This window comes from Anopheles marshallii, chromosome 3, assembly GCF_943734725.1.
Source record: "Anopheles marshallii chromosome 3, idAnoMarsDA_429_01, whole genome shotgun sequence".
Lineage (NCBI taxonomy): Eukaryota > Metazoa > Arthropoda > Insecta > Diptera > Culicidae > Anopheles > Anopheles marshallii.
Window position 1 is genome coordinate 16,190,507 of NC_071327.1, and position 288,358 is coordinate 16,478,864.

At 44.7% G+C, this 288,358-nt stretch overlaps 8 protein-coding genes across 8 annotated transcripts; 5 read left to right on the top strand and 3 right to left on the bottom strand.

Annotated features, from left to right (window-relative positions):
• The first annotated feature begins 8,293 nt into the window (after nucleotides 1-8,293).
• LOC128714850 (ATP-dependent DNA/RNA helicase DHX36) lies at nucleotides 8,294-11,771 on the top strand. Its single transcript, XM_053809731.1, has 5 exons — nucleotides 8,294-8,350; nucleotides 8,415-11,179; nucleotides 11,254-11,403; nucleotides 11,475-11,603; nucleotides 11,699-11,771. Exons 1-5 carry the CDS (start codon nucleotides 8,294-8,296, stop codon nucleotides 11,769-11,771), a joined length of 3,174 nt encoding a protein of 1,057 aa, XP_053665706.1.
• Nucleotides 11,772-13,036: 1,265 nt separating this feature from the next.
• Nucleotides 13,037-15,364, top strand: LOC128714831 (uncharacterized). Its single transcript, XM_053809711.1, has 5 exons — nucleotides 13,037-13,241; nucleotides 13,606-13,743; nucleotides 13,832-14,020; nucleotides 14,670-14,835; nucleotides 14,974-15,364. The coding sequence occupies exons 1-5, from the start codon at nucleotides 13,037-13,039 to the stop codon at nucleotides 15,362-15,364; spliced, it is 1,089 nt and encodes a 362-aa protein (XP_053665686.1).
• A 1,231-nt stretch (nucleotides 15,365-16,595) lies between these two features.
• LOC128714562 (G-protein coupled receptor 143-like) lies at nucleotides 16,596-19,193 on the top strand. Its single transcript, XM_053809437.1, has 5 exons — nucleotides 16,596-16,745; nucleotides 17,945-18,366; nucleotides 18,450-18,777; nucleotides 18,846-18,956; nucleotides 19,038-19,193. Exons 1-5 carry the CDS (start codon nucleotides 16,596-16,598, stop codon nucleotides 19,191-19,193), a joined length of 1,167 nt encoding a protein of 388 aa, XP_053665412.1.
• A 1,235-nt stretch (nucleotides 19,194-20,428) lies between these two features.
• On the bottom strand, nucleotides 20,429-27,872 carry LOC128711166 (THO complex subunit 2). The gene is made up of 13 exons (XM_053806031.1): nucleotides 27,814-27,872; nucleotides 27,215-27,380; nucleotides 26,889-27,142; nucleotides 26,434-26,818; nucleotides 25,464-26,360; nucleotides 24,652-25,386; nucleotides 23,987-24,580; nucleotides 23,297-23,921; nucleotides 22,806-23,222; nucleotides 22,583-22,741; nucleotides 22,461-22,501; nucleotides 20,860-21,006; nucleotides 20,429-20,764 (listed from the first exon to the last, which is right to left on the bottom strand). The coding sequence occupies exons 1-13, from the start codon at nucleotides 27,870-27,872 to the stop codon at nucleotides 20,429-20,431; spliced, it is 4,815 nt and encodes a 1,604-aa protein (XP_053662006.1).
• Nucleotides 27,873-28,679: 807 nt separating this feature from the next.
• LOC128711110 (zinc finger protein 271) lies at nucleotides 28,680-31,029 on the bottom strand. Its single transcript, XM_053805975.1, has 4 exons — nucleotides 30,916-31,029; nucleotides 30,486-30,851; nucleotides 30,203-30,284; nucleotides 28,680-29,650 (listed from the first exon to the last, which is right to left on the bottom strand). Exons 1-4 carry the CDS (start codon nucleotides 31,027-31,029, stop codon nucleotides 28,680-28,682), a joined length of 1,533 nt encoding a protein of 510 aa, XP_053661950.1.
• Nucleotides 31,030-31,504: 475 nt separating this feature from the next.
• Nucleotides 31,505-32,061, top strand: LOC128710920 (NTF2-related export protein). The gene is made up of 3 exons (XM_053805785.1): nucleotides 31,505-31,528; nucleotides 31,599-31,685; nucleotides 31,750-32,061. The coding sequence occupies exons 1-3, from the start codon at nucleotides 31,505-31,507 to the stop codon at nucleotides 32,059-32,061; spliced, it is 423 nt and encodes a 140-aa protein (XP_053661760.1).
• A 104-nt stretch (nucleotides 32,062-32,165) lies between these two features.
• On the bottom strand, nucleotides 32,166-34,209 carry LOC128714630 (gastrulation defective protein 1 homolog). Its single transcript, XM_053809504.1, has 2 exons — nucleotides 34,110-34,209; nucleotides 32,166-34,039 (listed from the first exon to the last, which is right to left on the bottom strand). The coding sequence occupies exons 1-2, from the start codon at nucleotides 34,207-34,209 to the stop codon at nucleotides 32,166-32,168; spliced, it is 1,974 nt and encodes a 657-aa protein (XP_053665479.1).
• An 11,503-nt stretch (nucleotides 34,210-45,712) lies between these two features.
• Nucleotides 45,713-137,754, top strand: LOC128711226 (histone-lysine N-methyltransferase PRDM16). The gene is made up of 10 exons (XM_053806093.1): nucleotides 45,713-45,749; nucleotides 98,184-98,365; nucleotides 98,448-98,627; nucleotides 112,125-112,250; nucleotides 112,415-112,529; nucleotides 121,457-121,754; nucleotides 129,914-130,070; nucleotides 130,349-130,438; nucleotides 135,063-136,340; nucleotides 136,423-137,754. Exons 1-10 carry the CDS (start codon nucleotides 45,713-45,715, stop codon nucleotides 137,752-137,754), a joined length of 3,795 nt encoding a protein of 1,264 aa, XP_053662068.1.
• Nucleotides 137,755-288,358: the final 150,604 nt, after the last annotated feature.

Sequence of the window (288,358 nt, forward strand, 5' to 3'; positions counted from 1 at the left end):
GATTGTGGCAGAAGAGGGGAAAATTGGATTAAACGCATCATAAACCATCGATGGCACGATGGCAACAATGCTGATTGAAAATAACGAGCTTTCTCCCTAGTTTATGATTTCAAAGAACTGACCCCCGATGAACCGTGTGCAGAGGAATAGCCGAGATGTACTATTACAGCGGACCAAGGATATTTCTATTTAAGAATCTAAAATTTTCACTTATTTTCGACCTCGGACGCATTTTCGTATATACTTGAAAGTTAAAGAGTCAGGTATTCTTTTGCCTCCATCTCTAAAGATCTAGCTGTTTAATCAATTTTAAAAGCAACTCAAAATGATGTTAAATTGCAAAAATCATACCATAAATTAGAAAGCTTAAGCTTTCAACCTGTATCTGTCAAATAATCCAGGTACCGGGCTGTATCATTCGGTACAAATGCGTAAAGGACATACAATTTTGACAGACATAATGACATAAAGAATAATTTTTGCAGAATTTGACATCTGACAAAAACAATTTAAAAAAAATCGATTAAAGTATAGAAATTTCACATCAAATCAATTCAATTCATTTGAGACAATATATAAATCTGAATATTAAAATAATCATTTTTTAATGTCGTTGTTTTCGTTAAAAATGTTTGTTTACATTGTTACCACAGGGTAAACATAGCCTAATCTAGTTCATACCTGCTAGCAAAATGGTTTGTTTTGACATTTGTCGAGCAGTTCTGTTTTATAATTTTTTAAATTTTTTTTTTGTTTTATATTTTTGTAGAGCCAGGGAAGCCAAAACCCTGGAAACGTCAAAACGCATACAAAAAAAAAACTGACTTCGAGTATGATTCCGGCCTATATCAAATACTGCGTTCCTTGACGACTACCTGTATATTCTATTATAGCGAATTTATACAAAATGCTAATTACAGCATTTAAAGTTCCTTTCTTTAAGGAATTTGGCGAAAATTAAGCTCTGCAAAATTTGTGGAAAGACTGGGATCAGGTTTGCAAATTGCAGTACCCTCCCTTTCTTCAGAGTTGAAGATGTCTGCAGATAGTCAGAGTTACTGTAATCGCAAAATCAAAGAGAAACCCAAACATAAATCAAAACCCATCAAACATCAAACATCAAAAACCCAAACATAAATTGAGCTTTTCTAAAATCGTGATTAAAGTTCGAAGCGAAAGCACAGTAATACCATAATGATCTTGCTAAAGATGCCATGCCCTTAGGCTTAAGATCACTTGTGTTTAGCTCTTCTACACGATCACAACAACATTATCGTATGCAAAATTAACATTCTCTTCCAGATGTCAAATAAATCGAATTCCTTACACACATTTACTCCAACGGCGTGTTGGACAACCCTGAAGATCCTTGACAAAAATGCCGCCTGCACCGCAAACACTTTGAGTCATCGGTACGTGCGTGCGCGTGCGTTTCCTTCCAAACCCGCAAACCCTTCCCCTCGGTCCGCGTTCGCTGTCGGAGTCGATCGTGCGATGAACTGCCTGCTGCCGATGCGGAAACCTGCGTGTCGATGGGTCGACCAGGAGCACGCAAAACGCAACCGCCACCGGCCGCGGGAAGACAACGCAAAAGCTCATATACACAATGTACTACCAGCACCAACGTTTCGCTTTGTTGCGAACGTGAGACGATGGAGCTCCACGCACACCATTGCCAAAAAAAAAAACCCATTGTGGCCGCGCTGGGCAGAAGATGGCAAGTGAAACATCACGCCAAAGAAGCACAAATCGGAGTGTGTTCGCCTATATTCTTGCACTCTCCACCTTGCTTTATTCGGCGTTTTCTAGCTGTGGTGGTGGTGGGACTCTCTTCCGCACATGATCGTGCTCTAAATTGAACGCGCTAACTAACCGCATACGGGTCCGCACATCCGTGTGGGAAGGCACACAGGAAGGCCGCCTACCGTGTGTCGATTCCTGTACGGCTTCCACACAACTTCCATGCAAAATCGATGCAACCGACTTCGGTTGCCAAAAGGGATTAAAATTTAGCTGGACATTAAACGGCCAGTTGAGCATCCATGTGGTACGAATGAGTAAAAAAAAAATGCAACGTAAACGAGGTTCCACCGGAAGCACACATAATGCTCAAGCATGCTCAAATGCTCAAAGCAAAAGTTTAGTTCAAGCAACTTGATCATCATCCGCGTTGTGGCAACAACCAAAACCTACAACTGCATTGTGAGTTGGAAACATGAAAATAAAAATATGCTGCACCCGAAACACCACGTCCTTCAACTCTGCGCCTCATTCCCCCCCCCCTCCCCCCCACATCTACGCCGCGGTTGAACGAACGTGCGTAGGTACAAGCTATTTTTGGGTATCGTACATTACAGACCACCAAACGTCAGGCAGGCCCGTAAACCATGCCACCGCCAGCGGAATCAGCTCAAACCCTTTTGCCCCGGCCCTTCAAATTTCACCGGCTTTTCTTTTCCGTCCACACACGATCGGCCACTGTTTGTAAGCCCTTGCTGTTTTTTATTGTACCTCTCTCTCTCTCTCTCTTTGTTGTGGCTCTTCCACTCTAGTCGCCGCCAAGGGGGGGTGATCCTCATATGGCCAAACCATTTTTCGGTAATTGGGCATTTGATTTCATTCATTGAAACCCATCCCCCGCCGATTTAATTTGCGGAGAATGAACTTTTCCACCGCGCCGATCGATCGTCTCCCCGGCGCACTACACACCACATGATTGGGGGGGGGGGCTGGGTGGTGGTTTGCTGTTGTTTTGTGGTTAAAATATGCTCTCAAATGCCTCCCACCCCGGGGGTAAGAACTGAAGGAGGTGGGGGGGATGATGGACTCGAAACACTAGTCTCCTTCGCCTTTTTTTTTGATAATCATCATCATTGGAAGCGTGATGTTTGTGTGTGTGTGTGCAGAGTGTGCGATTGTGCGAAGCGGCAATCGAATAGCTCAATGATTTCGAAATGTTTGGTGCTGGTCCTCTCTTTCTGCTGCTTTGTGGGCTGGGGGCATCAAGTGATATCAACTTCTTCCCCCAGCGGATCTTCGCAGTTTTGGCTCTGCTGCAATATCCATTATTATTTTAATGGAATCACATCTCCTTCCACTCCACCCGGCCGGTACACACACCCAAAAGAAAGAAAAAAAAAAAAAACCCCAAAAGGCACCACACATCGTTGTCCTCTCTCCCTTTCAGCACAATGATCAATGGGCGTTGTGTATGTGTGTGTGTGTGTCGATACGTACACCAACAACCCCCAACATCATATGTTGCTTCCATTGCCATTCCCTCCAGCAGCCGGGTTAACTGACGCACGCTGTATCAAGTGCAGTGCGGCGCATTGGAAACATGGCAACGAAATGTAGAACGAGAAGGAAACGGCAACAAACGAAAGAGAGCCCACGATGATGATGGGTTGACTGACCGTTCACCGCGAAGACGATATGGCATTGTGTAGCATCATCAACATCATCAACACGCAGACAGATACATCGCGTACAACCCCGAGACGACGATCGGTACGCACACGCGAAAGGCTTCGCGGCGTGAAAATGGGGCTGCACTCGCGCACTGCACCCGGTTCGGATGCACCGAAAAACGGGGTGTGTGAGTGTGCGAGAGAGAGAAAGAGAGAGAGAGAGAGAGAGAGAGAGAGAGAGAGAGAACGCAATGTGGTGTGATGTTCATCGTCGATTTACTGCAGCAAAAGTTACCGCTGTTGGTACGACCGCTCTCCTCCCACAGTCAAGTGGGTCTCGCTGATGTGCGTCCGGATTCTAAACGTTTAACCCTTGAAGAAACAGTGCAAGCTGTAGTTTCTTTCGACATCTTTACGAAGTGACTTTGATTGCGCTGGAATTCCTTCATCTCTTTCGAATTATCCCCGTATTGCTTATGCTAAGATGTAGATGTATGTTGTTTGTTATTTTTATAGAGACTTTGAGCTGGCCAGCTTCATTCACATCTGACAGATAGAGATGGCACAAAACTTCTATCAAATTTTCCCTTCTTCTTTGTTCTAATTATTCGGGTTTATGATACTACCAAATAAATATACTTTAGAAAGGGCAAAACTTTTGTAAACTTCCTTTAACAACTTTGACAACAGATAAAAAAAAATGGGCCAAAAGCCCATCTTCGGCTACCCAGCTAGAAATGGCCGGCATAACCTGTCAAACATATAGCTTTTTGGATATAAAACTGCACAAAAAAAAGTCGTACCAATCTTGTTCACATTCAAATCTCGTTGCACTGCAAGAGTTAATAAACGCAGAAACGCAAAGTACACGAGAGAACAGACAAGGTGGCCGCTTCCTAAACAGGATCACGGCAGAGGGGGCCAGGATCGTGTGCCTAAAAGAGAAACTACACTGGCGAACGTTGGCTCTTTCCTTCCCATCTGATGCTCAGAACAAATCCCAAACAGGATGGATCCAATGTTGAGACGCCGCCGGGCAGCATAACCCCCCCCCCCCCCCTGGCACCTCCCTCGTGCCACGTTCCCCCTCACAAACTCCACTTCGGTCTTTAACATGTGAACGTCAAAAAATGGAAGATGCCGAAAAAGAGACTATTGTAGCAACACCAAAATAATAATAATAACAGAAAAACAAAACACCCTCCAATCATGTTGCTCCCCGCGTAGAAGGTGCGGGGGGGGGGGGGGGGGGGGCTTTTCGACCTTCTTCCCTTTTTTTATTCTATTCTATCCTTTCGATCGTCGGGCTAACTGCTCGCGCAGATGCTGTAGCTTTCCGCGATCGTACGGTAGGGATTGCTTCGAGCAGCCAACAACTCCACCAGCGCGCAACCCATTACCACAGAGCAACACAGCATTAGCAACGGGGCGCACTGCTCTCAGTTCATGGTAACCCTTGCCGATACACACATACGCACACCACCTATGGGGCGCGCCTGGTTGCGTGTGTGGGTTCGTTTTATTCAGTCCAGGGTTTCTTTCTTTCTCATTGTTGATGTTTGCTTTTGGAGATGTTTTCATCAGCTTGCTACGATTCGAATTTTCTGCTGGCCCTACTTTGGCCGCAAGTGGAACGGTCAGCAAACAGGCACACTATCGAACGCAAAGTAGGGACAGGAAGCTGGACAAGTCATTCAATGTTCTGATAAATTAATTTAAAAAAAAATCTTTGAGGAACTGCTGGACAAAAGGGATTCTAAATTGGGGATTTTGTTTATTAAACGTTTTGGCAAAGAAAATTCAGGATTTTAGCACGATATTGATGATAGAATGGCTTTAACAAGACTCTTCAAGGATTCCTCAGCAATTTTTTGGTCTTTGACCCGATATTGTTTGAAGGTTTAACAACACTTTAAGACATTCCATTTCCCATCTTTTGATTGATCAAAACTACGTCGGAGTTCATCGAGATCAGAGTACTTTGCAATTTAGTGTAGAAAACGGCATCAATGTCGACGATTCGTCCGAACTGGCGTTACTTACATCACATTCATTTACATCGTCGGGGTTTTTCCATTCTCCGAATAAATTCGCATATCTCCGCGAGGTTCTTTATCTGTGTCCTTTTCGCTGGCTATCCTGATTCCGCATGTGGCCGCTCTGTGTAATGGCCCATTGCTGCTTCTTGGCTATTGACTTCTCTGCAGATATCTTCCTGATGGCCTTTTTTTTCGTTATTATACTGCTTCTTTGCAGTATGCCGCACAACTTCCACTTCCTCCCTACGGAGTGCCCTACGAATATCCTTCACTACCAAGCGGGGCGCGCACCGATTTATTTCCCACGGTGTGTCGATACTGGGACCCTGTGTGGACAGGATACTTTTAGGATACAAAACACAGACAAAAAATGAACGTAGATCACACAACAAAACACACACACACGCACACGCACTGTACGCACAGGTAATTAACCGAGAGCAAGCAGCACTTGATATGATTTTACAGCTGGTAACACACACTAATGGGCGAGCCAATGCACATCAGCAATGAGGGAGAGAACGAGAGGGAAGAAACCCAACGATTTGACCGATTTTTCCAGGAAACAACCTGATCCAACACATGTGCACGCACACGAAAAAGGATAAAATCGCACACCGCACACACTTACACAGCGATACAAACACACCGTGCGCACACACTTCCAACGTGAATCGCACACACCAAACTTCCACTTCTGCTGCTTTCTTTTACGGCGTGAGACGTGTGTGTGTGTGTTTTTTTTCTTCCTTTGCACTTACAACACTTTTCCTGGTTATAATTTTTCCCAACACTACACCCGAAAAACTGCACTTCGAATTTCCCTTTGGTTTCTTTTTTGTGTTGTGTTGTATGTATGTATGTGTGGCTGTTCTGCTGAATGTCAAAACTTCCTCCGTCAGCCCCAAACAGAACAGCAGGGTGGCCTACTAAGAAAATTACCCTTTTTTTTCTTTGCACGCACTTTTCCATGTAAAAACGGTCAACCAGAGGGTGTGTTTTTTGTTGTTCCTGTTAACTTTTTTTGGCATACGAAAGAAACAGGTTTGCGGTACACTACGCGTTCTCAGGAACGGGCGAGACAAACTCGACGAAGATATGCGATCAAGGAAATGGACAAGAAGCCTTTCTTCTTAAACAAATTACATGTTTTTTTTTCGTTGCTGTTGTTTTGGTGGTTGCAATTTGTCGTGAACGGGCCGTTGATGCTGTTTATGCTGGCTGGATTGTGTGCTAAACATCACAAAGCACCTCGAGCCGTAGTCGTCGTCTTCGTCTGCGTCGTTGTCGTGGTTCTCTTCCGTTTTCTTCTCATTGGAGTTTTCCACTAATCTTCCATGCCGTTTTCTGCTGCTGCCATCGTTCTTTCGTTCGTTTGCTTTTGCCTTCACTTTCGTCGCTTCTCCGCTTCTTGGCTTCCTCCTCTTCGCTGCATGTCGACGATTCCACCACACACACACATACACCACCACCAAACCACAAAACGCTAGCACTGCAAGATCGATGTGTGCTTTACAAACGCACACACACACACGCCACCTTTTCCCTACGCATACACAACTACCCCGAGACGAACAAAAAAATGCGTTGTGTGGTGGATTTTCTCTTCGTCACGAAAAAAAAAAAACGCACGCACTGTTGCTTACACGCACGTGTACGCACACATCTACACACACCCTGTGTAGAGAATCCTTTCACGCAGGATAACGGATTCCGTCTCACTTGGCGAAGAAATGGTGAAGATTTTCGTGCCAACTCTGCTGGGAAGGGCACTATTGCATTATCGAACCATCATCTGTAACCCTTTTTTTGTTACTGTCGGCACGCACTCTACTCTTGCACCGTTTTTCCCTTTGATGGTGCTTGGTTTTTCTACTCACACACCTGCCTTTGAGGCTTCTTGTAACTGTATAGTTCGAGCGTACAACAAAACTCCCCAAATCGATTGGCTCGTTGCAGTCTTTGCCAAGAAACGCACGCACCGCACCGGAAAACGAGAATCACCCCACAAAACACGGCTCCAGCACACCGTGCTGCTCGTAATGCTCGGGTTTCAATTCAACTTCTTTCAATTTTCACGGCTGCTGGCCAACGCCACTTTGCATGCGTTTTTCTCGGTTGCTGCTGCTACTGTTGCTAGTGTTGTTGTTGGTGTGCCTTTTGACAGCGAGCGTTTTGACAGGGGGGCATCCAATTCCCAAGCGACGCTTCGCACAAACATGGCGACATCGGAGTGCAATGTCGACAGTTTGACATTGGCCCCAATGTCGATATACGTTGCATTTTGAAAATGATACATTTTAATTTATTTCATCCTTTTTTTCTGAAGCCTTTATCTTTGTGGGGTACGACGTCATTTAAATAGTTTATCAATGAATGATAAAAGAGTTTAAAAACTAGAGATAAAAGAAATAAACTTACGTTTGACATACTCCTACGAAGGGTACGGAATGACAGCTATATAGCCAGCATCACTAGGGCCTGGTCTAATGTTGTGGGCTACATTCCTTCGCAACATGATGTTTATCCTGCCATCCTGAAGCTTTTCCGTAAGACTGATTATACTTTATCAATAGAAAACCGACGATCAACAAATGCACTGTGCAAGGCGAATAGAGAAATGATGCTGAAGGTGTTTCTAGCAATAACAAATTTAAATGAATTTGGTCGGCAACAAATGTTGCCGAAGGTGTCAAATGCATACATTTCGCTAGTCACGAGTTGCGCGCCGCAACATGAGACCACTGCCTAAGCCCACAATCATAACATGCTCTTTGAAACCCGGCATATTTCTGATTTCGTGCTGATCCGTGAAAATCGTGCTGATTACTTCGTATTTTGGCAATGTCGGACGAAGAAGACTCCCTGGAAGAGAAACTACGCAAATTTCGCCTGTGGAAGGTAGGAAATTTATTATTTTCACGTGGATCAGATACAATAATTCGACGACTTTTATTTTACAAAGGAAGCCTCATCGGACGGTAGTGCATCATTCAACGTAAACGAATTGGCTGGAACTAGCAGCACAAACAATTACAGCCAGGATAAACCAAACCAAAGCATGTACAGAGATTCCCAGGACAAACCTCCTTCGCACCTGAAGGGGCGGGAATTGGGAATGTATTACCGCAATAAGGCACGGCGGAAGCAGCAGCAAGGCTCACAAGATGCCGACAGTAACGATAGCCAGTGGCGCAACGAACGCCACAAAGGTTTGCAGCGTCGCAAAGCACAGGAGCGGTCCAGCTACGAAGCCAATGAACCAGGCAGTTCGACCCGATTCCGACGTTACCAGGACCAACGGGACATAAAGCTCGAGGACGAAGCGGAAGAACCACCACCCGGTTTGCGCGGCAGAGAGCTGGGCCTGTTTTATCGCGATCGCCAAACGGCCAAAACAAGACAGCGTGAGAAACGCAATGCGGTGGACATTACACTGCCCCGCTGGCAGATACAGGAGATTCGTAACAATTTGCAGATAAATAGAGGCTTCGAACAGAGTGACATTTACCGAGAGTTTGTCGAGAACGACAGCATCTTTTCGGTGTTCAAGAATGAGTATCTGCGTGTGATCAGCAAAACGCTGCAAGAAACGCTGCGTGAAGAAAGTGCCAAAATGGGTCGGAATTCGCATGCGGAAGCGTTTAGGTCAGGCGATGAATTGCAGGATGAAAAATGTCGAATGGATGGTAATAGTCGTACGACGAAACCGTTGGATAAATTTCGGATTACATTACCAGCGTACCAGCAGCGCGGAACCATCCTCGACATGGTCGAACGTAATCAGGTAATTTTGATTAAAGGTGACACGGGCTGTGGAAAAACTACCCAAGTGCCACAGTACATCCTCGAGCAAGCCACAGCCCGTGGTCGTGCTGGCAGTTGCCGTATTCTTTGCACCCAACCTCGCCGTATATCGGCCATAACGCTCGCACGTCGTGTGGCGGACGAACGAAACGAAAAGCTGGGCCACTCCGTCGGCTACCAGATAAGGTTGGAAGCGGTACGACCAACTACAACCGGTGGTAGCATCCTGTTCTGCACTACGGGCATTGTGCTGACGGTGATGCAATCGGATCCACTGCTTCGTGAGTACTCCCATCTCGTGCTGGACGAAATTCACGAGCGAGACGTCATTACGGATCTACTGCTGGCCATCATACGCATGGTACTTCCGTATCGGAAAGACTTGCGCGTGATTCTCATGAGCGCCACGCTGACAGCGGAAACGTTCTCGCTGTACTTCGACAACTGTCCGATGGTTGAAATCATCGGTATTACCTACCCGGTGCGCGAATACTATCTGGAGGATGTTTTAGCGGATCTTAAATATTACACCTTCCAGGACAAAATGGCATCGGGGCGCATGCGGAACAGAAATCCGGACCACCAACGACAGGACGCCTTTAACACGATGATCCAACCGTACTGCGAAGAAATCCGGCACCGCTTTCCAGCTCCCGTAATTCGAGCGCTTCAAAATCCCGGAAGCGAGAACAATCAGAACTCGTTGATTGTGGAGCTGCTGTACTACATCACCTGTTCGAAACCGCACGGAGCTGTGTTGGTGTTCCTGCCCAGTTTGGCACAAATATCCGACATTTACAAAATGATCCGTGACCATCCCATGCTTTCACAGGCAAGATTGGCGGTGTTTCCATTGCACTCGCATCTACCCACGCGCGATCAGGCGGCCGTGTTTGAACGTCCACCGGATGGGGTGCGTAAAATTATTCTCTCGACCAACATCGCCGAAACGTCCATCACGATCGACGACATCGTGTACGTGGTGAATGCCGGTCGGCACAAGCTAAACCGGTACGAAAACGGTGTGTCCACGTTGCGCGACGAATGGATCTCGATTTCGAACGAAATCCAACGGAAGGGACGTGCGGGTCGTGTGCAGGAAGGTGTCTGCTACCATCTGTACAGCCGTGCCCGGAGGCGTAACTTTGAGGAGAACGTCCCACCGGAAATTATTCGCGTTGCGCTGGATGAAGTGATACTGCAGACGAAAATACTGCAGCTTGGCGAAACGCGCGCTTTCATGAAACATCTGCTCGACCAACCGACCGATGCGGTGATCGAGGAATCGCTCCAACTACTGAACCGGCTCGATGCGATCGACAATAATCAGAAGCTCACACCGCTCGGTTACCATCTGGCACGCTTGCCGATGGATCCGCGGACCGGCAAAATGGTGCTGCTTGCAAGCATCTTTAGCTGCATCGATCCAATTACATCCATTGCGGCCAGTCTTACGTTCAAGAACGCGTTCTACAAACCGCTCGGCAAGGAGAAGGAAGTGGATCGCATCAAGCGCAACTTTGCGCAAGATTCCGCCAGCGATCACATTATGCTCGCGAACGTGATCGCCGAGTGGCGCAGCCAGTCGAATAAGGGTGGGTTTTGTGGAAAGCATTTCTTAAACGGCGCGACACTGCAACAGCTTGCCAACATGAAGGGTCAGTTTTGTGAGTATTTGTACGCGGCAAAGTTTGTGGCTGGATCACACGCGCAAACCAGCCAGGATAATCTGCATTCGGGCAATGTAGAGCTGCTGCGAGCGATCGTCGGTGCGGGTCTTTACCCGAATGTGGCGTTCATCCGTAGGGTGATCCGGTCGCGCAACAGTCCGGATGGCAGGGCGATTCTTAACATCGAGAACCAGGGCCGGGCGGAAATCCATCCCGGTTCAGTTAATGGCAACAGAGGGGTCTTTCATTCGAAGTAAGCTTTTGGTACCAGAATTGGCTACCCAGAACTTAATCCTAATCGTTTGGTGGATTTTATTGTCTTTAAAGTTTTGTCGTCTATTATGATATGCAGAAGCTGTCTGCACTAACCATCTTCGACACAACGGTTGTGAACCCTTTCCCGTTGCTCTTCTTCGGAGACAATCACGTGGAAACGGTAGACGGTCGTGAAATGATCTCAATTGCCGGTCATTACTGGTAAGAACATTCTCTAGAATAAGTGTTAAATTACCTTTAGGTATCTTAATTGGCCCGTTACTTACTTACAGTCTCAAGTGTGATAAAGAAACATACGAGCTGATACAGGATCTACGTGCCGGGTTTAATTTGTTCCTGCAGAAACATATCTGTAACCCGTCGCCGGTCGATTGGAACTCCCGAGAAGGCGAGCTGTTAAGGTAAGCTGTGTGTTTTATTTAACTGAAGTATTCAAGTTCTTTAGCTTTATTTGGATTTTCTTTTACCAATGTTTGTTTTTTACTCACTATTTCAGGTCCATCATTAAACTGATCACAATGGATTGCAAGTACGAGGATGGGTTCGACGATGACGATGCGGAGGGATAGGGAGCTAGCATGCTGCATTGATACGGAGGGACTTAACAGGATCTAACCAACGGGAATTAGTCTCAGCAAAGCCAGAATGAAAATATTCCTCTTTTTTCCCCCCAAAAAAAAATACACGAACACACTTTCTTCCAATTTCCACCAATTGCAAAAGACCGTGACGGGGAAATCCGCATGGATTTGGAAGCGGGACGATTAAAGTGCGTTCCCATTTTGCACACTTCCCAGCTTGGACTGTTACCAGCGGCAGTAAAATAGTTGGCTATTGAGTCTTTAAAGAGGGGGAGGCAATTTCCATGCGGATGCGGATTAGTTGTGGTCGTTCCTGCCATCGTTCGCTATTGCACGGGCTCGTGTCTAGACCTATTTGTGTTTCGTTCCAGTTTTGAGAAGACGGTATCTCCTTCCCCGCTAGGGTTATTTTCACGCGAAGAAGTCTGCACCACTTTCCTTAATTATTATTGTTTTCGTCTAATTTTATCCTTAAGAAACAAACAACGGTATTTATTGTGTATTAAAATAGTGGGCGAATAAAGAGCAAGCACAGGAAATTCCTCTGCACATGACGTCAGACTTTCATTCAGAAAAATCCACAATCGATTGGCTGGATGTGCGGAATTAATTTGTCCTATTTCCTTTCTGCCGCACCCATCCCGAAACCCGCCGCGTTTTGCCCGTGGACGAGATTTGGATTCATCATGAGTGTAATATTTATTTCATTTCCGGAAGTCACCGTGAGCAGAACGACCAACTTCGTCGGGTTGGTTTCGGGGTGGGCGAAAATGAAAACTAAGCATCACCACCACCGCGGCAGCATTCGGCCGGTCGATTGCTTTCCTATTAGCCGGGTGGATTTAAGCTAATCCGGGAAATAAATTTTTATTTCCTTCCGCCACTGGCGCACCCCGGGTGCGTGCAGATGCAGTGCTGCCGATGCTTGCTGTCCCTTCCGTGCGTACGTATGAACCTGGCCCGGCGGTAATGTTTGCTTCTTGTACGCGCGTACGCATGCTCTTGCTTTGCTTGATTTGCCACAGCTTCTTCGGCCGGGCGAAAGTTCTTGCTTCGGAAGGAAAAGAACCGTTGGATGGAATGCTGACTGCCATTCCATCGTCTGTCGTCTTGTGCTATGGTCGAACGGACACGCAGCGGACACTAAGTTCCAATGAAGTTCTTCCAGTGGTGATTCTCCGTTTCAAACTCCTTCGTGCTTTTAAAGTATTCGCGGTACATTAGTAATAGTTTGCTAAATCGTGCAAACTACAATGGTGCTTTTGTTGCTCATTCTGCTAACGTTCGGTGGCACAGTTCTGGCCAGTTCACCGGAATCCACCTGGAAGTCAGAGCCAGTGGAACGTGAACTTGCACCGGATGCACTGCTAGTGCGGTTGGACCGTTTGGTGAACGTTTGTGTGGCTAACTATGAGGATCTCACCACCGATTTACTGCTGGGAATTGCGATCGCCAATGGTGAGTGAGAAACAAATTAGAAAAAAAAAAACGTCCAAAGAAAATATGTTTTCCTTTCCGGAAATTTAAATTCACTTCACTTTGAATTGAAGGAATTGAAGGAAAACACAAAACGACAACCCGCCGCACCACAAATGACTGCGGGTATTGTTTTGCTGTCCTAAGCCCACCTAATCCTGCCATTCCATTCCATTTGGTGCTAATTAAATTGCATTCGTCTTCGGGTCGGACCCAAGCCGGACCATCCTTGCAGGAGAGGGGGGACCAATGAAACCGTAGTTTCCCCATTACAAAGCAAAGGAATAATTTTTAAAATTAAATCGTCCGTACTTTGAAATCTTTTTTTTTTCTTTTTGGCCTAAAGCACAACTGAGAACCGTACTGAAACAACCGCTGCCGGAACAGCAGCGCCAGTTCGTGGAATCGTTGGCCAAAAAGTGCGATTTTGTCGAAAGCCGCATCGAGAGCATCTTTAGCTTCCCGAGTGGTGCTAACGCTGTGGGTAAGTGGGCACTACGGCGAACACTCTTCGGACGTTGAGTAAATTACTGACATACCTCTAACTTCGCGGGACTTTGGTCGATGTTCAGTTTCGAAGTTGTTGATAGATTCAGAATTTTGGGAGTCAAAGGGTGACATGAGCGGGGCCGTACCAGATCGCGCTAGGAGTCGACGAAGCCGACGCCGTCGAAGTCAACTCTTGGGGGATGATCCACAAACCTTGATGGAGAGCTATCTGGAGGCGATCGATGCAGGTGGTCCCAGTGAGTTGCAATCGGGTGAGTATCAACTTTTAATGTCACTTACTTATAAGGTGCTACAACGGGTTCGCGGTTTTGCTGCAGGAGTCCTCTAAACCGGTCACGGTCGAACGCCCTCGTCAGCCAATCCATTATCCCATTCTTTCTGGCGGACTCATCAACTTTATCACTCCATCTTAATTTCGGCCTACCACGCCTCCGCCTGTCCATGTGGACTACTTGACGGGTCGGGTTGTCCGGTGTCATTTACATGACATGACCACCCCACTGGTTCCTGGGGAGTCTAAACCGCTGTACGACAGCTCGTATAGCTTGTTGAGCTCGTCATTGTAGCGACTCCTCCATGGACCATGGACACATAAGGAACCTTAAATTCTTCTGAGCATCTTCCTTTCCAACGCGGGCATGAGGTCGTTTTGGACGAAGTCCACATCTCAGAGACGCATGCGAGTACTGGAATTATATCAGTTTTTTATAGTCTCAACTTCGTTTGTCACGATAGGCGTGTTGAGTTAAGCTAGGTGACCAGATTTTAATCCATTTATATTTATATTCGACTCTTCAATCAGTTTCTGAGCTACTCTGTCTTTTCTAATCTTATCCTGCCTCCGGCTACTTGGCTACTTCACACTAATACTCTACTTACCTGCATTTTCGTTCTGCAAAGATGAATGTCTATCCGAACTACTGGTGAATGAGTCGGAAAATGAGTTCAACACCACCGCCAGCCCAACCAGCAGCGGACCGGCTGCAAAACGGCTCATCCTTAGCCGTGAGTGTAGTGCCGCCATGTCGCTACGCAAACGCTCGTACGGTTACCATCTAACGCACAAGTAAGTGTCAGCGGGTTAGCGTCCCCCAGCTGTGGTCGAGTTCTTGACCCGCAACCCCGGGCGCCGCCCGACGAGCGCATCTGGACAAACATCAACACACACTTCAACCTTATCAAAAACCGATAATTTTTGCTCCAGATTGCTCTTCTACATCGTGCTCGGCCGGCAGCGGTTCGCGAATGTGGACCGCAGCTTCGTAGCGGACGGGCAGCGTACCCTTTGCGAGGCGATACTGCGCGAGTCCGGGCTGATCGCTGGGTTTGATTACCCGGACCTGTTTCGTGACCTGTTCATGGAGCAGGTGTTCCTGTGCGCGTTCAGTGACGCACCGCTGACCGAGTTTACCAACCCGGCCTGGTTGGCGGCCATCGTTAGCTGGCAGAACGGGGAAGGTTGCTTCAAGTATTACGGCGACGAAGGCGATGGTGTGATCGGTCCGAACGCGCTCACCACACACTGTTCGACGCACATGACGGGTGTCGGTGCGGCACTGCTGGGATTGTTTGCAAGGCTTCAGCTGGTGCAGTGAGGATCATCCGGCAGGAACGCACCAATCTAGTCTACCATCGTGCGGTACATGTCATCTCTGTTTTGTGTGATTGTCTATGAATGAATAAATAATGCTATCCGAATCATACCACTACCGGTTAGGGAAGGGACATCATTCCGATGATTAATAAACCGCAGCCAACTTAATCGAAACCTGATACGAGTGAAGCATTAAAGGCACAAAAATGGAAGGCAACGTCTAATATACAGACACCCTTGCACATAGCGTTGGCAGCGGTTCCACCAACGTTATAACCGGCGACACATAACTTTTGCAGGGCTTCACATTGCGCCCAAGAAATGTACACTCTGTGTGCCTGGTGTGTGAGACAAAAGGCTGTGGCTTTAGTCACTCGTTTCACCCCGAACTGGGAGCAACGCGGCGCACAAAACTGCTGCTATCCGGGTAGCGTCTGTGTCACTTTGTCAGTGCTTGGTGCACTTATCTAGCCAGCGTTTTACACGGCTTATCAGTGATTTACATTTAAACACACATACACCGAGCAGGTTTGTATGGCGGTGGGTTCGTTTCACACGCTAAAAGATATGTCCAGTGTCACGCGAACGGGTTTGGGAGGACGGACGCAATGAAAGAAATCTCATCTTAACTATGCAATCCAATTGGTTTACCGTGCTGCTTGGATGTGATATAAGACACGTGAAGTAATGTTTGGAATTGTTGGAACTGTTCAGGTTCTCCAGTGTGCTAAGTGGTGCGGACTTCCGGAGTCGCGTGTGATCTTCAGTTCGATGTCAATGTCCACTACCTCATTCAAGCTGGATTAACTCTTCGTAGCCTTACGGTCTTCCCCGTTCCACAACCCTTATAATCACTATTAGAACTCGTGCAGTTCGTGATAGCAGCCCGAGGCTGGAGTCTACTCAATGCGGGAGATTGATAAAGCGAATCAGCAGTTGGTGCTTTAAGCTGGACGAGAAAAAAGGCATCAGTTTCTTCATTAGACGAATTAAGCATCGAAAATTCCGATCAGTTTTTTGTTGATGCCCATGTATACCCGGCGGAACTTATAGCGGGAAAAAAAGTGATAACCGGTGCTGAGACTCCAATCAACTGCCAGTGAGAACACAAAATGTCCACTGCGGTAGCAAGCACCAGCGACGGCACCGAATCCCCCAGTGTAGGGTGAGCACATCAGGGATCAGTTGTCACCGGCCATCCGGCAGGCGTGGTTCGCACAGTGAGACGGAAGATGGCGGACCCAACGATACAGACGTTCTGCTGCCACAACCGGATACGATCACCACCGGCGATCAAGCTGATGTCGGAGTTCGATACGGATGGTTACATCGTGGTGTGTTTGGTGTCGTCCGTGTTTGGAATAGCCGGCGCCATCTATCAGGTAACGAAAAACAAAACCCCCGCGGGCAGAGAGTTCTCAGGGCTATCCAGAGGAACCTGACACACAGTGGAGTAGCTATCTAAGGCATGGTGAAAGAAGCCGCAGTGTCGCACAGGAAGCACTTCAAGTGTGGTTTTGTCGGTTTTTTTCGTGTTTCATGGCGTTATTGACCGGAAGAAAGTATATAAAAGAAGTGCGACCCAAACACAGTTCACGAATTAGACGAGTGCGACAGAGTTAGCGGAAAGGCCTCGGTTAAACTCAATGTTGTCCCTTTGGACGAATCTTCCGGCGAGGTCATTCGCTTCATCTGTTTTATCTGGTGTTATCTTCGGGCGAGGCTTTTCCTACATCACGAGATGGTTTAGAGATATTTTGTTCGTGTTTATCTTGTGCCTCATCAGAGAGATTTAAATGTTGTCCAAAAAGACGCCACATGTCCGGAGACAACTGACTCATCCCACCCGTTCACCATCTTGCCCAGTGATCACATCACTGATCGTTTCTTGCCCCCGTGCATGGGGCCTGCAGTAGTGAAATTGTCTGCTGAGACATTTAAGCCCTTATCGCATCGAAAAAGATTGCCTTTCGGAAATTCTCGTGTCGATTTTTACTGGTGCGCATTTCCTGTACTCTCATCATTTAGCATCATTATCAGCTCAGTTTCAGCTACTCGGTGCTTGGTTGAAATTAAATAAACAAAAACACAAATCCCGCTTAGGAATGTGGTGCTGTCAATCGTGTCTGCTTGAACGTGGAGGGAGGACTCCGCTTGACCTAGGTTACTACAGTTTTTGTGCCGAGTCTGACATAATCATCCATTTTTTTGGGGAGGTTGATTAGACTTTTCTCCCAATTAAACTCCCGATGACCCGTACAGTTTAAAGATCACCGTGCAGAAGTAGAAGGATTCTTATCTATTAAGTGTAAGGAACAGGACTAGTCTTGGGTGAATGAATCTGAATCTTCATTCTAAAGATTCATTAATCCTCAAAGATTCATGAACCTTCAAGATCTTAAGGATTCATTTGAGAGAGTCGACTCCTGATTTGAATGACTCCTCACTCCTCATGACTTCTCCACTAAAGATGCATATGAATGACTCTTCTCGAAAGATTCCTTAAGCGTAACACAACACAGGACACTACCAGATAGATGTTAACACATTTGCCATCATACTTCGTTATTTTCCCCCTCAGATCTGGATCCGACACGAGGATGGACCCACGCACCATGCCGTCCGGCGAAGGCGCGGCGGTGAGCTTACCTTATCAAACCAGAACCTAGGCCGACAGATCATTGTTTGGCTGGCGGTCGCAGACCTATGCGCTTCGTTGGGGGTATTTCTTCGGTCCGCGCTGTGGAAGTACATCAAGGATGTGCTACCGCCGGACAGCGACGTGGACGATACGACGAACGTCATCTTCTGTGCCGTTTCGTCCGCCTGGATACAGTACTTCTACATGTGCACCTGGCTGTGGACACTCTGCTACGCGATCAACGTACGACGGCAGCTGGGCGGTGCACGGTACGCACTGCGCACGTACCACTGCTACGTGTGGAGCATATCGGCGCTTTTAACCGGCGTCGGATTGACGGTGCTTTATGTGCCAGATGCGGAGTAAGTACTGGCTAAAAGGTCACCTTTAAAGCTATGTGACTCACTGACACGTTCTCTCCCTCCTCCGCCCCGCTTTCCTACAGCTGCCACAACGTACACGACATGACGACGGCGTACATGCGCATCCTGCCAAACTATGTGATGACTTACGGACCAATGATAGCCGTGATGGTCGCGAACCCGGTAATCTACTACCAAGCGTCGCGGGAAGTCGACCGACAACTAGTGGCACGCTTTAGCCAAATGTCCAACACCGAACGGGACCTGATGACGAAGTTTAAGCTCAAGTTTTCCCTCATCAATCTCGTGTTTTACGTATGCTGGTTACCGAACCTTGTGAACGGTATCGTGCTGTGGACGATGTGGTTCAATCTGCCCTTTTCGATGGTCATCAGTGTGTGGTACATAATGGTGTGTATAGACTTACGCAGAGAGAAAAAAAAAACGTATTTTAAAACGGATCTTTCTTCCCAATTTAGGCCATTACGAATCCACTGCAGGCATTCTTCAACTCGCTCGTCTACCAGAAATGGAACTGTCGGTTGCGATTCCGCCGTCAGGGTAGTTCCGATTCCAGTGCGGAACTTCGAGTAGGTGTAGTGTTTCGCGAGTTCTTCACCAAGTTCTTCACTGACCCGCTTCTCTTTTGTCTCCAACACCTTCAACTCTAGCGACGCAACCGTACCTCCATGGTGCACAATGAGGGAACGCCTTTGTTGCAGGCAAAAACGGAATCACCGTCCGCCTCCAACCTACACCTGAACCAGCCATCTGTTGAACTGATGCCGACACCGACACGGAGCATCAATTCCTGCTCGCTCGTATGACGCCGGGTGTGTTACTTAATGTGTCGCGTTGGACAGAACAACACCGGCAGGACCAATTTGGTTTACTACGGAGCTAGCGAAAGGAATAGTGGGCTCATGCATCTTCTTTGGCGGAGATGGTTGCTGCGGGAAGGTATCCTCACGTTGGAGTCCTTCGATCTAACCACGGAAGATAAGGGAGGCAGAGAGGATCTATCATTTGGAGACATCAGGATGTTTTATCTTAAGGAGCTATTCTAGTTTTAGGGCTTGGAAAAAAAGACACTAATGCTACTAGAAGTCACTAATGATAATAGCGCTCATTTTGCAGCAAATTAAATTATAAGTTATCGGTAGAACCGAACATCTATGGTCGTTAGCTCAAGTTAGTGGATATAATGGTCGAGATAAAAAAAAGCACACTTAAACAACATGCAATGAAACCAAATAAAACAAGTTTTTTTTTACTCCTTTAAACTCTAGAAAGTTTATTATAATTCTACTGCTATTATATCGTGTGTCTAGCTTAAAATATACACAACTTTTCCTGATTACTTTTGCACTCCTTAAATGATACCGAATCAACCGAACGTTTGCCTCTTTCGAGCATGCTCGCTGTCATTCAACAGAGGTAAAATTGAATTTATTTTTTGCTAACATTCCTTCCCTGAACATATTCCGCACGGTCCTCACGGTTGCCAGTGAACCAGTGAAGTGCAATTAAAATACGCAGAGCTTAGTACATGCTGATCAGAGCACTGCTGCTCGCCCTAGTAGATCTGTGTGTACGCAAATCCATGTCACGTCCCTAGCTGCATAATAGTTTAGCTTAACTGCAACTCTCCACACGGAACGTATTCACGACAGTCATAATAAACTGGAACGTAAACCAACTCGTTTCAGTTTGCGTAGACCTTACAAGATAAGCTAACAGATTAACCAGCAGAGCTAGAACAGGAACAACGAATTCTAAACGATAAATGATTAAGCTGATCCATTTAGTACAGTTTACTTAACTTTACAGCACTAAAAGCTCCCCCCACAATACTCAGTGAACGGAGACTGTAGCCTATTGAGCGGTTTGCCAATCGAATTCGTACACGCACTGTTGGGGGAGTCATCAGTACCGAGAGGTTGTTTTGTTTAAAATCATTTTTCCATCGTTTTGCCCTACCCTGACACTGTCTCGCTCGGTATGTGTACGCTCTTTTGTATTATTTTCGACTTTTTTTTTACAATAACTCTACCGTCTATCTCTAGTACCCCGAACGTGTGCGGGAAGTCTTCGTAAAGTACTGCTTCTCACCGCGATCCAATCCACGATCGTGCGAACGTTCGCGGTGATCGCGCAGCACGCTGCCACTACCTCCGCCACCACCACCACCACCACCGCCGCTGCCAGGATGGTACGAGGGTGACTTTTCCTTCATATGATGATGATGGTGCTTTTCCCGGTGTGAGGACGATACGGACATGGGCGGTAGATCGCCGTCGTTATCACCGTTCTGGTGGGATAGCAACTTGCTTGCCTTTTCCTCTTCCCGGCGTAACCGTTTATCCGTGAGCAGCGATTCCTCCGGATTGCGTTCCTGCTGAAAGACAAAACACAAAACGGAGAGCGCGATTGTTAATTGTTTGCGATCGTGTTGAAGCTTTCGCGCCCGGGCGTTGTGGAACATCGGTGTACCCGTTTGCGGCCCAGCTTACGCTCCTTGCGTAGTTCCTTCTCTTCGTCAGTCTTGTCGCGCTTATCCTTCGTCTTGCTGCTGCGCTCTTTTTTCGATTCGGACATGAGCTGCTGATTGGAGCTGCTGACACTGTCGTCGTGTTTGCTCTGCGATCGGATGTAGAAAGACGTTATCCAGGAGGGAGAAAGATACCAGGTTAATGACATTCCGTTGCGGGTGGTTCCATCGCGCTATACTTGTCGATTACTATGTAAGAGTTTTGTTTTCTGTCTCGTTCGCAACCGATCAGTAGCAACAGGTTTGACTGTATTGTTCGTCCTGACCCATTGGTCACATTGTGAGTAGGACAAGAGAGATGATCACCGATAGGATGATTAGCAGAGAGAAATGCGCCACATTTTTCCCCCGTCCGGAAACCCACCGAAATAACAAATACCCAATGTTGAAATAAAAAAAAAAAGCAAACCGCGAACCCCTTCGAAAGGTTACCGATTGAATTTGGCCAAAGTTATCACCCGATTGGTAGCACACAAAAACACACACAAAACAAGGTTGAATTGAAATGAATTTGTGTCACAAACCGTTCTAACACGCTTATACATACCTCTTGGCATTGGAGGGGACGAGAGTTCTGTACTACAAAATGCGACCACAACGACCCGCCGTACGATTGACAGAAGTTTGCACTTTGCTAACCGGAAAAACTACACACAGCCCGGCGTCACTTCATGGGATATTGCTACGTTCGCACTCAGTTCGTACCGAAAAAAACAAACCATCACACGAGTGAAAGGTTGTGGGGAATGCAAACATATTCCTGTGCGGGACTCTGCCTACTTGCATGCTCACTCGCGTCTCAATGGGCTTACTTGTTACGCAGTGTTACGCCATTCCGCCAAAGGTTTTGCCAATGATCAGTCTGCCCTGTACGTTGAAGATATCTCTCCGCGCAGCGGCTTCCGTGTAGCATGTAGCTTGCGTCGTAACTTCATGAAACCCCTCTCTACATTGAGACCTCGTTCCAAACGATCCATGGAAGGTGTTGCGATACTCCAGCCGTGCAGTACAAACGTCTCATTAGGCGATTAATCAAGCTGTGTGTTTCCACAAGGAAGCCCGCATTGCAACAGATGCGCCATTTGATCGAAAGTTGCCGTATTAATAAGGAAAACCCCCACGTGCTAACCCCACGCGGTTTGGGTAGAAAGAAATCGTTCGAAAGTGTGTATGCCGTCCATTTCTTTTTCACCTCTCGTGTACATCTGTCCGCAAACCCCTCATTCCTTCAGGAATGAGACAGCAGCACCAGCTACGCATCGGGTTGAAGGAATGTCCCGCACGCTGGGATGAAACAACCTTCCGTGAAACAAAAACCACGCACGCACTTGTGTGCAACGAAACAGTTAGCACCGACGAATGGTTTGACTGCACCGCTGTCACCACCGGCTGCCATATCACATTACTGTGTCTGTGAATGTGTGAATGTTGCTCTTGCTGATCATTTGCCTTCGCGATCGCTATCCTTGCCTTCCTTGTGCACCTTTCGAGTATGCGAAGAGACCGCCCGTTACCGACCGTTCGACACCTCCAGTATACTAACCTTCGAGGAGCTAGAGCCTTCCAGCTTGCGGCGCTTCATTTCTGCAGAGATCGGAAACGGGCAAATGGCGTATTAGTATCGATTGTGCTGTGCAAACCATCGGTGGCGAGATTTGTACGCACCTCTATCATGTTCGGGGGGGTCCTGACTACGTCGTGTACTGCTGCTGTGCTGCTGTTCGTTGCTGGAGTTGGACACCGAGCTTAAATCCCTTTCGCTGCGATCCCTTGGCGCTAGGTCTCTTTCACTGGTTCTCGATTCCCGTTCGTGATCGTAATGATCTTTTAAATGGAAAACGTTGAATGTTATTCTGATCTTCTACTCTCATAACTAATTCCAGCATACCTCGCTTATCCCGCCGCTTCTCCTTCTCACGTTTGCGATCCGTGCTAAGTGCTGCAAGCGCAGCGGCCGCTTCCTCACGCTCTCGTTCCTTCTCCCTAGCACGCTCTTCCCGTTTGATTTCCTTCGAAGACTTTTCACGTGTCATTGAAACAGAGGATTCGCGATTCGCCGAAGAGGACCCTACATTGTCCCGTGACACGGAAGAAGCTGTGGACGACGGTTCTTTCTTTACCACGTCGATACCGCGATGATGATCGCTGCCACTACTCCCTAGACTACCATTCGCCGTTGCACCTGCGGAACTAGATGATGACGATAATGAGTTTCCACCTGCTGTTCCGCTGATTGTACCGTTGCCCATCGATGATCCAGAATTACTGTTTCCTCCTCCAGATACCTGCCTCGTGCTCTGTCCACCTAGGTAAGGAATATTGATGAATAATTAGTTTTTTTTTTCTTATTTCCAACCTACCAACACTCTCGTATCTCACCTTTGATATCATTACCATTGACTGATGATTTCGTACCCTGCTGCTGCTGTTGCTGCTGCTGATCAACGGCAGTTGTTGCCGTTGCGGTAGAAGCGGCCGATTTGAATGTCTTCTCCGGCACTTGATGGAAATCGGATTCCAACATCATTTGGCCCGCTTTCGCCTTCAGCTGACCGATGTAGCTCGATGCCAGGACGAACAGATCTTGCCGTTGGTTCTTTTCCTCCTCCCTAACCTTTTCCACCTTCTTCTCGAGAATCTGGGACAACTTGGTCAACACCGGAAAGTGGGGCAAAATGCGCATTAGAATGATCAGCGAATTGCGGATCTGCATGTAATCCTTCGAATCCAAACAGAACACCATCGCTTTGGTGATCTTGTAGTGCCATTTGTGGCAAACATGCCTATAGTTTTCGTAGTTCACATGATCGATTGCCTCCGAGTATTGGTTGCTGACGCGAAATTTGGTCACAAAGCCGGGATAGTTGGCACATTCCTTGTTGAACGTTGCCTCATCCGAATGCCAACGCATTACCGTTTCCAGCATCGCACAGAGGAACCGGCCGTAACGAGTCGCTTCGTTCTCTGTGCAGGATGTTACCGAGTACGTGATGTCGCAGAATATCTGTGCAATGAAGATGAGAAACTATTAGAAATGAACTCGGTTGCAAGCATGGCTAACTAACGCACCCGATCGTAACAAAGCAGGGTGGAAAAATTGGCCGTCTTCAGGTTGTGGATGGTGTGCACAAACTTTGCACAGTAGATCGCATCCAGCGCGGTAAACGTGCAGCGCGGAAATAGACACAGCTGCAGGAACTGGGTGATCGTTTCATTTTTGGCCGATTTAGCCGATCGCGATAGGAACCAACAGTCTTTCTCATTGGTCAACCGGTGCATGATTTTATCCACGTGCTCCTGCTGCTTCTTGCGCTCGTCCTGCAGTTTATCCATCAGAGCGATGTATCGTTCCTGTTCCTTCTTGTTCTTGGATGCGTTCTGTTCCTTCGACTCCATTACGGCCATCGACAGCTGTTTGAGTTTGCTGATTTCTCGCTGGTAACTCTCCATCGGTACTTGCAAATCGTACATCGACAGCGACCAAAAGCTGACCAGAAACTGGGGACTGATATCTTCCCAAATCTTCGGCGGATGCAGTGGGCGAACGGATTCAATTACCGGATTCATGACCTGTGCCGTGGCTTCGAGGTATTTGGCCATCTTCTGCGAGGTTGACAGCTTTTTCCCGTTTGGTTCCGCTTTACGCAACTGGTCGTATTTTTGCTACAACATAAAAAAAATAGTACAAATCAATAAATCCTCTTGTCCCCTGGGGCTATTTCATCCGTTCTTACATTTATTGCGTGGGAGAACATTGGACGCGCTAGGAAAAACGCCACATCCGAGTGTATGTGATACTTCTGCAGCATGTTGTGTATGGTCGGTAACCGTTCGACGTACTCCTCCACCGAGTACGTTGACCCTAGGAACGTCCCAAACTGTACCAACGTATCCTGGCACTGATCGTACAGTTTGCCCACCAGCTTCAGATGACTTTGGGCCGTCTCACGATAGATGACGCAATGTTTCTGCTGCGCTATCAATAGACACAGTGCCACCGCCAGGTCATTGCTGGCAAGCGCTTCCTTAAGACGCTGCGAGGACTTCTTCGTGTTGCGCACCTGGCTGAAGTAGCCTGCCTCACCGCGCAACAGCTCTCCGCCGCACATCGCTTGCAGCTGCTCGTTCGTCATCTCTTCGGCCGCCTCGATGCCGGCCATCTTCTGTACCACCTCCTTCAGTATAAGCAAATCGAGACTTTTGTGTGACTTCAGCTGGTTCGCCACATACTGCAGCAAACCGCTCAGCTCGATGTTATACTTCTTGTAGATGGCACCGCAGAAGTTGGCCAAACTTTGCAACCACAGCGAGATGCTGGTGCCGTCGTTTTGCATCGGATTCCGATCGACCTGCTCGAGCGCTTCGATAAGACAGTACCCGAGCACATCGTACGAAAGCGAGGTGAGATATTTAAGCGAGTCCACAACCGGTGCGATCAGATTGTCATAGATCTGTATTTGCAGGAGAATCTACGGGGAAACGGATAAGAATTACCGTATGCATGACAAGAAACTGCAGAAGCCCAGAGCTCGAATATGCCACTTACGTATTCAAACAGGAATCCGGGCGAACAGTGGCTCAGCTTGCCAATCAGTCTGCCCACCGGTTTACTGTTCTCCTTGCTAACCCGCTTCATTAGCGCTTTGATTTGCTTCTGAGCTGTGCCGCGCCGGTGGATCAACTGGGGCTGCAGCTGAAAGGTATCGTTCTTCCAGCGTGCATACAAGCTGTATCGATACTGGTACGGATAGAGCTTTACGATGGACCAAATTTCTTCCGCCACGCAACAGTTGCAGTCCATGTAAGCCAAGGCTGGCAGCACGGACGAATCTAGCAGCGACAGAATGTCATAGTACAGCTGCTCGTGCTCCGTCAGCGTACTGCCCGGCGCTGGCGGGTTAAGCGGATCCACATTCATGTCGGTCAGTATGACGCGCATCAAACGGAGCAGCTTGTACAGTAGCACCGAATCGTAGTGCAGCGATGGTCCGAGAGCGGTAAACATCGGGAATGCATGTAGCCGGAGCTTGGTCAGCGTAGTTACCGGTGGTGGTGCGAGCTTATTCAGCACACCGAACGTCGAAATGGCGCGACCCTTTATATTTGCCGGCAGGGCACACTTTAAACGGTAAACCGGCTCAATGATCATGTGCAACAATCGGCACAGTGCTTGCGCGATCGGTTCATGCACCATGACCGACTGTTCCGGAAGTTTGCGTATCAACTGCTGCGCCGTGTTCCAATCCCCAATCATTAGCATTGCCTCGCAAAGACCCCACTTCTGGTTCAGCGCATACTTTTCCGGTGCCGTTTCGAACTCGGGCTCCTGTTCCGGTTCCTTGTCCTTGTTGGTAAGGATTACGTTCAGCTTACGCACAAACTCCTTCGCCTGTGCCATTTCAGCTTCCCAATCCGCTACGATCGTCTTGTCTGGTGGATTTAACTAAAGGATTGCGGAGGAAAATACATATTAAGCTGCTGCACACAGTAGTTTCGGTTGCATTCCTGCTACTTACCCACGCGTAAATATCTTCCAGCTTTATAACACGGTGCTGAAGCAACAATGCGGTAACCTTGAACAGTGACACCGGTGTCTGTACGTCCGCAAAGTATCGGTACTTGTACCCGAGCACCTCGCAGATGATGTTTCCATCGTTGATGTAGGCCTGCAGCAATGGTATGAAAATTCGATCCTGTTCCGGGCGCGCTTCGAACGACTCCAGTATAATGTCGAGCACCCGGTTCGGGTCGAGATTGAAGCACCCGATCAACGATTTGATAATTTCCAGCACATTCTGTACGGTCACCGTGTCCTGATTGAATTCTTGATTTAGCTCCGTAATAAGCTTCGCATAGCCTTCACTCTCTTCGCGGAACAGATTGAATCGACGTTGCTTGTAGCTGGAAGAAAAATTATCACTCTTTTAAATAGGAAACCTACCAAGCGAACATTTGGCCGAGATGAGCTTACTAGAGCTTTGTTTTCACTTTGATGAACCGTGTGTAAAAACTGCGGTTCTTGATTGTGCCCACATCCTGCAGCGTATCGATTTCCAACCTTTCCTTCAGTAGTTTTTCCGACAGAAACCGTTCTGTCTCCTTCACGATGTAACAAAATAGTGATCGTTCTTCGCTCGGTGGTGCATCTCCACCGGCGCCAGCTGTTTCCGCATCGAAGATCCCGAACACATCGAGCAGTATAGAAGGAACGTCATTGTGCAGGCTCTGTAAAGAGATGGAATTGAAAACATATGAGACGCTTCCGGCAAGCACGGCAAGAGTGTCCGTTCCACTTACCACAAGCTCTCCAAGGATTTGCAGTACGCTATCCTTTTTCAGCTGGCCGTGGATGCCACGCGAGATGAGCTCATAAATTGCCCGGGAGATGCCTTTCGTGCGCTCGTTCTTCCCGAACAGTGGACTCTGCTGATCGTCCTTCAGTAGTGCCTTGCATTGCTTCAAGCTGGTTCCCACGTCGAAAGATGGACCACACGGCACAGGAAGGAAGATAAACAAAACACCAAGAACATAATACGCACTGCGTTAGTGAATGTAGGTAGGCGGATAAGGACGGAAAGGAAGCGCAGCTCGACGCAAACCCGCGCTCGTTCGCCCGGTCGGATGGTCGCGTTTGCCATTCGAGTTCCGTCCGTGGGCCATTCATCTTGCCGGCGGTCGAAATTCAACATATCGGCGCGACTCCACGAAATACGGGATTGGCCTCACGTAAGCGAATTTCATCACTTTGACATTTTCACATGCCACTCGGAAGATGGAGTGCTGGGGGGGAGGATGAGGCGCGGAGGACACTTTTGCAATGGCTCGAATCCACACCAAACGCGACGCACGAAGCACGAAATGCAACCGGCATAAGCGAACCAAGAAACGATATTTACAACTCGGATTTTCCGCTTCTTTCCCACAATTTCCAGACATCGGCGTTGAACATGGTCATCAATGGCGAGAAATAACACGGACGTCTCGGCGACACGGCATCCGTCCACAAGCACTTTGTTTATAAAAATGGCAAATTGGAAGATGGCGTCGATTGTCAAGCGCTGTACTAGGGCGGGTGTAAACGCAACGGACATATTCTGACAGTTCGAACGTGGAACGGTGGGATTCGAACATAACCTGTTCGAGTTCGTGTTCAAACGCACCGTTCAAGTATAACAACTTTGGGACTTTTATGTACAGAACGAATAGACACCGTGAACTTTCGGATTTTGTACAGCGAAATGGTGAATTTTGTTTTTTTTTTTCTACAGATACTTTAATACTAATTGACTGTACGGTACAGTCTGGCAAAACGGAAGATAATGCATCATACCCGGAGTGAGACGACTGGCATTCGTAATACCCGTACATCAGACTGACTAACTTGTTGTAAGTACAATGCTTAACATTTAGAATGCCTTTTTATAAAGATATACTATACTAACAACAGTTGTTGAACTGCTAATAAAAAGAAAAAAGGATATCGAACTCGATAACTCCCGACGTTCACTAAAGTAAAAGTGTGTGTTTCAAAAACAAAATTTACGGCCATGGGCACTGTTACTAGATTTAATTCGAGCATCATCATACGTGCTCCTGTACGCGTCATGTCGAGTAGGTCGCAAACGAGCACCTTCCTGCTAGGGCATGAGTTCGACATCCTTATCACGTGCCCCAGCCATCATATCTTTCGTCCCATTGGTCCTCAATCCAATCGGCAGTATATACCTCTGTAACGGTGGAGCCGGTTATAGTGTCCAAATAACTAAACCGATTCATCCGTTGATTCTGGTGATAATTCATACTCTGAGTCACTGTCACTGCTTTCAGCTGTACAACGGGTAGATACACGATTGTGTTTCTTTAAGCTGTACTTAGTAGAAAACGTCTTCTTACAGTTACCACACCGGAATGCACCGTCATGTGAAGCGAGATGTTCCTTTATCTTATTAGGCCGAAACTCTTTCTTGCAAATATGGCACTGTTTCCGCTGGTGTCCCTTTATATGAGCTGACAGCTTGGTTTGATTGGGAAAGGTAAGACCACACCGATCACACCGGCCGATGTACTCCGATAACACTTTCGGGGTATGTTTTGCTCTTTTATGTCTCATCAAGTTCGTGCGAGATGAAAACGGTTTCTTGCACACTTCACAGTGGTATGCGCCCCGATGAACGGACATGTGGTTCTGCATGAGCGTACTGCGAATCTGTTCATTGCAAATATTACATCGTGCCATTTTGTGTTGCCTCTGGTGGCGGGACAGCTGTGTTTTATTTTGGAACGTTTGTTCGCAAAGCTTGCAGGGAAACTTCTCGTCGTCTGTTTGCGAATCGTCCGCATGTTTCAAATCTTTGTGTATTCGCAAGCTGCTGGAACACCCGAACGTTGCGTCACATATATCGCAATGAAATGCACCTTCGTGGGCGGCAAGATGCTGCGATATAAAGTCACCCTTTATCATCCTTTTGCAGATAGGACATTCACTCGTTTTGTGAATACGCTGATGATTTCTCAGTTGCGCTAAGTTGGCGAACCAACTTTCACACTTATCGCACAGGATTAGTTGATCTTTCTCGGTTTGAGTCTGATTGTGTGCATTGTTGTGGGAACTGCTAGTGGAGGATGCATCAGGTTCGGTTGTTTCGTCGGCTGGGTTATCGTAGTCCATCATGTTTCTGGTGCTGCTATTTTCGTCCTCCGCCTGAAGCTCTTGGGTGACTTTTTCCGCGATACCTGTATTACGTTCTTTATCGTGTGTTGTTACACCCTGTTTTTCCATCTCAATATTAGCAGAATCACCATTTTCTAAAACATTTTTTTTGCTAGCAGAGGATGCATCAGGTTCGGTTGTTTCGTCGGCTGGGTTATCGTAGTCCATCATGTTTCTGGAGCTGCTATTTTCGTCTTCTGCCTGATGCTCCTGGGAAACTGTATTACTTTCTTCAACGTGTGTTGTTGCACCCTGTTCTTCCATCTCAATATTAGCAGAAATACCATTTCCCAAAACATTTTTTTTGCTAGCGGAGGATGCATCAGATTCGGTTGTTTCGTCGGCTGGGTTATCGTAGTCCATCATGTTTCTGGTGCTGCTATTTTCGTCTTCTGCCTGATGCTCCTGGGAAACTTTTTCCGCAATACCTGTATTACTTTCTTTATCGTGTGTTGTTACACCCTGTTTTTCCATCTCAATATTAGCAGAAACACCATTTTCTACAACAGAAGCAACTTCACGATTTACAACAGGCACTTCTGCCTGATGTTCCTGAGTAATCTTATTCACAATACTTGTATCGCTTTCTTCAATGTATGGTTGGAGAACGTATTCTTCCAACTTGATACTTCCATCATCATCGTCTTCTGAAACAGGCTGTGATATAACTTCTGAAGCGCCGTCACCGGCAACTTCATCCGGCATGATGGCCTCTTCCTGTGGTTCAGGTTTAATGCTATGATGTGCATTTTCGTCGGCGACGCCATTACTAGCGCACGTAGGCACAAGAACACTACTAAGTTCAATCGGGTCGCGTTCTTCCATATTAACATCTCCAGCTTCTCCGTTTTCTGAAACGGGCATTGCCATAACTTCCGAAACGACTTCACGACTTACAACAGCTTCATGCGGCGTGCTCGCCTCGTCCTGTGGTACAGCTTTAATGCTATGTTGTGAATTTTGGTCGATGGCGGCATTATTAGAGCATGTAGGTACAGGATTGTTACTAAGTTCAATCGGTTCTCGTTTAATGGCCAAATGCTCATGACCATTCATGCGGTAACCTCCTGCGAGATTCCGTGGAGTGACTGCATTCATCGACGAGCATTCTTGTTGCAGTTTGTGTTGATTGTCTTCCACCATGACACTGTATGTATAGAATTTCCATACCATCGAGGAACACACCTTACACGCATAGTCGGGTAAATGTTGCTCCGATTTGACCTGGAAAAGAATTTTTCAATCAATTGGTAAGCGCAAATGACCAGATTGTAGCCTTAATAGCCACCTCAAATGAAAATACTCGCTTGAGTGCGATACTGAACGGTAAATTCAGTATCGAAAAGCTTCCACTCGCAGGATAATGCGGCTCAAGGCAGAATCGACACTTCAAGGCATCCATAATCACTGTTCCTGGTCCTGTTCCGGCTCGATTCATCCTGAAATGCTGTTGATGAAGGTGGTAATCAAATGAGTTTTCCCTCACCATTAATACATCATAACACTTACTAAGCGTGTTTGCAGTTGTTAGCTGATAATAAAAAAAACAGAACAGAACCGGATATATTACAAGAAACATAAAACATTTACGGCACAACACAGGAAACGAGTAACAATGTGCAACTTGTGCTTGTAAACGACGCGGGATTACCTCCCGCACAGATCACTAAAGGACAGCCATGGGACAAATTATCTGATTGACGGTAAAAATAAAAACAAATGCACAAACATGCGTAGACATATCCCACTGTGTTCCAGCGACAAACGTCAAAATAACTAAAACGTAAACAAGACAAACTGTTCTTGAACCGGCTTTGTTGGCGCCGCGTTTTGTTGATTTTCTTCAGTTTACATTAGAAACCCCAACCAAAATCACTATGGCTTCTGCTAAAGTTGATACCGTAAGTATCCTGGGCACAGTCGCAGCAATAAACCTCATTTGGTGAGCGCAAAATTACGTTTTTATTGCAGGAAATGCGGTCGAAAATCGACACCGTATGTACCACAGCGGAAGCATTCGTAAAGCTGTACTACGATCATGTGGATAAGAAGCGTCAGGTATGATTTTTTTTAAACATGGCATCGTTTTGCAGTGAGTAAATGTGCTTTTATTTTCATACAGCATATGGGCCCACTATACATGGACACGGGGCTGCTCGTGTGGAATGGGAATGGTGCGAAGGGCAAGGAAGAAATACAGAAATACTTCCATGATCTGCCACGCTCGGAGCACACAGTCATATCGATCGATGCACAGCCCATCGTAGACGATGCCGTATCCTCCCAGCTAACCTTCGTCATGCAAGTGGCCGGCATGGTCAAGTTTCACGAACACCCAGCGAAACCATTCCAGCAAACGTTCATGATCACGGCCCAGGGAGACAAGTGGAAAATCGTTTCGGACTGTTTCCGCCTACAGGATGGCATTTTGTAGTGTTGCGAGACTGCATCATTTATCTTTAATTTACTATTAAATTACCACTGAATAATAGGCTAACGTTGCCAACAGAATTAAGCGATGCAACATACTATGCTACCTTACTGCTCCGTTTTTGTCTTCTTTGCTTCTGGTTCATCCTCGCTGTTGAAAATAGGTTTGGGTTGCGTTTTGGCGTATGCGGGCGCAATCCAGTACGGGTTTTCTGCCGCCTCCTTAGCGTACTTCAGGATGGCCTCGCGCGGATCCTGATCATCCTCCACGCGCTTGCTCAAACCCAAATTTCGAATGACGTATGACGAAAGCGTTCCACCGGAGCTTGCGACACGTCCTCCCTGGCCACTGGTAATCGGCAGATCGGGTCGTTTAGATTTTACCGGATCCATACGATCCTTCTCCAGCTTCTTGCGCACCGAGCGGGTCTTTTCCTGCCGGAACATTGGCAAAGCGTGCGGTGTGATAATCTGCGTGGTGCCGACAATTTCCGAGTCTTTCTTCTTCCGATGTGTCCTTACGACACACAGCTTGGCACCGCGCATACTTCGCTTCTCGTCGTACAGCCCGCGTATGATACCATTACCGCATCCGACGAATATTTGGTTCAACTTCGGGTGCCACAATGTGCGAATGACGTGGGAATCAGTGATCGGCAGTTTCGCAACCGTTTCGAACGTTTTCGTATCGTACACGAAAAGGTTGGCCTGTTTGGCACCTTTCGGAAGGGATTCACCGGTCAAAACCATTGTATCGTCCGGACTGAAGCAACAATCGGTCGTATCGTACCGGCTGAACAATCCGCCGAACACGTGTAGCGGTTTCTTAAAGGCTCGCATGTCCCACAACTTGAGCGTTTCATCCATCGAACGAGAAGCCAACTGAAAGCCGGAGTATGAAAATAACACCGACGAGATATCGGCACCCTTTGTATGTGCATCCCGTATGCAGTGTGTCGTGTGGACGAACATTTTACGCGTGTCCCAGGTTTGCAGCGACCCATCACTGCATCCGGCCGCAATTAGTGTGCCATCGCGATTGTAAGCACAGCTCGTTGGAATCGTTTTCAGCCCGCCCTGTGCACGTGTTTTTATGACGGCACGCTGCTCCTTCGTCTTCGCAAACACCCAGGTTCGGAGCGTTGAGTCCATGCCGCTCGTAAGGAACTCTTCACGACGAACCGGGCTCCAGCATCCACTGGTCAGACCCGCAATGTGACCCTTCGTTTTAGACATGTCCGCAATGTATTGATCTCCCTTTACGCACTCCATCTTCTCGAACCCATCGCGATCGAGCACCTTCGCCTGGGAACTTCCCGACACGACCAGCATCATATCGCCCGAAAAGGAGTAGTACAGATTGCGGATGGGATGATTTTCACACGGTTGCATCGAACGGAAACTTTTCATCGACTTGTCCATGCCGGAAAAGTCCCAAAAGTTGAGATTGTAGTCCATCGAACCGGAAGCGAGTCGAACACCGGATGGGTCACTGGCAAGTGCAATCACCGCTTTGCTTCCGTGCCGCATCTCTACCTCGTGCGAGTGAGGTAACTTATTGATGGGTGCATCTTCATCGAACTCATCGTCATCCTGCTCATCCTCGTCATCATCACCGTCCGATTCTTCCCCTTTATCCACTTTCTTGCGTCGAGCTTCGTTCACACCTCCAGTCGGTACTGGACCAATCACTTCTTCATCCTCTTCGTCATCATCTTCGTCGTCGTCTTGATCTTTGTTTTTGTTATCTCCATCCGTTTCAATGATAGTCTTCTGATCCACCACCGCCTTCGGTGCGTTTTGTTTTGCTTTTTGTATCATTTCGTTAATATCGAACTGCTTGGCTTGTTTTCGACCAAAGCCGGATATACCCATCACTTCTTGTAGTTTGCTGTTGTCTAACTCTTCAGATATACGCTCGACTGGATCATCTTTGGCATTTTCCTTTCGTCCAAACGATCCAAATCCGGACACGGTTCCATCTAAAACAACAAACGAAGCACAACTTGATTGGAATATGTTTTTGGTGAAAACCGATGCTTTTATACTTACCAGACGATGCTGAAGGATTTTCCGCACTCTCTGTAGAGCTAGTGGATGGGGCGGAAGATTTGAGATTAATTTTACCAAATGTGATTTTCCCTCGATTCATTTCGATCGAATTTTCGATTTTGCGGGTTCTGGCAAAATTGTGTTTATCAACAAACTGCGTCCTGTCAAAGCAGAGAGGGTTGCAGGGTTCGTCTTTCATTTGCAAAGAGATGTTGTTTATAGCACCTTGCTCAATACTAGTTTCAAATATAAACGGGTTTTTGATTTTTCACAACTTATCAGCAGATTACTGGGTATAATTGTATAAATTTCTTTTTGGACTGACTTTTAGACAATGGTGTTTTGTATTTCTAGTTTACCAAAGGAATACATTGTCCTGAGAGCTCACGCATTGGTGTTATTTTCAGTAAAACGTGGAAAATAGTAAATTAGTAGTAGATCGTAGAAGAAGAAGCCGATAAAAATAAAGCTCTGTAGTTCAGAACTCATATCAGATTCAACAACACCTATTTCATAAGACAATTCCAGACCCTGTGCAGTCCAATCGTCACGAAACTGAAGTACGAATAAACCCTTTCACAACGACACTATCATTCAATCCAACGTGAAAGTCATTTGAAATTTTACGACCTACGCTACGGTAACGTGCCCGGTTGTACATTTTACGATGACAAACAGTGTGAGGTACCAGCAAAACATTTGCATTCCGTTCGTGCGTACTTTATGAGCATTCGGTGTGTTCTGCATCTGTTCCAAACACGGAGCGGCGAGATGGCGTACGGTATGTATCGGAGCAATTAATCTTCACCTTGGAATTGGAAAGGGAAATGGGTATCTAAATTCCAAAGTTGTTAGAGCGTTGCTCTGCGTGTATAATGTCCAATCCTGTGTACAACACTCCACTCCAACAAAACGAGGCGGTTTTGTTTGATAAATTTTCCTAACGGTTGTCACGTGCAACCACTCGATATTTTGCTCAGCCGCGAACTGTCCTTATGTCCTTGAGATGGGTTTTTTTTGGGCTAAAAGCAGTGGCCATCTTATTTCACCCCACGTCATATATTGTACCAAAATTATGGAAGTCCATTAGACGGTAGTTGAAAACGAAGAACAATGATATATCGGGAAGCGGTAAAGAGTCCTAGACAAGTCACTTGAGGATGCTGTTGAGAGCTGTCGATTGTGAGCTAAGCTCTTTATCCAATTGTGGGTTGTATCGGTGACGATGTAGAAGTAGCATAGCAGATTTTCAGCACACCCACTCCCTGCTGAGTTGTGGACGCTTATGGGCGTAAAAATAAAATGAGCAATAGGCCCATTCATACGCAAATCCCTCTTGAATTTCGCGGTTTTTGAGTGGAAATTCGAAGTTTAATGTTCTTTTTATCGCCCAGCATGAGCCTGATTAAGAAGCTGGTATAGCAATTAAAGTTTTATAATGTGTTTAGTGACATAAGACAACAAACTTGATAGATTTTAAGCACACAGGTTATGGAGCGATGTTATGCAAGATGAAGAATTTCGACTAGTAGTGCTTCGAGTTCCTCAGAATGTTTTGGAACAAATCGTAGTTCAATTGGGTTTGCTTTTGTCAGACTTACTTACTTATGCGCTGGTTTTCTGGCTTACACATCAACACCATCACTCGATCTCAATTTGGGCCTACCATGCCTCCTCTGTCCATGTGTACTACTTGACAGGTCGGGTTGTCCGGTGTCATTCACATGTGAGTACTGGAATTATATAAGTTCGATATAGTCCCAGTTTCGTTCGTCGCGAGAGGTGTTTTGAGTAGAGAAGTTTCGTGAACATATTAGAACACATAGGTGTATCATTGGTATGCTACTAATTGATCGACATGAAGGTCATGTGACTTCCTAAAAATCTATAGACAACGAAAACTTTTTAGAGATGTAAAATGTTACATCTTTAACAAGCGAAAATTAAATAAAACCATCGCAAATCCACTTATCTGATCAATCAGTATCATTATCATATTGCTACTGAACAGCACCACATCTTCTCAGCTATTCTTCCCACTTCTCCTTTTCGGAAGGTCCGTTATAAATCGCTAATGAAGTCCTAAGGGCTAATCACCCGATAAAAACTCAAAAAACCCGTCACGCAATCGTTGTGGTTACGTATTTTTTTTCCTCTCCAGCTCGCTGTGCTTTTGGAGCTTTATTTGAGTTTTGTGTGTTAAAGTTTTGCAATGAATATTCATTTTGCATTTATCATGAAGCGCGTAAAATGCGGGGTGTAGCTTAAGTGGATGGTGTATCGAAGTACATGGGAAGTACGTACGGGGTTTGATTACGCACCGCATTGGCTGAAATGTGATATTTTTAGAAGAGCCAACCGATCGTTTCCGGTCGCTTAAAGGACCGATTTTGTTTTTGCATTGCACGTACCATTAAAAATCCCAACCAGCAGGTAAATTAGCACTCCTATCTTGGTGCGTATGGTCCATATCTGGCTGATCGGGTGATTTCGCGGTTCCTTGGTGGCGCGGTCTCACACCTGGACGGGACTCGCACACAGAGCGGCGAAAAGTGAAACGCCAAATCCTTCTCCTGCGAATGAAAACCTCTCCCCCCCCGAATGTCCTGACCGATTGACGTTAAAAGTTAATTTATTCCTATTTAGCGATCACACATTTTCCACATCTTGCTGGCTCATGGTTGAAGCGCGCTCGGGCTCGGGCGGGGGTTTTGGAATTTCCATTTTAATAGATTTCCATATTCATCGCCACGCAATTCGATAGCGAAATATTTCATGCTTATCTTTCGTTTCGTTTGGCCTTTGGCCGATTGCGTTTATGCATGGACCGGACCGAATCGTTTGATGGTTTACATTTACATTATTTGCCATTTGTTGGCGCGGGGTTGATTTTCGCAAAAGAATGTTTTATCAAACTAAGCCAGTTTCCTTCTTCTGTAAACACGAAAGCACATCAAACCTGCTACAATCCTCCACTAGTGCCGTACAGGTTGTGGTGTCTTTTCTAATCACAATACGGATTCTAGGTTGCGTCCGGTCCGGTATTCAGTTCTGGGGGCACACGAAGGATGATTTACGCTAAAAGTCAATTAAGCACACTCGGGTGAGTATCTACACCCGGCCATATATTCACCCGTTTGGCAGGGGGCATTTTTACCTTCTAACGAATTTTCCTAACCAAAACCTCCATGCCTTTTTGGTTCTGCTAGGTTAGCTAGGTGCAGGGATTGAATTCTGCCCGATTGCCTGATGCTTCGTTAGTGGTTCCGTTTATAGACATGGGTTTGTGATGGACATTCTGATATAGAGCAGGATAAGATTGGACAGGTTTCTCATCACCATAAGGCATTGCCTTTCATCCTCGGAAACGTTGCCAGCGACCAACAGGTTTGGGGTTTTTTCCCCCTGTTACTAAAAGCTTCATCGACTATCCCCATTTTTTCCGAGACAGGCAAGAGCTAAGTATATTTCGTGCAAACTATCAGAATATAGGTGAGGAAACAAATGGCGTTCCTTGACGCGGAATGAGTATAATTTATGGTTACAGCTAATGAAAAGTAGCAATTAATTGTTAGTTTCGGCACAGAACTGCGAGCAAACGAACTGCCATTACTAAGATAGAATAATCTACTATTATTTATGGCTATTATGGCAAAGTAGTAGAAAATATTCAGACCGTTTATAGCAAACATGAGTTAGTGTTCATCCAGAAACTATCTGTCGAACAATGTGTCGAGAATTGGTCATATTATTCTGCTGAAATCCCAAAGATCTTCCTCACAGCTACTTTTCCTGTATTAAAATAGCAGTGGCGTCAATACTCCCCTCACCGGAATTAGTGGCGGTTTTTCTCCATTCTGCATCTATTTATAGTTATTGCTTTATTTGATTGTGCTGCTCGCCTTACAGTGTGTACTACGAAGGTGCATCACAACGGTCAGGAGCGCATTCGTGGAAGAATGCACCGCGGAATAGAATCTCGTGTGTATGTCAAAAATTGACGTTTCAGGGGTGCTTTTCAGGGGTGGAAAATACATACATACCTTCACAGCGAGATCACTGGGATCTTGATGATTAAGATCAATATTATCTTAATGTTTTTCAAAGTTTCTTTCTTAAAAAGCCAAGTAGAGTAAGAAAATCGATTATTTATATTCTAGCCTCAGCGAAAGGAAAAGATTTTGAGAGGAGGAAAACTCTCTTTCACTCATTTCGTCCCAATCGATTGCATATAAAATCAGCTGATTTAGACTTCCTCCACGGCACTTTCCTGCAGGGAATACGCCAACACCAGTGTTTTAGACTTGAATGTGCCTTGACCGAGCGGAATCGTGATTCTAGTCGATGGAAAAAGCAAAACAACATTAGCCACCCAACTTTACCACCTCGTTGCTGTTTCCCTGTCAAGAGACGGGCTGGATTTGATTTGAAAATGCATTTTCCCTTTTTCCTCACTAGATTGACCTTGACATAGTGAAAAGTGATCGTGCAGTTAGTAAACCAACATTAGAAGGAACGGCGGTTGTGGGCCGTACTGCATTACGATCTTTTCGCTCGCGAACTTAAAAGTGGTGGTTATTTTAAATATAATCTTAGTTTTACTTAAATCTAACTACTATTTATAAGAAAGTAATAATTTCAGGTAAATAGGCCCCCTGAATCTCATCACGTCATGCCTACCATCGCTGCGTGACACAATGCGGGTTGGACCGTGAAAATTTCCTCACTTTAATTGAGGTTTCCCGTTTTAGCCTTTTCCAGGCCCCCCTCCCCCCTTTCCCGACGCACGGGATTGCTCTCTTGTTCTTCGTTCAATTGCAACTTTTTTAAACGCATGAGATATGCAAATTATCAAACAGAAAACCCCAGTCAAGCTGGGTTAGATTTGTCGCCACACGCAACCAACTTGATGAGAAGGAAGACGAAAACCATTGGGCACGTGCAAAACAGTACAGTAAATATGGTACGGCACGAGATCTGTCACCGAACCACCGTGGACTGACAAATCGCAAATTCCTCCGGTTGAACCTACGGTAGCTTTGTACCTGTTTGTTGGCCAAACACTTATCTTAACGAGAAAGCATAAAGGGCGGCAAATTTGGCCTATGCACATCAGTTAGCAACAGTACCGGCCACTAGCGTTTCGTGCTTTCGGGAAATCTAGGATCGATATAGTGTGTGATATTTTATGGCAGAGTACCGGCGACTTTGACACGTCCGTGACCGTGTGTGTGTGTGTGTGGCCGTTTCCGGTGCCGGAGATTGTCGGTAAGAAGCTCGGGTCTGTCCTTGACAGACGATTACGCTTTCGCAAGGTGGAAAGAAAATGCCTGCTTGGAATATAGTTTACACATGACATGCTTATCTGACTTTAGAAGTACCTTCCCGGGGCTTAGTGACCTATAGAAGCTTTTTCGTAATTTATTTTCTTAAATTAGATGATTTTTTTTTAATTTCTAAGCCAAAAACACGTTTTAACCCTGGAGTACATCATCGAGTTTTTGTTCGAATATTCCACCACCAAACGCCTTGATAGACCTCGGGCTTTCCACTTACGCCCTCATCGAAGCGAAAGTGAAACCAGTGAGTGAATTTAAATTTTCACCTGCCTCAGTCAACCTCGCACCGCACCATTTGGCCACATCCCGGCCAACCATTCCCGCTGCGTGCACTATGGCGAATGGGCTCGTTCGCTATTTTCACGCGGAAGTACTTGTTGCCTCGAAACCGGTAGTGGCCGCATTAGCGCCGGCATAAATTCCTCCACAGTTTCCTTTGCCAGCGCCCAACACCGCCCCCCCCGCCAGACGGTTGGAGTAGTTTTTTTTTCTTCCGCGCGACGAAATACACCACAGAACAAAGCAACAGAAGGAAAGGAAGAAGAAAAAAAGGCAAAAGGCCGGGAAAATCAAACACATTTTCCACGGCTGACGTGTGTTGTACAGCGAAGGTATTGATTTTTGAAATTTATCGATTTATGCAGTTGGGGTCGGCTACGGCACCAGTGGTCACCATTTGGGAAAATGGTGTGTGTGTGTGACGTTGTTAAATGCTTTAAGGAATAGGAAATGTCTTTAAGAAATATGCATCCAATGTTCACTCTTTTTTCACATTCGGTGTTGTAAAGCTATCTTTACATTAACAAACAAGGATAATTAATCACATTTACTATTCTGCTGATGTTTTGAATAAAAAGGCAGGATAATTTCATTAAAATATTGTAGCAAAAAAAAACACTTTTGATAACTGTTTACACAGTTCGCTTATATTTCTGTCCTCTCTAGCGCATAGTCCATCGTGTGCATTAAGAAAAAGTGGGAGGAGCTAAATTGTCTGTTCCAAGAATGAACAAAACAAAGAGAGAATGAAAAGGCGAGAGCGAATTTTCTTTGCTCTCGCGGCACAATGAACGTGCGATAAGAACGAAAAGGGTTTTTTTTGCATTATCATCAATGAAGTATGATGAAAAATGTGAATTGTGACTACTGTAAATCGTTATCAAGTATTAAACAATATTAATTGTACGATGGTAAATAAAACACATTTGAACAACAGTAAGGTAAGATACTAAAAATAGTAAAAAAAATTCGTACTAGAATTTGTAGCAATTGTTTAACATTAAAGTATGTAATGAAACCGATTATATTGTACTAGTTGTTGTAAAACAGCAAAAATTCTTTCAAAAATACACCAATTTACCCACACGTATACATGCGTTTTCCCTCGTTATGCTATTTATAAACGACGGCACCCCATTTATCGATCAAGGTCGAAATTAATAGCAGTGCTTTTGGCTTCCAAAACAAACAAAAACACACACCGAAAGGAAATAAACGAAAACAACTAACCCAAGTTCGATTATTTCGGACCCGGGTGGTTGCAGTTTTCATCTCTACCGCTTTTCCTTGTGTCTGGCTCTAATACGGGAAACCAATATGCAAAAAAAAAAAACAGCGAGCTGGAAAACAACAACCCTCAACCAGGTGAAAGTGAGAAAATCATAAACTCGAGAAAACATAAAGGAATCGAAATCCGTGTACAAACAGAAATCGTACAACCGGCTGTTGGTCCTCGATCGTTGTGGTGGGAGAAAATGCGTGAATCGTTCGAGCAATTTGCGTTTTTCATGTGCGCACAAACACACACACACACACACACATGCAACGGGGTTTGGGATTCACTTCGCTTAGGATTTGTACAAAATTTTGTTGTTTAAAAAAAACGATTTGTTTTAATGTGGTTTGCTCAACAAACATCGAAAAGAATATTTTAAAACATTGCTAATGAATGTTTAGAAAAAAGATACAACAAAACATATTCATATAAAATACAAGGTCTCTGCAGGAACTTTAACAATGAAAAACAGTGTGGAGAAAATGACATTAAATTTACGTATTATTGCCTTTAATATTCACATGAATTAATTACTTTTCATTTTTATTTAGACCATTTTCCCATCCTTTCGCTTGTTCAATGATGCCAAACCAACCAACTCGATGCTTAATCAAACGGGTGAAAAATTGTCATGCGATCATTCATCGACCGATCGCTCATCGAACCTTATCCCGACACCGACAGCACCCGAAAAACCGCAACAAATTGCATGCATGCATCGCATTGGCGGAGGATGCTATTGCTCCCGAACCCACCGTTGACTTTCCCACACCCACAATGCTTCAATTTCATAATGACCACATTGACTATTCAGCTGAATTGTTCTTCTCATGCATAAACCACATCACTGGTGACGAGGGGTTTGCTCCAAGTGGACATTTGTCGGTTTATTTAATACTGTTATTTGTTTTTTTTTTTAATGATTGGCCACCGAATCGAATCATCCACCCGTAAGCAGCTCATTAAAAGCGTTGCTCATTTTCCACGGTTGGGATTGGGTGCTTTTTTTTGCTGTTGTTTTCGACCAATTCTGGTGCCGTTGTTGGTTTGGTGCAACTTTCTTGGGTCCTCAGGTAAGCTGTACACCGTGATCGGTCATGGCCCGATTAGCCCGCTAGAAGTAATGCTTAGTTTATGATACTGTATGCTAATTTTACTCACTCCCACCAGCACCCAACCTGCCTAAGAAGGATACTGCTTCGTTTCGCTATCTCCTTTTTACCTCACGTTGTTTACATTCCATCAGTGAAATACCAAAACCTCCCTGTCAGGCACACAACAAAAAAAAAACCGAACTCCTCAAAGGTGAACCAAAAATTCCTTACGCCATTCCAAAATCCGCTGCTCATAAATGTCAAATTATGTCGGTGCCGAGCTGTGTGTGTTATGCTACCTCGGGGAGGATGTGGAAAAATGGACGCTTGTGCCGCATTTTCTCCTTCCGAAATCTTCGCCCCTCGTCTTGCGAAGGGTGAAAAATAGAAAGTGTTTCTAGACAAGAGGTCTCAGCGACAGAAAAAGGGAATCTAAATTTTGTGACAAACAACGCCGTGGAACAATGGTTTGATATGGAACGAGAGCTTCTTGGGCAGGCATGTGTGTGTGTGTGTACATGGAAAAGCTCATTTGCAGCGGGCAAGCAGGGAAATCTTGATTTTCACGACTCGCAAACGGTCGTCAGGTATTTAAGGGCAACTTTTCATTACGCTTTATGGCCAAACGCTACTAGGGGCCGTTCGAATACCGAAACACAGCGCACGGATGACTTTCCACGTTTTACTGTAAGCATTTCGTGATGCTTTCGTGTTTGTGATGCTTTCAGGTGGTCGCCCGTTTATTTTTTCTTTCTTTTGCCGTTTGCCCATTTCCTTGGGATTTGAAGATCAAATTAAGTGGTTTTTCTTTGAATTGAGTCACCCACCGTTCGTATTTGTTTTTCAGCGCGGCAAGATACGGATCCACCGTTCAGCGACCATGGTGCCCAAAAACAAAACAAAAAAAAAAAGAACAAACCAAATCGAGATCATTAAAGCGATGACCGGATTTATGCGATACCCTGTCCGAGAAAAGGGACGCCCGTCACGTCATGTCGTTTATCCTGCTCGTTTTATAGATGCGAGCGCGATGGAAAGCTGAAATGTCATCCATTATCGGGACAATTGTGACAGGTTTGGGAGGTAACACACCTACAGCTGCTTGCGCAGCGCTGGGAAATGGGGAAAAGTTAGAAAAGAAAGACTTTTATCATCTTTTTTGTGAAAACAATTGTGTTTAAACAATTTAGTTACTAAACAAGGAAGAAAAGTATATCTTGATTATGAATCCACTCATAAAAATCTCATCAAGATGATTTTTCCTTACAATTTAAGGAAAAATGTTTAACAAACACCAGGCGCCTCCATTACGTTTTTCCTTTTTATATACATAAAAAAAACAATCCAACTTCAAGAGCCCGGTTATAAAAATATATGCCGACATTACACGGAAAAGAAAAAGAATTATTTGCTTCATATCTTTGCTTAATATTCTATCCAAAACTCCTGCAAACAATCTACCATCAAAATTCGAAATTTGGCGAACCCATCTCAGCTGAGTGGTACCCAAAAATAGCACCGACAAGCGAATAGTGCAACGTACGTGCTGTTCCACTAGCATTTCATCCGCTTTCTAAACAACAACGCTACCATCATACGTCGGCCAAGGCCTCCGGCGAGTCTGATTCGGTTCCGCTTCGCTCGTGTAAGTCACACACATGTACTTCTTCATACGTTGCGCGATGGTTCCAAACGGGTCCAAACAGAAAAAAAAAATTGAGGATGGCAAAACAATGCACAAAGATCGTACTGCAAATAAAAAAAATACAGATATGAAAAGAAAACTGTTTTTCCTGAGAAAACTGTTTCTCGGTCGCGAACGAGCCCTCCCCTGTTTGGATTGTGTAGTGTTTGAAGGAAACAGTCTCGCTGGAACAGAGGCTCTCTCGCTTCTTCTAAAGGTCTACTATGTTATTGGTATCCGGAAAAAAAACTTCAATTTCGTTATATTTGATAAAAAATGTATAACAAAAAAAAAAATTTAAATTGTTACACTCACTATGGCAAACAGAAACATCCATAAAAAGTTAATACTAATTTTTAAAAATGCTTAAAACTTTAATCCGCATGTGTAATAAATGTTACCATTTCAGCTTAAATATATCTTAACCAACTGTTAGTTTTATCTTTCCTCCCCATTTACATCCCACCCTCGCGTCAATGAAGACGACAGTAGCAGGTTGCTTAATTATCTAGAGTTGAATGAAACCCAGAGAAACGATCCCCCAGGAAGATTGGGGAGCACAGAACAGAAAGAGAACGCACAATGCGCGAGAGCGTAATGAAATAGTTTTTTTTCCTCCCTCCACGAACAACTCAAGAAGCAGCAAACAAAACAAAACAGAGTTTTCCGAAGTTTTCCGAAGCTAGTAAAGAGAGCCTTTGGGGTGATGGGAAAGTCCAACAAGCAAACAAAAAAAAGGGTAGTTAAAAATGTCGCCAAGCAGTTGGATGTAAAACTCAAAAATTTTTGAGTCATCCATTCCGCACTAGAGCAGCTGCTGGTACGCCGCTACGTGTGTATTGTTTTTTTTCTTTAAGTTTTTTTTTCTTTTAATCCGTTCTACTTTATTCCAACACTATCGGCACGCTCATCGGGCGGGCCACCCGACATGAACACCATCGAAAACACGCGGTCCTCCGAGCAAAACAGGGGCACTCCACGGACCGGCTGAATCGAGTTGGACGATCAGTCATCGCGAATACTCGCCACCAGCCAGTAACTGTTTTGCGCCCGAGAGACCGAGTGTCGTTGTCTCTCCCCCTCCCCCGAACTATTGCAAACCTCGCTAGCCCCCGGTGCACACAAACGGACACACAGCCACGCTCCACTTTAACTTTCCACGTGGGTGAGGTAGTATGGTCGCAGTGTGAGTGGTTCCCTACTTTTTTGTTTGTTGCCCGTATTCATTCACACCCGCCACGCCAACCAGGGGGAGGAAGATTTTTGTAACCGTTGAGTGAGACCCTTAGACCACGGTTCGGGACAGTAGTGCACGATCCATCCAGCGGACAGGAGCCAGACAGAGCCAGACAATCGCTGTGCTTGGAAGTTGCGTCCGTGGAGTTGCGGAAGAGCACGGCAAACAATTTTCGCTCGCGAAACCACTTTTAATTAGCTGCTTCGTCGGTGTGTTGTGGAATTTTCGGAACGTTTAGAAGTGTGATGTTTATGACGAACTTAGTGTCTGGACGTACATGTGTGATGGATTGGGAGTGAATGTGATAATTGAAATTGTAGAAGTTAATGTTTAATCTTGCTAAGATAATTAAAAATTAAAGACTTATTTGAAGAAGAGTTACTACTGTGGAGTAAATAAAAGTGAATAAATGAATTTTTGTGACGGACGAAACAGTTCTTAAAATCTAACATCTTAGTAGCCCAAGAGTTTAACTGTCATCTGTCAACTGTCAAACGAAGCGTTGAGTAGTCTTTGGGTATTTCTGGAATATCATAGTACACGTTAGGTGACCCTAGTCCAATTTGAGTTGCATCGTTTGTCGTGTTGTTTAGTACATTATTCAATACTTCGTGATGAATTTCACCTTATCAAGTGACACTTGAAACCAACACGTGACCGTACGAAACATCTTCATTCGTAGCAGTACGTCAGGATGCGGTCCAAGTCTGTCGCACGGCGATTCGCTCAAGGTAAGTGTATAATGATCTCATATCTGAAGCAAAGTAAAGCACAGCAGCATAAGCCGATAATTCTGCGGGTGAATAATAGCTAAAATGTAGCTCCCTTAAGCTGTAGGCTGTTGCTTGCTGTTCTTATCGGAGAGGCGATAATTAGTGCATTAGTGACGGTTTAAGATGTTGTGTTTTGCTATTTGTATCGTTTGCTTATGCTTTCGTGGATAACATGTTGATGAATAATGTTTTGCAACAGACCTTTGTTCTTTGGCGTTTAACGTACACAATATGCGTGGTCTTTCCTGTTGATTGAGAGCGCAAAATAGTATATTAAATTGTTGCAATCATTAAGAGGTGCTTATCGAGCTATGGATAGGTATAGTCATAGAATGGATTCCAGAGTTGGAATTCCAAGTCTTCGTGAGCTTGTTAAGGCCACAAAAGAAGAATAATCATAAAGAAAAATTATGTACATCACTTCGGTGCAAAAGAACATCCACCATTCCTACGGCATTGAATTACATACCATCCTCCAAAGCGTCAACTTCCCCTTGCTTACATCGCACCATACACGATCAATATCATTATGCCGTCCGAAATGACGCCAACTCGGTGTCTTTATTCTTAAACTACAATAACACCGACAACAGCAACAACAGCAAAAAAATATCACAACCAAACTACACGAACACCGGATGCGGACAGTCGATTAGAAGTGTCCTGTCGCATGTCCGCATGTGCCAAATGGCCCACCGCAGCGCACTGGGGCAGCATTGGTGGTCCCATTGTCATATCACTCTAACCGAACCCTCGCCGACACTCCGCCATCGCCAGGAGGGCTGCCCGCAACTGTCCCAAATGACACTGTACTGCGCCCGGCAAGTACGGCCAAAAGCGACCAATCACCGAGCAAGTCAGTGTTTTAGTTTTGCTACCGCCTCTGCTAAAGCGGCACCACACATATCCCAGACGACAACGACATTGTCGACGACCGACCGACCGATGATGGTAATGGATGTGACACAGAAAAAAGGGACATTCGCATAGCAGCGAAATCGCTTAACCCCTGGCTAGTGTCCTGGCGGTTCTACCCCTGCCGAGCTCGCATTGCCGAGCCCGCCATCCCAAACCCCAAGTTTTGGGAGGGTTTGGGATATGATAAGGGAGTACCCTGAACCCGAGAGACGCAATCACTGCGCTAATGGAACATCAGCAATGGGGTCGAGGCGGTCGGTAGTGCAGGGTGAACGGTGGTGCGATCTCATATCGAGATAACAATTGACAAGTGAAATAAGTTAATATTCTTACATGCTTAAGAAAGATGGCAGAGGGGTCGAAGAAGCGAGTAGCGGGACCGTACCTCAAAGGACATGACATGCAATCATATCATACTTGCTCACGCGCACGACCGCCACTGCTTGCAGCAAACCGACAGGAACGGTGGACACAGACGGTTGGTTTTCGGTGGTCTTGACCGGAAACATACGAAGAAAGGCATGCGGAAAGCGAAGCAACGGTGGGACAGGGGAACGGACTTCCGTCCAAGGGCTCACCGGTATGGTCCTCGTGGATCGTGTGTGGATCGTCACCGAGTTATGGGTGGTTGTCATAATTTTCTAAATACGAAATGACCTGCCGTGTCGTGGATGTGAAGGCCCCCGGGGTGTTCCTTTTGGGCCCTAATGGGGTACGATAAATATTTTTACTGTTATATGTGTCTCGGGTCGTGAGGGTGTCGATAAATCATTAATTCAATGAGGTCTGTAAGTCTTGAAGGACTTTGAAAGTGTTCCGAAAGCGAGAGTTTGACAGATAGATAGAATTTTAATATTCTTGTGGTCTTTACTGTAGTATGCCGACATTGGTTCACTCTGCAAAACCCTGTGGTGCAGCGCAGACGTCACTACTCCGGTACATCTCCCGTGCACTGGAAGCCCTAGAAGTGGGCAATAATTATTACCCTGCATCGTTATCGACGTTGTTTAGCTCACCGAAGACTAATGGACGATAGTCGGACGCCCCCAATAAAAAGGGCGCCATCGTTAATACTGGTTGGTTTGGCGGTGTCTATGCGATGTGTTGAATTTGGTGCAGTCTGAGGTCCGAGGTGCTTCACCAAATCACTGACCAGAGCGTACAGCAGCAGGACACTCCACGCCGGGCAGTGTAGCCGAGCAGGACAGTAGTGGGAATTTTTATGGGCCCATTTAGGCCCATTCCAATCGTGTTTCCTTTGGCCCATCCCGTCCAGCTCCGCGCGGGGATATACCTAGCCGGGTGGAGAAGTTACTGTTATTGCCGACATGCCGGTGTCCCCATCGGTGCTGGGGTTCCAAGGGAAGGTCCAGTTTCTTCCTACCTGTGTTCTTATCGTATCAGTCACTCCGACCGCAGGGCAAGAGTGAGCAGGCGAGTGGTAAAAGACACCGTCGTTAATAAACTGCGCCGTATAACGTCACATGCATCTTTGCTTTGGTTGGATATAAAAATGACCCCACGTCCTGAACTGGCTGTCCTTGGCGGCAGGGTGTCCGTACGATGAGAGATAATAAAGGCACGAAAGGAAGGTAGGAAAACCGGATGTGAAGTTTTTTTTTTTTTTGATGGGTTAGTGTTCGGGTGACTCAAACGTCTCGTACGTAGTGGACAGTTTGAGCGGATCTCGGGTTTGTACCCCTTGTTAAGGGCTTTTTTATGGTAAACAGTGGAGGCCTGTTTCTGGTGCTTCCGCTTACCGCTTTGCCGCTTTACGGATCCCGCATTCGGAGAAGGACAACCAATAGGAACCAATTGTTTTAATTTATCATTCGGTCAGGTTTGAGCTTTTTTTTTTTTGCTCCATTCGGCTAGAACCCAGGGGCAGACATTCAGGCGCACCCCATCATAAACGGGAAGTACCGCCCGAAAATGTTCATCGCAGCTCTCTTTGTGTCATAAAATTTATGATTACATAAAACGATCGGCGTTCGTAAAGCGTGGAGACGGGATTTCGTGTTACCGTCCGAAGGGTTCGGAACATGCCACGGGCTTGGACATGAGTTCCCCCGTCTTGGGGCTCTCTCCGTTTTCCCCATCGGCAAGTGCATGACGATGTCGGTTGGGTGTGAATATTGGTCGCGTTTTTATGATGATGGCCTCCTGATCTTGGCTCCCCGTAGGGTGGGAATTGTCCTGTCAACTGTCACACGACGGTCACCAACACGAAAGCCATTTGACCTCCCCCGTCCCGTGTTCCGTGCGCATGACATGAACATGGAGTGTCCTTTTACTGCCATTTCTTTATTGCCACTGCGTACAGCACAGAAATCTTCGGGCAATATGGACGGCAAAGGGGACGACTATCCACTATCTTCCCTGTCGCAACGGGCACATCAATCTTCGGTGGGGGGGGATCTTGACCAAGGAGTTTCGTGTCCGTGCGCACGGATTGCTTCTTCTTGTGTAGCGCGCAACACGCAACGAATCCCACCGCGGTGGGCGAAACGGGAAAAGCCAAAGGGAAAGCAGATCCGGTTTACCATTCGGTTTCGGAGGAAATACGGCACTAGAAATCCTAGTTGCCGCCCTCCTTGTCAGGAGCGCGAGCATTAATTGGCGAAATGAGGAGAGGGGGCACGTGAATGGAGCAGATGCCCGGGTGCAGATAAAAACTTTATTTATGACTTTGATTACACGATATTGAAATGTAGCGAGTTTATGTGCGCGGTGTGGCTTTGAATTTCTAATGCCTTCATCTTTTCCTTCGTGGCCGGGAGCTCATTTGGGCTACGTATCGTCCGAGCGCCCGTTGCGTGTCGTGCGAAGCTTTGGCGCATTTTTCGAACGTCTTGAAACGTACTGTCACAGTTGACAGTTGGCGCTGCTGTCAAAAATTGTAAGTATACTGCGGATTGCGTAAGTATCGCCGCTTATAAGCGAGCGATCGTTTTCGAACCGATCGGTAATAAATTAGCAAAACAGTGTAAAAATCTGTCAAAAGTTGCGTTTTATCTTTGATTTATTCTCGGCTGTGGATTGGCGTTTTTTTTTTGGTGTACGATTAAATCTTCAAGCGTTGGAGCTAACCTTGAAATTTGTTTCACAAATAAAAAACCATGATCATGAAACAATCGTCCAGATGGGGGCGTTTGTTGGCGGCGCATGCAGTACATCATTGCTGGGTGCATCGTGTCAGTGTGAGATGATTATTTTTAGCGTACAAGATTTAAGAGTAGGTGATTGTAGAATACGCCGACTACTACCGACCGAGTGGGACGAAGAACGGTACGTCAGTGCTGACACGTGTTTCGGTAGTTGCGGATGCACCAAAAATACTGCACCCAACCGATCCGGACTCTGGTGAGCTTCATTTTTACGCCCATGTTACACCGAAATGATCATTGTTGGCGAAAATATCTTCATCTTCCGTAAGATATCAAGTGATGCACAAAAAAAGTGGATATCGCTTACGAGAGGAAGAATGAAACAAATCTTCATATAAACATTTCAACTACAACTGTTGCTTGAATGAATGTTTCTTTTTTTTTGTATAGTTTTTCAAGCATAAAAAAATGCTTCAATTTGGAATGGAAACGGAAAATTCCATAATGCTTTGAGAGGAAATCCTTTTCTACTACGCAAAAAGGAGAACCGTTAATAGCTTGCTGGTAAACCCTTTGGACAGGCTGTGGCCACATTTAAACGCTTCGCTGCTTTGTTGTGCTTGTTAAGCAGCATAAGTCAGGGGGGTTTTTTGTGCACTACTGCATTTAAAAATTCCCCTTAAAGGTTCGGGAAGCGTGATACTAACAAAATAGGGAGTCAACAAAAAAAAAAACTTTCAACAGTGTCGTTTTAACATTTACATTTCGGTAGATTTGTAGTGGAATAGTTTGCAGATTTTATTTTATCCTGGTGTGCCCACAACGACTTGAACTCATCGGGCAGAAACATTTGCTGACCAGCGTGAGGAAAGCAGTTTTCTTCAAGCCAACCAGTTGTTTCTCTCTCATTCGCTCGTAATAGCACACGGGGTTTTTTTTTAATGCAGTTGTGGTATATTTATCTTTGTTTGTGAAGTATTTTCAACAGAAAAAGGGTGTGTATGAGTAGGCACGTAGCGGGTCAAATATGGTACTTTTGGCCCGGCAGGTTATTGCGGACGTTTTATTATTTGTGTGTTCACCGTTTCGTGAAAGTTGTGCATTTTAATTGCGATAGTTTGAGCGATTTTAGTAAATTTTGGGAACGATCAGATGAAGAAAGTTACTTTGTGCGATTGTGAAAGTGTTGGGTTTGTTGAGATTATTGATAAAATCCATTGCTAATACAATTTTTAAACTGCTGGACGTAACTAATCAATATCGTATGTTTGGTGGGAGCAAAACGTGGTACTACTTTATGAGCTGTGATAAAAATTATTGATAATAAATTAATTTCATCATGGGAAAAAGTGGCACGTCCAGACATTAGTTTTGAAATGCAATTTAAAATTGAAATAGCTACAAGAAAATAATATTTTTTTATTTAAAAGCAATTCTTTCTCTATTTGGAACCTTCTGGAAAATAATTCATTTCTAGCAAAGCTCATCAAAGACCCTTCTGTAGTAAAAAAAAAATTCTTGAGGTCGGTTTAGGGTGTGGGCAAGGGATAGGATAGGGGGAAAATGACCGCTTGCATGTCATCATCATTATCATGCATACACGGAACGAATGCATCTTGTTCGTGGAACTTGTCCAGCACGTAAGGAGTGAAACCTTCCCTTCCCGTAACTCAGTGCCTGTTCAAAGGAAAATTACTTATGGAAATCATATTTTTCCAAACGGTCTGCTTGCCCACCGGGGAAATTCCTTCCTGTCCCGGTGTCGGAACGAAATGCGCCATACGGTGTGTGATGTGGCTGGAAGACAGACGCGAGCAGAAGCACAGAAAATCAATAGACATTTAGCGCAGTGCCTTAAAGACTGACCACCGTGATGCATTTACGGACCGATGGGCGTCGCTGTTTGCGCACGACAAGACACGACGCACACTTCCTGCCTGTGAAGCTTTCCCCTCCCCTGTGTGTATGTGTTTTATAGTTCGTTATGCATATTTCCTCTTGCACGTAACGCATGGTGCAGTCATCAAAGCGCACAAACACGAAATGATACTTGCCGTTGGTACGCCCCGATTATGACCTTTTTACAACCGTGTTGAACATTGTTGAATATTTCTTGGGCGGTAGAGTAAGATGCACGGAAGCGCCGAACGTTCGTGCGTTGTCGTTATTGCGGAGGCCTATTCCTCTATCCCCGCTGCACATAGGACAGACCAAATCATCCTGCACGAGGTCTGTGATTAGCATTAGGTCATTTGCAGCACACAGGGGAAAAAAGGATAAAAGAAAGGCAAGCAAGCAAACCATCTTATCTTCATGGCTGAAAATTGCTGCACTACCGTAGGACCTCGGCCCACGGTGATGTAGTGTTCCTCTTCATACCCTTTCGCATATCACTTCCTTTATTCTTATTATCATCGTCACGCTCTTCTTGGTCGAAGGATGGCCCTTTGGGGAAGGGCAAGCAATGCACTAGCGTACAGTGCAGTTGGCGTGTCACGGCTTAAGTATTCAATTCTTGGTCATCATTATCATCATTAAAATCATCATCATCAGCGGGGTGTTATTACTATCAGGAAGGTTTCACATTATCATTAAGAGGACGTTTGCTGTGTCGTCTGGTCTGTTTGCCATCAATATGGCGCTCTGTGAAGTGTTGTTTGTTCATTAAAATTCCAGTAAAAAAGGAAGAAAATAGTCCGGAATCATAATCATTAAAATAAATTGTTTTAACCTGGTTGGTTGATAAATGGATAGCGTTTTGTGTTGGGTGAAAAGTAGGTACTCTAATGCACTTTGCCCTTTTTTTTTGCATTGTTGGAAAAAGTAAAGATGGCGCAAAGTACAGTGTGGGCTTTGCGTGAAAATGGTGCTCATCAAGATGAAGTGGTTGTGAGGAATTTTCTTCCGATGGTTGTGAGCTTGTGGCACAGTAGGACGGGCAATAATGAGAACGGATCTATGTGCTTACCTATTGTTGAGGTGCGAGGGAGTGATATTAGTGATATATTGATGAAAAAGAGTATAACGAACGTCATTAAAGAATTTAAAACGTGATACCTAATATTGTAGTGCTGAATATTTATTCTCTTTCAACTTTTAAAGCACATAAGGATCGGTCTTTAAATAAAACTCATATAAGGAAAGGAAGAACCTTTATTCTCACACAGCAGAAGAGTTTAAAAACGGTCACAAGGGTTCTTATTAGGATACGTAGGAATTCTTAGATCGATTTATTCGACCAGAGTTGTGCGCAGTTTGTCCATGAAGTGGCACTTAGTGCAAAGGCTGCACTACAGCCACTGTGCATACATTCGTCCTCACCCCTTTTTTCCCATGTCCACACAAAAGAGTGGGCATTCAAAATGTGTAAACCGGCCAATTTTACGTACTTTCCCAGATTTGAAGGTACGCTCGAGAGGATAGAGCACTTGAACGCGTCTTTTTCATCCTATTGCCTGTGGCACGACACACGGTTGCTAAAGATCGCTAAGAAGTCACCACATATTCAGCTCACTAAAGTCATTCATGTGCGAAATTCTATTGACAAATGCAGGCACACGTGAGCGTGTGTGTTGTAAAATCGTTCCCCTGAAGAGTTGGGCTTATTATGGTGATCATTGTGGTAGAATAAATCGTTGGACAGCTTTGATGGTTGATTGCATTGGTTATTCAAGAGTAAGCAGTGGCTCTGAGTGGTTCCGTTTCTGTTCTGTTCCACAAAAAAATAAACTGCTTGGTGAAATTAAAACAAAACTATGTAGAAATGCACTCGAACAAAGAAAGTTCGAGAAAAAAAAACTGCAGAAGGAAAAGAATAATAGCAGTTGTAGAAGTTTCTCTCGATGCACCTCGCTTTACAACGTATAATCTTCTAATTAAATGCATAAATAAAACATTCATACCGCCAATGATTCTGCAGAAAGTAACTCCGCGAAAATAAGCAGTAATAGTGAACTGGGTGCCCATGTTTTCCCAACACTTTCGTCGATTGTTCTAACGTTCACCTTTTTTCGGTATGGTTTTGAAAGTTTTCTCTGTGCAGTTTTTTTTTTCGTTTGTTCGCAGTGAGTCAAACCGATTGAAAGTTTTCCGTAAAGAAGTGGGATGATTTTCTGCACAAAACGCTGGTGGGGAAAAATCTACCGAATGACGGAAAATTGGTAAAATTCGCCGATGAATTATTGATTCCGAAATGTCGAGCGCAAGTGCGCATCGTGTCGCAATGTGGAAAAATGAGAGCAAATGGGAAAAGATATTTCGCTGGACTTACTGCCTTGGATCGTTTGCAGCGAAATCTTCCGCTTTTGTATGTTTGGTTCAGATAGGAATGGTTGAAATAAAAACTAAAGAAAAAAAAACCAACAAAGAAAGTAAATACATCATCGAGAAACGATTTTCGCGGAGTGAGTTTTAATTTCTTTTTCGTTCCGCTTTAAGTCGTTGGGACGATATGGTCTGAGCACACTGGAAGAATTAGTGGCAAGCGAAGAAGCAGCTGTTGTTTCAGACGAATGATATAGACGCTTCGATTGCTTGCTCGAAGCCGTGTGTAAAAATGGAAAATTTTGCAATTCGTTCTGGCATTTTCTTTACGTGCCTTCGGGTTTGCAAAGCTCATAACTTTGCGTCTTTTACTCGAGCCGGCCGAGAAACCCGCCTTCAATTAACTGTTTCCCATTTCCTTACCATGCCCGCAAAGCAAAAACGAACACCGCTAGCTAACACCGGGAAGCTAAACGTTCACCCACCCACGGGTAATAATTATCAATTTTAATTATCAAAAGATTTTCACACACATAATTTTTGCCCTGTTTGTCCCGGTTTTTTGCCGGAAAAGTGGAAAATGGCTTCGCAACGTTTACGAAGGTACCATTGGGGAAAAACCGTTCGCTTCCGTGCGACGATAAAGATATGACAAGTGAAGGAAATAAACGTTTTTGAGCCTAGACGTCTAGAGAGAAGGAGAGAGAGAGAGAGAGGGAGAGCGTTGGAAGTTATTCAGGCAGGACGTGCCTTTGCAGCGTGAAGTCACCATGTACTCGGAGGATCAGCTCGGTGTGAAGTAGTTTACAACATCTGCTACATCCCTCCGCCATGGGTCGCCCGTACTGGAAAGGAACTTGATGAGGTTTCCTTCTCTACCGTACTAATTAGCCGTAGTAGTTCGCAGCGAAGAATGATGCCGCACGCGTGCGAATGAACGATTCCGAGTTCCGCTGGGTGGATGGGAATGGAAGGAATGGAAAATTCGCCGCCTTTGACGATGTCGTTTGTCTGTTTAGCTGATTTTTGTCGATCGTGACCGGAATTTCTACCTTCCACCAACGACCCGCTCGCTCGGAAGCCAGAGAATATTCTTCATGTTGGCTCGGGCGGGAACAGTGAAATATCCACCATTTGTCTTAATTTCGGTACCGCTTGGAAGAAGCTCTACGCTGGCGCAGCGGTGTAGTGCGCGAACAACAAAAGCACCCATCCGTCCCCCGAGCAGCGAGAGACATTTGCGAGCAAATTAATTTGTTTATTATTATTCATAAATTTTAGCGCGTGATTCTACCTTTCAAACTGGTTGCTGTGCAAGAAATTTGGAGAGCCTGCTTCCAGCAGCTTGGAAGTTTTTGTGTGTGTGTGTGTGTCACGAATTTGGAATGATCATTCCGGGCCGAGATATTTTCCATTATTTTCTTCAGCAAAAGATGCGAACGGATGGAGGTTTTGGGGTGTTGTTTTGCTGCGCGGGGTGGCAAAGGACCACTTTTCCGCAGCAGATTTGTAGCCTTTTATTCTGACGGTTATTGTTATTGGTAGGCATAATTCATCCGATGGTGGCGTTGAGTTTGATCCTTTGATTTGGTTGCCAGGCTAGAAGCGGTTCTATCGGATCAAATCGATTCCAGTGTTGTTTGAAGAGTTAGATAGAACGATGCTAGATTAAGTATTTAATAAAAGAAACTAGAAGGAGAAGGAAATGAAGGAAATTTGAATGAATAAGCACGGATGTTGCTGTAATTAATTTTAAATTTTAGTTTTAAAAATAAGTTCATTGCAATTGTTACAATCTTCGAATCGAAATCCTTCGAAAAACAAATTAAGAAGAACATTTTTTAATTAAATAAATGCATGCATGTTCAATTAAGTTTTTTTTAGAAATTCTCACGTCAAACACTCGGGCGAGCTCGTGCAGAAAGGTCGAAAGTTAAATTGATTCCCGCACCACGGTGGAAATTGAATTCACACAGCTTTCACCGTACAGGGAGCGTTTTACGTTTTATTTATCCACCTCAATTGAGTAACTTTTTATCTGCCTTTTGTTCCGGTACGGTAAAATAGAAGGTGGAAAATTGCTTCCCCAATACGGCGCGTACTCATCCTCACCCTCTGCCCAAGGTCCACACGGATGGACAATAACGAAGCGCTTCATGTATCGGAGCACCAATAGCCGGGGTTTCCCTTCGCCCGTTATTGTATCACTTTGTACGCCACATTGTAGCACCGATGGTTATCTTCCCTAACGCGAACCGCTTCGAAGTGGTGGTGGTGGGTTGTTTTTTCCCTTCCTGTGGGTGGGCACAAACAAAAAGGTGAAGTTGATGATACTTCGCTTCCGGTGACAATTGCTGTATTCCTTGCCACGGCAAGGGTGTCGAGTGACATAATTGGTGTCTTTTGTAACGATTTCTGGTGGTTGTTTTTCCACCCTCGAACGGGGCTCAATTAGGGAAGACCTTTAGCGGGTGATTGTGTGTTTGCCGATGGTAATTGAAAGTGTCCTCGTTTCGGGAAGGTTCATGGTCGTGTGTCATCTTTCCGGTGTGTTTATCATTGATTATCGGTACTTAGGAGTAGTCACCGCTAGATGATTTACATCCGCTATAAAAGAAAAGCAGGAGGGAACTGTAACGAGTGGGCATTTGCTGTCCTATTTTGCCTAATTGGTTTGATGGAGTTTTATATTGAGTATGATTACAAATTTTGTGAGTGGAATGTGTCTAAAAATTATGTTTTCTGGATAAAATTCCAGAAACTGAAAGGAGCTGCAGCTAACACAACCAAGAAAATCTGTCATTTGATCGCAAATATGACCATGCTTAAAATTGTTTGACACCGTTCGCATTATTCAAACGAACCCAAGAAGAAAGATACAGCCAGTCAGTTTTGGCAATGCAAAACGACTTTATTTCATTCTGCAAATGTAAATTTATGTCCGACGATAAATTTTCATCTAACCTTCTGAAGGGGACATGCACACACGTATGCTGTTTTGCAGTGTGTTTGAGGGAACCAAGGCGACATTCGCGGGTGGGACATTGGCTCCCACAGGGTACAATGATACGTACGTGCGGCTAGAAATTAAATTTAGAACTGTTGAGCAGACAGAACGTCTGACATCGCTTAACATTAATATTGTTCGATAAATCATTTACGATTAAACGTATGAAGCTTTCCTAATGCGTTTGGCTCGTTATGAAAATCCCTTATTTTATTGAAGTACAAATATTAGTTTAAACAAACCTTAATGTTTAGGGAGGTGTTTAAAATTTCATTCGGCCGAAAAAAGTGCCGAAGATTACGAAAATAATGCATCGCCTGCACGCACGCGCCTCCAAAGTTAAATCCGCCCCCACTTGTGCACCGGAAATCACGTGGATCGTGACTTCTTCATACCGGCAAATGCACCAGCTACTTACTGCCAGTGTCAGCCGAAACTAGGTGGGATTGGTGTGTGTGCGTGTGGCTCTGGCACAAGAATGCTGTGTTGATGCGGACATTGATTATTTGGATACGCATAGCACGAGGCGTCGCATTTCGGCCCAGAAATTGTGGATCATAAAATTTTACTTGCAAGCAAGCTTCCGGTCCGCGCCCGGTACTGGTGCCGAGATGACAGCCCAATTTCCTGCATTATTGCTAGCACCGCCAGGTTTCAGTGCTCGTCGGGGCAGATCCGCCCGGCACGAAGAAAAAAAAAAAGAAAACAGCAGTTGTCGAGGTTAAGAAATTTTGCGTAGACACATTCGCACCACGAAAACCTCAGCTCGGTATAGGCGAAAAGGGGTGTTTAGAGGTCGGTGTTCGTGTTTTCGTAGATTGTTTCCCATATCTCCCGCAGTGTATCTTCACCGTACGGTGATCGATTCGTGGGCGCGGCGTACGGATCCAATTCAACTCCGAAAGTCGATTCCATCGGGCTGACGTATGCGTGCGTTCGAGTGCGTGTGGTGCAAATCCAAATAGGCACCGTCAGAAGTTGCTTCTTCAGCACTGTTGTCACGGAAGTCACGGCCGAATTGGTGAAAATGAGGCGCGAGACGTTTTCTACGCACCTGGGGATCCATACTCGCCGACCGGGTCGGAACGTGAGTTCCGGACGTTCCGAGGGGTTTTTTTTTTCATCGGGTTTGCACTGTTGTTGTCAGGTGACTTCCGGACTTTGTTGTATTAACTATCTAGAAAATTGGTGCCAATGTAGTGATCGCTTACGCGTGGGCCGATACCGTGTGGGGTTGCAAGAAATGAGCAAACAGCAAGGTCTTGAACACTTGATTCCGCAACGCAGAATAGACAGGGGGATGCAGATGGGGAGGTTGTCATTTACTACTACCGTAGGTAGAATGATAAGTTGTTTCCTTTGACAGTGGGAAATAAGGAAATTAGGAAACCGACTGATGTGTGCTGTGCGAGCTGTCACGTTTAATAAAATACAACTTCATTTGCGTGATTATAACGACGCGAAAAAGGCATCGTTCGGGTGGCGGAGTTGGGAGTTGCATTGATATTGCATTCAATATTTACTATTACCGCTTTTATTCGTCTGAAATTAAATGAAATTGAGTTTAAAGAATCCAGCGAAAATTCACATGAAGTGGTCAAAAGGTTTATCTGTTACTGCTCAGCACGTGATAAGATTGAGTGCCGCTAATGCTTAAAAATCCTGACGCGCGTTTGGTGCAGCAGTTAGATAGTTGAAGTGCGACGAACCATACCGATAAAAGCTGGTTCAAATGAGTCCCCGGTCTGGATCGGTGGTTTGTGTGTCCGGAAAGGCACCAGCCATGTCTCACAGCCAGTGGATCTGTTTTTGGACGCGCTAAGGTCTTTTCGTCGCTATCTAATGTCTGCCCCACAGAGGGCAAATCAGTGTTTGGTTCGCTTCCTTATCTTTCGGCTGAAGTCTTTTGCATTAGTGGACTGGTCTTTCGAAGAAGGTTTTGATGCGGGATATTGCCCACTTGACATCTGTCCAAGCGAAGCTCGTTCGGGTCTCTCGTCTTGGAAGTAATGTGATATCTTAATTATGTAAACTCGTTATATCTGCATGTTAAGATCTAGACGCTCTTTCCATGTGCAGCAATCCAATCCATTGCAAACGACAGTGACCATATGGTGTCAAAAGTGTACCCTTTTCGTTCCAAACTGGAAGAAGATGAAAAAGAAAGGAACACACCCTCCCGGGGAAGACACGCTTAAGATAATATCCGGAAGGAAGCAACACGTTTCATTGTCCGCTCGTCGACCTTCGTTGATAATTTATGAGCACGGTTAGGGGTGTTTATTCCCGGTGGCGTTACAACCAGAAGAAGATACACAAACGGTACGATACAAAAAAAAATGCTCCCTGTTCACCCCTATTTTTTTTTTTGGCTAAACCAGAAGATGTACCGTTTTGATCCACCAGGTGCAGTTGGCAATTTGAGACAGAGAGGTTTTTGTTGAGGTGGTGAAGCATCCGGAACGTGCAAGGACGAATCCGACGCCGGTGAACGATGACACGTGGCAACAGATATGGCTGTTCGCCCGCTCCGGGGGTCGGTGGTTGTGATGATGCTTTATACGGTGGCGTCTTGTTTTCAATTACCGGAAACACGTGCTCACGGACGCGCTGAAAGGAACATATGTTTTGGGCTTGGCATTGGACAGATAGTAGGGTGTCGTGTTTGGGCTGAAACGGATGATTGTGTTTGGTGTCTTCCTTGGTGTGTTTTAGAAAAAAATCTATACTCTTCGGCAAAGATATTACAGAGAACAGATTTTCTTGGAAATAGGCAAAACAAGAGATCCGCCCATATCCTGTAGCTCTTTAAAAGGAGTTATCTTAAAAGTTAATCAGGATAAACCTTTCTCAACTAAGTTTTGGACTGTGTGATGTAGATAAGATAATAGCAACAATATCTGATTATCAACAGACATTAGCTAAAGCTGTGCAGGAAAGCGTTCCCAAGTAGGTCTCTTAGATTCTTTTTTTCTTTTGTCACCGTACCGCATGTCCTCGTATATTTCATGCTCCCAGTGCTCTCAAGTATTATTTCACCTCTAGGGTCACTTTTGTTTTAGGCATCTGTCCCATTCGTTCCGATATTCCATTTTGCCGGACTAATTAGCAATTCTAATGTAGGGCTCCGTTCGCGTTTTTCACTTTAGCCTTTTAGTCCTTTTGCGACTACCCCCACCCACCCACGGACGGAGGTCAATCTATATTCATGACACGCTTGCGCTTGGGGTCATTCGTTTTCGCTCGGTCCGTTCCATGGGTTCCAAAAAATTGTGCCCGGCGAAGTGTAAAAGGGTATGATGAGCAAATTATGATTTCATAAATTCGGAATCATATTCCACGCGAGTGGCGTGGCCGCTTGTGGGGTGACTGTGTAGGAAATATGTAGCAAGGAACGCGTTGTTTTACATGGCGACAGGACGGACGATACAATCGGGCAATAAGTTTTTTGGGGAAATTGTACCCACTGGGCAATACATTGGGGTGCTACATGTGTACAGAAAGATATAGTAAGGACTACTGGTCGAAAATTTATTTTTGAAATAGCAATTTAAGATGCTACACTCACTACTGTCTCCTTATAGAAGCAACGAATGCTCATTGAAGCTATTGAGCGACCTTCCACTATGTCTAAATTTAATTATCGTACCACTTCCACTTCATAGTCATGCTTCCGGCGTTTGTGGTCTGATTTTTTCCACCCTCGTCTGTTAAGAAAAAAAAAGCGAAAGTGGAAAACTTTTCATGGTTTCCGCGGTCAAACGTGTGACGTGCGGCAAACCCTGAAGCACAATTATACAGCGAACGAAATTCAACCAGAAAATAGGTGCCCAAAAATTGTTTTGCCAAAAGCCTTTCCCTGTCACCGGAATGGACAGGACATTGGTGGAAATAAAAATCAGTAGCGGGGAAAGGGCACCCAAGGTGTGGAAGTTTCCTGCGGTATGTCATCGCACCGTAGACGAGCCTCCGAGGCACAACTTTTGGAGTGAAACTTCTTTTTTTTTTGTTCGCTTCGCTGTGGAAAATTGGTAAAAACTTCATTTTTATTTTGACATTTGTTCTGTTTTGCAGTTGCTGTTTTAGTTCCACAGGTCGCGTGCCGTTCACGAGGAGTGAAAACGTGGTTGGTTAAAAGTTTGCAAAGCGCACGATGTAGGCCGTACGAGGATACGGTTGCTTCGTATTTACGGGCACAAAAATACTGGATTGAAATCAAAAGTCAATCACGTGCTGGATATGAATAAAGCTCTGCCGCATGTGTATTGATACGCAAAAATCTGTTACAAGATTAGTATTTACATTTGCAATGATTGGTTGATCTAAAAATAACTTACCTTTCGGTACCGTTTGACTCGCCCATCTACTGCTCTGAGTACGGTGTGACGCGATTGGGGCTGAGCAGTTTTTGCAAATAAAAGAAATCGAAAAGAAAATATCTTCGTAAATACCTAATTTCAATCACATACTTTGAAGGTTTTTGAGCGAAATAAAATAGAAAATACGCTTATGGCTCGCGATGCTAATCGGAAATGTCCTCCCCCCCCCCCTAATTTAGCTGTCCTTCAAGAGTCAAGCCGTTCGATGCAGGCTTGAAGCAGGCCTTCCGGAAAGAACGGTTTGCGAATGTTTGCCCGTCATATGTTCTGCAAGCACGACGAGCCGGAGGATAGAAATAGTAATGAAGTGTTATTTTTGGTGAAAAGTTTCTTCACGATCGCGAACCTGGAGTTGCATCAAGTTGCTTTCCGGTGTGTAGAGTTTTGGGCGGAAGGTAACGTATCACACAACGTTCAAGGATGCGAATACAATGTTGTTAGATTTTAGTCGCTGATTTTTCGCTTACGATGGAACTAGGTCACATAATAATGCATTATTAGACTTATTGTTATGTACCTAGATAATCAAATTTATTGCTACGAAAGCGTGATCTACATAGGATTTGATTAAAATTATTTAAATCGTTTAATAAGGCTCAGAACCATGCGAAAGCCTTGGGCCTTGGCATTGGGAAGTTCTTAATAGTCAGCTATAATTTTTTGTACTTGGTCGTACCTAAAGATAAAAAAGATGTTTTGTGTCTTACGTGATAATCTCAGTTGTAGTTTGCATGACTCATATGTACTTCTGCTCCTTCCCGAAAAGATAAATTGATCGTTATTTTGTACAAGTTTTGCCCTGCAATGGGAAAAGATATCAACACACTTTATTATCATGCCGAACGGTGCGTTAAGGTAATTATGAGCTTAAAAATTATTCTTATCTTCGGTTATTAATTTCAAATCCTGGTTCTATCAATGTCATACACCCAGGACAGCTGCCACAATGACACGACGGTGTTGAAGCTCCCATTCATGCCCGCCATATTCGAACCGAACCGAATCGAGCCACGTTATCGGGCGGAGGTGAAGTTTGAAAATCCAAAATACCTCCAATCAAGCGCCCGTAAAAACCCAAACCGATGGAAGCATAAACAAGTAAATGGAGATAATGCTAATCCCGCTTACATTCGCCAGGGTGCTCTTCTGCTAAGGAGGAGGCAGCCATGTTCTCTCACGTGATATCGATTGATTTGCTGGCTAGATATACGTGTGCGCCCTGCCTAGACCATCGATTGGGGTTGTTTTCAGCGGGCCCTGGAACTGTCCGGCAAGCGACGGTCTTTTAAGTGCTCCGACGAACGAGCCGGATTATGTGATTTGTCATCATAAATATGCCACTTGGTGTGGCCACTCCAACCAGTGTGGATCATGTCAGGGAGCTGGAACCTCTAGTACTTGTCTAGTACAGCCGTGTGTAAGTTGGGCAATCACCGAGCTGTCGAATTTGGAGATAAAATGTAGCCTTTGTCCGGAAGAGATTTTTGTTGTGGCGCATGTTGTGATTGATACTTGATATCAGTTGAATAACTCACAAAGCTATGCTCAGGGTGCGAAGGTTTGGAGCAACAAGATGTTCTAGGTTACAGCTTGTTGAAGTGGTGAAGTGCATGTTATACTTATCTCGGTTGAAGATTTATTATAAAATTGGTCCTACATCAGATAGTAATAATATAATAGAAAAAGACATTTACCAAACATTACTGAATAATAATAGTTTAAGTTTTATCCCCTTATTCACGCTCTCCAAACCAAGTCTCTTACCTAACACCGATAGATAGGATTTACGTCGGAAGGCTCGCGTGATTTGCAACGTATGCGTCATTGATTGCGGAGTTTTTATTCCCTTTCATCCCCTTTATCGTAGCTGTTCGTTCGAAGTGCGGCCCAATAACGCAATATCGGGCACGGTTTGCAACGTTCGGTGCCCGTTTGTCCACGGGAACTACCGATCACTGTACCAATCAATTAGCAAGCAATTAAAATGTCATTTTTGCGGGGCTCGGTGTCGCTATCGCTTATCATAATCCCATCATCGAAGGCCTCGCAGAGTTGATCTTCCTTATCGAAACTTTTCGGTCGTTGCTGCCGGTAGCCCGCGGTACTTTCTGGATAGATTAAAAAGCATGTGAGTACTCTCGTTACTCGCGGGAACAGTCCCATATCAGGAGAAGCGTAACATGTATGTGATCATGCTATCTTTGACCGTTTATGATTGATGGTTATAGAATTATCTGCACAATTGTGGCAAGATGAGAGACGAGGACAGTATTTTCGGTGGTTGAGTAAATAGAATTAAGCCATACATGGAATAGTGTTTAACTATTGCTACATGAAAGCTATAGATATAAATAAAATTAATCAATCAATTTTTCATACCGAAAGAACGAAAAATTCTGTAAAAATCTCGTTGTACAAATTTTGATTTTATAATACATAAGGGTTGATCCCTAGCTCATGCCGGTGAAGGAAGGTTTTGGAGGAATACCAAAAATACGTTCTACCCCTAACACTCCGCGCACGGTTAATCTGTAACGTTCACGCAAAAGTAACACCGTCGCCAACCGTAATGAGCGCATTCGTATTCTGAGCAACAGAATGCCTTCGATAAAACCTCGCTAGATGCTTATCATTCACTTCCATCATCAGTGCTCGTTAGATGTTAAGGGAATAACGGAAAAAGGGTCAAACATTCGCTCTAGCTAAGGGAGCAGAGAGAAGTAAAAGAAACAATTGTCAGTTGTAGTTTTGGGTGAAGGAGTAAGATTTTGGAGTACTTGTTGGAAAGGCGCTTTCAACGTAACAATTTGCATTCCTCATTTAATATGTGAGCTTGATTCCGGACGATAATTATTCAATTGTGGCAATTGGGGGTCTCTGTACTGGTTGTGAAAAGTGAAACAAAAATGGTCGCCTTGCCTAAGCACAATTTGTTCGGTGCGTGTGCTTCACGAAATTGATGGATGGCATTCAATACTTTGGATGGTTGATGAATTGCGTCTGAAAATGATGATTTAATGCACAAATTCTTCGAGATCGTAAGGCTAACGCAAGGCGGCGACTAATTTAAACGCAAATACGCATTGTTTCGTACCCGTGGTTAGTGCAGTGGGTTGGTGTGCAAAATTATGATAATGTTCACGCAATCCAAATTTCTGAATTTATCAGTATGATCAGTATGCTTCTCAAATGTATTTTTGGTTGTGAATGTTGGAAAGGTGTAGCTCAAGGAACGAAATTGTTGGAATTGAACTACCACACAATACATAAAAAGTATGTGAAAGTCAGAATTCGTTAAAGCCTGAAAAGTTCGATAGTTGATAATATTCGTGATAAAAGAACATTCCAATATGGTACAAAATTATGAAAAAAACCATCATAAGAAAAGCACCAAGAGTAACAACACTTGATTGCTAGTAGAACAACATAGACATCATTTCACCTCCCTGCGTATGGTAGCAGCATAAAACTGTTACAAATTGAAAGGGGTGATGTTTATGCTCTTCCTTCCTTAGATTTCCATTACCCCTAACGTATCATCACATTGAAGTCGTATTTGGAGGGTGAATCCGAGCCAGGAACAAGTGTTGATCGGTTTGGTAATGGATGTCTATTTTCACCCACCCTCAACACACACCCTGAACGGCTAGAAGGAAGATAATTGAATGATAAACTTTATTCCACAGCCCATAGAGGGATCGTCCCTGTTCGATGGTGCGAAACCATTAAGCACACGTAAAGTCATATGTTTTTGATGAACATTATGAACCGTAGAAAGGGTGACTGCACAACAACGCTGATGAAAGCTACATATGTAGGATGTTTGGTTTCTTTTCTTGCTTAATCTTACAACGAAAGTGAGTTCATCTTTCCGATGGCATTATATGCAACGCGTGAACTAATTTGCATCTCAAAAGAGGTCACAGACACATGGAGTGGACAGACGTTTTTTTTTCTTCTCCGTGTAAGAAGAACCTCCGCAGAATGAAGAGAAGAAAGCAAGCAAACTGTATGCCTTCCGTGCATACACGAGCTCCAGCTGTCGCAAATTCGTACAGTTTAAACGACTTCTTCCTGCAACGGCGCCAGCACACAATGATTTCCTATTTACCTTGCCAAAACGCACAAAGAAGGTACCTCCTTATGGTTGAGTGGTCCAAGAGCTTGCTGTATGGCTGTATCTGCTGCAGACGAGTAAGACGAGCGTACAAATGCATCCGTTAGCACCGTTTAGTGGTGTGGAAGGGAAGTTGTTAATCATATGACACCGGAGCCCCTTATGCCCGTGGTACCGATGAGGCGGATACTCGTCGATCGTCAGGAAGAGGGAGTGCACCCGTACAGGCCCGTGTGTGTATGTCGAGCGGTGAATGAGTAAGAGATTTTTATCTTTCACCAGCACCTGGCTAGACATGGATGTAACAGCGGGTCGTTGCGTTGCATTGATTTTTTACCAACCGCTGGACGCGTGCTGTATGATTAATGCGGAGACGCGTACATCCAGCCGACAGTGGCGGCCGGCTTGCAGATTTATTCGTCTGTCGGGGCGTTAGTAAAGGTTGACCTTGATCTCTTTAGGGTTTCGAGTGATGTTACACACTGTTCCGTTGATTTTAGGACAGCATCGCTTCCAAGAATGTTAATCTTGTGTAAACTAAGATTCAAATATGTTGATTGTACGGCGCATTCGTGAATTATATCTTGCTGATATGCCTTGCTTTATTGGAGTTTTTTTACCCCGGGCTATTGAGCGTATATTTATCTAGTCTGTTTATTGGTTGTACAAATAAAGGATGTGCCATTCCCTGTTGGAATATCCGCTCGTAGGACGTTCTGCTCGGGAAGCTACTGAAAGAGCCCCCGAAACAATTTTATTGGAGACTTCTCACATGATAACGACTTAAGGGAGGGTCTCGTCCATCCAAATTGGGAACAGAGAAGTGATAGGAAAGCAGGCGATTATGAGTACTTCTTTTTTTATCACTTTTTGATGAGTTTATGTCCACCGTTCTATGAACGGTGAGGTGACACTACCCAAACGTCCCGATGCGCTACTGTCATTTTGTGTGCCATGAGTCTCTCCACTGTCGCAATTTCGGTGAAGTTTTATTGCACTTCGCGCTATCTCTCTGCTTTGGTGTGGTCGATTTGCGCAGATACCGTAGAGGCGAAGGTTTGTTGATAGGTTGATGACGCCGCTTTTCGGATGATCGGTTGGTAGGAGCTGCTGCCATACACTTTTTCCTCCGTCCGTGTGACCGAGTTATCGATTCGGTTAATAATGGGCTGTAAAAACAGTGATATGGCGAATGGTTGCTGCTGGGTGCAACCGCATCAGTTGCGGCTACCGTTGAGACAATGATTTCGGCGCAAAGGGCATCTGGAGCTGGAGATGTAATGCCATTGTCACGATTGTTTCGATTTCAAGCGAAACTCCTGTCAAAACGGTAGCAATGATATATCTGACAGGGGTTGCTAGGTTATGCAATGTTGTAAATGTGTGTCATTGCGGTAGGAAACCTATTAGTCACCAAGGAGTGATGAAGCCATTCGTTGCGCGTAGAGTGTAAAATAGATACACCACAAGGGAGCAAATAGATTTAGTACATAGACGATGAATTATGCCAAGAATATTGATTATTGGTGGAAGGTGGAAGCTTAAGTAAGCCCTCTGCATTATTTGGTAGCACTTTTATAGCACATGGAAAGTTCAGTCATTTAAGCTTGTTTCCAACACACAGTGCCCTTCTTTTGAACGCACAGGAAAAGACGACTTTAGCCGTCCCAAGCCCAAAATACGGACAAAGTGACAAGATTTATTGTCGCATCAGTCATTGCACTAAGACCCCCGGCCAGACACGATGCTATAAAAAAATCAAGCGCTATAAACCAGCAACATCGTGGGTCAATAAAAATCCTATCGCTATCATATCCGTACGTGGAGGGATCATTTGCTGTTTTATCTTTGGGCAAGGTTACGCGACTGAAAATGTGACCGTTCAGGAGGTATTCAAATCGGGTCAGAATGGAAGCTTCTGGGTGATTTTGGTTTTGGTGGGCTTATTTACTACACAGTGATTGCAATGTGTTTACAGTAGCTTACTATATGCAATATTACGCGGTTTCCAACAAAAAACTCTGTAATGCATTTGGCGATACACAACGCACCAAGTTAAATATTAGAGTAGTTATAGTGACTCATAATGTGAAATGTTAAACCGGTCCCACCATGCAACAGTTTTAAAATGCCCGAAAGAAATAATTTAAAAATTTGTTGATAAAAATAATAGCTAATTTTACTATTTTTATAGATTGATTTTATGCTCTTCTTCCGATAAATCCACATTCTATTACGCTCATGAGAAATTTTATTACCATTCCCACCACAGCAAACACTGAAGGGCATATCTGCCACGAACGCATCCAATAAATGTTTATCAACCCAGCATTTATGTTTGATCGGCTTCTGCCACTTCTTCAAAAACATACTGCCGCCACGGATGTGTCACGATTACACGTGTTATTACTTTATGCGACGCTGCTCATCATTGTCCATCAACGCCTGGTTTTTTTTCTTCCATCGATACCGTAACGTAGAATATATGTTCACATATGTAGGTAATGATGTTGATAAGTCAATAGCCCCACCGTTCACCATCTCACCTGCGCAACGCGCGTTCCTAGGAGTCCAACAGATAAGGGAAGTCTTTAGGATATAATCAAAGAGACTGTCCGGGGTGGGAAACCCCCCCTCACCCGTGGGGGTTGCGGGTAGCGTGAAATGTTGGGACACGATTTAGGCATTATCATTGAATTCAGAACCGAATTCGGAATCGCTTGGCACGCGGAGCGAATTTCACCTAGACCCCCCGCTGGATGGGTTTTAGAGATTCGGTAGGTCTAGATTAGTCGCTCCTCTATTAGGCCCTTTCAGTCTGTGTGGAGTCGGACGGCTGTACGGAACTCCCGAATTTCGCGCGTGTTTCTCATCGGCGAAGTTGTGCACTCAACGACTCGAACCGTTGGCTAGGTATACATACAGCTGGTTGATTTTGTTTTTCGCTCGAGTACAACGGCCGCACGTGTAACCGTTTTTGGTCGAGCACCTTAACCGAACCGGGAGTGTGTCGTTCGATTGTGTTTGAATTACCGAACTGTAAAAGTTCGCATAGTGTAGTGTCTTTATTAAAAACCTTAAACCAATTGTGGTTTTCGTGAAATCAATGGTTAATTTTACATGCAAAGCGCTTTATAGCTGGAATAGCGAGCGAATTCTTTACCGGTTGTACAAAGACAAAACAAAATTATTGAACACAAATGTTTGTGTGTGTGGATATATATTTTTTTGCTACTGCTAAACCCTACTGGCTTTTAATTGTGTTCTAACATCAAAACAAGCTGATCAACTGCAGAAACTGGAGTGTGTGGAGTCTATTAGCAAACGGCTGTGATTGTGATGCTCAAGAGGAGCATTTTTGCGTTTCATGTTTAAGGAAGCGTCCACCGTATGCCGTCGGTTGGGCGATGCTGACGTCCTTGTCGATCGACACGGGTCGATTTGGTTCGTAACTGTGTTGCATTGTTGTGTGCATTTTAATTGCCGGAGCACATCGGGCTGTTGTGGAGTGGTTTGTCGCTTGGCATCGTATCAGGAGGGAGGACTCCATTTTTTTTGCTATAAGCGTACGTATAATTGTGGTATCCCACAAGGGCTACAGGTCGTTTAAAGCAGTAAGGACTGAATGGATTGGAGTGGTTTTTGGTTGTGCGGAACAAACGAGTTGAGCATATTGCACGGCAGAGCTCGTTTCCGGGTTTGTGAATGGTTTGGTGCCTGACGTTGGAGTAGTTTGTAGACAGTTTTTTCTTCTTCTAAATTAGAGTACAAAGAGGTGGGTAAGTGATGTTAGCTGATTTGATTGGATCATCTAAATAATAATTATTTTTAATAAGTTTAGAATAATGTTATTAACAAGAGAATTTTTCATTCTACTTTACATATTTTGTATTTCGCTTTACACGCAGAAAAGATTTTTGGGTAATCACTCTAAAATGATCGGGTCACAAATTTTCAACTCAAGTACCACAGTTTTCTACCGCTCCAGGATGCATTCTTCATATGCTCTTGAAAGTTCCATATAGTCTGCAATGGAATAAAAGTTTCACGATGTTTGCCATAGTCACCCCATAAATTGCACTCATTGCGCTGTTCATTTACCCATAATTATGAGTTCGAATGATATGGGGAGCGATAAAATGTCCCATCAAGACAAAGGAAATTCGTTAGCTCTCTACAGGGCAGAAAGATAACCATCGGGAAACTCCACGCTTACGATCGGTGCCGACTTCGAAGTGCGTCGTTGTTGGTGGTACCACCGAATGGGATTACGAAATTTTCCCCGTTACCTCGTGGTGATTTGTTCAATATTTCCACGAATTATGCCGCCATGAAGTGGGTGATGCGGTTGTGTGGCGGTCGTTTTTCGAGCATTGTAAATGCATTAAAATGAGCGGATTTTCCTCGATGAGTGTGCACACGTTAAGTGGAAGGTGGCTGCGGTTTCTATTGATTCAACAGTAGCTGCAGTGGGTCGGCTGTTGAAGGAGTGGCGAGATGCTGAAGTGGACACAGTCCTTGTCGTTTATTTATTCGCACCAGCGTACCGGTACGTCCGTTGGCGAGCGCAAAAAAAAACGGGGATTTCGATCAGCTGTTTGAGTTTATTGTTTCAAGAATTCGCTGCACAGGGCAGGGAGGTCTGAGCGCTCTCGAGTGAACGTTCGGCTTATTCGCGAGGAATGTTGAATTTTTGGCGGGAAACTAACTCGGGGTTGTTTTTTCTTCCTATTGCAGCTTTGAAGACGATGTGAAGACTTCGTTTAATTGCAGGTTCGTCTGTTCTACATTCAGTGAGCCGTTTCTTTTAACCGTGTGTAATGATTACTCTCTAGATGTGTTTTTTTCCGATGCATCCTTTCGTGAGTTATTCCCTTTGAAAGAGGGCCTCATGTACACTGCCAATGGAAGACGAAGTTTATTATAATCAAAACCGTTTACACCGAATTCTCCCTTAGTTGAGGGGTCATATCTTCCAGTCAATGCCATTCCTTGCCTGATCCTTGCAGAGAGAGAGAAGGAACATTTTGGTGAGAACCAATGTTTTATCCTACCCCCGAGATGGTCGTTCTAAACACTATAATTAACTCCGTTAGGGGTCGCTTTAGTTTAAAGAAGTCAGCTTGTCGGAGCACTTCCGATACACAGTAAACCTCCTACCCCTATGCTAACCTTTCACTCCACAATAGAGAGCACGGAAAAGGGGAATCATTGTGAAAATCTGGTCTTTGTAGACCAGAGTGTTGAGCCTCGTGATATCAGTTTGTACTTCAGCTGACATGGTTAAGACAGTGTGCTTTATGGGGAAGATTGTGCCCAGCAGCATTGAAACTTCCTTCTGCATCGGTGGAAATATCTTCAACGATGGAGACAAAGGGAATTCCGACCAAAAAGGAAGTGGAAGTCAATTTGTCACCGGAAGTAGCACCGGTGATGGATTTGAAATGTGAGATAAAAACACATGGATTTTGTGTGATGTTGTGTAAAAGTAGGAAAAGGTTGAAGAGGTTCTTCTCTAAGGGTTTTTTTGTACTAAGAAACTCTGTGTTAGTTTATTGTATAAGGGTTATTTTTTAAGACCTTAGTTAACCATATTCCGGTTTTATAATACAGGCAGTCTCCGAGATGTAACCGAGTTTATCCAAATACACTTATAAGAGGTACCGTGTACATGGGGGACCAAATGAATTTGCTTAAAATTCAAGCAAGCAAGACTTAGTTGAAAGTAATAAAACTAAATAAAGATGTGCCAGAAACACAAATAAACCAGTAAAACTAAGATGTTATTACAATTTATCAATAATGAACCTCATGACAATAATGACGGTATAGGATGGATATAAGTAAAAGATGAAAATTTACAACTCGCGTAGACGACCTCGCGTAGACGGCTTCTAATGAACAACCACTATAACCACACATCCCAAAAAAAAATCAACAACCACACTGAGGCTCATCAATGTTCCTGGAAGGGAAAACAGCAGTTGCTCACTAGTAAATCATACACGATCGTATCGCGCGAACGGTAGTGGGAAAGAGTCTCCAACACAACAAGGGGTTGGTTCAACAGCCAGCTGAATGGTGCCGAATTTAAGAAACACTTCCATCGAAGCACAGAGGTGTAGAAATGGAGCTATAAAGGTGTAGAGTTTCGATGAGAAATGGCTACCGTTCGCTTCCATGCGGGGGTGGCCTGTGCGAAAGGAAGCTCGTTTGCGCGATAATTAAGACACAGTGAGGGACTTTTCCAACCCCCCTCCTTATCGTGTCTCGTTAGGTTCGGCAAGTTCTTAAATTGACTCATACCTTACGCGCAGGAAAACATTACGCCTAATGGAGGTGGAAAACGGCAGCGATGTGGGAGGATTTGATCAACTTTGCGGTTTAGTTAAAAGCGGTTTCGCCGACCGTGGTTTTCCTCCGCTGTGTTTGCACAATACGTCCACAAATCAGAGCGAAATGATACCCGGTCACCGTAATGAAGCGAAAAGATATCGGACGTGGTGTAAATTCACGCATTCCTGCTTATATTTTTCGTGTGTGTTCTTGGAAGCAGTAAAAGAGCGCCGGTAAGCCTACAAAGGGGTAATAAAACGTGGTCAAGAATTATGGTAAATCACCCCCGGTAGGTAACTCTCTCGGTGGCATAAACCCACCATAGTTTGTCCAATGGCACACTTTCGGTCGAATAGGGACTTTGGCAAAAAGTTATGTGACCGAAGAGGTCTGTTTTGAAGTCATTAAAAGAAATACCTTTAGTGCGATACAAGGTAGTGCCCCGTTCAATGTGACCCCCTCCCTGGTGGTGTATTTTATGAGTTCTTGTTCCCGGGAAAATGAGCGCTAGAGTGAAAAACAAACCTCCACCATACATCCAAAAATCATTAACATTTGGTGTGGTTAGTTCGCATTTGGAATTGGAATCGTTTGCTGGATTGGATTTATTTTATTTGAATGCTATTAGAAGTGACGACTGTGTGTGAGTATTTAGAGAGGGCGGTGGTAAGCTACATTGTATTATTTACGGTATCGTATAGCATTTCATTGTTATGATCGTTGCGGTATGTGTAAACATTGCAATTACACTGAAACTAAATAAGAAAAGGAAATGTCGTACAGTTTTATCGGGATGTATCGCATATGGATTCTGGTGATGGAAATGTAAGTAGGAGAAGGTGATTAAAATGGGATTTATTTAGAAGTGTCATTTATTTTAAATGTTTGCTTAATTAACGATTCAATTCAAAGTTCAACATAGTGTGTAATAAAACTTAACCTTATCACTTTTAGGCACTTATTGTATCTTGAAAAAATATTTGAATTAATTTATGTGAATTGTGCGTGAGCAATAAATATTCCCATTCAATCATCAAGAAACGCTTGGCTTTCTAGTGAAATTTTAAATTCCCGCAAAGTTAGGTTGCATTAATGCTTTATCATCCCTTTGGTTTAATATCTGGTAAAACCGCAAGGATAAAATAGCCATCCTTTCGTCACGGCAAAAGCCATTCAAAAGGATCAACCCGTACCGTTTCCCATTAAACGGACCAATGTGGATCGGATTTTTTTCGCCTCTCACTCTCTCTTTCTCTATTTGTGTCAAATTTTCCAAACAATTCTCGTGCCAAACCGCAATCGAGCCGGGTGTCCTAAAACCGGATGGCGAAAAGCGTAACGAATTTGCTGCCGTCATGATCCGCCGCCAAGTGCACTAATGGATTCCACTCGTGGTGGCCAACCACTTGCTTAGCCTTTTAAAGTTTGCCAACCTCGCACCGTCAGATATGATAATACAAAACTTCCTTCCGTGACCATGCCCATCGGTGGCCACGGCAGGGAAAATGGACTGGCAAAAGGCAGATCGTAAACGTGGCGGCACCGATGGCGTCGAGTGGTTGAATTTTCACGGGTGTTTCGAGTAAATTTTACAACTACTTGGACCGTTTTTAGAAATGGCCTTATTTCGGAAGGGTGGGCGCGTGTGTGATGCGCGGTGGAAGAAAATTAAGATGGGGAAAAATAAATTACTTCGCTAAACTGCGTACGGTCACGTGACCGTATCACGTATAGCACTTTTGCCACTTGCCACTTGCCGAGTCCGAGCGGTATCGCACCGTACCATTTTGGGGATGTTCTTTTTTGATCACACGATTAACACGGTGGCACGTTGGTGGAATTGGGTGTGCGCGTGGGTGAATTACGCGAGGACGAGGTACGACGTTTGACGGAAAGGTTTCAATGTGGCGTATCCTTCTTTTTCCTGATTCTAGCCCACACGCACAAACTTTCCCGAGGTTTTTTTTGCAGACTTTTTGACTGATTCGGTTTTGTTCTTGTGTGAGAAGAAATTGACTCGAATGTGGAATACAATAAGAGTGGGACAGTAAATCAATCAATGAACTCTGGGTATGCCAGAAGAAAGTAAATAGAAAAGATATTTTCATAGTTATAATTAGGATTGTTATTTTTAGCACAGATTTTACTATTCAATTAAAAGAAATAATTTATTTGGTAAGATCTTAATTTTTTCTTGTTGATCATTTGTTTATTAATGATAATTTCTTTACTCCGTTGCTCTTTAACCCATTACATCCCAGCTTATGATATTTCAGACGCCTAAACAGACGCCTTTTTTAAGTTATATTCATGTAACTAAGGTGTCCATCTTGTTATGAACGGAACCAGATGATAGTTAGTGCCAGTAATACTTCTTGGAGCAATTATTGTCGATTTTGAATTTGGTATTGTTTACATTTGTGATAAAATGATTCTAGACAACCGTAATAATATGGTTCTACATGAAATTGCTTGTAAAAAACGAAATATTGAAAAAATATACGTAAAATTATATGAGTAAAAAACAGAAAACAGAAATTTTATTCTTTTTCTTCTTTCTTTTCAACTTCTGAAGATGTCTAAATGAAGTTATCTTCCATACGGGAAGTAGTCTTCCATTTCGGGACTGAAAAGTTTCATGCCATGTGGACTGAGATTTTGGTGTCCTTGGAATGTCGATTTTGTGTTTTATTTCTGCTTCCCAACCTTAAATGCTTCAATTTATTGAGTTAATCGAATGAAGAATTAAACAATAATGTCTTACAATATCAATTACACTTCTTTTAGAGTTGCTTTAAAAAATGTTTCATAACTTATCTTAACAAAAGCGTGAGAAAAATAAAAAAAAAACATTCGTTGTTTTCCACACCTTTGACTCGAACAATCAATCGTTTGTTGTTTTGTATAGCTGCCCCTGTTTTGTAACGAGCGAAAGATCAATACGCATGGGAATGTTGTGGCGGAATCAATTCGTTTCTATTTTGCATATTGTCGTCGCGAATGTCTGAAGGAATTTTCCCAAACTTGAGGCGCCTGTCAAGAGGGTAGTTTTGACGTGTGTTCCCATCGTCCATTGTGACATTGTTTCTCGGGGCGTACTTCTTGACCTTTTGCAAAAATCGGACTCATTTCTGCAATTGCCTGACGAAGGTAGAGGTCGTGTTAGATGTTTTCGACAACCGTAGCAACCGAAAACTATCGCGAACGCTAAGGAACAATCATTTGTGATACACTGTTTCAATCACGTTCGGTAGGCAAATGCTTGCGACACAATGGCTGGAGCAAAAACAACGCATATTGTGCAACAAACTTGAATGCCGGGGTATGGTTTTAGCCTTAACCTACAAACAAATCATGTACACACCTCCTTGAACCGATGCCTGAAGGACATTGAGATTTTGGTTCCCGTTTTATAATCACATAATGGCGGTAATGTTGGAGATGTTGGCATGCAGGAACATATGTACCGTTCTAATCGGGTGACTCGAACACACCATCTAGACAGATGTCGACGACTTGCGTTGCCTTTTGGGAAAGAGGGAGGAATCTCCGGAATTCCCGACAACTCTTGAGGACACTCTGAGTGTTCTGAGCGAAGGATCTTTGTTGTCGGTGTGCGTGTGTGTTCAAAGATGTAAGATTCAAAGAGCGTGCAGTTAGGGGAGGTCCGAATTTCGGATCCCAATCGGTACGATCCATGGCAATAGGCAAAACCGGCCATAGTACTGTGACTGATTGACTGGTGAGAAATGCAAGAAGTTCGTTTCAGATGCATCAGCCTCAAATTAAGACCATTGCGTTGATATAATGAGGAGAGAAAAAAGCGAAAATGCGTTTTCCCCTAGCAGCTCTCGACCGGTTGCGTCCTTGAGGTTCGGACGGGTGGTGTTGGTGCATTCGATACTTTATGCCGGGGCGTTCCACCGCGGCTTTGTAATGCATTTATGCGCGTTCTAAGAGGCGGAGGCGATCTTCTCGACTGCAGCGCGTTACGTGTGGCATCCGTTGCTGGGAGAGTTAGACGGGGAAGTAACCGGAAGAAAGGTGCATATATCGTTGCCTCATGCAGGAAGGTAACCGGTGTGGACTTGTAAGGACGGTTGGTTTTGGTCGTTGTTGTAGACGATGCCTTCATTTCCCCTTGCTAAAAGGTGAGCGGAAGTGCTTGTCGGTTTCGAGGAGGATTGTTTTCTTGCTCTTGGTCGGTTCCGAAACGTCTGCGCACTCTGCATGAAAGTAAAGTTTTAAAATAAAGTCGATGAAGACGTGTGCTCAGTCGATGACGCTCCAGATGCCTGAGATGCGTTTGCTAGACATCTGATCTTCATGTCATTAGCCAACCGAATTTCTTCACCGTGTCAATCGTCTTTTCTAAATATTTTATTGGACGCGAAGTCTTTCATACCTTCCGTACGCCAGTGTCCTTGTCTTCAGTGTATAAAAGCATGAAAGCGAGAAAAGAATACTTCTTAGGCAGCAATTATAATCGAGAAATAATAGACTCGCACGGGCAAGAAAACAGAAGCTGCACAAGATAGGGGGAAGAGAGCGATGATGATCATGAGCCACCTTGGCAGCAGCCGGATTCGACCGGAAGTGAGGCCTTGATGCGCGCAAAAACGTCGGCACATTTTCTTCGCCGTATTGACGATGCGGAATGTGTGTGTGTGCGTGTTTGTGTCCTGTTGTGCGTTGTTTTTATGCCATGCCTCTGTGGTATGTTCGAGCGAACGTCGTTTGAAAAGGGGGCTTTTAATAGGACGAGAGTAAAGTTAAACCTATCAATCTCATGAGCGACGGTTATTGCCATTGTTCATCGGTGCCGGCAGACGGCGGTTCTACATGTACGCTGAAGGATTTAGTTCAGTTTCACTTTACTACCACATCTTGTATAAGCCCTGAGGGTGTACTCTACTCGAGGAAAAGTATTTTTTTTTTCCTTACGACTTAAAACTGGTCAAATGGGGTAGTTGTTAAAGGGCGACTTCATAACATGTTTGATCTTGGGTCGAGTCTTGACTTAATGGAAAAATCCTTGAAAGAATGAGAAGAAAAGACGTAGTAGTAACGCTCCTCAACATTCACTATTCAGGAAAAATCAATACCTTAACCCTATTTCTTTGGCAAACTTGGAAACTTCCAGTGTCACAGCAATTAATTATCTCGTCAGATCCCTTATAATACCCTTCTACCTGATACAACCATCATCAATAACCACACACACATAGCATCTTTCTCGGCAGCCTATGCGTGTGCCGTGCAAAAAAATTAATTTGATCACAAAAATCGAACGAAACAAACGCCTGTTAATTCAAAACCAATTTATCTTCCCATTGTTATTGCATTGAAAAAGTGGTGTGCAGATCCACGAAATGTGCAGGATTTTTTTGTTAGGGTATTGAGAACACGGAAGATGTGATGATATTTTTCCCTGACAAAGGATGATTTCAATGTTTCTGGATGTGGTGAACTTCCGTAAATCTTTCCTCAATTAGAAGAGCACGAAGATGGGTAAGGACAGTTCTCTGGACACGTGCGTGACGAATAAGGATTATGTGACATTACGGATAGAACTAATGTTTTGAGGTATTTTCGTTACTTTGGTGCACAGAGAAACTTTACTAAGCATCGGTTTTACCGAAAAGAAAATCAATGAATATATTTACTTAAATAATCTCCAGGCATGCAGGCAAGTTGATTAACTAAGTGCAAGTTACACCGTTGTATAATAAAGCACAATAAAGTATTAAAGAAATTTCAAAAAAGAGGAAACAATTGCTCAACTGCTTCTAGTTTCTCACGATGGCATCTTCAAACGAAGTGCTCTAGAACCCAACAGTTTCTCATCGTATTGATCTTTAATCAGGCCCTTTTGTTTATCTCAACTTTTGTGGAAAAAACCATCCCCGAAAAGGGATAATACTGAACAATCCTTTCCTCCGAATAAGAACATTTTGCAGAGATATTCTGGCTTTTGGTGCACTTTTTGCCAAAAAAACTGTTTCCGGAACGTAACGATCAGCGTGACCTTCTCGGGAGCACGACTTTTCGTCTTAATTTAGTTGATCAACTGGGGAGGGTTACGGAAGCGTTCGTCTATTACGACGTGACACGAATATTGTGTCATGTCACTTTGATTTCCTTTCAATTTGTAGGTCAATAGTGTCGATACACCCTTCGATTAGATTGCTTCGAGGGTAAGGAAAACACATTAATTATGGAATATATTGCTGGCATGCTTACGACATTGTTCGGTTTGTTCGACAAGATTCTCCTAATTTCAATAAGAATCAGTTACATTGATTAATCCTTGTTTTGATGTATGAAATTCAGAAGGTTTGCCGCTTGAAATACAGGCTGCTGGCATTATTAATATTGCTTTTAAGATTCGAATGATGTACTGATTTTGTTCTCATCTTTCATTACAGGTAAGAAGATCCCATCTTAAAACAAGTATGCAACAATATCAAGGCAAGACTGATACGACGTTATGGACTCGTATCACCCCAAAGGATCGGTTTGTTTCAAGCTGTGAGGCCAAAGTGTGGCTCTGTTACTGACGTGTGAAAAATTTGGCGAAGCGTGTTTGTATGTATCACACACTTTATGCGTGAGTATCTTGCAGACATTACATATTGGGTGCCAAATCCAATCGAAATCACCGCAACACAGGACTTTTATCTTCAAAGGGATAGTCGCTTCGTTTGAAGTGGTGTTGATGGAGGTGTTAGGGGATCTCACCCATGCGGTGAGATGTCCACTTGAAGGGCATACCTACCCCTATGTCCATCCAACGTATCCGGCGTGCGTGATTGGTAGCATAACCTGTCAGCGTTATCAACTGGCCGTTCCACATGATCTGCGTATCGAAACCTCAAAGTCCCGCTGTTCGAATATGTGACAGCTGTGATTATAAATTTCTGATTGAAAGTCAATCCCAACAGTGTAAAGGGGCGCTTCAAAAACCGTCGCATGGTGAACAGCACACCAAACGGGAAAGGCGCACGTTGACCAGCATTGCTGGAGGTGAATACATTTTTTATTCCTCAAAGCTAAATTCACATCAGCGTTAGTGGTAGTTTCTTTGAAGTGTAATCGACACACTGTGATGGAAGTGGTTGACGTTTGACCATCTCTGCTAAAGAATGCCCCTCTGGACAGGGTGTGGGAGGGAGTTTGATTAACCACTCTGGCAAGCATCACACACTCGACATGACACTTCATTTGAGCAATTGAATGCTCGTATTCCCTATCGTGGATCCATACATCGAAAACAGATTAAACGTTTTAAAGGTGAAGAGAAAGTGTTTAATGTAGCACCGTTTCGGTATGACACCTGCAGGAAGGACACGGCAACAAATACGAAATGTCTCACCTCCGAAACGAGCATCAGAAACAAAACAAGTAATAATTAATTTTCCCAGCACGAGGTCTGTGTTTGCACTAGCAAACATACCATCAGGACTGATAGATCTCCACCTTCATGCGTCAGGTGTCATCATCAGCGCGTTCCATAACTTTCTTCCTTGCCGAATATCATAAGTCACCATCCGACATCGATTAGCCTCGTTTGGGTGGCTGTTGATGTGCTGTTTAGCGGAGCTAATAGGCAAAGAGCAAAAAAAAAAGGAATAGAGAAGGAGAGAGTTTTCCCTATTCTTTTGCTAGCACTAGCATCAGAACACCCAGAGCAAGTGGTATGGGTTTGCCACCTGTTTGAAACAGCTCGTCGACCTTAGCCTGGCGGGACAAATTCATTATCATGTTGTTTCACAACTTTTACACAGCTTCCCTACGTTTGCGGCAGTTACGTAAAGTGTTTGGTGTTGTGTCGGTAGGTGTTGATGGGATGTTTGGTAGAAAATTGCTAGATAACAAAAAGTACCGTAACATTGTACGTCCTTGATTTTTGTGCTTCCTTGTAGCGTGCAAAAAAGTGGAAACAAAATTCCAAAATAGAATATAAATTGTTTATCATCCCTCTTCCTCCACTCGGTACGGTGGTGAGATCTGGCTGAAGGTTAGTCTGTATCTCGAGCTGGGATGAAAGAACCTGGGAGGCGTAGGACGACCTGTCAACTGTCAGAAACATACTTCTTTGTGACCGTTCCCCCAGCACAATCGCTCCATCAAGCATCAAGCGTGTAGCAAAGGAGCAACATTTTAAAGCGACTAAGGATGTGTACAATCTCCGTGTGAAGGAATCACAGTCTCTGTATATCGCAGGAACGTTTAAAAAAATAGATTTGGTGAACGGTCGGTCCGGGGAAGGCACCGGAAGATGGATGATTTGAGCATATATTTTTCATAATTTATTTCCCATTTTTCCTGTTTTTGTTTGCCAGACAGTGGATGGGATTTTTTTTTCTACCTCGAGCAAAATCCTTAACAGCGAGAATGGCACTGTGCGCGTCTATTTTCCTTCTACGAAACGGGGAAGAAAATGAATTTTTACGGCAAAACATTGTTATCACATATTTCGGGAGGACACTTTACGACTTCCTCATATTGGACTGGCGCTGCATTAACCAGTCTTTTCCTGCGCACCTCCCAAACGGGCAAGGCAAACTCAATTAATGATTAACAATGGTGAAAAACTGTCAGGATGACAAACAACGGCGGGCAAATTGTCATCATTGTGCGGGGTTTCCTTTTTGGCCGTGCTGGCGGAAAAGGTAAACAATCACCGGCCAACGCTTGGGGGTTTTCACTTGCTTTTCTTTGCGACTCGGGAGTGGTAACGTTTTCGTTTTAGGTGCTAGGAAACTGTCAAAAGATAGGCTGATGGTGTGATAGGGAAATGGGAAGGAATTGTGATTTTGTGGTGGTTTGCGGTGTGTTCCTTGGGACCAGAAGTTTGTGTTAATTGTGGATTGCCTGGTAACGGGAAATCGGCGAGGGAGAATTGTTGTTATTGTTTCTAAATTTCTGTGTCCCCTGTGTCCCGGTGTCATGATGATCTTTCTAGTAAAAGGTGAAGAAGCGCTGGGAGGGAAAATTGTAGAGCGAAAGTCTGCACACACTGCTGTGACAGCCGGAAGCAGTAAATAGGAAGCCGTACAGAGTTATGATGTCTTACACGTCACCGAAAGTGAAGGAGTTTTAATGAAGAGAAGGTGTAGGATTCATCCTTGAGGGAGCAACTTCAAATTTCCGTTTACCACCCTTAACGACGTCTATTGCGGAGGATGCGGACATATGCTTCGGAAGTTGATTTAAATAGAGAATCAACATTTTACCACCATCGGGAGCTTCCTTCCTACCGTTTTGGGATAAGTGAAGCTTCTCCATGGTGGGCTGTCTGGCGATGACAAAAACCATTTTACGAGAAAATAATAACATAATTTATCACGCAATAAATCATTGGAGGATGAGCTTGGGGTATGTACCGATGTTGAGCGTGCTAAACATGTTTAGCATTAGATTTCCTGCTCAGTGAGGGAATGTTCAACACTGGGTAATTTTGACATCAGGGAGAATGATAGAATAATAGAACAGAAGGGTGATTCTGGGATAAGGATATTTTAAGATTATCTGTTAGTGTATTGGAAAGCGAAGATGATTTAAGGATAAGATTATATACAAGGAGAAACCTTTACGTTTATTTAGATGTTTTATTGGAGATTAAATTCTGAAGATTGGATCTAGATCTGTTTGCCTACAGTAGTTCATCTTAGTTTTCAAGTTATTTCGGTGTCCTGCTATTTCTTGGTAACGCTTGTCAGTACCTCCGGACTTGGAGTCATTTTAAAAATAACAAAACACTCAAATGAATAATCCTACACCAGTCCCCAGTGCGGTATGAGATCATCTCATGACTTCCATTTTGCATCGTGATACACACAACACAAACCCATCTCAACTGGCCTTTGAGCTATTTACAGCCGAGAGATGGCAAAAAGCGTATCATGTCATGCGCATTGCACTGGGGTAACAGCCGTTTGCTTGGTTGTGTGCTGTTTGACTTGCCGGCTAAAATTGCATTAATTTTTTATTACATCCCCGGGTCGTAACGTTTGTTTGGCGGTCGCCATTGGTACTATCTGCGCTAGGCGCTGCTGTTGTTTCATCGGTTCGGCTTTGCTTCACGCCTCGCTTGTGTTGGAGTTCTATTAAAAAACGGCTAAGCTGGGCATGTTGACTGTGGGCAAAACGCCGTTCAAATATACGGAGTACGTGCATGTAGGGGTCTTGTTGAACTATAATGTCCATGACAAAAAAGCTCGCGTTAGTGTGTTATCAGCGGTACACGATAGGAAGATTTCACGCTTCATCTGATGGTGCGCTTGTTCGTTCGGGTGTTGTTCACACGCTCGTTGGTGGTGTGTTGCTGTTGATCGCTCGCTGTGTGTCGGTGGTGGCTATCAGCTACAGCTAATGTTGTACGGACTGAAACGCTTGACACTTGAAGCAATGTTTGTTGTTTCAAAGATATTTTCTTCAGTTGCAGCTGAAAAAAGGCCGGTTCTAATCTTCAGCATTCGTTACGGTGGTTGCGTTTGTGTACTGTCATCATTGGAACGAATCAGAAATTAATTTTGCAAGCGAAAACGTTTGTAGTAGCTCTACTCATATCAAACGGCAATTTAGCTCACGTGTGCAGAACGAAATGGCAATGATAAGAAAGAGATTAAAGTTGAACGTTACTTAGACGGCAAGGTATAACGCTCGTTTAAGAAGGTGTTACACCATTTGGCAACATTCACAGCCGAGTTGAAGGAATGTGGTATACATTAAAAGTTACATTCGTTTTTTGATGTCTAGTTTTGTTTAGTTCTTATATCAAAACTTGATTTTATTTAATTTAAAGGATATAATTTTTTATTTATTCAAATTGAAAAATAAAATTAATATTCCTACTCTTCAACAACTTCAGCGCAAACCATGGTATAAGGAGTTCTATTTTAAAATGACTTTAAACAACCCGTTAGCTACCTTGCCTTGCTCTTCGTCTGTCAGCTGGCTTTGTTTATCTGTTACTCTCCCCATCTGTTTGGTGTTGTTATTTTTCCGTGATTGTTCCTTCGGGCGGAAAAATCCATGTTTACACCCACCACCAGCCACAAGGCTGGTCTTTTTGTGGTTGGCTTGATGATGCCTGCGCCCCTTTTTCCCTTGTTTGCACAGCTCGATGCTCATTCCGTCTGCACACTCTGGTAGCGAGAACAGATCAGCTCCTGTCAATGGGCTGCTCCCGGTGAAAGTCATCCTACCGGATGGACGACGCACCCGAATGGGGATTGAATTTTAAATGATGTTTTATTATCCACTCGACCGTACGCTGTACGGTTTATTATTTTGCATGAACCACCCAATCGGGGCGGCTGAGCAGTTGTGCAATGGAATCCATTGCTTCATCTGCGCACCATAAGGACATGTTATCATGGGCCCTAGGGCGCAGGCAGTGAACAAATAGCCTACCGGGTACAAGCGTACGTGTGCAACGGTGATGTGAGCCTTAAGTAAACTGGTCGCTTCAACCGACCGTGAAATTGAGTTAAAAAAAAACATAACAAAAGGATCATCTTTAGTAGTGAGGAAAACATTCATAAATTTATTATGAATTAAACACTGGAATGCATGTCAACGAGGGTTCCCCGGCTGATGTCATTAGGATCGTTTTGCTTTAAATATGTGACGTTTGGTAAAATTTATTGCCCTTTCAACACACTTCTTTTAAACTGCATTATTTGCCAGTGAGATCCAGTGAGTGAGAAATTGCATCAGGAATGCATGGAAGATAGTTTTTGCATCGCAAAAGGAAGTTCAAAAGTCAAACCGTAATTTATTCATACTATTGGCGAAAAAGGAGGATATATTTATCTTAATAGGAATTCTCGGTGTACAGAAAAGAAGGGTACTCTGTGCATTGTCAAAGGGGAAAGATGTGCTCTCTGAACTGCTGGAATCGTATCTTAAAGATTGTTTCCCCTTCGAATAATAAAAATAGATAACATTTTCTAATAGCTTGTCTAACACATATCGCCAAGAAAAGCTTCTCACTTGGACCTTTTTACCTGCGTATTATCTAACTGCAGTCGATATGTCGATATGGGCCGATTATTATCAAAAGTATCGATCAAAAATCTAGAAGGGTTAAGCATTAATAAACTGTGAATGCATTGGAACATTCTTAACTCAATAAATACACTAAATGACATGCTTCCCTGGGGAGAGCTTCCAGGCCACGGTGGAAATGATCCGGATTTAATGCTCTGCATGTAAATTCATTTTGTACACCTTCCAATTATGCGTTTATGATGAGACGCTTGCGATGCTCGTGAAATAGAGGAAAGGAAGAACATCGGGGGAAAACAAGCTGACAGGACGGATTATCTATTTTCACACACCGCTTCTCACCCTTAGCGAGTCTGCTCTAAAACCCACTGGCAGCTAAAAGGGACGCACCGACCGGGAATCATCCTGTGGGTCAATTTGGTGCGTGTAATGCATCCCCGATGAGCAATACCATCCGCAGGTACCGACACGACTGGCTCACGCGACGGAAAGCCTCTCGGAGTGTTTTGCATTTTCCTTTTTGGAGCCGTACTTCGAAATGAGTAGAAAAAAACGTCGCTGCTTGCGCGATAAAGGTTTACCTCGCTTGTTGTTCAGCGTTAAGCGAGCGTAAAACCGAGCCAGTTGGTTTTTTTTGTGCGTGCTGTCTGTTTGCATTCAAATAGGAAGATTATGTAGCTTCGTTTTCCGTTTGAAGTTTGGAGGTGAAGGTAGACGGTAAGAAGATGGGTACATTGCGTGTATGTTGTCGTACGATGTTTGTTAAATGCTTGCGCTAGCGGTTTTGAAGGGAGTCTTTACCGAGACGGAACGAATTGATATGTCTTGTACACCGTGTCATGCCATGTTTTGTATGATAATATCCTTTTGTTTCTCGTGTCGAAATGGTATTGAATTTTCACGCTTTAATATCAGTGTTAATGAAGAATTTACATAAGCCTGTACAACGTGGATGATAATTTTTATCATAAAGCTCATTGTATCAAGCGTCTGTTAAAGCGCATTTATACGTATAATCCCTTCAGTTTTGAATCAGTCCAAGAAATTGCTTTCTAATGACACGTCAAAATAGTCCTTACATACATCAAACACAAGGTTTGAAGGTCACAAAGCAACATTCGCTGTGAGTACGTCCGTGCTTCCCCGCAGGAGCAACCATCGATCGCACTTTATCAGTAAAAATGCCATACGAAAATCATGGAACAGCAACGACCTGCCACAGGGGGTCACCGTCAACTATGACATTCCTTCGATTCACGCAGATGGTTCGTCATCCTGGAAGTGCCCATGTCTTGAAAGTTCGGGAACAGCAAAGGAGACAAACCTTCGGAACTTACACGCTGCGCGTACATGCAAGGGTGACATAAAGTATGTGCCCAGCGATGACAACTCCACCACGGCAAACACCCTGTGAGGCACAGGAACAAAAGTGACGTGACAGTGTTTGCGAGATACGTACACCAGCGGTGCACAATTCAACCTTGGTCACGATATTTGATGGAGTCCACGATAGGAGGGTCTTAGCACAGTGTGGTGTGCGTTTTTTTTTTTTTGGGACGACATGACGTCCAGCTACTGTTGAATGTGGCTAACGGGGACTTCCTGTGGAGCTAGTTCGAAAAGAGTGCTGTAAGTTGTGATGTTCTTGGTGCGCTCCTAGAGTATTGCTTGGTAGCGTTGTACAGATGCATTCCTGTAGATGCCATAGTAGACACACTACTAAAGACTCGGTTACGAACCAGAGACCTAGCAGCAGTTGCGAATAAGAATACTCTTGAATTTCGCTGGAAGGCTTTCATCTCATCATTTCCATATGAAAATAGGAATCTGGATTTGGACGATCCCCTATCAAAAAGATCTTCTATTGCATTGTACCGGTATGGGAGCTTAAGGACATTTATTCAAATCCAAAGATTTGAACCCGTAACGACCATTGGGTAAAATTCAAATTGCGAAGACCTCGATCCCGGAAAAGAGTATTCTCAAGAGATAATATTGAGAGCCTTGCGTTATCCTAACTATAATCTAGGTGTTTAAATTCAATCTCATCCTTTAACAAAATCGTTTTCGAAAGAATTCCTGTTTAAAATGTGACTCTATTTGTGCTATGATCAGATAAACCAGTTTGAAGGCATCAGGGGAATCGAAATTGAGTGCGGAAGTCCATAAATTCAACCCATTCAATGAAACGTTCTGCAGTGCAGGCAAGTGTTTCCTCCTCCATACGCCCTTCCGAAACTTGGACAATGCCCAGTCGTAAACGGTGAATGTACGGTCGTGAAAAATCGCGCATTCCGACCATAAGGTGCAAAGACTGTCTTAAGTACTGTTCACTTTTTCACTGCATTCTTTCCGCAGCAAATGCACGTTTTGTTATCGGTGGAAAGCTTCACGGTGTTCCTTTTTGTTGTCCTTTTACACTGTGCCCACACACGGGAGGGAAGGATAACTTGTCACTTTTATGTGCCAATTGGCAATAAGGCGTATGTGAACGCGACGTACACCGAGATTCGTTTGTGGGGTGCTGTGCGTCATCTCACTTACCCGCGGGAAGTTACTTGTTTGCCGGTTTGACCATTCCAGTGTTTGAGAAGGAATTACATTTTATCCCTTTTTTTTCCTGCTCCGAGGACACCGATTTTTCCTTCTGCAAATAATAGCAATTGCGGAGGAAAGAAAAGCAACCGAAAAACCCCATTCAATTTAACATCGATTCTTGTCGAATGGTACGGTAAAACTTTAGGGAACGAAGCGACGCGTTGTGCGGGAATAGTTTTCCACTTTAAAACATTTACTTTTTTTCCCACCCGCTATTGTGCGCGAGATAAGGGAAGAAAAATCGAACTGGTGCTCGGTCAGCTATTGGTGGTTATCGGGTTTTTTTGTTCGGCTTTAGCCACGATTCTTCGTTGTCCGGGATGCATCGATGGCAGGGCTCCCCGTAAACCCGTGTCCCCTTTGATGGTCCATTAGGGAACAGTGTGTGTGTGTGTGTTTGTGTGGGGCAAATGGAAACCGGTGCCCAAGGTATGCTTTGTGCAAACACAAATAAAATATAAATACTTGGTGTGGAGATTCTTTCTCGGAAAGGTTGGTCCGTGTGTTGGAACGATTGGTAGAAAGTTGGTAATTTTGCACTTTGTGCAAAAGAGCAAGAAAATACACGACTCCACTGTAACTGTAACAATTTCGATTGTTCGAACTGCTCGAGCCGTTTGATAGTCCTGGCACGCATCCTTTGCCGTTCTTGTAGAAGGTTCGGTTCGTGCGGAATCAATATTCCGTTCAGTATCAGTAGCATCGAATCGGGAGAAAATGGCTCGTTGAATAGAACGGTGCTGTGATGATGCAATCTATTTTCCTTAAACGATAGAAATAAATGGACGACGTCGAAATCGCTATCCCGAACCGATGTGGTGGGTGTGAATTGAAGATCTTAAAAAAGATCATTTTTTAGTGTAAAGGACTTTGAAAGGGGATGGGTTTTTAATTTAATAGGAAGAAAGTGATATAAATACAGCCATTATGTGCACATAACAGCTCTGTCCAGTCGACTTTGCATCATTTTCCGCATGTTTACTCTTGAAAAGATTTTTAATCAATTTTTATAATTAAAACGTGTTCTTCACAGATCGAGGCAGAGATCACGCATACCATGACTTTATCCTTCGCATTAGCTGCCCATTTCTATTCCGCTCATCATCGAGCAACTAATTGTTTGGTGATAATTGAATAATGCGGCCATATCATGGCTGTCGCGTTGTGTAAACGAGATCGGATTAACAATTATCGGTGCAATCTGTCGTTTATGTGGCAGCATATGGCACCCGAATGAAAGGAACAAAAAAAAGCTGCCCACCTTAAAAACGACCACCAGGTTGTACCGGAGCGATTATGAGATCGTTACCAGCGATGATTCCAGCGAGTTTTGGCCAAAAAGGCGATTGCCAAACAAACCAGCCAATAAGGTTTAGCAAAAACCTGCATTACATAAAAATATGTCGCTTTCTCGTGCTGTTTCCGCTTCTTCGCCGGATGACCCACGCATAAAAGTGCAATATAGAAACGGCGACCAAACTAGCAGCCAGGGGAACTATATGATGCAATGGAAAGACAGCGGGAAACAATCACAAACAAAAATGAAAAATAAGCACACCAATACGGGAGCAAATCCGCATTAATGTGCGAACAACTTTATTATACCATTATGGGATGTGTTCGGGAAAGGTAGCCAAGGGGAAAAATGAGGTTCATGGCAAACGGACGACGGGGACGAAGGTGTTCTAAAGATGGGGGAAATGGCTAGGAGCGGATACCGCGCAATACATACGTGGCAGCTTGCATAGGGAAAGTACATGCGGTTGTTTTCGTGTGGAATACTGGCGCGCTACGGTAGAATGATGCAGAACAGGGGTGGTAAATTGAGCATAACCTCGCTTTAACGGTGGCTACGGGATTATCTGGCGTATCGGTAGCCATGGTCATATGATCGTTTCTGCATTGCTTGTAAGCGAGATGATATTATTGGGTTTGAGGTTTTGGGGCGATTAAATAATTAGAGAACAAAATCTGTCGGTCACGCCTTTATGAAATGTGATAATGCGTACTATTTCTCTTGCGCCAATATCTGCCATGAGGTCATGTCGGAATTTCCCGATGAAAGCAACAATACCAGATAAAACATGGCTAAAAATATCACCCGTACTATCTCGCACTGCTGTCAAAATGTCTGCTTCGGCGGTCCGGTTTTTTTTTTTGCTTGTTATCTGCCATTTGCTGAGATCATTCTTCTTCATTCACAGCCTCTCATGGGACCGACCCGAACAGATTGTTACATAAAGTCAACCTCACCATCACCTACTCCCGGTTCGCCAACCGATAGAACGACCCATTCTCCAAGTGTCCTCAGGCATGATAGCAAAGTTCGTTACATTTCATCCGTTTCCATGCGGTACTTGTCGGATCTCGGTGTATTTTTTTGTTGTTGCTGTTGTTGCTGCTTCTCTCTGTTGCTAACGTCTTATGTATCCTCGATGCACTGTATATCCCGGTGACTACTACTGCTGCTCGCACAAGCCACAATCTGTAAACCTCAGTCGGTCTCTTTCCCATCGCTTATCCCCTTTTTCAGCAGCAGACTGGCTCGTTCTGTCCTCCGCAGCTTCCATGTTGCTCATGGGGGTTTGCTTTATTTAGAATCGTTGACAGATAAATGGAGATAAACCACGACGATTGGACGAAGTAAAACATGTGCTCCACATGGGTGTGCCTGTGCGTTCAGCTCGGGGCACCGTGCGTCTGTGTGTGGTGATGCCAAAATGGGGAAAAAAGACGGAAAAAAACTGCTTGGTGTGTACGTGTGATATAAAACTTGGTAGAAAGATGGTTACAGCATCGCGAGGAAAAGGTTATACTGAGGACTCTTCATGTTGGAAGATTATATAAAAATATATCTTCCAACGCGTAAGAGATCCTATAGGTAGCCTAAGATGAGAAATGAATAATTCGTTCCACAGTTTTGTAAAAAGGAATAAAAATAGATGATTCAAGCTTAAACTCTTAAACCATCCATTATAAACTTTGTTCGGTTACTAAAATTGAGAGTAAAGCATTAAAATTGAGCACAATGCCCGATAGTATCATAATACTTCTATAACTCACACGAACAAAAAAAAAGTCAAGTGCTATCAGTGTGGCATCTTTGCTGTACTGCCTCGCACGGTAGTATCCCGATTCGCTAGTGTTAGTGTGAACGAGTCGCTATGGTTGGTTGCTATGGATACTATGTGTCGTTGGTCGAGCTGTGAGCCCTGTCCGTCATGCAACCAGTACCAGTGTATCAGAACTAGAATCCATCTCACTGGCACGATTATCTGCGCCCGCGGTGATGTGTTTGGCTACATGGAATCGGTGGGGACACTGTGCGCACACTCTGTAGCTTCGCTGTGCCGGAATGCCGTAGATACATCACCACGGCAGCGAGCAGATAACGGGGAGAGCGTATTCGCAATGCATCCTATAGAATTGCAGCATCATCCTCTTGTAAATCCCGCCTTCTGTCTCGGAGATAATGAGACACCCGATCCGGTCCGGTGTGCAAATTCTCGCACCGTGGGTCGTGATGATGGTTTGATCTGTTTCGAGTACGAATTGTCCTCTATGCAATAGAAATCCCGCATTCCCATTATGATGCCCCCCTCCACCCCCCACCCCCCCGGTATGCGTATGTCTCGCTTACTCGCATGCAGCGATCTCAACAACAATTCAACCCCTTGTTTGTCATCGTCATCCCCTATCTGATAGAGCGGGCTTCTGCTTGTACTGCTGTACGTTCGAATGATTGTGGGTTGTCTTCGCCTTTATCTCTGGCTGTATGTGTGTTCCATCGTTTTGCGTAACGTTTGCCGCGCACTGACTGGCTGGCCGGGCCGGGATTATGCTGCCGCTGTGTAGCATAATTGGAGAGGAGGAGCTAAATACAGCATAGAATTACACAGCCACAGAGACAGAACGCGATGATGATGACGGTGATGATGCTGTAGTGTTCCGAGAGGCGTAAGAGGGCAGAATGAATCCGACGGAATGGAGATATGTGTATGTTTAGATACATTGCCAGTTTGTTGTTCTTCTGTGTAAAAGATCTGCTCCGGGGATGTCTGTACTGAGATGAACGCTTTCCGGAGCGAAAAGATATCGAGACATTTCCAGTGACATTTTCACGAATAGACAGTTGTCTGTGTCTAACAATCACATTAACCCGCTGGATGTAGGATTATGTGAATAAAAAACTACTATAAGATAATATTATGTCTATTCAATATTTTCCGAATAATATTTTGTGGTTCCTCAAGGTCTAGATTCGTCCTCTCCCTTCCATAATGTCTTCAACCACATTTTCCCGTGCCGTTCCGCACCATTCTGTCGTCGAGGCGTGCTATTCTCGCAAAAATGACTTCATTCATTCCGGTCGCTGCCTCTCATTCGGTCCCTTCGATGCCCTGTGACCTCGGGAAAGGACACAGAACATTGACAAATGTCTCTTGCCCTGCACGGTGAGAGAAGTCGAGAACGAGAGGCTCGAAACGGTAGAGTGAACGAACGACAGATAAAAGCACCTGGCAAATAGCGGATGGGTACATGCGCATGTGTGTGCCCCCATCCTTGCGGCCCGAATGCGCAACGGAAGGGGGGTGGTGTAGAAAATGATATTTCCAACTCTGCCAAAACTAGAAGGCTCCTCCTTGAGGCACTGTCACCCCATCATATCCAGCGCCCGGGTCTTGCGTCGAGGATGCGCCGTTCGGCTGTATCTCACAGCCATTGCGCATAGGCAGGAAGTGACCATCCCTGACAATGGGGAGCATACTATTTTTATCATCGTTTTCATTGTGGGTTGAAACCACCCCGGCCTGCTACCGGCGCAGCGATCTCTCCCTTCGTGGAAAATGCGCTCGCCTGCTGGTGTTCATTTTTCCCCGTCGTTCACTTGGGCTTCATCCTCGCACTCTCCTGCTCTTCCAGTTTTGCTCGCTCTCGCTCGCTCACGTCGTATTCTCTCGCTGGATGAACGTTTTTTTCTGGTGGAAAAAGCAACCCCTTGCAAACTGATGTGGCAGTGATTGTTTTCGGTGGAGTAAGAGGGAGAACAATACAAGCGCTAGAGGTTATGCGTGAGTGCGAGCAGGGCCGCCGACCGGATCAGAACGATGATGTGTGCTTGCACGTTGAGAAGAATTTTTACTCTATTCTTAGCATCTCCCACAGACAGACAACTGCTGCTGATCAGCCGCTTTCGCGCTCGGTTTCCCGATACGGTCGGTCGGTTTCATCGGGATCCATTGGTGTCTCTCGTCCAGGACAGAACCTGGACAAGGAATCGCAGGGAAAAGTTGAAACACGGACTCTAGCAAGGTCCAAACACGACGTAGCATTTATGGAAACAGTGAAATTTGAATAGATAGAGAAGATAAATTTTGTGTGCAGTGTGCTTGTGAGTTTGCAATCAAGAGCAAAAACATACTAACGTAAGGATTTACTGTGATGTGATGATCTGTACGGATTGTACGCGTGAGAAGAAAATGTTCTAGTGGGAAATAATTGGTGTAAAAAATTGAAGACCCATATAAAAATATCTAAATGTGGAAGTGTATATGCTTTTTTCTAAATTAACCTCGAAACATTGCGAGTACATTATGAAGTGTAAATAACAAAAAAGTAGAAATCGGTTGTTTAAAAAATCAATATAAAAACCATTGTAGACATCAAAAGCAGTGACAGTGTTGAGGCGTTAAAGTTATTGAATGTAAATCTGTAAACGTATATTTTAACAATATTGAAGACGTGACGTCAGGTGAAAAATCCCTAAGACCCTGCGGATAGTGGAGAAAGCACAACCATCCATGCTATGGTTGATATCGAATTAATGATGCCAGGTATGGAACCCGTTTGGTTTTTCCTCCGCTGCTTAAGTGCCACTCGTCCAATAAAACCTCAGTCAAAGATAAGAGGATGTTTGCCATCAGCTTGAAGGCAATTGCGTGCGATCAGTGTGTATATTTGTACGAGAATTTCAATTCCTTATCGCTCACGTAAAACTTCCCACCCACACGCCCTGGGTTGGGCTTACGGTCGGCTCACAACATGATTATAGAATTCAATTAATTATGATTAAACAGTTTGCTGTTTTACGCGATTTTTGTGTGTGTGTGTGTGTGACCGTTGTCAAGCAAAGCAGGTCGCCATTTAACCAATAAACCAGCCCAGAATCGTTTCGGAAAATGAAGTAGAAGCCATCCCCTTTCCGAAACACTTTTTTCTGCCCGCCCCCAACTGACCCTAGCAAATCTAATCATGTTCCAATGGTTGTGATTCTTTTAATCGTGCAACAATACCCTGACTACCTTATCTGATTTGCATAAATTTGATCGTTCGCTTCGTGTGTTTTCTTGTGGCGAAAAGTGCCTCCCTTAGACGATCCTCCTGCTATTACACTCCCTGGAAATAAAATATGGCACCGTATACGTTTTTGGGAGCGGGGGGTGTGGTGGAAAGATATTTTCTTTTCCCGGCCATTTCGTCGTTGTTTTATGATTGAATAATTGGAATTTTTCGCGGAACCTGTTTACTGTGTGGGACCGACTGTTTCTGATGGACCGGCGTGGTGGGATTATTTGTAAGGGCTGTTTATGTACCGTGCCGTACGAACGCGTGCTTGTTCAATATTAAAATCCCCAATTCCACTTGGGAGGAAAATGTGGCAAAATGGAAGGGGAGGGAGGGGTGAGGGGGTGAAGGAGAAAAAACGTAATAGAGTTATAGTGGGTCCACATTTTTCGTGCAAATACTTCGATGATTATTAACCACGGTGTGTGGACGATTAATTTTGCCCCGGTATTGTTGGGAGTTAAGGGAGGGGTTTTTGTTTGCTCGCCTCATTTCGGACCTATGTATGTTTGTGTATTTGGTTTGGTACGCAAATCGAGCGTTGGCACACAACGGGCCCAAACGAAGTGCGATATTAAAAACAACACCGTTCACTTCACGATGGGTCATTTTTTTACGTGACAGATTTCCTTTCTCGTTACAGTTTATGGGCACCTCGGGAAGCGTGTTGCCTTTTTCTTCCAAGGGTCTCGTTGATAGAAAAGTTTGAAAAAATGGCTATCACAAAACCATACCTGATTAGAATACCAGTAACCAGGGAGTACCAGTAACGCGAGCGAGTGTAGTGAATGTGAAATTTAGTACCATTCTGTTTTACGTGGAGATTCCTTCCACCTCAGGCGACGCCTTAAGAACTGTTGCTTTGTTTTACGAGTCTTCACTGTAGATGAGCTGAAAGGATATTGCCTTAACCCGTGGCCCCATCGTGGTTTACCTTTGACGTGCTTGGTGAAATATGTTCATTTTTTACGAGCATTGAAATATTTTATGTCCACGGTTTTGGACGCACGATTGCGATAAGTTAACTACCACCTACGGGACCGGGCATCATTGTGCCGGTGGGATTTTGGATTTATGTGTTCTGTTTGCCAAAATAAATGTACAACCTACCGATGTTTTTTTTTTTGGTGACCGAACGGTTTACTTGCGATCGCTTAATGGGTAAGTTTTGCTTTGCAAATCTGCCTCAGATTAGGCGCAATAATTAGATGCAGGTATTATAAATGGTGTGCTTTCGAAGGTTTTATGAGACGCGTTGAATATCTTCTGAAAGGATCTGTTTTCGGGAGGTTTATCAGAACAAGCACGGTGATGAAAATGTTACAACAAATCTAGGTCACTCAGTGTTTGGGAAAAAGGATCTAGCTTCGGAGACCTCTTCAAACACTAAATTGAAGTATGAGTTTATTAAGGTTGCTCTGTCTTGCTAGTGTTGTTTATTTTCCAGTTTGTTTCATCATTTCTGGAGCTATTTGCTAAACGCAAACAGGCACAAAATACACACATCCAAACTAACAGTGCAAATTGCATCCAATTCCATGTCGTTGAAAGACATAAAACCACGTGATCTTTCGTTATCATTCAAAGCTTCTCAGCCGCATCGTTTCCGGTACGGATAGGGGGAAAAAATGTAACCGTGGCCCTCGTTGAATCTTTGCGTGGAAAACAAAACACAGCTCATAGACAGGATGTTCTGATCGCTTTTGTGCTCTTCACCGTCCAGCAGGTTCTTCTTTTGTATGCGAAGAAGGACATTCAATCCCGAATGTTGATACGTGTGGTGTGCGTTTGCGGTGTTAAAGCAACTCTTCAGAATAGCTTGTGTCCACCTGGACGTACCTGTTCGTACAGCGCATCATGAAGGCTGAAGATGAGCTATGGAGAATAAACCACTTCACATTAAAAGCGTCAAGATGCGACAAAAGCCGTGCAAACATGCATGCAACAAAAAAAAAAAAATGCCAGATGATCGGGATGAGTTTTGATATGAATTATCTTTTCCCTCTTCGTTGTAGGAATACAATTCAACCACAGGAACATTCCAAAAGACAAAAAAAAACTTACACACAGATCGGAAATGAAGCAATGTGCTTCCTGTTTCGCTTACAAGACAGAATAGGGAATCTGAGAAGAGATAAAGTGTGCTGGGCTTGAATGCTGCTCGGCCAGATGATAAACACAAGCGCGAAGCTGGTACCGTTCCCTTCTAAACGTCTTCCCTCAAAATGAAAGGAAGATTGGAAGTTGAAGAACTTCTGGGACGATTGATGTTCAGGCATGCGAAAAGATTCAAGTAGAGATATATCACCGCATCATGCAAGGGCACAGTGAGGGAAATGAATGTCATCGTTTTTGTGGTTTTCTACAGAATGACTGCTTCCGATTGTAGTGATGCTGATGTCCCAGCACTGTAATGAAATTGGATACCATTACAGGTGAATAAATGCATGATATGTGTGTGTGTGTTAATAAAAGCTATTTAAAAGATTGGCTTCACTAGTACGCAGTGTCTTCCCTTTGCTGGAAGTTGCTTCATTCTTATCCGTGCTTCGATAGCGACAAATATCATCAACAATGTACAAACACTCACGCGCAGCTAAAGCGATCAAATCCAAATCATTATCAAGCTCCAGCGGAAGAAGTCGGTCAATGTTTATTTTCGCCTCGAGTCCGTACCCAGAGTATGTAGAATCTAACATCACTAAACAACACTAACCCTCCCCCCTTGCATACATTGTTGGTATGTGGCGTACCATATCACTCATTCAAATGCATGCCATCGGACAAACCGCTCGCGACGCTCTTCAAAGATCGCATGCGTTTAGTTTTCTGTCGGGTTGGAGAAATGGGCATTTGTTTACAAGTGGTTAAGCGTCGCATCGGGAGCGAGAAAAAAAAGTGCTATGCACGCATTTAGTAGTCCAATGTCCAAAAAATGCGCCGGGTTTTATTTTTGGGGAAGAAGGTTTTTGGTGACAAGGCACGTCCGTCACATTATTTTTGCAACAATGTGGCATTCATTCAGATTTCGTCGCACTGGCAGATTCGTATATTGTAGTATGGTGAACATGATGCGTAACTTCTTCTTTGTGCTGATGTAGACATTGGTTGTGATATTGTTGCAGCAAAACCAAACGTTACAAAATTGGTGTGATCGTTCAATCGGGTGTTCTTGTTGTTGCTTGTGAAGAAATTCGAGCGCCAAGATCTCGCGCCTATCACGGAAGGCTTCCGATCGGTAAGAGGAAACGGTTGATCAAGGGGATGATTCCAATTTGTTCGTAAATCCCAACAACTAGCCATCTTAATCTTCCAACCGATTAAGGTCGATCGAGGTGTTATGTTGGGTCTAAGCGAAAAAAAAAGGAATATCCAAGGAAGCGCCTGATGTAATTGGCTTTTTGCACCCCTTGGCAGCAACCGTGCAGCAGTGCTCGATGCCTTCCGAAAAAGGCTCGTAACAGACAAGGGCTAAACAAACAATTTCGGCCAGATTAAAAACAGACAAACCCGGCGAAGCGAATGAAGACGTTAATATCTGCCACGGGATTTCGATAAATGTTTACCCATGTTTTGCCCACTCGTATGGTTGACAGTTTTTCTCGAGGGGTTCACGACACTTCTGGATGCGTTCCGAAGCGTTCACTGTCGCTCGATGTGCGAGTGTGTGGTGCAATTTCTTCTGGTTTTAAATTTAATAATTTTTGCGTGTCGTTTTGATATAGGTAGCGTTTTTTTTTTCTTCGCAAAGGCATCCTTTGTACAAACGGACCATTTTTATGCGTCCTAAATTTCTGCATGTTTTTTTTTTCCTTTCTTCGCGCTCCTTTCGGCGTTTAATCCCTTTCGGGGTTTGTTTCTGCTTCCGATTTCCTACCGGTGATCCTGCTGGTGACACAGATCAACGGATCCAGTATCCGATTTCACGCAGGATTAAACAATTTCCTAGGAAAAAAAACTGTATCCCTCTGCGATTGCTTCATTGGTGGTTCCGGTTTGGCTCGGTCCAAAATGGTTTTAAGTTTCCTCCGGACCCCAGCATAACCTCCCGAGATGCCATCAACCTCGCTGGCTGAAAGTGATATTTAAATGTGTTTGTTCGAGTGTTGTTGTTTCGGTTTGCATGCGATTTGAGTGGCCGATTGTCGGCAAATTAGAATAAAATTAGTTTACACTAATCGGCTGGTATTTAAATCGGATAAGTTACAGCTGGGGCTGAGGAAGGGATTGGCTCGTGCCGTACCGTTGCTGCTGCTTTTGTTTAGCGCCATTCTATCAACACCAACAATTTTACATCTCGGGAACAAATGGGAAGGGGTATTTTTCTCGAGAAGGTGTAATGGGAAGCAGTTGATTTTAGAAAACCCGACTTAGGCCGACTTGTAGATCAATGGCCAAAGTGTTGTGCTGTGATCACCAGCTTGGTGATGTAATGGAACCGAAAGATGCTGATGCGGGATAAATAGGTCAGTCATGGATCGTGATTTTAATTCCACTTCTAGTTGCGTTACTATTGCGCCAGCCTCAAAGAATCAATGTGTCTTAAAGCTATCCTCTTATGGGTCTGGAATGTATGTGGTTGGAGTCGCAACAAAAAAAAGTCAATAAAACCACTCATCTCTTCCCTGCTCTCAAGAGCACACACTGATGCGGTGGTGTGGTGACAATTTGGATGACTAGAAAATGGAAAAAATCAATTATGTTTAGCTGCAATCCTATTGCGGGGCCATGTGCGCGTTCCCGCGAGCAATGATCGTAAGTGTCAGTCTTGTCCACCGAAAAACGCCAGACGCTCGAAAGCATCGAAACAGAGGATCGTATTATCTTGGGCCGGCTTTGACGCTCGCGTAATTACAAACAGTGCGGCACGAGTTAAGATGGGTCTTTGTGTGAAGATCTTTGCCATGTTCGGGTTAGAAGACATTCGCGCCTAGCTGAGCTGGGTTTCGACGGTTGAAAGAGATGGTCGTAAAATAATTTCCCCACCAGTGACAAGTGGGAACATTCGTGCTAATGTGTTTTGACTACATTGTGGCTGGAGTGGGGTGTGTTGAAGAGTTTCGTGGAATGTGGTTAGATGCATCATATTTTTCGTGGTTTGATGCACAGCTTGGACGTGATGTAAGAGAATAATTTTAGAAACATTTAGGAACTGAATATCGTTGGGCGATCTATCGGTTCCCGTGTAAGTCGTCGGATAAATCTATAGCAAAATCAGCACAGAAAGTTTCTTGAGTCTTTAGTGAAACATTAAGCGTTATTTAAATTGTGAGGAGTTTTAATATGTGCTCTCCGTGTTTCCAGGCATCAGTGGCGACGAATCGGACGCATCCCGTGGACTACCCGTCAATCTAGAAGTGCCTCCAGGGCTGCAGGTGGTACCGATGAGCAAGCATCACGATCACGGACCGGCTGATTTTAGCTTACCAACCTCTCTGCATCATCACCTCCTACCCACGGCAGATGATGTTCGCGAGCGATTAAAGGTATGCAGAAGCATATCAGACCTTAAGTCTGGTCTAAGCTCAGAATGGCTCTTACTAACACTATCCCCTTATCCACCGCTAGCTTCAGAGTGCGGAACAGTTCCTTCTACAGATGGCACGACTGCAGCGACCACCACCGCCAGATCTGGACATTCAGACCGGTTCGGTCATGGCACTCAAAACCATCCCCAAGGGTACGCAGTATGGACCGTTCGTTGGCAAGCTGCTGCGTGAACCAATGGATCGACGGTTCGCATGGGAGGTAAGTGTTGCCTTATCCACACACATTCTTTTCTTTCCGCCTCGTTTAGGACACAAACGGGCGAGGGATCAAAAGCAATATTAACGCATCATTAAGATAACAGCGTCTGTTAGATCCGGAGTGATTCCACACTTTAAAAGATTTTCCCGAGTGTCGTCTTGTGAGGCGGTTGGGAAAGTGGTTGATTGCTTGCTCACTTTCACACCCAATAATTGCTACGGTTTCCGTGTGTTTCAACAGGCAATCTGTGACTGTTGCTGCGCCCTGTTTGCCCGTAGCATAACGACCGTAATACCACAATTACTGGCAAATAAGTTTAATCTATTTAACAGTGCCATTTTTGCGATGCCACACATTTGCTTGTAGCGGCAGGAACCCTCCTGTTAGGTTCGGGTATATTTTTTTTTTCAGGTCTTTGCTGCCCGTTTGTGCTTTGCTGCGGAGTGTGCAGATTACATGCATCACTGACGGGTGTGCTGTTTGTACTAATGATCGTGATATGCTTTTTCATTTTGAGGTGCTTTGCCTCGTTCGTTAATCCTGTTCGTGAGGGTGCTGTGTTGATTTTTCGGTAGTGGTAGTAACGAGATGTAATGTTTTATCTTTGATCTTTTTTTATGGTAACATACTGTGGCAGAATGTTTGCTTGGGATAGGATTGGTGCGGATCAATATAGTAGGGACCACTAATAGGGGTCTTTTTGAAACAATAAAAACATTTCTTATAAAAGCAATTCGATACATATTTGGTACTAACATGCGAAAACTTGATCAGTGGAACAAATCGATTTGAACTTGGCCACTTGAATTTATTCGCATTCGTTTGGACTGCAAAATCAGCATGCATTGTATTTTTTTCCCCCAAAAGCTTTGATGTTGAGATAAATGTTGTGCTGCGTCATCGTGTCACATACAATTTGTCATTAATAACCGCCTCGTCAAAGGACAACTTTATCTGTAAAACTGACAAGTTGTAATGATTGAAGACATCGGCAGTAAAGCCGTGAAAAGAGTGAATAATGTCAAATAATCTTCTTGATCTTCTGCTTTTGAAATTTCATTCCTTTTCGAGGAATATCCAAGAAAGATTCCAACAGAACAATTGTTCAACCAGGTAGTCGGCGGTGTAAAGTTGCATACAACCATTTATATCTTAATTAGTTCTGTTCCTTGACGGGTCCCCATTGCTTAACGGTAGATGATGGAATAAATTTACACTTTCTTCGCTAGTGTGGCAAGGTGCTTCCGGAGATATAAGACATAAGAAATCGATCACCTTCCGGTGATTTAATTCATCGGTTTGAGATGGCGCTACTTGACAGCGTGTCTCACATACGTAAACACATGCTTTCGGGGTTATCCGTTACGATTGTTGTACGCAATACTTTTGAACGACGCACCCAAAAAGGTGAAAAAAAGGTAGAGACCTATGGTAAGGTGATTGATAGTCCAGGGCAGCTCATCGACACTCTCCCGGAGATTGCTATCGATCTTCATTTAATTTCGTTTAAGCGCACCTACCGGAGCGTTGCTCCAGTTTTGTTGGTGAGGACAGGGATTCCCGCACCGTACGGTGAGTCCCCGAACGCTGGGTTTTACTCTTCCCATTTTGGCTGTCATCAACCACGGGCCGGGTGTCTCTATCTCGACAATGATGGACATTGTGTCCGGTGTCGCATCGATCGTGCCTTTGCCCAGCAAATGGGACGGAGGTGACAGTTTGGAGATAAACGATTGTGTCACAACAATTGCATGTTGCGCACGAGCCATTCTCTAGGTGTGTGTCCAGTAGCTTTGTGTACTGGGAAGAATTTGCTTCCGAGAAGTAACGCACCGGGACAGGATAAGATAGAGCTCGGGTGATACGCAATTGGCAGACGATTTATACGGCGATGGGATAAGATTGTCAATGGGGTATTTATTTCTTCCCTCCAAACGGTCATTTATTGATGGCGTTAAGTGTGTTGATACGATGTGATGACTTCCCGTATTTGACCACCTTAAACTCCATTACAAACAGGTGTCCAGCACCGGTCCGGTAGGGTGGAGGGATGATCGATTCCCGAAGACACGAGGTGTGATAGTTGATTGAGTATCATAGATGAGCGGGATTTACCTTGCACAGCGGGTTGACGTTTCATGCCCAGCTATCTCCAGGGTTTCGATTTGATTGACTTTATCACAAATCGCTCGATTGTCTTTAGCATACTGGAGCTCACCGTTTGCGCAAGACACATCCTCCAGGCGTATTACGATAAGCATTTTTTTCCCCATAGCCCACCGTAGCACTGGGGGCTCAGATAATCACTCATCGCATGTCTTTCGCATGCCGATTATCGAATCGAATTCGCGCGCCTGGCACTCCACCCCGTGTGCTCATCTCCGGGAAGCCACACAAGTTTCGGATGGTTTGCAACGCCTGTTGGCAATGGATTCGCGGCGTAATCGTGCGTAAAATTGTTGCGAAGAATTTTCCTGATAGATCTACGCGAAGGTGGAGAGGAAATAAAAAATAGTAAAAATGGTTTGCAGTCGTAATCATCGGCGTCATCATCATCGTCGTCGGTTGTGTGTGGCGTACGATCACGTCGCTGTTATTATTATTGCTTAATCATTTATGTGCGGGATAGCGATGGCGGATGGGTGGAGCGTGTGTGTTGTTTTTGATTGCTTGCGTATGAGATTTATGATTTATGTTACCACCGGTGCACCGGATGGTGGTGCCGGTTGAGTGGCGACAGTGGGATCGGTTATTGATGAGAGCAGGAAAAATAATCAATGCGGCTTGCTGTGGGAGCTTCTAATTAATGCGATGTGAAAAGGATGTTGAAGAATTGAAGAATCTTTGAAGCGTAACTGTGTTGTACAGTACAAGTACAATATTGGGTTTTAATTGGTGAAATTATAATGCTGTTATTACGATTAAAATGCATTTTGTTCAACGTATAACGAATGAAATAGGAAAATTAATAAGAAAATCAACAAACATCCAACTAATTAATAGCAAATGGCGTTGGACGTGATTTTCCACAAAGCAGAAGATTACATGCAGCACAAGAACTCTCCCTCCCGGGTAGTTCGTAAACATACACACACTCATAAAAAGTAATAAACGATAAATCATAAAGCAATATCAAGTCAGTCAGTAGCACACACTTGACCTCCCCACACCAACCGATATGTGCCGAAAGACAGCGGTTCGTACGACATCGCACCCTTGCTGTTGCTGTAGTCGAGAAGGTTCATCGTGAAAAAGTAAGAACAATTCCCGCTTGGCACTTAACACCGGTTGCTAAATAGACAAAAGGGAAATCTCCTACATCCTGATAGCTTAAGCATAAACTGTCTTGGATCTTCACTGCTGGCTAGCGATACTAATCGGTGTGCCCCTTCTTCAACCCAGTACGAACGTAATGGGAACGTTTCGTGAAGAATGAATTGTGTAATAATGTAATAAATTTCCCAAACTCCCCTTCAGTTGCGAAGGGTTTCCCTTTTGTTCTTCGTAGCAGTGTGTGGTAGCATGTTTTTCTAAGATGGAAAGTAGCAGGAGGAAAGAAGCTTTGATGCTTGCAGCACTTGCCCTTCGGTGCTGTATGTGTATCCTGGGTGGAAATTTTCGGACGGCAAATCAAGACACTAACCTGTACTATCACCGCAACATGACACAAACACATTTATTAAGATATAGCTCACTTCCTGCTGCTAGTACATCTCCCCTATACCGGGTAAGTGTGCTGGTGGCGCACAAAAAAATAACAATAAGCTAAAATAAGTCGTTCACCAGAAACAAGCCCAACGGGAATTGGGGATGAAAAACTACTGTCCAGTGGTAGGTTTGCTAGAACCTGGGGGTGATGGAAAAATATGAACGAGTGGAGATGACCGATCGTGGTAACTCGAGGCAGGTTCGTTGCCGTCACATGCTAACATACCATCCGGCAAAAGACCAAAATAAAAAAAAAGAATTACCAGAAACAACATAACCACGTTTCTCGTATTTCTTTCGCTTTTGCTTTGTTGGTTCCGTTTGCAGGAAAGGACTCTTTCCGTTTGAATCGACAGACTGGACAGTACAGTGGTCTGGTGCGATTTTTCTTTAACCCTCGTGTTTCTGGGCTTTGCACCAGAACCTACACCACCAGCCTGTCGTTTGTCTTGTCGAGCGTGTTTTGTTGACCACCCGGATATGGCAAGGTGGAAGGAAGCCAGAACATTGTCTGTTATTGCCGTCGTAAATTTAGGTTCCATTGCTGAGCTACTTAATGCAGCGTAAACTGATGGCAGGTTAGTGTCCTGAACAAAAGTTTTGCGGAAGGATTTCTTGTTCTTTTTTTTTTGGGAAATAGTAACGGAAAGGCACAGAACTAGGCTGTTCAGTTTTATTGTTTTTTTTAGCTGGGTTTTACGTTATATAAATATTTAATGAAACAAAAGTTGATAGAAAATTGATTAATTAAATACACAAAAATGTTTAATCCTTGCCACACCATCAACCATAAACCACAAACTGCCGCCAGAATGCAGCCACCTGTGAAATGGCTGCGGTCGCAATGGACGTAAATGCTGTTTGCGGTTGCATGCATCCGGATGGACCACCTCATTACTCCTGCTCCAAATGCGTATTCGGATTGTTTTTTCTTTGCGCTTCTGTTTTAATTTTGCGAACATATTAATGTGTTGACAAATTAATTTGCAATGGAAACCGAGCCCAACCCACGATCACTCTCACACGCCCGCGCACATCGATCGTGGACAAAACGGTAACGCAGGTTGTATTTAGAGTTAAATGAACAATGAGGCTGTGGGAGTGGATTTTTTTTTGTGCACCTTCTCCCATTTGTGTAGCTTTTAATGCTTTTAGTGGCAAAAGTTTGCGGCGAAAGAATGGGGGTGCGTGGACCCCCTCCGTGCCGCATGCAGATTTTTTTTGTCGTTCTTTGTAATGGAAGCGGAAAAAAGATGGCGAAAAAAAGTTTCACTCCCAGTGCGGTAAGCAGTGGAATTAAAATTAAAAAGTTGCAATAAAATTATGATTAAAATTTTATGCTTAAAATATCATGTTCACCCAGCTGAGGATAATGTTGGTGGGTCCACTTTTGCTCTGTTTTTCCTGCACGCAACACGCTCGAGCGGAGAGCGGTATTGGAGGGGATAAAGGTTAATGTTGCAGTGTGTATTTCCAGATTTTTTTTTTTGCGTTGACATGAATTATACTATTCATAAACATTTTACTTGTGCTCACAGTTTTCAGTCAGAGCGAGGCTCAGAAATAATTGAATAGACCAGCCAGGATTTGATAACTCATGCACATCAAAGAGTTAGTCTGGGACATTTCTAGTTTACTGTGTTGCGTAATGGACAATTGCGCTACTACTACGTGAGATGAGAGTGAATTATTAATTACGTTTTACTAAAAGAGCAGTACGCCAACTTTTCACTTAGCCGTACTTGGCAAGTACTTTGTACACGAGGTGGTGATAGTAGAATACCTCTTCCTATCAACGGAGAGGTTCCTCACACGTACAATATACACGAAGCAGAACAGATTGTGCCTGGGATGTAGTTTTGTCACAGTGCTAAAATTTTAATGAGCTACCAACAAAACGTTCTCCCTGTTATGAGCGAATTTCCCCAGGAAGGGTAGCATGATTACAGGGATGAAAAATAATTTACGCTCCGATAAATCGACACAAGCCGGTAGCAAAGCTTTGCGTTAATTACCTCAAAATGTGACGCCATTCATTGTCATCAGCAGCATCGGCACCGCCCGACATGCCCGATGGTGCCCTGTTTGTTGGTGGAAGCATGTTGATGAAATTACGGACACAAGTGATACGCATTTTAATCAAACTGCATCTGAAACTGGGTGCGAAGTCGGTATTGTGAGTAAACGGAATGGTTTAAATGTTTTTAGAGCGTAATTAAATTATTACCGTTGGTGCCTGTGACCCTGCATCACGTGGGCTAGCAAATTGAACAGATAGAGCAGTGATTTTGTATGAGTAACCTCAGTAAGTCATCGTTCACGATTCTTCCATCTGTACCATCTGTAGTTTGTTTCATAATTTAAATTTTCCCGTGAAGGGTTAAGATTGCCGTGCTAACGAAAATATTTTGATTGACAGATGAACGTTATGATGTACGGTCACTTACAAGTGGGGTGATCCTGTAACTTGATACTTTTGTTGTGAAGAACTTTTGACTTTTGATTTCTGCAGGTCATCGAGGTTTTGGCGCGATTTTCGATTGTGTTTGAAGAAGGCAGTTAACAAGTAGCGACATTAGTTACCATTATCCAATCAATCGATAAGGGTTTCCCTGAAGTTCCCCAAAAAAAAAAACCTTTTCATATGGTAATCGTGGACATTCGGACTGTTTGGAAGTTTGGAATGTGACCATCAGTAACTGTAGCTGCTGAGCAACATTTCTTACAGCAGACAATACATCGCAGGTAACTCGTCTTCGGACGTGTCCTTGTTGGACGTTAGAAAATGATTGACAGCACTGGAAGTTTTGGAGGGGAAAAATGGCGCGCTAGATCCAGCTGTATGGATTGAGACACTTCAAGAGGTGTATTAAAACAATCTCTCTAAGAAATGTTTGAAGAAGACGAAAACGTATTGAGAATGTCGCGAATAATGTTTGCGAATAGGAGCTCAAACAGATTGCATGCAGCTGATAGTGATACTCCCCATAATAAGCCTCATAAATGTCGGCATCGGCACATACCGACAGGGAATCTAAAGCATGGACAATTTAGGAAAGAAAAAATTGACAAATCTTTAAAACATGTGACGATCCTTCCGATGTTTTCGTTCATGTTTAATCCGTCCTCATCTTCAAATGAGGATGCATGAGAAAACTATTCCAGAACAGCTAGAACCGTTTCGCAGCCCGATTCAGCCTCTAATCCTCTTCGATCCTTTTTTTTCTCTAGGCATGATGTCTTCTTTAAGCGCTTTGAAAAAAAACTGACAGAAAAGAGGCTTCCTGATTGAAAATCGAATTAGTTGAGGTGGTTTTGATGATCTTTGGTGTCAACTGGCTTCCCTGCGTCGATACATTCCCGAGCTTCGAATTCTAATCGTTCCCTCATTTTGTCTCCACAAAACACACAATTAAAAAAGGCTTCCGTATCTGCACTGCACTGGGGTGGTTTTCACCCGTCCAGGTGTAAATGAGTTCGTTCCCTTCCACCGTTCCGGCTGCAAGCGTTCGTTTATTAGCGGTGTGCGTAAATTGAGAACGAGCTGAAGGTAGCCTCATCTGCTGATGGCTGTAGATGAGCTCTTCTTATGATAGAGGAAGCTACCAAAAAGGGTCCTTGTGCCGGTCGTTTCTTTCGCTCTGTTTTCCGGCGTTGTTTTCACCCATGAAACCACGCCGATTTGTGCTGGAAAAGTAGATCATATCTCGTATGATCTGTGAACCTCCTCATGAGGTTTCTGTTCCGAATTCGTATAAACCCTCTAACCCAGATATCCACGTTAGGCTGGTGCAGTAAATTTCAAATCAAATAGCTAGCTGCTGGTTTCAGTTGGAATCTTTTCGGTACTCTGGTTTGCTTCTGGTTGTCTCGTTTTTTTTTTGCAAATGCGGAATGGTGTGAATTTGATGATTGACACACGGACCTAGACTGCGCACTGGACTGCGGTGCAGTTGAAAAGGGGTGAGTGTATTAGGGGTTTTTTTTATGTAGAAGGATTAGCCGATATGAAAGGAACGTTGTAACTGGAAGAGCAACTCCAAACTGCATTTTTGGGTAAATTTTGGAAATTGTCTTTTACAGTTGTTCTACTCATGCGTGTTTCACCTTCTCGCGGCGTAGAAGCATTACCAACAGCAAATGGAAATGAATGAAGTTTTCTTTTCTTTTGCTTCGAAATTTTATTCTACTTGGTGTTGTTTTTTGTAAGCCACCTTGGCTGATGTCCTTTTTTTTTGTGGACAATTTTTCCTGCTTTGTCATGTCAACCTTAGACTATGCATCAGAGGACAGTTGAAGGCGGCAGAAAAGGATACGAAGAAATGAATATTAATGCTACCTGTCACATATTTTGCGACTCCAGAAGTAGCCACATCGACTGAAATGTGAAAGGAAGAGAGGATTAGAAAGAACAATTGAAACCGCTTACTGTAAAGTGGTGAATAACGGTGGTGTGCCATTATTGACACCTTGCTGTAGTAAAGAACGCCGCGACACGAAGCGGCATGTTGGAATGCTTACCTTACCTTACCGGTGTAGGTGTTTTACGGAATTGGATCTTTTGTCTATTTGGAAGGATATGTTTGTCACCTTTGAAGAAGACACTGAAGTATCTCCCTAGGGAGATAAGAGTGCCGTTTGTTCTTTTGCCGTATAAAGAAGCATGCAATTGAGAAGAACTCATAATGTATGTTAAAATCGAGAAGAAGGACATTTGGTTAATATTATGAACCATTTATGAAACAATTATTACAAACTAATAAACACTCGTGCGTAAATGGATAGTTTCGCAAGAATCATTTTGAGATCACTTGTCATCCATCACACTGTGCCCTTTTTCCAGAGCAAAATTGATCCGTAGTCGATGTGGGAAAATCAATTGCCCTTATCAGGAAAAGTACGGCTCCATTATTCCATCGGCATCGTCCTCCTTCCGTTTGGGGTGGGAATGCTGACTAATGTGGGAAATATGTTTCAATCTGTTTCGCACTTTTTGCTTTGCGTTAAACATTCAGCTATCTTCCCAACTGCACACACTTGCTCTCATCCAGAATCCATCCATCCTTTTGCCCTTGGCGGGCATGGCCCAAAAGGAAGGAAAAACAAGATTCCCCTTTTCACGCCCGGTACGCCCTCGAGTTAGCTTCCGAACAGGGGCTGGGGATACTGAGCAGGCAGGGAACGTACGGGGTGGAGTGTCCCTAAAAACATTCCCTTTCCGTAAGTGCGCCAGCGGAGCAACGGCCGCCGGGGACGGTTGGTAGGTTGTTGCTCAATTTTGATTAAATTACCACCGCTTGGAGTGTTTTTAAATATGTTTTCCTTCCTATTTTTCCACGGGCGGGCGGCCGGTCACCTCCCGGAGGATGTTGATTTGCGATGTGTTTACCAGTGGTTTGGAAGGATGGATGAATAAAAGGAAAATGAAAGGAAAGGAACGAACAGAACATGGGGGTGAGTTGACAATGCGTCCGGGCGAGAGCGCTTTATCGGAGGGGATGAAATTTTACGTAACGGCGATTCGGTTCGTTCGCTGCTGCTCGGTAGAGTCGCCGTACGGCTGTGAAGAAGTCAATCAAGGGCTGGTTTTAGAAATGGGACACTGTTGAGGGTTGACTTTTCCAGCACTAGGGAGTGAGAAAGAAAAAAAAAAAACACGAACCGTTTTAGTTGCTTTTATTTCTTCGCGTAATGGAAATTAGCATATTTTCTTTTCATAACCCACCGAAAGCAGTCTCAGCGTTTGACCTTCGGCCGACCGTTCTGTGTGGTGTCGATACAAAAACTCTCACCGATAGAACTGTGGAAATAGATATTCCATGTACAATTATTGACGTTTGGTTTCGGGTAAGCGTTTGGCTCTTCCCGATCGATTGGTAATGGAACCGCTCTTGTGGTTTTGTTTTCGTATGAATTTTTAATGTGTCGTGGCTCTTGAGCATCGACCATGTCATCCCAAATCATCTTCAGCGGCAGAGAGTCCCCACAAAACTATTGCCCATTACAAGTATTGAACGGTTGTTTAGAAGCAGGGTGGCTGAGATTATTAATGCAAATTGGAAAAAAGGAACTGGAGCGATTGAGATGACCAAAATCGTCATCGGAAATTGACAGCTATGATTGACACACACGATTGACATCGGTGGATTGTACAGTGTTTGGCGTTGTTGAACAATAGAGTGCTCGTTATCGGGATGTTTTTGTAGCTTGATATGCAAATTGTGCCACCGATGACTTACGGTGTGTCTGGAAACGTTTCAGACGACAAACCATGAGTTCCCACAGTCGTTGACCGAAGAATGTGTCAGATACAAATGGGTGGCGCCATGGTGTCCAGATTTGCTGGACATCTATTAATTGCTGTCGCTTATTCAATTTCACCCGAGATGGCAATTGAGCCACATGTTTCCAGGGTGGGCGGATGCTCCGTATGTCACAAACGCCAAACATCCCTTCGTATCATGTCACGCATGACATTGGGAAATTTTAGAAGTTAACCGTAGAGCACACACATTCAAGCGGTGAAAAACGAAAGCATGGAAATGGTCATAAATTTTCAATTTTACAATCGTTTTTCCGGCAAGGAAAATCGTTCAGGATCGAAACAGAAATCGAAACACATGGACTAAGAGCGAAGTTTAATAAGTTTATAATTAAGCGTGAAATGCAGGTTTCCGCTTTGAGATTGGTCACAGTCAAAGGGAGCAATTGAAGATCGAACTTATCCAGCACCAGTGCGCAGGAAACGATTCTTCACGGTTTCCGAGTGTTTCCCAACAGATGATGGCCGTACTATGTGCCGTACGTCGCTAAAAGTCAAGAGGTCGCCTATCGGTGCGTTACTTTCTTCATTATCCGCTCAAGTAGCTCAAGCCTAAACAAACACACTCGATGTTCTTCACGCAGCGCCATATGTCCCGAGTAAGGCCAACGGTTTCGACTGCCTTAGAAGTTCATCGCACCCCTTTTTTGCATCATGCATGAGTGCAGTCGAGTTGACAGTGCAGTGAGGTGCTGCTGTCTATCTGTTTTCGGTTAGGGAAGGTATCTTTTCGAAGGTCCTGCATCGTTTGAGTGTATTTTGTGCATGAGCTTATCTCTTCAATGATGCGCACATTGTGTGGTTATGGTTGAGTAAAACGTGTGAGAGATCCTTTTATTAGGGGAATTATTAATCATCTGACAAGAATATTAGGAAAATGAGAGTTTTTAATTTGAAAATATATATTTTTTCCACATTTACTACTCCTCTTGTATATCTCTGCACATCATGACAGTGGAACGTTTGGACTGAAAGACGTGAATATGTGTTAATGCATGCACAAAACGACATTTTCACTCCGTCACGGCTATTAGGTCCGTCGCCACCGGACATTAACCGGAGCTGGAAGTGAAGTAAAAAAAATAAAGAGGACGAAAGGAAACAACCTCATGAATCGACCCATTTCCCAACCTTTAAAACCCTACACCGCTGGAACGATGCTTCGTTGGCCGGCTAATGAATTCTTGACGCACATATTATTCCCGCTTGGGTAACAATGTCGGACGATCGTGTCCCGATCGTTAAAAAAAGAAGAACCGTGTGTGTGTGTGAGCCGGTTCGTTCGGAGATGATAGCTCACGTACCGGGTTTCATCCATCGACCAAATCCGCTCGAAAGTAGGTGAATGGAAGGCATCAGGGACATGAAGCGGCACTTGTATATTGTACAACATCACGTACGAAGATCATCTTTCGTCCGGACCAGTGCGCGCGCGGTCTCCTATCCTTCCACCTTTCCCAGTGCGTATGCTTGGAGCGGTGGGCATCTGCCAGGAATATCCTCACAGTGATCTGTGTGCCTCCCGTTGCTTGAAATGCGGGGTATTGTCTATGAATCAAACCATTTTAATTATTGCCCTTCGAGTTCTTCCAGCAGTGAACGGATTTCGGGAAAAGATGCTGACCGAGTCGAAGACAAATGTTATTTGTATCGGACGTGCCAATCCGTAGATTTGAAGATAGTAATTGGGAACAGTATGGATGGAATCACTGAACTTGTGTGTTTCAATCAGACAATGATTCGATGTGTGGAAAAGACCTTGGACATGGAAGAAAAAAAAAAGGTTGCATATCATTCTTTCCTCACAATGGTTTTGTAAGGTTAGCTTGGTTGCGTTTTTTCCTACCAATTTTTGCTTTACACTCCCGAAAAGGTTTTCATCTCGAAAATTAAATGTATTCACACATTGGTTTTGTCCAGATTTCGGTGTTCCGCCAAAAAAAAAAAATCCACTGCGATAATCTGCGTGCACGCGCACTGTCCCTTTGAAAACACTTCCTTCTCTCGACTTTTCCATGTAGGACAGTTTTACGGAACAAAACAGATTACAACGGGCTACCGGGACAGTCTAATCTACTCAAGATGCTAGATTGCATGCATACGTATCCTTGGACACCAAGCATCCCATTATCCGCACAAGGGATCAGGATCCGTTTCTTCACACCCTCGGATTATCGATCCTCGCACTCTCTTTATCTCTCTCGTTTCAATTTTGTTCCATTTTTGTTGATGAGATCTTCTTTGTTCCGCCGGGGGAAAAAAGCAAATTGTGGAACACGTAGTTTGTCAATGTTGTAAGCTGGGCTTTGAAATGAAAATTAAAATTTAATTTGCTTTCGAAACGGCACACAATCGAGCTGTGAAAGTCTTTTGGTCCGCATTGTCGTCACCCGGACACGCTGTGAATGGGAGAGGACACACCGGTGCGGCAGCCTGTACGTGTCAATCGGTACCATCGAACGATTGTCTTTACGATTGGTTGTCAGAATTATCGGAAGGAAAAAAAGGGAGATCGTTACACCGCAAAAGGAACGTAATGGATGTCCTTCCCGTTTGCTACGTAGCGGTGTCCATTCGACGTCGACGCTACTCCGTTCGTGATTGGACAATGGCTCTCGGGGTTTCTAGATATTCTCTGATTATCATCACAAGGAACGTCATCAAGAAAATAGGGAGTCCTTTCCTTGGGAGGTGAAAGGCTACCGAAAATAGGTGAGACGAATAGAAACGGGAACATATAACAGATAGGAAGAAGATGGGAAGACATGACGAATGAATGAGAAACAAGTTTCACATGAGAAGGCCGAAGAATTCGGACATGCGCAACTTAGAATGTAGAAAATCCGTGAAGCGATAGGTTCGGCCATTGCATGGAAGTAGTCGTTCCAGAACTGTAGATACGATTTTTGAAGATTATTTTCGTGCAACAAGAATTATCGATGTTTAAACAAAAAACATTTAATATCGGAATAATTTTGCGAGTATTTATGTCACTTCAAAAATATCATTTACTCAAAAAGTTGTTTTTTTTTGATAAAGTTTAATTAAACTCCATTAATTATCTTAAAATGTCGAAATAATCATACCTTGTACCAAAGTAACCAAGAAAAAACGATTAAACAAATCAACTGTCCGAAGTATAATTTTGTTAATATACAAAAATTTCTAGTCCAAGTTCTTAACAAACAACTTTACATAAATTATTCTTAAAGTAAAATAATACTTTTTACGTATCAGAAACTTGTTCAGGGTTCTGCGTTTCTTGAACTTAACGAAAAAAACAATAGCTCCAGATGTATCTGAAGTGTGTCTTGGCTAAACGAAAGATTACGCTTCAAGAAACAGCCACAAGAGGGCGCTTGCATCGATGCGTTGCTGTTTGCTTTTTCTTCCGCACAATTGTTTTCGTCAAGTTGCGCTTTGCATTGCATTTGTAATGTTAATATTTATTTTTCGCATCTTTGCAGGTGATAGATGTAGATATTCGCGGCTGGTTAGATGCAACACTGGAACCAACGAACTGGATGAAGCACATACGCTGCGCGTCCAGTACAGCCGAGGCGAACGTGCAACACTTTCTCAAAGATGGTCATGTGAGTCTAAGCGAGAATGATAGAAACCACGACGTCGGAAGTGGTGTCCAAAAAATAAAACAAAACAAAAAAATGACTGAGAAACTGATGTTTGACGTTTGCTTTCTTCTCTTTGTTCTATCGCGGCTCGTTCCCCGGCGTTCCCCGCGTTGATCTATTTTCAGCTGTGGTACGAAGTGATATGTGATATCAGTCCCGGAAGGGAACTGTTTCTGCGACCAAAGGTTCCTCTTCATCCCAGGGATGGGCAAGACGAGCGAAGCAGCGAACGTGGCTCGGGTAAGTGCGTGAGACGGCGATCTCATCTCATACGTACGTTTACGGGTATCTGTATCGGTTCTTATCACGCCGAGTTCATCAGCTTGGAGTGGTATGCAGATGTGACAGTTTGTTTATTCAAAAATGGGTTGCCAAATGTATAATACTGTTGGTGTAAAGTAACGATACGATCGATTAATTGTGAGGAGTACTTAAAAAATTATGACGCCCTATTTTAGAAATACCAAGCGCAAATATGCAAATATTCTTCAACAATAAACCCATTGCACTATGTATGAACTAGATTAAAAGATTATCGAAACGACCATTATAAGGACATAAGGGGTGCACATGGAATCATAAAAATTGTCTTTTCCGGATGATTGGCACGTGGCTCACGTTTGTTTTGGGCCAACGTGTGACTAAGGGAACTGTGCTTATTTATTTAAAGTAATCGTTTTTTTAAAGTCCAGGACAAAACATGGTCCCGTTTTATAAGCCTTGCACTCAATTGATAAACGCACAAAAAGGGCATAATTTAAATCCGCACGATTAGATGATTATCGCGTGTCCGTTGGCTTTGGCCACGGTGTGAATTTAAATCTTTACCAGGTGGCAACGTACAGCGCCATCTAGTGGTGAGCGCACGCAAACGCATTGTTCCATCGCCACGAGCCAATCAATTTCTCTCCCTTGTCGGTGCATATGCAAATTGGATTAGTTACTGCTGTTTTTACGGTTGGATTTACTGTCCGTTTTCAGTCCACAGCAGTTTTTTTTATTTAGCGTGATTTTTTAGACAGCATTTTTTTAAAGTGTGAATGTGACAAATGTATGCATGCAAGATTCGTTGTGTTACAAATATGTTACACTTTTTTTTAACAGAAATGATTTTTTATTAATAAAAAATAACCCCGTTGCACAGTGCCATGAAAACGCTTGGGATGTGTGCGCGATTAAGTTGTTAATCGCTAAGTGTGAAAAGTGTGCCTCATAACGTCAGGGGTGACGGTTTTTTGTGTGTTAGACAGTTTTTTTTTCCAACATCAGACATAATGACGTGGGAATATATTTGCTTTTTTGTAAAGAGTAAAACTATAAGGTGGCTTTAAAAATTAGCTTGAAATAATAGTGTCATTTGATTTTGCCTTTATTGATAAATTCAACAACAACCAGGGCAACAGCAACAGCTGAATGGCGGAATATATTCCCGATTTAACACGATATCCTACACAAGTCATCAACGTCGCCGGTTCATTTATCACAGGATGAAGATCGATATCCCTTTCCAGTGGGTTGTGCTAGTACTATTAATCATCCATCCCACATCGAACAGATCGATCGCCCAACGTTTGTCACCGTTCCTCAGCGGAACTCAGACGCAAAAGCTTACGATGACCGACGCGAGTGATGACAGTTGAAGAGATGCGAGATGAAAGGGTCCGAAAAAAAGGGTTACCAGTGGGATAACCCGCTTACGCGACCTTGAACTACGCAACGCACCCTCCACGCGGATCTATAGCGATCGGTGGAAAGGTGGGACACAATTTTCGGTTAATTGATTTTGCCACCACATTCGGTCACAACTGTCCTTTTATTTCGGCTGATGATGCAGGAATATAGTGTGACCCAACACCCTCTCCCTTTTTATTACCGTTTTTCTGCCGGAGCGGAGTGATTAAGAGATGATGTTGGCAGTACGCGGTACCGAAACTGAAAGCTGACAGTTTATTAGTTGACGTAAAGGATTAATGTCGCAAAGGCGAGCGTCAGTGTTGTCGGATCCATTACAAGGACACCAGGGATCGACCGCAGAATGCACGGTAACGGACAGCCATTCAGGCGGTGCAGGATTGTTGAATCATCTGATGAGCGAGCGACAGTTACATCACACAGCGTCCGAAGGGTCCTAATCGTGTGTGCATGTGCCTGCTTGATTGTGTCGACGGTGCGTGTCACGATCCTCATAGGGGTGGATTATGATTGGCATCCTTTTTTTTTTCTTCCTTTCGTTCTCTTGTTGCCATTTTGCCGTGTATTGTCACGATGCGGACGAGCAGTGTGACGGTAACATTTTATTTATCTTTCGATTACAATTACATGCCCCATGGTCGTGCGTACCGGGATGGGTATGTTACATCCGTTCGACGATGTACCGATGATTTGTGACGCGACGCGGTGTAATCCCGGGTGCGACAAATAATGGGGGCAAACATTATCGTCCGGTATGGGTTTTTGGAAGAGGGTCCAAGGTGAAAAACACAACACCGATGAAGGATAATAATTTCACCCAAAAAGGGCGCTTACGGTAGCTTCTCCTGCACAATCGGCATCAAAACGGCACGAGTGAATCTTCTTTTGAGTAGGTCTTTTGTTATTTTTTTTTCCTCTGAGTTTGCTGCGGGGTGCAAATTGATAAATTATGTCATCGCAAATGATCGAAGTGTTTCGGAGAAGGATAGATAGAAGCGATAGGTTAGGGGGAAAAACAATGAAGGATAGGGAAAAAAGGTAATGGATCAACTGTTTTTTTTTTGTCGTCGCTGTTGGATGGGCGCGTGCATCATTGTCGGATCCATAACTGATCATTAACAGCTTGGTTTTTACCACAACGCAAAACGAGCAATCGGTAGGTGTTTTAATCCCTTTTTACGCTCTTCTACACCACAGTACGGTAGCTTGAAGGCGAAAGATTTTTTTGTTATTGTTTTTACTATGGTCATAGAGGCTCATCTAGCACAAACCATGATCGTATCGTAATTTAGATGTTAACAGATTGACTCGCTGCATGAAGAAAAAGTCTAATTTTATCTCGACAATCAAAGAGAAAGCGATGAATAGGTTTCCCAAAATTCCCAATAAGCCTGTTAACAAAGTTATGCAAGTGGTGCTTTTTGATTGCATTTATCTAACTTCAGGCGCAAGCGTATTGAAGCAGGAACAGAGTCCTTCCCGCGGGACACTATCCGGCATACGGCGGACCGCATGGGTAATGACAATCGAATGGTGGTCACGAGTCGTCCCACTATCAGCACCGTTGCATCTCAAGCATTTCGTGATTTACTAACCGTGATAGGAGATTTGGTCATAAATTATAATTTCTCTCCCAACCTCACCATACACACACGCTCATACGCTGGGTGGGGGGGGAAATCAACGGTGGTCACATTAGCGAACAAACTCTCGAACTAATTTCCACCCAGTGCTGGTAAGGGTCCAGAGGTGTGGAAGGACACTCGGTACGGTTGCAGAGCCACACACACACACACACACACACACTTATTGACATGTGATTCAGCGGGTGCATTAGGTTAAGGGTGTGCGAGCACGGTGGCGATGCGGCAAAGGTCGGCAACGCCTGATGATGGTGATGACCGAGAGATATTGAAAAGTGGGAAAACCCGCATCTGTTTTGGGTCTGGGTCACTATTTTCTACCCCGCATGGCATGCGAATGTGTTGTGAGGGAGTGTAGTGATTATTGTACTGTTACGAATGAGTTTCACTTCAGTTGAGGATTTTTACGCTACAGTTGGATGCAGTTGTGAACAGCAAATACTTTATAAATGATGTGTCAAAGAACCAGGATTCGAAGTTAGTATGTGCATTTTAAATATATTTGTTGGATTTAAATACATTTTCAGTGAAACAAAAGCGGTCAAGTAATATCAAATTTATTCCAGATCGTTTCCGACACAAGATCTAACATCGTCACGCTTTCCTTAACACCAATTTCGTCGTTAGCATCTTTGGAACCCAAGTAGGACTGTTTGTTCCCCTATTTTTGTTTCAGGTGCCATATGTTCCAAACATGAACAGTATGCTTTTCTTTTAAATTAGCTGCAAACGAAAAGGAATTCATCCTGGAAAGCGATTACTTATGCTGTTTGAGAACATTTTTCCCACGGGCCACTGAGCTGACTGAGTGTATGAAAAATCTATTGCTTATTTCAGAAACAAAAAGAAAGAATAAGCCTAAAACTACAGGTTCTTGAAAGATGAGAATTCATCTGTCTATAATGGTTTATGAATGTATGACGATTCATGGATCTATAACGATTCAGGAATCTTGGAGGATTCAGGAATCTATGAAGGTTTATGAATCTACGAGGATTCATGCATCCCGAAAGCATTCATTTTTGGACACACATAAAGTTATCGTATCTACATGAGATCAATGTAGTTTAAGTATTTGTTTCGTTAAAGAAACATTTTAAAAGAATATAGTGCGTCTTGCTGATAGTTTACGGCTTTTCTCCTTTTTTGTGCATCTTTTCGTCCGTACAAATTACCGGTACCGCACAACGACGACGAGTCTTTCTCACGATCGTGTCTTGCGTACGTAGTAAAGTTTATTTTCCCCCCCAACAAGGGTTGCTTTTTTATGTTTTGTTTAACTTTCGAAAGCAAACATATGCGATCGAATAGTTAATTGAGTGGAGTAAAAGACGCAAGTCCTATTCGAGCAGGTAGGAAGAAATGCAGACGCCAATGATTACGTATATTAACGAGCGTCGGTGGCGATTCCAGCGATTCGTGTAATAAAACTTGTTTCTTGTCGCTAAACCTCCTGCCCGGTTACCGATGTGTTTCAATTCACACGTAAATCGTCACGTGGCAATAATGTTAACCGTCGCACGCCGGAGCAGAGTTGTTTCGTGATTGGATATTGAAGTAAGGCAGAAGTGGATTTATTGGTTGCTAGGAAGGAGTTTTGAACACATTTCTACCACCCCGAGCGTTCCTCGAGTGTCCTTAAACTTCTCAGGAGGGGTAAATCTGAACATGATGCGTAGAGCATAATTCGACGTTACTCAAAATTGTTTCTCGTGCGGTCGTTTGACTTTAAGGGGCCTTAGACTTTAGGTCAGCACCACCGGAAGGACCTTTGAACGAGGGCCTGTAAACAGCGTGCCAGACATTTCCATTATCTGAAAATCATCCGGCTGGAACCAATGCGCGTACCGTGCTGTGGTTGCGTTCGACCGTTGGTGATCACGATCGCCGGTACCAGCACGCACCTGAAGGAAGGAGAAATCAGATGTACGGTACGGATAATGGGTGCACCGGTGTACGAGGGTGTCCTGTGCGACTACATCCGGTGGAGAAAAAAAATTAAAGACAGCACGCGCCGTTGTACTGACTTCCTGTTGGGCGAGGGTTATGCACCGTGATGACGACAACTGACCTTATCTGTCATCGTTTGATTTATTCTGACCATCACAGCTAAACAAAAAAACGGACATAAAGTGGAAGGTGTTTTTGGCTGGTTGAGCAAACGGAACCACAAGAGATGTCCTTTGAGCGGAATACAGTGAAGTGAAATTGTGATTCGCTTTTTGCTCCTCAGTTTGTGGTTTTATGACGCCTAAGAGCCATTTGGGCGCTGTAGTTTGCAGGTTGCCTGCTTTCTATGGACGTTAAACTACCAGTGCAGTATGATCCCCCGCAGCTGAATGAAGGGTGCATACAAAATACACACCTGTCGGAATCCGTGATCCGTTGCGATGCGAAATGCATTAAAGAAAAAACCGTTACTAAATGAGTCAAGCAATTAGCTAGACTTTAAAGCTAGACTTTGTTTTCTAGAACATGAAATATTTGTAATACTTTAAACAACTTTAATACCAAAATATAGGTGTGAAACTTTTTAACGAATTATGAAGAAACATTATTTTTATAAGAATTAAGCTTTATTAAAATTACAAATTGATCATAGTCCCCCGTTTCGAAGTCTCCTAGACGCCATATGGCACATCAAGCAGTAAGTCTGCAGTTCTCACATATTAAAACGCTTCCTTGCTTGGACGTGTTATCCTTTATTCCTTTCTGCATAGTATACAACAGGCTTTGAAAGGCTCTCAACGGTAGAATGCGCTACGTGGGAAAACTATTTTCCAGTAAGTCACCGATGACGATCACGTAGTTTGATAAGTAATGCTAGGGACCAAACTTTCAAGGCGAAGAAACCGACGACACCATCTGACGCTTACGGTGAAAAGGGGCGCCTTAATGGAACGAAGGTACTGTCGCAGGCTATTCTCCCTTCTTCGTTAAGGAAGGTTGGGTCCCATCTGTTCGCAATGTTGCGTTGGATGATATTTCTCAACGCAATTAAAGTTGGAGGTTCAATATGGTCTTGTGAATAAACTTCAAATGGAGCAATATCCTTTCATGGATGAGTAGCGTGGGAATCTTTATTATTTATGCAATGTTTTTGCCGAAAACTCATGTTTTCGTTTAATTATAATGAAAATTCTGAAGTTTTTTTAATGTTTAGGTTTGTATTCATCGTGCAACTTCTTTCTCGAATGCATAAAGATACCAATTTCCCTAAGAGACTGAAAAAAGATAACAGAAATTTGAATATTGAATGCACACTGATATAATTTCAATCGAACAATTTAATTGTCTATCCGTCAATGTTGATGATCATCCGAGGGAAAAATCGAAACAATTGCAATGGAAAGCTAGGTCAATTTGACCCGTTCCGTTACGGAAACAATTACTTCCATATGGAAATTCGATCGAATCGAGCTTACGTTCAAGGGACCACCGCCACTGGGAAGGCACAGGTGGGTAAACGCAACCATGGTTTTAAGGTCCTAGAGCCAAAGCACCAAAGCACGGTTGACGGTTGCGTTACGCTACAAAACCGTCCTGTGCTATTATCCTTTATCATCATATCGTGCGACACGTTATGATTGTACGAGCGAAATGGTTACACTTTTCGTTTCACTTTCCACGCCAGCGCAAGATCGAGAGGTCCTTTGGGTGACCAACCGAAAACAACTCGCACAGGCGGGGGGTTGTAGTCCTTCTCATCCAAGCATGTCCTATCATGCCTGACTGTGTGTGTGTGTTTCCACGGGTGTACTACGCGAAGCTTCCTTTTGTTCGTTGTCTCTTCCCGGAGCACCCATCCGGAGCGCACCGGCTGGGGAGACAGAGAGTGATGTGGACATTTTAGGGGTTCTCCCTCGTAACGTGACTTATGAGTAGCGCGCGATACGATTGACTGCGTTGCAGGTCCTTGCAGGGGTGGTTGGAGATGCGGTTCGTGGTTTATGCCCTCACTCGTGTGAGTGTATTGTGGCATGTGTGTTAGACCGGGGGGAAAGGATTTTACGCTTGGGAGGGAAGGAGGACTGACACGTCAGGGGAGACGACTAGGACGAGAACTTGCTCTGATGCGACGTTGATTCCGGACAGTCCAGCAATTGGGTTTCAGGTGAAGACGTGTTCGGATGTTCCTCCACAGTTCCGGAGATCCTCGTGAGAGTTAGTGCCATCGGAAGAGTAAAGTGTCTTCTCGGGACATCTTCTACGATTACGTGTACCAGTTTGTGACGTAAGGGTGTAGTGAAAGTTTAAAGTGAGTATTACTGCATAGCTTATGCTGAAAGGCCCTCAAACAACAATAGAATCGCGAACTTGAAGTTGCCTTAAACGTGACCCAAAACGTGATGTGACGCTCATTTGTTTTCATTAGGCAGAAACATCAGCTAGAGTTTGCATTTGCACACTTTCAGCACATTATCAGCTCCGCACACTGTCAAGGATGTGTCAAGCTTTTGTTTCTTTGGTGAAGTACTGATGAAAATAAGCAAAAAAAAAAAAACAATTAGTGCTCCAAAATATCGATCAGACGATGTTTGGCAAAGGATGACTCCGGGTCTGGAAATCTTCAGCGTTGGCGAGGGACCGTCGTTGGCGTCGGCGTCCGTTTCGGATTCGAATGATTGATTACAAGGCACCCGGCCTGACCCCTGGGTTTGAGTCGACGAGAGGCGATCTTTGTTTTGTGGATGTCGATCTCGCTGTTGCGCTCCCGCTCCTTCTTTAGCCATCTTCAGTCCGGTTTGAAACGTTTGCTCAACCTGTGCCTGAGCATGATGATGACCTCGGCGTAGACATCATTTTGTCCGTTGCCTGGTCCTCCGAAAATTCCGGTGTGGAATGTGTGGCATAGATTAGTTTTGCCTTTTTGGAGGCCATGCAATCGGAGGGAGGTTGTAGTGATGTAGTGTAGTCCAATCCTTGGAAAGACCGGGGAGACAACGCTTTGAAAAGCAGCCCGGTACCGTTAGCGTTGGGGTGTAGGATGCTGCCGCTTCTGTCTCTGTGTGATCTCACTCGAAGGGGGCAGGGTTTCGGAATGGAACTTGACCAGTGCTTCGGCTCACCTCAGGTCGATCTCTTTCTCACTGATCTCACATAACCTCCGCACGAATACGACCCGAGGGGGGAGAAAGGGAGTCCAAAGGGGCGAGAAGGGGAAAAAAGTGATTGATGCGATTCAGTCACCGGTTTGTATCAACAAAACTACTGCTTTTTTGCTGCTCGGTGGACACTGAGCGGTAGAAAAAGAATGCCCACGAGATCGATCGCGCGTACATCGAGACTATTGCTGTAGCTTGCTTCTTACTTCACTCGGCCAGTCTCCACCGGATTGGGGAGTGGCCCGGTAACGGGTGTATATCATTGCTTCACATACCGCCGGTTGATCGATTATCTGTCTAGCGATCTTTTGGCCTCCCGAAACTAGCTTCCATCGCGCGCGCGCGCGCTCGCACCCGAATAGATTCGGGCTCCATTGTGGGCCGTTTGGTGTGTCGAGGCGGGCGCTTCTTTTTATTTTCGCATCCAGTACGTAGCAAATTACAGTGCATGAATGGGAGGTAGCTCTTTCACCTACGAACGATAACCACCACCTGATACAGAAGGCCAACACACCTTGGGAAGCGTCCGCTTTTGGCGATTGGACATTTATCATTACTGCACGCAGATATGTTGCAATTGTACCGTCATCGTCGTTGAAGTTTAATTGTTCCGTTCAGGTCACTGTGGTGTACAATAGAATCCTTTCACCCTCATTCATCCCCAATCGCTATGCTAATGAAGTTTCGTATTGTTCTTGCCTTTTTTTTCTGTTGCCTATCCCTTTAGGCGGTTCCCAGCACAGCGACAACTACGAGGACGAGTACAATACGTCGAACGATCTTGACTCTAGTCACAACAAGGAGCAGCACCATCACAACAGTAGCAGCAGCAACAGCAGTGGCAGAAGCAGCAACGGCAGCAGCACCCGTGCGAACGTACACCATCCGGGGGACGACAGTGGTAACGGAAGTGGCGAACCGCACCAGCACCATCACCACACGGACGTGAAGGAGGAGGACGAGGACGAGCACGGTATCGATGCGCGGTGTGTCGTCTGTGATCGGCAGTGTCACGATATTGATCAGTGAGTAGCAGTATGGGCACACACAATTTATTATGATTTTTTTTTCCAATTTCCTTCCTGTGCGGAGTTTACTTTCGATTCGTGGCTCTGGGAGGTCTACTACCACTAACGGGCGGTCTATTTACGTGGTGGGTGTACCACACTGTGACCGGCTGCCTAATGATCCTCGATACCAACCGGCAACCGGTCCGCTGTGGTATGCGGCGGGTACTGGAATCCAAATCGAATTATTCACCGGGTGCCGTGTAGGAGAAGATCGATCGAAGCCAGAAGCAAATATTTGTCGGTGGGAAATCAATTTTCCTACTCCCACCATGCTTCGGGGGCGCGTCATTTGCGGCTTATACGAGCGAGAACTGACCCCTTCCAAGAGCGCGCGCGTGTGTGAGTAGTGTTTTAGCAAGTAATTAATCTTCAACCCCGAGTGTCATTTTATTTGTCTTTGCCATGTTCCTTGGGCTTCTTGTTGGAAAAAAGCGCTGGCAGAACCTCACATTGACCGATTCGTGAATAGTTAAACCCGATACCGTTTGCGTTAGGGGTCATCAGATTTCAGGCCGCAGGTATGGGCCGCATGTGTATTGAGAATGCATTATGCTCTGCACTCCAACCAAACCATGCCCGTTTACATGACGGGAGATGCCTTCCTAGCGCCGGCGGGGCTTGAAATAATAAATTTGCGTCCACCTACGACTCAATTTGTTTGCTGTCTTCGGGTGAGCTTGAAACAATGCTCCGGTGCATTTGGCGTGTGCAGCGCACGATCCAGCCAAAAACCGTTCGTCACCGTGTGATGGCGCTGTAACCCGCACGAGATCGCTTTTTTTTGCTCGCTTGCCCTGCATGGTGGTTTTACCGCACATAAATCGTTCTACAAATGCAATGATATATACCGAGATGCATAAAATTATTGCCACGATGCAGGTGAAACGCAAATCCATTCCCCTTTTCGCAGGAAAGGTTGGGTAGCGTGGTTTGGGCAGATGTGTGGAATTCTTATTACGTACCATTTTTCCCTATGGAAACATGTCTTCCCGACAAACACACGCCCGAATGCGCTGCGATTGCAATTGCCAGAGCACGATTAGACCAGAAATGGAAAAGACGTTACATTTGCCGTTTGGCGCCATCACTAGCTTGTGAAGGTGGTAGAGAGCATAAAAAACCGTTTTATGAACGCGCATAATAAACCAGCAACCTAAACGACGTTCCCCACGTGCCAAAACTCCCAGGCATACTCACCAAGAAGCCGATCGTCACCGTCCGCATTTGGTGTGTGGAATTTAATTTACGATTCCATCTCCCTACGCACTCTCCCGGGGCTCTGTGTGTGTGTGTACGGTGATTCTGGCGCTTACCGACCAGTACTGGATGCGGATTTAAGGAGATCGATTATCTCGCGGAATGCGGAACGTTACTCTAGCGGCAAAGTCCCGAAGCTTTAGCCGCGGTGTGCGAAAACGAAAGTTGTGAGGTGGATTTTTTTGCTTCTTCGGTTGTGCGTGCCTTTTGCTGGCATGTCCGCGTTGTGTCACCTGGATGATGGACATTGCTGCGGGTGGTTTGGATGCCTGGGCTAGAAGTAATTTCTTTCTACCCATGGTCGACGTTTAATCAGTGCTATTAGCTCTAAATGGATTAAATTCATTGCGGCATTTGCGCCGAAGTGGTGGGTGGTTGTTGCTGGTACAGCGATGGCAGTTATTTTAAGTTGACGCCTGTTTGGCGGTGGTACAGTTCAGAGCACTGTGCGGAAAGATGGCCTCCCGGCTTCATACAAGACTTGTGAAATTACCAGCCATAAAGAGAAACAGTTTATATTGGACGTCTTTTGAATGAGACACCAGGGTTTTGGAGAATATCTCACTAAACTGCTTCAAATTATGGAATGCAACTCGAAGGCGTTGAAAGCTCGCTCGTTCGTCTCCAAAACTTTCTCACCCGAACCTGTTTGATTGTGACAAGATCCGTCCCCCAGGAGCCACCACACCAAACACAGTGTCTCCACGGTGTCATCTGTCATGATCTACGGACATGATCCAGTTGTTTGCGTTTGGGGCCGTGTTTCACCGAAAACTGGTCGCGAATGTTGTTTTTCCCCCCCACCGCCGCAGCTGCACGCGCTGCTGCATGTGGGGCAAATTGAAATCTGTTTGTGTGAAAATTTTTATGTCAACCACACGGGCACAAGGTGATGTTTACATGTGCAAACTGTCCGGTGCACTGTCAGCGAAGGTGGTGCTTAGGAGACGCACCTCTGCGGGATGTAGGCGGGAAGTTGGAGCGTCGTTTGTCAGACGAGGAGCCACCGCTCTCGGTGCAGCAAAATAAAAAGGGGGCGAAGGTAATAATTTATTTGGTTTGTAACAGATTCACGACACGCAATAATAAGTGACTGATTTGGTGTATGAATAATTGACCACCGCGTCCTAGTACGCGGGCAAGTGCTTCCGTTTCGAAGGACCTTTTACGATGGTGTGTTTGGTTGGAGGCGGAACTCGGCACTGTTTTGAGCCATGGCGCGTGGGGAACATTGTGCACAGTAGCCATGTACGATAGGTGTTGATGGGCCCGAGCGTGTTTGGAAGTGTGTCCTGAGCGCGTCCGATGAACACTCCGTTTTGGTTTGGGTGTACCATCGCGATGTCGTTGGTGTTTGTTGGTGTATTTCGATGACAACAATGATGAAACGATTGAGTTATGAATATTGCATCGGTAGCATTACTTTGCTGGGATTTCATTTTAATTACTGATTTGCTTTTAGCCCCATTTCCTGCTTGTGGGAATTATTAATACTTTTTGAAGATACTGAGAGCTCCGAGAGGATTCTAATTAAAGGTAGGAAAGTATTGATTCTACTCTGAATACACTCTTCACGAAACATTTAAACTGCCCAAATCCCTCCCGTATGAAACCGTGCCCCAAGAAGAGATTGAGAAAGTGACAGTGAAATATGTCTTCATTTGTTCGTGTCAGGGCACTACCGCCTCATCGACGCCTCCCCATCCAACGGTCAAAGACGCCACCGCATGTTTACAGCTTCGTGATCGATTGTCCGAGCGCCGCGACCCGCAAACGGAAGTGACCGAAATGAATCGAAGAAATCAATCAACGCTCGTTGTGCTGGCTGCTGGTGGTGCTGGCGCTATTTCTGCTTTCGCAGTAGAGCAAACCAGCAGCCAAACGCAAGACACGCTGGTAATTAAGAACATGTCACTTTCGATCTCGATCGCCGAAGCAGTATGTAGTGGTAGTAAACACCTGGTTGTCTACATTGAAGAGGAGGGTCAGTTGGGTGTCTTTTTTGCTGTTGGTGTTGTAGCGGAGTAGCCTCACGCGCACGCGGAGCTATCCTTTAAACGCAGGTTTCGATCGAAGACGGTTACTCGGTCAGGGCGGTTCAGGGGGTCGTCCATCGCTAATTACAATCAAGCTTTCCCCTCTCTGTCTCCTTCGTCACAACAATTCCCGGGTGGGTCCACCACTTCTAGTTTCCGCTTGACCGTGCTTATCGACACCGATCGGCCGGTGCCGATGGTGTGGAGTAACCGGGTGAGTTGCTATGTTCTATGTGTACATGTTGAACATTATTATTACGATGATGATGATTTTCGATTCGAGGATCGTGCACGCTCCTGCTGGGAGTGTGATGTTTGGTTGTGGTTTTGGGGTCCGTCCTGTGATCGTGCGGCCACGCGCGCACGCGATTACTTTCCACCGAACGCACCTCGAAGCGTTGCACGAGCACGAGCCCTTGTCTTGGCGGGCGCCTGTCATCGGTCAGTGGAAGAACCTACCGTTTGCCCTACCAGTGTAGCCTTATCTAGGCTACTTTATCTCCCTCCCGGGGTGGACTACTTTTCCGCTGCGAGGGCCATGAAGCGCCTGTAGTTTTTTGATTAAAAATGTGTCGATCGGTTTGAGCTTCGGCTGCTTGAGATTTGGGCTGCAGCGAGTCGTCTCGCAGGCGAAGCGGTAGTGCGCAATTATAACGCAACTCCAACCCTCTGGGTAACTCGGCCCAGGGGGTGATTGGTTCGTCTCTTTGCGGTGATCACTCGTCGATCTGTCGTCGACCACAATCTGCTGCCGATGTGGCAAACCGTCGGTCAAAAGTCTTCCTCGTTTTCCTTGCACGGATGTTTAATGAAGGCAACCCAAGACCTAGATGCTATGCCACCCGTATCCATTGAGCGCGATCTCGATCTGCACCGGATGTGCATTGGGTAAAGGCCACCACTTTGCCGGGGTCACCATTGTTTAGAATTGTTGAACGATAGATTTCGTTACGTCCGGGTAGACGGAATGTACGCTTGCCGAACGTTTGTGCAGCCTTCGCGCCTGTCGTCGTGTCGTCAAGATGCCGCAGCCGCAGTTTTCGTGCAAATTATTCACGCCTCTAATTGTTCGCACTGGTTTGGTGTGTTGGGAAGGTTTGTGCGCACCACACCCACACACCCAGCTCGAAAGCCATGTGCGCCATGTGGAGGACTACCGGGACGCGGGCAAAAGTAGTGGTCCCCAAACGGTGACATTCAATGTGTGATATCCAGAAGGATACCTACCGAGGGCGCCGGGGTCGTACCAGACGACGCGCCAAACGTCGGCCCCATATGCTTGGTCGTGATGAGTTATGTGACATTTTCATTAAACGACGCTCGGTTACTCTGGACCGACGGGTTGTTGCACGAGGCTCGTCTTCTGGCGTGCTTGCAATGATGCGGTGGGGGTTCATTGTAAATGTGACCACACGCGCGTGTAGGTGGTATTTGGGTGGTTGTTACTGCAGCGGGGTTTTGTCTATGCCCTCCAACAGTGCGATCGCATCGCCTGTGTCGCGTGTTTTGCGATCGTACGCGATCATAACTTTTTTGTGCGCTACACAATAATGTGTGCGGTGCGGTACATGAAGTGTTTCTTTTCCTGCTTGCATTGAAGTTATTCATCCAAACAAATTATGTTTGGCCGCCGAAGAATGCTGCTTTTTAAGACACATGTCGTAGGATATGCCATGTTTTAAGGTGGGAGAATGTCTGGGAGGTCGAAATATGGCTACAGTCACATTTTATAGAAGCAAGAGTTTACAGTGAAGTGAGTAGACAATATATGAGAATTATTGAGATAATTAACTGGCTTAATTCAAGAATTTAAATGAAATTGTAGATGATAATGGAGAATTGCTAAATAATGCAGAAATAACTTAGTTTCGTATAAATCAAACCAACAGACGAAAACTTGAGCTATTCTCCAATCTTCTTAAACGTCGTCTAAATCTTGCACGGGTTCGGAATAAAAGCAGCCTTGTTCTGCTTTGACAGCGATAGGATCAACGTGTTTAGCGCTTTTCGGAGAAGAGAAAAAAAAACATACTCCCTGGAACAACAACCGGATGACAGTGGTGACAGTGTCATTGACATGCGACATCAGAGACAGAAGGAGGACGAATTGAGTTTCCTGTTTTCGCGCCCTCCGAAAGCAGATCATCGAACTTCATGGGAACAAACCTTTTGGACGGCTGTATGTGTAGAGTGTTGAGTGGAGTTTTGGTTTCTTTTTAGTTTTATCATTCTATTGAGCACAAGGAAGAGCTTCAAGTCCAAGAGTTAAAGGTTCCTAGACGAAAAACCTTGTTAGGGATGTCGTTTGTTTGTTGTTGGTTTGATCAGTTGGATTTGCTAGTTCCACCTTGTGAGGACTGTACACGATCACGGAGCTCGATCACCTCCCGCGTTAGTGTACCACCACCTCTGGAGTTTGGTGTGTACGGCTATTGCGGAGGCGTAGCAACACATAGGCAAAGTTTTGCGAACGTCAGAAAAATTCACCATGCCGATCAATCATCCCCCCAGTTGCGGTAGGTACAACGTAGGAATTGGGGATTTAATGGGTGGCAAGGGTTTTGTGGAGTACTTGGCAGATCGCGCTGATCTTGTTCTTCATTTCCGTCCAGGCCCATTGGTCCAGCGCAAAAGACGTAGATTTCTAATCTGTAAGCTACGGTCTGACGGGCTCGGACGGTGTCGGTCATGTCCCGATGTCTCGGTCTACATCGGGAGGTAGCGCTTGCCCTGCCACAGTCTATCACTTTCACCTTCGAAATATTGCCGCAGAAATGTTGGAGAGGATGTCAGTGGGCGATACGGGTACAGTTGTCGTGTAGGGATCTTAAACTCACAATCTCCCGCAGACGCGAACGTAGCGTAAGGCTTACGTGTTTGTGTTTTGCAAAGAAGATTGCCGAGCGCGATCGATTAAGATTTGTCCGGCTTGATCGATTTCCTTTCGCTTTTCACGGGGGGGACGGAAGGTGAACAACTTCCACTACAGGATGCCGGACATGAGGATGGTTGTTATCTTAGGCAATAAATACATACCGTGTAGGAGGAAACATAAGCGAGCTGGGCGAGCTCTGTAACATCCTTCCAGATGTATGGAGCGAAAAGTGTCTTAGATCCTTGATTTTAAAAACCCTCAAAACGTGCACCCTTTGTGGATTTAGGTTTTGCTAGCGTACAGTTCTCATGTTTAAAATATTCATGCTGCATGTTGAGGTCAGTTAAGGGGGAGTGATAAACATCATCACCCATCACACACACACACACACACATACCTTCCAACACGTCCAACGATAATCGCCTAACTGTGGTTAAATCACCCTTTCAATCAACAATGCGCCCCGGATGATGATGATATTGCGGCTTCCTCACTGTGCACACTAAAAGCACCTGCCGTGTGAACATTCAATCGTGGTAATCCTTTTTAATGATGGGAACCAGCACAGTACGTGTCCGTGTTCGTGTTCCATCCTGACGCCGTGTGTCATCCACTCGACGTTAGTACATTGTGACATGCTTGCCGATGTCTTTCCAACAAACAGTGAATAGGATAGTATCAGTCAAATTAAAATGCTCTTCGTTGTGTTCAACTTCTTTCACTTGTTGTTGCGATGGGTGAAACACCAAAAAGCATAATGTGAATCACAAAAAATAATACTCACTATTCCCCCAAAACCTTTTGCCATGGTTGAAAGGGATGTTGTTTTGCTGATGAGGTACACACCGCAATTACGGTAACCTCGTTTAGTGAATAATTAACCACTCGCTCCATCCTGTGCCGCACGTTGAGTAATGAAGGTGAAGGATGGAAAAGGTGAAAAGGAATTGATTTGGACGCACCTCTGAAGGTGTTCGATCGTAGAGTGGTCAGATAATTGTGACCCGGGAGTGGCACCGTTCCTCGATGAACATTCAATTTCGGGTGATTTGTTCTTCCGGTGAAGGACCTTCTCGGGGGGGGGGCAGTATCGACAGAGACAGGGCAGTGAAGAAGGCACAACTAATGTTGATGTTATGAAATTTACATATTATGTCGCTTTTCTGGACGATGGAACCGCAGAACGTTGATGGTGTACGCAAATCAGGAACCGTTCGGGAGGGCCTCCCGGTTGGTTTCGGTGTGCCGCGGCAGTGCATGTTTGGCATTTGGTTTGGAAATCCACCCACCCGAAAGCGAACTCCCTAGGCGCTAGGTGGGCTCTCTTCGCGCGAGGACAAAAAGGCTTACATCCCCCGGGTGGGTGGACGGACACAATAGTGTGCCGAGCATAACGCGTTCAAATTTGTTTGAATGTTCCATGTACCGCCTCTCTTATGTAGTGTGGTGTTCCGTTTTTTTCGTTCCTACTCCCTTCTTTGTTTTTGATTTCTCCGCGCGTCATGCCCATGATGATGATGATGAGACTGAGAAATCGTGCACTGGATTATTCATGAATGGTTGAAGGCTTTACCATTGGACGGATAGCGTACACCGGGTGTTCTAGGCGTAGTGAAGCATAAGCAACCCCCGGTACCGGGCCGCGTTGATTCTGGCGCACGGGGTAATGGTGATTTATGCTGCCGCTTTGCCATTATTCTATCCACCCACACTGATGGTGGCACTGTCCCGGCAGGAGTTCTCGGCCTGTCGGCTTGAATATTCATAATCACACTCAACCACACGTCCCCGTTGCGAGGTAGTGGCGGTCGGGTTTTGACTAATTTTTGATTTCGTAACGATCTGCAATTCGATGTTGTCGGGTGGCGGGCCTTTGATTGAGCATAAGAGAATCGGTACTGATATTAATGTTATTTCCCTTGTCCTTCCTTCCTTTCTCCACACAGGCTCGACGATCATCTCGTGATCTCGCACCATTATCCAAAGGACGCCTACAGGTGTGAGCTTTGTCCGAGGGCATACAGCTACAGACCGTCGTTGCTGCGACACCGAGCGATCGTACACGGTGAACTAAGGCGCTTTCCGTGCGAAAACTGTCCCAAAGTAAGTAACGCTTGTACTAAAAACCGTGTTTTGTGTTTTGACTAGCACTGTTTGGTGTTGAGATTGCGCATGAAGGTAACTGAATGAAGTCCTTGAATGATGTTCTTCCTTTCATTCTAACGCATCCTTACTGCTGACCCCTTTGGTCTCTAACCCCCCCTCTCTCTCTCTCTCTCTCTCTATCGCCAAAAAAAACACTCCCAACAAGGTGTTTTGACCGTGTTGCTGTGGTAGAGTTTCGTTTAAAATGCGATTGTGTACGATTATTTTTCTTCTAGAACGAAGATACCGATGTGAGCACAGCAACCCCCAACACTTCCTCATCGAGCGAACTATTCAGTTACCTTCTGCAAGCTCATGATAATAGGGTAAGCAATCCAAAACACTCGCTCAATTGTTTATCTGTTCAACCTGCCCGGCTTTGGTGGAGTTGTGCCATTTTCTATCTCTGGTGCCCATCCTTTTGCAATGGGAGCACTGGGGGCGGGGGGGAGTGATCTGCGAGTGTCGCAACAAACAAAAATATGTATCTGCTAACGGAGAGCCCTAGAGTGCCCTAGTTATGGGGAATGCAATTCCCCAACCGAGCGCAAACAGCACCCGATAAGCGCGGGTTAAATAATCGATATTGCAGAATCGAAAGCATAAGCCCTCCAGACGGTCCAAATCGTACCGAAATCATCCTCCAGAGCTGGCAGAGTCGCCGTTTGGGCCACGGTAATCAATGCGCTTGAGCAAACAAAACCTTTGCCCCGGACGATGTTTTGTTTTGACTCCCCCTTTTTAACCCATTTGCTTCTAAAAAGCAATACTTTTAACGGCGATCGGAATCGGAATCGAAATGCTCGTGCGCGCGCGCGTCCCCGGGCCCGGTGTGGTTTGGTTTGAAGCGAAACGATTATTATGGATCGGGCTGCTCAGGAACGGCAGCCTGCCTATTTGTGAAAGATCGATCAAGCCTGGTCGAAAGGGGTCGTCGGCACTTGGGCACACTTCACCGCGGAAGGCGACGAGATTTCGTGCGCCGTGTTGATTTCTTTTCGGGTTTGCCCCGTTTGTGTGTGCGGCGAGGGGGAGGTGGGGGGGGGAATATCTCTCCCAGCCACACACACACACCCGGTTGTCGTTGTCGATCCAGTTGACGAAGATGGGGTAATCAATCATCGAAGCGCGCGCAGCAAATACACCCGCTCGAGGTCCACATCGATTCGGTACCGTGGTTTTTTTTTTTTTTTGGGAGAAAGACTTCGATTGAACTCGATAGATAAGCGCTCGTGACCTGCGGCTCGCTCTCACTAGGGGCGGAATATTATGGCCGTTGTTTGCCGTCCAGCTTGGGCAACACAGCCGCAACCACCTTGCCCCGAGGATGTACAAGTGACGTGACGGAATTTGACAGTTGCCACGATCACGAGCCGCGGAGTGCGGATTATGCAACCGGTTCAGACTTATTAGCAACAGTTCGGGTCTTCGTTCGACGGGAGATGATGTTAGCGATGCTAGGTGGGTGTTTGTGAAACTTTATTCCGATCGAGAGCTTTTTTGGATGGAGTCTAGTAGTTCTGAACCCCACCGGGGTGGGATTTATCCTAGACCGGGGAGGGTCTCATTTATTATTATTAATGATTGCAACAAGTAGCATGGCCAGTCGTTCTGGGGTTGGGTTGTGTAAAACAGTGAAATAGACCTATTTCAAAATTGAAGCGCTGATCCAGAACGGTAGTGGTTCTAGCGTTTTTATGTCCAATGCCACGGAGTCCTGCGGTGAAGATGATGATAAAGGCAAGAAGGCTTGTAAACAAGATCACCGAGCAGCAATTTATTATTACTTCCCCTTTGGTGTGTTCCCCGTCTAACGCTGGACATTGCCGAGGTATACACGTATTTGCTATTGTTTCAGATGTTCACCCGACTGGAAGAGAAGAGTTTTATCTTCATTTTTTATACATACGAATCAATAAAACTGGCGCATTAAGCTGGAAGAAGGCAAACACCGGTGTGCTTCACCAAACTGACCACCTACGGTGGCAGTATTTTGTATTGTCGTTAGAAGTCCTCTGTGAAGGCATCATGATTTGGAATAAAATTATGATTTTAATCCCCTCGTGCTCGGCACGCCGGAGATCGATCGATCGCACCGGATCACCTGGGGCGGAGCGCCTGGATACAATTCAACAGAAACAATGCCTTACCGGAATATGAACGGATAATGACTCGGTAGCAAATGCTGAATGTCTCACCGTAGTTGCCGTGGTCGCCGAGTCCCCAGGAATGGTTTGCGCCCCCGGAAGGTTTATCGAAGCCGTCGCCAATATGGATAATCGCGGTCATGCTTTCATTAAGCGCGATAGAGTGCTCTCTCTCCAAAAACGGCAACTGGGAGTAGGCAAAAAACGGTCCCTGCTGGGCGAAGTCGAATTAAAATGCTTCCAGCACAGCAAGTACTAGTTTTGGAGATACGCGAAACCGATTCGCCCGGAAACGATATTTACCTTCCCAAAGGGTCATCTCCTTCTAGGGTAGTGTGCCGATAGTCTGCCCAGCATGTGGGGGGGGTATCGGTTGTAGTGTCTGTTCTCCTCGTTATCGTTTCGCAAACTCCTAACAGGAACATTGGAGGGAAATGTATGCAAAACGACAAAGTGATGCAAAAATGGTGCAACTGTTTGAGTTATGTTTTTACCACCACGCTCCATTGATGTTGTAGACGCGAGCACAGAGTACTTTACCATTTCCGGGATTAGTGTGAGTGCGGAGTGGCTAGAAAAAGATAATCAACCACTAAAGTCGGCTTATTGGTTTGGTTTATACAGTTGGGCAACTGATATCTTTTCGAAAGAAAACCCCCACGATGATAATAGATGTGTCGATCACGTTCAACAAAGTCAATCTCCAAAGTCAGTTCTAGTGATTGGTTACGTAATGGAGTTCCTCTTCCGCTAGCGTGCAAAAAGCCGCAAACAATCAGAGCACACCGAACGTATCTATCGATTGATTAAGATACAACGAAACACGCCGATATTGCTAACATTGCTTGCGGTCAGTTTTGGTTACGCCGGTTAGCCACTACGCGTGCACTCAAGCACGGCACGGTACGGCCTTCTCGCGGTACACACTCGACACCCGGCAAGATGTCACCGAGTGATCTACAACGGAACGGAAAGCGACAGTGGTACAGAAGCCCAAAGCAGGCGCCGCTGGTTGCGACTTCTAGGATTTGATTGGATTGTTTAGTTTTCGCGGTTGCCAGTTACGTACGGTGAGTGACGTGGAGTGCTTTTTTCTTGCCGTTTTGATCATGAATAGGAAAAACCCTCATCCAACTGCTGAAGCTAAACACTAAAGACAAAAACACAGTCTTGAGGGGTTAGTAAAAAAAAAGGCTCCATGTTGCATTGTATCCCTCCCGCCACCATTTAAACCTGGTACCCTTTGCAAATGTCCCTAGTTCTTGGGTCGGTAACCGCAACGCACAAAGTCACACACACACACACACACAGGTCGCTAAATAGACATTTCCAATCTAATCATTTTGATTTATTTCTATCGGTAGCGGGTGAAAAAAGGTACGGCATTTCCCTCCCTGGAGCCGTTACGCCGCACCGTAACGGTCGCTGGCGATCTGTCAAACGAGAGCTGACCCGAGGAGCTACCGTGGGTTCGCCTTTCGGTGGTGGGAGTGATCAAAAACCCACCCTCTAAATATGTGTCTCAACTACACAAAAACGCTACCGCTGGGACACGGCATGGGGTCCCGATGCCAGGACTGCCGGGACTGCCAAATCTGACAGCTGATTTTGCTAATCACATTTATTCTTCGCCGCCTTGATTTGAAAGCAGCGTCGCACCGGTCACGCGTTTTATTGCGGTGCGATTCAGTGATTTCAGCAACGCACGGTGAAGCCCTAAGGAGCCCATATGGCGTATATTCCTTTCTCCTTCTTTGTGCTGCTGTGAGGGTGTCCGATTATTGTGGCGATTCGTTCCGTTTTTGGGGAGGTATTAGGATGATGTGATTCGGGCCAGGCGTCTAGGAAGGTGGTCGCGATCGCGATCGTACTACATTCTCCATTACATACGCACAGCAGGAATCATTGGTGCATTACGTCCGTATGGTGGACTCTAAAGTTACGCAGAAAAACGGATTGAGATAGTTGCAAGTTTCACTCTCTTAATAAAAGCTGAAGATATCTTGCAATTCTGAAGAATGAAAATGAAAACAGATGACCGTTTTTTTTTTCAAAGTTAGTCAAGAAAACCCATTAATAGATCGTCCGCTTAGCTAACCACTAAATGGTCACATGGCTTTGTGACATTATCATGCGTGGAGTTGGACAACTTCAGCCTTATGCAAGGTTACTTTCATTGATGCCATTTTAGTTACCCATAAGTTAGTTGTATCGAGCATGGGAGTAGGAAGTTTAGACTTTGTGTAGCCCTTTCTTATATCTCCTCCGTCGCTAATGTCCAGAGGGATACTTGTTTGGGGCGGGTGCACCAAAGCCCAACGAGATCACAATCGACAAAACCATCGTCACGAACTGTCAATCTTGATTAGAATGGTGAAGGAGATGGCGAATGTTGACGTCGGGTGAGGTGTAGGAGACAAGAAGCAGAAAGGGCCATGATTGCGCGCTGCTCCAGGTGTTTCAATGTTACTGAAAGGGACTTGATAACCATTGCCTGCGATGTATCAAGTGTATTGGTAGCGAGTTGAAGGGATTTATCGGTAGTCGTGTACGGGAGGTACCCTCGGGACGCAAGTAATGAATAGATTGAGCTGTAGTGGATTTTCAATATTTGTCTTTTAATTTAACACCCAATGGAAAAAGGGGCCCTGGCGTTGGCTGTAAAATTAAGAAATGTGTGTCGTGCTCCAATCATTTGCAAATTAATTTTAGATCAAAGAAAATTTTTTCTCGGCTTCTATGTTTGATTGCATTGGCTCACCAAACTAATTCGTTTCCTCTCTTGCCTTCCATTCTCGTGCAGGTTTTTACCGATCCGTCGAACTTGCAACGTCACATCCGGACACACCACGTGGGAGCCCGTAGTCACGCGTGTCCAGAGTGTGGTAAGACGTTTGCCACCTCGTCCGGCCTGAAACAGCACACGCACATCCACTCGTCGGTGAAGCCGTTCCAGTGCGAGGTGTGCTTCAAGTCGTACACCCAGTTCTCGAACCTGTGCCGTCACCGGCGTATGCACGCAGACTGTCAGGTGCAGATCAAGTGTAACAAGTGTGGCGATAGCTTCAGTACCACCACGTCCCTCTCGAAGCATAAGCGTTTCTGTGACTCAACGGCCGTTACGCGAGCCTCGCTGCACTCGGGAGCCCATCCATCGCATCTGCGCCATCCGCACGATCCTTATCCACACGGGCGGCCACATCCGGGAGCGGGTCAACAGGGTACTGTCGGTGGAGCAGCAGGAGGATCCGCATCGACAGCCGGTACTGGGGCAGGACCACTGCATTCGCTACCACCCGGTATGGCAACTCCACCGAATCCATTCCTTATGTTTCCCGGTGCACCGTTTTTTGCACCGGGCTTTCGGCCATATCCAGGCATGCCGGGTATTTTCCCACCGGCACCGGGACAGGTTCCTCAGTTTCCGCTGTCCTTCTTCCCGAAGCCGGCGGCTCCAGGACCACTGCCGGAACCAGAACGCAGGACTCCATCGCCCTCGTCTCGGCATCTTGGTTTGCTTGAAAGCTACAGCCAGCAGAAGATTTCACCTCCGACCGGTGAGGAAGCAACAAACCATTTGAGACCGTCACCGGCTCGTCCCATTCCGGTGAGCTTTAACTCGGCGGCGGCAGCTGTTGCGTTGCTGTCGGGATCTCCAGGCCCGTTGATGGGCAATCATAATCTTCCTGCAACGGAATCGGTTCAGGAGCGAGGCAACAACAACAATCACATCAAGGAAAATAACAATCATAACCACACGAACGGTACCAGTTCCTACGGTGGACAGACCGCACAACAGCAGCAGCAGAGACGAACCTCCAGCCGCAGCAGTTCGCTAGCAGCAGCTACCACTGTCAAGGAAGAATTGAACCGCGAATCTTCGGATGCTGAGGAAGGAGACGGAGGAGTATCGGCGATTCGAGTGAAGAATTTTTCCACGCGGTCCAAGAATGCATCCGGAGAGACAAGCAAGTCACCCGCATTGTCGGAAAATAGAAGTCAATCACAACGTAGAAGAAGCCGTACATTGGAAGATGGTGATACGTCAGAATCTGAGGAGTTCTCCTCCGAGGCGAAGAAAGTGCGTATTCTTAACGAGTAAATTTCCCTTCATATTCTACAGCAACTTAATAATAATGTTTTTGACTTTTGCGTTTCCATAGGTAAAGAAAGAGGACGACGTTTCCGGTTCGGCAGAGCAACCGTTGGATCTGAGTGTATCGAAGAAGTTAAAAGCCGACGAAGAGGACGACAGTGTTGAGGTAGAGGAGGAAAAGGATGCATCGGAAGAGGTGGAAAATCGTAGCTGCAACCGAAGCTCAACACCGATCGAAGTGACCAGTCCTAGATCCACACCAACACCGTCAGTTCCAACGCCCAACTCTTCGGACGTACCGCACCATGATCTTTCGCTTCGAGCACGCGGCCGGAACATAGCCGGCTTATCCCTTTCTCCGAAAGCGGCATCCGCATCCCCACTGGCGGATGCGTTCCCCCTACCAAGCCCCTCACCGTCGCTGTCACCGCGTCCGTCACCATCACCCTCATCGCCCGGTGGCATGACCGGGTCTGGTCCGCATCATCAGCCCATCTCCTATCCGAGACCAATCTATCCGTTTCTGCTCGAGGCAATGTGTCACGGTGGGCCAGGTCCAATGGGTGGCTTTCAACGTCCGGCTTTCAGCTTCCTAGACTCGCTGGAATCGAATCTGGATTTGCTGAAACGTAGCCGCCAGTACATGCCGTCGAAGGCATTCCACCAGACCGCCATGATGCCGCCGGGTTTCGGTGTTGGAGCAGGAGGAAGACCAGGCGTTCCCGGTGGTCCCGGTGGGCCGGTTGCTCCCGGGAAGGTTAAGGATCGGTACTCGTGCAAATACTGTGGCAAAGTATTCCCGCGATCGGCCAACCTGACGCGACATCTTCGTACCCACACCGGTGAACAGCCGTACAAGTGCCGGTACTGCGAGCGTTCCTTCAGCATCTCGAGCAACCTGCAGCGACACGTACGCAATATCCACAACAAGGAGCGACCGTTCAAATGTCACCTGTGCGAGCGGTGCTTTGGCCAGCAGACGAACCTTGACCGCCATCTGAAGAAACATGATGCGGATGCGGCCGGGCTCGTGTTGGGTGACTCACCCTCGTCGAATGAAGCGGAACGGGGAGAAGATGTGTTCTTCGACGAGATTCGTTCGTTTATGGGTAAGGTTACCTACTCCGGACCGGCGTCCCTATTGACTTCTGGGACGCTTCCGGCTGCTGCCGAGGTGGAACCGGGCAAAGGTGATGGAGAAGATGGTGAGAGTAGTGCGTCGGGCAGAAGGCGTTATGCGACACCGCTGGACGTGACCGGTGGGGACGATGACGAGGAAGAGGAGGAAGAAGATGAGGAGGAAGATGCAGCCAGCTGTGACGGTGAGAGTGATCTGATCAACATCGATTCGGATAAGGATACGATCAATAACAATGACACGATCGAGGTGTCTACATAAGAGCCGGAAGTCGGAAAATAAAACGCACAACGCTTGTACATAAGCTGCAGGGAACGAGCATTCTGACAATAGAAGGAAACGTTCCGATATCATTAGCGAGTGCATGAGATCGAACCGGACGGAGGCTTTTCGATTTCAATTGGAATTTAAGGTTATAAGTGTACAAGCAAGCTTAAAGAAACATGAGGTACGTTCGAAGAATAATCAAACACTAGAATAAATGTCCTAGGCTAGGGATTTATCTGAAAGATATTGAAAGAATGTACGATTCTTTCCGGTTCAATCTGAATTTCCTTGTGCGATGAGATGGGTAAGGATGGTTTTTTATTGCTTAATACGACACATTTTTCAACCAACTAATAGGAAAGACAACCCGTAATGATACGCAACCAAATCGAAACAATGATTGGCGGTCACGGGAAGGGCATGCTTAATGGTTACTGTACCGCTCACACTTTAAGCTAAATAAACTAAACTATAACTAAAACACACACTCTAAGAAATTAAGATGTATGATATGAAGATTTCGATTGTACGGTAGAAGATTGCATGGGTTGCAGCAGGCAAAATTAGCCAGCAAAAAGTAATTTATTTCCCTCCTAAGTTACGAGCTTTTGTTTTTGTTTTACCCCGAAATTTAAATTAGTTAATAAAGGGAACAACAACAACGCAAATCTGTGAATAATTTTATAAACGATAACTAGTTAATCAAAGCAGGAGCTTTCGTTTCGTCTCGTTTAGCTTGAGCGACAGGCTCCCGCTGGTGTTCCGTTGTTTGCGTTAAGGTTTAGTTCAAAATTAGAGCAATTATTGTTCAAACGGGCGAAAGCTGTATATTAGTATGAAGCGTAAAAAATAAAAAAATCCGCAACAATCCACAGGAGCAAAAAAGTAGTCCATAAGCAAACCGTAAGGCAAATTGTTAGTTAGTTTTAAATTCTTCCGTAATAAAGCTTAGTCACACGGATACTTTAAGGCCACACAAATCTGGATTGTTTTCATTCACCATCTCACTCGCTCGATCTGCGTCAGCTCACAATGCTGTAGCCACACGTTTTATCGTGATGTAATAAAACAGACAAAAAAAAAAACAGCTCACGAATAATAAGACTACTCAAGCAAATAAAAGAGGAACGATTGAAAAGATTAAAACATTGCAAATGGTGTGTATAAAGTAACATCAAATGAAGATGCATACGAATCAAGCAAAGGAGCGAGAAGATACGGACGAGCCCCACTTGTTGCCCGGCGTGGGCAAATCGCTTAAAGTAAGGTAGACACTTTCGGCAATGTATCGTTTTACTTCGGGCAGGCTACATATACAAAATCAAACATATTTTTAAAAGCAACCACACCAGCGGATCGAAATGTATGATATGTATTAAATCTTCACCTAGCACTATCTGAATAAAGGCGAACATTCACGTTATGTATGAAAACGGTTCTGTTGTTTCCGTTAATGTGCTTTCATTTCATTCAACTATTTAAACGGCATCTATTGGGGGAAAAAGTGAAACATTTTACGCACGGAAGCCCACTGGCAGGGTCGTGCCTAGTAGCGAGCTGCTCCATTGAAGTCTCGTTACCGAAATGACTGTCAATTGTTTTTAAAGCTACTGAAATGTGAAGCGATTTTCTTGCGCATTTCGCTTTCGCTTCCACTTGCTCCACAGTGTCGAACGGTTCGCTTTGGTGACACCTGATACTGTCGTGTCTCGGTCGCGTAATTGGTTTCTGGCTCACACAGCACTGTACGCAGCAACACACTGTCAAGAAGTAATTGCACTCCGGGATCACCCCGGTGCGATCAGACGCCCGAATGAATGGCCGAATCGGTTTGTCGGCGTCTTTGTTACGAATCACGGTGACGACTTTCGGTGTGTTCGGTATTTTGTTTTGTTTTTCTGGTGCATATCGAGCGAAAAGCTGCTTGTTCGCGCGCGCAAAACAAAACAAAACAAAAAAAGGAACGTGATACGCACTGTGGCATCAAGTGTTCGCTGGGAAACGGTGATAACGATCGATGCTAAGCGCTGTAAAACTCAAACCTTGGCACCGCGCGTGTTATTGTGCAATTGATTAATTATTGGCACAACATGGAGCGCTTGTTCACAGCACACCACAGAAAGGTGTTACTTCGCGGTGTACAGGTCCGGTGAGGTTGGTGATGATATGTATTTTTAATGAATTAATGGTACGCAATGTAGTGTGTATCTATTTTAATTGAACATTACGTATGTTAAATACATTGAAATGTGTTTTTGATGGAGAAAAAAAATCCACACGGAAACATTTTAAGCTGTGGCTGTTGAAACACAAAAGACTGCAACGTCAGTATAAGCGACAAACCTCCTGGACGACTTGCGAAAATAAGTAAAAATTTAAAAAAACAAAACCAAATCCCGTGTAGCGTATAGGATCAAATTCCGGAGGTATTTTTTTCTGTTAATATGGGCACAATTAAGGGAAAGTCTCTTCGCAAGCCGGCTACTGACAGGCTCTCTCATGAATAATCGCCCCCTTCCTCACAGACAGGGATGCGAAACAACAGTTCCGGATGGTAAATCGAGGCTTTCAGCCTTAATGTTGCTGCTGATTCCGTTTTGCTTTTATACCGATGTGCGCCATCGTTCCAGCTGCCAGCCGACCATTTTCCGGTGTTTCACCTTTTTTTTTCGAATGGCCCATTTGTGCAATATTTGGCCCACATGCCGTTCCATTGCATGCGCGCATTGATGACACCATAAAGTAACCTAATTCATTGGAGATCATCGTGGACCGGTGGTCGTCTAAATAGTTGGACACGTCCGGTTATCGCACGGTTCGGCAGTGTTTGCCATCCACCGGTAGCACTCCGATGTGCAAGATTATGTGTATAAAGAAAGGATTTTGGTTCCGTTACGAGCACTGAAGAGCGTCCGTCAATCAGCGAACGATCACCGCGGTTCTTCGGTGTATTTGGTGGTCGGGGGAGGTTTTTTTAGGGTGCCATTTCGTAATGCATACATCTACGACGTGGACGATGATGATGATGGTTCGGTACATGAAATCTGCGATCATCTGGATCAGTGCGGTGTCCGGAGGCAAAGCTTATTTGACGTGCTGGTGCCTGGTCAGTGCAGTGACCATTTTGAATGCGTGTATTTTCGTCCAGCTTGACACGACTCAAAGGAAGATGGCCAGCTTATGTTTGATTCATCCAGCAATTAGTGGATTATCGCGCAACAAACAAGCCGCATTAAGACGCAGATTGTCTCTGGGTTATCAGATGTCGGACAATATTTTGCTTGGAGGAGGTGATTATTTTAATTTGTTTTCCAAAACATTTTTTCAAGCATGATTACATTAAGATGAAATTAAATTGCCATTTTTAATTAGAAAATATGAAAAACTCAAAAACTAAATAAAACAACCGTTCCTGATTGAACAATGCAATGTCCCTTGTGCTCGGCGAAGCGACCAAAGTCTGGTATTTACCTGCGGGTGTTTACCGAAGAGACCGCCGTAGTTATTGCATTGTTTTCAACAGTTTAACTTTCGACAAGGAAGCAAATGTAGCGCGAATGCCTTACGAACGACAACATCGTGAACTGCCGTCGGACAGTCGGGCGAATTGAGGGCAGTGCGGCAGTTAAGAAGGGACCGCGGCATTATTTCTTTGCTACTGTTAGGAATAAAACAAACAGCCTCGCCCCAGCTTTGCACCGGTCACTAGGGGAGAAAGAACAAGCGCTGCAAACGGTTGTGTGGTTATTTACCAAGCCTTAAAAAGGTCGCGTAAACTCATCCGTTCGAGGGAGTGCAGTAAATGAGGAATTCGTGCCTCTTCAATCAGGGGAAGCAGTGTACACGGTGCTTAAGGGATGGCTTAATGAAGAACTTCCATTAAATTGGAGCAGTGCAGCTGGTTGAGAGTCTTGAAAATAATCATCTTATCATTGATGAACAACTGCTTTTGGGTGTTGGGTAGTTCATAGTTTTGCAGGTGACATCAACATCCAACATCAACTTCAATTGTATTTTCATTTGATGTAGAATTTCTAATATAATCATTGCGTGAAATTAGCTATTCTCTCTTTCTCTTGAAAACAATCCCAAATGGTTATGTATAACAGCAACTCCCCATTTTGCTTCCTGTCCAAATTTGTCAACGTTCTGCCATGATGGATTGGATCCGGACGTGCGCTATCAGCCCAGGTATATCTTGCCATTTTCTATGATTTATGATTTCACTCGCTTCGATCCACCCCCGCGTGTGCAAAGTCGAGGGTGAGCATTTATTAAATAAAAAAGTGTTTCGTTTTCATTTTTTGCCAGCACCATTTTACAACCCCAAATCGAAAGCTTAGGGTTGGATGTAGCATTTTTGGTGCTATTGCGATATTGTGGGTGGTCTGTGGAGATATGAACAAAAGGTTTTTTTTCTTTCGTGTGCCTCTGCTGAAGGTGACATCTAAGCGGATCGAAGCTTCAAATTGTGAAGGAAGCTACGGTGTGAGTCATCGACTAAAAGAAGGTGTGTTGCAACAGGTTCGTGTTGTTTTGCTTTATTTTGGCCCATTCCCGTTTCTCGCGGATCCTATCTGGCAAGGGGATTAAGCTTAATCTTTGAGCTTCTTGAATTGGCGATTGTTTGGCCAGTTTTTTTTTTCCTTCAGTTAATTTAGTGGCGGAGCAGGTGATCCATCATGTGGTCTGTGTTTTTTTGTTTCGGCGATACGAGTTGAAGCTATCATGAAGAAGGAGCAGGAAAAAATGGAAAGAAGATGAGCTGTTTAAGGATTAACGAGTTGTTGCCATGTTTGTCTTCAATCACGATTCGACCGACATTGGTTTGACATTCATTGGATGTAAATGCGTTGTAAAGCCGCTCCGCTGTCGTCTATGTGAAATGTGAGATGGAAAATATATGGAAATGCGTTTATTAAAGGTAGCCATTAATGCGCCCTGCGCCCTTTTTGGCTGCTGATATGCATATCGATCATCGTGAGAAAGCACGGTAATAATTCGAAGCCAATGCCGAAAATCACCCAGTGCCACGTCTCGCGCTCTACATCGTGTAGAAAGGACGATTTTACGTACACGAAACGGGAGTGTTTCGGATGCTTTACCAGTGCGTATACATCACACGATCGCCGGCACAATAATGCCGGTCACAATAAAACATCCCCCGAAGGTATCAGATTCACTGGTTTCTTCTTTAATTTTTGTAGGAATTTCACGTGTACGTGTATGCCCCGCACCGAAACGATCACTCTGAAAGAGGAATAGGATCGTCCCATCGCTTCTTTCGGCAAAGTGAGATGAGCCTGAGCTGTAGTGCTGAGCGGGGGGAGGGACGTATGGTTTGCAGGGTTTGGGAGCTCGGCACGGTGTCATGTTGAACACGTTTTTCTTTTCCATCGGTGAATGTGTGTTTGCATTTAGTGGCCGTGTTCCACTGCCGAAAAGCGTCAGGTCATTGACGTAAGTATAGGTTTATGGGTTCGCTTTTAACACGCTCGGGATCGTGAAAATTAAGTTATTTGCTGGACGTGCCAAACGACACACACACAAATTGGCAACGGAGGACGACAGAACATACAAGCATGCATTGCATTTCGATGCATCTCTGCCGCCGGCGACAACCAGCAGATTTTCGACCGGAGCGAATACTGGGAATATTGGCGTCTTTAGTCAGCTGTTTCGTAGCTGCTTTGCTGCTCGATGCACCTTAAAAGGGGGGAAAATTAAGCCTAGTGTAGCTCCTGTTGCACTTCGTAATGACGATAATTGATTATGGTTGCGTTTATTTTCCAATTTACAACCGTATCCCGTTTGGATTGCATGATGCACTGGTAGAACAAGATACGAAGGGAAGTTTTTAACCTTTTACCTTTGCTTGAAGGAGAATATTCAATGTCCAGCTTAAGATTTCCTCCAGGAAGTGTAGATACTATGAATTTTTATTTTTATGAAGTGTTGCTGTTTTGGAATGAAGTTTTATTTTCGAGATCTTTTGTTATTTATTGTGTTTATTAGTTATTGATTCTCTATGCTGGTGAGAACTGTTGATTATGATTAACATTTTAAGCCATCAACCATTTGATGTTTAGCCTTTTTAAAATTTTGTTTCAGATTTTCATATTAAGAGGAAGATTTTGTTATTGATTGAGCGATACCTCGTGATATTCAATTCCGACATCATTAACACGTGCGAAATAAAACCAATCATTGTAAACGATTACGGCTTTGTAAACCCAGCCGAAGACAAACCTTCTGATCGTTTTTATCCTTATACGCCGCGAAGACGACCAGCAATTGCCAAACGAGACGCAAAACCCCAATTGAGTCTTCCGCCTTGGGACGAAGCTAACAACATGCCGGCATATTTTGACAATCAACGCTTTATCCCCCCGAAAAATGGTCCCACCGGAATGTAAACATCTCCGGCCCATTAATTTGAGTAATTATAGCACGTCACGGGCACATAATTCAGGCCGGGCAAGTAGATACGCATGCATGGATACCAGGCCCAGGCATGGAGCCGATGAGCAACGCTGCACATATGCGTAATCATGCGATGATGCTTTTCGCACACCGTATATTGCCGCAATTTTTTCGGGCCGATAAGATATATGCTGCTGGCCGGTGTACATTTTTCCTTTCGGGGGCCACTGGATGCGTCGCTTTTTTGCGTAACTAATCAACCGGTGGGAGAAAGTGGCACGGATCGACGATGAGGATCGTTTTGCGGTCGTCCCATCGTTGGCGCAGTTCGCACGAAATACACTGCCACGGCGTGCGATTATTATTGAATGTGTACCGATCCCCGCCGCAAACAGGTAGGATTGAAACAAATGCAAGCGCACGAACAAAACCAAATACGTTGCCATCCGCATGGATGCTCCTTCGTCCCATGCTACCTCGCTGATAGTGATTAAGTAGCAACTGCCCGCGCACTGCGAGGGATGCAACCGTAATTTCGGAACCCGCGAAATTAAACACGCCCGTTGACGGGTTCATGATCATGCACGGGATGTGTAACTCCGGTGCGGAGTTGCACGATGTGCGAGCGTGCGCACGTCCTGTCCACACGACGACGGCCACAGCATCGCGTTTAATAAAGTCATTATCTCCGGCAGCGGGAAAAACGTTCATCTTAATGCATTTTAAATGACGTATCACGCACCACGAACGCACCGTGCATCGTGGGTTTTGTCTTCGTTCCATTCCGGCTCGAGAATGTTTGCGCGCGGGATGCTAAAGGTCATCCCTGGTTGGTGATTTGGTCTGCATCCGGATGGGCCCGTGGTATTTGCAGTGGTCTGTCAAAGTAGGCGGCGTTGACATTAATATGGAAGGAATTGAACACGGTACGGGGAAAGACTTGCTGGCGGGATTTAAGGATGCTGATGATAAATATGAAATGCGTGATTTCCAACACGATTGTGCTGTTCGGTAAGACTGATGATTAAAGAAAAAAATATTTTTGACAGCAGCTCTTCAGGTGACTCAGATGGTCCAAAAGGTACATTTTTATCAAGAAATACATTTCAAATTTTGATAAAAAAAACACAGCATCCTTGAAATTGCAACTTTAAACAACAATGTGAATTAAAACTATCATGTTGGAAATCAGATGCCAGAATATCTTGAGAAAAGACCCAGAATTTTTTTATGACAAATGGGGGGATGAACAGAGGTCGCTGTGGTTTAAACAACCGTATTGGGGGGCCAAATACTCAGTCGATTGAGGGACATTAACGCAGATAAGCAGTTGCGTCGCGAGCCACACTGTAGACTCTGAAGATACTTATTTCTACGTAATGAATCAGGGTTAAGACTGATGTTTCTGCGATCGTTTCAGGAAATTTCATTTAATATGTTACCAACAGTACTATTTACAGTGATGAGATGTAACATATTTTAGGGATTATGTGATAATTGCGTATTAGAAATCGAAATCCACTTGCAAAGCATCGTGAACTGTCAACTGATTTATTAATCTTTTCTGCAACTAACTTTTATTTTTCTGAGTTTAGAAAAAAGATTGTTTTGTGCTTCCCCAAACAGCCGTCACTGCTTCCTGTTACGATTGTGTTACGATCGTACAGCACACGATTGCAGACGGTATTTTGTGTAGGAGTTGAACAATGTGATCTATGAGTTTGCTCCAATATCGTTCCACCAGTCCTTCGTAAATAACCCTCGAAATGGAGAAGAAGGAAAGGAAACCGCACAAATCGTACAGACTAAAAATCAAAACCCATAAACGATGTCGCAAAAAGCTTCGCTCAAAGCTGCGATTGCATTTTAATTGGATTATTGGAAGGTGTATGCAAATGTGAATCGATCCGGATCGATTCACATCGGGCGAGCGATCGAGAGCGAGCGTGCTTGTGCTGCGCGCAGGCGGCCAGTCGGTTCGGTTTCGGAAACCGACCCCAATCGTTGTTCGTCGCACGATGCTGTAGAAGCATTTGCTCCGGTTACATCACGGATCCATTGCAGTTGCACCGTGCAATGTTTTCCCGTACCACCCTTACGGGACGGGGTAGAGGCGGAGCACAGACGGAGATTGTAACTGGCTGCCACCACAAGCGAGTCTCTTTTGCGTGATGGTTATCGCGCAAAGGATGTGGGTAAACTTTGTCGCCAAATAATTAGCCCCGGGGACATTTTCGCTTTCGATCGGTTCGGTTCATGTGCGAGACGCTCATCTGATCCGCGCATTAGTGCTTGGTATGCAGGTCGGATTCAAAGGGGTGGGGTTTGAAGGGGAAAGGGAAGGAAAGACGTTAATGAAGCGGGAGTACTGTCAGGAGTAGGCGTCGGTTGGCTGATTGACGATTGATTGAAAAGTGCCGCCATGTAGTTCAATTTGCTGTACATGTTAAAAAGGGCGGCGGCAATCGGATATATCTCTACAGTGCATTATGAAAGCAGTGTTGGGAATCTGGGGAACACCATCATATAAGACAACAAATGGTGCCTTTTATAATTACAATGAATTAACAAATAAGTTACTTAAGGTGATTGATTTATTTGTTTTATCAAATTGAAGATTTTTGACCAATCTTCTACTCATTTCCAACATTCCTTAACAAATACATCCGAATCATCCTCTTTTTAACGATCGTAGCTGATTTCGATCTCACTTAAGGAGAAGAATATAGAGACCATCACAGCATTTCCTTCAGGTTGCTCCAAAAACCCCTTTCACCTATCTCTGGTCGAAAAGAACAGATGAAATAAGCAATGACGTTCTGAAGGCACAGATGTTGATTTGTTTCATTCCTCGTGGACGTGGACTTTCAGGTTCCCCGCCACGTAAAGCAAGATTTAATCTTCTTTAATGTTATTATTTCATCGGGTATCCATTAAAATCATCTCCAAATCGAACACATCCTGGACGTGGAGGCTCTGTTTGCCTTTTTGCTGTTATCTGCTTAAAAGCTGCGGTGATGATGTACCACAAGATGACGGGTTGACATTGCGAGCTTTGACTTTGAATCTTCCCAAAACGTGCGAAAGGATGGAATAAGGTTTCGCTGCGTCTGTTTTGGTGTGATGGACGAAAGCGACCGATTAATTGCCCACAGTCATTCAACGCAACGTGATAATCCATCAAACGATCGAGAATGAAAAATGAGATGAGCTAACGTTTCAAGTGCACGAAGGGTTCGATCAATCTCGATGAAGGCAATGAAAGCAATATTACATGACGCGAAATTTTGTGAAAGGAAATTCTTTCGCGGAGATGAAATTCCGATTCTCCCAAAAAAGGGGGCGAAAAAAATATATAAAACATGCAAAAGTAATCACATCCAATGATCATTACTAGTGCAAAAAAATTTGCATAAGTATGATGTGCCCGATGGTTGATTACTTGCTGGAAGGATGTACAGCACTGAAAGCTGTTCCGTTTTTCGCAAGTCAAAAAACACTCAAGGACACATTATTCACTTTTACTTTGGCATATCTGCAGACGTTGCAAGAGTGGGCCTTTTTTTTTGCTTTTCGCTGTTGTGTATGTGTTTCTTTGCTCATTCGAACATGCTTCAGAGGCGGTACCTTTTTCATTAAACACATTTCGGCTGATGAACTGGTGCTGGGGACAGGGAAAAAAATGTACAAACATACGAACGGTCAGCGCTTAACATCTTACACACAACAACAACTTCTCATGTCCTTCCCATCGGGTCGTGTCATCAACGAACGTCATCAGCCGCGTCGGGGTCGTTTTGGTTGATTAAATTGTAATTTAATTTATTCACCATCAAAACTATCACGAACCAGCCGTCTGGTAGTCTGCCATTTTTATAGTGTGCTCCGTCTGAATAGGAACAGCCGAGGGGAACAACAGATGCATAGCAAAGGAGGTGCACAGCAAGTGCACGCACTGATACGGAGCACTTACGGGTTACTTTTAATTTTGTATTGGCCGTACCACTGCAAATTATAACACGTCGTCGGACCAGACCCCGGCAGACACACATAAACTGTTTGGCGAAGGTGATTGTTTTATGTCGAAATTAATTTTATGTGCATTGTTGCTTCGTGGGCTAATGAAACTGGATGGTGTTTGCTTGATGAGGGTGAACGATTTAGTGGCTCGCTGCGGAATACAAATAAGTTTTAAATATATTTCTCAATTTTAACATAGTACAAAGGGGAAAAAACCCCACAGATATCCACAGTGTGTGTGTGTGTGCGGAACTTGCAAATCTGGTTGATTTGCTTTCCTACAGCTCGTTGCCGTAATCTCTATTAGTCTAGATTAGCATGCGGACGTCTTGCAGTGTTGCATGCTAGCAACAAATAAATAATAGCGACGTGTGTAAAATGGTGTTTGCGTGCAGCAGCCAAACGCAACTGTTGCAGCAGCAATTGTTTCCTTCTTGTTTATTGTACCGAAATGTGGAAACTCAGCTGCCCCGGGTGCGAAACAAAACCCCGGTGCACCAGCTGTTCATTGAATACACGCGGGGATGCATATGTTTATCTGCATCTTTATCACCTTTACCCGATCCGCGGTGAAACGATTCTCACGATCCCGATCGGTTTTGTAAATCGGTTGCACTGTGTGTTTCGATACCTTATCCCACCCGCTTGGCCCATTGTGTACGGTGTGCATTATCTGCGTTGGCGTCGCACATGTGCGACGGGATTGGGCAAATAAATACGAAAGATTGCAATGCTTTCTGGAGCAGTGGACGCGACAAGCGACGAACCTCGAAATGTGTCCTGGTGACGATATCTTCTCATACACGCCCGGCAGAGAGGCTTGATGACTTCATTTCGGCGACCAGCCGTAGCATGATGATCGCCCGGTTGGCTGACTGTTAAACTGTCCTTTCGATCCGTGCGCTTATTAGCGCGCATGGCAAAGTGTCATTTACCCTGCTGTTACTAGGGTGCAGAGGTCTTTATCATTCGCTAACTAGCTCAGTATTGGTGAAGGGGAATCCCATAAAGGGGTGGATTCGATTAACTCACCATCCCACCACGAAGGTGATGATCGTTGAACAACGAGACGCTATAAGTAGCTCATATTTAGTAAAACGCACCCCAAGGGCAGACATGTTTTAATAAAGCAAAACATTTCAATCGAGTACTGCTTTTTGAGATTCGTGCAGCAAGAAATAAAAGCAAAACGTTTTTAAAAACAATAATGATTGAAAGCTAAAAAAAAAACGAGGAGTTGAGAATAATTAAAAAAGTCCTTTAGCTTGAGATCATTAATTCGTTTAATGTACTTTTCATGCGATTATTTTGTACCAGATCTCATTTTCAATCAGATTAATTACTACCGAAGTGAAATCCATTTGGACCGAGGTGAAATATGAGCAAGTTGGAAAAGTCATTTCACATTAACAACTAATAAAGATTCGTGTCATTACTCAAAGTGGGTACAGTAAAAAAGTGGTGGTCAAAATACAACTGCAAACCATTTAAATGCCTGTTTTCACTTTTATTTGACATTCAGGTGAAATGAACACCTGAAGCTAACCGGTAGCGAAACGAAATATATTTCGTCAAATTTATAACCGATCAAGCGATTTAATGGAGTAAGAGGAAAAATGGGGGAAAAATAAAATCTCTTTACGCAACCGTTCGATTTCATTTGCTTTGTAAGGTACAATTTCACAATGGCGATGTACTTTCGTAATTTAAAGGATAACTGTCATATTGCAACGCAAGGACCGACCACACCCATCGAACAAAGAAGGATAAGCATGGGCCTGAGGGAATCGTACGAGCCCACGAGGCTGGTGAAATCGGCAACCGATTGGTCCGGTTAATGCAATCTGACACGATAAGGCAAAGAAAATAGCGAGCAAACGTTCCATCCGCCGCCGCTGCATGATTCGATGCAATTTGCATCGTAATGGTGTTGTTGTTTTGTGGATCCATTCTGGCCATTCCACCTTCCGACCCTTCGCGGGCTGAAACTTTGGCCAACGATTCTTTTGTTGGTAACGAAATTTCGAAACATAAAACTTCGTCGGGAGCCACGGTGAGGAAAAAAAGTCTCATCGGGCTTTGGCCTTGGATGCACTTGGCCGCTAACGCTGTGCTGTGGGTTGCGGGTGCAACAGGTTAGGAAAGCGCTAGCGTGAAATAAAAGGTGCCAACAGGTTGTCTTCTTGCGTTAGGAAAATGGGTAACGTTAGCAAATGCACCTGCGCGTCTAGCACACCGTTTTGTAAATCTTTGTTCCGCTAAAGCAACATGCACGCATACGTGCGCGGTTCGGAATATATGTTGCTGCACGGTGGGTGTGTGTGTCTGGTTAAGGGAGCGCTGTTTTTTTACCTTTCCGCTGCATTTACCACGACCGGACACACAAAGGAATTGTGTGTACACAATGGGCATACCTTCCCAGCGGTATCATTATTTGCGGGCGTACACAACCGCATTGTCGCAATACCGATATTAATGTTCGGCAATCACGGTCTTTGGTTGAGTAGTGCCTTTTTTTTTACTTCATCGCCGTGTGTACGACTCTTGGGAACTGGACTAAACGGTTTTTGGAGCGTTCAATTGCAGATAACAGACCAGTAGCGGGATAATAATGGGTGTAATTGCAATATTAATATCAATTGGCATGCCGAAAAATGCTCCATCCTTGTGGGGGAGCGCACGTTTGTGTGTGTGTGTGAGCAGAGAGGCAAACCATTACCGCTGCTAGCGCCCCGGGACGGTTCAAGGCGTGATGAATGTGGCCCGCCCAGAATTTTTAAAATTGAACCACCCGAGTGAAACAGAACACAAAAAAAATAACACGAACATCCGCCTGCTGGAAGAAAGTTTGACATGCACTGACGCACTTGAGCCGTTCCGTTCGGTTTCCTCCTGCGGGGTTCGCACTCGAGATCCTGCTGTATCCTTTGCGTGTTGTGCTTCACGACTGAGAGGCTTCCAGCGACGGGTTCGTGGCTTCCCAAAACCCGAGCGCGGAGTCGAAGTCACCCACCGGTTTTGTGTGTGTGTGTATGTGCCTGTTGCGCGAATGAAGTGTGGTTTTATTAATTTCACTTGAAGCGAATTCGACAGGCAACGACTTGCCAACACGAACCATGAAACATGCTACTTTCTGGGGGCAGAAAAAGCTGACCAATAAGCAAGGGTAGCTCATATCTTTGCGAAATACACTGGTTGATGTAAGTGTATCAACAATGTGTCAGAACGTCTACTTTTCTATAAGTTTCCGAGGTTGTTTTAATTTCCGCTATTTGCCTCTCAAAGGACTACAAAGGGTTTATTTTTAATAGGGATTTTTCTGCAATTATGTCTCACACAGAGATTAAAAAAAATATAATTCAGTCCTAAAGAAATATTTGAAATTGTTTGAGGCTTGTTTGAATATATTGTAAAAAAATGTCTAAACTTTTTTAAAGTTTCTATAAGCGAAAATGTTAGCAACTCTTCTAACACTTGAATGAAAAATGGAAAATATCGTTACATTTATATCCAACACTGTACTTCGCTGTGGTACCATTCTTCAAAACCTATTTTGTTTTTCCTACAAAACCCACTTTTCACCGCAATACATATTTTTTTGCGGTAAAATTCAATTTGCATCTCACGTTATCGGTGCGCCCCGTGATTACCGAACACCGCACCGTGCGGCCACGTCGTCATGCCCGGTTCAGTTCGAATAGCAGCGAGTGAAAAATAGCTTCAAAATAACAAATTTCTTACACACACAAAAAAAAAACCTTAGGCAGCTCCAGAACCTCCAGACGGCCTTGGTAAAGGGACGGACGTCCGATGGATGGTGGTCGTTGTATCATCCTGTGCGCGCGTTTTTTATCGGGGTAAGGGTGGTTCGGACAAAACTGACAGTGAAGAATATTGGTCATTTTCGAAATTCATGAGCGTCATTTCGGTGATAATCGGTCGTCCGTCCGCCAATGCAGGCCGGTCGGCAGCCGGTGAAAATCGCACGAAGGTGAAAGATTGTATCGTTTTTATCACTCGCCTTCAGATGGATTCGTTTGGTTGCAGCTATGACCACGAGTTTTTCTTTTCGAGAGATATCATATCGATGTTTTGGGAAATAATATTCAATCAATCTGCATACGTAACATGTAGAAAATGGGAAAAATCGAACATTATGTGGGAAAGAAATTGGAGCTGTAACTCAACTTTGAGATAACCTAAATGGGATAGCAAAAGCACCGTGTGTTAAATCGTGTCTCGTGTTGCAGGATGTGTTAATTAGCCGTCCTAAATATTCGAATAATACAATACTTAATTCAAGGCTGACAATGTATAATTGTTCAAAATTATACCCGTATGCAGAATGTCGTTGCATTGCGTTTCGTTGTATACCTTTTCAAGGTTGGAGGTGACTGATTTTATGGACCGAATAAAATAATCATCATCGTCTGCCAATTACAACATGGATGAAGATACGCCCGTTACTTCATAAGAAGCAAAAGGTGACAACGAAAGGTATGTTGTTGTTTCTTAATAAATGAAACATAACCAATAAAATAAGATCACCAACGACGATCCCCAGCGTTCGGGCGAAAGTGGTCCCGATTGGAAGGGCTTTTGCAGATGCATCAGCTGAGAGGCAACCCGGTCCCGGTCCCAGCCCGTCCGATGCAAACAGGATGATAAATTATTGGTTGACAATTATATGAATATTTATGTTGCTCATATCAAACACGAAAAAATCGTAGTCGAAATAAATTATTTATTTATCAGCTTTTTACAACTGTGCGAGCAGTACTGCGTGGACGCAGAAGAGCAGCATACTTTCGAATACCTTCACACATGTGCGGTGTGCTTGCCACCCCTCGGGGATAACGGGCCCGGGATGGACAGCATGGGTTGATACCGCCGCACCGCACACGGCAGGGACTTTTTCAGGCTTCCCGAAAACCTCCACGAAATGCATTTCGTGTGAAGCTGCGAATTGGCAGTTCGTTATGTTGTGCATGTTCACCCCTAAGAAACTTTGCCAACTCACCGGGAACTGTCGAGTGTGAGAGATTTTCAATAAAACACTCATAAATTTTGTCGCTTATCAAATTTATTAATCGTTGCGAGTAAAAGCGAAAATTTTCAAATTAGCAATTTTGTTGTCTGTGTTGTTTTTTGGGATGTTTTGTTTCTTTTATTTGCGTAGTTGCAGTTGTTGTGGTCGGTGGTGAAAGATATGGAGGTTTGGCGCGGTACAGCAGGAGAGAATGGGCGCGTTGATTTCAGTACAAAACGAGGCGATAAAGAATGGCCAGTGGGAAGATTTATGGCGAAGGGTGTATTGGGATTGGTTGAAAAATGTGACTTTTGAAGAAGAGAATCTTCTTTTTGTCGGTAGTAATATGCGATTACGTGCGAAAGGATGGAACCAAAACATGGACAATAAATTCATTATTTTTTTTAATAAAAGTTGTCTTATTCAATATGATGACTATTCAATAACATTGCACAATGTAAACGCATACAATAGTAATGAATTAAACTTGAACTTTGATAAACAATTCTGACATCAAGTTGAAGTTGGATTACATTGAGTTGATTATTCTGCTCTAACTTGAAAAGAACCCAAGCAAGTCTAAAACATTCCTCATAAACTTCAGATGCAACCTATCTTTGCATCGCTTAAAAAGTGATGCATCGCTTTCAACAAAAAATCAAAAAGTCCTCTATCATGTATCGGCATTAATAGCCACCAAAAAAAAAAAACACATAACAGCCATCTCATCATACCATCGATAATGTGATACCGTAAATTTGCCACTCATTACAAATCCTTCCCTTGGCGCGAGTAATTAATCACACGAAATGCTGTAGACGATGGTCCATACTACACCCCGACGGGTACGGGGCGGCATGTATGCACTCGATTAATGGCTTCTTCGAATTCAAATTACTTCGTCACGAAAAACGATTAACCACAATTGGATCACACGATAACGATCGGGTTGTGGTGTGGTGTAGCCGGTGCCACGGTTTTGTTTGCTAGTGTGGTACCGAAATAAGATGGGGGGATGGTTTGTGTTCCTGTTTTATTTATTTTTTTTTCAGCTGAGCTCGTTGGACCCGGCTCGTGTAAACACATATGCACTACCAATGAGGGAGTCGTGGCACGGGCGTGTGCATGGGAAAAACAACCAAAAAAGTCATCAGTTGTAAAATACCCTCCCTTACGTTAACAATGCCACAACACAAAAGGCGAGCAAATTGAGCTACATGTTTCGAAAGACCTCCCCTCCTCCTTACGCATGTACCTTATTTACACAAACATTATATTGCCCACCCTCGAGCGGAAATAAAACAGAAAAGAAATATTATAAAAATTGGTCAAATTTACTCTCATCACCCGGGCGTCGTTGGTTGCGAAACCCGAGTTGCGAGTGTTAACAAGCGAGTTAAATATAAAAATATTAACCATCTTGTCCAGCCTGGTGTTCCCGCGTGCTGTCTGGCTCCCACAAAACCTTCACATGTGTGGAACGCACTGAAAAAAAAACAACATAACGCATAAGCAATTGATAAATGTAATTCTCTGTATCATTATTATAACCGCGACGCGCTGCCCGCAAGCATTGGGCCAGCGCACGAGAACGTCTTCGAATCCTGCGTGAATGCGTGAAGTTGAAGTTTTGGGGGAAAAACAAACAAATGCGCCCGGTACCGATGGTACCCACAAACGCACCGCGCACACCAACAGTTCAAAAGCAGGTCAGTTCAACAGCGATACAGGAACCGATCGAAATGAACCCCGTTCAAAACGAACGAAATAAAAACGCAACCTTGCCACCCACCGGCCCCGCGCTGGCACTTGTTTTGTTTTCCCCCAAACGGCCGTCTGGGAACTGTGCATCAAAGAAAGAAACGAACCCCACTGTATAGGATGCACGATTGCACCCGCGCCCGCCCGGGTTCGGTAAGGGTGGTCGCGATTTTTATCATTTTCAACCCGCTCCCGTTCCGGCAAGCGTGAGGCAGCTGATGGAAAAGAAAACAAAACATGGCCGAGTTGGCATGTGAAAAGCTCGGGTCAAAGGGTGGCCTAGGTCACAATAATTCGCAGGCCGCAACGCAATCCGTGTACGGCGTACCGGCGTAATGAAGTGCATTGCGAAGCGTACACGTTGCACACGCACATGTGCAACGGACGCGCCGGCGTGTGTGAGATATGGGGACGCGTTGCACACACAGCACAATGGTCGCACTGATTGAGCCAGCTTCCAACGGTTTGCGCGAGATGTGCTTGCGACACCGCGAGATGCGAAAAGACGCTGCCAGTTTCAACCCCGTTTCGATGCCACCATTAATCATGCGTGTACGCTTTTCGTTTTGTGAATTCGCAATTGCAATTGAATCCGAAGTTGATTTTTATTTCCCTTCGTGCCATCAAAGTCGGGCAAAACCCCACAATTCGACACCTTCCACATTGGGGGAGAACCATTCGGCAATGGGTGCATTTTTGAATGGTGCGATTTGCTTCAGCATCGCCCAGCGCGATAAGGGAAGGAATGCATTGCGATCGTGGTTTCGGGGTGTTGAATTAATTGCATTTTCGAACGGTGCAATTGCAACGGACGCCAGCGTATAATTGCAGCGCACTTCGGGTTGGAAAAATCGAAGCGAATCGAATTCCAATTCCACCGAACGATTCCCTTTTTTTTACGGGGGCACCCCAGCGTGAGTGATTTCTGTGTCTGTGGGTCGTAAATAATTTCGCACGGATGCCTTCCACGCATGATTGCCAGGATATGCGTCCACTGCTCCGAATTCCGGTGTGCGAGATGATGCGATCGGTTGAAAGTGAAACGCCTCTGCCGTGAGCAAACCGCGCACACGGCAACAAAAACGCATAGCACCTTCCCGAACACGTACTGATACTGGACCACTCCTTCCGTGCTTTATCAAAACGCATTCAGATCCGCGTACCAGCGACGATAAATATTCGTGCATGAAAGTGTCTGTTTTTCTTTTCGCCCGTTGCACGATCCATCCGGCCTTCGGGTGCGTCATTTTTGCTGGTACCGTTTTCGCACCAATGGCGCATAATTTCAACCACGAAGATGTCATTGCGGGTCGGGTCTCCGCTGTCCTCCGGGCGGGATGTCGTCTTGGCATCCCGAATAATGCTCCAGATCCCCAATCCCTGGTTGATGCAATACACTTTGTCGAACCGTTCGCACAGCGTTTCCCCACCAATTGCCAGCATTCACCACCAACACCGCTTCCTAGGGGCTGAGACACGTGAGACGTGATAGCTCATTATGCAAAGTGTATCATTTCGCATTATCTTCGCTCCATTTGTAAGCATATATACATCAGCTGAGGGGTAAGGTTTCCGTCGGGAGCAGCAAGAAACGAGAGTTGAATTCCTTAAACAAAAAATGAAGAACAAAATATAACCACCAGCCAACTTGGTCTGGTGCACCAAAGTCCCGTTGATGGTCTTCGTGAAATTGCCAATAAGCGGAATAATGTAAAAATTTATTGCATTAAAAATGGCTCAACTTTATGAGCGGGTTTGGTGTTTTTTTTTGTGTGAGACAGTTGCGTTGCCGTAAAGTTGCTTGCGTTGCTTTTATTTTAGGTGGTAGCTCTCTGGCTATGTTGTATTAACATCTTAAGCAGCCCGTTAATATATCCGAATATTCATGATGTGTTTTCAACCGATGGAAGGTTTTTCCTTTCAATTTATATCTTTTTGCAACTGGCTGCGTCTGAATATAATAATTGCTTGATGTCCTTAGAGTTTTTATTGAAGTTCTTTACTGAGAAAAATATGCACTTGAAACTATTTTGTAAAGCAGTTAAGGTATAACACCGTATCTCATGTCCTGATATTGTGTTATGTTAAACGACGAATTGAAATGATAAAGTTCTAAGAGGATCTACACATAGTTTAAGACATAGCGTAAGATTTAAAAATATTGGACATATTCTGAATTACAAAAAAATTAACAATAATTCAATACATTGAAGTAGGCAGGAAAGCAGCAAAAATGCTGCGATGCGAAATCGAGCGGCCTTACGCCAACTTTCCAGAAATTCAGCTACGGTCACCTAATACAGTAATACACTTAATACAGTTTTTTAAGCTTTTTCATGGAATTGGCTATAGAATGTCACTATTTGTTGGTCTAGAAGTTGTTAAATTTGGTTCTCTGGGTGACTTTTACAGTACGAAATTCGGTCCACTGTTTCCGCTGATCTGATGCAACTGATCATGACAAACTTTTTCACAAAAACGAAATGCATGTTGTGTAGACACTCCTTCACTGATTGTCAAATTGCTTCGACTTGCAGGAAAAACGCATAGAGCACTTTACTTTCGATCTTCATCTTTAGATTATGCTGCACTCTACGGTGATGTGTGCTATCGAGGTTTTCTGTGTCGTGGCGGCTTGAACAAGAAAACAACTTGTCCCTCTGGCCTGTTTTGAGATACGAGAAGACATGAAATGAAACAGATCGACCAGTGCCTTGCAATAGACACCTGATTCGCCCCGCTGTGGCACGTGCAGTTTGAATAAAATTTCAAAAGAAATTGTTTGATTGATTAACTCATAACATAGCCAAATGAAAGTAAACAAGAAACAGTACTGGGTTCTCCTCAAAGAACTCTCTGAAATGAGAAATCGCATAAATTTGTCCATTTTTTAGTGTCATTGGATACTTTCAAATGGTGAGGCCAGAATCTTCCAGGACATTCTGATTATGTTATTTTCTTTAATATAATTTTCGTAAAAATCAAGTTACCACAAAAAAATCAATTGTAAAAGAGTGATTATTCTATGCGCCAACATTATTTTCATTGTTAACCAGTAGAAAAAGATGCAGCAAAACTGCAAAAGGCTGTAAAGCCTTCTTGCATAGCATGTAATAAATCAAAATGCGTAAAAGAGGAGTAAAAAGATGTTTGTTTCTTCTTATCTAATAAAGTTTACACTATTGGCATTGAATTTTCATTCGTTTATCGTTCCTTACAAATGTTTGTCAGACTAAATATTATGCATACTTTATGATTTCCTTTTTGCATCTCCAATTTTGCAGAGTTTACCCCGCTGATATCCGATGAGGTAATCAAAAAACGGCTGCTGTACTAAAAAAATCACTCAGATATCCTCTGCCTCAGAAGGAAGGCGTTCACTTTTTGCGGTGTACATTTTTCGTTCCTTCCATACCATTCCTGTCCCAGGGAACTTTCAAACTGGGGAGACATGTTTCATTTAACCGGTAGCCTCATCCCCAGACACGAGCACTCAGAAGAGGCAGACGCGTTCTTCTACCACAGTTGGCAGACACTTGGAATCCTCAGCGATCGGGACAACTTTCGTCGAGCGCGATTTTGCGTCAACGGTGGAAAAAAAGCACCGAAAAGGATGCATGAACAAAGTGGAAAACCAAACCAAGGAAGAGAGAGAGCGACAATAACCCTCCCATCACCCCCCAAACACCATAACACTCTGTTCGAACCGATTCGGATTTGGGGAGGAAGCGGTTACGTAAAAAAGGGTGGAAGGTACGGGAGACGGTTCGAGCCCATTCAGAACCGTGCGAGGAACGCCGAGCAACGAGATTGACATCAATCGATCGTTCATTAATAATAATTATGACCTTAATGCAAGTGCAATTTTCCGCATAAACACGCCGGTGCCGGGGTGTATAAAATATAACAAAATTTAACGTTGTTAAAAATAATGGTAAACAAAGATGACAAATTGATTTATAAATCATCGTGCGCAGCGGAAGCGTCGGTGGCGATGGGATACCGTCGGGATCGGAGCGAGCGAGCGAGCGCGACGATAAATGGCCGTACAGGGATGATGATTTTTTATCGCTGCTCGCCATCATTCGGGCTGGCAAGAGACGGACGTGCTGGAGCGCACTGGCTGCTGCAGCAGGTTACCATGTTTGCTTGAAAACGGTTCGGCGTAATGATGACCGTGCTCATCATCAACCGGTGGGTTCACTGGTCCTTGAAAAATGGTTCGCATTGTAGATAAGGGCGACATCCTTTCACCTCGGGAAGGATGCTTTCCGTGAAATAATGTACTTTTATATTTTTTAATCTTTCTTTTCTGTGCAGCTTGTTTGGTCCGCACACCCCCTCCCCTATCTCCCCCACTCACCACTATTGAATGGGGGGTCTTTGCATTCTGGATGGCCTTCGATATCGGTTGGCTTCTTCGAAAACGGGCACCCGACTTTTATTGTGGCCGCCCATTGCAAGGGAAGATGCACGTTCGTTTTCCATTGCCATTGATTGATTGCGCACGAAATTAAAGTTTTGCCGCCGACAATCGATCTGATGTGATAAGATCCGCCGAAGTGCAGTGAGGTTTCATAAAGAGAAAAGAGGTCGTGAAGGAAGAAGCGATACACAATTAAAAGGGTGCGACATTTCATTAGCGTTGACCATCCCATAGAGATAATAAGCGAATCAATTCAACTGAATCTCTAAAGGTGATGGGTAGCGAAACGTTGCAAATATGTGTGTGTGTGTGTATTTTTGGTCAAGTGAATATTACAAAATCTCACCCGTATAGGGATGACCCTCGTCAATCGGTAGGTTGGTCCTATTTGTCGTAAAATACTTTGTAAAAATCGAATTAACGTTCGTTAATTAAATGCAGCACATTTCAATCATCATTTTACGCACTCGATCTCTTGCTATTTCCCGGGGATAGGATCTGATCGAAACCAAGACCAAAACTATCCGTTCCCACGGATGAGCCAGGTGTTTGCAGGGTCACGTAGCGAGGATTCTTGCCACGCACCGTGTACGTAAGTAACACGAAGAGAAAGGGGTTGAGGGCAATTGTTTTTAAGTTGCTTTTATTTGGAGGAAACATTGCCGGGCTGGAAGTTTTCCTTCGACAACACTGTGAGAGGTGTGATTTTTTTTTGTTCATTGCTCATGTACACTTTTATCAGCGTTGTCCTTCAATGGTCAGCTGACCGGTTCAACGATGTTCCAGTGGCCATTACTGGCTGGTGAATATCGTGCACGATGGATTCATGAGCTTGTTCAGGTGGAAGCAACTTTCGAATTTTAAGCGCGGTCGGAAACATGGTTCTTTATACTTAGTTTTTTTTATACAATTAATTTATCTTGATTCCATAAGGCTTTTTTTATATATTTAACTAAAATTGATAACAATCTACAGTATCTAAAATACCATGAAACAGTCGATGTTTATTCAGACGTTATTGAATTGATGAGCGCTTTGATCAATCGGACGTTATGTTAGCAATAAACGATGAAACTTGTTTTGGGTGAAAATGTATTTTCTACACTCTTTTGCCAACAATCGGTAACAAGTTCTTTTGCTTAAATCATTGATGGCATGAGTATAAGGGATTAGCCCGAGATCTAACCGGTACAATCGTGCCGTGCTCAAGAACTGGTTGCCAGAAGCTACAGCATGCACTCCCTCCAAGGCCGGGAACCACCCGAGGAAATAAGCCCGAGCGCATTTGGAACGGAGACAAACGGGCACGGATGCTGCTCCAGTCCCGGGGCCTGGCAACACGTCCAATTTGATCCGGTTCTGTCAACCGCAAGCAAAACGACCGTATGTGCAACGCCCAGTTTTTCTCCTTTCACTTTTCAACGTAACGGCATTCGCACCGGGGCGAGACCGAGCGGTGGAGCGGTGGCGAGTTGGTGGAGTGAGCCACCGGCAGGATTTATCTGTAATGCGATCGCACGGAACGATCATCATGGAGCTGTGGTTGTCTACTGCAGCTTGTCCGGTGTATGCTTACCCTGCAAGCTCGTCCCTCCCGAAGCATTAGCATTCGAGCCCGTGTGTATGCTGCTTGGACACACGGGAGCCTTTTGCTGCAAACACCCACCAGCGTGCATGTGGCGAACATCCAAGGATGGATAGGGTACGGGGTGATCTCCCGTTTGCACCAGTTTTGTTGTTTCATTTCCAGCTCAAACTCGTTGGCGGCACGTGCGATACGGATGTAATCGAGCAAATTATCACCACGAGTGATTGGTAACGTTTGCGCTGGCCGTGGAGGCGGGTTGGTGGGGACAGGTTGGTGGTGATTTGTATTAGGTGGTAAGCTGCTTTCTGAATGTAGGACCATTAAATTGTAACATCAAATGAATTGTTAATGGTACCATTGAGCACGTTAAATGAGTTCTGTCTGCCGGTGAGACATACGGTCCGTCTCAGGGAAGGAGAAACAGTTATCGGTTCTGCTTTGTCTTGCGACGGCCAGCGGAGTTACATGTTTGGTGTAAATCTGCTTTAATGCGATTGAACGATAGATTTAAATTTGCCTCATAAATACACCACACCACGTTCCCGTGCATTTGCTTGTGTGGGAGAAAGGCTAATTAGATGAACCATCGCCATACTTTGTATTGGCATGGATGCTCATGCTCATGGCATGCTCAGTATAGTGTTGTAAGAGCTGTTTCATGCCGATGGTGATCAGCTTTTCTGTTCCTATCTTCACCATAAAATTGGAGAAAGTAAAGCTTCTTTTCGCGCGCTTTTATATTGTTTAAATTAAAAAAAAAAATGAGCTGTAAAAATTACTGTTCTAAAAAACGTTTTTAAAAATATTGACAATGTTACTTCCTCAGTGATGGTCAAGAAATTATGTTTTAAAACAATAGACTCAAAACAGCGAACCCGATGGTTCAAATGAAAAGACTCAAACCAACGAACCCGATGCGACAAATAAGAATTTAAACAAAATTCCACCAAGACTAATTAAAATTCAAGGTTTGTCCAGGATCAGTACCACGCACGCAGATTTAACGAAATGCTTCTCAGCAGCCCTTGCTTAATCACGCGTTCCATTCTAGGAAATTGCTTTTAATCGCGTGCGCTACGTATTTGATGTAGTGCTAATTAATGTTTATGTCCGATAGTTCAAAGCGTATTCGACGTTGGTGGATCTGTGTTGTGTAGAAAACGGAACTCCGCGAGCAAACGCTGGCCCCGTTTTGTTCGGGAAAATGGTTTGAACAGGTCCGGCAAATCACGCTACTTCCCTGGGTTCAACCAAGTCAGACACGAATAACATACCTTACAAGGTGCATATATAGGTAGCGAGTTTTACAGAAAGATTGCTATTTTTTAACCAATGTCCCTCCAATGTCGGATGCGCTGTACGTTGAGAATTTGTCTGAAATTACTGGAGCAACTACTACGACTTCCCAACTCCAACGTACCTCGCGTGCAGCAAAGACATTTCGACCACAAAACGGATTCCGATCGTTCCGAGTTTGCATCCGGAGTACTCTGGACCCCTACAGTCAAATAGCCCAATAGAGCGAGAGCATCTCATTTCGCATCTGCCGTATCGAATCGAACCATTCGTCTTCATTTGAAGTTGTGTTCGTGCGGTGGTCGTCTTCACGGTACACCACGGTCACCGGGAGATCGGGACCCGACCATTCACTTGCCACGGTGGAATTGGTAGCGCCAAAGCAATAAAAGCTAAAATCGTGATTAATTAGTTGGAATAAAAGTGTTTACATTCGTCGGCGTGCGGAGGACCTCGCGAACCATTAAACACCATCGGGCGAACGTTTGGAAGGGACACGGACCTATCTCACCTTCGGTCACAGACAGTAGTGTAAGGGAGCGTCGTTGTTTATGTGCTTCCTTTGGAAGTTTTAGTTAAACATTTAATGGGGAAACGTAATGACTATGAGTGTTGCAGCAGTGTGTCCAGGATGGAGCAAAGATAAAAATAGCTTCTATGCTAATATGTTTGCACGGTGCTAGTAATGGAGTATTTAAAGAACTCATTAAACACCCGTCAATAGGTGATGCAAAGGCATGAACATGTATCGTTACGGAATATTTATGAAATGGAGCTCCAACGGACAAAATGATGCCGTAATGGAAAGTAAGAGTGAAGGATAATTAGTGAGTGTCAGCGAATTTGGATGCATTGTGGACAAATAAATTCTTCACGATTGTGTTGATATCACAAACTTTCGAATTAAACTGTTCGACAGACAACGTATACACCATATAGCAGAGGACAAAAAGCTATACCAAAACTAAAACCGATCAAACCCGAAAATTAAGCACACCAATATCAATTTGTGCAAATTAATCTGATCCACCGAAAGTGCGGTCACATCCTCGGGGGCAAAAACGGTAAAATCGCCAGTAGGAAATGGGACCGTTTTCGCGCTCGAGAGACCTATCGTGTGCCAAATCTCGGGCCCCACTATCAGCCGCTCCCAATCTGTACCTCAGGTGTGCGTGTGTGTTGGGAGAAAATGTGTCCATAAAGTAATCGAATTTAAGGACACCCACTGATTCGGTCGCTTATCAGCGCATTCCAATCCGAAGCATTCATCAGCGGTTCCATCCTTCCAGCATGGTTCGAATGGGGACAAAATCTGCCAACAATAATGCTTGTCTGTAACAGTCCGTCAATAGGGGAAACAATTTCATCCAATTATTAACCACACGTAAAACAAACACTAGGGGGTTGATGTCTAGCTTCTCAAATGAAGAACGGTAGTAATGAACAAAAAAAGGGAATAATTTTTACACAAAACATCCCTAATCTCCACGGCGAATAAAACAGCATGTTATGGATTGCATAAAAACGGGCTTAACATCTTGCTGCATTACTTTTTTTTAAACACGCCGTCTGTTGTTCTCTCTGCAGGATATGAACGTTTCGAGCTACCTGTTCGTAAGCGGTAACATAACCCTGCCCAAAACACATCGGCCAGATACTCACTCACACACGGGCACACATTAACTGCTGTCCGCGAAGCGCGGAACCGCTAATTAGTAACAATTAATTTTGCATCAAACCACTATCTATCTGGCCACCGATTCGACACCGAAGGATGGTCCGGCCTTGGCTTCCTTGGGTGGTGTTGTTTTTATTTTGCTTTCTGCACTCCTCGCACGGTAAACTCCTCCGATCGCGTCTTGATGAGGTGGCGGCTTAGGTGTGTGTATGTTTTATATCGCGCCCGAAGAAACCCGCATAATCACATCACCTCGGCGACGAACGCACCATGAGGTCCTCGAGGTAAAGGCGGTCCTCGAGGTGTGTGCGAAACGCTACTACCATTCTTTGTTTTGTTCGATCCGTCGGCCGGGAACGGTTGTTGGTGAAAATGGTCGCATTTCGGGAGCACAGCGTGAAGTTTCGCGTCGGGCGTCCATCTTATCAGGCGCTTTATCACAACGGTTTTGTTAGCAGGTTTTTTGGAAACGTGTCACAGTAAGCAGCAAACCAGCAACTAGTTCGGCGACAAATTGGCCCCAAACGGCGATGCGGCAGTTTTACAATATTAAAGTCAGAGGGAAAGAGCAAGCGCTTTGCATTTTAGATTGCTGCTTTTGCTTGATAAGAGCAAAAAATTGGTGACTTTATAGACGGTTTTGCTGATTGATGGAAGCTGTTAATTTGATTGCCAACCGTAATGGTCTGGAACACCAGCCGGGAACGAAAGCCGGGTGAGCAAAACACACCAAAAAAATGTAGTTCAGTTATGCATAGCTTCATAATAATGGTGATGAAAATTAAGTTTTAATTTAGATCGTTTTTTCTTGCTGGATTCCAAGCTTTTTTCTCTGTTCAATTTGAACGAGAGTTTTTTGTGATAAGAGTTACTTTCATACGAAGGTAATCAATCGTTACACTTTTTCTAGCCACCAAGGAGGCTCCTTTCATATTTCGGCTGACGTTTACAAGCCAGTGACAAATGGCTGCCCATTTGGTGGGAAGCCACCATTTTCACTTCTCTGGTTTTCCCCAAATGGGGTTGAAAATGGGTGTCCCAAACGAGAGGACATTTCACGGGCACAAGAAGCTTGATCGATAAAATTTTATGCCGTGACAGTTTGATCACTGTAATCGAAAAGCTGTTGATGCTTTATTTAGGGGTTTGCCTTTCACAAACAATCATTGCAGCGTATTGTTTTAAAATAGCTGTATGGAATAAAATGTTTATAATTGGGAGATGCAACTACAATTCGACACAAATATTTCAGTGAAAGTGTATAAAGTGACTGCAATTTAACATTCAATACAGAAAGAACAAATGACGATCAAACCAGTTGAATGAATGCGAACCATTGAAGTTGATGCGTTGCAGTTAACTTAATACGCCTTCATCCCATTTGGGTGGTACCGCAGTTCTGGTTAATTGTAAATGGTATTAGTTTTTTCGACATCGGGAAACACGATCGCCTGCACAGGACACTGATCCTTTTGACTTCGTTAGCGGGAGCAAGCACCTTCAACAATTCACCCGCGGTCACCATTGTGCGGCTTGTTGTTATTGCAAGTGTGATTTCGTTTAACCGACGTTTGGTGCTTTTAATTAAATTTCTTCCCATTAAACGCCGAACCGGTGCGTGTCCATTCGCGTCGGTTGCCAGCACAGTGTGGAAGGCGAAGGGTTTTTGCTTATGCGCAACGGTGATAATTAATCTTGCAAGGGCGCAAATTGGCGCGACGAGAATGTGTGTCTCCACCGATGCATCACTTGGGCGCGCATTTGCGCGAAGGAGTATATTAATTAACGCTTCAGGAATCCTTGATATACCCCGAAGGGAGCAACAAAAAGAAAAAGGATCACCTCGTAATCACCGAAAAAAACGATGTTCCCAAAAAGGAGATTTATATTGCTGCAAAACGGTTCCTCTTCTTCAGCGCGCGGGTCGGGTAAAAAAATGGAGAACCAAAACGGAATGCACCTCCAGTGATAAGCGTCGCATAATTAATTAGAGGGATCTGTGAGGAATTAAATTCAATTAATCTGGCCCCGAACCGCATCCCAACCGTCGGGCGTAATCGCTTTCGTGCCAGGCGCCTGCAAAACATGATAATTTTCACATGGCGGTTTTTTTTTTGCTGTATGCCTATCAATCGATTTGGATTTTATTCCCGTTTCCCCTGAGTGCTAGCTTGAACACGGGACGGGTAATTTTTTCCAGGATGAGTTACCATAAAGCAAACAAAAAAAACCCAAAAGGACCGTTGTTTTCTTTCGTCCAGGTGGTGCTTCACATAAATGGGCAACAACATGGCTCATGTTTGGGAGGTGCATGAAGCTGCAACCAAACCTGCGCCACCATGGTTGATTAATTCCGCACATAAAGGTTGATAAATCGCTCCAGATAGTAGCGTGGCTGGGTAATTTTGTGCAAACACGGTTGCACTTTTTGTGCTGCGCTTGCATCCGAGCGAGAATGGGGAAGGTTTCCCATTCCCAGGGGGATTTTATTGAATTTTAAGTTTTTCAAGCAAACCGATGTTGGAGGAGCTTCTTTTGGTAGTTTAATGTTTTTACCTCCTGGCGTCCAGGAATGGTGACCATTTTTAGCTTAATGGATGGATAGAGCTCGTATGGAAGAAGAGATACCGATTTTTACAAGTATCGAATTTTGGGGTATTTCCTTTATGAGAGAAATAAAAGCAAAAGAAAAAAATATATTCATGAGCATTGTAACAAACTAAAAGTAATTTTGAATGGAATAGCATCTTGAAAGCTTCTTCTTCTTTATCGGCACAACTACCTGAGGAGGTCTAGTCCTTCGCTTTTTTGTTTTCTGTGACTTTATTTACCCTTAGCTGGCTAATCAGTCCTGCGTACGGAGGATTGGTCTGGATGGGATTTTGGTCCGGTCCGTTCGTGTGAAGACCGGCGGCACTACCGTGATGCCACGGGTAGCCCCATTTTTAAAGCTTAAGTTACTATTTTAACGGTTAAATCTCCGACAGATCCGGATAAAATTGTCCTTTCCTAGTCCTGATCGTTGTAGAAATGAGATACTAAAGTGATAATAAAAAAAAGTATTCTTTCCAAAAACAATTTAAATTAAAAATATGTTAATGGCCATACTCAGCAACTTAAACAACGTATGTACACATTATGCATATCATTGCACAATTTGCCCATGGATTTTGGTATCAATCAATCTCCAAGAAAGAAACCTGTCAAAAAGCAAACCCACACACATATGAAGCATTGCCGAGAATTAACTTCAAGTAGTATTTAAATTGCCCAAAAAGAGATGTTCGTAAACGGGGAGGAATTAAGAGCGCTGTCAGGCAATGAAATAACATATCAATTTAACGGTTGGTCAAAATAAATTTATCAAATTTATTTTATTTCAATCAACCATGTACAAACATACACCGCGCGCATGTAGTAACACTTGCAAAAATGGAAAAACCACGCGGCACCTTCTCGCTAACGTATGCTACAATGCGAGGAAGAAAATCACTGAAAATAATGCCCGGCAGCTACAATTTGTTCCACAATTTATTCCCTGCCAGTTTGGGGTGCGTTGCCATTAAGCCCGGTGACCGCCCTTTCCGTGTCCCGTGGAAATGTTTGCACACTGCTGGACGCTGGTCGGGGATAAAAGTTTTCATTTAACCCTCTTCCCTGGGATTCGATGAAAAATTCAATTCGTTTAACATATTCTTTTTCGCTTATTGCAGAACGTTGAAGAATTACCGCGATCGTTATTTTTGGCACGGAGCACTTAATCGTTAAAGATTCAATTTTGGGGCTTGAGACGGGGGACTTAAACAATATCTCTCCGGCCAGCAGCAGTCTTTACACAGCAAATATGATATGGTGCAGTTGTTGCTTTTGTTTACTAGTGCGCTGTCGTAGCGTTTTATTTTTGACCAAAATATAGTGCGATAGTGCATGTGTAGGAAATTGTAGAAGCATCGCAGACAGGGAACAAGATTGCAGACAGGGAACAACTGAGCGGAACAGTCTCCGTTTGGGGCTATTGGTTGCTTAATTCGAAAATTATACACAAAACATCATTATTAAAGGTGTGCGGTGAGGATGAGGCTGGTGCTTGTGTGCAGTGTGGTGAGAATGCCCGGGGTGGCAGCACCATGATCATAAAAGGATGCAGATGCAAATTGAAAAATCGTGTGATATCCGTTTTATGAGCAGTTGAGTGCTGATAATTTGGTTCGATATTGAAGGGCGAGGGAGATGAGGTGCAGGGATTGTAATGCACGTCGTAATGAAGGATAGCACATTATACGGCATTGTAAAAACAAGAAGCTGCCTGAAGTTATGTCTAGCAAGAGAAATATTGCATCTTTTCTTAGTAAAATTAGTGTTCAGCATTGATCATTCTACATTATGTTATGCATCAGTTAGAAATAAATTCTAAGAACATCTGCTTTTTAAATCATTTATCCCAAAAGGCAAACAAACAGACTCATTAAGTAGCATTTTCCTGCGAGGCCAAATCGTGTCGCTTTTAGTCGAGTGAAATCACCATTCCCCCTTAGGGTACGTGGTACGATTATGAAGTAACAATTGATTTTACAAGACGCAAAATGGCATCGTTTACCAATTTAAGCATATTAAACATTATAATCAACCGCGTACCAAGTACGATCATTTGCTGCGTCATCATCTGATTTTGTACAATTCGGATGTGTGTGTGTGTGTTGCAGGTTTTGGTGGTGATCGAAGATTTCGGTTGTCCCGGTCCACCACTCGAAAGGGAGGGGGTTCGAAAAAATCGTCACAGCGTCTATGCCCTTTGGGTAGCGGGTTTTATTGCGGTAGGCCAGGAGATCTTGGGAAACAGCTGCGTAAGGCGCATCCCTATCATAAGTCGGGGTAGACGGGGTAAAACGAAGGATGAAAACTGAAGCCGAAGTGAAAAACCGAAGCACTTCGAACGCCAAAGATGACTGGCGTATTGAATATATTTTTAATAATCATAAATTGTGGTAAATTACCGGTTGATATCGAGAAAACCATTCTTGCTTGCTTGCCTGACGACCGAAAGATGATCGAAATTCTGCACGAATCGATGCTGGCTCCGGTGCGATCGCGCAGCATCAGAGTACTTTAGCCGTGGATCCATCAACCCCAAACGATGCGGACCCAAAAGGTTGGAGTTTCCGTTGCACGAAGCGATCCCGATCTTATCAGGGGTTGGTCGATATTTTGGGCACATTAGGCTTCGTTTCCCTTCCGCTAGGTCCGCAGATCGATCGATCGATAGTGATAGTCATCCCGACCTACCGCGACAACGATCGTTTACGTGTGTGATGACCATGATGATGGTAATGTGACCACAACAATGACGACGGCGACGAACCCGATGATGACTGGACTGGACGGTGTGTGCATGATGAAGCACGTAGAAGCAAACGATCTCTTTCACTGAAAATAATATACGTGCCTGGTCGCATCCGTTGCGGTGTGGCAGCTAAAACTGAGAACAACAAAAAAGACGCCAAATCGATCGCGTGAGTCCATCGTACGGATGGTTGTCAACCTCTAGAAACTGTCCGACCGTAACGATAAACTCATCCTGCCCCAGTTTTCTCGGGAACCATGCTGGGCCGTTGGGTAAAATATTGCTCCCAAACAGTAAAGCGAACCAAAATGGAAGGGCTTTCGTGGTGACTTGGTCGCCCGGGAGTGCAAAGTGAGGGCCTTCGTCGTTTTGGTTGGCCGATCGAAGAGGTAAGTTGAAATAATTTATTATTATTGTTATGATAGCTGACCAAATTGGTCTCGTAAGCAGCACCTCGAGGGCTTACGATGGAATCGATCGAGCAAAACGGTCGGGTTCATCGCCTGGCCGGGTGTTGAAGTCTTTTGTGCGAATCAACGCGCTTCGTGTTCGCGCTCGATTTCATTGATAAGCGGGCTAATATTTTTTGTTGTTGCTTCGATGGGAAAACACGGCAGAAATCGAATTGAAAACGTATCGAAAAAATGAAGCACCGGATGAAGTTAAAAAAACGGGAGAAATATACAATGCTACAGATCACCACGTAACACTGTCCAGCGGAGATGATGTGAAAAATGGGACGTATCTCATATTTGAGAAGGTTGATCCTCAAACGTAAAGCACCCGGAAACGGCAGATCTGTTCAGCAGCTTTTATTACTGCTGAATGGAAAAAAAATACGCCGAAAGGAAACAAATTCTTGTACATACTTTCTCATGCAAACACAATCACGAAACGAAAAATATAAACCAAAAATTGGAGCAAAACCAACTGTCACAATAACGGTGTAAAATACGACCGGATTCGTCGTAATTAAATGGTGACAAATGTGTGACTAAGGGTGACTTTCACGGGGCAGTTTTGGCCTCTTCTTGTGGTGCTGCTGAATTCCTACAGCACTTGCAAAGTAAGGCAAGGTGTAAAAATTACATCCGCTGCAAGGTGTATCGCAGACATATTAATTATTGATGTGATTTGGCGGGTTTTCAGCTTTAAATAGACACATTTTTTTTTGCCAGGTGTTTGAGCGTTTTGCGACGGGAACGGTTTTACTGTCGACCGAAGATTTGCTCAGGTGAGATAAATTGGCACCCTCGGAGGCAGGTGAATGGGTATTTCGTATCGATTACATCACAGCGGGGATGCTTGCACGTGTGAAAGAAGCTTTGTGCGATCATTAAGTACTGTGTAAATCTTTGCTCGTAGCGAACTAAGAAGCGATGTTTTAAAATCTTTTCAGAGGAGCATCGCGTTTGAGATTAGATCTGTTTTCTTTGAAACCCACTTTCTTTTACAACAATGTAGTTGATTTTCATTGGCAAAGTTTCTTTTCCTATAAACTTTGCACATTTTTTGCTGAAGGATCGCTGTCTGTTTGGCTGGAGATATACTGCCGAGGAGCAAGCAAGTCACTAACGGATCGTTAAAATACGATCATATTTCTGCTGTTTCTACCACGAATACAATCTCTCATTACTGTTCCGTGGCGTCAGCGTTCGATGGATAAATGTGTGATTTATTGGGCACAATAATTGGCCAACTCGAATCTTTCGTTCGTTGGACAGACTAACAAAAAAAAAAAAAAACATTGCTGATCGATAATTAAGTCACCAGTCGCAAGCGACCGTTTGCTGTGGGAGTAGCAACGACAACCATGAAGACATCCGACGCCCGTCTCGGACGAGGTTCTAAAAGTCTGCATTTTATAATTGAACTTTTTATTACACCTTCTCTCCTTTCTTCGCTTGTTCGGTATATCTTCGTCTGCTGGTCAAAAGGCATCAAAACGGTCGCTTCGATCGTTAAACGGTGCAGGCAGCAGCGAAAAAACGAAACATTGCGGCCGTGAAACAATCCTCACCGAATGGACATTCGAATCGCACGTTCCCAGAAGCAATGATGGAAGCTGGATGAGCTCCAAATAAGATTATGTTAACAATCCTTGGCATGTTCAACAAGTCGTCTCGTGTGTATGTTTTACGTCCAAAAATGAGCAGCAGTGATTTACCATTCGAAACGGCAGCTTGAGTGTTTGGTGTGTGTTTTTTTGCATCTCTAAACGAATCCTTCGTGCTGCAACACACATGGAGAGAAATTTTCTTTCGAACCAAACCGTTTTACGACAGGATTCAGCGTCAGGTTTCGGAACGAGCGTGTCTGTACGTTGTTGATTCCAAGTTTTGACTGTGGCAAAGATGTAATGGAAAACATGAGTCATTAAAAAGGATACCACCCGTAGTGAAATACTGAGTGGTAGTAAATAAAATCCAGCGTAGTAATGATGTGCATCTTCTTCAATACCCGAATGGCTAAGCAGAATACAGTTGCAATAGGTATTATAATTTATAATTATATTGTTTGAATAAAAGTTGTTTAAATGAAATCTCTTTCAAGTAACTGTTATACAAAATATGTATAAGTAGAAAAATGTTAATTTTTTCTGTGAAATAATTAAAGTAAAAATATGCACTTTATAAAAAAATCCGTTCTGTGGCACGGTATCATCAAACCAGTTTCACCACGGATATCAACAACGTTACGAAACGCTGTAAACGTGATGCTTCTCAACCCAACGCGCAACCCCGTCTCGGTGACTCTCTTACAGTTAGATGGGATGATTGCGTTTTACCGTGTCATAAGTGAAGAAGGAAATGAGAGCAAGAATTACGGTCATAAAGCTTTATGCAAATATTTATTTTGAGTAATGAGGTACGGGATTCATTGCACCAAGATAGCCAATCAGGACCGGTGTCTGCAGTGTATCTGTTTTTTTCCTCTTTTTTCGCATTTTTGAGTTCACGCAAGGACGTTCGAAACATTCAATCGGACGACGGTGATGATATTGTCGAAGCCGCGATGAACAGGGGCCATAGCGATTGCCGCCGTCAAAACTGAGCCGTCCGCGGGATGATTTATGAGCGAAGCGATCCTGGAGCAAAGATACACACTTGATGGCAGATAATCATACGGGACCAATCACTCGGCAATGGGAAAAGCGATTAAAAACTATTCATTTTCGCAGGATGCGATGATAGGTTTTCTTTTTACCATGAGTGTTTATGACGGCACCAGTTTTGCTGTGTGTATGAAAATAGAGCAAATTTTGATTAAGAGCATGAATATTGAAGATATAGGGACGAAACATATCTGAACTTTTTTTCTGTTAAACTTAAAATCACAAAATCTACAGAAATAAAATATGCAAAACCACGATTCATGTTCATTCGCTACATGAAAAAGAAATAATGAAAGCTGTTTTAGAAAAGTTGATGAAATACCCCAATTCAGGAACGAAAACAAACAAAACAAACCCAACATCTGCTCTCCTGCAGTTGAAATGTAAGTTTTTGCTTCAGTACGAAAATGTTTGCCAAAACATAGCAAATCTATAACACTTTGGTATCGGTTTTGGTGCCAGCGTTATAAACAAGTTTTTCGATACCTTCAAACGAACTGTGTTCGAAGAAAATCATTTGTTTTAGTCGTTTTTGGCACGTGCTATCCCGATAAGCTCCAATCCACCACCAAAATGGTGCAAATATTTGCTAAAGGTAAAAAAAATATCACTCAAACACACAGCGCTAGAAATGAAGGTAATGAAAAAAGCGAATCCACTTTCTGGCGTGGGTTACATGGCACAGGATGACGATCTGATTGAGCGGAACGGGTTGAAAGCGTATCAGAAATATAGGATGTGTGAAGTAAAAACCGACCACCGGCTTAAATTTCTCCCATTTGTCCAGCATACAGTTTGTACGTTTTCCTCGCGCTTGTCATAATCAAAAATCGTGCAACTCTCGCCATCGCTTTGGCTTCGGAGTTTTATTTCCCTGCCGCAAAACCGTGATTCAAATCTTGCGCTCGTGCCACATTGCGTAAAGGACACACTTTCGCTGGGGTGTGCAATAAATGTTGATTATATTTTATTAGGCTTATCGGATCATTATTTTGTGCTTATGTTTGGCGAAACGGGGTGTGCGATGGTTGCGTTAGACCAGCGGGAGAAATCAAGGTGAACATTATCATCCCGTGGTGGGGACACACCCAAGTGGACTTCGGAATGAATCCATTAGCTCAATTTCATTCACAACTACAGCATCGATCGATTGGAATGTAATGAAGTTCAAGGGAATAATTATTGAGAGGAATGGATGCCTATATCCCTTTTAAGACAGCTGGCAATTCGAGAGCTTAAGGTTAAACAGTATAATGTTTACTCGAACACGGAAGCCCTCAATTCAAGGATAGCTACGCATATGCTTACGGTTGGGCACGAAAGACTTCAACGGTTTCTACAGCGAAAATACAAGAGACGAACCTTCCTGCTATGATAGCTATTTGTTCAACACAAGATTCGCTCACACACGACCTGCACGTTGCGTAGTGCGTGCATAATGTATGCGTCTCTCCCAACAACCATCAGAACAACCAAGCAACCGAATGGATATATGTTTCAAGATCAAGATTCCATTAAGACATCAATCAAACACTTGACGCCATAAATCAGCCTCAAAACGATTGGATAGGAAAATTGATTCCGAAGGAATTAGAGTCAAAATTAATTAAATCGAACGCACTCCATCCATTCGACGCGCGTTTCGTTTTCGGTGCGGTGGTTTTTTCCGTTTTTTTTTTCTTCTGCTGAGAGCGGAATTTTCTGCAAAGTTTCTGACCCGTACACGTACGCGCGGTCGACGGTGAACGTATCGTTAGCGCCTGCCGTACCGTTTGTCAGCGTTGACGACTCAGCGCACGCAACACGATCGATGGAGTCATTGATTTCGCTTAGCAATAAAAGTTCACGCGAAGAATTGCAACCGAGAACGTGGCACGATCGATCCGAACTTAAGCATATATTATGCTTTTCCGATCTTAATCTGGGTTGGTGTTGATGTATGACGTGCCTGTTCTTACAGCAAATTTGAAACGCTTTTGATAAATATTTTTAGATGAGAAATAGCTCAAACAGTTTTTCCCTGCATTAACATTGAAATATGAGCAAGAGACGCTTTTAAATGTTTCATAAACAGGCAATAAAAATAAAGTATAAAATAACATCACTTACATGTTTCTAATGTATTGTCGCCATTCAAATCCACTCCCAAAAGATGCGCCTCGGTGTACTCCGTCATGATGTGTATTTTTTTGTTTGTAACAATTTTTAAACACCCAATAAAACTAGCCCTCTTTAAGGCTAGTAAATCTTCTTTAAGAGCCACCCAATAGGCCAACGGACATCACCGGCTTAGCCGTCTCCAGCCCGGGTTAGGTCACATGCAAACTGTTACCCCAGCGCCAGAGGAACATGAAATGGAAGCGGGTTGCACACATTAAGCTGAAAGTAGAGAGCAGAAAAAAACAACTTCTAATAACTCTATCAAAATGGCAACGCAGACGAGCGTCGCCCGTGCAAACCCATCGTGTGTTGAAAAGGTGCGGTTACGAGCTAATCCAACGCTGAAAGATGATGGGTCACTTGCAGATACGCGTAGCACAAAACTCCATCGGATGATCTAAACTTCCTTTCGCGAGCTGGGACAGGAGTTGGGTGGGTAGAAAAATGCTATATTTTATGGATAAAAACTCCACGGCTGTCTGTGGGTCAGGTGGATATGTATATTTGCAAGCAGATTAGCGGACTATTACCAGCCGGGCGCACCGCAAAAAAAAGGTACAGGTGGCGTGTGTGTGTGTGTGTGCGTGTGTGTTATGGAGCCGTTTTGGCTCGTGCGACACACCACATCCCCAACACGTTGGAGCATTTGGGGTTTTAATGTTCTTGTTCGTTTTGTATTCACGAGACACATCGCGTCACATCGGTTTTTTTTTTGCTGTCATTGTTCGGTCCCGCTCGTTTCGGTGGTGAATAAATTTGTTAAAGTAAGGTAATTAACCTTCACCGTGCGCATAAATCTTTAAGCCTCCCTGTAGGTAGGTCGGTGCGCTCGCCGTTTTGAGGTGCCATACCTCGCATCGGGTGTCCCCTCATCCCCACTCTCGTGCAGGTGTACCAAGGATGGATAGTACACTGTACTATCAGCGGAAGATGGGCTACAGCAAGCTTAATCTCGTCCCACTGCGTAGGGCTAGTCTAAAATGTGAAAGATTCATTCTGTACCGACGCGAAACGACTCTTTTTTTTTGCGCGATGATGCGGCGTCCCGCATTTCTGTTATCTGTTATTGCCGACATTTATGCTTCAATTTCGTTTCAAATGACCGCGGCAAGATGTTCGCAGGTGGGCTCCCCGACCAAAACGGACAAAAACGGCCCCGTTTTTGAATGTGCCTGTAGGCCGATGGCTTCGTTCGCAGGATTTACGCAATCCGCGAACTTTGCGTTTTTAGTTGCTGTTTTCTTTTCAAATCATCTTTCGAGCGTCCGGGTTAGACAAGGATGCGTAGGCGAGCGGATCACATTGGATCGGGCTTAAGACGGAACACGTCCATTTCGGGGTGTATGGTGTATGGCGAGCGCAGCAAAGTGTCTCAATTTCGCAGCTGATCCACGATCATCGATTCGGCCGATCCCTTTACCCGCGCGAACAAATCTCCGATGAAAGGAGAATGGCGCTCGCCTTTAATGTTGCGCATTGTTTGTTTGTTTTTTCTTCCGCTGGGGACACGATTTTTTTTTTTTTTAGCAAACGGATAAAACTTCGTCACCCCATAATCTTTTTACGCCTGACGCACAGATTTGGATTCATTTTAAACGAGCGAAAAAAAGGGGAAACTCTTCCTTTTGGTAGTTTGCTTTGTATTGTTTCGTTCGCATTTCGATTCCGGGATTGATTTTATCGTAATTGAGTTCGGCAGTTTCGGGGGTTGTTCATTTCTTGTTCGCCACTTGCAGAAAAAAAAACCTATTTAATATTGTCACCACGGGTGGGAGGTGATCTGATAGTGATCGTATCGCTAGGGGGGGTGCGTTTGCGTTTTGGGTGGCACGAAATGTTCCAAACGGGCTAGGAGATTACTGTTGTGCGGTTGTGTAGTTTTACCATAGAGATTATATTTATACTCCGTGAGTGATGAAGCGAGCTTTGAAATGAAATGCTCGCTGGATGGGTCAAATAATTGATGAAAGTATTGTAGAGCGTTGGAGGGTTATTTAATTAAAATTGATAATTTATGGAAGTAGTTATTAAATGTTATTAATCGTAGAAATAAATACAATAAATTCGTAGTTCATTCAAATCTAAAGTTTAACCAAAAACATAAAATCGAAGCATACCACAGGAACACTCTCAGCATCATATCAGGTCCTCGCATCTGTACCACTTGCTTCCGAATCGTTGTGCACTGTCTACGTTCCAATTTCTACCAGGTGAAAGTACACATTGCCCGCTCCACAATCATCGGTTCCATATCTCGCGGATGACTTCTGTAGCGACAAACGCGACCCGCACACGGTCGATTCCTCGTGCAACCGGCCTGGGAGGCTTATCGCACGAGTGACGGAATTTGGAAGCGTGCTAAATGGATGTTTCGTCCGTATCGAAATGCAAAATGGAAGCAACTCGTCCAACACGACACGTAATTTTTCGACCGTGAGCATGCAACTTCGCATCGATATCGCAGGCCAGAAAGGTGATGTCTGCCCCGTCCAACGCGCTTGTGCGGATAAAGTGCAGCGAGTGGTATGTGTGCCCCGGCCAATGATCCAGCACCAAAAATGGCCGGGTCAAACAACCGGTACGAATGGTTGCAGTTCATTTGAATACCTATCATCAATGGTCATTCGGGCTTCAAATAACTATGTTTACCCTTTGAACTCTCATTTCGGTGGCGGAATTGGTGGATGAATCGTTACGCTCGGGCAAACGAACGTTTTCAACTCGGCTGACGTTTGGAAGCATTGGAATGTAGCGTGGAATTGACTGTACGGCTGTGGATGCTGTTGTGTGTCTGACTCGCGAATAGTTGATTTGCGAATTCACTGCACCAACCGTCAAGGTCTTGTAGAGAGAGAAATGAAGCGATCTGACCTGAATCGTTTGACTACGATTAGATGTGTTAGTGTCTCATTGGCGGACGAAACTAGGATATCACGAATCACGGTAATAGATACCATGCGTTTGATTTAAAATAAATTACATGAATGTAAAAGTGAAATGAAAGGAAGGAAAATAATTGACATCTTCATTTTGTGAAACAATCTTAAATATCCCCCAAGAATTGATCGTTTTCTATTCTTGATGTGCTTAAAGTTGATCAAACACAAAATCTTTTAATACCTTTTTATTGATTCGAGATTTGCGTTTCGATTTTAGAATTATGCAAAACTCAATCCTATTAGCAAATGATTTACCGTCAAGCTGATTGTTCGGTGCTCAATTCGGGAGAAGATTAGTTTTGTGCTACCCCTGGCTATACGTCCCATAAACTTCACCGAGTTCACGGTCACGAAAGACGGCAAACGGAAACGAAAGTGTTCTGATTCCTATCGGGAAAAACGACGTCAAATAACCGTAGGACGCAGTGTTTCGCATTTCGTTTGGAGTTTTGTGTCAGCTTTTGACATCGTTTCTCTACAAATTGAGTGCATTTTTTTTTCACTCGTTGATGCCTACATCACCAAATCTCGATCTACATCCGACGGAACCAGTGCTGCACGGTGCAAATGCTAATACGTGACGGGGGGAAAAGATAAATGCAAGAAGGAAAACAAAACCGCAATCGAATCAGCGTCAAAGTATAATACCACGCGTCATAAATGCAAACAAATAAATTTTGAGAAACAATCCTGTAGCAATAGTCCGGCGTCGTGCCTTCAATACGTGCTGTTGTTTGTATTTGAATTTGTATGGCATATCATAAAATTTATATGGCTGCATTTTGCAACGGTGCACGGGGACTTTACTCTGATTCTTTATTTGTCTCCTTAAAACAAAAAAAAACGTCCTGTCCCGAACCAAACCGGAGCGATAGCGAGATTGAGATGCAGACATGTCGCCCCCTGGAAGATGACTGGCCCGGACCCGGTGGGGAGAAGTGTAGGTTAAAGTGGGCTATTGTAAAGTTTATACTATGCTAATTTTCCAATCCATGCGGATTGCCGTATGCATCGACATCATCTTCAGGATAGAAATAAAAGCGAACAAAAGCTGCGAAAGCCTTGTCATGTCTTCTTCTACTTTTGGCGAGGTGGATAACACACACACGCCGTCATCACCGTCACCTTTGCCGGATGATGCCCCGTTGCACATGCTGCCGGCAATAGGAATCGTATTCTGACAGGCGGGAGAATAAAAATTCCCTTCGAGTGGCCAAGCGATCGAAAGAACCGCCGCCGAAGGTGACCCAGTTAGGTACCGGCACCGTAAAGCGTCTGTTACAATCCTCCGCAATCGGACGGATTGGCAACAGTCGTTTATTGCGGTGCAATCAACAAGCTAAAAAGTGCTTAGAAAATGCAACAAGGCTGAGTCGGAACGAGCACAACCAAAAAAAAAAAAACCCCAAAACAGGACATCCTAGCGCATTAGAGCAGCGTATAAAATTCGAAACGAAAATAAACAATAATTTAGCTGGGAAACAAAAACAACAAAAAAACGGAGAACACATATCATGTGTGCAATCTTGCCGATCAGGAAGAGTTTTGGTTTTTGGTGCACCGCAAAACTGTTGGGGAACGACCCCGAACCAGCCAGACAAAATGTCAAAGCTTTTAACCGATTTGGTACGGGGTACCGTTAGTGAGCGTCTTCCTACGATTTTCATTCGCTCGCTTGCATCAGATTGATCGATCGGTTGGTGGGATGAAATTGGGCATTTTTTTTTTTGGTTTCTTCTGGTATTTTGGTTTCGTTTCGATGATAAGATTTACGATATGGTCATGAAATTTGCAGCTCTGTATAGGATAGCAAGAAAAAAAACAACTGCAATATTCTCCCAGGTAAAACAGGCTCGACCAGACGGCGGGTTCGTCGCGGGTATGTCAGCGTTGAAATCTTTTATCCCAATAATTAGCAGAGGTAAAATCAGTTTCGCTGCAATCAATCTTACCGCACTGCGATAAGCTAGTTAAGGCGGCGGTGATCAAATTCGTACCGTAAATTTGTGTACGGAACACGTTGGACGCGGAGTTCTTACCGATCGTTTCACTTTAATGTCGATATAGTGCTTGTGCCCGAAATACGCTACCGTGCAACCGGACCTTTTTCGGGCCCAGACTGTAACCCGTCGGTGCACCCGTCCATAAACATATCCGATCGGAATCGTTTCGCTGACTGATCGATTGCGGTACTTAACTTCAAATGGGTACCGTCCGCAGCTGTTTTTAGCGTCGGCACGTTGCACTCGGAGAAGATGGACCATCCCCGAGTCAATTGGGTTAGCGTGATGACGGGCTTTCGGCTGCGTTTCGGGAGTCAACTTTTTAATTGCAATTGCAATAAAGATTCCGATCGGTATGCCGGACCGTGGTTTGGCACTTTTAATAGCCAGTACCGTGGCGTTGCAGATGAAATGTCCCAAGCGGACGAAATGTGCAGCGAACACCGTTTGCGTGGGAAGGCACAAAAGGGCCTGGCCTGAGATGGGGCCATAAAATGGTGCGATACGGTATAAAGTGGCATAACTTAGTGTGCTAGTAAAAGCTTTCGCCAAAGTTGTCCATGTTGCATGGGAATAGTGTATGCATAAATAACCTTGATCGGTTGATTACTTGATAATTAACTCGCCTTTTGGAAAAGGTGAGCCGTTCGATTGGCGTGGGAGAACTTTAACGATTGGATGAGTCAATTATAGGTTTAAGTATGATGCTTTTTAGGTAACACTGATATTACGACATGAAGGAATTAAAGGAAATTATTAGGTATAAAAATGTTACGCATATATCACTACTCTTATTACAAAAGGATACAATTTTAAATGTAACGAAGGCAACGCAACCTTGTCATCCGCCCTAATTTGGAAATCGATCAGCAACACACCCTGATGCACGATGGTTGCCATCAAAACGATCAACCTTGGATCAATTTCCAGCAGCTCGAAAAAAACCCACCTCTGCACTCACATCATCAATCTGTCACAGTTCCACGGGAAGCTTCCAGCAGTGGGAAAAAAAGGTCAACCATCCCCGAAAACCATCACACACAGCCGATACAATTACCTTCAACTGTCAGAATCAATTAAACTTTTGTGATGTTTTCCCGTCACGATGATCGGATCGTCGGGGGATCATGCTTTCGCACATCGTACATCACGCACCAAGCGCGCGATCGCATATGGACGCACTGATTGACTATCCTCCAGAGGCCGAAAAAGTGTAACCATCCCGCACCAGCAAGAGAAAAGGTTACAAATAAAATTTAATTGAAAACACCGAATAAAGCGACAAGATGAACTTAATCCAACAGTCAATTTAACCATCAGGCATCATCTTTCGCCCTAGGCCCCACATAACACATGTTGTGGTATGTGAGCAAATACGCCATGGTGATCTTCCGTCGGCATTGTACATCAGTCTGAGATATTTGTCAAGATGCACAATCGCGGAATCAGTAAAGAAAAGGTTTCATCTTGTCCATCTCGTTAAGCGTTACATATATCCATCGTGCGGAACAATACAATACGATTACTTGAAAAAAAAAAAAAGGATGGATGGAAGGATTTTTGGACAAAATTCCTTCCAAAATTGGTGATGTTTATCGCTTATTAAGGGTAAAGCTTAAGTTATATTCAATTTGATGGGTATTGTAAAAGGTTTTATTTCCGTTTGCTCGTCAGCCTATTTTGTCAAATCGAAGCTTTATTCGTTCACTTTAATGTCAAGTATTACTTCAGTTTTGCAACAGGTTTACGGAAGAAATTAATATTTTACCAGCAAAAACAATTACAAAAAAGATCATAATCCATTAAAATTAAATCTTGCATAGTTTATTACACGCTGGTATCCTCCTTTATCCATCCCATCCATCGTGTGCGAGTGTATATCTCTTCCCTTTCCAGGACATTAACACCTGACGCATAACCGGTATATCAGTTTTCGTTTCGTGCGAAATGCGACGAATTTCACACCTTATCAGCGTAAAAAGAACCGTTCCGCCCGAGTTCACATTTCGCACCTAAACCGTGCATTGCACCACAAATCATGCTGTGCGACGAAAGCTGATCGCCGCAGCTGTGGAAGAATGTACCGTAAAGGTTCGCGTTCGTTTAAATGCGAACATCTTCATCCGTTAGATGCTGCAAACCGGAACGAACGATGTCACCCATGATGTTTTGCTCCGAATTATCGTGTTCGCTGCTTGATTTCTTTCATCGTCGTTTTTTGTGGTTTTGTTTTCTTGACACAAGAAACATTGGAGAAGATATCAGCCGGGCCTTTACGAGTCTTTCTGTGGTAGGAGCCAAAGTGAGGGTATAGAGGGCCGGGTGATTCCCGGGACTTTGGGGTACATGTTCATTAAAATTTACGATCCAAACGCAACATAACTGTCAGGTGACGGACGGACGGACCAAAGCGCAATCTGCCTGGAGGGTGAAGAATTGCGATTCCGGCGCGATGCACGAGTGGAGTGTAGAATTTCGCAACAGCATTACCACCACCAACCATCCGGAATCCCTCCACCCAGACACACACACACACAAACCGATCTGGTCAGGTGTAGTCCCGGGGAGGTCGAGGGATATATGAATGCAGTTTGGGGTTTTACTTTTCGGGGCTTTGCCTGCTGTTGGATTTCGGCTGTTGGATGTTTTTAAGTTTGTAGCGTTTTGCGTCCGGAGCGTTTATTTCGTATCGCAAGCTTGTTGTTTTGACCAACCAGCGGGGGCTATAATTTCCTTTCGCACTTTTTCCACTACTACTGCCCTGGCCAAGTGACGGCCAATTTGCACTTCACGCGAGCGAAAGAAGTCTAGCGGACCGGGGGAAGGGGCCGGCTGGTGGGGATAGGTTTTTTGGAAGATTGCAACAACGCTAATGAAATGTTATCATTAAGAAATGCGTTTTGTGCTGACCACCTAAACCGGAGCACAGCCTTGGCTAAGGGGGTACACGTCTGCTTACTCGCTGCTCTGGGTGGTGTCTTCGGAGATAACGGGGAAGATTTAAGGTCAAATTAAATTTTCTCTGTTTTACGAAAGTGTACATGTACTCCGGAAAGAGAAGGTACGCCGTGAAGTGATGCAGCTTTGATGAGTGAGGCAAGAAGGATTTATAAACGGAATTTTATGTAAATAAATTTCTTTTCCACAAAAATAAAGTGTGCAGATTGATGATTTACTCAATATCTATAGCTATGAAAAAAAGATAAGAAATCAAAAAGTTTTTCCTTTTTAATAAATCTGAATTCAATTTTTGTAAACTTTCGTTTTAACTATGTTTAGATATAAAAAAAATAATGACCATATATTTATGTTACGCACTGTACGAATAGCAATGGTTGTGGAATATTGATTTTATATTGAATAATTGTATACACAATCATGAGTGTTATAGTTTACTGAACATTTCTTACAAATGACAATAAACATACAACCGTTTAAAGCTCCGTAAAATAATTGCCATAACACCGTCCCAACAATAAAGAAAATTACTCGATCGGTACTCCAAAACGGAGAAATTCCACGAACGGCGAAACGATACTATCAATTCCCAAACAAAGCAACAAAACTCACAGTTTAAAAAGGATGCTGCGCATAATAAAGCGATGATGCTCTCGGTTGCCCGGCAATTAACGGTGATGGTCGGTACGGTCGGTGGAGCAAAATCAGCCAACGATCGTCATTCGTTAGTGGATTGCGCTCGTTGCACATATTTGGCTGAAGGTTCGGGGTTTTGTTTTAATTACGATCCACAGTGGGATCCACCTTTGGGCTGGATGAACCCACGAGGGAAAATAAAACTGTACACACACACACACACACCTGCTTGTTTTGTTTGTTAAATTAAATTAACGGAATGTAAGCATGCAATTGCTGCGGTAATTCCGGTCCGGTGTACCACCAGGAAAGGATGGTTTCTGGATGTACATAATTTTTAATTTTCGAATCTCACAGGACGCAACCGTGCGACACACAAACGAATGGATCGTTATGCTTTTACCCTTCCGTGGCTACAAAATGCATGTTTACTGCTGAAAGTGAGCGTCCTCTGGGGAATTGGTTGCTGGTGATTTAATGAGGGAAAAAATACAAAGCAAACCAAAGTCAGTCAAAACGCACGTCACATCGCTGGACCTAGCGAGAGTTTCGATGTTTCGGACATGGGCGAAACGCCAAAACAAAAACAAAAAAAACTACGACCACACCGAGAATTACCGATTTTGGATGAGGTTTACTTTCAGTTCGGTGCTGCGCTCAACCGTACGGGACGGATCTTCCCCACCGCCAAAAGCGGTGCATTACAGATCTTGCTGATCTTGGCATCATCCTGTCGACAAGATTCACACACAAACCAAGGTGGTGGGGATTCGGGATGATACGGGCGAGGTGATTCACTTTTACTTTTCTCCTTGATGGCGTCGTGTGGGAATTGATCCGGCAGGGCCGAATCTGATCGGAGGATGTTCTTGTTCCGAATGGCTCGTTAGCGTGGTGATTATTTTTCGGGTTGCACTTGTGTAACGATTGTAGTTTATATTTTCATCTCTTTACGTTAAGACAGGATGTGTACAAGTATCTGTGAGGAAATTGGAAAGGAGTAGATTGAAGTCGATCCATCCAGCGATGGAGCGTTCAGAGTGGCTAGGTGAGTGAAGAATAAGGTCATGTCGTGTTGCGTAATCACCTTCTGCAAAAATAGCGTAATCTTGATTATGAGATCCACGAAGTTTACCATATGAATTAAGCTCTTTTAAACAAATGAGAGCTACGGTAACTTTCTTCACACATTAAAATTTTCCCAAAACACCAATAACTCACCGAGACTACTCTCTTGGCCCCCACCAAACCGATTCCACCCTGTTCTATTTCTGTTCTGTGCCTTTTTGCACGACTTCCATTAGCTGCCCCGAGTTGTCCTCCAAACGGTCCCCGGTAAGAGAGGGAACGTGGCGAGATCGCAAGGGTTGCGCGGAAAAGCCGTTTTCATGTAGTGCAATGCTGTGTCATGCTTCCTGTCCATGACCCTCGGCGTCGGCAAATCGGGGCGATCGAGCGCCGCCTCGCCTGTCAACGTGGCTGTCTGAATGTTTGATAGAAAAATCGTGCTACCCCGTCACTTTTCCCGATCCAACCCGCGTGCATTGCCGCTCCCGCCATCTAGTTGCTTGACGATGTGGCGAGAGATCGCGATCACGCCGGAGGTGCGGGGATAATTTATCGTTAGAATTAGCGATGTTTAATCCGAAAACTATTTCTCTTATTATTTTTATTTTCGGCCACCCCCATCGCGGTTCGGGCCGTGCGCAGAGGGAAGCGATTAGTAGACAGCGGTCGGTCGTCGGCTTGGACCGAATGCCGGGAACCGGGTGAAACGCACCGAGGATTTGCATGTGCTTTTGTATAAGGGGGGAGCGTATCGGTGAAGGTGGTTCACTGGGTTCATGGATTTGGCCGAGGCCACCGGTTCGCCAGCAAGTCGAGCAACAAGTTCACCGCCTGCTATCCAACAGCCACAGAAAGGGAGCGACACGAGGAGGCCCAGGAAATGAGGGTACAAAAGAGCGGACTAGGGTATGGGAAAGAGGAAGGAGTGAGGGAGGTGAAATATGGAGCTCGATGTTCGATGCCGGCGGTCCTGTCCCGTGGTCTGTCCGGTGGAATGGTTTTTAATGGTGCAGGTGGGTGAAACAAAAAAGCGATTAAAATATTTTCGATGTTAGGCCGTTTTGATTTACAACGTTTCATCGACGGGAGACGATGACGTTTGACGAGCGGCACTCGATCGTGTGTGTTAGTCTATGTGTTTGTGTAAGGGCAAACATAAAATATAAGCTGCGGGCCGCGCACTCCGGCGTTGGTGGCTCGCTACATTTTACCGTTCAGAAGCGAGAGGGCATATAAATAATTCCAGTCAACGTGTAATGTGTTGTGTGTATGAAGGTTTTGCCAATTTGACGACGTTAAAGGTAAGACCAAATCGGGAAGCGGGAACACGCGGGAAGAAAGGTGCAGCAAAGGAAACAATTTCACTGCCAAATGCTGTGGTGTTTCGCGAATGGCAAATGGAAAATTGTAGGAAATTGTTTAACGCTTGTCAATGCTTCTCGTCGAGCGCAGGATGACAGTCGCTTGAGAAGTGGCTGAGTGGCTTTAATAAGATTATTAACAAAACTCGCTGGTTTGACAACGATACTTCTAACAACCTAAGGCCTTTATTTATATTTCATGAAAAGTTTATAACCACCCTTTGTCTATATGAACATTGACATAAGTTATAAGACAGTTGTTTTCGAGTTTTCCATAAGTTTCAAACTTTATAAAAAATTTCCGTTAAAAAACTCTAAGAAATATTATTCAAGTAATTAGCTGCACATAATTGAAAGAAAGTAACGGAAAAGTAAAACTTTTATAGGCAAAATTAAATATTTAAACAATAGAAATCTCGACTTTTGAAGATGTTTAAATGAAAATAATATCTTAGTCGTTCATTTCTTAGATAGACTTCAGAGCTTCAAGCATTTTGGATTAAGGTTTCACATTCATGGTATGCAGTTGGTCAACTCAAAATTTGACATCGATGAAAATTCGCTTTAGTAAGTGTCATTATAATTGATAGTTTAACACAGAACATCATTGAGTCGTTGAATAATAAATAATATTTAAATTATTGTTCATATTTTTGTAAATTAAGGTGCAATGACATAGCTAAACCATATCCATTAAATAAACCCATTCCCCCTTTAAAAATATCGTTGAAGAATTGCTACTGTTACACCTCTTCACATCACGCTTCGCACTCGATGCTTTACAAGAGCTTAGTCTAAACACACACTGAAATCCTCATCTTACCAAACCATCGAAGAATGGAAAGCAAATGCATTTACGGTAACATTTTTGCTGTCCATTTATTCACCTGTCGGAACGTTCGTTATCTTCCCCGGTGCACCATACTAATGACAAGTGCAAGTGCATCCATCAGCCTGCCGCCGGGTGAGTAGAAACATATTTCCATAACCCAGATGCACAACCCCGGCACCATCACAAACACGCGCGCCCGCGCGGAAGTCAAACGGTTGCTGGTGCGGTGATTGCAACGGTAGTTATTTTGAATATCGCTCAAAACTTTCCACCATTCCGGTCATTGTGCGCGTGTCATGTCGTGTGGTGGCTGTCATCGGGAGCTACCGCAGTCCTTTCCACTCAGCAAGTTTGCGATAAAATGGAAATGCAAAAATAAATAGCAGCGGGTAGTGAAGTTCCTGCACAAGATATACCGAACGCTCGAATCTCGCTTCGTACGGGAAAGGTGATAGAAGGCAAAGATTCTTTTCTCATCAAGTTTTGCGGTTGGCGAGCATGGCAGCGTTCAGCTCCCGGAACAGCACGTGAACCGTACGGCTGCGAGTGTTTAGAGAATGTGCACACGGAGAGGTTGACTTTTGATTTAAGCACTCCGTCCAGAGAAAATAAGGTCAAACTTCCCAGTCATCCCGATGTCGTTGTCAGCGGGAAGTCAACGCTTTCTGGTTCGGGTTTTGCTGGATGGTGTGTTCAAAAAGGGAAATATTCCAAAATGCGATCGCATTCTTCGAGCAATTCGAGCTCGACCTCGACCAGTTGCCTTGAAGTTTATCAACATGAAGTGGCTGACCGTGAGGTTGGCGGTTGGACGGGAAGGACGCGGTTGGAACGGTCTTCACCGGTCAAGTCACTTTCAGTCCTAGCATGTCCGGTGTGTGTCGGGTGGTGTCGGTTTCGGGCACGGTTTTGATGAGCTTCTGCTAAAGCGTGAGCCTCAACTCTTCATCACTGTCATGCTAAGCTGTGAAGGTCCCGTCGCAGTGCGAAATTAAAGCAACAGGTCGGCAAGAGTACCGGGCACGAGTCGAGTGTTGTTTGTGTTAAAATTACACCGAATGACCTCGAAACCGTTGGCATCACAGTGTTGATGCACAAGCAAGTTAATTGAGGCGTATTTTGAGTACGATGACCATGGATTGGTGTCGTAAATCTCGACCAGAAGAAAGTGTTCCTAGGTGAAGCAGTGAGAAGAGAAGATGTTTTCTATTATTACGATTTTAACTGTGCTTAACACATTTGTATTCGCATTTTAAACGGTTATTATCTACACAATATACATGTGTCAATAACCATTTATATAATTGAATATTAATATCCACAAAGATCATCTCCAGATTAAAGCATACACATAATACAGCAAACTATAATTAAAAACTCAGCATTTATAGTGGCAAACTTTGGTGCAGATACGCATCACATCACCTTCGTCACCTTTCAACCAAAATTAATTGTTTCACTCGCAACATCGTAACGCAACCAAAAATGCATATGACGGTGCAAAGTCCTCCCCCTCCTCAAAACATCAGACTTTATACAAACAACTCATCAGAAACCATCCGAACCACATTACGAAAGTTGCACGAAAATCTCAAACCAATCGCCTTGTGGCCTGTGTCTGTGCGGCACTATGCTTTCGGGACATGGTCTACGAAAGACCAAAGCAGTGTGATAAGGGAGTCGAAAAGTGAAAGGATATACTCTCGGGGTGCGATAATTTAGTTAATGGCTCTTTGGCAGCAATTACCTTCGTTCGAAAGTTTCGGAATGATGGTCTGCACGATACACGCATATCGGAGCACACAACCCAAACACAATCGCATCCACACTGCTGCCGCCCCCTCTCTCTGCCTGAAAGATCGTTCCGATCCTCGATGGGGTATCGGTAGTCGCGATGCGTCCGTAAGGATTTGTCCCGAGCTTAGACGCGCCGAGAATCCAAAGCCCAGCTGATTCGGTGGCCAGTCAGGATGCATGGTCTCGAAGAGTGGAACAGATAGGTAGGAGCGGTTGGATCACTGCTGACTGCGGTAGTGAGAGTGACTCGTTGAGTGATTTATAATGATCGTTGCAGCCCACTTTCTTTCTGGTGTTGCAGGCCCGCGCTCGAAAGCCATCGAAGACCACACACTCATCTGTGACCGATCGCATATTTGTTTAGCGGTCTGTAAACCAGGAAGCTGAGTGTCTGCCGCCGACGACATTGGTTTAGCAGGAGTGCCCGACGGTGCTTCCGATGCATGGGGTGGTTCGTGGAAGATTATAATTTATCGATTCGCCAAATTGAAAGAATGTCCGGCATATAGCGAGCGATTACACCGGGAGGGTCGGGTAGGCAGAAGATCGACAGCAGATGGATTGCGTGTGCCCGACATAGTTGTCCCGCGGAGGGGATGGCAGATCTTTTATCGGACCGCTCTCATCTTGGGCGATCGAACATGATCATTAGACGCGCACATTAGCCGGTGGAGCACCGTCGGAGACGGTCGGAACGAGACTCGGCTATATTGGCTTACGTAAGGGACCGAAGTGCCGCAGAAAAATGCGTTCAGGCCAGACCAGAAAGGTGAACATTGCGTCCGGAAGTCACTCTGATGGGATTAAGGTGATTGTCAGCCTCTAAAGTGTCTTCTGGTTGAGCCTTACTTCCTTACCGTCCTTAATCGAACCTGTCCGAAAAGGTAGCTCGAAACGCAAGTTATCGGTCGACTGCTATATTTTTTTTTGTGATTTGGTGCTTCTTTCTTATGTGTAACAAGAGAATGGGATAAGTTTCACAAAGTGTTGCAAAGCAAAAAAACTCCATCCATTGCCAATGCAACAAATTGATAAGAAGTCTTCAATTATGAATTTTATCGCGTACGTCTCGCATACTGCCGTAATTCATAGTCTTAACGAAAGATTTGACGTTCTAAAAAGAAGCGACAAACCTTTCGATGAGAGTTGTTAGTGAAAGTTTTGCGCAACTGGGGATGCGCAACCGGTGCAAGAATCTCTTGTCAGAGGGGTGTGCAAACCCATGCACACTCATACACATTAAACAAACAACATTAAGATGCTTAATTCGATACCGACGAGACCGTGTTAATCAGCTTGGTGGATTTTTCTGCTATGGTCGCTAAATTTGGATTGACAATTAAGATGACCTCGCGCCGATCATTCGCCGGTGCATCATCAAATTCAATTAGGGGCTTCTGTTGATACCACCGATCGGTTTGACACTGTACAGCACAGTAATGTACTACGTAACGGTCAGGTCATGGTGCCCCATTCGACGAAATCAGCATAAAGTCGGCCAGTTTATGAGCGATATTAAGAGCGAAAGGAAGTGCGACCCGGCAGGACTAGCATAAGGTACACATATCAGTGCCGATACCCGGGCGAAGGTCATAAAAAGCGGAAGAATATGTCGACTATGCTTGTGGCGGCGCATTGCATCCGCTTAGCGCATTAAAATATGAGGATTTAAGTAACACGGCCGATTTTGGGGTCAGGCTGTGAAGTGTCACAGTTAGTTTTCGGTTGGCTTTTCCTTTTAAACCGTAATATTGGCATACATTTGGATGGGGTAGTGTCTTTTTATAAAGGTAATAAGACGACTTTTAACAGCTCGTAGTGTAAAAGTGTAACACAATAACGTGTTTATTGTTACGAATTGATTTCTCTTTTCTACCCCACTAACATCCGGATTTTGCCGGATTCATACTTCCACCGTCCTGGCACGATCACCTTCTGAACCATTTGCATTGCACACGCTCATACACAGCCAGACGTTCTGAACTGCGCACTTGAATGCGCACCCCGAGTGGCCAAGATATGGCACGATTGGAACAACCTTGGATCCCGTTATGAGGCAGCAATGGAGAGCAAAACGAAGTGCCAGGTCGATACTGCACTGTGGACTGGTGACGACCACACCCTTTACTAGCTGGGAACTGCTTTTGCGGAAAACGAAGCAAATGCAGCTCGACGCTCGAGTTGTGTGTTGCAACCCAGCAGTGAGAAGCGTCTGGTTAGCCGGGGTCGGCAAGGGTACAGGTGGAATAAGGTGAGACGGTTTTGGTTGTTGCATCGAGGCACATTCTCGAGCATTAGCTTGCGGTCACTGTGAGTGTGGCCAGGGATGGACAAGAGGTAGGACTTAATCTGTTCGAGACCTTTTTTTTTATCATGGGGTGTTGCTGTTGTCGTTCTTGGGTTTTGTGTGGAGATGCATGCTGGGGCCGGTCAGAGCGGATGGAGAAACTGCGCCCAGCAGTAGCGACTTGTTAGCACAGGGCTGGGCTAGTTTTTAATGAGTTAGAATCGTGTTTGAAGCGACTTCGGCGACACTGTGTCGCATCGATGTAACGCTGTGATGAGTTTGATACCACTTAGCGAGTAGCTTGGTTTTGTTACTGCTTGTTCAACAACTTCACAGTAAAGATTTAGAATAAAGTAAATGTTTTATATCCAACATTGTAGCTACGGAAATGAGTGAGGACTCCAATATGAGACCGATTAATACTTCAAATAAGATCTCACGAAGCCCACGAAATAAATATTGATATTCGGCTGTTAAAATCTCAAAAAAGATCCAGAAGCCTTCAAGAGGTCACGAAAGGTAAGGCTAACAATAATCGGTTATATGCACATTAACACATCTTATGTTCGAAACCCGTATTCTTATAGAATGAGGCCAACATCAAACTCGTAAACCATGGAAAAGCACCTTCCCTAAAATTACTGTCTGTAGATTCTGGCTGCAAGCCATCCACCATCATTCGAAGTACATTTCCTAGTAGCTTCCGGCTCCTTTCAAACGATTCGGCACGACGCGCCCTAAAGAAGCGGAACAGGTAAGGAATCTCTCTACTAGAGCCCCCTCCACTAACCGGTCAGCATAACCTCCTGTCGAATGCCAAAGCCCATCCAAAAAAACGGGCATCATACGGCCAACCAACTGCACTGTAATAAATATCAATTATTGGTCTGGTTGTGGCTGCGGGACAAAAGAGTTTGGAAAAAGCTGGACGGAGAAAAATCGATCACCACCCGAACGCTTCCCTAGCTGCACTAAGTGGCGCTTGCAGTCAAAGCGCTTTCCTTTAGCCCGTATTCCGTCCGTCCTGCTCAGTACTTTTTCAGTTTGTTCCGTGCAGCTTTTGCTGTTTTTCGTTTGCGCCGAAGTTCGTCGTCTATCACCCCGGAGGGTGCAAAGTGAAATTTCTTGTTCTGCGCCGCAGTTATCATCAAAATTATGGCTCGTTTACTCCGAAACCGAATACCTAACGACCAACCGATCACCGGGTTTTCCACCCCGGGGTGGGTAGGTTTCGGTTTACTATAAGAGGGAGGCAGAATGATTTTATTTTATGGCGCTTCCCTTTTTTCCAAGGATGGGGGGAGGGTATTAGGAAGTGTGTTCTAGGAAGGGTGCGGTAAAGGTTTGGTGATGGGGCGGCAGATGAGCGGTACTTCCAACGTGAAATAGAGCGGCTCGTTGGTGCGACGATGCTCAATCTGTACCACACCATCTCGTTTCACGGACCCGAACAGCCTGTGGCGATATTGTAGGGGTGAGCCTATGCCTATTTGAGTTCCAGCTGAGTTTCATCCTATTAACCTTGGCTGTAGTAAAGGGAGCACCGCGTACAGCGGGATGAAAGGAAATCGTAAACGGTACTTCGGAAACCGATCAGACGATCGCGAGTAATTTTTATAGTTTGTAACACCTTCTAAGTACATTTTAAACATGATATTTACATGTGAAATATGAAATAAATAAGCCTTGCGTTTGGGTAAAGCATGCCCGCCCGGAGGGTAGCTTTTATTTCCTTTGCTTTACTGCTGCTTTCCCGGATGGTTGGACGCGCCCGGTCTGATAGGAGCTATGAAAAATACTCACAGTTTTAGTCGTGCAGTACCAAAGCGCCCGCACTGGAAAGCGTACGGGCGTCTTTAAGCCTTTAACGCACCGCCCGCTATGCGGACAGTCAAAGGCAAACGTATGCAAAAAAAAAAAATCATCCCCCACCCGTGGTGCGCGCGCCCAACAGCTCGTTTCGTAGACAAACATCTCTACCGGTCAATAAATAATCCGAAAATTTATAGCACCTAAGTGCACGGGATGGATGCTCATCACCCGCAGGTGATACAGTTCCCTTTGCTTCGGCCCCGAACGGAACGGTGTAACATTCAAAGTTCACCACGTGCCCCAAAGGACATTTCTGGCCCTGATGGAAGGTGCCAACTAGCTGATGAGCTAGTTCTGATAAGCGTGCGACGGGGTGCGAGTAGGCAGAAGTGGCGCGGGGATGATGAAAAATGATTGAAATAGTCCATCGTTTCCCTGAACGGTGCATTCTTAGGTTTTTCCTCAAGGGCACACTGGTATCGAACCCGGACCCGGTCAAATGGCTTCAAAGAAAATTTGCTTGACATCCGCCTAGGTTCAAACGTCGCATTTTGTTCCTGTTCCTCTGCACGGTAATGGTACGCTTTCGCAAAGGTGATTGATTTATCTGCACGAAAGCAAGAAAGCTTGTACTGTTTGAGTTTTTTTGTTGTTGTTGCGAAGGTTCGGGTTAGTCTGCTTGCGGTTTCGTTGTTTCGCTCAAGACGATTCGATTCAAGGAGACATGTTACATCAAAGCATACGTGATCGAATATCCCGGCGATCCGTTGGAATGTTCTAATGCCACCGCTGGGGAAGAAAAATAATGGACGACAATCTCTAATGCAGCCAGCGCTACGGGCGCTAACGCCCGGGAAGCGAGGTTGCGGAATATGATTTTATTTATGGATCACGATTTGCATGCCCCTAAATGATGTAACTATGTGTCCTGATCTTCCCATATCCACACGATGCCTCACAATATATGTAAGTTCAATCGCATCGTTCTACATGTTCTTTGCCCTCCGCACATATGACAACGTGACATCGGAATGAAAGATATTTTGCCGTACGACAGTTGTGTTGCGCGCGCTCTGTTCCGTCTTTCGAACACCGGCGTCCCGAACTATTGTTCCCGTGTCGTTGCTAGTTGTTTGCCTGGACTGCTCGGGATCATGTCATGTCCTCTTTCCAACGGTATTTTCACTGTTTGCTGCAGCGTTCTCAAGTAAGGTAGTGTTTGAAGGATGGCGCTGCTCTAGTTGATGTCACGAAGCGGTTACACTTGCCCAAAGGTTTGCGGTGTATCAAACGTCTCTTTAATATTCACTTTTACAGCAAAGGAAATTTTGTTTTTGATTTTCAAGATACGTTTAAGATGTTTCAAATTCGCTTATCGTCTTCTTGATAAGCAATATTTATTAAATTGATCATAACAACTACTTCTACCTTTTACACTTCGTGTATGGTCATAATTATTATGTAATTGTGGGAAATTCGGGAAAATATGAGGCGGAAATATAAGAAATTTTGAAAACAAATACGTAGAATACGATGTCCACCACGTTAAAATATTTAGAGATATTGAAATTTAAAGAACTATGAATTAAATCTTGTGAATAGCTCTCGTTTAAAACATTGAACTTAACCACTCCACGTTTGATTATGTGATTTATTTCACTAATTCAAGCTTTCCTTTCACTTGACTCGAGGTAAAAAAGAGCTATTTTCGCAATCACTCTTAACGTCTGCCCAATTTTAAAAACGCACAAAACACATCGGCAGATTTATTGGTACAAAACATAATAAATTGCGAGCGAAGTAAATCTTCCAATCAACAATGCGCGATGGCTGCAAAATGTTCATCATTACTTTCACTGCCGATTATGAGCATCCGTTTTGCCATTTTGTCCCACCTTGTTATCCGATTGCTGATCGACCTAGTTCAAATCGGGCCCGTTCTTTCTGTCTGCTTCGCACTGCGCCCAATGCCGATCGCAGCCAGCAGGGGACAGTAGGTTGCTGGGCGATACCAGCATCCACGGTCCGGCAATCCCTGGATTGTCTCATTAATCGCGATGATAAAGTATTTATCTCTGCAGTCGCGTGTGATGGGAAACTCCCGTTCCCGCTACGTTTCGAGTGACCAGTGTGCACTCGGCGTTCTGAGCCGAGCTTCCGTTCCGCGATGGAATGGATGATCGATAAAGATTTAGTTCGAATCATCTCATTTGGTCTAAGACTACTGCTTGGCAGCGTTAGTTTGATATAAAATGTTGTTCCATTCCACCGTGGATGGTGATTCCCTCGGGTCAATTATCATCGGCTTTGTGATGGGAGTCATTGGGGACGATCGGTTGTGGTAGCCGAACCCAGCAGGATGTCGCCCGCGTTTTGTGATTGGATGTGCTCCTACACTATGTTCCACACTTCCAATCGCTTTCTATTTTCTCAATTAAAATAATGACCATTTGGTTCGCACGAGACGACGCGATGTGGCAGTTCCAAGACAGTGTAGATTCTGCTTGTTGATGCCCATCGTTACCTTCAGGGAGCTTCCTAGCTAGCCTTGGTGATGCCTTTACGCGACTGAGAAAGTAGGTAATTCCTTCCCACAGCAAAGCGTCATGAGCTTCCTTCGAAGAACTCACCTTCGAACATCGCTAGTACAACGGAAGGCATATAAGACATTGTTGAAATCTTAATAACAAGCTGACAGGTGTGAAGAGTGGAGAAAAGAATTGCCACTCCGAGACTTGGCCCGTGTGGCGTTCTCGACGCGTCTTCTGGCAAAAGATGGTCCAGAGCACGATGAGTTTCCCCGGTGCGACTCTCTGCATGTGACTCTGTATCGCTTCCAACCCACTCGTGTCGACTGCCGGGGCTCACCAAATCAAACACGTCAGGCATCCCTCCACCTTGAAACCTTTCGGCATAGTTTTTTGGTGCGTGTCAAAGTCAAGTGATTTTTCCCTCGCTGACACACGCCGTCCAAAATCTTGACACTTGCGGATCGCTTCTTCCCTGATCCATCTGTGACCGTGCGGGTACCGGCCTAATGGCAGCTAAAAATGGTGGTGACCGTAGACCTTGTTTTGCCTCGCTACTATTGTTTTGTTGGCGGGTCGATTTCGTTGTTTCGTTTCGCTTGATCCCGTTGGTACCACCACGGGGCCACGGGAGAGAAGTTCGATCAGGAGCATCGAAATCGGAAGACATCTGGCATGATGGAGAAGAATGACTAAGTGTGAGAGGGGGAAGCTTTCAAGGCTGTGGCTGCTGCTGCTGCTGTTGCCGCTGCTTATAAACCCACCGAATCGGCCAATCGGTCCGATTTTTGATTGACAACACAATAAGGCGCTTAAATGGATGGAAACATCCGTCGGGTTGCGTGTTTGAGGCGTCCGCGCCCGTCCTGTCCTTCCGAGCGCCGAGGATTAAGACCACCGTGGATCGCAAACCGACCGACGCGGGCAGGTTGTGAAGCGAGTGGCGTAGGCTAATGAAGTTACCGACAGCTTCAGGATTGAAGGGGCGATATTGGGGATTTGAATATTGGTCGGTGGGTTCGAGTGGGATGGAATTGGTGGCAGCTGTTACAGTTGTCGACACGGCTGCGGCGAAGGTGCGTAGTGAAATGCAGGATGTCTTAAGTGGCTTTGGGATTTTTTTTTATCTTGGAGGTTTTTTATAAGGTACGTACCTCATTGGCATAGTGCGAGGAAGCTTAAGCTGGTGGTTAAGAGCAATGGTAGGAAGCTTTTAAAAAGTCGTTAAAATGTTTAATTTTCATCAGTTTATGAGTGAAGCTAGGGGATCAATTACGAAACAATGTATAACATAGCAATTCTATGATTAATTTAGCATTGACCAATTATTTAGAGTTTCGTTATTATAATAGACCTTTTGAGACCAATTGGTAAGCAATTGCTAGAGTAATAATTAGCAAATGTATATTTTCGTTCTAGGAGTTAATAAAAAGCTAGGAATTATTAAAAGATTAACTTTTGGAGTAATTGTTAAGCTGATACGATGCGATAAAAAACACAAGCCAAGATACATTTTATAGATAAACTATCTTGAATATGTCCAGGTATATTTCAATAAATTTAATTTAAACTAGCATTCGATGCAAAGTAAATTGGTTCAAAAATGCATCTAATTATCATTCTCACATTACACACGACTTATCGGATCGTTTATACGAAGCTACTTTTCAAAATGACCAACCCTACGCTAAGCGCTTTAACGTTCATTAGCGTGTAACAAATTACACATGAATAAAGCAAAGCTTTACTACATTTTCTCTGCATTTTTCCAATCTTTTCCAATCTGTTCAGTCTTCAGAGACTTCAGTCCACTCCCTCACTGCAGGCAGTGCAGGCTAAGGAATTTGAATTTTCCACCTCGAGTTTTCTAGACCACCCCATCAGCCTTTATCTCGATCATTTGTAATTCAATGATTTATTCTCCGGGAAAGGGAGCGATACAGGACGGCACCACCAGGGATTCACCCAATGCAAACGACCACCATGACGACGATGGTTCTTCCATTCAATATAAATTAAACGACATTCACAATCACCGTGGCAAGACTCTGTGTGTCCCCCAGGTTCCGCACATAGCGCTAGATTGGAGCTAAATCTACGGCTGACCGATCGTACTTGTGGAAGATGCTGGCTTTCGTCGTTGGAGTCGGTCAATCGGTTCACGAAACGTGAGGTCCGGCCGATAAATAAACGACCACGGTTGCACTGTCACCTGGCTGGTCCTTTCTCTGGCTGGTGGCCGTACTTCTAATGATGGACTGGATGCACTATGACCAGTGGGTTTGGTTAGACCCGTAGAAGTATTCTCGGGCATCGTCAACGTCCAAGAATCGATGCAGGATTCGTTGGCGAGGTGGAAGTTGCAGTTTTGAAGGTGTTATAAAATATGTATCTCGCATGTGGCAGAGGCGGGCACTCGCGAGTCTCGAAGTACGTACAGCGATTCGAAAAAGGTGGTTGATAACGCCGACGGCACCCGTTCGAGCTACGGCACGATTTACGGCAGCAGTGATCCCGTTCGGTCATGCTACCGCGGTCCGTGGGTATACCGTGGCAGGCCAGGCGAAGGTGTCGATCTAACGAGCAGCGGCAGAGCCTATTTATTATGCTAAAATGGCTTAAGCCGAACGACACGCAATTTCACTATAAACTATTTCACTTCGCACTCCTCGCGGCGGCTGGTTTGGTTCTTTTCACCATCCCGCAGCACACCAAGCAAGGTGGCAAAAGGTTTGTCGTTTGTGTCTGAAACTTAAGACCCTACTGCGGCCTTCGTTTCCGTCCGATCCTGCTGCATTGCCGAGATTGGTTGGATCGGTCGAGTTGGCTTACACGCCCGTGGCACTGCTGCTACCTCCCAACGAAAAGCGGAACCCAAAAACCTTCGACCGGCAATCCAAAACCGTGGGCATTCGGGTGTGAAAGCACACTTCTTTTATGCGCTCCCACTGCTCGGTGCTGGCCCGATCTCTATGCGCTCACGGAAGGATGGCCCCGTAGGGTAAGGGCATCTAGGGGTTTCGGTAACGAGGTTTGGTTCGTTTATCACACTTCCGTGTTTTTGTGCCTGATACGGGGGTGCCTACCGGTGCAACGCGTGTGATACATGAACGAGTTTTTGGCGTGGCTGGATGCATTCAATTTCACTTGCCGTAGCGATGAGAAATGGTTCGTGCCTGCCCGGGCTACTTGCCGGTTTGCTTGGCTGTAAATTATAATCTTCTGCTCCATTCATTCGATAAGGGACGGTGTGTACGATTCCGAAGCAAAGCGAAAGAATGCTCTATATTTGGAGTGACATTGTTTACACGAAGCGAGTGGCACTTGCATAGGGTCAAATAGGTTCAAATAGAAAAGGTATGTGATTGGAAAATGTATTTTAGTTTCTTACGGTGCAAAAAAGAGCAGTTGTTTTGGAAGTTTCTGCATCAGTCTTCGGGAGTCTTATGCTATATTTTTATTGTTTGAAAGATACCTTAATTTTGGCGCTTTTCCTACTTGTTGGGATATAACTAAAGTTATCACAATTCCGAAAACCAAGGATCCATTCTAAGCAGAGAGCTATAAGCCTATCAGGCTTTCAAGTTGTCTTGGAAAAGCATTCGAAAAATGCATTGACACAAACACCCTAGCTACATACATTAACAGCATACAACAGGAGTTCCCCAGGGCAGCACAATATCCCTTGTTCTAAACTAAAACTAAAAAATTATTTCTTATGTATTACTTATTCACGGCACGGGAGGAACGACTCGATGATTTCCATTCGAAAATGCAAATGTGCAATGTATTCAATGTCAAAATAAATACAACTTTATACTACTTCTACAACTATTATTACTACTACTACTGCCACTACGTATTTTCTGTGAACACCTTCAAGCTTGAAGATAGTTACTGACTAAAAGTTGACTCTGAATGACTCTTTATATAGTCCTTCATTGCTATCTTAGCTAATATTACACAGTCTTTGTTATAAATGCCTTTCATTTGATGAGCATAGCCTAGCACGTAGGCATGGAATACATTTTTGCAGACGGATAATCTCTCGCCGAACCATTCGTTTCGCGATTTATTGTGATGCAAAAATGCTTATACGTTGGAATCCTGCTGCATCTTTCCTACCATCGGACTCCATCACACTCCTCATTCCCCATAAAACCCATCATACCGGGCTCAAGGAGAAAAGAGACACCTTTTGTTGTGGACGAGTTGTGCATCACATCCCTCTTTTTATGGCATCTGAGGTTCGGAGTTGCCAGCGTTTCTCGGTTGTGTCTAATCGTGCAATCTCATCTTGCAGCCTTATAGAGGCTGACCAAACCGTGCATGATTGCGCGATGAATGCAGGAGATGGTCATTTTTTCATCATCCGCTGACCAATCTTCCTTTTGATGGTGTCGTCTTTTAGTGACTTTATTGTGCCGGGAATGAAGGCTTTTTATAGATTACCGGGCTGAGTTTGCAACATTCCTGGCTGCGATGATCAATCGGAACGATGCGATAATGCGTGCCACTGGGGGTGGTTTCAAGGTCAGGAAGACCTGTTCCTTACGGATGGAGCTAAAGGGTTGATTTATTGGTGATTTTTCCCAAAGCATGACAAGAGGAAAAAGCTTGATTCTCAAGAAGCAGATGATGCATTTTGATGAATCTTGAATGAAAAGTACACTATAATTTGTGAAGGGAATAGAGTCCTTCAATAAATGCATCAATTCACTGGAATGACTTCAATGGAATGACGCATTTTCGAAGCTATAACGTCCATTGGGAGACGTTAAAATGTTTTAAGGATAGTCATGGTTTGTGGTTTGGATTTTTGAAGTTCATTTTTAACATGATGTACGCATGACGGCACAACATGGAGAGATTTATTGGTGCATCCTTATTAAAGTTCGTCACAAAAAAATAAACAAGAACGCAGCTTCAACCATAATTTCATTGCCTTTGCCCAAAGAGCTTAAGCTTCTTCATGTTGAAAATCGTGCTGTTAACAGGAATGCAAGCGCGAAAAAAAAAAACATCACATATACTCCCCCTAACCAGAACGGATTGCTTTCGGTGAAAAAGAGAAGGTCCCCCGTACCGTCCACCATAATAAATGGATTAATTTAATCACAGCATGTTGGACATGCGTTTTGATCCCATTAAAGAGTGAGACGCTCTCAACCAGCGCTTGTCTTCACGGAGCGTTTGTTAATGGGTTTGAAGGAATTGCTGAGCCCGCACGGAATCTCAGAGGCCGCAAGCGGACCGATTCGCAACGGTTGCAAAGTTGCCTGGTGAATGGTAAATGCATGAGCGTAAGTGCATATTTTCGGGGAGAAATGTTTTCTCCCACTTACCCGTAATGCTTCTTGGGTCGCACTAAAAAAAAATAAATGAAGGAAGCTTCTTTCATTTCGCATCTGCAACATTCGGAGATAGTTTGTTTGTTTTTTAACAACCCGCGCCATCCCATACTTCCTCCGCTTGTGTATCTTTGTTTGTTTAATTTATCTTCCCACTGGAACGACAGGACAGTAAATGGATGCCGCACTCAGCACCGCCGCATTTAAGGTAATGGAGCGAACTGTTGCACGAAATGGTTCAGCCAAAGCCGGGCTGTGAAAAGTAGAATAAATGATGAGCGGAAACGACAAGTGACACATTCCGCTGCATATGCTTTGCCTCATCACTTACTGCTTATTAACGGCTTCACGGTAGCGGGACACCATTGTCAGTTCACTTGCCTGCCGTTCGATGCACAAACCGATGATTTCTTATTAGCGTAAGAGTGCTTTTCGGCGTTTCGTCGATTAAGTGAAAGTTAATCTGCGGTGCAGTGATTTTGGGAACTTGTTCCGATCTGGTTAATTTTTCATGCTGCAGCTTAAAGTGGCTTAATGTGTGTGTGTGTTTTTTTTCCGACAATTTGAAATAGACTTCACGAAAATGAAAGGTTCGTCACTTGCCGTGTTGCGTAGGTGTTCAAGTCTTTCGAATTTAATTTATTTTGTTTGTCGTGAGACAATTTTATATCGAAACGCATCTGAACATAAACAGAAGCACGGATAGCACCAACAATTAACCGGAATCAATCGATCTAATTTAAAAGACCTAGTTAAGCGGAAGGAAGATTTAATCCCACTAGAAAGTCCCGTCCTGTACAAAGCCCACCCCTAGCGCGGAGCGGCGCATTGCAGTTTTTCAGCGCCATTGAAATGTATTACCGGTTCGGTAACGAAAGTGCAAACGAGCTGAAAATCGAACCAAACGGAATCGGATTTAACCGTGGTGGCATTGAATTGATAATCGCGTTTGTTCGCGTTGAAAGTAATTAAACGGGATCGGTACGGGGCAAACCGCGCCAAAGAGATAGCAGTGGCGCGGCTCGTGACCGGTAGAAGCGCTTGATCGAATAAATTAAAACTCCCCCCCTCTGTTGCTGCCAACGGCAAACACTGCCGTGGTGGTAAGTTTTTCGATGGCTTCAGGACTTCGTCCCGGTTTTCGTTGGCAGGAGGCGGCGGGTCTTGCTGGTAGAAGTTGAAGACAAATTCCGGAAAGATTCGCTTCAATCGCGTTGCCGCGATGTTGGCAAGGGCTGATAGTGATCGGTAGCAACTCCATTGAGGTCTGTGGTGAGGCCTCCGGGGTGCCTTAGACAGGACGGTAGCAGTAGTCGATTGTTTACGTACCCCGCACAGCTTGATTGCCTGTAATTAGTGTCGGGAGTGTGGATATGGACGTGGAAAACAAGGAAAGCATTGGCAAAGGGTTTGATTGTTTGCGCTGCAGCGGGAGCTGTTTGAACGAAGGTAGAGAGGGTACATCCGGTTTTAAACATATTTATTTGTTGAGGATTTTTCCACATGAATTCTGGGAAGAAAGAAATGCCAGCAATGTTCTTGTGTGTGTACAAAAAAATGAGAACGAATGCTCCACAACCCCAACAATAACACACAACTAACATATAATCAATCGCCGTTCACTGCACCTGCACTACTAAAGAGTCTGATTAATTTTAACCTTCTGCAGTTACGACACCCAATTCACTTCACTTCCCTTCAACAATCACGTGCAATAAGCAGCATTATTCCAAACGAACCATTCGATGGTCCGGTTTGGCAATAATGGTAACGATTTTCGATTAGCATCAATCGTGAGCTGTCGCTGTCTAGCGCACAAGCTGTGCAAGCGATCAGTTTACATGAAAATTAATTAGACTAAGTTTCGTCCACAGCCCGGCGACGACTGATGGCAAAATCGTGGATTTATGCTCCCTTTTTGCAGTGTGCTAGTTGCAGCTAGTAGCACAATGTTGGTAGCCCAACGGATGGGTGGGTGTGGAAACCGTGAGCGATTGACGATTACTTATCGGGTCGTAGGGAGTATAAGAAATCCATTAGTGCAACGGAAGCCTAATCTCTTTTCTGACCAGCCCTCAACAAGTACGCTAGTTAACTAAGCGGTTCGTTTGTTTGCACATTGTTTGGGCTGGTTGGGTCAAACTGGATACTGCCGTTCGGTGGGATATAGAGAATGGCACACACCGGGTGATGCAGGAGTAGGCCCGCGGTAGCTTATCGCACCACTGCCCTTAGCCCGGAAAGGAGTTGCCGATAGGCTTACTGGAGGACATTGGTGACCTTTCCGGTGCTCGACGTGTCGTACCGGACCGCGGTGCACAAAACAAAGCCACGAGTTTTCGGGCTGCGGACGACTTGACGACGACCCACTTCCAGGTTGGCGGGACGCTGGCGCAAGCTTGTTGTTGCAGTTATTCTGCGTAATGCGTGAACTATTGCGGGCGCCGAAAGTGTGCCTGTCTTCCCCAAAGATGGTAAAAACATTTTAACGGCGCAGTACGCTGCGGTCAACAGATGTGGAGAGGACGCGGTGTGTGCGTGTCCCGAACACGCAAATGGTCAAATTAGCAGCGAGCTTGCGGAGTGTGCAGAGAGATCCGGAAAGGTTAGGTTTAACCGGGGAAGAACGTAACCGGTAGAGCCTTTTCTGGAAGCAACCGATGATGGTAGGTCTGCGCATTCGAAAAGATCACCATGCAGCAACACGCCGGATGATCGTTTAATGTCAAGATTAGTCATCGGATGAGCATTTTGCTAATGTTATTATTTGATCCTTAAGTGTCGAATGTGTGGGATTGGAATAATAACATGTGTTGTAGTAAATGTGCAGTTTAATGGCACAAATGGATGCCAGAAAGTAAATGTTTGTCTGCAACATTTAAAGTGGAATAAAAGCAACATAATTTGCGCATTGCTAGTGAATCAAAATTGTTAGCATTTCATTGCCTTGTTGACTCGCGGAAGCTGAGAAAATGTACTCGTTTAGTCATCTGATAGTCAAAATGTATTCTACAAATTCAAGAGTTGTCATAATTCCCCAAATTTCAAGATATGCTAAAAAGGAACATCGGATCCAGTGACAAACTCGCTGGAAATAAAGGAAGATACAACAAAATTTACTTTCAACAGAAGTTGATTTTCATCAACAAATTCGGAAAACTCACATTATACAATAGAATTATTAGTTTCTTCAACGCTCACTCTTCATTCGCCATTGACATCAATCTATTTAGTCCGTTAAATCTTGTGGAATGTCCATTTTACTCCTATGTGCACCATTTAACACTTTCTGCACTTCGTGCACTCACACCGTTCACGGCGTGATGCTCCGAGTTGACCTTCGCTGGCCCCGAAAGGTTACGCTTTATTGCCCCATCATACCGCTTCCTAACCCGCCGTCGAACATATTACATTCCAACAAATCACATTACGCTTAATCATCCGAAGATGCAACAGGGGTCGCTTCCAACCTCCCATCCACCAAGCACCTATATTCTTCACTTCCAGAAGGCAAAGTTCAACTGGCGCTTTACATCCAATGTAATGGGCTGGTATCCTTTTCGGTCCGCCCGTGTCCATGTGTTGCAAATCGATTTGTGCAACCTTCGCGAAACGATCTTAGAAATGAACTTTGCGCTAGTTTACTTCAGCCTCATCGCGCGGTGCGGCGGGCGCCCTTTGTAGTGGGCGGTATTATTTTCTTCTGCCGCTTCTTATTCTTCCGGACAAGTCGCTCTTGCCAGGGTCATTTGTGCTCCGATTAGTGGCGAAAGGCGACAACCGACCGTTGGAAGTTTGGCCGGCATGGAGTGGTGACTTCCTAAGCTTATTAGCTTCAAAGGACCGTGCACCGAGTCGACCCTAGAGAAGGCGGTCCACGGTATTAGCAACAAAAAAAGTATCATTTATTTCAATTAAAAATGTGGGTGCATTCGAGTGCAATTTGTGCGTCCTTTCTTTCATCCCTCCCGTCTCGGCCATCTCCGGCGCACCGGACAGACCCACATTATCCACAGCGAATGCGGATGTTAGAGTGCCTTCCTGAATGCTCACTGGAAGGTATCGGTGCCGAGAGCGCAAGCGACGGGGTAAGCTTTTGCATTCTTCGGAAGAGAACGGACACATTAAGCAGACCTCGTATGCAACCCCCCTATCGGTGGCCTGATGCACCAGTTCTTTTTTATGTATGTTGCGCTCTTCATCACCCCACACACCGGTATGCGCAATGGCACGGCACCCTGGTTCGGGTCGTGCTTTTTGCTAATGGATGCCCGGTTAAGTAGCATCCAGCGCAGCACGTTTGCACATTTGTCCGTCAAGCTTTCATCAGTGTGCGCTCGTCCAGCGGCGACGATTGGACAGTGATTGTACTGGAGCATTGACTGGTGCGCCTTGTGCCTTTTCTTTCACTTCGGCCGTGTGGATCAATCTTGGCGGTGAAGTTTATTTTCTCCCGTTCCGGGTACATTAAATTTCAATTTTAATGAAATGGTAAAATATGTAACACATTAGGGAAGGTGTTTTTATCACGATATTAGCTTTTAATAGGTTTGTTGTTGTTTTTTGCGCTGTGGTGTTTGTCTACGACGTGTGCGATTACTTTATTTGTTGTGTTGATGGCGGACAAAAATTTATCATGCCCTCAGTTTTTATCGTTTGAAATACAGGAGCCTTTAGAAGGAGCGATACAGAATGAGGAAAAAAAAATTCATTACCATTGTTTCCTTTTTTATATTTTTGTATGTATCTTTTTGTAACATTAGATTACATCTTGCGGATATTATCCCTTATCATCTACGGTATTATTATAGTTTAGAATCGATAGCAAACAATATCATATGAACAGAACAAATCATTGACAAAAGGCGCATTTAAAACTATCATTGCGCTGTTCATCATAACAAAAAAAAAACCCAGCGTCACAGCGCCAACTGCGCCATGAAAGCGCAAATTCGTTCGTGAGCCACAGGCAAAAGCCAGGGTTAATACTTTCAATGTTTGTAATTACCGATGATCGATCGGTTTTCATTGAGATTTCTTTTCGGTTTCACTTACTTTGTGTACCGTTTGGGTGACTTTCTTGCCTGGCAGAAAGGAGATTTGCGGAGCAAGGCAGAGGAATAGCACGGCGAACGATTGAATAAAGAGATTAAGCAGCTTAAAACCGCGATCGCACAGCGCCGTGCCAGTGACAATTGCAAATTGGAGCAGAGCAAATTGACTCTAATGACTTGGCCATTGTTTGACTTACATTTTGTGCAGAAAATCACCATTTTTCATTCCTTTGACTATGTTAAATGATGGTAATGAAAGGTAACAATTGAATGTATTAAAAAAATCCTTAGATAATAGAATGAATTTAACTTCTGTTATAAAAAAAACACTTCCCGAAACTGCTTCAAAACACGCGATCAAAACCAAAAATCTCCACCCTTGTGATGATGATTTCACTTCTTTACGATCCGCTGGCAGAAAGTGCAGCCGCACGAAAATATCTCACTTTCTAACCGTTTTGCCCATTTTTTCCACTGTCACTTCAAACGAATCCCGGCTGGTACGGCTCAATTTACTCCGGGCACACGATTTCCGCTTTATAACTTTCCACCAACCGGCTAGGCTCGTAACTCTCGCAAACCGCAACCGATTTGTAACGTGTTCCGGACGCATAGCTTCATTTTCCGGTACACCATTTTCCACCTGATCGGTTGGTCGCTGTTGTGTATTTTCTCTCTCGGTTTTCCGTTTCATTGGCATATTACTTTGCATCGGTAATCGATTGTTTAGTGATGCGTATGTAAAAGTCAAACAGAATTACATGAGCTCAATTTTCATCTTTGGCTAGCCGCACTACCGATGCTGGATAGATAGGTTCTTCGTGTTTATAATAGAAGTTGCGACAATTTTATTTGTTCAATAAATAAAATTTATAAAACGTTAAATAAGGATGGATACATGACAAAGTTCAATTTGCCCTGCCAAACAAATATCGTTATGCAGCTGCACTAGAAATCCCACTTTCTTTGAGATTTTACTGATGGTGTTGTCAATATGAGACGCTAACGAAGGACAGAACTCATCGTGACTTTTCTTTAAAATACGGTTTGGTTAGGTGGTTTTGCTTGAGTTTAATTTATTTTTTTTTAAAGTTCTTTCACTTTTTCGACGCTTCTAGATAGCTTATCAGCATGTTTCAAGCCACATCTGCTTGTTCTTCGGACACAAAAAAGCACAGATTTAAGTTTTGAAAACAAAACACTACTTTAAAGGTACAACTACTCTATGCTCCTGCTACGTATTGAAGATTTTTTTTTTACTCTGACTGTGAGAAGGTTGTATTGATTTTCGGTAAGAATTGATAAGTGGGAAGATGTTTGTAAAATATCATACATACAACCAAAAAACCAATGGAAAATATTTGTCACTCGATAGCGAAGTAAAGAAGGTACGATTTCTTTTCTTCAAAGTAGAATAAAGACTACATTTATTGGATGTTTAAGAGGTAAAGGTCTTGTGATTTGAAATCGCAAGAAAAATCATACCTTTAACGAAGCTTGAAATAGACGAGATGTCCAGCAACACGCCCTGAAACAATCTCCAAGCCATGTGTGTTGCACAACGCGTCATACAATTACTGCCTTGTATATCGAACGGATGCAACTTTGACGACCGTAGGGAAGTTCCACCCATGCGGCGTTGTGGATACTTGCACAACACAGAAACACATCCGTGGCAGCAGATTCTAGCCACTTCTAATAAGCAGGTCAGTGGCCAAGGCCCTTCTCCCCCGGCACGGTAGCTATTTCGTACGATATCCGTCCGGTCTTGGTCTTGTTGCACGATCCATTCCGCACCGGTCGGACTTATCAATTAATTTGATCTTCATGAGCAAAAGAACAAATCCTCACCCACGGTACGGTACCACGATATCCCCGCCCGCGTTCCTTCGTGGTGTTTCCAATCGATTGACGTGCAATGTTTTGCAGCTGGCAGGACAGCGGCAGGATCCGATGTGATCGTACTCGTGCTGCATACGTGCAGTGGGTGCGCATTTCATAGATCCTAGACAACATGCTTTTGTAACGAAAAAAAAATCAAGAATCGAACAAAAAATCAAGACAGCGTTCGCCAAACCAGTGTCGATCAAAGGGGGAAAAAGGGTGAGCTTAGAATTGGCAATAAAATTGAAACAAATAACTAATAACAAGTAATTATATTGCAAATAATTATTGGTTGAAACAAATTATGCCACAACCGGGACGAGACGGCAAATGGACGTGGACGTGGTGGTGGTGGGAAGGTGGCAAATCGACGGTTCGCTTTGTGCAGAAGCCCACAATAGATGAAGAGATAACTTTCGAACCATGTCCGTGCGCGGCAGCCACCAGGGAGTAGCCGTCGGTTCGGTTCGGCGTTTGCTAAACGGGCAGAACTAATTCCTTGACATTACTGGACCGGGCTCGCGGTACTCATTTATTGAACCAATATTTTTGCCCATCCGCAAACCCACTCGTGGTGGGAAAAAGAAGGCAAGGAAGCAAAATACTACACGCGATTCTCCACTGCTCGCCGGTGCATGTTCCCTTTAATGGTTCACTGCACACCGCCACCTCGGACAATCACGCGCCGGATAAGTCGACATTCGCTCTGCATAACAATATAATTTCGAGCAATTATTGAACCAACAACAACTCATTTTTATGACTCCCACTTATCGAACCCAGGGGTTTGGTTGTTAAAGTGTTTAAAACGGGGCTAGATTTATATTTGGTTCAGCGAGAGAGCAGCAAGCAAACTACATTGCTTCCTTCCCATCTGGTGCACGGGAGAGGGTTTTGGAATGTTTTCCAAGGAGTGCGAATGTATCCGAGGTATCTCGTTGGAGGACGCAGGTTCAGTGCAGAACCGCACAACCAAACAAGAAACATTTGATTGGGAACCTTTTTATCGTTGCAGCATTGGTGAAGGTCGAACGAGAAGCTGATTGTTAGCGATTGGAATTGTTCGAGTTTGGCGGGGTGATTTGTGTGCAGTTTAAGCGCAGTTTGTAGGGGTGTTTGTAAGACCATATGGAAACGGCATATAAAAACAATTAAGAAATGAATACTTTCCCAAACTGATTCACTCGACGACTTCAAAACTTCAACCACCTCTGATGATTGATACATTTCTGCTGTTTCTGATCTTGTTTGCTGGCTGAATGCATGTTAGACGATTATTAATTGATAACATCTAGATACTCCTCAGCGCTCCTCAGCTCCGTCGTTAAGCAATCAGAAACGCACTGTTGTACAGCTGTGTAGCATTTAAAAAATCAATATTTGTACTTCCGTCGCTCAGAGCAGCAATCGCGTCAAGATTGCCATCGGTCTAACGGTCGTCGGTGAGTCAGCAATGGTTGAACTTTCTGCTGGTCTTTGGAAAGAAAAAAAAGTGAAACGAACCATAAACACTGCATGAAATAATAAAACAACACACCGTGGCACACTAACGTTTGCCTTCGCTGATCAATTGCATCGTCCAGCACACGCTCGCGTCTGCAGAACAGCGTAAAACGATCGTTTTCGCCTTAGATCGCGGTGCACAGTTTTGCAGCTGCACAGTTACCCGTCGCACGGGACGCCTCACAAAGAGCCGCCGTTGAATTTTCGATTAAGAGATGACGAGGTCCCCGCGCTGCCGCTGCCACGTATCAGGCCGGCGGTACGCGCTTTTGCTCGCGACGCTGGGCGTGCATGATGGACTTCAGTCAGCGAGGAAGATAAATGACAGTTCAATTTCGAGTGCAATTAATTACTGTCCCAGTATGAACCGGGCTGAGTGATCGGTGCGGGTGACGGGAAAGCGCAAACCAAAAAAAAAAAAAGAATGAAAAAAGTCAAAACCCAAACAGCGATCGTCTGGGTTGAACCACAATAATAAATTTAAGGAACAAAACGATCCCGCTGCTGCTGCCGCTTTAGAGTGTGCAGGCGAGCATCGCCCGAAGATGGTGGAGGTTCGTCGCTTGCAGCGCGCCATAGTGTCTTTCGTAATGGGTGAGTTCATGCCGTTGCTGCCAAGCGCCAAACCACACCGTCGCACTGTCGAATGGTAAATTCTAGCAATCTTAATATTTTGACAACCGTCCGGACGATAATCGTATCCAGTCGCGACACCGTTCGCGTTACCGCGCTGCTCCGTAACTTAGGCTCAAATAGTGCTGTCACGCATTAAGCGGGAAACCTTTTGCAACTGCGATCCGTATCATAATGAAATCTCCGTACATGTGTGTGTGTGTGTTTGTGTGTGCATGTGTTTTTAGAGAAGAAGCAGAAAAAAACACACACTGCTCACCGCGTCTCCCGGCCGGGCAATGGGTGATTACGATGGGAGAAAAGAAGCGAATCGACTTGGGAGACGAAATATGTGGAGCTCATAATAAAATTAAGTATTAAATGAGCCTTCCAGGCAACGGACCACATTAGTGCGGGCTGTTTCGACTGCAACTGAACGAAAGCTTTGAAACTCGAGCCGTTGATACGTTCAATGTGTGACGAGTAATTCTGGCACGCTATATCCTTTTCCATTTCTTCCAGATTTTTGTTGCTATACATTACGTGGAGATTTTAAACCCCTTGCATAATGAACAAAATACTATTTAAAATGATAGTCACAATTCAGATTAACGCGTACGTTACAATGTATTGAATAAAAGAAATTGTACTTATCTGTTACTATAAAGAATCTCTCTTACTAATCCTACTGGGGAGGAATCAGAAACATTCGATAATTCAAGGAAGTCTGCACCGAGCACAAGTTTCTCGCACCGTAAGTAACTCAACTGTGAGCAGGGTCAAGATGCTGAGCTCATAAACAGCGGAACTTTATAACTTAATTTCACATTAATTATCCATCACTTGTCATAAACATCTCGACTTTATTAAGATGTGCACGCTTCCTTATGGGCGCTACGCTGGTGGATGCGCAAATCTCGTTTTTGTTTGGCGCGGTAAATAAGCAAGCGAAAAATACGATCCCAGCACCAGGCAGGACCCACAGCAGGATCGTCAATGACAGTCGGCAAGCGAGACAGACAAAACCGGACAAGCAAAAGATGAGCTTCGGGACGAGTTGACGACAGAAATGATGCTGAAATAAATAAAGCGTATGCAAATAATCAACGTAACTGAAGCGATTCTGAAGGATTGCACACGATCGTTCATCTTTGGGACGAAGAAGTACAACTGAAGTGGAACCTCTCCAACTGAACCAATGCGAAGATTGTGTGTAAATAAGCAATTTGCTCTGACTGTCCGTCCATCTTTTCTGTCCAGTCCCCGCGAGTTGGAATCAATTGCTGATTCGTTAAGAAATAGGAATCATTCTTTTGAGGCATCCCAACAAAAAAAGGCGTATAAATAAAATACAAATCCGCACCGGAGTGAAAGGTGGCATAGTGGCATCAAAAGAGGAACTGCTCATTTGTTGTGGCGCAAGTTTTGCACTCCGTTTGTTATAATGATGCTGCGCTTGTATCGATCCGTTCGAACTGTCCTTGCCTTCGTTTGCGACCCAGCGGGGACGAGAAACCTTTAAGAAGACGATGTTGTTTGGCGAATGAAATTTAACCCTTATTCGGGTGACTGCAACTGGAGAGTGTATAAACCTCAGGCGCAGGTCGGGCGAAACGATCCCAACCGGCGAACCTCTCCTTCCGTTTTTGGGGTGGTTTTGTGGTGCATGAAGCTTATGGTAATTTTCACCAGCGATACAGACCATACACGGAATCCGACGGATGGCGAACGTTGCCCTCACCCGGCATCCTGCATCGTGGTTGACCTCGTACACAAGCACAGCGGGTGCGGCAGTTGGGCAGACGTGCCCCGGCCCGGTGTGTCGATAAAGTTTTGATATCTTCATTTCATCCACCGGCGAGGGATATAAATAAGTCATTTTATTGGGTACGAAATGGCACATGGAGCTGGATCGAATGGTGGTACGAAGCAAGACAAAAAAGAAAAATACAGATGTGCCAACCTTTTTGCCGATCTTCAAAGTGCGTTCACCAAGGCCGATCAGTCGCTAAAGGAAGCATTGCTCGCTTTGTAACCGCGCGTACAAAGCGGCGAATTGACAAGAAGGAAGAGATCACCAGCAAAAGAAAAAGGAACGCATGCAAATGACAACATGCATGCACTAACAATGCCCGCGTCTCGAGATGATTCCTTTCCATCGGGTTAATATCGCGGATCGGTCAGTAACGAGTGGGGTGTGTATGTGATTGGGATAAGAACTGTTAATCTGCGAACAATCCACTTCATGCTGCATGATGATCCTTGCAGCGTCGGTTTTAGTACGTGGCCAATAAGTGCGTGAAAGCATCGCGATACGAAGTATGGCCCCGAATGACGGGGTCACGGGTATGGTGACGACCTGCAAATGAAGATCGAACGGGACGGATCCCAGTAATTGACTTCCCGTTTGGGAAATGTGTTTCTTTTTCGTTTCGTTTCGTGTTGTCAGATTTTTCAAGCACATCAAGCGCACGATGGCAGCCTTTTCTCCACGGGTGGAAGTTGTTTGTCCTGTGAATAGCCGTCGTAAAGCCTGATGAAGATGTAATAATGTGTTAAACATTATTGACTCATTCTGTATCGTTCGTCCATGGTGCTTGTTCTTTCCCGGAAATGAGTGTTTATTTCGCTTTTCTACATTTCATTTTGTTCTTGCACGTCGGATTCAAATGAATTTGAAGAGTAACTTTCGAGTGAAATCAAGTGATTGAACCTTAAATTCCAATATTTCCAGCCGAATCAATTTATTTACAGAACAATCCAACCAAACTACCATGCCTATTCGATCGTTCAACTTTAGCAAAAGTTTTCATGGAAAAGCTAGTACCTTGTTAGATTTAATTCGCACCAATTCTAATACAACCCACCCAGAGCCGCTTGTCACCATGGGATGCATAAATCTGTCGCTTTTTCCGCTTGTGTGAGCGTCCCCGTCTCGCGCCGTACGATCAGCGGACGATCATAATTCTGTCATAGCTCGCTGACCATTCATGGTGTTGCGTACCACGTTCGGTACACGCGTACACCCCAACGCGAATGCGTTGGAGTTTCGGAGTGTGAACAATTATCAGCATTGCAACAGTGCAACAGTCCACCAGGTAACGTTACTTCCTAGTGACACGAGAATATCGTTGTCACTGAGATAGTGGAGAACATTTATATCGCAAGAGACGGCAAGAGTCGCCTACCGCCTCCAGTCGCTACGAGATCCTGAGATCCCCTCTACCACGAGATTGTGATGAGGTGTGTGATAGGGTGCTAGAATCCAGGAGTAAGATCTTGTTCCCGCGCGGGTACACTGACACACACACACACACGCTAGCACAGATCGTACAGGGGTGGGAATAAAATGGCAATAAACAACAATTAATCTGACAGCGGTGCTAATAGAGGCAGTGTGATCGAGAGATGGGGATCAACGCGCGAAAGGGAAACCGGGCACGTTTGCTTTGGGAAGTCTTCCATGGTCACGCGTCCGACGAATACGTCCACGATGTGTGTGAGGTGAGAATCACCGAGCGTGCGCGCGCGGTTGAGGTGGTAAAGACACGACGTGAACGACTAGACAAAGCCGAGACACTGTCGGCGAGACATTGGCGACATTCAAGCGTCACACTCTCATCACACAACGGTGATCACAAGCGAAGGGAACGAGAACGTGGCTGTCAGGTACGTTGAGTTGATTCGACTGCCCCCGAGGTGGACACACATGGGCGCGGACTAGAACCGATGCCGTATAGTGGCGTTCAGTGAGGAAGAAAAAAAAACACTAGGTATGTCTCAGATTATAATGAGAAAAAAGTCTATGAAGATATATGGAAAGAGTGAAAGCAGCACTATATTGATGATACTGCAAAGGAACTTATCGAAGATGATCGTGTTTATTGCTCTCAAGCATTACAGTAATTTGTTGTCGTTAGTTGTTTTGTACTAAGGTGTAATAGAATCAATTACAAATAGACTTGTTGATATTGTTGAGAAAAATTACCAATGCATGAGGAGAAAATGCATAATATCGACGCCCCATACTTGACTCAGAAGATTCTTCGTCTCTTACTGCAGCCGTATGGAAAACATCCGTACGACTTCGTGGCGCAAGGATAGCTCAAGCGGAATTGATATTGTCTCGGAATGACACTCGCGGACACATCGAAAAGTCCCCGAACCATGTAGCACACACTAGACAATACTTCGTGGGCGATCAATAGCACTTTAAGTGGGCAGACTCACTTCACTGCAGCCCATTTGTTCGCTATTACTTTACCCGTAAGCAAAGATGTATCGGTGCATGATGATCTTTTCGTGTTACGGATGTATCTTAATCGGTATTCCCAACATCCCAACTGCAAGGGCTTTTGTTGGCGTTAAGATCAGGGAAATGGATATACTTTACGATATTGCTCAAGGTAAATTAGCCAAAATATGTATACGTTGTAATGACGGAGTACAACATTCGTGCTATTAACAGCGGCGACAAGAATGTAGTACAATAAAAATTCTGCGATAGCCTTGGAGAACCAGTTTAAGGGCTTATTGAGGCCAAACTGCAAAACACTGCCCCTAGTTTTTCCTGTTCGAGGTCCAAGCATGAGCCTAGGAAACATGCCAGCTTTAACAAACAAATGATCTATTTGGAACTCAAAACCGTTCGCTCACCGGAACAGGCTGGCCTTCCACAACCTTGGGCACACATAATCGGTCGATGTTATCGTCGAGAAACGGCAGAATGCCGCTGCCAAGATTTGCGGTTCAATTACGTACGCCAACGCCTACTAGCCTGTCGTGCCCAGAGGGATTAGGACGAATTGCGATTGATTTCGGCTTCGGCCAGCTGCAATAAACTCATAAATCAGCACTTCAGTAGCAAACGGTGAACTGGAGCACCGAGAGCCAAATGGTTTTTAAGCTAATTTTTCATCATGGTTGACCTTGCCCCCGAAATGCCCGCACTACCTATAGGGCTTATCTAAAAGAGGTAACGTAACAATGCTCCAGTAGCAGGCCTCATCCGTTTCAACCATCCATCCATCTTGTTGTGAAGACAACTCTTGCACGGAGGTAAAGGAGGTCGTATCTTAATCGCCACGGCAGCACGCGAGTTGGCTCTCTATCGAAGATGTGGATCAGAATCGGGAGGCCTTTTGTGAGTGAAATATGACTGGTGGCAAGGTCAGCCCGTCACACAAATCCGGGCAAATCTGTTTAAACGCGGGAACTAACTCCATCATGAGGGATATTTTGCCAAAGAAATCCATCGTCCACACAAAAAAAAACTATCCCTCCAGGGTTGGGTAGATACCGAGATGGAAGTAACACGGGCCAGATTGATCACTAATAAACTCGATCATGCACCGCCAACCGTTGAAACTAAGTCGTGGGCTGTGTATAGCTCAGAACACGATTGGGATTTAATCCTGAACCGGCTACAAAATAAATATTACCGACGTTGCTGTTGCAGCTGGATGTGGAGTCGTCCGGGGTGTATGCAGTGGTACCTTGGTCCAGATCTTGGTCAGTGATAAATAGAAGCCTCATAGTAGGACTAGCGCCGGTTACGACCACCGCCCGAAACATGCCTGTGCGCGATGGTTCCAATCTGCTCGTGAGTGTACGACCAGCAGCAATGGCAGAATCCCTAGGAAGTGGTGGAAACCGCGTCGAAGTACCTCAAACACACATACGTGCCACATAGATCGGGCTCATGAAAACACTCGCCCGTAAGGCGCTTGTAGCTCCCAATCTTACAGACGATTACTGATCGATTGGTTGGTGTTTTTTTTTCCTCCTCCCTGAGGGAGTCTGACTACAAATCGTCACAAATCGTCCGACAGATGGCTGGAGCAACCGGGCAGTTCATGGTAACGCTTCACGATGACGACATCGACATCGATCAGTTCGAGTCGGACTCGAGGAAACGGATTATCGGAATGCGCGAATATGCACCTCACGCGAACAACCCCAAACAACATGCGATGCGAACAACGAAAGCGAGGGAGATCAGCACGGGAAGATATCACCGTACTACGGCGATAGACACACGGGGTCTAGCTGTTGTTGCTTGTTTTCTGGTTCGCCGGTTTTGAACGCTCCGGACTCAACGTCGCGGTTACGAGTGAGAGACTTAATCAACAAATCAACGGACGAGAAAACCAGGAAACTTCCAACACATCACGGAGATACAGTGTAACAAGCAACATGGACGACGGAGCCGGAGTGATTAAATTGTATTTCGGATTGTTTTTGGTTTTGTACCTGTACATGTACGTTGGGCAATTTTGGTTCACCTGTGCGGTTTCGAAATGGTCCTTAATGCAGTTTCGGTCGAAAGAGATTTGCACTGTATGTGGGAACTTCAATTGAGCAATGGCTGGAAGTTCTTTTATATATTCGGGGTCCATACTTTTCTCAATATTTTCTATATTCTAAATCAACTACTGCAACCATGCGCCTATAGCTTCAATTAGGAAACTACTTCATGTACTGGATTGCTAATGAAGAAGCGTTAGTTTGCCATATTTCCACCAGTTCTACCACTACCATACATGGGGCCTCAAAGACGATCTAACCGAAAATGACAGTGAGTCCACTTACGTTGATGGAACGTGTTGGGAAATTCCACATAGTTCAATTAAGAAGCTTACCGGACTACCCTTACAACAATGTTGATGATGCACACTCCGAAACACGGGTCCACACTGGCAAAAAAGGGCGGTAGCGCTGCTCCGTTTGAAATGTCACCGTCCGTAGCCACTGCATGCTCGATCGATCGCAATTTATCGCCTAGCGGTTCGTTCTTCACCCGATGCTTCTGCCGGGGATTGCGCAACAGCGCTGGGCGCTGATCGTGTCGCACGAAGGATCCTCCTCGGCCGGGATTCCGACTCGCAGGGACACCAAAATGGTATGCGCTAGCCAAACCTGTTCCTACAGACGCTATGCCCTAACGACCCTAAAACGCCATTTTCGGTTGATGATTCATGCGCGATCGCATGGCAGCGGTAACATCGTGGCCCCGATTGCGCATCGGAAAATTGGTACATGGAAGGCGTCCACCAGTGTGTAAGTGTGTGTTTGCTTCGCACCCGACCCGGGTGGGTCCCACCCGGTCGGCGAGTTCTGGTTATGCGCAAAAAGCGGAACACATGTTCACGAGTATGTTGACTTGTGGTTGGCAATTTGCATTGGCTCCGTTAAATCGCCGGGCACATTCAAACCTTTAAGAAGAGCTTACTTTACATTGAATCGAATTGGCGTCACCGTGGTACAAGAATGTCTGCATGCTCATGACGACGGTTTTTTTTCTATGGGAACTGCATTCCGAACCATTTGTTGAATGAATATCAAACAAAAAAGTAAACATAGCGTCTTGTAACTGGCAAAAGATAATGCAATTATGTTTCAGAAAGCAGTCTCACCGCATGATTCCTCGTCGTAGGCAGTACCATCGAAATAGTACTCCAAAGTGTGCATAGAACCGAGCATCGCGAGGTACAGAGACGTAGAACTCGATGCGATGCAATTGATTCACTTCGATCATCTCACTCATGTACCTCACGAAACGGTGAGGTGTAGCAAAAATATATACACACACACACACACACCCTCCCCTCCTGAAAGTAACATAATGCTCCAAAGACCCCTGGGTGGGTACTGGGCGCAATTTATTTGCCACGGTCGCGCCCTGCTGCACCACGCCACACGTTCGCGTTCGAACGAAACCCCTCGGGCGAAGGCATGAACCAAACGGACCGTCGACCGTTCGGACGCGGTCTCCAACACATCCTATCGCGTCATATCTGCACGAGCTCCACGAGATGCAGCTGTGTCTCTAATGGAATAGTTTTACCGGGGCCCAGGTTTTTGCGCGCAGCCGCCTGCCGAAAGTTACGAAATCGCACTGAAGGTCGCCCTGCCGCTCCACGAGATGAAGCGCACTGGTGGACCGTGAGTCACAGGGTAGGTAGAACCAAAACGAGACGGTCCGTTCTCCAATACACTGTGTCGTTTGGGAGGCGTTTTGGGCAGGACTTTGTAGAGAGGTTACAAGCATTAGAGAAATAAAAACGCGAAAACCCGTCGAATGGCACATAAAATCTACACATTCCACTCGGCGTGAGTCATCCGCAGCGTGAGGTGATACTGTTACTGTGGCGTTTAGTGCGGTCGGCTCATATCTTGTTTGGCTAATGTTAAGACTTTTTCTTCTGCATCGTTTGCGATATTCGCAACTGAAAGTGATACTGCATCCATAGAATCGATGCTGAGCGTCATTAGGCACCCGTAGAGGTGGCGTTAAATGGTGACAAGTCGTTCATAGAGAAGCTGTCAGGGGACATGCTTTATGGACCTTTTTGTGTCATTTAAGTGTGTGGAAACGATATGAAATCATTTCAAAGTACAATAAAAGATTATTAGGCAGCTTTATAACATAATTCTAATATTGGATTGAAAGTAGTATTTGAGATGATTAGAGATCAAATATACTCATGCGAATTGGACAGCTATGCACGAATATTATCGCACTATCTACCGGCAAAAAACTGAATCTATCTAAGAATCGTTATAAAAAATGAAAATGAACAATCTTGAACTGAACTCTGACCAGTAAACGTGTACAGCTTGCTACAAAATATTGTTGATTAACTAAAAAAAATACAATCTTAGAGCGTTCCTACATTGTTTAGTTTCACATGCTATTAACTTGGTTGCATAATAATTCCTTTGTTCGTTATCTTATATAACTTTTATTGATGTAGTAGTATTTTAAAATTTCCTTAACTGAAAGTTAATGAAAAAATCCCACCCATCCGAGCCGTTTACTTCACGGGTGACCTCCCGTGGAGACCGCATAACAAACAATTCTCACTAGAGCTCGTTGACCGTTTCGCTTTTATCGAATATATAGGCTCGTAAAGATATCTGTCTCAATGAATGCAAACAGAGCGGTATGTGAAGCGAAAAAAAAAGTTCAACCAACCACTCATAAAAATTCATAACTGTGGATCAAAAGCTGCTTCCCGGCCTGTATGATCGGACGGACAAATTAATCGCCAGCCTTGCTGTTGTGATCGGTTAATCTGTATACGGGATGGAAAAATGTATTAAAGCGGGAAAAAAATCCGCAAAATATACATAAAAGTAAATACCAAAAGTCGATCGTACACCAAAGGAAGATAGCTCTTTTTGATAGGTTCATCCCGAAACCGGGGAAGATCTACACGGCCTTTTGAATGCTGCTTACGAGTTCGCCCTCAAAAGTCCGTTAAAGGAAATTGTACTTAATATTTAATACGGGCGTATTAGTGCTTCTTGTGTGTGAGTGCTTTTTTTGGGGACGATCAATAATCGTAAAACCAATTTTATTGAGATATAAAAATATTGTTTCGGTTTTGAGGATTGTTCATGAGAGTCTTTTCTGAACTGCATAGGTTAGTGTTCATCTTGACGGGCTCAAAAATCGATCGAAAGAAAAGTACCACGACAGAGAATCACCCTCTCAGCATTGTACGGTGCACCAATTGCAAGTCGCTGGAATTGATGGGTAATTTTAACGATCTTCCTGACCCTTGGTGGTCATAAGTTTGTTTTCTTCTTGCTTTACCACAGTTTCGCCCTGATGGTGACATCGTTCCGCATCGATTCCCATCGTTTGGCGCTTAAATAATTCCCTCTACCATCCCAAACCATCCGCCGCAAATGTCTGTGTGCACCGGTGGCAGATTTAATTCCGTAAATCTTTTTACGACCACCGCACGGCTTGCATTTGAGCACAATTAACGCGGCAAAACCTCCCAGCCAGCAGTCAAACGTTGCTTTTGCGTTCGTTTTGTATGCAAAACATCCTTTACAGTGTTCAACCTTGCCAATCAATACCACCGAACCGACCGAGATGATGCAAATGGGACGTCCAAAAGAACCCGCCCAACCGATGATCAGAGACGCATATTTTACGCATTATATGTGACGGGTACGGATACTTAATTTGAAGCTCACCTAGTGACAGATAATTGTCCGAAAGGACGAGGCAAAACGAGATCATTTGCAGATCCGGCCGCTTTCTTTTTATCGGCCTGTCGTGCCCCAAAGTAAGACATCGATTCGTTAGGCAGATCGTTTATGATTGCCGAAAAGACAGGGATTGTGTAAATTATGCAAACATAAACGTAGATTTTATTTATGTGTTTTTTTTAGTACATGATTACCTCAACGATTGCTGCTAGAGTGATAAAAGGTGTGCGCTTTGGATTGCGAAAATAATTTAGTTGGCAATGGTGCAGACGATAAAATGTAACAATGTAGCACAAATTGGGTGATCATGGCTATCATGGGCTTCGGGTGAGGTACTTTTGATTTGCAAAATTTGAAGTCGGTAAAAAACCATTAAATCAGTTCAAGTTCAGCAATAACTTCTCTATTATAGTCTGGTATCGCCACAAACCATGTAACAAATCGAATATTTGCCTTTAAATACTGTAGTTCCTATTCCCAACTGTCGTAATAATCAATCTTAGAAACAAACACGCGTTTCAAATGATCATCAACCCGATCGTAGCTACTCCCTCCATTGATACATTTTCGCACATTTACCACAAACAACGAACCCGTTGAGGGTGCCTGGGTAACCTTCTCAAGAAGAGCGCAATTACATTACGTGTATAGCACGCGCAAAGATCGTGACAGGGCGTTAATTCTTTTCCATCGTCTCCAGTCTGGAAAACTGGATCGAAAGTGTTTGCTGGCTGCAAAAACCCCACACGAACCATACACAAAGCACACACACACACACACATACTGGGGTTCGTCGCTTATCGACACCCGGTCGGCAAACAAGTCTTTCGTTTTCCAAATAGTTTGTTTAAGGTGTACCATCAGGCAGGGGTTTGCATTTCGGTATTATATTTCGTAATTAGTTTCGTACGCTGTCCGGCATTCGGTATCGTGCGCAGTTTTCTTTCGCCCTTTCTGTTACGTTACGGGGCACGTGTAAAACTTTTCCGTAAAATGTGGCCCGTTTGCAAACAAAAAAAAACCCTTTCCGTGCGATTGCTAAAACGAACGGTTCATACCTGGAGTGCTGGGCGGCGTAGCAGTCATGTTTACACTAATGTGATCGGTGGGAGGAGTAGAAACATAAATTTAGCCTCTCACCCGCTATCTTTCGTGACGGTGGCCCTGTGATGGGGCCGTGTGTCATGACGGACGCAGCTACACATACGATCGTCATGGAACGTGCGCACCAGAAGGAAACTCATTTTTCATCCGTGCCAAAACGTTCCTGTCAACACGCTTGTGTTTGCAGCATGAAAGGAATGTTTAAGGAAGAGCATACATCTATTTTTTATCAAACAAACTCGCTTTAGCTGGAGCACACGTTCCGTCAGCTGAATCATATGGGCATAGTAGTGAAGGATTAGCGCAACAAGTTTCACTTCAAATGGCCTCCTTGCGAACGCATCGATCGCTACCGGTCGTTACTCAGGTGGAACGATAATTGATAGCAATTTTGCAACCGGAAAGCAGGAAACGACCTTCACCTCTTCTGCTTCATAATTATAGAGGTGGTAGTTGTTTATTCATTGGATTAGAAAAGCAACGGAATGATTGATCGATGCGGGGAGATATCGCATATTAAGGCCACAGATTTATTACAAGGATAAAGATCTAGATTTTCGATCATGGCTACTTGATGGTTGAAGAGATTCTGTGGCAGGTTCGAAGTTGTACCGAAACATCGCTTGCTATCGAAGGAGAATTAAATACAGAAGACAATCCGATCGATGGTTGTCAGTTCATTAGGACAAGATACATCAGCTGTTGTCCAACAACGCCATGGGAACGACCTCGCCTTCGGCCGGTCACAAAACAACTTTCACTGTCGTTTTCACCAGGGCCGGGGCGAGGGCTTCTTCGCATCACGGTTCGCAAGCGCAGCTGAAAGGGAGGCTCAAAACATCCTTGAAGCTTACGGTGCCGGGGCACACCAAAAAAGGGAAAATGTAAATTTCTTCCCGCAAATACTCACTGTGCAGGTAAGCGAGCGGTCTCCGCTCGCGGAGTCTCAAGATATCAATCGTACTCGTTTTGCGATCGTAATTGGTCGCTGTCGCTACGGCCCCGGCGCACTCTCGTTCTCGTTCGTTTTGTTTCATTCATTCTCGAACTCCCTGGTTTGGGGACGGCAGCAGATGATTCGACCGGCGTACGGACATCCTGGGATCTGGCTCCGGCGACCAGCACAAAACGACACAAAAGGATGTTTTTGATTACGGTGATGAGATATTGAATTCTCGAAAGTGGAATCCGAACCGCTGATCGTCGAATGCTGATGCGGTTGGTGCCTGGGTCGCGTCAGCAGCGCATAACTGCTGTGCCGACAACGATGTGCCACACCGGGGATGGGTCCCCACGCTGTTGGGTTTAATTATTTCAAGAACACAAAATATGCGCGACATAACCCGATGGGGTCGTTGGATCCGAAGCGAAAGGTTCCTTTCTCTTGCCGCTGGTAGGCTGGTCTTACGTGTGTTCTTTGTGTTCGTTTTTGGTCGAAATCCTTTTCCAACAGTGTCAAAGCTTCCTTTCCATCTTCGGACTCGTGCTGTTCTTGTTCGTTGCTGTGTTGTTTTACTCCGAGCGATGCTTCCCCGGAGTGAAAAGTCCTGCCGGGAGAGTTTTTGGGTGGAGTATGAGTGACATGCAGCCCCAGCTAGGGTGCTTAAGGGTGCTCCTGCTTTCCGTTTCGGAGAACCCGGAGGTCGACGGGTTATGGCGTGTTTGTTTTATTCTTTCCCCCAACATTGCCGTATGCACCGGTGGAGAGGTTTCCTTTCGGGCGGCTATTTTTTGTTGTTGCTTTCTTCCCAACGTGTGCACACGCTTGCAAACTGTGATGTGATTTAAGGCTGTGATGTCCCATCAGCGACCGAACGGGGTCATAAATTATTGAAACCTCGGCGAATGTCGCCCGTTCCTGTACCGCAAGGCGACAGGATGGACTTTCGCTTTTTTATTCCAGGCGATACCGAATCGGACAAACAGGACATCAAACGAGCGGTTTTCGAAAGGAATGATACACTCCCGAAAGAAAGTGCACAAAATTGCGATTATGAAGGTTTTTTACAGAGGACAATGTTTATAAATTTTGATACAAAGAATTCGTACAGCGCTATGAATGTTTTGAAACTTTAAGTCTTATCAAATCCTGGTCACGGCACCATCATTTAGCTAAGGTGATAAAGTCTTTTAGTTTAATAACCAATGTACATAAAAGACCACATCACAATTGGTATGGAATAAACATTCACTGTAATCTTGCAGTTTTCATCACATTCAATGAACCCACCAGTCCCATCGAAGAAGTTATAATAAACATTTACTCTTGCTTACGCTTGCTTGCAAATACTGCCACTAGCAGTACTTCCAATCCAATGTCAATTTTATTTACGACCTTTTTTATTGCACACGAATTGCGCTTACGATTGCGTCTTTTATTGTGCACTAGATGGCAACCATAACGGCTTCATTGACGCATTTGACGAGCGTTTATTTGGTGCTTTGTTTTCAAATGACGCTAAATCTTCATTACCCATGCAAGCGGATTGAAAATGCATAGTTTGCATAGTGCAAAAGGTACCGGATAGGTTATCGGTTACCAAAGACGATTGTGCTGCATTTTTTATTATTTTATTACGTGCCAGTGTATCGTCCGATGACGTACGCCGATGAACGCCGCGAGCAGTGTGAAACAACTGTACGATTTCGATTGCGCCTAACCGTTACGTCCCGTATGTGCAGGGCTGTTTCAATTTCCGCAAACTCCACTCCAGCCAGACGTTTGTTTTATGAGCTTGACAAGTTTATCTACGACTGCAGCGACAGCACATTGCCCACGCGCTGTTTCGCTTTCGACGAAGAATGCGTCGTGCTACTAGAAGCTGTTGGGGAGAGTGTATAAAACGTCTAGTACGATTTTACTATTTCTACCATCTTCTCCATCGTGGTTTGCTACGGGTGCATTTTGTTGCGGGGGTCACTGCGAAAGAGTGCCAACGAAGCATATGATCTTGCTTGCCGTTGCGATTGCCATAGTGCCATGAATTGACACAGTGATGCCCACGGAGGTGACCAATCGCACTGCATCGTAAATCTGCGTATGTAAGCTACATCCTGAAGGGGGGTTGTCGTGGAGGTTTGGCAACCCGTCACCGGGCTGCATTACAGTTCATGGCTCTCGTTTGTCCGCTCGATCGCACTCGATTATTATTAATTTAATCGCAGTGCCCTGCGTAATTTCCGTTCGGCTCTGCGGTCCGATGTCTGGCGGGTCTGATTAATTGCTTTATCATCGATTTGCCATCATTCTGCCGGCATCGTGATCAAGATCAGCTTTGGCGGTTCATGATGAATGTATGTGTATTTTAAAAATGCTTATCGTGAAGAACTTATGCTATTTTTGAGCTCAAAGTTCTCCAAACAGTAGGGAATTTCTTATAGCTAATAATATGCAAAGGTAAATTTATTCACAGTGCTTCATAACTTGAAAAAGGAGTGTGCTTATCATCAAGCATTAGCAACTAAACTGCGAACATTCCTAACAAATTATCATCCCTACACACTGTCTCCGTTAAGGCACACATTCATTTGCGTCTATCGATAATAGCAATTTAATTGTATTTAAAGTTCGTTAGCGTTTCTATGCAGGGGAACAGAATAAACATTAGTATGCATAGCAGGACGGTTTCTTTAGGTCGTTTTATAAATAACTATCAAAATGGCAAATTGCTTACCATAATACCATAAATTGCGCTCGACTAAAACTAAGATAAAACGCTGTAAAAGATATTTCAAATGAAACACTCAGCTATTTTTATGTGACTTTGCATCTACATACCTACCTATAACAGAAGAAATAGAAGCGACCTCCATTTAAACTGTTGACGTCAAATCACTTATGACCGTAACAAATCGTGCTACAGCGAAATAGCTTAGTGACCGATTTAGATTCCGCTAACGCTTACTAGTATGAAAAGAAATTACCGTACATCAGGCATTACGGCCTGCACCGATACGGAGGGTCGCTGTTGATAGACGAGGAATTTCTCGCACACCCATAGAGATCTTGCACAGCAAGGGAAAGGTTTAACCTTGAAGACGTGATAGTTCCGACCCTTCTTGGTGCAACTGTTCGACCAGCTGGAACGAATGATCTTGGGAGGTGCAAGAATAAGTTTAGCAGTGCACAATGAGAAACGGAATAGCTCGTTAGTTGTTGAGGGTATATATATATATTATAGCATCGGAAACCTGAAATTTTCTTTACACTTATCACTCAACAATCATATGTCATGCTCCACGAAAAGTTTGGAAACATAATTCTTGAACTACGAAAAAGTGACCTCTAGCAGAAATTCACCAGTGCCCATAGTGCAGCCTGCAATGGACAGCATAGTGCATGAGGGTGGAAAAGATTTACTTTTATTACCGGTCACGTGATAGATATGTTTATGGCAGATTGAATAAAAGTTAATTGAAAAATTGTTGCTCTTCATGAAGACATAAATCTGTGCCACCCAGCGCCACTAGCACACACTTGACCGATCATCCGGAATAGGGCAAATCGATTTGAAGATCCTCCAAAGAAATGTTCAGCTTCTTCTAGCTGATTATATTTTGTTAGGGGACTTCTTTAATCCTATTGGTAATTTGTAAGGACCTACTTGGATAATAGTTTTGAATAAAATATTAAATTACTTTATATTTAGGTAAAATTTGTACGTACTAGACCAGTTAATTCGTTAAAAAATATACTTTAATTTATAATTTGTGACACAAATTTCGAGCCCCATAAAGAGTCTTTAAATTTAATTAGACTTCTTTGTTTTACGATACAACATTCGAGTCCTCTCTTCCATCGACATCTCTCATTCGATTCGCTACACACAAACGAAAAACTATTGCGACTATCGCGTCCTGCCCTCCGCCTGCCCTCCTGCTTCCTCTGTATACTCCACTCAACCACATAGAATACCGGTGACCACGATCAAACCAGTTCGCAACATCGCAAAATACTATCAACATTAACGGATTTACAAGTTTTCAGCATTTCGCTTCCCGCATCGTCCCATCCCCCCCCCCTCCCCCTTTCCCGGCGTCCTTCCTGTGTCCCCCCGCCGGTTGGTGAGCCCGTAACCGAAGGAGGCCACAGCCGGCTCGGCTGGTCCTCGGTTTGGTTTTCGTTTGGAATAATTTATATAATAAAACCGACATTAGAAGGGCAAACGCCCATGCCCGAGGCGTAGTAGATTGTAATTTAAAGTGTATCGCGTTCACTCTCTTCAAACTCCGTGGCCTCCATACGCCCGTCGGATGTGTGCGTGCGTGCGCGTATGTGTGTGTGACGAGATGTGTGGTATGTTTGCTTGCGCGGCCATGCCTTACGCCTTTTGCAAGATTCGACGATCGTGCGCATCGATTCTATCATCCCCCCGTGTCTCGTCGATCGAACCCCTTTCCATGCATTTCAATCACTCTCCCCACGCCGCAACTCCGGCACCCGGCCACAACTCGCGACACTGCAAGGAACCTAATCGATCGAAGAGCCAACGGAGCGATCATCAAAAGGGTACGGGCAGTCTCGCCAGAGTCTAACACACAACTCCCTGGCTCGCGGGCCACAGCCAGTTCTGCTCGTGCGCCGTGGTCAGATCTCCAAACAGACGATCGCCGATGGTCCGTGAATGTGTGGTGGAGGGAGTAGCAGGAGCCGGAATAGCGGGGGGAAGCGTGATGGCGTGAGGCGATGTATGTTTTCGCTTTCAACCGATCAGCGAAACTATGACACGAAGATATGCATACAACATCCGACCTCCCGATGGTGCGAGCGGAGCAGCGTGGTGGTGGGGCTTTGGCTAGCCTGAAGCTTTGCAAAAAGGCTCTCCCGTCTATTGCTGCAAACACGATATGCATGCTAACTTTGAGCACGCAGCGATTGGACGGTGGTGATCCTTTCCAAGATCGCGCAGGCTCGCAAGTAATCGCGTTCAATGTAGTTCGCGCCGTCTCGTGGCAGGGTACAGCTACAGCCACCCGCGCACGCTCATCGTCGGCCTTGTTCGATCGATGCTGTAGTTTTTAGCAGTAAAAAAGCGGTGTCAGTTTAAAATAATTGAAATCGATTGAAATCAAATAAATGCGAGCGTAACGGATTGAAGGTAAATAAACAAATAAAGAGTTTAAATTGAAAAAATAGCAGATCTGGCGTCCAATGGGAAATGCTTTGACTAAGAAATACAAAATTAAAACCAGACCTCATGACGAATGGCCTTTTGGTAATAGTGCGTAGGACAAAGACATATCATAAAGAAATAAATGTCCACATCACGGTACATACTGTGGTAGGAAAAAAGTTGTGCTTCACATCACCAGTACCTGAAACAGAGCGTTAAAGGTAAAAAGGGAGTAAATTAAAAGCAACTTGCAACTGATCATCGCATAAAGCTCACGTAACGTATCGTCCACAAACCCCGTCAGTAGCGAAGGCAAGCGGGGTTTTGAAAAACGAGAGCGAAACCCCAAGATTATTTGCCTATCACCCTCCGGGTGCCGCAGTGGGGCACGCAGGCTTATCAAAAGGCACGCCGCCGCCCGGACAAAACCAGCCGGACCGGCTATCGAGCAGCAACAACGATAAACGGTTGCATCGGCTGCATCGCATGCTTGGATGGTGGTAAAGACGGGGTGTGTCGATACCATACCAGGAGCGGGCATGAAAATGAACTCCCGCGTCTTCAACACACCGAACCGAATGCGCTTGATATGTACGCATCGCAAAAAAAAACCGGAGCACAACACTGCACTGGTGTCCCGTACATGGACGCCACCGCTGAGAAAGCAATTTAATTTTTCTAATTATCTCTAATGTAATCTACTGGCGGCTTGAGTGAAATCAAGGATCGCGAGAATGTGCTAAACTGCGTCACGAAATGGAGGCAGCCCGTTTGAGGTCGGTGCTTTGCTTGTTTTGCGATGCGTTTAGGTGTGGAGATGCATGGTGATTGAACTCAAACCGGCCCACGCTGTGGCCGGGAAGGTTGGTTTGCGGGATGGGCACGATTTTTGCTACACTGTTGCCCACCTGGAAAGAAATTTTTTTTTTGCGTGATATGAGGCACCAAGTTAAATGATTTTTGTTTTAGTTTAATGTGTAATATGTTTAGTGTGTAATCAATATGAATTAATACCAATAGGATGTACTACATTAAGCTTAAATTTTACTCACATAAAAATGTATATCTTTTTAACAAACTCGTTAACTTTTTGCTTTGGATTTATTCTCACGTAAAATATAAATGTCAATATCTTTGGCACCATCTTTAGCAACAAAATGACAGGTAACTACAGGACAGGCCTTTACAAATCGCACCGTAAACTACGTCGTCGGTAAATCGCAACGGAATTTTCGTAATATCCTTTTCATCGTTCGTAATTACGTGCAAATCACGCCATTCGCACCTTCAGATACGATTTTCCTAAATTTCCCATTCGAAAAACAAAAAAAAAACAATAATAATAATCACCACTCCAGTTTCGGTGCTCACCACTTTAGGGTGCACAAGATTGCTCGATTAATTGTACGATCTTGCGGTCGCGTTTGTGTACAAAAATAAAAGCCTCACCAGAAATATGGCCAGTGTCTCATCCCGATGACCGGGGGGCACCTTTTTTGCGAGACTCACCCCGTTCGCTGCTCTCTTTTTTTTACTGGCCTCACTTACCATTGCATCGTTATGATGAATCTTCTCGCCATCAATTAAAATTGCACTATTTATCTTCCCACAGCGTACCGGTGTCCCGGAACCAGTGGAGCAGGGAGTGGTTTGCGCAGAAGCACTGCTCAAGAAGTCCGAATTGTGCGCCCGTACGCTCGAGATATCATTAAAAATGGGCCCGATACTGGTGGTTATCAATTTCCTTATCTCTTCACCAGCAGCAACGACGGCGAGAAAGATCGGAGGAAATTCTTAACAAGCCCATGACGAAGGTGTTTCGCCCGGTGCTGCCCAGTTACAGTATGATCGAGCGGTCGTACATAACAGGCGGCCACAAAAGGGCCTCCATGAAAAAAAAAAAAAGAAAGAAGCTGAAAACTGAGCGAAAGAAAAGCAACAAGAAATTTGGTCAACCAAGCCGCAGGTAATGCCGAAAATTAATTGACTCAATCCGGCCAAACAAATTTACCGAAATCAAAGCTACGGCGGTTGTCGGGCGAGCCGTCGTAATCATCCCGGTGCGAGGGGTTTTTTTTTTCGTTTCGCATCATGACCGGTGGGCGACCGGGTTTTTTTGTAAGAAAAATATGAAAACATTAAAAGGTAGCCGCGCGCACACTCGTCCCAAAGGGCTGCATTATTAAATGATTCCGAATCGGTTGCATTTACGACTGCATGTAAGAAGCGCATCAGGGTCCGTTCGTTGTGGCTTCACAGCAAACTTCAGCGCCACAAGTTGGAAAGCCTTTTGAGGGGCAAATAATTTCTTCATTCCAAGCTTTTTGGCCCTGTGGGATGTGCGGTTTTGTTTTTCTTCAACGTACGGTATCCTTCCATGAAAAGGGATCATTTTTGTCTCAAAAAAACGTATCGTTTACTTTAATCGAGACTATTCGTCTTGGGATGTTTCTCGGGGCGAGTGGGAAGCAGCGATGGGAGATGCCCTCAAAGCGAAGACGCGCCTGTAGCGGCAACATCTGGAGAACATCGTTAAGGATGGAGATGCTTTCCTTCACCCTGGATGACGAACGGTCCTAGAGTTCCGGGTAATGTGATTTCATTCGTATCAATTTTCGAACGCCGAAAGCTTTCACCGGATGCGAATCGTCCCCGATGTATAGATCCCTTTCGCTTGGTGCTGACAATGCTAAGATGTCCTGGTCAGCGGCTGACGAATCGCCGGTGGGCATTGAAACTGATCTTCAAACTTTCGCTCTCACATCGCACGGGTACTATCTGCCCTTGCATCGTCACTTAATTTGCCGCGGCGATGGGTGTTCCGGTGGTCCAATTAACCACATTTCGATTACGATAATTCTCTGGTCTAAGCTTTTGGGCTTCATCGTCCCCCGTGGGGAGGTGAATCTTCCAAATGCAGGTTGCTCTGCTAAGTGATTTTTAATTGCAATGTTTTAGCTCTAGCTGTGTGCTGGCGTCATCTTTTTAAATGGAATCCGGATTGATGAAAGGCTGAAAGCTAAAGTTTGCTGGCTGGAATGATGACGGACGTATGAATGGGGAAAGATTGTTAAGCGGTTTTGAGGTTGACTTCGTACATCAGCTGACAGAAATGCTTCGGCTTTTGTAAGTTTATTCGAACATTACTTAGACTCCACAACCAAACTTAATTTATGCACGTTTTATTTCTATCGATCCAAAGAACTTAAAGGATGCCGGACCAGTGATCCAATTTCCAACTTCCTCATTCGTCAAGAACACTGCTTCCCGTGTGCAAAAAAGGATGTAGCTGCCCCGTTCAATGTCGTGCATGTTATAAAAACGCTTAGCTGGAATTAGACACGCCACCTTCGCAACGGTTGCCGGTCTAGCCAAACCCTCGGTTCGCCGAATGGCCCGTGCTTGTCCGACGACTCATTCTACGCTCCAGTTTGATTAATCGGTGTTGACGGCCGAGAATGCGGACTTTGGCGAGCGACATCGGTCGGCCGGATCGGTTTCTTGGTATCACTCGCCACCGACGCCAATCACTTCGGGGCTCCGGATGCTTTATCACTCTCGCATCTACCGCAAACCGGGATGTGTGTGCGAGAGCCATGGAATACTGTCGGCAGGGATTTCCTGTACCGACCAGCCGGATCACTTCTCCATCTCCGGGTGAGTGTGTGTATTTTTGTATTTTGTGTCCAACAGCAGCCATCATGTGTGCCAAAGCGTGATGATCGTGTCTGAAACGCTGCGGAGTGCCGGATCCGTAAATCATATCAAAACAATCAGACGATGCAAACAGCAATAGTGTGAGCGTTTATTCAAATACTCCGTGCAGGACTGAGTTTCTAATCAGCCGTGATACGAACGCAACGGTGGGTTTGAAGCGTGAACCACGCGTCACGCGCTTGGATGTGGACGACTCGCTACGGTGCTGCACGGCACGTGATACAGAAGCAGCACGGTCGGATTGGGATACGCGGTTGAAACTAAAGTCGTGTTTGGTTCGATCGCATAAGACATGTAGAACACCACTTGTTTTTTTAATGCTACGTTATAGTGGAGACCTACTTATAGCAAGATATAATCTACACGCTCAATATCTAGCTGTTGAACTATGAATATCATAGAAACCATTAGAGCTACCAACTTCGAACTAACGTATAGTTTAAGAATCTAAATATTATTGAAACAATACCAAAGAACTGTTCTGATCAAACTGCCTCGATTATTCAAGCTTTTATCTTTGACGTAGGCAAAATGAAGAATTCGGTTTCTTGAGATCTGTCAAATGACCATTTCTGGCTGCTTTGCGTGATAGTGCTATTCAATCCCTGAGAGGGCGCTGTAGTTACTAAGAACATTCACTAAAATCATTTCGGTTTCTCAATTATTCATTAAACCGTAACACAAGACGGATGTCGGTGGTGTGCAAACGCATCCGCTTCTAATGAAACCACGATGAAGTCAACACCGTACCGTCAGTTTAATCAATTAAGAATGCGGATAAACACACTGCACGTTGATCACTCGGGAAGTTTAGCGCCACGCAACACGTCCACCACCTAGCCACGCTTGCCCATTGGGCGACACATTTAACCACCGCAAGTAATTGCTCGCGTTTCGGTACCGTTTGTTGGTGCGCGTTCTCGCATATTAATCAACACCCACTTTCCAGTTTTTTTTTTGGGGCGGAGTGTTCTATATCAACACGCGGGAGATTCGCTACAATGTAACACTTCGCCCTCACTAAACCGTCTACCGGAATTTAATGGCACCATGCTTGAAAACCAAAGTCATCCATCATGCTTATGCAAAAAGGGCGCTACATTGAATGAGGGAGAGTGAAGCTAAATCTCGAGAAGGTTCCAATCCAATCGATCGGAAATTGTGGGAGGTCAGTACAGTCCAATGGGGACAAATGTGCCACCGGTGCGCTGCTGGTGAGCTTATGGGCTGGGAATTGATATTATAATAAAGTCGTTAATTAAGCCATTGCCACCGGTTGTGTGCCGTTGGACCGTTGCATATTGGAAAGCAATAGAAGTAATTGATCATGATCAGGATGATAGAGTGGCATGAGTTATGGATCGAACCCGGCTGCCCGGTGACAAACGGTTCGAGGTTTGAATGTAAATTTTAAAACAATATTTCAATCCCTTGCCGGAGCTGTCCCTTCGGGTTTGTGTCGCTCGGTAGTTCCAATTGCATCGGGATGCATTTGAGGGCACTTCTTCAGCAGGAGGGGGGGAAAAATATCTTCCAGCATGCGCCATAAATCGAGCGCGATGCAAAACTATTGCTGCGATTCACTATTTTCCAACCGAAGACTATTGCCGAGCATCGTAAATTCATACGTTCCGGACAAAATATGATCGGGCAGGGACAGACAATGCACCACATGCGATGTACAGTGTCGCCATGGTTTACTGAGCACTCGATGTGCATTAGTCCAAGATCTAGGTTCGGTGAAGATCTGCGCCAGATCGCCATGTATCGTCTGCCTCTATCTGGGAGCGTTACAGCTCAACGGCTACATTATGCGACATAGAATGGGCAGCAAGCCGTTCAGGCTTGTGAGCGACTTTCTTCTACACCAAAGTCATCTACCATAAATATTAACTTTTAATATCATCTCTCGCATCGTAAACATTGTAAGATTTTCTTTTGTTACGATCGGATTCAATCTTCCGTTGGGTACCCCCGTGTCGGGGTCGTCGCTGAAACGTACACGTACAATCGGTTGGCGTACGATGATGTGGTCCATAAAGTGATGCTAGATAAAATCCATAAGTTTTGTTGTAACTCCTCCGCAAAAACGGGAACGGCGAAATGTACCGGACGGTCCGAATCGGTTCCCCGTTGGCTTACTAGGCTATCAGCAATGCGTTGCCTGCAATTGCAATTCAATAATCTAATAACGATGCCGTTGGTTTGCCATTCTTGCCAACACTGCACGCTGCACTAACAAGATAGCATTGTATCCCACCAATATGGTGTAGTATCGGGTTTTCCCCTGAAACTGGACCTTGTTTTGATAAAACAATTTCAAGAAATGAGAAAATATTTCGACACACGCTCGCGACGTCGATTGAGTGCTGGTGGGGCAATAAAAACAGCACCACCATTCGTTAGGATACGCCCCACATGCATGCAGGCACCGTCGGGCTGACGGGACAATATCGCGCACCCTTTATCAAGCCAGGGCTGGGATACATTATTGCGAGAGATAGTGGTTGCCGTGTGTGTGTGTGTCGGTAGCTGTGCGCTGTTGGAAATCAGGCAGACAGCTGCCGGAACTGCAGTTTAACCGGGTCCGTAGGAGATATTTAGCATAAATAAAACTTCAAATCTACTTGTAAGCGTTGCTATTTCTATTGCCGCCAGACTTGACTGTTGATGTTATTTAGAGGACAGTTTTCATGTTACGAAATAACTGATGCTTGCTTTGAGTGCCAATTTGCGATCAAAAGATATCAGTCTTATGGTACTAAAGTTAAAAAAAAAGTTAATTTCAAGCCTACAACAAGTTAAGGTTCTGAAAACATTCAAAAGTATTGATCTTCTTTCTTAATTTCCGAGTCAACTTTATGCTTGGCAAATATGAATTTTATGTTCCATTAAATTTTGAACTACTTTAATTCTATATTAAGGACGGTTTGTTTCATCCTATCGGCTTAATATCAGTACTAGGAATAGTAGCAATAGTAAACAGAAATATAACCATAAATTCAAACCACACGGAAGCTCGGCCGGAATGGATCCAATCGGTTACAGTGTCGCACGTCGCGCGATCGAATCTAGACGGTATATTGTTTGGCTGCGACAACACCGCAGTAGCATGGCACACTGTGTCCCGTGGGCATTGTCGGGTGCGCTCTTCCACCAGGTAGCTCGTGCAGTGTTGCACCATCGCCACCGCCGCAGCCAGAAGCGCAATCGCAAGTCGTGAGTTATGCTTACGGTGCGCAGTATGGGGCAGAGTACAATCGGGATTGCTACACTTCCTGCTGGTGGTTAGTTTGGAAGGGCACCCGTTTGATGCCATAATTTCTGCCCGATCCTCCGCAGGGTAGCACGCCCCGGCTGTTCGGGCGTTCGACTCCAGGAAGTAAAGGTCAAGCGTTTGAAAATCCGGCGTCTCCTTCGGACACCCGCAGGGAATGAGTAAGAAACCACCAGGCAATGGTTCTACATTGTAGTTACCGCTTCGGCAAAGGATTCTTTCAAATGAGGTCCTCGTATTGTCTAAGCAGTGGGTGCGAGGCTGGTAAAAGAGATGCAAAATACGATAAAATACTCGGAGCGCCGTCGAGTCAATCGAAACTGGCTCAACCGAAAAAGTGACGTTGGTGCGCCCGGACAATGACAAACGATGGAATAATAAACTCACACCTAGATTCCGCATCCGTATCGTGGTAATTAATCTTTATAAATTAACTTCCCTCGTAATCCCGGGCAGTAGTATGTAGTGCGAAGGGGGTTCCTTTTGTCGGACCAACGGGTGGTACTTTGAAGTTGTCGCTTTTGGATGTTTTTTTTTCTTCCTTTGGTCATGTCCGTCCGTTCTTCTTGTGGAAGCTTTCGGCAAATGCATAACAATATCCACTTACACGCTACTTAACCGCTTAACCGTCTTCGGATCACCGTCTGCTGGCTGTAGACGAGCAACGGAGGCAACTTGATCGCTACCTGACGGGATGGAAAAGTGATGAAGTTGGATCTTAAGTTCAAAAAAAAAAAACCTAAAAATCATCATTCAAGACCGATTCGTCATGAGTGACCTGTTGGAGCGATCCATTGTCTGATGGGGTGCGGTTTGTGATCTTGTTTGTGGTATAATTGAGTGAGGTTAGAAATCGAGTGGATCCGAGTGGATCCATTTGGAGCTGCGATACAACTGCGAGAGGGAAGGCGACTTTGCTGACATTGGAGTTGTATTCTTCATGATTTGTAATGCTGCTACATGATCTACAACTATACCCACATTTGACATTTAAACTACACCGCCATATGATGTGCATTGGAAGAGGTGAAAAACTAATCGTGACATAGTGGTCGCCTAATGCAATGCATCTACTAAAGGGCCAACTGAGGCATTTCCCTCCGACCTCGCCCGTTGATAAGCGCGGCGAATTCGTACTCGTACTCCACCCCTAAGCGCTAACGCTGCTCGCGCGATAGACGTACGAGACGAGACGTGACATTTCTGTCATAAAGGTCCACCGAATCGTTTCTGATGGACGCAACGCATAATGCGTAAGAGATGCATTGTCATTCGGGCTGTATCTATCCAATCGAGCGGCTAGACGTTCTCCTAGACGTATCATATACGTCCACTGGAAAAGCATTCTTCATAAGCCGTGCTTATTGAATTCCTCCCCGCGATCGGCAATGTGATCTGCTGGTGCTCGAGAGTGCGTACCCGATACTACGCCGTCCGTTCGATCTCCAAATGGCTAATAAGAGCGCAACAAACCCCATTCAAGAGTTCCAATGCGTTTCACGTCCAAACACCGGGGCCGCGATGGTTGCGACCTGAAAGCAGCCTGAACTGATTAAATTATAATCATAACAATTTTCCAAACACCCGTTTCCCCATCGCACCCATCGAACAGGCGCTTGCATAACGCTCCACAGTCCAAAAGTGTGGTGTTGTGCTTTAGTTGTCTGAAATGGTCCTGAGGACAGAATCCTCGTCGAGTGCATTGTGTGTACCGAAAGGCCCCGTGCGATCACTCGAGTGCGTGGGTTATGCAATTGCCTATGCTGACCACTGCCAGAGCCCGAGCGACGCGATTGACGAGTGAATCAACGTTGTTGTGGTCAACGTGGCCGCACGGCCATAATCATTAGATTCTGCCACAGATGATTTCGCTTGTCATTCTATGAGGTTCGCGCGTGCGTTGAAAGCATCGCTGATTGAAATCCTACCCCTTTTCGGAGGTGGTTCGCGCCGTCTGGGTTTGTGGGCAAGGAAATGGGTGTCGATTTCAGTACGGTAATTTGACCACTAGAGGGCGGTACGATATGAAGCTGATCCGAGTTGCCGAGACGATTTTGTCGGTGGTGACGGCGAGAATGGGACTGCAAAAAAACAATCCCCCCCGACTAGTCGCTTCAAAATGGGTCACGTCGTTTCGAAAGAAGGCTGAAGGCCATGCCGTTTTGAACTGCTTTCGGTGTATCGGAGTGTCGGAGACGTCCGAACTTTCACCTCAACTCCGCGCACTGGAAATGTGGCTGCAGCTGCCTTTGTAGCCAAGAATGCCGACAGCATTCGGTGAACTTCTGGCTAGTCGTCGCTGGAGCCCTTTTGTCGAAGAAAAAGGTGCCCAAGAAGAGTCCCAAAACTTAATTCTTTCCGTATCGCTTGCCATTTCGGATTCCTACGAGCGAGTTTCAATGCCGACCTTTTTGGTTCGGTCATGGAAGAGATCCAACGAGCAAGACTTCTGACCATTACCACCGCCGGGAGCCGTCTGACCTGCCCGAATGTGGCGAACCACAGTGTACGACCGATGGCATCGAGGCTTCTGGCCAGAGGACGAACGGTCCACAATCGAACAATTTAGACAGTGAAGAATAGAAACTTGCCGGTGTTGCTTGGAGCGATAGAGATCTTTTTTCCGGGACAACAGTGAAACGATCGACAGCCGAAAGGTCGAGAAAAGGTGTGATAATGTTGATGGCACAATTCAACCGAAACAATGTAGACAAGTAGATATCGTATTTCATTAGGAGCTCGCTTTTTTTGCGCGTAAATGTTAGGGTGATATGAAATAACGTTGATGATTGTTTATTTAAAGTTAGGAACAAATCCACCAAAAATCATGCTCACGTGTAATCTGCCCAAGCAGACACAAATTTTAACAAATTCCCTTCTAAACGCTACTAACAACGCGAGAAATGATTGCACCGAGGTCAAAGGGAATGCCGGAACAAACCTAAATTGTCTCACAATTCCACAATTCCCGGTGGCAGTGGCACCTAAACAGGCTGCCCTTGCATTGCATGTTTCACCGTCGATAAGCGAATTGCGCTTGCCGGCCACGTTAGCCCGATCGCGTGGCAAAAATATTCTCCTCTTTTAACACGTTTCGACATCGCAGCAGCTGGGTAAGAAAAAAAAAGTGAAACTGGTTAGCAGAAAAGAGTCGTTAAAAGCACTTTATAACAGCAAAACAGCAATAACTGGAACGCTTCAGCCCGTTCGGCTAATGCTAGAGGTTGACTCTGGTGGATCATAAATTCCATCCCCCCGGTTCCGATTCCATTTGCTTCATTCCGCGGGCGTGCGCGCACCTACTCGCCCCTAATACCATTTTTCGCTCGGTAGTCAAAAAGCAGAACACCCCAGCTGAACGGCCGCAAGAAATCGGAAGGGCACTAAGCCGAAGCGTTTAAGTTTTGGCCCGATCGGTATGTCCTACCGTGCAAGCGGGCTGGAAACTCAACGACACCCGCCCTCTAAAGTGGTTGCGCTGTAGTCGTACCGAGCATAACTTTATTATGCCGAACCGGCCGCAAACCGAACAGAATTGACCGCGATGAGGCTGCGCTGGTAGTGCTGTAATGATATCCAACCAGCAAATGTAACCCGAGATCATCTTCAGTCGATTCGCCGGGCGATAAGATCGCGTGCCGTTACGTTTCTGGCCCCTTCAGTGGAGAACGGGTGGTTCGTGACACGACCCCAAGCGCCGGGCCCAACGCTGGAGGAAATATATGGAAGCGATTTGGAAGAATAATGTGCACAGGATTGAAATAGCAGCGGGAATGAGCGTAGTGCAGTGCACAACACCACTGCTTGCTGCAATCACATCGTTGCGGGTGAAAAATCGATCGACGATCGTCAAATATGTTTTTTTTCTTCAGGCTGGCTGAAGGTGAGCCAGAGGATAAAAGGCTTGATCTTATCCGTGCCCGATCTTGCTAGCGCATTAATCGTTGCTTTTGAAGATGCACGAGTTTGAAAAATCAATTAGATACTTTCAACGGTTCTCTGGCGAAAAGGTTAGGGATTAAAAGTCAGTGAGATCTGATTACATCCGCCGTAAACGCGAATAGAAAATAATTCAGTGCTATAGTTTAATTGAATTACTCAGGGTCGCAAGTTGCAACCGGACAAGCATGTAGTGGATTTTATCACCTTGGCTGTTGGAAAACTAAGCAAAGATAAACATACGCTAAGATACCTTTCAAAACGAACGAGTTGATCGCAGCGGTAAGACACGAACCCGCAAAAAAGAAAAACTGCCCTGTTTGTATTATGATTTGAAATAGTAAAAAGACTGCTCCGTGTATCATGTGAACCATTTGGTTCATCTGTCTTTCTTCCTAATCGCTGTTGTATCTATTGTTCCTTCACTGTTCGACCATAATTTCTTCGGCGCACAGCCCGAAATCAACCATCATCTACTCGCGTTCTCTTTGAACTGGTTGGCAACCCTGGATTGGTCTGCCGGTTGATCTTGGTTTATGATTTAATTTGCATTAAATGGCAACAGGATGGAGATTGCTTGAATGCAAAATAACATGCATCGCTGCTAGTCTAAATGGAGCATTGTGTTGTGTTTCCGCGGCACGAGTCCGGGTGGACAAAAACGCTGGCTGGCTGCATTCGGGGCCTTTACACTATCGAGGAAAGAAGGTATAAGGAAGTTGTGAAATCTGTCGGTAAAGTTTGGATAGGGGGAAAAAAACACACCGAATCTACCGCAGAGAATAGCAAATTGTTTGATGTCGCAAAGCTAAGAATCACAAATCCGCACTAGATTGCTCGGCTGCAGGGCAGAGCCGCGCAGAAGATTAAGCAACTCGTAAGCGATAATGGTTGCTTTCAAGACATAAAACGGCTATCGCTCGCTCGTGGGATGGTGATATAAAAATGCAAATAAGCAATCAGATTTCTCATTTTTCGAGAGAGTTCTTCTAGCTTATAGTCATTCAAAGAACTAAGCCGAGCTTTTCATTCATGATTTTTGCTGGCGAACTTTCGACATTTCAATTTTGATACATATTAAAACACACCCATCGAACTCATCGTCGACAATCGGGTGGATGGCTAGATGAGTGTTCATGCTTGCAGTCATAATAGGGAAGGATTTGTCTAGCATTATCCACTCCAATACGCACTAATTGGCTTTAAGCTGTAGAATCTTTGTTGTCTACTTCACTTCCTTCTCGCTTAGATACTCTTAAAATCCCTTTCGAGGTCGATCTAACAATGAGCAAATCCAGCCCAATATTTCGCGCATTAAGTTGGGCTTACTTCCCAATCTAACGGATAATGTTTGCAACAAAAAAAAACACACACTTCCTTCAATCAATCCGAAATCGGCTGATCACCGGATGAGATCGATCGATCAAGGCAATAGTCCCGCGCGAACGCACGGTGTGACCGGCAAGCATCACCAAAAATGGAAACGAACGACCCGAAAGACTACACTGCCAGCCCACGAAACCACACACGTGGATGCGCTGGCGTTGGAAGCAACAGTGTTTCGAAAAGAACACCCCAAAAATTCCACCAGCAACAAGAAAAGAAGAGCAAAATCTTGCCCAAGCTTGCAAACTGCATACAGTTGTTTTGGTGCGCCGTTTTACGGGTTGATTGGTGCAATAGTGAATTATGCAAATTAGCAAAACGAAACAACCGCATAGCACACACACACACGCACACACATGCACTTATAAGGAGGGCCAAGACGTGGAACATATAAAAATTTTCCCTCCCAAAACGATCGCCTAATTATTATTGTCGTCATAAACTTATAAACATATGATTCGTCTGTTCCGTCTGCCCCGTGGTACGAAACGTGGATCCGAACGATGAGAATATAGCTGCTGTTTTAGTGGCGCCGAATACTTTTATTTCGCCCATGCGTAGCATAATTGTTCCGAGGAAGCTTTTCTCGCTGCTCTGCTGGTGCACTAACGTACAGGGTGGGTAAATAATCTCCGGGTTTACATGGCTGGCATTGTTTTTATTACGCTCCGTAACAACAACATTAACTGCATCACAACATGGATGCGATTATGCAAGACAAAATCATTCTACCGATAACCAGTGCGCACGATTCAAAGGTTTATCGCCGGTTTGGATTCGTGGTTTCAACAAAAGGTTTGCATCGAAGGTTCGTTTCCTGTGGATCGTTGAAATCATTTGTTTTAAGCAAGAGCATTGCGTGGCGTACCACAATATGGCTTTTCATTACGCATCAAATCTGAGTCGTTTGCTATCGCAAATCGAAAAACTCCCGTAGTTTCAAGCAAAATAGATACAGTTTTCCGTTCGGTGCAGGGCACGAGAAGAAAATATCCGGCGTATGCAACATGCCGGACACAAACATGCAACACGCGATTGCGATCGCCATATCCTTACGACCGCAACCGACTGTCACATTTCCCTGTGCAAGTCTGCCATATAGAAAAGAAATTAAAATTTTATTACCCACACCTCCACTGGTTCTCTCCCCCTCCCCCAACACACTCCTCCATCGCATGGTTTATTGTAGAGATGAGCGGATATGCTTACCGGCAACGGGTGACCGGTCGAAACGTTTTGCAGCAAGCGTGAAATGAGCACGTATTAGCATGATTTTTACACCGATTTTATGCGCACACGTAGTAAACCTGCCCCGGCTCAGTACGTCCATTGCCCAACCATTACCAAAGGTGCATGCGACTGGCTAAGGGGTAGCTTTTCTTAAAGCCACCCGTCCCGTATGGCTTTTCCCCGTGGTACGGCGGGAGCAAATCTTTCGTGAGACAGACGGATAAAAAGCAGAGCATGGTGCACACGTACTTTATGCTGGCTGACACACGGCATCACTTACGTGCCTTCCACCGCACACCTTAAAGCACAGCCGGTTGGGAATTATGACATAAATGATGAAATATAGGAAAATTACATGCATTTAATCTGCATTCTTGCTGTTCATTTTTTTATCGCGCCTCACACTCGTACAGCTCGTTGCATTTCAAGGGGAAGCGTATTTTATTTGTTGCTACACCGCGGATAGGCCGCGGATACTGGTTTTTTCTGTTTGAATTGTCAGGGATGCTTAGGGGGTAAATCTTTCAAGACTGGTCGGGAGTATGTGTATAATATTTTTTTGAACGCCTCCGAACCAGTCACGGGCACGTGCTGCCTGTGAAACGATGAACCTGCAATAGACAGGAAAATGGAATATATATTCATGGAGTTAACGATGGTATTGGATGTATATATGAACCAAACACGCTGAGCTTTCAGCTATCAATTCGGGATATTTCTATGATTTTTTAGGAAGTAAGTTACAAGTTTCAATAACAATTTCATTAATGCCCCAAGTCACCTTAAACCTGCTTCAACAAATTCTTTTTGGCGAAACGACCTACTAGGTTATGTCTGCCATTTATTGTCCTTTATTTCGTCCATGCTACGAGGGAACAGTCTGGACGGGATTTTGTCTCGGTTCTTTCGTGTGGAACCAGAGTTGCTATCAAACTACACCACTGGGCCACCCTGCCTTCAACAACATTTTTTTTTATTTTCAAACATTTTGTTTTTAATCTTCAAACCTCAACTCAACTTCACCAGCATGCCAGACAGTGTTTGATGATTGTATCAGAATTCTTCACACCAGTTCCTTCTCCATTATTTATGCACCCATTACTATGAGATAGGCTAAATGCGAGTGTGCAAAGTACGTTTCCCCTGTTCTGTCCTAGCTTTACCTTTCACCGCCCTGCAGCAGTGCTCATCGCCTCTATCCGCAACTGCGAATCCCTCCGACTACATGTTAATAAATTTCCATTTTATTTATTCACGCGGCCCAATCGCGCTCCGATCGGGCGTAACTGTGCACGGAAGGTGCGGATTGTAATTTGTGACCGACATCACCCGTGTTTCCCTGGTGACGTGCGGGTACCACCCTACGGTGGACCGTATCGACGCACCGTACCAGGCTAGGCTAGGCGAACCAACGTCCGACGCACAACAAGGAAGGCAATTTCGGAGGCAGCCCAATTCCGGCATCGTGGACGTGTCGCGTGCTGCTGCGTACTCGATCTCGCTACACAGTCCTATCCGATCGCTACAACCCAACCCGTTACCGATCGCCTGCCGCGGTCGAAGAAATTCGCCTCGAAGTCAATTGTTCGCCCCGGTTCCTATCGATGGTGGGTTTCACTTTCATGGTTCGTTTTGGTTGAGTTGACTTAATAAATTTTCCTATCGTTGAGTACGGGGCGGCAAGGAGAGTGAACGCACCCGGCAATGGAACCCGGCCGGTTGACGGTGCACAACCGCAAATCGAACACGGCAAACGGCGACCGAGCATCGAGACGAGCGGAGTGGTAATTTGAATTAGAGATTATTTACAAAGGATTAACATGTGTAATTCAATATACAGCAGCCGTCGTCCCGTGATGGGTGCAATTCTGGTCGGTACGCGTGTTGGGCGTGCGGGGGAAAAAAAGGGTGAGTACGAAAGCAGTCCGGGTAATTGATTTACGATGCTCTCCGCAGCAATCGATTTGCGATCCGTCGCCCCTATTCGATGCCACTTTTGCCACGGTTTCCAGGTTTCATTCAGTTTGTTCCATGTTCGACGATCGCCGAGGACGGTGATCCCCTTACGGATCGATTCTGGCGGTGCATGCAGTCCGTTGCGTTTCGTCGTTGTGCGTTTGCGTGTTCTGCCAAGCGTCCAGTGTCCCTGATATGTACTCTCCTGGCCGTTTCCAATCCGGACAACCGACAGGCGAACATGTGTTCTAATTTTGCCCACCAAAAGGGCGTTTTCTACTCGTGGTTCAAGCGAAAGTCTCGTTAGAAGGGAGTTACCCTTGCAGGGTGTATGTCTTGTGTGTTGCAGCGATAGAGCTCCAAACGGGGGATACTTTAAGGCTTATGCATGCTTCAGTTACGCTTGAAGATATATCCTGCTGGGTTAATTAATATGTTGCACTATCGTGGGGTACCTCGAAAGACACGCATGTCGACAAATGATCGTGAATTATTTCAAACCACTTTTGCTGATACTACGCGAATTAGATACAGTTAAAGGAATCCCGTAGTGCTAATTGTCAATTTTCCATTAACAAATTTCCTAAAACCTTGAAATCGGTTAGTTTTCTTTAGGTTGTTTACCTTTTGTTTCAGATCGTTGTTTATCCATTGTCTCGTGATTTTTCCTTTTGACGGGCATATCCTAACTAAATATCAACTTCTGAGAGGACTGCAAATTCAGAGATCGTTAAAAGATTCAATTATCGATTAAACTATGACTGAGAAAACATGGACAGTCACGCAACGTGACTTAGTAATCAAAGGAATGCGGCGCTTCATGATGCTGTTGCATCATAATAAATTCAATGGTCCTGAATGCAACAAGATTACGAGTGGAATAGTCAATACATTTTCTGCACCATTTTTTCGAATACTTTTCTCTTCATTGTAGTGTCCGTTACAAACACATTACATAAACAACAATGTGGACAATGTGTCCCCTTGCATAATCCCACACGGACGAGCGGAACGTGGCCGGTAGTGAAACTAAATTGCATTTGTAAAGTTCATGGTCGCTGCTGCCCATCACAGCACCCTTTTTCGGTGTGCATCGTCTTCACTCGCTTCTCGTCGCTTCATGAAAGGTTGTAATTAAGGGTCAACCCATGCCCCAACCTTGACGGGCGCACAGAGCGTCCGGCAATTTTTGCCAACCCACATCCTCGCGTACAATCGCGACTGAATGAAGATCTAATAACAGAACAGAAAATGTGTAACGAGACCGGTAACGAGAAAGAGCTGCATTTGCCAGCTGACATCCATCCACACAGCAGCCATCGATCAATCGGACCGAAAACGGTACGCAAGCGCGGGAGCATGGTCCCACTTTTCTTAAGCTCGATATCCCCTTCGACGTTGCTTCCGCTTCGCCTTTATGCGCGTAATGATGGTTCACCCTCGTTTCGGGTGCTTCTGTGGCTGGGGCGAGGGCGCCATTCTTTCACGGCTTACCATCAACGTCAATCTTAGCGGCGGATCATGGGCACGAGCCGGTGCGCTCGCAGAAGGGATAGATGACCATCCGTGGTGTATTGTCTTCGGCCGTTTTGTGCCGTTTGGAGCAATTTTAAAAGCGCTAACACCCACGCCTCTGGCAGCGTGGATCAAACTGCCGCAGGTCAAGGAAAGGTCATAAAAATGGTAGTAGCGCCACGGAATGACCATCTTTTGCGAACGGCTCTGGTGGCAGAAGCGTTCGGAAGCAAAACGTTGACCTCATTTGGTTAAAACAAATTTAAAATTGATGGCAAGAAGAGGAAAAAAATTGATGCAAAAAGTGGTAGAGTAAAATTTACACGAGATGGAAAGTTAAATAAATATACGAACTATTCCATACTCCTGCAAAGCATATGTTACAAATTAAACACTTAAGAAGGTACGTCTGGCGTACGGGTATCTCAAAACCAGTCGTACACATCATGTTTCTGTCACTCCTACTACTGTTGCTGCTGTCAGTGGTGCTGTTTTACGACGGTAATATATGGGAAAACGGACCCCATCTTCACCCGCCCCACGAGAAAGTGGCATTTCATTTGCATATTTCACACATCGTTTGGCGGTTCGTCTTCTAGCCGTTCGTTGAAGTCTTTCGTGCGTCCGAAATGATAAAGTGTCTAGTGACCGTGCTGCGCCAGACGTACGCGTTACAGACAAATATGGCAATAAAAGAAGTCGTAAGGCACGGCGATGATAGACGATGGGAGACTTTATTATCAATTTGTCGCTGCGTGATTAGACAAACGTCGCAGGTGGTAAAAGGCGTTAACATTTCATTAGAGAGGAGGTTTAAAAGGTGAGGGATTAATCGAAAGATTGTCACCTTCGAATCAAACATTTCGGGAGCAATATTTATAATACCTTTACAAAGAGGAAAGCAAAAATAAAAACGGTCGAAGAATATTCAAACCAAATTGTAATATGCTGTAAAGAGATCGATTATTTCGCTAAAACATTCACAAAAACATGACCATCGCTTCGCGCGTCTCCGATATCAACTCCGTATGAAAGTGAGATCTTTAATCGCACCACAACTCAAATGTGAACAGCACCACCATTTACCATTCTGCACATCCATTTCCCCTGCGTGTCGAAACAAAACAATTCGATTATTTATGAACGCGCCCGGACGTGTCCACCTTCCCGCGATCGATGCGATCCAATCGTATCGGGTTGGCATTTTTTTCCATGTTGTTCTCAATTCGATTCCCTTTATTACGAATTCATTATGATGGGTGATGATTGTACGGATTCCGTCCCGTTCCCAAAACAACACAACACGGATTCTCGCGGGGCGGTTTTGGTTTTGTTTCGACAACTTCGGCTATCCGTACCGCCCGATCCAGCTCACGTTATCTTCCTCCCCGAACACGGCCGGTTCTTTGCCGGCGGTGATAGAGAGATCTTTTTTAAATTGGATTTTCGACGACCGCCGAAGCGATCGACCCTCGCAGATACGGAGACCGACCGGCTCTTTGTGTGAGTGTGTGTGCTGCTTCTTGGGATGCTGCCTGGTTGGAGTCCGCCGTTGTCTAGTGCGGTGACTTGCGTCGCTGTCGGATTCGGACCCTGCTGGATCGGATGCTCATCGTGAAGCCATCCAATCCCCAAGCCAGATGACCCAAAGATGATTGTCCGCATTGTGGAGACCTCGGTTCGGGTGGACAGAGCATATCTCAAAACATGTCTTTGAACATGCGTTTCTTCCCCACAGTGGTACTAAGGATAGAGTAAAGTCCGTCCCGTTGCCTACCCTGGCGCTTGACGCACTTCGACCCGCGCGGCTTACAACAGCGGTACGGTGCTGCAATTTTCGGCCGAGCCGAGCGAAAACCTCTTCCCGAAGAAAACATCCGATGGGATTATGTTGGGTGTCAATAAAAATTTACGACTCATTCACGCATTTTCGGACGACCCGCACTCGGTGCTCCGGGTGGCTTGCGTGTGTGCTACACGTGAAACGATCCACGACCTTTTCCTTCGTTGTTGCTTGTACTCATTCAATGGCGAAACGATGACGATCGTCTTCCGAATTGATTTTTTTGTAATGTGTGTCCGTGTTATATATCGAGCGAATGGGATGGTTTGGATGGTGCGGTGAGTTGCAACTGTTGGTTGAAAAATTGTTTCGGGAAATGAAAATGTTCACCGGGCGATATAAATCAGAAGACGAGTTCGCTGATGTATGCACGGAGGTTTGTGGTGGAGATGATCGTGTACAGGTCACGATAGTGGGGCCTGAAAAGTGTCGAAAGCTGACCTCTCGTTTTCGGATAGGAATTCGATGACTTTTATTGTTTTCCACGGTGGATGATCGAAATGGTACAAAATTGTTGTGATGGGTGAAGGCTACCTCACGGAAAAAGGTCACGGAGAGATGATCAGTAATTTTAATATATTATTCCAGTTAAGATCCAAAAGCAAAATAATTTATATACATTCTATTCTGAATGTACGTTTCTTTTCGATTTCATAAGGACAATTGATACACCCAGCAAAGCAGGCCGTTCCGGTTCATTAATGTATTGTTTAAACGTGAAAACACTCACCACTACCCAACCAAATAGCTAGAAGCTGCAAACAATCATAACTCTTATACGAACGAAGGAAGGTAGCTATTAATTTTCTCCGTCTTTCATTTCCCTTGCGAACGTTGGTGTACTTGTTGTTTCGTACATGTATGCACCAAACTTCAAACATTACCAGCTTCTGCACGCCCAATCGAATGCGAGATCAATCCATCGATCCGAAGCTTACAAGCTGCCTGCAGGTGGCAAACTTGGCTAATTAGACGCTGGAAGGTAGCTCCATGTTAAAAGGAATGCAGCTTCAATATGTTTCTGTTTAATCCTGCCCAATATCCTGCGGGAGGTAGCTTGAGTTAGCTGCAAAAAACAAGCAATGGCAGAACAAAACGGTGCAACACAATAATGAAGACAGCAACATTCCACCCCGCCGGCGATGATTTGGTTTGATTAAACGGCACTGCCACGGGTGCTGACGATGATGATAAATGCAACAGGGCCAATTCTAGTTGTTAAAGATAGTTACCTGAAGCGGTTGGAGGAAATTGATCGAATAAATGGAATGTGAAATGTTGGTTTATTGTTTCAATGGTGCTGAAGTTTGGTGTACGATTTTCCACCATTTTAGCAAGCAAACATTTCAGAAACATTTTGCCTTTATGCATGTAGTTATTTCGCCACTTAAATGATCCTTCAAAGTTCTCTTTTTCAACAAAAGATAAGCTCCTCAAATGTTTATAGAACAGTGGAGTTGCCTTTCTTTTTCAGCTCAAAACAAATTCATTAAAACGAGCGATGGAAAAAAGCGTGCAATTTTAACGGTTAGAATGTTAAGAACCATGTATAAAATCCGTTTGCATGCCCTTCCATTCCTATCTCACCAGTAATGAAGCATGTTAAATGCAAATGTAAACACATCTCGCCATAAAAATCTTCTAGCGGCGAGCGTTAAAATTCAAAATTAACCTACAATGCTGCTCGTCTGCTGGTTCGCTGTCTCAAACCGTACGATGGCCGTATAAGTTTCCATTACATGCCTTGCAGGCACTCTTAGCAATGCTCATCACCGTAATGTCGGAATCGTAAAACCGGGTTGAGGTTTTGCATGTTTGTATGTAATGAGCAGGGAAATTGGCGTTTAAATGAGGACGACACTACCAGAACGGAAATGATTATGTGATGCTTCTTACTGGCGGAAAAGTCTGTTGCAATGAGATGATTTTGAAAAATCAGGTCAAATGTTTTATTTAGGTCAAGAGTTACTAAATCGTGATCGTAAATTTTTCATCCATAAAAAAAAACATTCTGTTAAATTATTTAAATAAACTAAAAAAACACAAAAACACTAAAAACATCGCATCGAAAAAACGAACGAAATCGGCTTCTTTCCGCAAGAAACCAAGAAACCCTTTCAAAAAACTAAACGAAACACGAATGGACTACAAAGGACGCAAAACATAAATCTAAGTGTCAAAAGTGAAATGATAAATAATTTATCAATAATAATGAATTTGTTGCCATTCGGGCCCCATAAAGCCACTCTCGCAAAAAGCCGGGCGTAGTGAAGGCGTCATTGAGCTTCGGTAGTTTTGCTGCTGTTTAGTGGCGATGGCCGCTTCGCTAGCAGGAAGCATAATGCTTCCCCAACCTTGTTTCGTCAGTTTCCTACGGGGATTCGGGTCTAGGCAACTGTAGCATGAAGCATCTAGGGAGGTGTAATTTTCAGTTGCTTAGGATCTTTCGTTTTTGTTCGCCACCCATCCAACCGTCTTTGGGAGAGGAAAGGACGATCCGATTTATGCGGATGTTGGCGAGCTGAAAAGTGACTAGGCTTCGGTGCATATGAGCACCCGCACGATTACACTCTGGGCCATGTGCAAAAATACGGGAAAAGCACCCCTACAGTTCCTTTCCGTGACGCCTTTTAACACGCATTTTATCTCGGCCCCGTGTCTCTTGAATGAGCGATCACCAAAGGTAAATGGCTCAATGAACAAAGTCCGCCACCGAAAGGGACCCCACCGTATGATCCCCAAAGATGGCAGCACGAGGGAATCCGAATACGCCTTGTGTGCGCGCGCGCGCGCATACACACAATTGTGCCGACCAGTTAGACGCTCACCACACGGTTGGTGACGGTTCGGTCATACCTGAGCCTGGGTCTGGTGGTTGGAGGCTAGTTTTCGCTTCTCTTTACTTTTTGTTACTTTCGGACGCCAAATAAGTAGGTATCGCTAAAGAGAAGCTCGTTAGAGCGGTACATCGATGCCAAAGCTGGACGCACATTATTGTGCGGCTCAAATCAGCTCACTTACTGCCCGCATCGCATGAATGGGCGAGTGCGAGTGAGCAAGATTGTTTTTTTTTTATTCGAGCAGGCCGTGCGTCGTGTGGTGCACGGTGAACTAATCCACCTAATGATTGGGTGCGACATTGGGGGAGCGTTAGGGCGAGGTCCCAAATCGCGACTCCTCGCGATGTTACGCGGTGGTGATGATCGCGATCTGGGGCAACATTATCGAGCGTCATTCATCACCGGACAGGACCGTTCAACTGCTCGGTGCTGGTTGATGTCTATGCCATTTTCTTTGGGCTGCAAACTGCGAAGCGAGAGTACGTATCTGCTAACTAAAGTTATGATATGAGTTTTTATTCTCGTGTGATGCTTTATTATTATAACGTCCTCTCTTATTCGTCGGTAGCCTAATAAGATGATGGTTTCCTTTTTGGTTCAATCACATTTGGTGGAAAGTTTCCGTAAGTAATAGTTTTTCAAGCATTATACTTGAAAAGGACTCCACTTGCTCACTTAATTACTTATCAGGCGCAACAACCGCATCGGACACTATTTGAACGGTCTTTTAGAGAATTTTAGGGTTGAGTCGTCCGCTGTCATTCTCATGACATGACCAGCCCACCGGAATTTGGAAAGTCTAATCCACTATATGACAGTTAATTAGACACAGCCGTACAGCTCATAGAACTCGTCATTGTAATGGCTAAGCCATCGTCCTTCCACACATACGGATGAAAAGATCTATCTGAGCATCCTCCGCTCGAGCGCGCCTAAGAGGGTTTGTTGAAGATCTGATCAGTAGTTGAGAATACAAAACATAACTGTACATAACTGTGAAAAACTGCGTGCAGAATCTCTTTTCAACAAATTGTTTTTCATGGTGATCATGATAGACCGAAAATACGTTACAAGGCCGATTTTGGTCAGCTTTTTGGGTAAAAATATTTCGTTGTAAAGTATAAGTTCGTTATCCCGGATGATGTTCAAAAGCAGAAATGATCTAAAAATGCATAGATGTTCTTGATTTCCAAGATAATTTGCTTAGTTCCTTCCGGATTAATGAACGATGATATTTATATTAAAATGTTCCTTGATAAGAGTGTCGAGATTTTGTTAATATTAATGACAATAGTAATTAATAATGACTATTTTAATTTTTTCGATAATATTTCTGATATATTGTGCATTATAAAAACTTTTGTATTGCAATAAACTGGATGGCTATAAATCTACGTTTATTGACATACTACGCAAATTAGATTTCAGAAGGATCGTATATCCTTTGTCATGTACTGTCATTCAAATCGATTTAAATTTCCATTTTTACACACCCGAAGATTAGTTTGTTGATAGTCAAATGTGAAATAATTTTAATTAATAATTTGTCTATTTTATCACACGGTCGAAACCAGGTTTTTGCAACCAGCTTGTTAATTTTAAGCCTTTTTTATTATCATCGCACCCGGTTGGCCGGGCAGAAATTTGACCCAACAGTATAAATATGTAAATATTATGCCATTCGCCCCGTTCGAAAACAGAAGCATTGGCATCCCATGGCGCCGCTATTAGGTGATGTCGTTTTCGATGGCAAACGGGTGAATCAAAATTATTTCCAACGATCATGTTCACCGGTTTCCTTTTTTTTTGTATCGGTTTTTGCTTAACAGTCCCGCCAGCTGCTCGGACGAATAGGTGAATGCGAATGCGTGGATTTTGCGAATGTTTCCCTTGTCTGGCTCGACCGCCGCTCGCTTGGTTTTAGCATCGTATCTAGGCTATATGCGCGGCTCCTATGACGGGGTGTGTCCGAATGGGTGGGAGGACGAAAGTGGTCTAAAGCAAACGGTAGGGAAAAAACAACACTAAGCCAATCATGCTGAAGGAAGGTGTTTCATGTCTTCCTTTCGCACCATCTCCATCCCTGTCACCGTTGGCTTGTAGTACGATTTTATGCCCTAAATCAAAAAGTTAATATTATTATTCGCTTTTAATGCGATTTTATGACGGTGGAGATTATGTAAAATAAGCTTCGAAAACAAGCACTTTTCCTAGCTCAAATTTTCCTCTTACCATTCGTATTTCCCTTTCCCCGCAAACACCACGTGCCAAACGCGAGCGTCCTTTCTCGTTTGGGCAAAATGTGTTCCTGTGTGTGTTTTGTTTCAGGTGTTCGATTTTGTACTCACGCGGCTTTGAGAGTTGACCGCGGGGGACATCACATTTGGAGATTTATTTATTTATTTTGTGCCTTGTCTTTGACCGCCCCGTTCCCTTCCGCCACTGGTGGAGATGGAATTAGAAGAATCAGGTTTGCAAAGAAGCACACAAGGGTCGAAGGAAGAAAGAAAGAAACAGAACATATAACATCAACCAGGAAATGGGCAGACAGCAACCGCAAGCGTTAAGTAAAGCGTGTAACGATCGTCGGTCAGGTTGAGGGCGTTTGCTTCGTTTAGGAAGGCCTTTTGCAAATGCAGCAAAGGCAAACGCTGTCTGGTCTGGCACTGTGGAAATAAAACGGCCTGAAAAGCCGAATGGAAAATAAAAGTACAGCAAAACTTCACTCACATTTATGGTAGATAGGGGTTTTGTTTTACGAGCTTGTTAGGAAGTTTTCCTTTCAGGCGATTTGTATGAAGAGTCACACAAATGGACGTTGAAGATGCAAAAAAAATCGGGAAATGCACATTGGAATGAAATTGTATTCAAAGTCAAAGCTCAGGGCGAAGAATATTGTGATTATAAAGATGAGATCTGCAAAAAACCTCGAGTATAAAATAAATTGTATTGTAAGCACACATGAAGACTTCTAAAGATACATCTTCAATTTAGAGAGATTTCACATTTAAAAAGGGCCTAAAGTAGATACTTATAAATAAACATTAGAGATGTCTGGAAGATGACCACATTTCATAATTAATTTCTCTAATCACACCGGGAAACATTTGCTCTCCTCCTTTCACATCCATATATATTGGCAAAGGTAAATCCACAGTTCGGACGTTTTTGTTTAATGAACACCTTCTCTTCTACCGCCAGGCAACACGCCGGCTGCTGCTGCACTTTCCTTTTCCAAGCTTCGTCATCGCAGAGACCGAAGTCTATTAGATCTAATGGCCTGTGCTCTTCATACCCATCATTATCAAAATGCATGCATCGGAACGTCCACGGACCTTAGCAAACTCCCCCTTTCCAATACGCGTCATCACCAACGCCATCATCATCGACGTCGTCGTCGTCGTCGTTGTCGATAGGGAGTGACCTCATTCCGAAATGAACGTATGGTGGGCACCGGCCAAAGAAGAAGCGTACAAGAAAAACACACCCTGACCACAAAAGGCCACAGCATGCCCTTTTTCCTTGGCGTCTTGGGCTTTGCAGTCGATTTCGATCACTTTGCTCGACTTTTCGCAGCTATTAAGCAGGACCGAAGGGAAGGCGGTTTTAGTTTCAGGGAAAGAATTTTCACCACCATCCCGCAAACTTCAGCTTCCTCCCACCACAGTCTCTTTATCCGCGATACCCAACAACGATGGCACGAGGTTCGTCGTCTAATCCTGGAGCACTCCCTCAATCTGCTATCTTTGAGATGCATTTCTTTTAATGACTCCAGCTCGAGCATGCAGTGTGTCTTTGGCCATTCCTAACTCCTTCCCTCCCCTGCCCGTTAATCATGGTAAGAGTCAAAACCGTATCACATCCATCATTTGAATAAAATATGTGTTCCATCCTAAAGCGTTGCCCGACGTGGAACGATCTCCGGTGTCTGGTCACCGGCGGGGAGGTTCGTTGCATGGTTTTTTGCGCTAAATTGCTTCCTGGTTCCAATTTCAGGCGATCGATTTTCCACAATTGTTTGCACACACCGAACTCACCACAGCATCGTACGCACACCAGCATTGCATTGGGGCACTAGAGAGGGAAAAGTGCATCCAATTGCGCGGTGCCTGGAGCGTTTGTTTTTATGTGTGTTGCCCGTCTCAATCAGCTGCACCATCGTTCGACACAACACATCGTCGTCGGTCTTTCGGGACGAAACTGGAGCATCTCTGCGAAGACATGGGAGATCGATCCGAATCACCTTTCTCGTGTGGTCGGACCGATGTTGCATTAACGTGTTGCAGACACGTATGCAGATGAGCTAGATCTCGAATGCAAATATGTTACGGGATGAAATGTATACTCACTAAAGGGTCTATTATGTTCGCGACGGTGATCGGGCATCGGGGACGGGGGACTGCGAGCCGATCGATTGCTAGGGTCTCGTTTTCGTTGAAGGCCCACGGGCACATTTTCATTTGATTGGACGTTTTGTCTAGCACGCATCTGAACGTCCGCGGGCACGCTAGGATGCGTTCCCCCTTTCCAATGATCCACCACCACTAGGGATTTGTAGAGCTGGGTCGAACGATTTTGGTTTGATTACAATTGACATGCATAATTTATCTACCTTCTACCGGAGCACGGCTTGGAAATAGTTAAAGCATCAATCTGTTCTTCTCCTGTTCCCTTGGGGGGATGTGTATTTTTTTATCAAGCATCGATCGATATTCCCGTTGCAAGGGGTTTGTTTCACCTTTCCCTGAATGCAACACGCAGCATTCTCTTCGTACGATCGTTCACGAATGGGGAGCAGGCGGCAGACGGCGGTAAGGCTGACATTGTGCGTCAAAAGCAAATGGAACGGAATGACATCAGCAAGATCACATTTCACCCACATTTCGTCCCGGGAAGGTGCCTGTGATGTCCTACTGACGTATGCGCGTTTGCGTATAGAGACGTCACACAAATCCGATGGAATGCCCTGGTGGAAATTCCAACGGAGGAAATGATTTGGTTGGGTGAATAAAGCGATAGATGCTAATGTTTTCATCGAACTACAAATGAAGACGAAGTAAGGAGTGTTAGATTAGAGGAGAATGGAAGATAATTATTAGACTCTCCATATTTTCTAATATCATTATTGGACAATAGACAGATATTTAAATTTCCATATTTACATAAGTTTGGAACATCCCTTCCCTTTTTCGGTCTAGAATAGTTAATACGAGCTAACACGATTACAACATTAATAATCGTGGTTTCTACTGTTTTCAATCCTCGTTATGAGTGAGTTTTTGTAGCGCTTAGTTTAAGTAAGGAATTATTTGAATACTACATGCTATCTTATATGTTTGACGCTATTTTATTCGAAACGAACGCGTGCTTTTGACATACTGTAACAACATCATCAATCGTCATCGTCAAAATCATGAGTGAACCAGTATGGACATGTGAAAATTGAATTCGTTATTGTTTAGAATAATTTTTAAAATAAAAACAATCATTTATGCATCGAGAAATAAAAATGTTGTAACTGATTATCTGTGCTAGTTTGTTCAGGTTAATGTTTACTTAATCAGGCAAAGTTAATAAACAGCCAACACAAACGAAAAGAGCTCACTATAGCTCACCCATCCATGCCTCAAAATGCCACTCGTAAGCCACGCTCCTTGAATGCCCACTGGCCACGAGCTCTACGATTGGTCAGCGATAAAGCGTTTCATCTATCTACCGCCCAATCTGCTGCATAAAAAAAAACACTTTGGAGAGGGAAAATGAAACCCTCCCCCCTCACACGATTCACGCATACTGAACAAAAACGCACCGGCCAGGTACGGGGCAAACAGCGAGACCGAAAAAAAAGCACACACAAATCTTTGAAAATGTCTAATTTATGTGCTTTACCGTTTATTTTTTCCACCCAGTCTTCGTTCAACTCCGTTGCGGACGCACCGATGATTCGTCGAGGGAACCCTTATACGTTGCCCCCAACCGCTCCCTCGCGGTCCAAAACACCTGTAGATCGATCCCACTCTGGCTCACGATCGTTTCGAGTGGATCTTCTTCAATCTTCCCAGTCTTCAATCCCCGTCCACTAACCTCGCTGACCGTAAGCATTGATAGCTCACGGTAGCCCCATCCGATAGGTTTATTTCGCTTTGGTGTTTTATTAATTCACCGCACAGCGTTGCTTCGGTGCTACCATGCATACAGCGAAACAACCGTCGGTTGGAAAGGATTGGAGAGATGAAATTAAAATTCAACAGGTGTGCAATACCGGCTGGTGCTTAGGTGTCGATGGGCTACTGCTAGCAGGCCCATCCCCACGGTGCGGTGCGGTCGATGAGCCTTCGTCTGGTGCACCGACCGTAAAACGCGTTTTGTTGGTGTTGGATTGGGGTAGTTTGTTTGTTTTTTTCCCTATCTCACAAACCTATTCACGCTCGATGCTCAAAATGGTGTCCATGAAATATACACACACACACACACACACACACACACACACACACGTCCACAAAAGCTCGGACTACGGGGACATGCTTGGGTGAATGTTTGATTTTGCACTCCTCGGTGGTCTATGGCAGTTGGGGTGGGTGAATCTACCGAACCGAGTTGGTCAGACGATGGTTGGTTCGTATAATTAATATCATTATGTTAATTGGCTTTGAAGCTTCTGCTATTTGCCTTGCTCACTCCGTAGCTCTTACGATGTGAATCAAGAGGAAACACATGTGTGCCGCAGTGGTGGTGTGTTTGCATTGTTAATTTCCATATTTGTTCAAATCTATTGCTTCATGCAAGCTGATTTTAATGGGCGTGTTACAAATGCTTATAAATTTTTAGCAGCAAAACATACCTATCGACATACTGAAGTTTCTAATTTTTGGTGGAACCGTGGGTATATTGTTTATTGTGAGCGATTGTACGGATAACAAATCCAGTAAATTTTATCGGCTCTAATTTTGCAACATTGTTTAGAAAAAAAATTAACAACTAAACTTAAACCGAATTCACTTCATCAGTAGCCTGTCTGGTAACTATTTAAATTATGGATACATTTCCTAAAATTCAATAAGAATATTTCAATTAAATTTAATTTCAATTTTCAATCTATTTAACTACAATGTTATCATGCCGCAACGTCTTGATGGTAAACCCGACGTATTGAATTACATTTCTTCACCCTGGAATCACTTATAATCATGCCTCAAATGAGCATGAAATCGGATTTCACAATGAGTCGTCATGTCTAGTCTAGCTGACCTGTGCGTCTTTTGAGAAGAGCATGTTAGCAGGTCATAAGTGAGTCATGAAACCGACCGCAGCATAACTTGGTACATGTTAACCACCCCCAACGCGCCGTATCATCATCGTCATCATCCCATTGCGGTACGTGTTTGGGCACTGTTCATACCATGAGTGGCGTTACCGGCCTTTCCAAACTCAGCTTCATCGATCCCCATCGAACCCATCGATCATGCGGATCATGGACGACACACCCATACTACCCATACATCTCCAAAACTGATACATTGCAGCCAGCGAATGATTATTGTGCACGCATTTCAAAGAAATCGCAACCGTATGGACACGCGCGCTCGAATCGAAACACTTGAAGACGAAGCTCTCGAAGGTGTAGCCACGTGATGGCCGAGTTGAGCAATCGAATACAGCGCTCAATGGCCAATGGTGACGGTGGCCAGAAAAGTGGTACTGAAATCATCAACACAAATAATATGGTGACCGCTGGGACTGTCAACAATTCGATTATAGTACATCGCTTTGCAAGGGAACTTCGTTTAGGAAGCAAACAGTGGAGCGAATGTTTTATTTAAATAAGTTGTTTTAGTTAAACTAATCATAGCAGACGCGTTGTGTTCGTGTTTATAGATGCATCAATAGAATAATAATGGCACACCATGCTTTCAGATAATCGTGACTGTATACTAAAAACACAATCAACCAAACAGATCACTTCGAAGCTGACGCAATAGAAGGACGCGCACGTGCTTCATCAAGCAGCAGCGAAATGAACGATTTGTCTAATGAAACTTTTACAACTTCTCGCATTGCCTTCGCGCATTTAATCGTAACTGTGGCACATGTTTGTCCATACTAGCTTCTCCTACTGCTCTCTCTCTCTCTCTTTCTTTCCCTTCACTACGCCACATTCGTACATTCCCTGCTGTGTTCTCGATTTTATTGCTCCAATAATGCATCGCAAAACCAATCGTCGCCATTACTCAACGCAACGCCCACTGGGACGATCGCGAACGCATCGCATTCTATGTGCGATTTGCACACCGATACACGAACGTGCGGGCCGGCTCGACTTAAACGTTGGAATGACTTAATAATTTTGTTCATTCACACTGGTGCAGTAAGCTGTCACCTCGTCCTGTCTCGTGGGTTATATGGAAGGTAAAGCGATATGAAGAAGCAAAAAAATAGCAAAAAAACACACTACAGCGTGCATTGCGATCAATTATCTTCGAAAGCTACGAGCGCACTTCCGCTATTTCGAGGTTTGCAATTTGTCATTGAAGTTAATCGCCCTTTAAGTCGATGGGAAAGAGGCAAAAGAAGTGAACGAACTGTTCCATCTTCGAGGTATAGGAAAGAATGCTCTTTACATAAATGTATTTACCAATTAAGTAGCAACGAACATTCATTCATTAAGTCATTCATCGAACTGAATGACTTCTGTTTACTGTTTTTCTTAGACCTTTTTTTGCGTTAAACCAGATATGCGAAAAAATAAATAAAATTCCGTCAATTTTATAGTATTAATACGTTCTCTACGATGCCACCCAAAGATGGGTTCCAGTCACTCCAAATATGAGTGAATTAAGTATTCAGAATATAATTTTCGATAGTATTTTGCAAACGCAAGACGTTAAACTAATCTTTCATCGACTGTCGTAATTTTGTGCAGCTTTAAACAATTCTAAGGAATCAGTTTATAATTCGAATCAATTATGACTATTTTTTTCTCTTGTTTTTAAAATACTTTTAAAACAAGTTAAGCAAATCCAGGATAAGAGAAATGTAAAACGTGGTTTTACGCTGACATCTTTTGAGGCTATGCTATTTCGAGGAAACTCACGTTGGAGGCCGATCGTGTAAATCAATCATCGCATAGCATCAAATATTTACCTCCATGCACTATTAGCACAGCTTGCGAATGGTACAATTTGAAGTCATCAGGAACTAACACCACCGCAAAACAACTAATCGTTTAATTGCCAACCAGCAAACCCGTGACACCGCGGCAAAAATTCCCTCTTCAATTCATCTAAAGCCCTTTTCGATTGGCTATCCATAACATCGAGGAGGCGGGCTTTTCGATCTCATCTGTTAGCTTTCTCGGGGGACTCTCGGGGGTGGCAATATCGAGGATGCTAATTATTGGCATATTTATACCCCGTACGTTACGTTTACGCCGCTTGCTTACCGCTACCGTTGCTATGTGTCTACCCTGCATGTTTCGCATATTGGCATCTTCGGTTCGGCACCGATACAGAAAGCCACCGGCAAAATTATCTACCACCCACACACAATCAGTACCAGCACAACCACACGTGATGCGTACCGAGCAGTAAATAGCACCGCGGAGTGATCGCTGTCGTTCGACGGCAGCTGCCGCAATCCACTTGTCGCGATGACGAATCGTTGCGCTACCGCCACTATCCGGACAGATCGATCCGAGCCGGCGGTTGAGTCGGCTGGTACGTACACGGGAGGCGTACACGCTCAAACAGGTTGCTAGTGCACTAGGGGTGCTCATCGTATACATCATCGTTTTGCGCTAATTGATGCCTTTTGCATGTAGCAGAGTGTGAGCGAAACACACAAATCCCACTGGGTCTCTCGGGGATATGGGGCGAGAGGGACTTCTCGGTGTGACATTGAGGATGATAAAACACTTTTAAATGATGCTTGATGAGCTGGTTTGTAGCTGTAGTGGAAGCGAAACGTGGTAGTGTACGACACGTTGACATGATGGAGGACGATGGTTGAGAAGCAGGAGCAGAATGCTGCAGATGATGGGCGTATCAGTACGCCAGCTCGTTCGTTAGTGTCAGTTGTCAAGAGCCGTGCCCACTGTTTTTTAGTACGCTAACCCAAATAATTCACCTACACAGAGGGAATCAGGGAAGAGTGAGAATGAGAAAAGGAGCGGAAGAGAGCTGAGGAATCGTTAATTGTAAAAATATGATTCAATTATTAGTCAGAGTAAATCAACAGCTTGAATTATTTGAAAAATCTAAAGATTTCAACGCAGCGACAAGCGACGAACCTTTGCTGTGAACAACAATTTAAACAAAAGATCACTAACATATTACTGCCGCTTTGAAAAGAGTTTTTTTAGTATCTTTGTCGTACATGCTTCACGACCGAGAGAAACATGCAATCTCGATTCGGCGGTGTTGCTGCTAACAATCTTGATGATTTGTAACACGCATTTAATCGCTTCAAAAACGCAATACACTACGCACCACCGCATGGCCGCAGATGTGACCGCAACGAAAGAAAGAGTGAATTGAGCAGAGCGGAGCAAAAAAATAAATAAAGCGCTGCCACACCGAGGTTTGCAAACGGAAAAACTAACCCCGAAGCGGCGCCGGGGGTCGCTGAGCGAACTCGCCAGGATGTCAAATGCGCTTCGCTTCACACAGCGAGAAGGAAGAGACCGCACTCGACGAGGGCACTTGGATGAAGAAACCCGTTTTCCCTCGTTCGTGCTGCGCAAAACTGGAGCCAATCCTGCCAAACCCGCACTGTCACCGCACCCTCAACTCAACGTGCGTACACTCCGGCCACACGTTATGCAATCCATTCCTTTCCGTGCGGTTCGCGAATGCTGGCCGCACCGTTTGGCACAGCCAGTGCTTTGCTGCTGACGGTATTTTTATTATTACCATTATTATCTACCGGACTGTCCACGTCTTCTTCAGCGCGGTCCGGGCCGCCTTTATGCAACCTTGCAGAGCCGGGGAGGAATTAGTTCAACTCGCGCTCGGGCTCGGTTTACGTGCGCGACATAAAGAGCGATAATGATGTTTATGAAAATAGATGGCCACGATCGTGTGTCGGCAGGAAGCGCAAAATGAGGGCTTGTAACAGCGGGGGGATTGGAAAAGCGGTACTCCTCCCCAGTGTGAGGAGTCTCCCTTTATGCGAGAAACGAAGATGAAAGTGGTTCGTGATAGGGTTGCGGCGTTTGGAGGGCCAGGGGAAGAGGGGGCCCCGGGTGCAATGGTGAATCCGCTAGAGTTGGTCAGTTGGAAAAACTGCAAAAAACGTAAATGGATATGTGTCAGTCGACCGGTCCCCGTTCCGAGGTCCGCTGATGTTCCGAAGGCAATAGGTGAAGGCTCCTGCGACCGTTGGGACGCCCGTGATAGGATGCTGTCGGATCGTTTTTCGCTTTTATCTCGCACCCGTCACGATGTGCAGTGGGCCAGGTTTGTTCGGTGGAGCTAATGGAAATCGAAAACTGACAGGTCAGGCACGGGGCGTCTTTGTTTGCAGCCTGGGTCTGGAGTTGGAGAACTTGATCAGCGGGTGTTGAAGTGACCTAATGTCCTTAGACAAGATTATCCTCCGGCTTGACTGGATGGTACGGTACGGTGTACCAAAGAATGCAACTGATGCAAACGAGAAGCACAATCGAGATGCAACATTTTATTATTGTGCTTTTTGCTTTGGAATAGTTAATCTAACAATACACATGACAACTTTAAAGAGATAAAAAATTAAAAATATTTTAAATAATTAAGTATCATTTTTAGGCACATGAATTGAAAATATAAACTACAGTTATATATAATAAAAGGAATCTTGGAAATATCTAGTAACAACGGTTTTTGGACAACTTTTCGCAAAACCATCGATGTTTTCCACTCACTCCGTATGATCCGTTATGTGATGTTATGCTTTTCTAACACCTCGCATCTATTTCTTCTGCATTTCGCTCGATACAGCCTGCCCGAATACCATCTCCATATAAACGAGACAGAAAAAAGTCAACTCCAAGATGACAACTTTGTTAGGAACCCGGGTGGGTTCCTGAGGCCTTCTTTACTTTTTCTCCACCCAGACACGGATTGCCTTTTTTACACCTCAACCACAAATATTGCTCTACCAGCACAGCACATTGTATCTAATTATGTTTCACTTATTTAGAGAGCCCCGAGATTAAAAGGCTATGGGCGAGGAACTTTAGGGCGATGCGCCACCGGTTTGATGGTGTAGAAAAAGGGGATTTTGTTGATGCTAAAGCCTCATTAAGTTATTTTACAAAAAAGGGCTTCCCTCTGATGTTTGGGTAAAGGATTCCAACACAATCAAAGTAGAGCGGGGCGATTTAAGCTTGTTATAATAGTTTTTAAATATGTCAAACATTTATAACTATCCCGTTAAACAGTGACATGTTAAGACTTTCGGAAACGCACGTTTAGTAAAGGGAAATGTAAAACACTTCAAGGCGCGAGAGGTTTTCAATTGCCCCCGTCGAAAAGGTGATTCTTCTTGACAGGAAGCATAAACACGCCATCGTAAACGTGTTATCAATTAAAGCTTTGAGAGCGAGCAGGTTAAGGTAACGGCCTGAACGCCTGAACCCTAAAATGTTAACGCAAACGACGTCTTCTATTAAAGCATACCAGCATGACAGCTAAGGGCAACCCTTGGCGGCGGATGAGCAATACGGCGGCCGATTGAAAGCACCCATCTGACAGCCGGTATGGGATGGATGAACGAAAACTCGTCGGGTGCCATTTTTGGTGGCAAGCTGTGAGTTAATCATGGTTGTAATTAGAAAATTCACACAATTTAGCCGTACATCGTTTTTTAAACCCTCGTTACAAAGAGATGTTACAAACCGGACCTGCGGAGAGGGGATGGTAACCGAGAGGGCTAGAGCAAGTGTGTCGTAAACGATACGCAATGAACCGCCCGGAGGCGCAACCTGTCAATGTTGCTAACCAGCTAACTCGCGCATCGCAAGGTAATCATTTCGGTCTTGAGCTATGCGCTCGATTAGTAATGATCTACTCAATGGTCATGTTTCACAACATCAACACTTGAAGACGTGAATTTTCTTTCATTTATGATGTGAAAAGATAAGCAGCGATCGCGAAGTGGGAAACATAACCAATTACAGCACGTTGGAAATAAAATTAAAATTAATACTAATTGTGTGTACCTCGAAAAGTTATTATTAAAATTATTTTTTTAATTATTTATAGCCATGCAAGTTTTTTCAAAAATAGTCCCCTTCTGCCTGATTCAAAGCTTAATTACCCAAACAAAATTAAAGGAAAAGGGATGGATCGCAGACAAACGAAATTTAATACATTTTCTCACTTCAAGTGTTAATTTTACCTTGAAACAATTTCGCAAAACAAACTCCAGCCCGCATATCGTCCCGGGCAGCAGGCTATGGGCCCGAAAATGTGGTTCCCAACACCCCGTTACATTACATTTTCCGCTTCAACACTTATGATAAACCACAATTCTCGATGCCGGCACGGAAAGGATACGATTGCCGTGCTTCACACAGACAACACGATACAAACATACTTTCGGGTTTCCTTTTTCGAAACAAAAATGTAAATCCCGCGAGCGAAAATAATGAAGAAAAACATATACAGCGTGCCCTGAAAGGTGGCCTTTGGAGGATGATTTCCTTTTCTTTTCTTTTTTTTTTTGCTCCACCATCAACTGCATCATCACAAGTGCAGCGTGTAAAACAAACAAATAAATGGGCAGAAAAATGTGCTCGCAATCGTTGGTATGAGGCCAGAAAACATGCCCGCGACCAAGCCATCTCCCCCGGCACAAGTGAACTGGAAAGGCGAGAAATCACATAAATATGAGATATTATTGATGATGTTCTGCTGCCTGCAGTGGGCACCGACTGCCTCCATACCATGTGTCAGATGCTTCACGTCTGCGTGTGCGAAAGCACTGACACAAAACTGACCCATTCCGATACCCGACGTACACGAACGGTGTGTGGTAAACACATTGGCGATTCCGGAGCAAAAAGGATTGTTTTCACGGGGCGTAAAAGAGTTGCGAGTGCGGTTTCACGCGATTATGCCAGCGGTTTAAACCGTTTTCTCCACGACGGGAGGATCAACTGTCGGCAATGGGAATAGGGAAGAGAAGATCTGGCGGTTACACTTCCAAAAAATTGTAATTATCCATAATCAATAATAACAGCTTCGGGTTGCAGCGAGAAGGATGCATCCCCGTTTGCATGTGGGGGCATTTTTCGTTCCCACTAGCCATGCGTTGCACATTGCGGTGCGATGATCGGGTGAAGGTGTCGAGACAGTTGTCACAGTTGCGGTTTCAACTTTGCAGCCAGCGTTCAAATAAAACCAAACAAACCCGTCAGCAATCGGTCTACAATCAGGCGCACAGACGCGTCCAGTGCTTTAAGCATTGAGAAGTTTGGAGCTCACGCAATACGCACAGCCTGCCTCACGGATGGACACGCCAATGGGCCCTGTACGGGCGCGTCGAAATTGATTGCTCAAAAGACCCCGAAACAGGTTCAATGTGTCTTTGGTAAGAGTTGAAAGATTTCGTGTTTTATTTTTTTTTTTGAGCGATTAACGTTGACTTTCAGTTCGTCATACAACTTGAAAGAGATAAGTAGGGAAAAGTAAATAAATTTAAAGCAATATGAAAGCAACTCTACATTGTAAATAGCAAGAGCATTTTCTTTCCAGAGCAGAGAACTTTCTAGATATTGAATAGCCTACTGCAGTGCTTAACAAAGCAGCCATTGCACAGATGACAGAACTTCAGATAAAAGTGTGTCCCGCATCAAATTGTAGCGCGAAGAAAATTCCGTTAAAAATTACCTAGTAAACCGATGCCTTCAGACATCAATATAAAAGCCTTTAGTAAATTTTTGGCATATAAATTTCATTCAGTTTCAACACCATAATCGTATGCTCGTACCTTACGCATCATTCGTCTCGTTAGATGCAGTATAATGCCGGTGGCTGCATTTTCTTCTCTATTTAAACTAACTCTTTTTTCATACATGCCCTTTGGCTTCATACCGCTCCAGGAAACAATTTGAATAGCCGCACGAAACCATATCAGACCAGAAGATCGTAAGACCCTCGTGTTTCGCGTACATACGACCAGACGCATTTGTAGATACTAATTGAGGTAGATCTCCCCGAATGCGCATTACTTTCTGCGTGCACATGAGCAGATCGCATGTCAAATCATGTATTTCTTGGCAAGGTTTGAAAGATGCTGCTAAAGTATTTTCTTCCGAACAACGGATGTGTACTTGGTGGTGGGTGGGAAAAAACAGTGCCTCCAGATCCATGATGAGACAATGAGGCTTCGTCAGCATCTGGTGGTGCTGAGGTGATTTTCCACCTGTTTGCACAAAATCAAAACTAATTCTACTTAACCTAATAGAAGGCGAAACCCCCTAATGGATCATCTTTTAGGGCATTTTTTTGCGATACTATTTTATGTGCAACACCTTTTTAAAATAATAATAATAGGACTTGTACATTTTGGTGAGTAGGCAGTATAGAAGGCCCCACCTTTTAAAGATGTCAGCATGCTAGTGTTAATATTCTTGTTACTAATCTACCCACCGGTACCAAATCAAACAGTCTTAAATAAACACCAAACATCATTGATCGCTCTGCTTAAAATTAAATTAATGACAACATAACAATGGAACGTCCACAGAGCGCTAAAACAAGTTCATCGCTGGCGATCCAAATCTCGCTCGGAAACAATCCTTACAGCTCCCCCACCCCGCAAACATCCGTTCCCGTTTGATCGACTCGTTTTCATCGGGTCTAAGATCTAGCCACCACAATTAACCAGCCATCGCGTCCATGAACTGGCTAACCCGGCCCAAAAACCCGGCTGTGCTAGGATGACAGATGAGCAACGGCACACAGTCGGAAGACCGAGATGTTTCGATTTCAAAGTGACACGAAATGCTTACCTTGTACTTGCCAACCCCACCCCTGAAACCCATGTCAAAAGCTTACGTGAAAAATGATTCCCGCCGTTCACGGACATGAACGCGCGCTTGCGGTTTAGTTTTTTGGTGGTCCACGGCTCTCTCGCACCGAATGCTGTTTTCATACCGATGTAGGAGTTAGATATAGACGACAGACCAAACGAGCAAAGCGAAAGAAACAACACAACCAACACACCGTGCAGCTGGCAAAACGGAAGGAAACGCTAAAGAAAGCACGAGGGTTAAAGCATAAAGCGTACCAAACAAAAATTAACGATTCCAAAACCGGACGAAAAGTAAAAACAATTTGCGAAGGTCGTGCGGCGGTTGGAGTTTTTTCTATTTGGCTATTTGGCTCGTTACTCGTTTTCGGGGCGTTAGGTTTGGGGTTCGCTTGTCAAATCATCAAATCCGGTCAACGCCTTTCGTTTACCTTTCGCCTAACAGCAGGTTTTTGGCAGCTCGTTTTTTTTTTGTCTTTTGCCCCACCAGTTTACCCACCAGTTACTAAGATTAGACGGTCGATGTCTTCTGGTGATAACCAAATGAAGGAAGGGAAAGAATAGAAGGCGATGCTGGTGATGTTGAAAAGCGGACGGAAGGAAGCACCAGCCGGCAAGAGTTGGTGTGAGGGTCTATGTTTAGACTTTTGTCTAATTATGATGTGATGTCGCTCGCAGTTCATTGAAACCCCATCCGGGGTTTGGAGTCGACGGACGGAACAATTTGGGTGGCCTTTCTGCGTTGGGCCAGATACGTCACCAGCTCTGGTGAGATCAGATTAGTGAGGATCAATGAATTAAATTTCAATATAAGTAGTATTTTTTCAATCCATTAATATAGTTTAACTACATTGACATGTACGACTTGTAGTAGTTAGCTTAACTCTAATTTAGTTTTCAAATCAAAATACAAGTAAGTTGTTATATCTTAACCTTTATATTCTAAATCTTTTTTTCCAAACACTATTTTAAACCCAGAAACGCTTACGGTCTCACGATCCTCGGTGAGTGATTGAGTGCATCTGTTAAAGGTAAAACAATCTATTTACTATCGCGCCTTATCACCTGCCTGGGGCAATACCGCAACACACAAAAAAAAAATCGCCTGCCCACCATCATAAAACCATTTCTTCACACTATATCACGCCAAAAAGGGGGGACAAAAAAAACCCCTTCACCGGTGTCCAGCGGAAACCCAATAGCGTACAGGCACGATCAAAGAAATGAACTTTTGCACACCCCGTACGCGCGACAGAAAATAGGCAAGCGCGCCAATATCAACGCACGCAGCACAGAAAACCAGAGCAAACGCCGCAAGGCAGAAATGGTAGAAATTTATGCGTACATTTTGATGACCGCTCATTTCCGTTACGCCACACCGGTACGGTGTGCGAATGTGGTACGGATGACCGCGGGTAAGCAGTGTGTCGTACGTTCAATTTCCTGCTGAGAGGACGACACCACTTTTGGTGCCGGGCCGGGTTTGCCGTGGCCTGTCCGAATGGGTTCGTATATGGGAACTGCATGGGTTGATGGTGTTTAATTTTATGTGACTTTATTAATTGTGACGATGATGGCGAAAAGGGAACCGAGCTGATGGGGTGGGCAAGGGCTAGAGACAAAGAAAAGCCCTCCGGCTGTGAGGTTGGTTGTGGTGCGTGCTTGTTTCGCTGCAAACGGTGATGTGCCGTTTGGCAAGTGGCGCTTGCAGGCAAACCCCGTAAGAGCAAACGGAGGAAAGCAATATTCTAACTCTGGGTGTAAATTTCTGACTTATTTTATGCTACTCTGCGACACATTTATTGTATTGTAACATTGATTTCAATCATGTTTGCAGAATTTTTGTAACTTTTATGTGCATCGCCTCGTATGAATTTATTTCCCAAAGGCTAAATTCACTGCGTTTTATTTTAAAATAAGTCCTCCCACCACATGGACTAATGTAATAAATCCCTCCATCAGTGTAAACGAAATTGCTCTACATCGTGTAGAAACAATTCCGACAAGTGACTTCATCGCCGGATCGGTAAGAGCAAGCGACGAACCTCCAATCCACCATCGCGCAAAGCTACTGCTGAAGAAAAACCTGCTCAGGAAAACTCGGAACCCCAACCAACCGGGAGAGGAAACACGCAGGCCAGGTAGCAATCAATTACACAATGGCACACACTCATGCTGGCCCAACCAAGCGCCGGAAGAAGCCCCCCGGAAGATGGTCCACTGGTCCGGCGGGTTTCGATGGCAGATGGCATCAGGCCGTCCGAATGGCGCAAGGGCCAAGCTTCGTTGCGCGTTAAAAGACAAAAAAAAACAACGACACATGATCGTGGACGCAGCGAATGTTGGGCGCCGAGGGGGACACCACAATAAATAATGAAATAGAAAGTTTTTCGCTTCCGAAGCCAATTAAAATTACGATTTGTTTGTACCGAGGCGGAATCGGGTGGAATCTTGCGGATCTCCTTCCGTTCCGTCCGGGCAAAAGATTCCGGCACACGGCGGCGTTGCAGTTTAGTCGCTCCGTTCGTGGTTCGGTTGATCTGGTTTTGGTTGCACTTTCCGTTCACGGTAATGTTGGGGATGATTTTTTTTGGTATGTTTTCCCGCTTAAGATCAAAGCATCCAACACAGCCACCCGGTGGACGCTTTTGCTGGTAACGCATCACCAAGCAAACCGAAGTGGTGTGGTGACTCAAGCGTGCGACTCTAATTAAAACACGGAGTAGCAAAAAAAAAACGAAAATCCCAACGGTAGGGAAAATTCATTCATTAATCACCAAGATCGTTGCGTACGCATAGATGCGTTTGATGATGCACAACATGTGTACTGATCACATGAGGAGGACTAAAAAAGGGAAAGAGAAAAAAAACGGTCAAAGCAAAAAGAAAAAAAAACCAGTGACACACTCGACAGGATACGTACCGGATTACGCGACTATCGTACGCAATACGATGCATCGTCACGTATGTTAGCTGCCGTTTTGCTAAACGACCCCATGTGCATGTGCTTGCTGTTCCCCGATCGACTAGCGCTGATTGCGTAGTGGATGAAGCACCGGTAAAAGCTATGCACAAAAAAAAAAACAGAATCCTCGTGTAATCATGCCTAGAGCAAAGAGAAGAATTGCGACTTAGTAGAAGCGACGCAGAGCGAAATGAGTAGCTATCCCTGTTTGAATAATAATTATGGAATCTCGATAGGCTCAACGTGCTCGTGTGGGAACGAGTTAGAGTAGACCTTGTAAACACCCTCCAGCTGATCTGCTCGATGCGGCAGGGATGTCGTTGATGCTGCAGCAAAAAAAAACCGGGAAGGTGCGTCCCAGAGTCGTTCGGGTTCGTCGGTTAGTGATAATTTTTCCCACCGATGAGCGCGCGCCGCCCGGTATCCAATTTGAATGAAATTTAATTTCTTATTAATTATTTTTGTCACCAAGCGGGATCGTGTGTGGACGGTGCACAGTTGGTTGTAAAATCGTTTGAGGGATGTTAACGAGATGCGTCTGAGATGGTGTGATAGAGAAATTTTTCTGTGTCTAACGGCGATGGTGATTATGAGTGTTTATATGTCTTATGAGACACTGTAAACCGTGGGAGTTCAATCTGTGATGTCGACAAAAGACGGTGTTTGATATCATAAGCAGAAATTATAGATTACAATATATATCTTGTAAAACTGTTTTATACATTTAATTAAATTTAATCTTGAAAATAAATTTTAAAAAGTTGTCTCGTGCTTTTATTCGAATGAAAGTGTAAGAAAATGTACAAACAGTAACAATCACCATCAAGAACTCGTTCCGTATTTCAAAAACGTAGGATGGACGATGAGTCGTCTATTAAAAATTCCATCTCTTTCTGTCCATCGACTTCGAGATAACCGATCATGATAGGTGGGCGAGATCGAACATCAAGATCCAGCTACCACTACCACCGGTAGCAATATCATCCGCCACCACCGTTGGTACCCGAAACGCGACAAAAACGTGTGTCTAGCTCGATGCTAATAATCACTAATTTTTTCACTTTACATCTTCCGTTCGGTGTCCGGTGTCTGTCGTGTCTTTTCTAGGGCGGCCGAGTCCATTCCCTCCTACCGGGACACGTCGCATCGCTTATCGTGCTCATTCACTTCTGTGCGGAATCCCTGTAACATATGGATTCCGATTCCGAGCAGATCGTCCATTTCCGCCTTTTGGGAGCACCAGAAGCTGCTGCCAGTCGCGAGCACCCGGCGACAACGTGTGACAAGTGATGTCTGTGCGGAGATAAGCCCGAACGACGCACGACACAGCGACGCGAATGTGGGCTTCTGTCTGTTCGGGCAGCAGAACAACTCCGAGCCTCGTTGCGGCGTGTGTGCGCTGGGAACCGCAGCTCATCGCCGGGGCCATATCATTTGGGGAGATTTTATTTGTTGCGCTCCTGTGCGACACCGAAGGCGCTTACTTATGCTTCCTGTTTGCTAGCCGGCACACGGGGGTGGCACGGGTAGCGCTTCCGCTTTTCGACTCGATTTCATTCCAACCGGTGCGCGGGAAGATGATGATGGTGTGTGCATCGTGCGATCGCACACGGGCCAACAATCCTTCCGCCCGTGAGATCAAGTTCTACCGATTGGGCACGTCAGGCGAAGGTTTATGTGAGCGCACAGGAAGCGTACTGTCACTAACCGACACCGGAACTGAGCTGTCAAAGCATGCGAATTTACACAGGCACCGAGACATATGCACACAAACACCGCAGATTGACCCAGCACGATAGTGCTGTACACATATCGTTCGATCAATCGCGTTTGGTTCATGTACTAAAGGGTCGTTTATCTGTTCTTTTCTTGCAAAAAAAACACACATTTCTCTCTCCCTCTCTCTTACTGGGACGGAAATGTAGTACCATGAGGGAAGGTGAATCTAGGAGCTGTTTATGTTCTTATGCTACGCTAGCATCGCGAACACTGCCGACAGGCCCGCCATTCGTACCCGTTCTGTTTTGTCGGAGATTTTTATTCAATTAAGACATATCACGGTTTTAATTGATCGACAGACGGTTGATTGATAGGGAGGACGGCTGCAGTTGACAGGAAATGGGGTACAGTTGTGTTTATGTTTTTGCTACTCCTTGCCCTCAACTGACCAGAACCATGAGGCCATGGGGTTGTGGTGGCATTTATGATTAACGTGTCGTTTTGAGACAGATCAAAAACCAAAACAAAACTGACATTCGAAACGCTGCGAAAAACGCATTCATCGAATGGAAACTATTTTTTCCAATTAACCTGTCACAAAAGGAAAGAATGCATCTCTTTAGCGCATTCTGTTACGTCTTAAGGTGAACTAGTATATTTTACTTGTCGAACAAAATTATGTAAAATAAAACAAAAACAACGAGAACAAAAAAAAAGAAAAATAAACCGTTACACTTAATTGCACAGATATTAAATCACACGAAAGCTTCGACACCTTTGGGCCATAAGTTTCAATTAGCTGAAACATCGGTCGCCGCGATACAGTTGAAATGATTTTTGGCCTTTTGGGGAGTTCTTTCCGATTCTAGGTGTTCCCTCGGGGGAGCAGACTCCCACATACGAGCAAAATCGTCACTAAAAAAGCGCTGCCGTATCGTATTTACGTAATGCCTTTTTTTCGGTAACTAAAGCAACGGTGAAAAAATGACTGCCGATGTAAAACGTGTCCAGTTTGCTTTTTTTATTATTTTGGTTTACTCCACCAAAGCAAATCGACATCACGGGCTTCTTCTCGGCGGAACGCGAAACAAAACAAGGAAACCGAGCACAAGACGTCGTACACGCAGCCGGACCAAAGGAAAGAAGAACTTGACACCGTGCACGATCACCCAGCAAGGTGTTCACCCATGGCGGAACCTTTCACTTTTTGACCCACAAATCGCGTACGAAAAATCCACCCCGCGCCTGGAGTTCGACTCCCCATCGGTGACGCTCTACCAATAACAGACCTGTGTATGACAAAAAAGGGATCCCCGCAAGACCGGCGGACGGAGTTGACGGAAGTGCTACATCGAATCGGAGCGCAACCGATCACAACAGTCCGTTAGTGGTCATCATGCTTCCGCTTCGAATGAATCTTCCCATTCGCGGGATTCCGATTCCGTGGTTCCGTGCCGTTTTGTTTCGTTCGAAGTTTATTGAATTCCCTCCCCACCCATCCATTCATCTCGTTCGGTTTGCCTATGGTTTGAAAGTGATCATCTTCTGTGTTTACGATCTCGCTCGATCCCGTCCGCACCCTTACCCATATTGAAAGGGGGAGAACCCGACTAACACAGCTCATCAACCTCCGGCGACAAGGGAACGATTATTAGCCCCGTAAATTAACATCATTAGGCCGGATTCTCACATTTCCTCTCTCTCATACTCTCGGCGTTGTTGCACCGACGAGTGTGGACCATTGCTTCTTCCTCGCGGGAATCTTCGACGCTCGATCGATCGATTTTGCTCTAATATTTATGAACGGTAATGGCTGCTAAACAGTGACGATAAATTATACCGCCGAATCTGATCATTTTGACTTCGGAAATGTTTGCAGTTTTTTTTACTCTAGAAAAAGCGAAAAAAATATGCTCAAGGGGTTGTGAGGTTAGGAAATTTTTCAAAAGGAAAACCAGAAACAATTTCCCTTTCAACAGTCGCAACAGGCCATGGTACTCGGACGGGCTGCAAAGGAAGCGTCACCCGACGGTTTTCGGATGAATGAATCTTGCGCGTTGTTTTCGATTTCTTCACGGGGGTTTCACTTTTTTCACGTCGCCCCAAAGCATCATCCCTCAGTCCCCACTCCGTGCACAATTGGTTTCGGTTTGATTTTGTTTTTACGAGCGTGATCGCGTTCCGCGCTGATCGATCACTCGAAACGAAGGGGGAACGGGGTGGAGGAAAACAAACGAGAAGGAAGTTAAGACACCTGGTGGTATTTGGCTCAAGCGCACTCGCATACCCTCATAAGCGGGCGTTGAAGTCTCCGCGATCTATGAATGAACGAGTGGAATGCTTTCCACCAGTGTTTGATTACCATTTCGTCAGTGTCATCGCGTCAAGGCAAATGGGCGATTGTGTTGTGGGGATGATGATAGTTACGCGCCCGATGAGTCGAACGTTGTTTGGTGACAAACTTGGGTCTTTTTCAACGTGCAATGGAATCGCGTCGGTCGCGTGGCCACCGAGAAGCGCTTCGAAAGCCGAACGGCATGCGTTGCGCTTTTGCTTTCGCTCGGAGATCGATTTGTTTCAAATGAGCGTTCTTCTTCTGCCGTTTTCTTCTTGGTCAAAGCCCTGCCCCACGAGGTAGCCACGAAGGCAATGGCAATGGTTTGATGTTATTCGTTACGTTTATTGCGCGTTTTTATTGAAGTTTTAAAGCTCCGAATTAGAAGATGTCAATGGCTGCACCGTGAAATTGATGATGGGTGTATAATGACGTCGTCGGTTGACGCTTTCGATTGCGATGATGCATTGATGCAGCCAGTATTGGCTCACGGCCGTCCAGCCATTGTGATCGAACAACAATAATGGGTAACGATTCATTGATCGTGCTCGTATGAGGTGTCTTGTAAGGGAGGAACTTTTTGCTACTTTTTTATTTTGTGCCGAATTCAATTTTAACTTAACTTTGCTTCAAGTATAGAAGGTAAATTATACTTCAATTGAATTGTGTTTTAAATGTTTCATAAGTTTTTCATTAAAAATAATAATCGGAAAAATGTATTATAAATCCAAACCCTCAGAAGAACCGAAGAAATGAAAATTCATTTTTATTGAAGCATTCAAGAGATTCGTATACCAAAAGGTAATTGTATAATCTTCAAAAGAAAAAGTAGCAACACGACCAGGCCGTCCTTATTTAAATTGAAGAAAAAACAACAAGAAAAGCGAATGAATAATTGAAATTAATTAAAGCTGTTTTTTCGGGAAATAATTTACGGCTTCCAATATCCCAATGACACTAAGTACTCCCCTGATCTCGTCATTAAATTTCACACTCCCCATCACTGAGTCCTCCGTCGAGGATTCACCAAACAACCCCCATCGGGAAAATCTCATTTCCTCGCCAAATTGCCACCGACTTATGTCATCAGCGCGGAATATCAAATTACACCGACGGATCAACGAACGCCGTCTTTAACCCTCGTCGACGCAACTGCCGGCAGTTTTATCGCGGCAAAAGAAAGCTCTCACGCGTGTACGACGGAACGATGCGACAGCTCGCTGGTCGCATTTTCCTTACCCGTGATCCGATTAACTTATGCATCAGATAGTGCGCTCCACCGCGTATGGACACCGTCGTGTCTGTCTCCTTAGAGCGCAAAAAACCATTAGAGCCTTTCGCCGCGATCGTTGAAGCTGAAGAACGAATTCGCTTTTCTAACTGAGGACGGGTTTGCGGTTTGCTTCGTCTGGCTAGAGCGAACTCGGACAGGCATCCTACCCATCATCCATCGTGCGAGAACACCCGGATCGATAGTGGTGAGGTTTTCGGGCCACTAGCAACCAGTTTCCATCGGTGGTGATTCGTGTGCGCTCCAGCGCCGAGAAACCTTTATCAAATTACTCCAGTTTTCACTTTTGCGCTTACTGTTGCAGGTCTTGCAGGCCCCACAGGGCATAGGGATGTTATCTATGTTTTAATAAATAAATCGTTTTCCTCCTTTCGTTCCACAGCGCACTCTGTATAATCATGCGCTAACGGTCGAAAGGGATTTTTCCTGCTGTATGCACTCTTTCAACTGTACCGTACGGCCATAGATCGATTGGAGGAGATTTGCTATCCAGGACTTTTTTTTTTTTTTTATTATTTCACCTATGCTTATCTGTTTGCCCTCTCGCAGGAAAACCACGATGGTGGTGTTGCTGCAGCATGCAACTACGATAAAGCATGTGTGCTGTACGTGTAGCCTTTCATTCAAGATAAAAGCGACGAACCTTACCAACAGAACGTTATTAATATTAATGATGAGTCCCGATACATCTGGAGGTGATACATTTCTTAAACCATTTTTTTTGTTTCTTCTCCACAATCACCTTGCTGAAAGCGTCCGGGATATGTGTAGTAGATCCATAGTCCGCGCTCCTAAACGGGATAATAATAAGCTGAGCGCGCGGCATCGTCTCGTAACAACAGCACAAAAAAACAAGAATCAATCCCGCAAACATGAAATTATACCGTACCGGAGGGAAAAGTGTCCGGCTGGGATTGCGTGTGCCGCACACGAAAGAGAAATTGATTTCACTGGGTCTGCCGCGTCCATAAATCATAACGCGCCTACCAGAAACGGATGGACACACCGAACGGAGCCCGTCATCACCCGTCATCGATCGGTAAAATAGACAAGCCAAACTGGCCGGTCGAACCGGTGGCCGAGGGGAGGGGGCAAAATAAAACCCGGGGATTTGATTGAAAAGCAAAACAAAAACCACACCGAACCGATGGATGATGGCAGCGGTCCCGCGACCGGATGATTTTGCGCGCTAGCGGAACTCATAAAAAATGATCGCTTCCCCGCTTGAACCCAAGAGAAGCTTGGGCGGATGACAACAATTTTGCCTCGTTTCTGTGTGGAGGCATATGGCGACAGTAACGCGCGCCGTTCGGATCGGGTTCGGATATCGAAGTTTAATAATAGCTTATCAGCGTGGTTTCAGCGATCGATCGCCGATATCGCGCTGCGACCACACCGTTTGTCAGCACGTACACACACACATACTAAAACATACGAAACAAGCTGCTAATTGACATCTTATTCAATTTCAGCCTACTATAATGGGGTGAGAAATAGAAAAAGCAGAAGGAAAATGCGGTCGAGAGAAAAATGAGGCATTGAAACGAGACAACGTAGGTGATCGTAAGAAAAGCAGCAAAAAGCAAACATGACTCTCGGTATGATTGAGTTTACAATGGGATGGGATCTTCACAAGAAAAGAAGGTGACAACAGTCGTCCTACGAACAGTCGGAGTAACGGAACAGTTATTGATGTATGATAAGATAAAGGTTATAAAACACACATACACACAGCTCGTTTCATTCACAATCGAAAAAACGAACCGTTTCGATAGCAAACGACAATCGTTTAACGGCTTGTTTTTATCGATTATTTACCAATTCCAATCTCTACAATTGATTGTATCGCATTGTCGGCTACTATATAAAGCAAAAACCATCACCCGATGCCTCTCTGCCGCGAGTGAGAGATTCCGCAAAACGAAAAGCTCCAAATTTGACAATTTTAAAACACACGATTTATATGCCGGAATAAGCAACGAACCTTCGCCGCCATCATCATTGCGCACCATCGCGAAATCAAACAGACATTATGAAACCGAGCGTATCGGCACAGAAGTATGCGATAAAAATTGCCTGATAAACTTATCATTTTCCGATATCGTACCGTAAGCGACAATGTCGTGTATTTTGTTTACCTTCGCACAACATGGGTCAGCGTGTATAATGGAAAGCGCTATTGCATGGGTTGGTATTTATTGATTTCTTTACCTTTAGGTTTTGAAATCGCTTATGAATCGGATGTCTTTTTATTTCCTTTCCGTGCCATACAAACCTCACCATGGCTGTTTCGGGAGAAACATATTAAATAGTTTTATCAAGCGTCCGTTACTGCGCCCGTTCCGATCGGCATATATGGTGGATGGATCTTGTAAGGGATAATTTTTTAATTAGGTACCGAATTGCCACTTCACATCGCTTATCAGCACGTTGCAATCACTCACCCCGAAAAACGCATGCATGCGACCGAACCTTTCGTTCGGTTTACGTGTGCTCGACCCAAACGCAGCGATACGCATCGGTTGGGCGCGGAACGTGAGAAAATGTACCGCACACAATGTCCAACGAAAGCATTAATGTAATAAAAAGGGGAAAATAAAAACTGTTCTACCTTCTCCTTTGACCTGTGACGGTCCACCCGAGCGGCGCGGTAGTAAAAATTGCCTCGATAAAGGATTAATTTTAAACATTCGTGCCTGATTCGGAACGTGGCGCGATAACGTACCGGGGCGCGGGTTTCCAAATGATGCCGCTTCATCCGAAAAACGGTTCAATTATGCGATTCCGATATGCCAATTGCAAGTTTTATGGAATTTTCATAACGGTAATTTACTGCCCTTTACAAAAAAAATCCAGCAAACTCAACCAAACCCAACGATGCTATTAATAATTGATAAACTGAAGCGCGTGGTCCTAAAGGCCCGTTGAATAATTTTTGAATTCAGTTCTGCTCTGCGGTGCTTTGTTGTCGTATTTTTACCGCGCAACCCGTGCAAACGCACAAATGGAAGCGCAAACCTTGGGCTTAATCCGGACTTTATGAGTCTATTGAAGTGTGGATAGGTTTGAGTCGAATTTTCTCCTTGCCGCTTGTAAAGCTTTCTCACTCTCAACAGGGAATAAACCAATAACCGAAACCGCATTAATGCTGCTCATTCACACAGAAGCAGATTTCTGATCGCGCTAATTAGTGCAGAAATTGACTCCCGCGTCTCGTTTCCCATTTAAATCATTGATTTAAGATATCCAAAAATCTATCGAAATGAACATACCATAAGCCGTTCCTACACGAAAAGTTCAGCTAGCGGGGTTAATGGGAACGTTGCGAGTGAAATGTGATAACAAAGTGCTCGCCACACACTCACGATGATCACCGCGTGGTGCATAAAATGCACAACGAAAGGTGTTTCACTCTTGCTAGGGGGAGGGTTTTCGTTATCATCCGTGCACTTGTCGCAACAGCAAGCCTTCCATTCGATGGACGCCGTTGATGAAGAATTTAATCCACCTGCTAAAGCTTGTTATTTGTGCGTTATTATTCACTGAGCTTTCAATTACGATAAGGACCATCCACCGAGAAGGCACACTAATTGAATGAGGAGAAAAAGCAAAAAGGTATCACTGCATATATCGTACATTAGCAGGCGAATTAACTGTGCGCTTACTCCCTCGAAACACCACAACCAGGAATACATCAAGCTCTTTTGCCTTTTAATCTTTGAACAAACAGCACCATAAGCTCTCGTTCAGCAGGAAAGGTGAAATTTATTAGCTTTAACAACACACCGCTATCGGTGCACCGTGGCGGCTAAATCCTGTTCGGTTCGAGAGTCGCATAATCGTAGATCAAACCGTAGCGATTCGCTCGACGGGAGAGAAAAAAACGCAGCATCTCCACTGTTTTCTTCCCTCCGCTCAGGCCGCATCGCACCAACCATCACAACATGCTCCGATTTAGCGCATCTTACCCAAGCACCACGATCGCCGTGTGACAACGGACTAAATGGATGCGACTGGTCACATACTTGCATGCGCATCGATCGATCCGTGCGCATCTGATCGCGCTGTGCCAACGAGCTGCCGGGTGAGGACAAAAAAATGCGGCTACCACATTTTTCACATTCAAATCACCGCCAACGCCAAACCAACGTGGGCCCCGGAGTGCGCCTATCGGTGGCTTAGTTATTTATTGCTCGGTTCTATCCGCGGCGAAATCGCGTCACACAATTGCAACGCGCACGAGCGGGCACGTGGATGAGCCACACCACCCGCAAGCAGCCCCCGCCTGGAACTGGATCGCACAAATCAAATTCATGCGATTTCTTCTGCGAAAGGAAACAGCAACGAAGATCGCTAGCAATGTTTGAATGCATTCAATTTTAATTAGTGTTCAAGCGTCTACTGTTCTGCAGGATAGTGCTATGTGAAGTCTTTTTATCTTTACCCAGTGGTTGTCAACTTCTATTAAAGCGTAGTGTTTAAGACCATTTCAAATTTATCATTATCCCGAGCAATCAATATAAAATAGCCAATAAATATAAACATAATCGTTTAAATGTAAAATAAATGTAAATAAATGCTAAAATAATAATAAACTTCACATATCCACGGATGCCACATATTGCCAAACAACATTCGAACCAGATCAATGGTAAGAATATTAACAACCACATTCATTTCTTCATCCTTTTCCTTCAGAACGAAAAACATGATTAATATTTGTCATTGTTTTTGAGTCCTACCGAAACTTCGCCTGCCAACCACTGACGGATGTGACCAACTTTTTATCTTGCTTTAAAGATCCTACCCATAACCAGGGGACACATTGGTGCACATTTGCAAACACTCAGCAATTTTAATCGGCTCATTTCACAGTTAGAATAGAAAAAGCCCACAAAATACCGAACAAAAAGGAAAGCAGCAGAAGAAGCAAAAAAAAAAAATGCCTCGAGATGCGTTTCTTTCTCGTTACATGCAAAACAAGTACGTTTCATTTAACTGATGAAACTATACTCCACCATCCACCGGTGCTGGAATGTGCTCATCCCCTCCGTTGCTTCCATTCACCAGCGTTTATAATGCATTTCTAATTTAATTACAATTATAAATCGAAACATCTCACATGATCGTGTCGGTGCAGCGAGATGATCAGATTTCCCGATCGTTTTCCCTGCGTTGCATCGTGGTACCCGGTGGTGAATATTTATTAATTTCGATTTTGTAAAATATTTCGTAATTCATCGTGTCGCATCCTACCCCACCGTGGACATGCCTCTTCCATCCTTTCCCCACGGCCCCTACGGAACCTATTAATAGGCAAGCCAGATGCCAGATCGCGATGCTTATGTGCAGCGACTTAAAGCAAGGAATTAAATTACAGATAAATGAACCACTTTCACGGGTCGTGTCGTGCGTTCGGGTACTACTTCTTCTTCATCTTGCCCTACAGCAGCGTAGGGACCCTTTTAAGGTGGCCTTCTAAGAAACGGCAAACCGCCCGGTCCGGAAAGCAGGCAAATTTTTCTTCACTTCCTTTCTTGCCCGCAATGCATAAGAAACGATCGACTCGAACCGATCCGGAATAGTATACAGCTCTTTCCTTTCCCCGTTTGCGGGGTGAATCTTTCTCCCCATAGCGATGTAAAATGATCTGCTTCAAATCGGCTAGACAACGTTTACAACAACGACGACCAGCGTCACATCGCGCACACGATGTCGCCTACGAGGGAAAATAGATTTTTGATGTTATTGGAGAGCGATTAAACTGGTCCTCTCCCCCGTGAATAGCTAAACACGGTGCCGTGTTTGAACCGGTGTTTGCACATGGGTGGGATGTTGATGCGTTTGATTTGATGGCGCTGTCTGTTTCGAACAAAAAGGGGTCCCCAATGTGAGGGTGAAACAAAAACCGACCGCTAAAGGGTGTATAATATTGATGATACGGCGTGTGGTGTAAAAATTTGTACGAGGTGTTAAACCGACGCGCGTCTGATTGCGGCGAATCCATGCGGTGCCATTATGGCGAACGATCAATTAGGATGGGAATCGTGTCGTAGGAGCATCGGTGGGAAATGGCAGTGCTGTTTTACTGCTTTGAGGCACGCGTGGAAAGAATAATATATATTGTAATGCTAATGTGGCTACATTGAATACCTGCCTTTAATGGTTTATGTTAAATGTCAAATGCTTTCGGATGTTGCGAGCGGAAGAGCCAACAGAGATTGCCTTTTGTTGCCGCGTTTACGATTATTTATGACTTCGTATTATTCTCATTTCATTGAGTACAATGTTGAAGACGAAAATAAAAAGCTTACAGCAACGAAAAAAAATGCAACAATCTCCTAGAAAAATATTATAAAAGTAGCAATGCAAAATCTCAATTAAATCCAAAGAAGCAATGCTTTCTTGTTCTATTCAACGCCATCGATGAAATAAGATACGGCATCTCCATGCGACGCATCAAGTGCAGAATGGTGTATCAATTGTTGACAAATGTTTTACATCATATCACGAGAAAAGAATGAATTTCTCCATTACCCACACCACGTACAAAGTTACATAGCCATGTTTCGATTCCGTTCCATGTTTTTTGAAAACATTTTTCCCACTATTGGAGAAATGTTTTCCGATGCACCTGAACACACATGTCATCACCATGCTGTGTCCAGCAAGGGCCAACCAATCACAAAACAAAGCCAACAGCAACGACAACAACAACGGAAAAATGCATGTTACCATCACAAACGACACTACGTGGAGGCTGCTCGTGTAATGGGTCCCCCTCCACCCCAGTTTGATAGATTGCTTGGAATGTGTTGCTTCCCAGATCGGGAAGAGGCTGTACACGTTCGGCGAAAACGAAAACGCCGCACAAAACCAGAGCAAACGATGCACACACTCAGGTGCGGTGGAAAAACAGGAACCGAACCCACGAACACGATACTGCTGTCAGGGCCATTTTCCTCTCACTAATAATTAGAGTCCGAAAGTGAGTCTGCTTTCCTGCGACCACCAATCCACGGTTCGTATGTGGTTTGCTTCCTTTGCTTGCTATTCCACCCCGCGCACACGAAACGACTGACCAGATGCAACTACTGATCTAATTACTTTAACATACCACGCGCGTCCACGAAGCTAAGTACACAGAAACACACACTGGTTTTCCATCCCACGGTTCCATCTTCGTCGGTTTTGCAGGATGACGCCGCGGTACGAACACACAAAAAAAAACGGATCTCTAGCCCGATGGCACCAAAGAGATGGTTGCGCGCGGTGAATGCTACAGATAATGGGCTACTAGTTGCGCTGTTACGTGTAGTTGCGTCGTCGTCCTGCATGCATCAGCCACCGCCGTCCGGTACGTCGCTAATCGCCCGGCCGCACCGGAGACTTGGGAGATAATGCAAGCGAGAAACACCAACCAGCGCGAACAAAATGCGATCGATATCTGCGATGCTTCCTGCGATGGTTTTGCACTGCGCTGGAGGATGGCAATTGGCATGTTCGGTCGATCGTTGGCGGTCAAGCGATTGCAAGATTTCATCCGGGAGAAGAGATGCAATCAGCGCCTGGTGCAAAGCACTCGGCTGGAAGGTGGCTGGGAGGACTGTTTTTTTTGCTCCACTTTCCGGAAGCTTTTAAGAGACCTGGCGTTGATGGTGGTGTTGTTGTTGTTGCTGTTGAACGAAAAGGTACGAGTGAACGTACACATGCATCTGCACCGGGAGGCCCTGGGTATGCACTGGGATAAAATATACTTGAATGATTTTTGTCTATAAATAATTGCTTCATAAAATACTTTTTTTCCAGATAAGAAATTGTTGTACATTTTGTAGATTATTCAATGTTATTGTAATTATATTCAAACTTAATCACAATATTAGAAAAGTATGATTTTTTTCTAATAAGTTTACGACTAAATATTTAAATAGTCACTGTCACTTGCATGCCACACATTGACATCTTCCGCCCAGTCATCGTTCATTCACAACCGCAACAAAGTCATATTTAAAACTGTCACAACAATCGAGACCCATCGACGACAAACCGGAACCGGATTACCGGCCGCCCTAACGAACATACCGGAAAGAAAAATAATTTGTTTGGCGTAAAATAGTTTTGACAGAAGGAAAGCGAATGGATGCACAAATTGATGACAATCAAACGGCAGCTCAGGGAAGGATTTTCGCTACCCGGTAGGCAAGGCAGCCCCAAAGCAGTGCAGCGGGAGGAATACATTTGAACCCCTTTCCAGTAATTCAACTCGCCAGATCCGTGCGTCGGATTGGAGAGCTTTTGCTAACGAACCGCATCCACAATCGACTGCACTTCAACGGCATCGTCTCACACGGCGTAAGCGAGCCATCCGCAGCTGAATTAGAAATAATAATGACGACGCTGATGACGAGCATCGACGAGTGGACGCGTGCAAAAAAAAGAAGAAAATAAATAAACTAGTGCAGCCAGAGTGCAGCGGGCCAAACCGGGCACAACAAGAGGGAAAACTCGCGGCGTACAAAAAGCGTATCACAATCAACGACACCTTATAAGGCTGTCCGTTTTATCTACACTCGGCGGCGCATCACCGCATCACTGCTGCTGCTGCACTCGATGCAACTGCAACGGTTGCGATAGCGAGTCGGGGACCGGGGGGTATTTTCCCGCTCGCTGAAGCAACTCGCGTAAATGTTTCGGTACACTTCAACCGGCCGCGCGCACTGGACGGATGTGCTGTGCGCGCAGTGCAAGAAATTCAATCACGTACGGACGAGCGATGGTTCGCCTGCCAGCCCGATCGGATCTGCCCTTAAGATCCATTGCGGCACCAAATCGATCGCTTGATCAAGCGCTGGAATTGCAAATCTGCAGCGTAAAGGTGATGGGAAAAATGTAAATATTATTGAACGCACGTAAGAAAAAAACGCATACACACGCTGATTGAAAAGCTAAATGAAAGCAGCGATGGAGTGCTCCGCAGTACCGGAGAAATGTGTGCGAAAAATGTGTACCTTTTTTATCGGGAAATTCATCCCGCCTGGGTTAGGGTGGTAAGTGAACGAGTAATAATGTTTCAGTGATGTTCCATCTGATGTATGCAATTAGAGCATCGAATGCCTTGAGGGTTGATGATGCATCTATACAGATAACACAAGGTTTGATGGATAGACGGGTATTTAAAACATAACTTCAACAACAACTTCAAGAAGTATTCTTCTTTCTATTTTTTCAGCCAGATTCATTTAAAACATTCAGCCTTTGCTAGTAAAAATAGTTTTGCGTTCAACTTTTTTAAAGTTTCACCGTAAATGTACCCATCGGGAGATCAATTCGATCGCTATGATCTCTTTCCACCGGAAACATCAATGCAATCCTACCAAAATAGAGCAAATCCGATTCCACCATCATCATCATCATCATCTCCATCGACTTCCAATTTTGCCCGAGCGACAGTTTCACATTCGTTGACCATATAGATCATCTTCTGGTCGAGTTGAAATTAGAGCATTCATACCCCTCGCGGCCCTTAACGGCCCCACGCGCGTCTTTCCCATCCATTCACCAGCTCGTGACTGCGACATGACGTTTCTTCAATTTCACCGGCTCAACAAACGAAACGCGGTCTCCAAACGAATTTGTGTGGTTTCCAGGCCTTAATTCGATTTAATCCGGTAGCAAAACAGTTCCGGGATAGAATAGAAGCGCACCGGACGGAAAGAAGTGAGTGAGACAGAGCGTATCACTTTAAGAGGGCGCAGATCGGGCCGCAATGGAAATGAAAAGCCCGCAAGCGATTAAGGTAGCAGCAAATCTAATGCGATGAAGAATTTCACTTCCAAACCGAACTGCTTCCCCAGCTACGAGGAGAAGTAAAACAACAACAAGAAAGACCAAAAACAAAACTAGACCAGAAAAGACTCGCCACGAACGCGTCATGAGTGTCGATTTGCTTGTGACAAATAAGGCTCGGCTCGCTGCTCGAACGCTTCCCGATGCATCGCTGAGAATCTCCTGCCAGGCTGCACATCGAGCGCCACACATCTTCACATTCGGTTCCCGTTCCCGGCTGAAAGTGATCGTCCGATCAAGTGATCTAGGTACCCACCGTGTGCAAAACGTGTCGTAATAACGTATAACGTCTTCGCGTGCATTGCGAAAACTCCATGTTAACGAACCGCACAAAACTACCATGTCCGTTTCCGGCAAAACAAAAAAATCCGGTCCCGGAATCGGAATCGTGAGGCATGAAAATCGGTTCACACTTTCGGGGTTCGTCGCTTGGCGAGTCATCTTTCACCCGAAGTCACCGCGGGTGAACGTGCGAATGGAAAAGGGAGTAAATCGACCACTGTCCAACACGGTGACGATAATGGATGTAATGTCCACGTCTCACGTCGTCCACTTCCTTTGGGGCAGTTCTGTGCAAAGGGGGGTTTAGTCCATTGTGCATTTATTCCTTCTCGCTACTGTTGGCAGTCCTTATGCACCCTGCCACACACACTCACACACACACACGCTTACTCTTTCACCCCAAAATTGCGTGCAACCACCCTCCTCCGGTGCCAGAAAGTGACAATGGAGGGGAGGGGAGCCACTGGAATGCGGTGAGAGCATATTCATGTTCAGCACGGTGACATTCCTGTATTAGCGGTGCGGAAGAAAAATGTAGCACGACTTTTTGGCTGGACGCGCGCGTTCGTGTGATGTGGAGTCGCGCGATCCATTTCTCGTTCCCGGCGACCATGCCGCAGTGAAAAATGTGCGATGATTTTGCCACGAAATCGGATGACAAACGTGGCGCGGGTTCCTTTCCCTTTATGGAAGGAAGGAAAGTCGAGCATCCCGAAAGGTGCATCCAGAAGTGGCTGGCTCGCGTCGAAGTGCAGTGTGGTCGAGGTGGAGGAGATGAAGAAAGCTTTTTTTTTTAATTCTCTGCTCAATATGGAAAGATGCCACAATTTTTCTGCAACAGGCAAATCTCAGGGTTGTTTTACGTACAGTTCATCAAAACGCATGCCATCAGAATTATTTTTTTTATATCCATAGTTGCTCATAAACATGAATAATGCATGATTATCGAATTGCCATGTACTGGTGAAGTTTTACGATAAAAAAGGAATTCAACAGAGATATAATGCCTGAAAATAGAGCTGTTATGCTGGTACATCAGAAGGTGTATTTTTTAATAACAACTTCTACAACTACAGCGATATCAGAATGACACAATCATATTAAATCCATATGTTTCTTTAGAAGAGTGCATCAAACTAGAGCTGTAATTAATAAGTCAATCATAGGAATCTTTAGTATCTTTAGGAGTTATTCAAACCAAGAATCCTTAAATATACATGCTACATGAAAATGTTACAAAATCATCATTTTACAATCCCTAATTCAGAAGCATCACGAAAAACAAATCCAAAAATCATGCTTCGGAAGATATTCGGGAGAAGAATCTCTGAGCATTCATGACACTTTCTAATGAACATTTAGCTTCATTAATTAAATTAAAGATGCACTTAGAGTCGGATCAATCTAAATAAGATTCACCCAACACTACATCAAACCCCTTTCCTATAAGCACCCTTTCAATTAATTCAGCATGTTTGTAACAGTTATAGACAAATCCCGTGCACGCCTTGCTTTCCAAATGATGTTGTTCGATGATAATTACACATTGCAACAAAACCCAACCCATCGAACCGCACACGGTACCATCGTGCACGGTGGAAACGTTTTACACATTTGTCGCCGATCATTATCACCTCCGTTGGGTTTTCATCCCCAAACCACCCGCCCGGTCGCGGTTCGTAACTCACGTGATGGAATTTTCACTCTCAGCCTAGAGTGTGCAGCTCCCATGGCTCTTATCAACCGCGTCATATCGCTGGTTCGAAAACGAACGACTGGCAAACAAAATCGCAACTTCAACCCATTCGTACCCGGCGCAGTGGCGAAAGGTAAAGAGGCATTTTAATTGTCTTCCAATTGCGAAGGATGCTTTGCTTACGGGGCGCAGGAAACCACTGTTTTTGGTGCCTGCGAGAAGCAATGGGTCCCGTGTACGGCAAATCTGTGGTGTAATCGTCTTCGGCTTCGGCTGTCAACGATGAAGCGCTAATAATTAGAAGTGAAGCTACTCGGTCCGCAATCGGTTCACTCGGCTCTGTCTGATTGACGACGATACTGCAAAGTGTGGCGCGGCCCAGCAGAGTGATTGGTTGGGAAAAGTTGCACACGGGGATGACAGCAGCAGCGCGCTGCTCGATGAAGTACGATGAAGATAAAGGTTCGTTTTCTCACACGTACAGAACTCACACGAGGAGTTTGTCGCCTTTCGGAGCGGTTTGTCGCTCCTTTCGTGGTGGGGATGGCTAGATAGAAAACCGTCGTATCAATATCGCTCGATCTTAGCAGTGAAGTCTAGTGCGCTAGTGTGTACGTCTCATTACGTTCGGCTGGTGATGGCGGCATCACATCATCAGCGTCAGCCACTGCTCGTACGTGACACTCTCCCGTACCGCTATATGGCGTCAGTAACGACGCTCTTCATGATTTATGAAATTGAAGCTCCCTTTACAGACTCGCCATCGCGGTCCTCGCTCGCGCCCCCTTTGAGTACGTTCCGCTGCTAACGAACTAAAACCACCGGTGGAGATCCCTGACAACTCGAGGTGATGATGTACACCGTTTGGAATGTATTACCCGTCCCGACCACCCGTCCACCATCATACGAACCGGGGGGGAGACCAACCAGTTTCGTTCGGGCTAAACGGAGACCCCGGGGTTGAAAAGCAAAACCCTAATGTAGTGCGCTTCCTTCTGACATCGACATCGAACCACATAACTGGGTGCTAAATTGGAGGCCTCCGCCGACGGACCGCTCCACGGAGAAGGAAGACTGTTACAGCCAACTAACTGCTGCACTGGACATTAGACAACCATCCCGGGAGAAAATGTGCGCGATGAGCGAAACTGGTGCAACATTGGATAGGGATACTAATAATTTGCCAGTAACCGTTTGCCTTGAAGGTGTCTCTCGTTGCTCATCAGGTGATCATTTAGAAAATATGGAGCAAAACAAGGAAGAAAGCGTGGCACAGCCGAGCGCACGGGTAATGTTCCATGCTGTATAGTATCTATCATGAGCTATCCGGTGCCGGGTATAATACAAACCCGGCAGATAATTACAATGCTCTCGAGTGCTATCTGCAGCGACATCTTTTCCACCGCGCACCGAGCGATAACTTACATGATAGCTTACGCAATCGTGAGCATGAGCACTCGGTACGTGCGTAGTAGATAACTATCTATTAACCATCTACCGGAAGAATATAAGATATAGCAGCAGCTCGTCGCTCGATACGATAAGCCGATCCGAAGCCAATCTACGTTTAGAAGACTGCGTGAAATGAGGTCAACTACTGTTACAGCGTCGGTTGGCGTAAGAATTACGGAAGATTGTCCGTGAAGATCGGACCGAAAGCCTTCTAGACCGCCGGGTGTCTCCCTCTTGTCTTCGATACCCTCAGAGTGCTTCAAGAGTGGAAAGTGATGAAACACCGCCCGATGATGATGATGATGATGATGACGACGGTAATGAGAGAGTCCACTCTGCTCTAGTTTAGTAGGTCCGAGTCTTTCCCGCCCTCTAGGTAATAATGGTGTATCCCTCCACGGTCATCATCATCAGCGGTCGGTTGTGCATGATCCGCGGCAGTATCGTTCACAGTTGTCAGCGGTGAGCAGCGGTGAACCGCGAACCCTGGAGTGCAGCTCGAGGTTGCTCGGGAAGAAGCCGCCTCAGCCGGGTCACCTCCATCCACGAGAGATACCGCGCCCTGGTGGTGGAGAACCGTTCTGTTACTTCTGCCGCCCGTGTTGTGATTGCCACACCTGAAAAATACGCCTGTGTTTTTGCTGCTTCTCGCCCAACTACGACGCGCTAGGGGTACAGCATTGAACATCGTACATACCGATGGTCAGATACTCATTCAACACGTACACACACACTCATACACTACCCTGGCTTGCGTGATCATGCAATGCGGGGTGCGGTGATGCTCTGCGATGGTCAGGCGATCTCACTTTCAATGTTGCTTCTGCTCGCATGAATATTGGTGTATTTTTTTGTTGTTGTTTGCACTGGTAGCTTCTCCTCGTGTCCTCAACATCCAAATCTGCCTGGGCTGGGTGGGTTGGAGACGATGCCCCGAGGGTACCTACCGTCCGACGCAACAAGATCGCAACTGAACTTGAAGCACACTGGAAGGAGGTTACGCATGCGGACGAGGCCTGTACGGTGGCCGAAGGTGATAAAATAATAGCACAAACTGGAGCAACTATTTCGAAACGACTTCAAAACCGGCCTCCACGATGTATCTTCACTCCCTCTCTCTCTCCTCTCTGTCTCTCACCCCGGATTGCAGTCCGCTCAAAACTCAGGCGTACGTTCGCAAAAGAAACGAACGAGTTGTGCGAACCGAAAACATGCCCACCAAACACACCGAAAAAATTGCCTCAAGTGTTCGAAAAGTTGGATGTACGTTACACACAACAAAAAAGAAATTTCAAACCCTTGGCAAGAAGCTTAAATGGTGTATTGCTTCCAATTGACCGCTTGGATGGTGACGAATTCGTACTTGATTGAAATACCTATTCCTATCGCCAAAGTTTGAGTGGAGCCATCATATCGCTGTCGTATGAAACGCTCGCTATTTGCTATGAACTGTTTGGAGCTTGGACAAGACCTTGAAACCTCGCTTTGCTTCGGTTGAGCGTGCGTGCCAAGAGAGCCCGGTTCCACTTGTCATCCTTCTGACGAAGATGAAATGATCCACAAAAAATACGGTCCACACCACCAGTCTCTCCTCCCAGTCCAATACCCCAATTCACGGGAAGCGATACAGTTAAATCAGTAGCCTTTTCAAGCAAGCCTCTGAAGTAGCGTGACAGGTCTTTGAGTGCTTCGATGGCGTACTGTTGCAACCTGCACACCGCACTGGTGTACATGGATGGAAATGGGATTTTGATTTTTGTGTTTGATTGATTTTTCCATCTCGGATGCGACACCTTCCCATGCAGTGGCGATAAACCCGCCGCCGGTGATAGAAGACCTTCTACAATCATTCCTCCAGCCAGACGCCAAGCATCCGATGATACACAACTTTGAGGCGAATGACGACGCCTCGTCACGATTGAAGGTGATTACAACCGCTAGTATCCCTTCGATTCGGTTTTGGCTGTGTACATCCCTGGAATTGGAAAGGTGAATTTGTAAACAAATTGGAATTCGTAACGAGATTGAGCCAGTTTGATAACTTGCACAGCAGCCCTTGCGCGGCAACCCGCTCCCATCCTTCAGATGCGACCGATTTAGTTGCACTGCTTTGTTTTCTTCTTCCTTCAAGCAGCTTGTCTTTGCTCTCCACACTGCTGATAATGTACATCCCTGCCCGCGCGGGGTCTGAGGATTTCAGCTTGCGCCTGGCGCACGGGGAAAGGGTCGCGCGACGTTTGCTTTCCTTTTCGCTTTATCTGTCCGGGGCTTGTCGAGTTTGAAGGCCGTTGCATCATCAACGCCATTAGGCCACCCGATGGATTCCCTTTTACCGCGCGGTGTTTGTGTTCGGCCGTGTCGCCCAGGCTGGTCGCGTCGATCGTTAATGCTTGTCATACTCGGGCGAAAGATGCAAAGTAAGAGATCCAATGATATCAGTAGGCTACCGGCTGGGTAGGTAGAAAAAAAGAGGCAGCTAATAAACTGGAGCACTTACAGCGGTGTCGAGGCAAACGTAAAAGGAGTTCCAGTGTGTAGAAAAGAAGCATTTGGAAGATTGCTGCAAGAAAACGGATGCTGTCTTGAGCGTGTGGTTTAGCTTTGAATTGTT

Bases quoted from the DNA above. Each gene is read 5' to 3' on its own strand.
- LOC128714850 (XM_053809731.1), top strand. From the start codon at position 8,294: ATGTCGGACGAAGAAGACTCCCTGGAAGAGAAACTACGCAAATTTCGC. The intron at 8,351-8,414 runs GTAGGAAATTTA...TATTTTACAAAG, and splicing joins GCAAATTTCGCCTGTGGAAG to GAAGCCTCATCGGACGGTAG. The intron at 11,180-11,253 runs GTAAGCTTTTGG...TTGTCTTTAAAG, and splicing joins AGAGGGGTCTTTCATTCGAA to TTTTGTCGTCTATTATGATA.
- LOC128714831 (XM_053809711.1), top strand. From the start codon at position 13,037: ATGGTGCTTTTGTTGCTCATTCTGCTAACGTTCGGTGGCACAGTTCTG. The intron at 13,744-13,831 runs GTAAGTGGGCAC...GTCGATGTTCAG, and splicing joins GAGTGGTGCTAACGCTGTGG to TTTCGAAGTTGTTGATAGAT. The intron at 14,021-14,669 runs GTGAGTATCAAC...CGTTCTGCAAAG, and splicing joins TCCCAGTGAGTTGCAATCGG to ATGAATGTCTATCCGAACTA.
- LOC128714562 (XM_053809437.1), top strand. From the start codon at position 16,596: ATGGCGGACCCAACGATACAGACGTTCTGCTGCCACAACCGGATACGA. The intron at 16,746-17,944 runs GTAACGAAAAAC...TTTCCCCCTCAG, and splicing joins TAGCCGGCGCCATCTATCAG to ATCTGGATCCGACACGAGGA. The intron at 18,367-18,449 runs GTAAGTACTGGC...GCTTTCCTACAG, and splicing joins CTTTATGTGCCAGATGCGGA to CTGCCACAACGTACACGACA.
- LOC128711166 (XM_053806031.1), bottom strand. From the start codon at position 27,872: ATGACCATGTTCAACGCCGATGTCTGGAAATTGTGGGAAAGAAGCGGA. The intron at 27,381-27,813 runs GTAAATATCGTT...CGTGGGAACCAG, and splicing joins AGAAGCGGAAAATCCGAGTT to CTTGAAGCAATGCAAGGCAC. The intron at 22,502-22,582 runs GTGCGTACAAAT...CGATCTCTGCAG, and splicing joins CCCCCCCGAACATGATAGAG to AAATGAAGCGCCGCAAGCTG.
- LOC128711110 (XM_053805975.1), bottom strand. From the start codon at position 31,029: ATGGATGCCTTGAAGTGTCGATTCTGCCTTGAGCCGCATTATCCTGCG. The intron at 30,852-30,915 runs GTGGCTATTAAG...ATTCTTTTCCAG, and splicing joins AGCGAGTATTTTCATTTGAG to GTCAAATCGGAGCAACATTT. The intron at 29,651-30,202 runs GTATTGTGAATA...AACGTAATACAG, and splicing joins CATTGAAGAAAGCGATACAA to GTATCGCGGAAAAAGTCACC.
- LOC128710920 (XM_053805785.1), top strand. From the start codon at position 31,505: ATGGCTTCTGCTAAAGTTGATACC. The intron at 31,529-31,598 runs GTAAGTATCCTG...TTTTTATTGCAG, and splicing joins CTTCTGCTAAAGTTGATACC to GAAATGCGGTCGAAAATCGA. The intron at 31,686-31,749 runs GTATGATTTTTT...ATTTTCATACAG, and splicing joins ATGTGGATAAGAAGCGTCAG to CATATGGGCCCACTATACAT.
- LOC128714630 (XM_053809504.1), bottom strand. From the start codon at position 34,209: ATGAATCGAGGGAAAATCACATTTGGTAAAATTAATCTCAAATCTTCC. The intron at 34,040-34,109 runs GTAAGTATAAAA...TTGTTGTTTTAG, and splicing joins AAATCCTTCAGCATCGTCTG to ATGGAACCGTGTCCGGATTT.
- LOC128711226 (XM_053806093.1), top strand. From the start codon at position 45,713: ATGCGGTCCAAGTCTGTCGCACGGCGATTCGCTCAAG. The intron at 112,530-121,456 runs GTAAGTGCGTGA...CTATCCCTTTAG, and splicing joins AAGCAGCGAACGTGGCTCGG to GCGGTTCCCAGCACAGCGAC. The intron at 130,071-130,348 runs GTAAGTAACGCT...TTTTTCTTCTAG, and splicing joins CGTGCGAAAACTGTCCCAAA to AACGAAGATACCGATGTGAG.